At 42.5% G+C, this 259957-nt stretch overlaps 6 protein-coding genes across 9 annotated transcripts; 1 reads left to right on the top strand and 5 right to left on the bottom strand.

Moving 5' to 3' along the window:
- Positions 1-15859: 15859 nt before the first annotated feature.
- Positions 15860-24981, bottom strand: CRHBP (corticotropin releasing hormone binding protein). The gene is made up of 7 exons (XM_063320143.1): positions 24820-24981; positions 24284-24377; positions 23478-23635; positions 21218-21428; positions 19745-19893; positions 18231-18348; positions 15860-16717 (listed from the first exon to the last, which is right to left on the bottom strand). The coding sequence occupies exons 1-7, from the start codon at positions 24898-24900 to the stop codon at positions 16560-16562; spliced, it is 969 nt and encodes a 322-aa protein (XP_063176213.1). The 5' UTR covers positions 24901-24981; the 3' UTR covers positions 15860-16559.
- A 16484-nt stretch (positions 24982-41465) lies between these two features.
- On the bottom strand, positions 41466-44430 carry S100Z (S100 calcium binding protein Z). The gene is made up of 3 exons (XM_063320490.1): positions 44317-44430; positions 42818-42975; positions 41466-41624 (listed from the first exon to the last, which is right to left on the bottom strand). The coding sequence occupies exons 2-3, from the start codon at positions 42956-42958 to the stop codon at positions 41466-41468; spliced, it is 300 nt and encodes a 99-aa protein (XP_063176560.1). The 5' UTR covers positions 42959-42975; positions 44317-44430.
- Positions 44431-64274: 19844 nt separating this feature from the next.
- Positions 64275-71200, bottom strand: F2RL1 (F2R like trypsin receptor 1). Its single transcript, XM_063321055.1, has 2 exons — positions 70971-71200; positions 64275-66884 (listed from the first exon to the last, which is right to left on the bottom strand). Exons 1-2 carry the CDS (start codon positions 71044-71046, stop codon positions 65779-65781), a joined length of 1182 nt encoding a protein of 393 aa, XP_063177125.1. The 5' UTR covers positions 71047-71200; the 3' UTR covers positions 64275-65778.
- A 31161-nt stretch (positions 71201-102361) lies between these two features.
- F2R (coagulation factor II thrombin receptor) lies at positions 102362-110902 on the bottom strand. The gene is made up of 2 exons (XM_063320108.1): positions 110607-110902; positions 102362-103813 (listed from the first exon to the last, which is right to left on the bottom strand). The coding sequence occupies exons 1-2, from the start codon at positions 110692-110694 to the stop codon at positions 102621-102623; spliced, it is 1281 nt and encodes a 426-aa protein (XP_063176178.1). The 5' UTR covers positions 110695-110902; the 3' UTR covers positions 102362-102620.
- Positions 110903-115650: 4748 nt separating this feature from the next.
- Positions 115651-243764, bottom strand: IQGAP2 (IQ motif containing GTPase activating protein 2). 4 transcript variants are annotated; one of them, XM_063319879.1, is made up of 38 exons: positions 243677-243764; positions 221485-221584; positions 177861-178017; positions 176520-176597; positions 174713-174789; positions 169522-169589; positions 169040-169153; positions 164911-165089; positions 164161-164248; positions 163463-163626; positions 162846-162933; positions 160231-160394; positions 159517-159677; positions 157274-157398; positions 154963-155126; positions 146467-146557; positions 141811-141972; positions 140457-140599; positions 139281-139451; positions 137575-137658; positions 136816-136887; positions 136590-136659; positions 136059-136267; positions 135178-135327; positions 134237-134400; positions 133379-133603; positions 132619-132759; positions 132204-132288; positions 130364-130596; positions 128083-128215; positions 126105-126207; positions 125152-125293; positions 121723-121810; positions 120659-120871; positions 119084-119244; positions 118092-118235; positions 117066-117174; positions 115651-116578 (listed from the first exon to the last, which is right to left on the bottom strand). In XM_063319879.1, the coding sequence occupies exons 1-38, from the start codon at positions 243720-243722 to the stop codon at positions 116465-116467; spliced, it is 4980 nt and encodes a 1659-aa protein (XP_063175949.1). In that variant the 5' UTR covers positions 243723-243764; the 3' UTR covers positions 115651-116464. The 4 variants fall into 4 exon arrangements, with proteins under 4 accessions (XP_063175949.1, XP_063175950.1, XP_063175951.1 ...); XM_063319880.1 differs by lacking the exons at positions 162846-162933; positions 163463-163626; XM_063319881.1 differs by lacking the exons at positions 157274-157398; positions 159517-159677; positions 160231-160394.
- F2RL2 (coagulation factor II thrombin receptor like 2) lies at positions 148063-152611 on the top strand. The gene is made up of 2 exons (XM_063319883.1): positions 148063-148754; positions 150400-152611. Exons 1-2 carry the CDS (start codon positions 148697-148699, stop codon positions 151485-151487), a joined length of 1146 nt encoding a protein of 381 aa, XP_063175953.1. The 5' UTR covers positions 148063-148696; the 3' UTR covers positions 151488-152611.
- Positions 243765-259957: the final 16193 nt, after the last annotated feature.

Raw genomic sequence — 259957 nt, 5'->3', positions numbered from 1 at the left:
GTGTGGTAGAGTTGCCCTTGAGCAAACAAAGACTGCCTTTACCACCATTCCCTTAAGTCAGGAAACACAGAAACAATGTCCAGGAAAAAAAAAAAACAGTTATTGAAACAATTCATCTACAGGAATTGCACTCAATAACAGTGTGTCTGAGGGATAAGGTTTTCCTCCGATGGGAGTTAGGAAGAGGTAAAAAACCTTTGTTGGTGAGAAAAAAAGTCTTTTTTGGTGAGAAATCAAAAATTATATATTTTTACAGATACCTGGGAGACTTACTAGTCGTAACAGAAATCCGTTTAAAAAATACAGCTTCTGGTAGCATTTAAACAACTATTCAAAGTGAAAACAATCTGCGTTATTCTGTACAGTGGGTAAAAAAGAAGTATAACTCACACAGGATTCAAGCTGAAATCTCATTCTGGTGACTAATGTAATTGTTTCCAGAAGAAGCCCGTCCATAAGACGTATGATAACAGAAACATAAGTAATCATTTTTAAAACCTGTAAATTGTAGAGACTCCTTTCTCCCCCCTTATCTGCTTCACCAATGCCATCACAAAGTTATCACCCAGCCAGCAGAGGAGGTAGCACTGCAGCAAATATGTGCAAGGAATTGGGAAGCAGATACTATGATAGAATGTAATTATGCTATATAAAAAATATACTTCTTTGGAGGCATTCGTATTTAAGTGACAGCTACATCCCAAGAAATACAGTACATTTTTCTAAATGCTTTTCTAATGTGGAAATTGAAAGTTACTGTGCAAGATCCTACCTAAACCTGAAGAAAACAGGCTTGATTTCCAGACTAGCTGACAAGTGTATGTAGCAGTTTTCCAACTTGTTATGTGGAATTGTAAGATTCTGGCGTAAAAGAGCAAAAATGAGAGATGTATTCAGTAGCTCTTGGTAGAAGCTGGCGTGAGGGCCAAAAAAGGGAAATAAGGGAAAATCTCTGCATTCCTGACGTGAGCTCTCGGCCTTTTTCTTTGAAGTCTGACTGATCAAATTTCATACTTTCTACCTGATCCTTTGTCTTAAGGTACAAGTTGCTAAACCCAAAGGCTTCACAAGGCAATATATGAATAAATTATGCCTTTCATTGTAGAACTTACGTGATATATTCAGTTATGAGAAGTTATAGCCTTAGCTAATTAGTCGACAAAAATGCAGTTTTTTTAAGGCTTTTCCTCAGGACTTTGTCATGGAACTGAGGATGCTTGTTTCTTTTTTCTTTAGTAGCCTAATAATAAAAGGCTTCAGAAAATGAGAATAATGACTATTTGGAATTTGCATTTTCCTTTTGAATGATCTTTTCAAGGGAGACTCACAAACATCTTGCCAAAACACTTCCCATGATTTCTCTTGGGAAAAGGTTCGCTGCTGCGTGTGCTGCCTGTACACATTTGTTTGTGTTTGGCTCTTTAGGGAACTAAAACTAAATAGACCAATTTCAAGGATACCTTGATGACTGATAGTGCCTGAGTATCAATAAATACTGGTCTGATTTATTTTTTTTGTCTTAACACCAAACACTGTGAACTCATGAACGGTTAGTCTGTCATGAACATATGGGTGCATTCAAGAAAGGACATCAGAGAAGTGGGCTCATATTATGTGTGCAGGATGTTATTTCATTCCAGTCCTCATCAGTTCTTGATGCTTCAGAGAATGCAAAGACATCAGCTGGTATATGAAGGCTTTGTCATACCTACAGCTAAGTGATTAATTTGGATTTTGGAAGAACTTTCTGGTTCAGTCATAGCTTCCGATCACACCTCTGCTGCAATGCCAGCAGAAAGCATTTCCAGATTCCACATGCAGCCACACATGACAATCCCATTGTGCACCCCCTTGTTTGAGTCTGTCCAATTTTTTCTTGCAATAGCTAGGGGGAAAAAGGTTGCTTTTATCCTGCCCCATTTTTCTGTTCTGCTGCACAGTGCCACCCCATGAAAACCTGTGTCAGTGCAGCTGGGTGGTGGGAAGTAACTGGATGAGATCTCCAGTACTGCCATAGATTTATGTAAGGGGCCATGAACTCAGTCAAGCACCTCCCTCAGCAGAAGAAGAGGGATTTTGGAATGGTTTGCCCCAACTGCTGCTGCCCTAACAGCTGATGCAGCCGGGCAGGAGGTCAGATATGTGGCTGGAACAATTATCAGAGCCAATGGTTATAGAAAGACCCAGAATATGCTTATGTTCCCCAGCAGAGGATTTGGATTTACATCCCTAGCCATGCGGAGGAAGGCAGGGGCAGGGGCAGTGGCTGTCAGCTCGGGGGGCCATGCCAGTAATGGGGGAATCGGAGCAAGAGCCGGGAGCCTGCCTTGCTTGCTGAGGGCAGGGAGGAACCTCCCAGGGACCCAGTGAGGCTGGGAAGAAGCTGGGAAGTGCAGTGATTCTTAGCTTTCAGGAGCTGCCTCTAAATATAATCTAATTTCTTAAGCCTTGCCTGTCTGTTCAATAAACTCATTTTTTTCAACCTTAAATTGTATCTAATATCAAGATCTGTTTCAGGTGCAGAAGGTAGCAGGTCCCTGAAGTTGCCTTACTTGGGAAGGCACGATTCTGAAACAGAGAAGCTTCTCCTCTCCATCACCAAGGGCTTCTTGCTAAGTGCAAAGGTGTGTTTGCGATCCGGGAAGATGAAGTGTTGGTCGGAGAGAGGATAAAATGTCCAATTTCCCATCTAATGGCATGGCTAACATTTCCCATTCCAGGGGTATGGCTTACCTGTTTCTTTTCTAGAACTATTATAATGGTGATTTCTGGTACTCTATTAGTGACTCAGTGGCTTTAAAATGGGGCTTTTAACTACAGTGATGCTACACTATAATCTGGTTTAACGTGTTTTAATTCCAATCTGAATTGTGTTGGCTTTTTAACTCCACTTCAGACTAAAATAATTAATACAATAAATAGGCACTGAAATATCATGCACAGCCAATTTAGAAGTATTTTAAATTGAAAAAAAAATTAGAGCTAATTGAACATGAAATATCTTTCAGCCATTTGAAGTAACAGTTCAGATGCACTGAATACCAACCCTCTTCCTTCTCCAAAGCACAACAAGTATTTATTTCTTTTAAAGATCAAAATGTCATGAATATGCCTTTCAACGACATTTTTTAAGAAACTCACTGAGGGGTGGTTAGAAAAAGACACAAGTTCTAAATGTTCTTCTTTGTTTACACTGCTCATTGTATGGGCTTGGAGCTCATTCACCCAAGTAAAAGAAACAACAGTTATTTCCATGACTCACAAGCAGTCAAACAAATGTGAAGTCTTTAGGTGCTAACTTGAGGTTTTCTTGCTCCTTAAAACAAAAACATATTCACAGCTGGTTAAAAAACCACTTTGGTTGTATCTTTAACCGTAATGGGGTAGTAGTAATTGCATTCAGGAGCTCAAAATGTTGGCACAGCAGTCAGCTGTCTCTGCTCTTGTGTCCCAGGCTTTGCCTTCGCCGGGTGCTGGACAAGACACAGTCAAGTCTTACAATAAGATAAATTAGCCCGACATATCACCCCTTCGAAAGTTAAGTAAGATTTAGGGGTTAGAGAAGAGACCTCTACCAGCTTTGTAGTTTAAAAACAACTGCTATTAATGAACAGCTTTCTTATGAAAGACAAAAACCACTTTTCATTCCCACTGCCTATTTTGCCAATAAAGGCTTCAGTAAAAGGCTTCTAAAATGTCAAGGACTGGTTTAATTTAATCAGCATTTGTGCTTATTAATCAGTTGCGAGATTTAGTAAAGAGCAGTCTGTTGTTGGTCACTCCTTGGAGAGACAGTATGGGTGATAGTGGGTGTTTTTGGAGGAAAGATTAGGGAGGCAGCTGATGCATCCTTTTGACTGTGAAGCTTGAGACAAGACAAACATGCAGAGACTGTGAGAGGAAAGAATAGCAAAGACAGAAACCCCAGCTCTGTTTCTGGTGACGAGTCCCTCACTCTCAGCTTCATTGCAAGCAAAATGCAGCTGTAAAACACTTAACCCTATTAGACTTCCTGTGGTCTCACAAGCTCATATGGAGCTTTTAAGGTCACTCATCTTATGGGCTTCCGGGTCACAGGCTTTCAACTGCGGGACTGGCAAAAGATACAGACGAAGGCATGCTCAGAACAACAAAAAAAAATAGGAACACAATAAAGAAAAAAGATCTGTGAGGAGGAGGGCGACTCACATGTCCCACCCTCTTGAGGACACAACTGTCTCCACAAGAGATGGCAGCATCTTGCTGAACACAGTGCCCAGTTTTGGGTGGCATCATTTGGTCACTGAGGCCACCCCGCTCTGAGAGCCCCCAGGACTGGAGCAAGCCAACTGGGTCTTCAGACCTTGGCACCCAGTGACTTCTCCAGGATGTACCAGGTACCTCACCACCATGTTTTACATGCATGCCTCAGCATGTGACATCAGCCGCTGCAGCATCCTCAGCAAGTCTGGTATAAAGGGAACAGCAAAGATGGGACAGCATGGAGGTAGCACCTCTCGCTGACCTCAGCTGTGTGAGGTCTTTCAGCCACGTTTGTTTTCTGTTTTACTACTAGGCATGTTAGTTTGGCATGCATTCCTAACATGGTTTTACTCCCAGAGGTGGTGTCTGAGAGATGTCTGAGGGTACAAATCCTGCTGGAGACTGATTTTTGTCAGAGTAAGCTGGTCCCATGCAGGCTGGCCCATGGGGGGACGGGTTCCCGGAAGAAACTGTCCTCCGAAACATGCCCAGGTTTTGCACTGAAGAGAGCTGGTCCAGAACAGAGGCTGGCAACAGGTCAGCAATTGCCCAGTGTGGGTGGCAGGTCGTTCATCAGCCCCGTTTTGTCTCTGGCACCCCCTTACTAAATGATATAAATATTTCCAGTGATTCACAAGAGATTTGTTATCCAGGATAACATTCACATATCCTCCTGCTTTATGCAGGGTGGGAGATTTTGGACCCTTTCCAGGGTCCCCATTACAGACCAATTTATTTTTCATTATTTAACAGACAATGTTGAAAATACAAATACCAGTGGGATAAAAAAAGATTTATGTAAGTAGCAGTGGGAAAACTCTGTGGTAAACCAGAGGTGGGACTAATCCCTTAACAGAGAGGAGTGAGTAATAGCAGCTGAGTCAGGCAGAGTGAGGTCTCACTGGGTGCTGAGTACGTCTGTGAGGAGCTGGGCATTTCTGCTCCCATGACAGTGGTCACCACAGGCAGGCAGGACCTACATGAGCAGTGAATTCTTCATGCACTGGAACCTATGAGGATGATAAGGACTAATAAAGGCCATTTGGAGAAGACAAGACAAGTGAAAGGACTGCTTGAATTTCTAATGAAAACTGACCAAGTGGCTTTTTATCTATATGTGTAATTAGAACCATCACTGTGCAATGTATTACTGGGGTTAGAAATACTCCATGGCAGTCCTGCAAAAAAGAAAAAATCATTACTATGCATTTATTTAAAAAGGCCAGATAACCTGTTCAAGAATGCTATTAATCCAGAAACAACATTAGCTAGAACAAGAGACCTATTTTCAATGCTCAATTAAGATCGTGCCACTTGATAGCTTTTTGTTAACATTGTGCAATATCAGGACAGAATTAATATGCTATTTCTCAGTGGAGCCGTTCGCTTTATGGTATCTGCAGCTTGCAGCTTCAAGTTGCTCCTTGTTTCTCCAGCTTTCCTGAGAAGACCATGTAAATAGAAGATGAGAGGCACGCTGATTCTGAGTCTTTTTTCCTAGATATTAGTACCCAAAAAACCAAACCAGATGGATGGCTAAAGCGCAGACTGTACTCTGGGGCTAACAAAGGGAAATCAGCTCCTTTAACCTATTCCATTTACAACCTTCTGTCTCATGGGTTGTCCCTGGAAAGCAAAGGTTACCCACTGCGTGATCCCAAAGCACTATCAGATTGTTAATTAGCTGTTGTTCCCTGTTCTTCCCAGCAAACTGGGAAGGGCTCAGGCTGTTCCATCGACTTGCCTCTGCCAGAAAGGGGAGATTGTGTTTCGAGTCTCTCCCAGCCCCAGCTGCCTGTGCCTGCTCCCTGACTTGCAGGGGATCTCAGGGCCCTTTGCTGAGCTGAATCATCTCCCTGGGTCAGCAGAGGATTGATGTGACAGGTTAGCCAGGTGAGTGGCACAGACGAGGGTCAGACACACACAGGAGGAGGCAGAAGGAGGAAGGGGCAGAGGAGGAGAGCGGTGGTGTGACTCCAGTCTGTCACTAGCACCCTCTGACAGCTCAGCAGAGCAGTCAAAATCTACTTGTTTCCTGGCTTCTTTTATTTTTAGAGGAGAAGCAAACAGCTTCAGAGCCTCCCTCCCCCCTGTCTCTACCATCATGAGAGGATAATGATGAGATGAACAAAACTCACCCACTGGCCTCAGTTGTTGATGTGTTTGTGTAGGCTTCTAGCACCTCACCTTGGGTGGTTTGGGGTCTCTGTTCTCCCCAGCAGAGTCCTGGCGCTCGCCTGCCGTCATACTGCTCCTGAGGCTTACCCGATCTCAGGGGGAAAAGGCAAAATGGTGAAAATAAACCGTGCTATAGATTCCGGTCAGCTGTTCCCTTTTAAACACAGACTTGTCAAATAATGCTTTATCAGTATCAATGCACATCAGTGACCACATTGTTCAGTCTTGCATTTGGGAGTGCTTTCCAATTAAAAGCAAATCGCTGAAAGAGACTTTCAAATTGGTTTCATTGAAGAAGAAGAAATGAAGGGAAGCTACTTGAGATCTGACAATAGCTGAAGTGATTTGTAAGCATGAAGCATGCAAGCTAACATTTAATTAACAGCAGCAAAAATAGAACATCGCTTTGAATTTACGTAAGTTCTCTTGTTCTATGTATGCGCAATGCCCTTTCTTTAAGTTTCTCTTCTCAGAAAACTGTATTAACCCTCCATTCCTATAGTTGATATACCAGTCACTGGTTGGGCAGCATTTTCCGTCCCATGTAGGGTTGGACCCAGGCAGTATTTTCCGAAAATCACAATCTGGAATCATTTTCCTTAAAGCAGTGAAAATGACTGTTTGTGTAGGAGAAATGATAAATAAATCCTTATGTTTATTATGGCTATGCCTGAATTTGAAACATCTCTGTGGCTTACTTACAATATTACTTAATCAAGTAATATCTCCAGAGCACATGAAGAACCAGGACTCTTGCAACATAGGTGATGATCCTGGGTCCCCTGGTCCGCAGACCAGGTTTTTGGTTTTTGGTGCCACTCATGTGGATCCATTTTGGGTGCCTGCTTCAGGAAGACCTGAACAGCAGTTCCTGGACACCGCTTCTCCCTGCCGATCACCCAGAGGGCCCTGACACTGCAGATGGCTCCAATTGTGCAGATCATTCAGTGAGACTGATCTTGAGAAGTTCTTGGCTCAGAGCACATCTCCCGGCCCCAGCATCACTCCAGTGGTCACTGCAGATGGGAAACCCCTTCCCACTGCTTCTGCTCAGCACATGGTGTGACAGTATCGCTGTCTGCATCCAGTTCCCGTCCTGCATCAGGATGCCAATGTCGAGATGCCACTGAAATGGTCATTGTGTTTGCACCAGAACCCTCTCCAATCCCTCAGGCAGACTGCCTCTCCCTTCGTGTTGAAGCTGGGCAAGTTGCTGCTCCCCAGGAACACCATTGCTGCCCATCTGCTTTGAGACTGTGATGCTAGGCTGATGCTAGGATGGCCGCTGTTTGGTGGGATCCATGGTGTTGGCCAGTGTACCCACCTCATTCACTGGTCCCCCAGTGCTTTTAGACCTAGGAAACAACTGGATGGACCAGATAACACTGAGCAGCCGCATTGTGGCCCCAGTCCATGGCGTACTCCAGCCTCCACTGACCAAGGCCCTGAGCAACTTGGTGCAACTATGAAGCAAGCGCCCAGATGATCTGCCGAGTTCCTCTTCAACTAGAAGAATTATGTGAGGCTGGGGCTGCAGTGAGCACACAACTGTTGTCCATGGGGCCAGGCCCCCCTGCCAGGCTCCCAGCAAGGGGCTGGCATGTGCACCTGACCCCATCTCACTGAAGGTGAAGTCTCCTCTTTCTCTTAAATGAAGAACCAGGATTTCTCTGTGGCTGTGATTCTTCTTCCCCTGCGCTACCAGGAACCTTCCCACTAGTCCCCCCTGCTGATGTTCTACTGGAGTCTGAAAACCACTGTGCAATCTGCACACTGCCTGCGCAAGGCCCGCTAGATCAGCCTGCTGCTCTTCTGCTTGTAAGGCAAACGCGTGCTAGTTTAGCTGTGGTGTCTGCTTTGGGGTTTTTGGCAAAGTTACCCTGCTTTTAGTTTTACTCCAGTTTTGAATTTTGCAAGCTTACTGCATACTATACTACACCTCTGTGAATTAGAAAACACCAAAGAAACTATATTCCAATATGAAAAATAGCAGTAATTAATAGTAATATTAAATTGTATAGGAATTAGTAGCTAATCCACTTGTAATCAATAGCTAATTATCTATAGTAATTAATCAATTATAGAAGAAACATGAGCTTATGTATTATCTATTTGTGTGATCTTATTATCCAGACTTATACAGTGCTCCAGTTTTTGTGACAGTTGTTTTAAAGTCAGTGGCAGAACTGATGTTTTTTTAATGATAGGGTCTCCTGCATCTGTGTAGTAATATAATCGTACCCCTGGGTTATTATGAACCAGCCTGGCCTTATCCAATTGATTTTCCTTTTGCATTTGATAAAATGCAGGCTCCAAAGTCTACTTGACTTTGATGTGCCCTCTGTGAAGCATGCAAACACACACTTGCCAGAAGTTTCCCCTCATGCTCCACTTTTCCCTGCTCAGACAATAAGAACAACTGTCCAAAAAAAGCCAAGAGATGGGAACAAACTCTGATGGATCACGTTGCTCAATTAAGCCGGTTTAGAGTAAGAACAAGGCAAAACCATTGGGGCAAATCCCGCAGAGTTCAGTCTAGCCCATTCTTCATTTTAGATGGGATCATCTAAGCAGCATTTCCACTGTGTCCTCAGCTACCTAGAAAATTGTACCATCCACTGACTGTAGAGATTGACAGCTCAGATGGGCTGAGAATGAGCAGATTTCTTATTTTTGTAATCCCCATTATCTGTGTTCAAACCAACCAAATTATGATAGTAAACACACAGCAATTTCCATGTTTTGTGAAGTATCTCTTTCTAACATAAAAATTGGACAGGTAGGGATGATACTGCTGTAGTGACAAATGGATCAGCCAAAAACAATCTCCTTCCAAAGATAGTTACATGTTTTGATGTAACGAGATGATAAATGTGTGCCTCAGCTGCATTAAGAATGGACTCTATTATGCGGGGATGGCTCTGTAAGGCTTCCCAGATTTACTTCTTCTCTGCCTCTTGAGGATCCAACTCCTCCTGCCTCCAAGTGGGTCTTCTCTAGTTCTCATCATCTTCCTGGGTTAAAGGAACCCAGTGTACTTTAACAGGAGTCTTTTTTTTTTTTCACCAGTAATGCCAGTAATGTTGCTTCTTCTCAAAACTTTAGCTCAGCCCAGAAACTTGCAGCAGCATGAGGACACGGGATCTTTGGTACTATAAGAAACTGCCTACACATTCTGAAAGGTGAGGCTGGAGCTTGACTGATTGAACAGTCAGAGACCCTGTTTGCTTACCTCTTCACGTGGGACACTTCATTTTGGCTTCCAATTAATTGTGTTATCTGGTGGGACTGGAGGAGAAGTTACTGTACTGCTAATTAAATTATGGCAGAGTTAGAAGCATGTGTTATCATTCTCTTTTGCCTTGCAAAAGAGTCAGATTTCCAAGAAACCAGAAACTTGGGGCTGTGTTGAAACCTTCTCCAAGAGGTGCCCACTTAAAGCTCAGTTTATTACAGCACCTGAATTTGAGTGGGATTGGAATCAAGAGATACTTAGAGATGTTGCTCATTTTGTCACGTCCTGTAGTATCCTCACAGAAGCTACAACAATTTGCTTGTTGTGTTGTCTGCTGGATGTAGTCCTTGGACTGACAAAACTCATTGGAAAAGTATCTTTTCCTTGTAAATCTAGACTTCCTAATTCACAAGCTTGTGAAACCTTCCCAGAGAGATTAGGTTTTAATTTTTGCCACATTAAATGTTTTGCCACACACCCAGCTCCCTACTGAAGGGCTTTTTGGGATAGGCACAATCCACATCCAGCTCCTTCTGATGTCAGGAGGTGCCTGGTTTTTCTTGCAGTTTGTGGCAGCTGCAGGTTGTGGAACTGCACATCTCCAGCTCCTGTTGGGCCAGGCACCTTGTGTGATTTACCACCACAAGAAGTGGTTTGGAACTGGGGGCAGCAAGGTAGGATCAGCTGAGACTCTCAGCAAGTTCCCCCATCAGCCTAATTGAAGCTCTGACATCTGAACAAGATGTCAACAAGGTGACATCTGAACAAGATATCAGAAGGAGTCATCATCACCCAGCTTTTGTGTCTGAGTTCAGCCAGCTCTACTGTGCTGGAGGTATTTTCCAATATCTGTCAGTTAATTAAAGCTGAGTTTTCCAAAGACAGAATAATTGTTCTTCAGGCAAGTTATTATGATCTTTTATCACCTGGCATTGTGATGATTCTGTAATTTTTATTTTTGTTGTGTGATACTCAGTCATACTCTTTACTATTGCCTCAGATTGTTTTAATAACTGAGATTTACATAATATTTTATTTAAATATATGGCAGTTGCCTGCTGTAGCTGTGCATGTCTGAGGCATGTGCAGTCACCAGCACCACCCTGATGGCCAGATGGGATGGTAGGGCAGCTTCTGCTGCTCTCATGCACAAAGAAGAGCTCTCCCCAAGCACCTCCTCACCACGAGCTGTGGGAAGTGTCCCAGGGGGAGGCTCAGCCTGGACATCTCCCATGGGAGAGGAGCGGAGATTGCCCTCGCTTGACAACACTTTGCTCAGACTCACCAGGAGCCCTGGGGAGCAGGAGGCTGTAGCGCTGTAGTCTCCTGCCATGGAAATGCTGGAGCCTGGGCAAGGCAGAGCCGGGGACATGACAGCCATGAAGGAGGAGAGCTGAGGGGCTGTGCTGGTGCCTGTGAGCTTGAAGGCCAGAGGATGTTTCTCCTCCAGCTCTGGGGACCTCAGCTCCTGGCAGGAGGTGGTGCTGCTGACCTCCATGCTGCTTTGGGAAACATCCAACAGGCAGCCGCAGGGTGGGACTGTGTGTGGTGGGACATAGAATCATAGAATGTGTTGGGTTGGAAGGGACCTTTAAAGGTCATCTAGTCCAACCCCCCTGCAGTGAGCAGGGACATCTTTAACTAGATCAGATTGCTCAGAGCCTCACCAAGCCTGGCCTTGAATGTCTCCAGGGATGACATCTATGAGAAACCTGTCCTGTATGAAATGGGCATTTTGTGCTTGACTGGAAGGACGTGCTAGGTCCTTCAAAAGGCTCTGTGAGTCCTAATGAGGGGCACTGAGTACCAGTGTTTAGATGAAAGGCAGATTTTGGTATAAAACTGCTTGCTTTCCTGTTGAGGGGTAAAGTTATAAAAAAACTATTAGTCAACACTGTAATTGATGGTTTGATGGTAATTTTCAGCAGCACGGTACCATGAATATCAATTTTATTCAAAAGAACAGATAATGAAAACTTTTCATTTTGTAGTGACTCACGTGTAATACACTGCATTTCCTTTAATAGGAAATGATGTGCGTACAAAATCCATAGTTGCTATGATTAGTTGTTGCTGATCTTTAAAGATAAGAAGCAAAGTGAGGGAAAAAAGTGAAAACTGTGTCAATTTATCAACAAGAAAGTTACTCAGATACCAGAAGTAATGAGGCTCTGAATAAAAATGACTATAATGAATCACTTCCTTGAAGTATAATTTAGCTTGTGTTTAGAACTGACTAAGTACAGCTTTGAGGTCCTAAGAAGCATGCATTTCATGAAGGCAAGTGAGATTTCCTTAAGCTGTTAAAAATTGGTTTGGTCCCTATTACATAATTGGTGCTGCATATATTCCAGTGCAGGATAAAGGAGTTCGGAGACTTTTACACCCTACGTGCACAAAATAATGTGGTCCATATAGGCAGCATAGAATCCACTTGGCATGTGAAGACAGTGCGGTGTGATGGCCCTGGAGATGTATTTTAAATTTGCAGGAGTGAGAATTCAGTGGGAAGCAGGTTATATGATCAAGCACCTAATGTGTTCTGCAAATCTACTTTCCTTACTATTCAGCTTCTAGGAGACTCCTTCCTAACTACTGAATAAAACTCCACCACAGAGAAAGCAGAGAATGATTTCATAGAATCAGTGTTAGCAGAGGAGGTATTTAGAAGAAATTTTAAAAGTTGTTTAGACTGCCATTCAGAAAAAACACAATTATGTTTGTCTGAGTGCTTATTTTCATTGTCAGTCATGAAAGATAAACATTAACATTAGTTTAGCAGAAACCCACTAACTTAAAAAATTATTACGTATTATTATGGGGAGTTTCACATTATTGCCAAGAAGTCCATGATTTTTTGTCACTGTTTTAAGAACAAAGAATCTAATTTTGGGAGCAGACAGTCACCTCACAAAGCAAGAAATCATTGTAACATCTCACTATTGTTAGCCTTTCTAAGTTACATTTGTTCTGCTGAGTTCTTACCTCCAAAGGCAGAAATTCTAACTTTAATGAAACATTTCTACTCCACCTTTACTTATTGAAAATAATCCTTAATCCCTGGACAGTTTTTTTTCGCTTAAAAAACCCAAAGAGCTTGATCAAGTCTGTGTCTATTCCTGGATCAAGACTTATTTTACATGGCTCTTGGCACATGCTCTATATTGGTACGTCCCATAACAATGTTCCCCTTTCTATTGCCAGAAAACTCTTGAGAAATGTTATTTCAGCTGACTGATTCTTTCAAATGGCTTGGGGCACTTATATAGGCACAGCTGCTCTGGTTGTTTTTTTCCCCACTACGTCCAGAGTATTTCCATCTTCTCTTCTGGGTAATTTCAACAACAGAGACTTACCACTCTCCAATGAATCTCTGCAATTGTTATTAATTTATTTCATTTATACCTGGTGGGAGATGGAAATAACATTTAAGCTGAAGATTTATTGCATGGTCTTTAAGTACAAGAGTTTTAATCGTTAAATCTTAATTAAGGTGGGAAATTCAGCCTCCCTCTGGACAACTCACTGCATTATTTTTTCTGAACAGTCACCCTAGATTTCATGTTAGTACAGAAATGCAGGATACAGGGTCCTGTATCCCTTTGTCTTCCAAGGCTGAGATTCCAGTAAGAATTACTGATTTTTCCCTTTCCCTGCAAATGACAATTTTTAACCCCAGGTTCCTTTGTGGTTTTTTTGGTGCTGAAGAGTTTTTCAGTCGTTGCTTGAGTGTTGGCTGACCCATCAGTTCAAGTTCAGTAGTTTTCTTTCTAAATCTAGTGCAGAGCTCCTATACTGTCTAGTGCTGTTGTGGTATCGTGCTACCTTTTACATCACTTCTTTAGAGGAATGTCAGTCAAAAAGATGAAGAAAAGTGCTTCATTCTCGGACATCAGAATCTGCACTAAGCCTGTCACTCATATCTTCTTTTGAAAATTTTGTGGGTTTTAATGTTAATTGTGAGTTTTCGTGACTTTGCCTACAATGCCAGAAGTCAGGGTGTCTAAACCCTGGACATACAATTTCCTCTCAAAGCCAAAATTTGCATACAGTGCCTCTTCAAAGATTTTTGTTACATTTTGATTGTTAGGAGCTTGATTCTTTTTTTTTTTTTAATTCTTAGGAGGCTTTCCAGCTCTTGTAAGCCTCCAGGTTACAAGCTTGTTAATTGATAAGTTCTTTTCCTGCTTCTTTCAACAGATATTCATGATATTCACATATTTCTTATTGTGCTTTCTTTTTTTTTTTCTTTTACAAACTTCCAGTTGCTACTTTTTTTTTTTTTTTTTTGCCTTGCAGTGCTTTTAGTGCCTTGCTTTCCTTTCTTCTCATTCATGAGGATACTTATTTCCTTACTTCTCTAGAACTAAACCCTGGGGCAGTTGTGACATTTGACATCTATGAGCTGGCTTCTTGTGACTGAATTTCTGCAGCTCCTGAAATGATGAGGGCCTCAATAAATACAGGTACACAGATTGAAGTGACTTTTGATTTTCTGCATGAGGTAGAGTTTAAAGCACAGACCAAAGAATGGCTAACTGGCTGGGGTCTGGATTTTTCCAAGACAGCCAACAGAGTGGAGTGATGTGATTGATGGTGCTGTCTGAATTTATGTTGATTAAAACGAGTAGGTGAAGTGACAACCGGTTCTGGGAAAACCAACATGAACTTGGGTATTACACATGCAGCAATAGCAATAGGTGGTGCTGTCCTACGCAGAGTGTTGTTTTTCATTCTCCTCCACCTATAACAGTAAGTTTGCTCAGTAATAGAGTCCACTTCTGTATACTATGGAAAGAGAAATCGCAAATCTCTGAACATTAAGTATCTTTTCTACAAGGCCTTGGTGTTTTGGAAGTATTTAAGTCATGTTAGGATTGAAAAAAAGTACCACATAAAGCTGAAAGGTGGGAAATCCCACTATGAAACTGCACTAAGCAAGAGATTTTGAGTTTAGCTTCACTGGTGATCTAGTCCTGAGCTGCTGGACCTGAAATGTGTTGATGTTTCAACTCCTCCCGTGTTTCTTAGTGACCAAGGAACAACATTTTAAAGCCTTCTCCATCTCTCCAGTTTGAAGGTAGTCCTGTAGGTAGGTATGGTCTGATACGGGAGGCTCCAAGCTTGTTCCCAAACTGCCCAGCCCAGCCGCATGCCCCGGTTCACCGAAGGGTACCCGGGAAAGGCTGGTGGGGCTGCACATGGTTAGGGCTGCCCTGACAGTGTCAGGCACCCAGAAAGGATGGATGAGCTGAGGGGGGATGTTGGGGGACAGACAGCCTCTGTCACTGCAAGTTTCCTCAGGAAAGAAGCTGTTTCATTGAGCCCTGATTTCTTTACCCTGATTTGATGTCTCTGGTGCTGGGTGGCCATGCCAACACTGACAGCACCGCACCAGTGGCTCATGAAAGCCACGGTGGGTTGCATGGGGCCAGAGCAGGGATGTGGTGACCAAGGACACCCACTCAGAGCCCTGAGCCAGGGCTGTGCTGTGCCTCGGGGCAGCCAGCAGTGGTTTTGTCTGATGTTTTTTGGAATAAAGCAAAACATTCCCACAATCCCCACCTTTTCCACAAACACAGCCCTGTAGGGTGGAAACACTCGCCTGAGTCTAATGAGGCTGGCAAATACATCCTTCTGTTCACGAGTCAGTCGCCAAAACTGGGCTCCCAAACCCCTGCAGAGGGAGAATCTGAGGCATTCTGTAGTTTCCACCCACTTCAGTGGGGGGGAATTAACTTCAGAGCTGATGAATATTCAAGACACTTGATTTTTGGTGACTGACTATGAGATTAAGAGCCAGAAATCAGTGCTGAAGGTCTCAGGCGTGCAGCTGGATTAATCAGTCTTGACCATTAATTGAACATTGGAGGAGGAACAATTTGCTCTCATTATGGCCAGGTAGCACTCCCAGAAAACAAACCAGTCCCTGTGCCTCCCTCCGAGCTAGGACACAAGTCTGGTCCTTTGCTGCACTGTGCTTCCTAGAGCCTTCCAGGCTCACGCTCTTCTTCTGGGTCACCGAAGGTTTGGAAAAAATTAATCTACACTTGTCTATCCCTGCCTCCATGGGCCAGCAGGACATCTGGCCAAAAAACCTTAAACTGGGAAGGTACCAGCTAGAACGTGCTCCATGTGAAGGTGTATGCAACATTGGCAAAACAAATTTCTGCCCATAACGTTACTTTAATAGTCCACAGTTTTACAGCAACATATGTTCGAAATTATAATTTTCAGAAAACTGCACAAGACTTAGGAAGTTTAACCAGAATGTTAAAAGAGCTCTTGAGAAAAATACACCATAATAAGGTTTTGCCAACTCTTTGAATGTATTTATTCATGTTTGGATTTGTGTAAGGAAGTTTCCATGCTATAAATTTTTATTAAAAACATGTCATTAGAAATAAATAGTACATTTATAGTCATAAACAAACCAGTAGTTTTCACACACATTAATGTTGTGTTTCCTCTTACAAAACTGGAAGTATATTCCACCATCTAATTTTTTTGTTTATACCTGATTTAAAAGGATAAAATTGCTTTTTTGTTTATACTTACTGTAGGTTTTGTATGTCCTCGGACTAGATACACAGAGTGTTTGTGTCTGTTTTCCTAATAATATTTATATGGGAAACATAGCCTTCTGTTCTTGCTATTGATTTTGGATGTGATAAGTGAGCTTAAATACTGTGGAAAAAAAATATAATGATAATAACAAAGATTAATACATTGGTTGCTTTCTCCTCCTTGCTCATGGGAATGACTGATTTGTATGAGAAAAAGAAATATGCTTGTACCATTGAAAGGCTCGATAATACCAGCTGATTAAAGGAAAAATAATATTTTTCTTAATTCACCAGAACGTTATTTTCATTAGCTATGTGAAAATTTGTGGCCTGGTCTCTCAGATACTAGGGAAGCAGAATTCCTCAATGCTGTTCTCCTTTCTGTTTTCCGTTTCCTGCAGATCAAGTTGGTGATACTCAAATGTTACACGGTTGATGTGTTTGCCACTGGAGACCATTCGCAGCACGGTATTGTCACAGCCAATCTTCATTTGGGCTAGTTAGGGAAAAGAGATATAAAGATACGCTTGTATGAGAGTGAGGGAAAAGAGAGATATGGTGTTGGAAATCACAAAGCACCAATACATACAGTCTTGGAAACAAAGCCAGTTTGTGTGTAGCAGTGACCAGCCGGTGGTGGTATTGCTGACTAAATAGCTTCTTTTGTATTTGTTAGTTTTAGTTTACGATGGCTTGGGTATTTAATCAAGTGTTGTAACCTTTACTCATGCAAATGCCACTCGCTTCCCATCCACCCACAGTCTTACATATGTATAGATAGACACGACGCAGAGGCCTGTACATGTTTGCGTTTGGGAAGGTACGCTACTGTTAGAGACCATGAGCGATAAGGGTAATGGCAGTCTCTCCTGGTGATATCCAAATTTAACAATACTGAAACGTTTCCTGTTACAGGGATTAGTGGTTTTGCGTGTAAGGAGGTTTTTCACAGTAACAAAAGCATCTTGGTGGCAGTCCCACCAAGACAAACTCAAATGGCAGTGCCCAGCATATGGACTCATTCTGGGGAAAATCAAGCCTATCACTAACCGCTGCTTTAGAGGAGCCATTTGAGCAGGGATTTGGCAAAGCCTATTTCATCTGGGGAACTCGGAGCACCTTCCTCACTGGAGGAGAAATCTGGTGGGTCATTGGGAGAGCGGGGGCTGCTGAGGTGGGATTTCCCTTCCTTCACACCACCAGGAAAGCACATTTTAATCTCATTACAGCGCTCAGTATTCACTCAGAACCAGTGCTTGCTGGTTAAAGCTTTAAACAGTTCCTGGACCATTAAGTTGTGGTGTGATTGAAGGCAAGGGAGACCACGGGTGCGAAGTGCCAGGCACGTTCCTGCCCTCCAAACCTGTGGAAATGCTGCTTCTCTGGTGCACCCATTCACATTCCTGGGGTACTAAAAATGTGCCACAGGGACCGGTCTGTCGCGTCGCTGCAACACTTCGTACTCCGCTGTATTCAATATTAGCGAAATTGAGTATTCTTATTTTTATGGGGAGAAAGAGGTCACTGACCTGGCATGATAGTGAAACAGGTTCAGAGCTCCTCCAGGCTTCAAAACAGAGAATGGGAGCTCTGAGGCTTTTGGGGTATGTGTTACTCCTGCAGCAGAAAAGGAGGCTTTGGAAACACTGAGTAGGTGAGAAAAACCTCCTTAACTGAAAATGTAACTGCTCTTCCTTCATGTGTTATGAATTTCTAGACTCATTTATCTGTTGACGCTCCACTAATCGTATGTGTCATAGGGCAAGCATTTAAAAAAATATGTATAATTTAATCTTGCTATAATGATTACTGCAGGGGCAAGCAAAGATGGTTGTGGGGGTGCTGTATCACACAGCCCGGCTGCAGGCTCAAACAGCTTTACCTCTCATGTTCTGCCACATGTGAAGATCACCAGTCTAGCAGGAAATGGAGGTCTGGGGGTGCTCTGCACAACTGCCTCTGGTTAATTATTTTATCATGTGGAGGTAAGTGGAAAAAGGAGTTCTTACCAGACCCGTGAAAGGAGTGACAGAGATCAGCCAATGGAAACATCTTGGATGGGTCTAAGCCAGTTCCTCCTAGCAGCTCTACAAAATCTCCCACTCCTGCACAGCCTGCTGATGGCTTCTAAAAAGGCAGAGATTAAAAGTTTTTTATCATTTATCTTATTTATATTATTTATTAAGGTAGCAGTTCTCTAGACATGATTGCAGCCAGCAGTCCTCTGTGCTCAAACCTGTGTGAAGTCAGGCTGTTCTCATCCTGAGCAACACTACTTCGTTTTGACATTAGTTAATTTTCTTGAAGGTTCCAAAGAATACCTAAGTAGGCTCTGAAAATTACTGACAAGTAGTTAAGGTGTTGAATCAACTGCATTTAGAGCAGATAAGTAATCTGATTCTGCATGCTTAGACATGTAAACAAATCGATACAGGCATGGGCTGCATGTGTGCCCGCACTAAACTGGGCGGCAGGAACTTAAGTTCCACTATACCATACTTATTCCCAAGCAATAAGTGTTGCTAAAATGTGCTATTCTGTCAAAGTTTAATTAAAGTAGGAATTAAGCAAAACAGTAGTTTTGTATGACGACAATGGCTTAGCGTGTATTAGACTCACAAGTGTTCTTGTCCTGAAAATTAACGCTGTTTGCCAAAAAAACTTCTTGCGCGGATACCTTGTGCACCTTCTGCTTGTTACCCATACGCTACTATTTGAGTACCTGGTTTCTTTATCGTCCTATTGCTGTTGTCTCTTTTCTACCTACTGCTGAATAAGTCAACTCACTTGTCCATCTCTCAAAGCCTGGTTTGCTCAGACACTGGCAGTCCCCACGAAGGACATAGGCTGCCAGTCTCACTGGCAGCAGGAAACAAACTTTCTTGCTCCTATCCTTGTGGGTATTTTGGAATTTGCACTTTCTTAGACCTCCCAGGCACAGGGGGCCACCAACAGCTTTTGTCCTCTCCTGTCTGGTTGTCACCAAGCACCACATGCTGTGGCCAAACCCCATCCCCATGCTGAGCATCAGAGCAGATGGAGCAGAGGATGCTTAGCATGCTGAGCAAGGAATCAGTTGTGAGCACATTTGTATTTTCTCCTTGCTAATACCTCACTATCTAAGCCGCGTCTCCTTTCTCTGTTCAGAGTGGTTGCTGCTTCCATTAGTTTAAATACAGACAGAGAGTTTAAATAGAGAGTGCTCTCCCCGGGAAAGCACTCCTTTCTTCCTAATGAAATTCTTACCCTTTGTTATGGCAAGCAATATTTACATGCATTAATGGTACTTTGCATAATTTGATTGCCTCTGTAACATTACAGAGACAATAGCAACAGAGACAGGCTCTGCTCTCATCTCTGGGGGGAAACCAGAGCTCTCAGCATCTGCCTGCGTGGTCTGGAGCGTACATGCCTTTGCAGCCTGCGTTGCTCACAGGCTGCCCCTGTGAGCTTCACCCCTTCCCTCTCCCATGCCCAGGAAAATCACAGAGGGTAGTAATTTCTTCAGAAACAAGCAACTCACCTTTAAAAAGAGGCCATTTAAATGTCCCAGAATAAGATCAGATATTTTTATCACCACGGGGTAGATTATGGAGAAGCTGCAGTTTCTGTGCTGATGAGAAATGACCATGGTAAACCTTCCCGAGGGAGTCTGAGAGATGACATTGCAAGCTGCGGGATGGGAGAAGGTACAAGAGTTACTTGTGCAGTCGTCACTGCATGTAGCAAAATGATGTACTTTCAGTACTAACAAAGAACAGATGATTTAGTTACTGAGAGTTACAACCACATGCTGAAAAATATGCATATGGCGTTTTCTGTGATTCTTGCATAACATTTGTTCCCTAAAACTTCCCTGCCCATTGCTTACTGTGTAGCATGAGGTCTGGCAGCACTTGAGAGTGAGGTGTTCAATGGGAGAGCTCACCCCCCAGATGCATACACCAGGGGCTCATGTTGTCAGGGGCTTGTACTCTTTGCCAGTTTGAAGGAAGCTAAATATGGATGCAGGGCTTTTGTTTAGCTTTGACGGGTTATCACCTGATTTGGCTGGTTATCGCTGCCAGCAAACCCCTAAGTCCCATTCTGCTCCTCTTCATTGGAGTTCTTTACCCTATAAAACATCCCATTGAAACTAGATGGTTTTATCTTAAAGTTCGACCTTAAGACTTCAGGTGAGGGAGTAGCTTATCATCTGTGTGTGCAACCCAAGGTGTCCTCCATGCAGACCTGGAGGCCTGCAGCTGCTTCAGCCCACCAGTGAAGGACACAAGCCACCTCCAGCAGCTGCACATGATAATCATATCCACAGGCATGCAGCCACACCAGCGTGGAGACCCAGCTTGCAGGCTTGTGTCTGAACAACTCGGACCAAGGACCAGGCAGACTTGCCACTGTCTTCATCCTTTGCATGGTGAGGCGGATGAATCAGACTGGCCTGAACGGTAATTGTTAAATGTCTTGCCGCCTCTTGAAAAAACAGTGCAAAGGACCATTATTTGTGCCTTGACAGGTCACAGGCTTAGGGAAATAACTTGCAAATAGGTCCTTGGGATCATATATCACTCACAACTATGACATAACTATTCAATACTCTGTCTTTGCTGTTGAACTTTTTAAAATATTTTTTCCTCATTGTTCACCCAGATCTAGAAATTGCTGAGATTAAACTCTCTCAATTATCACTGTTTGTTGTAGCCAAATATGATGGAACATGGCAATATTAGGTTGGAAGAGATCTTTGAAAGGAAGAACATTCTGGTCCCGTATACTGATGTCACACCTGAGTTCTCTGACAATTCACTTACTTTTTCTGGAGACACACACTGAGCTTGAGTCAAACCCTCAGGTGTGCAGGTGTGCCCGGCTCCGCTCCGTTACTGGAGCCATGTCCGAGCAGATAACGCCAGCAAGAGAATTCAGTGCAAACCAACGCGTTCGTTTTGCTTCCTTCCCCAAACACAAGCCCCTCTGATGGTATAAAATGCAGACTTACGGAAGAGGTTGGTGTTTTTCTTGACTGTGACAGTAAATCCATTGCCTGGCCGGTGAATGCGGAAGAAGATCATTGCCACGTTCTGCGATGACCTGATGCTCCTCTGAATGTTGCCGCTCTCACAAAAGTCTACGTATCTTTGGGAAGTGGGGAGGGGATGGTCCAAGGAACTGGGAAATTTCTCTCCTTTGAGTATCCAGCCATCAAATACCTACAGGGGTTCAATAATTGAAAACAAGGCTTTTGCTTATTGCTCTGTTAGTGGGGAACAGAAACATGAAGTATTACAGACACGGTTTTACTTTGACACCAGATGGCCTGTTCAAAGCCACCAATTAAAAACAAAAATTCTTTGTACTTACCAGTTTCCTAGCGTTTAACTAATTATTCAAGCATCAATACATATTTAGGAAAGGCACATGTGCAAATATTAATGTGGTCTTTATTTCCTTCAGATGACAATTTTTGTGACCTTTTTTTGAGGAAAGCAGCTTTGCTCCAGCATCATCACATTTGCATAATTTTTTTTTTTAAATTTCTTACTATTGCAATCTCATTGTTACCAAGAGAAGTTTCTGACCTGCTTCATTTGGAAGCCACACGAAACATAAGCCACCCTCTCAAACTCTGGGAATTAAGTTCATTGATCTGGCCTGCAATTTTCAATCAATTATGTTTTGCAGCTTGTCGTTAATGGACCCAGAGGCCTTCCAGAAGTATTGGAATACAATAAAACTTCAGGGAGGAATTATTGGCAGAGGTATTTCTCTCTCCTGCCTCCGTTCTTTCGGCTCGTCCTAACCACTAGAAAGCAGAACAAATGCTGCCTACTTGGCTGGACCTTAAGCAGCAACCTCCACAAATCTTTCCTTCACAAGAAAAATAGCAACATTTTGCCCTCACTATCTTCAGGGGAACCTGTCAGAAGTGTGTCAGAACCAGAAATCTGTATTAACTCAAGAATAGCTGCGCAGTTGCCTGCCTTGCTGTTTCAATTGCCTCCTAGCCGCTCTCACCCAGTAATTCCTTCTACACTCCAGTCAATACTTTGAAAATCCGTGGACCATATCCTGCTAGCACTTCAGTCAGTTATCCTAATGTGAGAATGTGGAAAAGCTGCAGGATCAGCCTCTGGATTTGCCAGAACTGTAAATTTTCTGAAGCAATGAGACGTGGGTGCTCAGATTACCACAGGGAAAGAAAAGCTGTCTGTATAAATACAGTAGTATAATGCAGAAACCGCGGACCCCATGATCAAAGGAAGGAAACCTCTGTAAAGCCTGAGAGATCTCTTGGCATTTTTCTAGCCTCCATAAGTGGCTGTAAGTCTAGGTACAAAATCCTTGGACCCACAGAGGCCGAAATCAGCCTCCCTGTAGCAACCTGGGGAGGGACCTCAGCCAGGGGTACGGGATGGAGGGACAGGATTCCCCAGGGTAAAACGAGCAGGGGGGCAGCATCTCTCCAAGTGAGGGAGACAAGGAAAGGGCTGAAGGGCAGCTTTCCTCCCCGGAGCTCAGCTCACCCCTGGTGAGGACAGGGTCTGTGCTCTGTACAATGGGCAGAGCACAGGGGGCCATTGAGCCTCCCATTCTCTCCTGAACTAAGTTTGGATCCTGGTCAATATTTCTGCCTGCCAGCAAAATGCGCTGGTATCATTTTTTGATACTGGAATGTAAACATCTCTGAGTCACAAGCCTCTTTCTGTTCAGAGCCAGTGTCCTGAAAACTTCTAGCCGGGCCACTTGAAAGAAAGCCTGCAACAAACCACTCATTAATAAGCTGCTAAGTGACCTGCGAGCAGAGGTCCTGGAGCAGTTAACAGCCATTCAGAGAGCTGTGTCATTATCTGCAGGGCTTGTGTGATTCATGGTGCAATGAGAAAACCCTCCTAATGGGGCCGAGGGGCTCGGCTAATACTGACCAAACTTTTCAGTCGGTCCCCCAGCTATGGACACAATGGAGGGGCGCCTGGAAAAGTTCGGAAGGGCCAGTGCTGCAGTTTGGAGAGGGATCCTCAGCCTGCATCCAGCTTTGCTTTAGGGAGGTGGTGATGTGGGGGGACATACCCAAAGTACCTCGGGGAGGAAGAACAGCCATCCCAGAGATGGCTACTTTGTGAAAGCCTCTTCTGCACACACGAACACATACATGCTCATGCACACACGCGTTCACGTGCCCCTTCCACGTGTAGCAAGTGTCTCACACTTCGGATGAGAGCAGGGAAGGGGAAGCGCAGCAGGGCGTGCTAGCCTCTTACCTTCAGGAAATCGCCCCCTTGGCAGTCGATGTTTACGAAGTCGTAGTCTATCGTGATGAGCTCCTCAGGCTCCCCGATGAAGAAGGTCGCGCAGTGCAGCTGCGGTTGTTCTGCGGTGAAGGTGAACTGCCCCTCTATACTCAGCATGTCGATGCACCCTGGAGAAACAGAGAGAGGGGGCTGCTGCCTCAGCCTGCTGGGGAGGGAGACCCAGCACCAGCTCCTGCGGTGCAGGGAAGGGGGGAGCGAGGAGAGACCCCCATGCTGAGACCCAGCTGGCGGTGAGGAGAGGGAGACCCAGCTGAAGCAATTAGGAGCCTGCTGAGCGTCGGAGGATGAATAGTAACTCGCAGGTGTGAGCACAAGCATGCGATGGGGGGGCACAGGGGGGATGCATGTTAAATCAGCTCTGAGCAGAAAACTCTGTCTCTGTGTGTATGTGCACAAGTGCACGGACACCCCGTTCCTTCAGATTTCTGTCTAATCACAGCTTTTCCATCTGCCGCATCCCCTGGAGATGTGACCCTGTCCAGGGACATGGGTGGATGATCCCCGTCCTCCTCCCATTATTTGTGACCCTCAACTCTGAGTCCCAACCTTATTTCAGAGCCCTGTTTCCAATCTCTCTTCCTCAAGCACAGTTTTTCTGAGATTTTAACGTTTTGTCCCTCTTTTCCCCTTTCTTGCAAAAAGTGCCTGCAGCTCTGTCACTCCCAGATAGCCCCCTCCCGCCTCCTGAGCCCTGAGATCCCCCCAGGACTCTCCCACCCACCCATGATCCTGACCAGAGCACCAAAGAAACTCACGGAGCGACCGCCGGTAGATCTGCCCTGCAGACAGCTCTCTCTTCAGATCTTCACTGAGGAGCAGGAAAGGCTCATCTTCACCAGCATCCCGCACCTGGTGAAGGAAAGAGGGCAAGAAGAGGCTGGGGCAAAGTGAAATAGCAGCCCCCTCCCTGCACGTCTCCAGAACAGACACCTGCAGTTTAAATCCCTCCTCCAGAAACAGTGCAGCTGGGGAAGAGATCAGTCAGAAAGCTGCCCACTTGCAGCAGAGAGGAACAAACCTGGGACCTAAGAGGTGATCCCGGCAGCTCAGTGCACAGTGAGTCTCTTAAACCCTCAGCAAAAATGCAAGTTTCAGTAAAAGAAGGATAAATACACTGGGGAGGGGACGAGACCATTGGATTAATGTTACCCAGGTGTACATTTAATGCAGGAGGAGCGGGAATAGGAGAGGAAAGAGGAAAAAGCATGATGCTCAAAAGCTGGGAGTACAAGTTAGAAGACAACAGCTAAAAGCACAGTGGGGTGCTTGAGTCATCAGCCCCATTGCTCACCTCTAGGTATCTGGTTTCCCCCTTGGAGGCAGCCAGGAAGATGAGAACAAAGTGGCATTGAAACTGGAAAGCGGATGGCATGCTGACACCTCCTCTGGCAGCCCTCCCTCTCTCCCCGCGGCCAAGTTTCTCCCGGTCTGCGCTGGTAGGCAGGAGCCACTGGGGTATCTTGGAGAGACTCTTTTTATAGAGCAGTTGGGAGGGGAGGCACTTGGTCCCCGTACTGATAGGGTAACCCATGGTAACTGAATTCCTCTTGCAGTGACACAGTACGTGGGCATGACGAGGGTCCAAATCACAGCCACGAATTTTCAAGACGGTTGAACTCCCCTCGCTGGCAGATGTCTTTTCTACTTATCTGTCTGGTGGAGCAGAAAAGATCTGGGGAGGAAAGCCTGTTCCTGTGCAGCCGGGGCACTCGCCTGGTGTATTTATTTCCAGTAACTCCAAAGAAAGTAACTGGAGTTACTCCCTCCTCCTCTTCTCCTGCTTTCCAGTCCCAGGGCATTTCGGACCTACAGGGCTCCCTGCCTCCCTCCTGCTGCTCGGTGACGTGCAGCTCTCTGCAGCCCCCATGCCAGATGCTTCTCACCGGCCAGGCCTGGGTGAGCACCCCTGCATCCCAGCCAGGCTTGCAGCCTGGGGCCAGCATCACCCCGGGGCTGGGGGACCCGCTGGCTTCCACGTCCTGTGGCTGCAGCTGGAGCACAAGGGCTCTGCAGCAAATACACTGGCAAAACCGGAGAGGTCTCCCTACCAGACCCGGGTTTGGTACATAAATTGGGAAAACTCAGGGCTCCCAAGGTTGTATTCCCCACAGAACAGCTGATACTGCCCTAGCCCTGATCCTCAAGGGAAACCTGGGAAAGGCCTTCAAAAGATGAACCTGGGAACGAAAATTGATAACTCTGCAGAGTACTAAAAACCAGGAACTCAGCAGAGATATTAGTTTTAGGGTGTATTATTGTTTTCCCTTGACCTGGGATGAACCACCAATACTCTGCAGACAACAGCTACCCTTTCCCCGTCTCGGGCTTCTTGCTAATGTCTCCTTCTGCTCTATGCTTCCCTGTCAAATTGTCACTTTGGTTCAGCAAAACTTAGAAATAATATGATCTGGACTTGCAAAGCTTTAAGTTTGCAGCTTCCAATTTCATTGTTAGGGCTTGTGGACAGAAACATTTTCTTCCTGTTTCACCCAACTTGTTGGTCAAACAACAATAAAGAAATCCTCTTCTGTTTATACACCTGTAGCTCTGACCTTAGTATGCTGTAATTCTTATTCTTATAGTTTACTTTAATGCAAACTATAATATTGTTCCATATCTGCACAGCACTTTTGTGAATTTGCCATATCTGTGTGGATTTCAAGAGCATAAAAAATACTAAGGAAATGGAAAACATTATTTTTGAAGTTTGACATCAAGTTGCACTCAAAGTTGTTAAAACTGTTTTGGAGAACTGAGTAGTTAATTACTACATGAAAAAAGACTGAATTAATTCATCCTCATGTGCTTGCCTTGAACTGTTTAGATACTGTGATTTTAGGAAAAACTTATCAGAGGATTATCCAAGGGAGTTCAGGATCTGAAATCCACTGAAGTTCTTTGCAAATTAGAAGTTTCGTTGAACAACTACAAGGTTTAATCCCAACCCTTGCATTAGAGGATGGCTGGGAGCTTAATCAGGGTGGTGAGAAGTGTCCTGGAGACCACCAGGACCCTGTGGGACCAGGAGGGGCTGCAGAGGAAGCCCAGTTGCATTCACTTTTCTTATCACACCTTTACTTTCTGAAGAGTTGAAGAAAGTTAGAATTACAGCATGGCCCCTCCACTCCCTATCTTTGAGGCACTTTGCAGAACCCAGTCCCAGTTGTGTCTGGGGTGTCCCAGTTTGTGCTGCCAGTCCACAGATTCTGAGTCCTTGAATATCTTCAGTGAAGGATAGAGTGTTTAATTGTGTGAGAATTTGACCACTTACTGAGTATTTGGTTAAATTCAGCTCCAAAAATGGGCGAAGGACAAATGACATTGCAGCTAAATCAATATAACTGTCTATTAAACCCGCTGTGAGGTGATCTACTCAGAATAAAACACACCAAAGGTGATGTTAACATATTTTAAACCCTTGCCCATGAATAGCTGAGGTCTGGGCTAGCATAACATTCACTGGTGGAGGTGCTCAGACAAGCAGGTAGCCCCAGGGGCTGGAGCACATCCTGGCAGATGAGGTGTAGGGACTGTCCTTCTCCAACCAACAAGATGGTGGGAAGGAGGACAGGAGCCACCTCCACTTCTGTTGCAATTTTTTACTCACACAGAACCTACAGCAACTTTGCATGTCCTACGTAACGCCTGCAGGAGTTTGCTTGGAGCATTACAAGTATTCTGTATAACACCAGTGCAAAAAGCTAAACTCAGATTCCCCTTGCTGTGGATGTGGGGCTTGGTATTAACAGAGGCATTAAGGCAACCTGTCGTCTACTCTGCATCATCTTCTGCTTTGCATTTCGGCTCTGGGCTCAGCAGGAGCCGATGAAGCACGAGGATGTCCTGTCCAGCCTCATCGCAAAGCCTCCCAGTGCCTGGGGTAATTACCGGTGTCCTCAAACACAGGGCTGCCCTCAGCCCCCAGACTCCTATATGCTTCCCTTTGAGCTGCTCTAATGCCTGTGGAAGACAGGAATTTGGGGCGGTGACAGGGAACCACCTGCAGAGAGGTGCGGCTGCTGCTGCTGGCAGGGGCTGTGCCCTGCAGCACCTCCCCACCTGACGCAGGTGGAGCCTGGGTAGACAGACCCTCAAAGGAGACCAGTCCTGGGAGAAGGAGGGGGCTCACCTCCCAGCCCTACGTCCCGGCCCTCAGAGGGCGAGAGATGATGGGGGACCACCTCCCCACTCAACGCCACTGCCCCCTCATGGGGTTAATACCTGGACCTCCCTCTGCCCGCTCCAGCACTGCTTTTGTTTAAGGCCACTGGCAGAGACTGAGCTGTTCAGGAGATGAGATTGCGACTAACAAAGCAAAGAAAAATCAGCAGTTTAAACAGGGTTTGAAACATGCCCGCAGCATTTCAGAAGGGAAAAGCACTTTCAGTGCGATACAAACCCTTGGGCCAATGAGGAGGGTGTCATTTTCCTTTCATGAGGTTGAGTCACGTTAACAATTTGTAGCACAATTTTTTTTTCATTAATATCAAATTATATAACACAGTAAAATGCATTCCCCGTCTGACCCTGGTAGGGACTAGATAATCCTGCTGCTCTCACACTATGACACCTGGACTCTGCTAGCAACCGTAATTCACCCTGGCAGCAGCCCCTTTCCCTGGCAGAAGTGATGGGATGCCGTCATGTTGGTGAGAGGCCAGGCTGTGTGTAGGGTATCGCACAGCCCGCTCTGCTGCGGCTCAGGGTGGGTATTGCCGGGGTGCCCCAGCATTTGCAGAGCCTCAGGTTGTCAAAGCAGTGCTTGTGGGTGGGTTTTTTACACTGTTCAGCTACGTGCCTGGGAGGACCCACCTGCCCTGCGGTGGAAATCCTCTGCCTCGCACTCAGAGCTTGTGGGTGTCTTGTCAGCTATTATAGCACAGAAGAGATCCCAGCTGTGGTGAGAGGTGGAGAAAAGGCAGTTGAATAAAGAGAGTAGTGAAACAAACCCCATTTATCCTCCCCCGTGGTGATCAAGCAATGCTCTGTGCTGTAATACAGGTGGTAAATGCAGTTTCTTCTCCTCAAAAGTAAGGTAGTTGGTACAGCAAGAATGTGGATGATGCTCTTGGTAGTGAGATTTCTTAGTGAGCAATACTTGAGCTACAGACACTCCTTAGGGATCCCTCCCTGATGCAAAGAGGGGCCAGGTGTTATCAACACTTTCTGCTCTCCAAAAGGGTCCCTGAGTCCCCAGCTCACTAACACAGCCCCCGGCCATGCTTTAATTCCCGCAAAAGGTCATTTTATTTCAGCAATTGCTTCACCACTAATGCACTGCAGGCTATGGCCCCCATTCCCTCCACTCAGAGAGGAAATTTCACCTGCAGCACATCTCACCCTGCATCCAGGTAAAGGAATGAACCTTAAGGCTCTTGGACTTCTGTCACATCCCACTCTCAGGAAAGAGTGGGGGTAAGTGACTTCAGATTCATAAATTCCCAATGGCGCGGACTAAGGTGAGATAAATCTCAAGGTCCATATAGAAACATTTATTAGCTTCCTGAAAATGGTTAGTATAGGTCTTCACAAGTCCACGATAACTGTTTAGGTGTGTAACAAATTATGGCAAATGGTGAGGTATGCATTGTGTTACTTAACAACGGGTAGATGACAACTTATGGCGAGTGGTACTTAAGGTCATAGTTAAGGTTGTTACTTAACAAGTCTAAGAGAAAAGAGAAACTGAGGGACAGAGAAAGGAAAAGACAGAGATAAAGAGATCACCGGTCCTGGTTCCAGTGTCGTTTTCGGGGAATCTTCCCAGGCATAATCTTCTTCTTTCTCGGGAAAATCTTCCCAGGCACGGTCTTCTTTCTTGGGAAGAATCTTCCCAGGCACAGTTGTCTTCTTTTGTATCTTCTTTGTTCCCCTCCCCAGGGGCCCTTGTTTTCCCCTTTTATGTTTGCTGAATTAGCATGGTCCACCCCCCTTGCTGAGGACAGTCTTGTCTCAGGTTTCTCCCTTCTCCCAGGTGACGTGTAGTATGATTCGTGTGGAGAGATGAGTGCCACAGTCATATATGTTTAGCATGATCTCTATACACTACATTAGCATATGCAGGGCTGTGCGCTACGGTTCATCTCTTACACCACCCCGTGGCTCAAACGCTCCAAGATTTTCTTTGACCATTGTGATCTGAACATAGTGTAGAGGTGCAGAGGAAAGAGATGACAGAAAGAGAGATCATACATATAACTACTGTAAGGCCTAGGACTGAATCACTCAATATCATAAGGGTGATATTTACAAGGTGTTTTCTCCACTCCATCACTCCTAAGGATTCCAAGATGTAACATGACCACAAGAGTGGATGGTAGGAGTGAAGAAAACAAACAGGTAGTCATACCTCATATCATAGCAATCCCTACCATGAAGAATATAAATCTGATCAACAAAACAATTCAAGAGTTCAGTTGTTCTGTGGAGTGTCTCTAAGAGGTCCACAAAAAAAGAGAAGCAAACAGATTCATACAACAAGAGACAGCAGGAGACAAAGTTGTGAGGTTTTTGTTTTTTTTTTCTGATTCCTCCCCCACACCACCTTTTTTTTTTCTGGACTGCTGTTAGATTACTGCCGTCTCATTAGATTTCCTGAGGGGCAATTTTTTTTGGTTTTTCCATGCTTGAATAAGCTTCTCAATTCCTTCAGCCAACAAGAGATTCCTAAACCATACGTTCTTCAGGTGGGGTTCAAATGGAGGAGCAAGTTTTATGCATGAGGGAGGAGGTTCTGTGTCTGAGTGGTTAGAGGGCGAATCTTGTATTTGGAGCACTTTGGGGGTTCCCGTCTCTTTCTGCCATGTGTGGCATGAGTGATCTAATTGCGTATACCACCTCCTTGCTGTTTCTCACTGTGCAACCCTCACAGGGGAGTGGGCTCCAGCCAGCACAGGTTTCAAGACCTTAAAGGGTCCTCGTAGAATGATTGGTTGTTGGCATAATTATAGGGTGAGTGTGTGGGGATAATTACCGCTTGCTCTCGTAGTTCAGCTATCACCCCGTCATCGGGGACCCACAAGGACCCTAAGAACAGAGAACTAGCAAGCTCACCACATGAGAGGCAGTACTATCGTGTCTTCACAAGACAGTTCTCCCACACGTCAGATGCCAGAAGTGCTGGCCTTATCAGATCTTTGAAGGCCAGGCCTGCATTTTTTATTTCCTTGCGAGCGTTTGAGGCATTCCATCGAAGGCTTGGACGACTTCTGCCCCTCGTCAGGGAATTTACAGTCCATCTCTTACAACTTCCTACCAGCTACTTGTTCAAAACTGCAATCTTCTGCTTCAGGCTGAATTTTAAACACCCTGTTTCTTCCCCTCCGCAGCACCTCCCTCCTCAGCTGCAGCCTGACTGCTGGCACAAGCAGACAGAGCAGCCGACACCTCCCTCTAGCACCGGCACCTTAAAGCAGAGTTAATTTTCCTGCATAGACAAAACCCCACGCAGGCTCCGGCTCCACGCCGCAGGGAGCAGCCCGGCTGCTGCATGTCCCACAGGGGCCCCACTGCTTGTCCGTGCCCGGTGCTCTCGTGAACTGATAGGAGCAGCAGCGAGTCCGCAGTGCTACGCCAGCCACTGCTCAAGCGAAGAGGATTTCTCCTGCCTTGGGCGCTCCATCCTTGGCTGCTGATGCTCACAGCTGCTCAGCACTGGCTGAGGAGATGCGGCGTGGGGTGAGGCTCAGAGTGAGACGTCTGGCTGGACTTTAAACTTCCTATTGTGTCAGCTGCTAAACAATGGGCTGAGCTACATATATTTCCCTTACGCTCATACCTCCTGTAACTCAGAATTAATTTGGAGACTAGCTTTTCCTTTCCCTCACAGCGTCTGGGAGACATAGTACTAGCCAGTCCCGGCTTTTTATCATGTGGCTGCAGGTCTCACACCAATGTCTGTGTCTTTGCAGGGTACGGGACTGCACGTGTATTTTTTTACACAAGTATGTCTTTCAACCGGTTGCAAGTGTATTATTTCTGAAAACAGTCGGATCAGTTAGCCCAGATTAAGGCAAGCAAGAAATCTAGTGGCTCTGGAGTGTCACAGATGGTGAGGGCTAAATTTTTGGACCCGTCTTTACTAATTTGCATGCTAGCCATCAGTTATTGCTCTGGAATAACACCACACAAAAGGAAGAAAAGGGGAGGCTGTATGGCAAATCGCAGCCGTGGCAGGCGTTATGAAACCATATCCTTGATAGAGACTCACACAAGTCTTCACTTCAAAAACTGTCTGAGAGATCGAGAAGATAAAGCCAAACATGTATGGACCTCCTGCTTCTGGTCCGGTTCCCTCATCCCATAAGTCACGACAGAAAACATTGGGGTAACTAAATCCATACTGAGTACTCACAAACCATTACTGAATACTTCACGGCAGTTCTGAGGGACTTTGCAGCCACATGCCATCAGGAACCCTCAGGAACAGATTCACAGATTCACAGAATGGTAGGGGCTGGAAGGGACCTCTGGAGATCATCTAGTCCAACCCCCCTGCCAGAGCAGGGTCACCTAGAGCAGGTTGCACAGGAACGCGTCCAGGCGGGTTCTGAATGTCTCCAGAGACGGAGACTCCACCACCTCTCTGGGCAGCCTGTGCCAGTGCTCTGCCACCCTCAAAGGAAAGAAGTTCCTCCTCATGTTTAGATGTAACTTCCTATGCTCAAGTTTGTGCCCATTACCTCTTGTCCTGTTGCTCGGCACCACTGAAAAGAGCCTGGCCCCAACCTCCTGACACCCACCCTTGAAGTATTTATAAGCGTTGATAAGATCCACCCTCAGCCGTCTTTTTTCCAGACTGAAGAGACCCAAATCCCTCAGCCTTTCTTCATAAGAGAGGTGTTCCAGTCCCCTAATCATCTTGGTAGTCCTTTGCTGCACCCTCCCCAGCAGTTTCCTGTCCTTGAACCGGGGAGCCCACAGCTGGACACAGTACTCCAGGTGCGGCCTCACCAAGGCAGAGTAGAGGGGGAGGATGACCTCCCTTGACCTGCTGGCCACACTCTTCTTGATGCCATTGGCCTTCTTGGCCACAAGGGCACATTGCTGGCTCATGGTCATCCTGTTGTCCACCAGGACTCCCAGTTCTCTTTCCACTGAGCTGCTCTCCAGGAGGTCAGTCCCCAACCTGTGCTGGCACATGGGGTTATTCCTCCCCAGGTGCAGCACCCTACACTTGCCCTTGTTGAATTTCATAAGGTTCCTCTTTGCCCAGCTCTCCAACCTGTCCAGGTCTCTCTGTATGGCGGCACAGTGTCCACCCCACTGTCCATTCATCTAACCCAGACTTCCTAAGCTTCCCTATGAGGATGCTGTGGGAGACCGTGTTGAATGCCTTGCTGAAGTCAAGATAGACATCCACCGCCCTCCCCTCATCTATCCATCCAGTCATGCCATCATAGAAAGCTATCAGATTAGTCAGACGTGATTTCCCCTTGGTGAATCCATGTTGAGTACTTCTGATAGCTTTCTTTTCCACCACATGCCTTGAGATGATGCCCAGAGCGAGCTGTTCCATCATCTTTCCAGGGATGGAGGTGAGGCTGACCGGCCTGTAGTTCCCTGGGTCCTCCTTCTTGCCCTTTTTGAAGACTGGAGTGACATTGGCTTTCCTCCAGTCCTCAGGCACCTTGCCTGTTCTCCAGGACCTTTCAAAGATGATGGAGAGCAGCCCAGCAATGACTTCCGCCAGCTCCGTCAGCACTCTCGGGTGCATCCCATCGGGGCCCAGGGACTTATGGATATCTAATTGACCTAATTGATCTCTCATTTGATCCTCCTCAACCAACGGGAAGCCATCCTCTTTCCCTGTTACTTTCTCTGACGTCTGGGACTCCTGAGGCCTGGGCCGAACAGTAAAGACCAAAGCAAAGAAGGCATTCAGTAACTCCTCTGCCTTCTCCGCATCCTCTGTCACCACGGCTCCTGTCTCATTCACCAGCAGGCCCACAACTCCTCTACTTTTCCATTTGCCTCCAGTATACTTGAAGAAGCCCTTCCTGTTGAGCTTCACATCCCTTGCCAGGTTTAATTCCAAGGAGGCCTTGGCTTTCCTCGTTTCATCCCTGCACACTCTGGCAGCAACCTCTCTGCTAAGAAGTTACACCATGCTTTGTGTTATCATTGCTTAAAAGGGCAAATTAATTGTCAAGACACCTGCTGCCAAACCAACCTGTGTATCCAGCACACACATTCACCACCACAGCCCAGTGCAAAGGACCACTGCCCTGCCCAGGACCCAGCCAGGAGGCAACCCGTAGAGCAGATGCAGAAAAATCAATGTGGAGCTTATTAACACCTCCAAAGCCCCCGTTGTCTGGAGGACCCAAACTGCAACTGCCAGATCGCTTGGGACTGTAAGTGTGGCTGTGATCATGGGGACCGTTTGTGGCATATGAGAAATGAGAAATGCGTTTGATTGTTGCCATGGCAGTTACGGATGGGTAACTGCCCATTTTACAAAACATATCAGCTAACTCCTGGAAACACAGCTCAAGCAGCTAGGCTCTGGACATACAATAGGAAAGGTCGAGTTCAACACAACCGAAGTAACTAAATTGTCCCTGTCAATGGTTTGGTATGTTCCTTTTACAGGAACGCAGTCAGACTTGCAATGACAGCTGAAGGAGAGTGTTCCCAGCAGCAGAAACACCAAGTTGGAGATCACATTTTGTGCTTCATTCCTTTACTCTTGTGTTGGTTTCAGCATCAGGCAGGTTTCCCAACAGTCCATGATCCAACCTGACCCGAGGGCTCCTCCCTCTGGGGTCAGTGGGCATCTCTCTCACTGACTCCTGTTGCTACCTGTCTGCCCCAGCTCTGTGCTGGGTATGGCCTCTTCCGAGCCGTGCTATACATCTCTCTGTAAAGACACTTCTATTACTTCTTTGTGTGTGTCTAAATTGGCTTTAAATAGACCTGAACTTTCTGTAAGGTGAAGTAAGTGTAGCTTGTTAACTCTGGGCAGTTTGACACAAGAGATGTGTGATTTGTCATGTTGAGTGGTTCAGAGAAATGAAAAATGCATGTGATTTATGAACTGAAACCCTATCAGCATCATGCAGGCTTGATGATAAGTGTTGCGTTAACACTATTTATGGCATTGAATAAGAGCAAGGACTGTGAAACTCACAGTTTAGCAGGTTACAAATAATCAAGCAAACATTATATTCAGACACCGAGATTACCCTGAGGGCGGTTGTCACTACCAGCTCTGCCTGTGACTCAACCCGGCATCTACACAGAGCAGTCAGGGCCAAGAAGTGGGAGCAGAGAAAAGTTTTCTCCCAGGAAGGAGAGAAGAGATGTGGGAAAGGGTGACTGGCAAAGGCGTTTGCCATTGCTCTGGCGGACATTTGCCGAGCTGTTTAATTTTCCCCTGGGCCTGCCTCCTCTGTGGATCCCCCACGTGGTACCTGCCCTCTTCAGGGCTGGAGGAGGAAGACCTCAACACCAGAGCCACACAGAGGTGTCAGCATGGCTCCCAGGCAAGGGATCTTGGTAGATGCCTCCTTTGGTCCATGTCTCCTTTCCAAAACATGGCACAGTTATTGCAGTTGGTCTTCGCTTGGAGGCATACCCCTCTTGGCCCATGTCGGGTCCTCTGCTGGATCTGCGGAGGACATGGTGCTGCAGTCTCTTCCACCACTGCAGCCTTCTCCCGCTGACCCTGCCCCAAGCAATGGCACCTGCTCCTCCTTTCCCAATTTTCCTGTTCAACTCTGGGTTACTAGAACATTTGTCACTTTATTTTCAATGCTGGGGTCATTTTATTATACAGAATATAATTTTCAGATGTATTGAGAAATCTTAGTATTTACATGTGTCACGTTTCAAAATTCATTAAATCTGGGTCAGTATAAAGAATAAACTTTATCTTTGACAAAGCACCACTTTGGCAAGTGATATTTTAAGATATTTTTCCTATACAAGGACAAGTATTTCTCAGCTGAAGTGACTGTCTCCTTGATTGAGTCTTTCTCATCCAGGAAAAAACTGTGATTCAACACGATCGTCGCTGGCAGTGTTAGGCATTACAGTAATGGGCCCATTTCAGAAACGCCGTGGAGTGTTACACAATTCAACTAGTCAATATGAGTCAGATAAGAGAATGCAGCATGCCCAGCATAGTGGTATATTTATCCTTTCAACTGCTCCTACCACTTAGTCCTTTATTTTTCACATGCATTTGATTCCTTACCAGTTATCTTTGGTATCGTACAGGCTGCAGTGCCAAACACTTTGATCAGTTAGATTCTGAACACTTTTCGGTGAAAGTACTGAAATATTTTGTGTCAGTGTAAAAATCATAAACACTGAAGGACTTTGAGATCACCTGGTCAGCATTTTTCAACCTACTGAAGTCTAACGACAGTGCAAGGGCAAAAAGAGCTTTGGTTTCACCTAACCAAGCTATTAATGGTTTAACGGGATGGGGCTCTCCAACACCGTGTCTCGTCCAGCCCCCCTTTGCTCAGACATAGGGACCTATTCGCTGCTGCCACTAGGTGTCTCCAGGTGTCTCCCAAAACACAACAGTAACTCATGGTCTGGTTGGTTCAGTTACTTTTCTGCTCTTTGCAACATGTTCTACTCACAGTTTTTTTCCTGGTGTAGCTTTATTCTATGTTTCTGCATAGGGCTTTTCTGGGTTTATGCAGCTGCTGGGAATGTAGAGTCAGAGCAATACACGGAGTTTTAAGGCAGACTCCACAGAGAAGTATTTGAGAGCTATGCTATGACAATTTTTTCTGCAGCCCATGAAGTCAACCAGGACCTGAGAGAACAGCTTAGAATTTAAAGCAGATGTATCATAGGAGCATTTTCCACTAATTCTCCCCCAAATATCTGTGCTCTGAGCAACCACTCTCCTGTCTTCCTCTGAGCTGCCTTGTTGCAACATATGCAATTTTACAGGCATGTCCTTATTTAGCCAACCAGCTAACAGAAACACAACTTTCCATTGAAGGCTAATTTAAAGTCTCAAGCACGTGTCCTCAGCTGTCGCAAAATTATGCCACTAAGTGCAATAGGCTCTGTCGTTTTACATCAGCTGAGAATCTACTTGCGAGGGCAAAATAAGTGGATGCAGCTGCAGTTCTCTTCCTTGGGACTTGCCCTTCGTACAGAACTGATTGCAGGTGGCTGAGAGTTGGTATTTAAAAAGTAAAAGTTTGGGGTTTTTTTGTTGCAGTTTTCGTATTTTTTTTTTTTAACGTATCATGTTCATTCATGTTCTCTCTCTGATGGCTACCCAGGGCCCGTAACTCACCATACCCCAGCTCAGAGCAAAGTACTTGGAGTTAGTTTAGAAAACAGATTATCAGATTATAAATGAAACATTCTCTCTCATGCCATATCACGTGGCAGAAGAAAGACAAAACTGAAAATGTGACCCCTTTTTTCTTCGAATAATTCAGTGTCATTCAACAGACTTAATTATCCCTAAAGACACATCTAATAATTGTTGGCCTGTCAATCAAAACCCTTATTAGACATGCACATGATGTCACATCACAGTCTAACAAATCTTCCTGCCAGTCAAAAACCTTTATATAGATTAATCTTATTTCAGAGGCAAGTTTTGTGTTTGACCCTTTACCCAAGGGTAAGGGGCTGAAATCAGAAAGGACCTGAATGTTTTCTGTGTGCTACCGAGCTGCTGATGGGCTCTGGGCTGTCCTTAAGAGTTTCGCTCCGTGCCATGCCCTGCTTTATGCTGCAGCATGGAGCCTGGAAAGGGGCTCTGCCTTGGACGGCTGAGTGACCTGGGGTGGATCTGCATTGCCATAGGAGAACTCTTCTTCCCCTTCTGCCCTGTCTGTACCACAGCGTTAATTCCCCAGCTGCTTGGGGTATCATGAAGCTGTGCTTCACAAAAGCACCTGCACTGGGTTTTGAGATGATACAGTTCATCCCATACACACTGTGTGCACCCACCGTGTTGCTGTGGCCATGCAGCTGTGGCAGTGATTGCTGTGCTGGGGGGAGACCCTGCAGCCTTTGGCACGGGAGGAAATATCTGCTTTGCTAAGGGAAAAGTGCATGCCTGAACAGAGCCGGCACCGCGTGGACAGCCAGCCCAGGGAGTTTGCCAGTGTGTGTCAGGGTGCCAAGGGTGAGAAGTAAATGCACTAATAACCACCAGATTTCCCAGGCCAAACAGGTGGCATGTCAAACTGGTGCACTGTTGTGCCGCCCTGAGCAGCTCTCGGCTGTGTCACGTGTTCTGCATGTGCTGCTCTGTACATGCCCAGCAGTTGTGACAGACTTCGGGGATGCTGGATTTCCTTTGCTAGCAAGTGCAGGTTAACACAGATACTCCATGAATTCAAGGCATCCCTGCAAGTGCCGCACCAGATTCATATCTGTAAATATGAAATCGTCACTGGCAATAAGTTTCAATTCTTTCTTGAATGGCATTTGGTGGAAGGCAATTAATGACATTTCTGGAAACATCTCCTGTTCTGGGGGGGGTCTCCTAGGGTCACTTCTCCCTCCCTTCCCACAACCCCAGGCAATTTTGTTTCTCAACTTTATGAGGAGGAACTGATGTTGTAGGATGATGATTCTCTCATTGCACTTGACACCCTCTGCACTGCTGTAGAGTGAAAGATGGTGCCTTCCTAGTGGGCCTGGGTACTAAGTCAGAGCTTAGAGGAACTGCTCCGTTGCAAAGCGCTCATCATCACAGTGGTGCCATATGCAGCTCTTCGAGATCTGTATTTAGATACTGAATCTGAAGAGGTTATAAATTTATTTCCTGGTAGTGCATCAAGCTTTGTGTACCCAGTTGTACTGGCACTTCAAGTTTCTTTTGAACTGAAATAAAAGCAGACGGCAGAGGCTGAGGCTTTCAAGATAATATCATTTATCTTCTGAAAATCTGCTTTTTAGATGTCAGGCAAAACAATTTCACAATAGCTAGAAAAGATCTTGTCTGGCATTGCTGTATCTTTATTGGTCTTTAATATGACTTGAAAATATTAGGCCATATTGTGGTGTTCAATTTTCTATCGATTTTTCAGGCAGTCTGATAACACAAATGAAAAAAACACCTGTAATTAGACATCATTCCTAAAGCTGAGGGATTTTGGAGAAAGCCACACAGCAAGCTTCCTCTGCATGTAAAACTTCAAAGTGCTTCCTAGATTCATGAACTACAGGCAAACTCAAAGTCAGCAGGAAAAGTGTTGGTAAACAATGAGAAAAAAAATACTGCCTTTGTGTTTGAAAGAGACATTTTTCCCTTCTGAGGGAAGATTAAAAAAGAAAGGCTCACATCTGCAGGACAAAGTGGCCGTAGGGAGGTTGGCTGGGGAAGATGGTGCTTGTGTAAGTGTAAGTGGCTTCAGTGCAGTTGTCCTTCCTGAGGATTGCTTACAGAAAAGAGGATTGCTCACAGCTTTTTCTCATTTAGAGGCAATTCAAAACTTGCAGGTGATGTTCAGGCATCTTCCTTGGAAGAGGTGTCTACTAATGCAGCACTAATTGGCTCCTGTGGGAGAGGAACGGCAGAGGAATGACCCACTGGTGCAGTGGGTCAGCCCATGAGTAGAATGGCAAGTCCCTTACGCCAGGACTCCAAATTGTGACAATGCTTTGTGTTTTCAAGCATCTGAATATGCTTTGTAGCATTTTCTTCCTTTTCTGCTTGGTCTCCAGTCTTTGTGCAAAAAGGTTTCTTCTTTAAAGCTGATAGAGTTTAACAGTTGTCCTTGCAGTTAAAAAGGCAACAAGAAAAGCCAAAAAGGGTGATATATGACGTTTTATAAAACTTTTGTTGGAATAAAGATCATTTGAGTCATTCTCCTCTGATTCACCCATAGCTTGTGTGCAAGAAAGCCCGTTCCGCAGGGGGATTAGGCTGCACTCAATCCCCAGTAAATTCAGCTGATGAGATGGCTCCGCTGACCCTCTCCATCGTGGCAGCAGCTCTTGCTGCCTGACCCCGGGGCATGTTGCTGCCACCAGCTGTGGCTTAGCATAATTCTGCTTGGCATATGGGCTGCTGTGTGTCCAGGGGCTCATCAGGGATGAGCAGAGGGTTTACAAACTTTTCGTAGCTTGTTTCCAAAAAGCCTCTTGCTCAAAAGTCATAATTAAGAAACCGGTTCTTAACTGGGACAATCTTATTCCTTTTAGCTTGGGGTTGAAGCTTGAAGCTGCTCTTGTATCCCTTCCCCTTGGAGGAAGGGGAAAGGCTTGGAGACTAGCAACAAACTGCAGGACCTATGGGGAACCATAAAGGCAGTCTTACTTTTTCTGGTTGGTACTCCTGCCATCCTGATCCAATAACTGCAATGATATTGGGGTGCATGACATTGCAGGGGGCAAAAAGTTGTGCAATTGTCAGTTTTACTTTAATACTTTTTGTCGTGTTCCCTAGAAGATCTTCTGTGAATCCTATATAACTTCTGCCACTGAAGAGTTAAAGAGGCAGCACATTGCAGCTCTGCACCCCCCACCCCCCCCCCGCAAAGTCTCTTTTTTTCTGGGATAACATCAACTGGTGGTGGCCCCTTTCTTAGTCTGATGTCTGTTCCTTGTTATATTTATTAGACCCTATAAAATCCCCTTCTTCTAATAAATTACATCTTCTTAATGATATATGATTTTATACAAATATTATAGTCTTTACAGAATGATTTCCAGGGGTCTGGGGAGGAGACACAAGTGAAATGCATTCTTCAAATATTGCCTATCAGGGCACATATTCACTGGGGGATGTTTTTTATTAACCTCTTAAACAAACAGAAAATCTTCATTTATTTCAGGTGTCTTTTATTATAGTTTGAAGTTACCAACAAAATTACAAGGAACAAAGAGAGCTCTCCACGCAAGACACCCTGCCACTGGGGGTTTGCAGGCTTTGGAAGTATGTTTAATTCAAACAGGAGTGCAGAAGTACTCTTAATTCAACCCAAGAGAAGGTTAACACTGAAAAGGATTGTCCTACTCTCTCCACACCTGGCCATGAGGTCCCACTGCCCCTTTTGCACGGCGTCCACACAGTGGGTTGGATCAGTGTGAGATGAAATCATTGTTCCATAAGATGACTCACATTACAAAGCTGTACCCTGGGATGGCATCATTAAACCCCCCACAAGTGGTCCTCTAAAAGCCCTCCTCTTAAGGGTGCCAGAATACTGAAAGCAAAAGGCATTTACATTTTCCCTGAAGACCCAGTCCTTCCATCAGCCCTCACAGCAGTTTGCTGACTAAATCTTCTATGTATTTGAATAATTTACCATATGAATAAATTCATTTATGCCGAATGAAGAGGTGGACTACTGGGATGCAGTAATGCCAACACAACAAAATTGAAGCAGGGGAGGTGGGGGAAATGAACCCGTAACAATGGCAAGCAGTGCCGTCTGCTCAGGCGGCAGGAGACAGCTGTGGCCACATCTGAAATACGAGAGCGTGGGAAGGTACGAAGCAGCATCTAAAAAGGGCTTTAGAATAAGCAGAGCTGAGCAAAAAACCAATCTGCTCTTTTTGAGCTGCAAAAATATGGTTGTTATAGAATAACTGAGAACTAAATTGCAAGTTTTACATCTCATTCCGTATTTTCCAATTCAGAAAGTATATAAGTAACATTCCTGCGCCTTTTAATTGCCACTGATGTTTAAGATGTAGAAGTCTTGACTCCTGTCAAATGATCTGACAGCCCAAAGCCATTGACCTGGGCAACTGATGAATACATGTTACAGATGCATGCAGTGCAAAGACTGAAAATATTAAAAGCCAGATCTCAAGTAGTTTAAACAGGCTTTGGCCCAGCTTACACCAGCTGCTGATCTGGTCCATAAGAGTCTTACAGCAGTAACAGTTGGAAGGATGATGGTTTGCATTCACTAAATGCTGATAAGGGTTACCTAGTGAGACGTGCTTTGCTCGCATTTGTGGCCAGGAGATGGACTGCATTGAGCATTTTTAAAATCCTTCTTTCTTTAGCTGTTCTTCGAAGTAATCATTACATGCTACAGTCAAAGCAGCAACCAGAATGACAAATTCATTAAAATCCACCTCATTGTCTTTATTGGAGTCCAGATCTTTCATAATCTTATCAATCAGAAAGGGGTCCTTTTGGCCCTGAAGAGAAAGAAAAGCGATTTAGCAGTGCAGATCTCGAATGCGTAATACTGACATACCCAGCGTTGCAACCCACTGCTATGTCACAAGCCCCGGTGCTAGTAAATAAAAGGCCACATGAAATATGAACCTGAATAGTAATATACCACCACCCACAACACTAAAAACATGGGTCTGGAGACCCAAAAGTGCACAGCAACAGAAACTGAAGACAGTGCAACTCTTAGAAGGAATACAGGTACTAAATAGGCACCGATATGAATCAGATTTTAGGAGCTGCTGAGCACTGGTTTCTTTTGACAAGATGGATCTATAATGTGCGTTTCTCTGTATCACCCCCCCTTAACAAACAGTATGAAGATTTTCAATGGGCTATTCGTAAGTGGTCATATTACACATCCATTCATCGCATTGAGAAGATCTGTACTCAGCATACAACACAAGCTATTCAGTGGGAGTAAGAACAGCGAATATCATAATAATAAATCAATAGCCCAGAATAAAAGAAAATCCAAGGAAATGGATAGAATATAAAAAAAAAATCCTGCTGGTGGTGATAGGGTCCACAACAATTTTTACAATTAAGAGGATACAGAAAAACAACTATGGATCTGGTCATTATTCCATAAAAAGCACCCATGCTGTGTAATGCAGAACATATCAAACATGCAAAGAGATATTCACATCAGCAGCTTATTGCAGAAAGGATTTTCTTAGCATCTCTCTACAGAGCACATGAACAGCTGTACTGTGTCTGTGGCCATTGTGCACAAACTACTGTGTTCTCGTGAGAACTGGTTGCTGGATTTAATTCTTCGAAGGACTTACCTATGCCCTATTATTAAAAATGAACAAACAAGCAAAAAACTGATTAAAGCCTGATTTACCATCGATTTTGGTACTGCTTCTAGGCTGCCCTTGCTGCTCAAAAGCGCAGGGGAGTAAGCAGAGCACAGGTACCTGGCTCTGCCCACGGTGGCACATGGCAGGGCGCCCAGGCTGGACCACCCTCTGAAAACACACTTCTCAAAGGGGACATTTGATCTCATCTCCTTCTGTCTGGCTCCACAAAGACAACTGTCATCTGAGAGGCAGGATGTGCCTTGCAGAAGGAGAAGCTATTCCTGAACACTGGGGTAGCTGCTTGTCCCACCCATGGAACAGTAACAAGAGGTTCAGGAGCTGCATCTTACTGAAAGGAAGTCAGTGAGCTCGCTGGTGAGGAGCTCCTTGAGTTCTCCTTTACTGAGCTTGTATCTGTCTCCTTCTTTGCCTGAGTAGTGATGGAAAATCCTGATCAAGGTGTCCATCGCATCCTCCAGCGGTGTGGACATATCAGCGAGCGGGAGAGCTGTGGGGCAAAGATCCAGTCAGTGACATTGAACAGGAGCCAAACCAAAGACCGGTCTCAGGGAAGGGTCGGAGAGCTAGCTGTAGAGAGAAATTGTTACTAGTACTGAAAAAATGGATTTTCAGTTGATCCATCCTGTCAGCTGTGTGTGAGCAAGTCTGGACTGCTGTAAAATATTGTCCTAAACTTAATAGCAATTACTTCGAAAAGGCAAATGGAAAGGAAGCCCTTTATTTAAGAAAGTGATCTACTGAGCATCCATTTTGCAAAGCTACTGCAAAAGGAAATCCCTCGTACCCATAGCTGAAAACACAGGAAAAATGAAGGCACACCCTCCTGCCTGTTCATTCAAAAATTTCCTGACGAAAGTGAGATCAACAAACAACAGTGGCCAAAGTGTATCTGCATTTATACAGAAGGCTCCACACTAGTTTCTTAGGTGGTTAGAGGAAAGTCACCAGTAATAAGAATGAAAGCATCAGCTTTCAATTTATTCGGTCGTGTTTGCTTGGGCTGACCTCTTTTCCTGTAAATTACCTGGAATAAACAAATGTGAGCTAGGCACCCCTGAGGGTGTGCTTCATTGGGCATGCAGTAAGAAGGTACACAGGGAAGCACCACCAAGAAAAAGGTTGGAAATGCAATTAGTTGCTCAGTAGCTGACTCAAAAAATAACTAAAAATAGGTATGGGGTGAAAGGGAAACATCGTGTTGATGAAGCGCCAGGAGAGAGATTAAAAAGCCAGAATGAAATTCAAGGTAAGACTGGAGTCCTGAGCAATATCACTGTACAAAGGCTAAGACTTACCTGCTTCACAGGCTAGCTGAGGTGTATGCAAGAAAATACTCAGATCACAGAAGGTGATGGTCACCCTCCTTTCAAAATGCATGCACGGGCTCTTGTTTATCAGGCTGAGAGGGTGGATTACACAAATAGAGACAGACGTATAATCGTCACAAGGATGATGGGGCTTCTGTTTCCCTCTGCATTTGCCTACTCTGTTCAATAAAAGCTGCTTGCTGTAAATGGGTCACTAAAATATTCACTAGGCAGAGCAGAGGGCTGCGTGTGGAACATACGAGATACTTTTTATCATTTGACTTTTCACTAACATGTCCATCTGGGGGGCTGAAGGTGAAAATTAGAAAATGCTAACAATCACTAAGTCAGTATAAAGCAATTTCCCCCCATTTTCAAAAGAACTCTTTCTAATCTGTCTCTCTGCACTTTTACAGCTGAGAGTCTAAATGCCTCAGCACTGGCAACCAGTGTTCAAAGATACTTCGGTACTTAGGGTGGGTTTGTAAGTGAGTTTGCCACAAATCCCTTGAGATACCTACTTTTATTGCCAGATGTCTCCGTAAGCCTGAAACGTCTGCTCTTGCTGAATGAAATTCTTGCTGTAGTCTGTGGGTCTTCAGGAGCAAACAAGGAAACCAGTTTCAGGGAAGGTGTGCCTGAAATTACAGTGTACACTGGCCAACAGGCTTGGCTTCATTTTTATCAGTCCTGTACAAGACTGATGCAGTTCAGCATCTCTCTTTTAATAGGTGATCTTCCCCCTGGAGGGCTTCCCCTGCCCCAATCCCAGGGACTTGCCACCCCCAGGGGCAATGGCTGGGGGACGCAAGAAACAGCAGCTTCACCATGGTAGGGCCTGCTTACCACCCAAACTAGCAAATAACCACAGTTTTCATGACAGCCACATGGAATGGAAAACTGCTTGCTTTGGGCTTGCTTTCTATCAATAAACCTTCTACCTGCTGCACACGCAAGTCCAGCGAGCGCAACTGGGCAGATAAACAGCAAGAGGGCACACAGCTGCAGCTCTTTCTCTTGTTTATTCCAGCCAGGGGGAAAGAGAATGAGATGGGCATTGTTTTTAGCTCTGAAAGCCTCCAGGCACTTGTAATTTTGAGTGCCACAGTAGATATCAGCCCACACCTCTACCGGCCTCCTTTGCCTCCAGACATGATGCTTCTTCCATCTGTGACATTGTCACGAGGCTTCACAACCTGAGGGGTTGTGGCTGTGCCTCTGGGAGAAGGGGGAGGGAAGTGGGGGGCACATAAAAATGCTGGATCCCAGCAGTATGGGAGGTGACTGTGTGTAAAGCGCAGTTTCCGAAACAGTAGGCAGGGTCTTCTGGTTAGCGGTCCCTGTGGACACGCACAATACTGCATGTAGGGTGTATGCCCTCACCTTCCACCACTGCAATCATGAGTGCTCGGGTATATTTTAGAAAAGGCCCAGGTGGAAACCAGCCTGGAAATGTTGATATGCAACAAGAGTAACCTAATCCCTCCTGGAGTCAGAGGAGAGTTGGGGAGGAGAGCTGCTTTCCATACCTCTTCTGTATTTGGGCATAGCTAATGGGTGCCCGGTTTTGTACAAAGGGAGTCCCTGTGCCCCAGCAAGCACAGGGATCTAGCTGGACCGTATGCAGGACGTGAGAGAAAAACATGGGCGATATCAGGCACAGCAGAGTTCTCCCAATCACATCCTGGCCGTTCTCTGTGTCTTTTCTGATTCTAAGAAAAAGCATGTGGTCTCTTACGTAGCTACAGCCATGCAGGGCTATGCCTTGCCTGTGGTGCTTGTAACTATTGTTTAGAAATATCAACCAGACAAACACCAAAACACTGGCTGTTTTGGGTTTTTTTTGACATTTATTCAACAACAATTTCACCCACAACAAAAAAAGAGCACGTCTGAGTCAATGCATAAGTATAAAATCCTTCTGTTGTCTCTATATTACACTGATCTTCTGGTTGATGAATATTGCAAATTCATTATCTAAGGTAACAGGAGGTACAACTTCCAGGAAGCAGGTATAAACTCTCAGAGCTGCCATCCTCAGGACAGAAGAAAGAAGGGTTTCCTCTGTCATCTCCAGGACATCAGCTCAATAATTTATACAGTGATATAATCTGTGCAGTCTCTTTCAATAGCTGTTTTCACTCCAGATAATTGTGTAAGAAACTCTCTATTCCATGTGAGTGTATTACATGTACACAGGGAACGGTTGCACTGAGCTTTTTTGTTAAGAGGTCCATTCAATTTGCTGTGTCCATCCCTTTCCTGCCTGGCTAGTGAGGTCCTGCCAGTGGCTCCAGTGGCAGCAGAGATCTAACTCCTGTGAGGGGAGGTCCCAGAGGCTACTCAAAATTCATGATTATCAATCAACTGTTTTTAATCCTTCATGCAAGACTCCAGCACCATCTGGTTTTACATGTTATCTAATAGGCATTGAAGACAACTAAAGTCAACACAGGCTGTGAGCATTTTTGTACCAGGCAAGACTCAACTCCGTGTCAACAGCCACCATTCCCCTGTCAATCCTCCCCTGCACGCTGGTTTCCACCAGGCTAAACACAGGAACAGCACCAGACATGTGTTTGACAGCAGGAACAGGACTGCAGCATGACTGTAGACACGGTGAAGACCGGTGCCTTCCTCATTCATGACCAAACTTATCTGTCACAACCTGCCAAATCATGGCAGTGTTGGTGGGAAGGCACCTCTTCCTCAAAGTGGGATGATCGCCAGTGCCAGACCAGGTCAGCCATAGCTTTTTCTAGTTAAACCTTAAAAACCTCCAAGGATGGAGATTTCACAAGTTCTTGGGTAATCTGCTGTAGTGCTGCTGCACTACCTCCCTAGGGAAGATGTTTACCCTCATATCCAGTCTGAGCATCCCAAGCTGCCTTTGTGGCCATTAGCCCTTTTTGTACCACCTAGCACTATCACAAGGAGTTTGACTTTGTTGACTTTATAAATTCCCTTCAAATAGTCTTGGGTCCTCACTCAAACTCAAAAATACACTTGAAAGCAGGCTGTCCCCTGACTTGCACAATCTAGTTCCGTATTTTAGTGTCCTCTTCAGGTTACATGATTGCCCCTTGCAGACTGCTCCAGCTGTGCCCTTCTCCTAATGAGTATTTCAATATTAAAGTGTGCACTGCAAAATCAATGGATGTCAGAAGCAGAAGGGCAGATTTTTCACCTGGCATGGCACAAATACTCCATAGGGCTGAATTCTGCTATCTTTGCTGAAGAGGTAATAGATGCTAGGCTTACAGAATGAGTCACCCATCTGATTTCACCACAGGCTGCTGAAAGAGGCAGCGGTTCATAGAATCATAGAATCATAGGGTTGGAAGGGACCTCTGGAGATCATCTAGTCCAACCCCCCTGCCAGAGCAGGGTCACCTTGAGCAGGTTCCACAGGAACGCGTCCAGGCGGGTTCTGAATGTCTCCAGAGACGGAGACTCCACCACCTCTCTGGGCAGCCTGTGCCAGTGCTCTGCCACCCTCAAAGGAAAGAAGTTCCTCGTCATGTTTAGGTGGAACTTCCTATGCTCAAGTTTGTGCCCGTTATCCCTTGTCCTATTGCTGGGCACCACTGAAAAGAGCCTGGCCCCATCCTCCTGACACCCACCCTTGAAGTATTTATAAGTGTTGATAAGGTGCCCCTTCAGCCAACTTTTTTCCAGACTGAAGAGACCCAAATCCTTCAGCCTTTCTTCATAAGAGAGGTGTTCCAGTCCCCTAATCATCTTGGTAGTCCTTTGCTGCACCCTCTCCAGCAGTTCCCTGTCCTTCTTGAACCGGGGAGCCCAGAACTGGACACAGTTCCCCTGCAAACCTGAGAAAGGATCCAACCAGCTATGACTGATTCCTTCAATTTTACTTGGGGTAATGTAGAGGTACTCCCAGCTGGGAGGTTCTATGGGACTGCACCTCCCCTCCTACAAGGAGATGGGGCAGTCAGACCACTGGAAGAAAATTTTATTGCTGGTCTCTGCTCCTCAAAAAACTCAGCAGAGTTCTGCCCTGTGTGAAAGCAGTCAGCCCTTGACATAGGTCAGCAACCTCCTTCCTCCACAGCTGGGAAGGAGAATCTTTGGCTTCTTCACCAAGATTTTTCCTTGGTCTCTTCTTCAGACAACATAACGCAGGATGCCTTTAAGCCAGAGCAGCCTATAAAGTGACAGTCTAAGCCACAGTAAAATACTGCTCAGCTTAAGTGGGAGGATCTCATACTTAGGGCATCTGGTTTTCAACATTTGCCAGAATGCACGTGGGGAATATTTTCTCACAAATAATTATTGCGCTGGGAAAGGCAAGTCAGCCTCCCACCCACATCCTGTCATTATTTATTTTTCCCAAACTCACACTGTTCTTGGGATGCACGTGTTTTCAATCAATGTTGTACCCCTGAAGTGGCAAAAGGTGTGATGGGAAGCAACAGGGAGCACCGCAAGCCTCAGATGGACAGATATACAATGCACTAAAAAGCTTACAATAGGTTAGAGCCTAGATTAGACTAAAGAGTTTATTAATATAGACTAAAAAGTTTATAAGAGACTTACATTTGAAACAGTATTTCTTGTTAAGTTATAATGAACACTTTTACATTGTTAGGATTGTTAGCCTTTTCATTTGTGTTTTATTTCCATATCTTGGCAGTTGATTGATTTATCCCTTTATATCAGGCATGTTTCCCTTCCGCGCAGGTTCTGGTTCACATCTTCAAGACTGTTTTAACTGCTGTGATCCCACAGGCAGCAGAATAGCAAAGAGCTATTAAAGCTCTTGCTAATAGCTTTTACCACCTAAATTTCGTAGTTTACTCTGTTGGTATCTTTTTTAATGGGTTACACTTCAAGGGCTGCCCAAATGAAGTGTATCCTGATCTCATTCTCTGATGAATCCTGTTTGGGACAAGATTGTACACTTCTTTTCCAAATATGTAAATGACTTCTAATTGAAATGTCCAGATTGTTGAACTCTGCTTGTTTCCATAGTGGTCATTTCTCTTGTGATACTTGTTTAGGACAGAAATCCGAGCATTGTCTGTACTTGAGGCACTGATTTGGGTTACCATCTACTGCTCCCTTCTCCTTCTCCCAGAAGATCAGCCACCATTTCCTCTCCCTGTGAGCAACCACCCATTACTAGCCTGTGAAAGCAACTTCAGGTTGTATAGGAATGTATTATTATCTGGAAAATAGCCTAAAAAGCTGTCATTAAACCTAATCCAGAGTTTTCAAGTGATATTCTAGCTATACAATCCTATCTTCCTCATAAGCCTCTGAAGCAGATGTATCCATCCAGCCGTGTATCATCCAAGCCATTTATTACTATAATGCAGTCTATCCAAACCAAGGAAAGGTACCAAAACAGTGTAAAATACGCTGGTGTAGACAGAGAGTTGGAGCCAGCTCTGCCTCAGGTAGGGGCAGGGGGTCCCGTTACAGAGGAGCTCCCCCCCAACCCCCACCCCACCCCCAGCAGTAACCAGAGAACAAGCACCCAGCGCCAGCTGGCTTTGGTAGCTCATGTTACAGCTAGTATTTGGCAATACATCACTTTCTGAACAAAGCCAAGACAGTAATTCTCTTTGTGTTAAATCCACCAATCGATAAGGTAAATCCACCCTTTTGAGACACGCTGGTTCTGACTGACTCACGTTTCTTCCTGATTTGAACTCTTATCAACATGCAGCAGCCTTTTTTTCTAATTCACTTCAACTTCCAGTTCCTTCCACGAGGTTTTTGCAGCTAGGTTCAGGTTATGCTTCATAACTATTGAAACCCCTCCTTGCAGGGAGTGATTCTGCATCACAGGTCGGTGGCCATGCCACCTAACAGGTTGTAGTGTTAGGAAAACTGTCCGTGTCTTTTGCCTGGTCCTGGATGAGCTGTTGAGTGACTCCTGCCTCAGATCCTCCTTCGTGGTCTGTGACTATCCACACAGCAGCTATTACTTTGGGAATGGGTTTCCTAGGACTGGTGTGACTAGCTCTCTGATGGTAAGTAGCGTCTCCAAGCAGCAAAGGCCCCTGGCTCGTACAACTATATGCTTGTACATATGCTTGGCCATGCCATGATGTGCAGGTGGCCACCAAGGCCGCAAATGCAGAGCTCACTGCGTCTTTTCCACCCTGTCTGCTCTGTCTGTGAACCATGTGCTCAAGTGGGCTCATCTTGAGATAACCGGCAAATAAACTCACCTTCCTTATCACCAGTGCTGAAATAAATAACTACCAAAAGATGCAATGACAAAAACCCACTCCAGACCGACTTGATTCAATATTCCTGGGCACTGATGATGTTAAATCAATATAGAAAAAATGAGGCAAATAAATAAAGTTTTCTCTTAGTTTGTATGTATATAAAAAAATGAGGAAAGCTTATTTTGGTCTGGGGCTGCCCCTTAGTGTCCTGCTGAAGAACTGCTGCTTCCAGAGCTCATGCTAGCGATTACTACCAAAGCTGCAGGGCCCAAGGAAGACAGACTCCCACCTGACTGCTCCAGGACACCTGTAGATGTTTCACCACTGGATTACTTACAGCAAGCTCCACATAAAGTTCTGCATTAGCAGCAACAAGCCAAATGAGAAGTAATATAATTAAAAATTACAGAAAGAAGAAATACCCATTGCCCCCAGCTTGTTAGCTACAGCTATAAACTCTGCAGAGAATTTAAGTGTTTAACACAGGTTAGTGTTAGAACAATGAGATTTACGTACACACTTTGCTGAATTCAGTCCATATATTGCACTAATTGTCCTTAATAATGCACCCCAAACTTACCAACTGCTGTAGTAAAAAGCAAGTTCAGAAGCACTTAAAGCCAATGCCACTGCTTGGGGGCTAAACGGAAGAAAAGACCAGAGTAATGCAACCTCATCCAAAGCTGTTACAGGAGCAATCTGCAAATAGCCACAAATTCTTGTCCAAATGCAATGGGATCAAGAAGCCTGAAGAGGGCACTAAGGGCCAGTAGATGGTTGGGGTACAGGCGTGCTTAAAGAAGATAGGGCTGTAACAGAAAACATAAATCAATATTTTGCATGTGTTTTCACTATGGTGGAGCTTGGAGAGGTTCCCACAAGACAGAGAAAGGGTCATGCTGAAGGATTTGTCTCAGACTGAACTGTAGGTAGAAGATGTTATCGGGCAGAGCCTCAAAACAAGCTGCAACAAGCCAAGACTGGATGGTATCCAGCCCAGAGCTCTAGAGGAACTTGAGGTGGATGAACAATGGGAGCCATCGGCTGAAATCTGCATCAGGACTACAGCACAGAAACCTGGCAGGCACAATGCCATGTTGGAGAGGTGCCAGGCAGTATCCAGAGAGCTGCTGAACATTAAGTCTGCTGTCCATATTGGCTGAAGTTGTAGAGACCAGCCTGAAAAACAGAAGGGTGGGAACATGACTGAACACAGTACACTGGGGAAAAGTAAAGAGGAGTCATAAAACAAATCTACTGGCGTTCACTGAAGGAGTCCACGATGGTTGACCTCGCTGATTAATATCCACCTCGTTCCGAGAAAGCATTCCTCACTCTTAAAGAAACTAGGTTGCCATGGGATATAAGGAAAAGACTCACACTGTAAATGGCTAACTGAAAGATAGGAAATAAAAAATAAATTATTGGGTTTTATGAGTGAACTGAAACCATCAATTGGGTCCCACAAGAATCTGTCCTGGGGACAGTGCTATTCAACATATTCACCGGTGATCTGGGAAAGAGAACGAATAATGAAGGGATAAAGATGATTTGTTGATATAAAGCTATACAGAGAGAGGAAGTTAAAGACCAGCCGTGAAGAATGCAGAAGGACCTCATGGAACTGAGTGATGTAATGTCAGATAAATTCAGCATAGATAAACACAAAGTCATGTGGGGAAAATCAGTTTTTTGTGCACAGCTCTGAGCTTTGAGTTGACTTTAAGATTCATGAATGAGATCTTGGAGTTACTGCATGCAAAAATGTTGGTCCAACAAGAATCTGAAAACAAACAGAATTAGGAAAGAGAGAACAGAAGTGTTTTTATGCTACTAAATAAGTCCAAGCGACGCCCACTTCTTCAGTATCATGGTGGTCCTCCTGCCTTCATCTTACAAACAGTATGGCAGGATTAGAAGAGATAAGAAGAGCAGCAAAGAAACAGTTCATGTGTTAGAAACAGCTAAATAGCAAGGCATCTCAGTCTGCAGAAGAGCATAACTGGGGATATGAAAGAAGTCCATATGCTTGAGAGTGGCATGAAGAAGATGAGTAAGAAATAATTGTTCATGGTCTTTTTCAATATAAAAATAAGGACCACCACCCCTCCACCCACCCCCAGGCCCCAACACCAAAACCTAGTTCAAAACAAGCAGAAGAACATTTTTAAGCTGATAAACTGCTTGCTGTGACAAATTCCTGGGAGATACTTACTGAGAGCTACTGAATACAAAATCTTGTGTCATCAGGATATCTCCAAAACACAAATCATGGAAGACTGGGTTAGTATTATGGGTAAATACCAGCCTTGCCCTACTCTAGCTCTCTTTCCTACATACCTGCATCAGCCACTGTTCCTAGTAGGTTATTAGGTAAGAACTACCTTTTGCCTGACATGAAAAGCCAGTTGTGTTCTTATGTTATCTGAAAAAAAACCTCCCAACAATAATGTGGGACCAGCACTAGTTCTGACAAACAGTCTCTGCTTTCCTAGAAGACTGTGTGGTTTAAATGGCTGTCCAAGTAAAATTGGAATAGGGAGAAAATTCATTAAAAAGTCCAAGGCAGATAAAACAGTAATTTCCAGGACAAGGTTATAGGAGAGAAAAACTCTGAAAGCAGAAAGTGCTTGTAATACTGTCTGGATGTTCTCACAGCTATTACAGCTGCAGTTGCTCTGAGGGATCTGCTCTAGAACAGTGAATTTTTGATGGTATTAGAAATAGAGTTGGACCAACACTATAGGGGCACAGTGTGGCTTAGCAGGAGCCAGCCTGAGTGTTAAAAGCTGATGAAAATTAAGAGCTAGAGGCAGACGTTGTTAAGGTGCAATTGGTTTAATTGTCTTTAAAAGACAAGAAAATTAGGTGCAAGCCAAGAACATCTGAGATGGGGGGAAGAACAGAGAAGGTCAACTGGCATAATTTCCTCTTTCCAACTTACAGTTTAGTTAGAATTTGGGGCTGCATGTTTGGAGGAGAAACTGAGGATACACTGCACTATGCAGATACACTCAAGTGTATCAGCAAGACACAGCACCCTGCTGTGGCGCCTCCATCCTGTGCTACCTTAGCAGGGCAGTAGCAGGAGCTCCTGTCTTCACCATCCCTGTCAGGTTCCTTGTCCAAGCCACTGGCCAGTGGTGGTGTTCCTTTGTGTCAAACATGATGGCTCCACGGGCTTCATGTTGGTCACGTGGCTCACACCCCAGTCACACACTCTCCTGTCTTATACCACACTCCTATGTCACCTGGCATGTCAGATGCTGAGAGGGTAGATGTAAGCCTAGCATGGTGTCAGAGAATATACTTGCACTTGTGTGTCCCGCAACAATGGCAATACCCATTCTCCAGCCTTTGCCAGTGCTTGCCGTGGAGTGTTGTTCTGATTCCTCCGGTTCACTTCTCCTTGCTGCTTTTATCCTTATTTCCGCACCTCCCAAGCATAACACTTGTGCAGCCCTTCAGTCCCAGCATTTGCAGGAAGGGACTCCCTCAGCTCCAGCAGGTGTCACTCTGCAGCATGAGGTTCTCTTACAAAGTTGTGCATCATTTCCCACGGTCACGCTATAGGAAGCCTGTTTTTTGTGGCTGATCAGTTATCTCACTTTCAAGTCCGCTATGTTAGATGCACAGAAATAGTCTGAATGGAACTGGTTTCAGCAAACACCTCTAATGCGTAAAAACAAAGAGATTAGATAGATGTTGGAAGAGAAGTAGACACAAGTGACTGTAGAACTATTACTCAACCAATGCACATCACCGTTAAACTATGTCATCAAAACTTGGAAATAAACTGGAATAAAATCACCAAAGTGAGTTAAAATGGGTGAGTAAAAGTTTTGACAGATAGGAAGCCCACAAAGCAATTATCTACTTTGTCTGTGTGCCACTAAAAATAGTCATCATGTCTGCTGTGGAAAACAGAGCGATCATGCACAATTCCCCTTAGAAATTTACTGCTCTGTTGCCTTCTAAAAGGATGAGTAATGTTTTATTGCTCTTACCCCGTTTTCCAAGTACCCCTATAACAAAGCCTTGAAAGAGCTGGTGTTACATTCACAGAGCTGCCTTCTCATCTCCTCCCTGCCATGCCAAACAGTATTCCATCTTTGATCAGCACATCTTCTCTTTACTTCAAAGAGCCACATAACAGTGTTTAAACCCTTTCATAGCCACAGAACATTGCACAGGTTGCATCCAAACTCTCTGATTTCAGTGAGCTTTCTATATTTGTTATCCCTAAGAGTTTAACAACATTTATATTGTACCTTCTAAGAGGCACATATCTGTGTGAAAAGAAATTCCTTCATAATCAGAACTATGTGAATTTCTGTTATTTGTTTTTCAGATACTTGACCAAAGACCCTGAGTTATGAAAAGGAGAATGCCAGTGACTGATACAATGTGCAATTTTTTTTAATTTAAGCTTATATTTCCTCTGCAAGTATTTTTCTACCTTTTTTGCAGTGATTTTAGAGTGAAATCAGATTTTACCTTTACAGAAACTCTTTTCCAAACTAACTCTTCTGCCATTGTTTAAAGGTTGTTTAAAAGCTCATTGTCCCTTTGGTATTTCCAGAGAAAGCAGGACAATGCACTGACATAAATGCTGAGACTGGTATTACATGTGATTTCAGATGTACTTTTGATAATACAAAGCACTGCCACCCAAACACGATGATATCACCATCTTTCCCTGCTCTCTTTTTCTAGAGAATTTCTGTTTCTTGGTGTAACTGGCAGATACAAAAGGCTGTCAGGTTCTCAGGAGCAAGACCATGCTACCAACTCGTTTCCATTGTGCTGAGCTGGGTATTTGAGCATGTTCATTTCGGTACAAAAGTGTTAAGTATCCTTGTTTTCAGATAGAAAGAAGAAATCTCAAACACCTGAGGCTGTTAAGACTTCCTGGAGTCATACTGTGGCAGAAGAGTCACAGAAACCAATATCACATCAGTAGTGATTGCTGCCTTAGCTGTACAGCCCTCTAATTACGGTACCTTTGTTAATTGCATGCACATGTTGTGTCTTCTAGTGGTCATTGAAACATGTATAACAGGCATTGATGTCTTTTATTCCAAGGGTTACCTAAGTAAAATTATGCCACTCAGAGCAAACAAACAATTACTTTGCAAGAACCAAAATTACAGATGTGGCTGACCCATGGAAAGCTCCTAAGTGATGATACGACAAAGTATCTAGATTTTTTTTTGTCAGGGGACTGAGTCTGGGTGTTCCCCATTCTTCAGTTCATTGTCAAGAGAAGTTTGTGGTAAAATGAAAGGCAAATGCTCTCACCATCTCCTCTAACAAGGCATCCCTACTGATGGGACAGGTCCTGCCCTCTCAGCTTTCCTGACTCACCTGGCATGACGGGTTGCAGCTCAAGAGCTGCATCCCAGCCTCAGTCCTGCCTTTGATACCAAACAGAAGTGCACTTGCAGCGTCTTGCAAGAGTATTACAATTCTTCACTGAGGAAGATGAAAGGCTGGTGAAAATCAGGATAAGTGGGACTCTGCCTTTGTTCAAAGGGTGCAGAAGATTCGTTCCTTACTTAAGAAATAAATTTATTTCTTACTTGAGTCCACTCTTGTGAAGCGGCCTGAGTCACCACCCTCACCAGCACAAAGTTATTTGTAGCTACAATGGCCATAGTAAACTTACATTAAGTCGCAGCCAGACTTTTGCAGGTGAAGCACCATTTCCATGATGGCAAACTTCACATGGGCTGTGAAAATAATGAAAGAAATCATCTATGGCTGACAATAAACTTCTGCATGTCATGCTATTTCAGAAACCTGGGGATTACAGGAGATTAATGACAACACCTCTTCTTGTTCAGATAAGATTATGCTTGGAAGACTTTGTTTTAACAGTGGTTTAGATCCTAGAAAAATGAGGACGGCTGGAAGAAATTGGGAGAATATCCTGTTTCAAAAGATACTCTCCAGGAGCCCTGTTATCTCTCTTTAGCAATCTGCTTCCCTGATCCTAAGCTTAGCGAGGATATTTAATATCATCTGTTAAGTCCTTCTCCTTCTCTAACATCAGATATATACATTTGTTTTGAAATGGGGAATTACAAAACTACACAGCACAGGGATTAAGTCTTTCACATTTGTGTGTTAAAGAAAATGTGCAATAGCGGCTATAGACAGAAGAGGGAGCCTTTAATCACAGTATCAGCTCTTTTTTTGCAGAAATTGAAACAAAATATGATTCTATGCGTAGAATTCTTTCCCCAGCTGATGAATAGAGTTCTCAGCCAGCTCCTGAATACCACTGATCTCCCTGAGTTTGGGCAGACAGCATGGTTGGTATGTGACAGGTACCTCTGCCCCTTCGCTGAGAAGCCACGCTCCCGTGTCACGCTCTGTGACCTTTGCCTGCTGACATGGTACCATTTCCCCGTACTGCAAGTCTCCTAAAGCTAGACAGTTAATATGCAAAAAGTGAGGATTGTGCATTCAAAGTGAATGCCCTAGTCCACGGAAACACCAAGAACCAAGGAGACGCTTGCATCTCTGACTATAATGCAACAGCTTTGGCTCCTTATGAAAGTGGTAGAGAAGTGGATGCTCTGGGAGGAAGGAGGCTGCTAGGTTACATATGCTGAACTACCCTCCGCAGATGTCTGTCTATCCATATAAGATGCTTAGATGCCAAAGCAGAGATGTGTGTCTTGACTCCGCTCCCAAGTGCGAACTAACTGTGAGGAGCTGTCTGTCCTTTGAAAAGGGAATGAACTACCCAGCACAAAGGCACCATGAGCACCACTGCACATTAGCTGGCATAGGATACGTGCCACGTGCACACTACAGTGACTGCCCTGAATGGTCCCTGGTCCACAGTGCCCTGTGGAGGTCTTGTTCTTCCTGATCACATCTGACAGGTCTCGTTCAGTGTCTTTGGGTACCTATGACAAGCAGTGACTCTAAGGTTGGTATTCGTACCAAACATTGGTTTAAACTTAAACCACAGATGGAAGACAAAATGATCTTTAAACAACAGGGCTGCTGACACCTCTCTTATCTAAAGCCCTACCTTGATTTGAGGTGTAGGCAGTGGAAGCTGTGACCTTAGCAGCGGAATCAGGCATTGCCATTTCCCCAGAGGTATCTCTACTCCGTGCTGTCCCATGTCCTAGAGCCAGGACCTTCCCTACCTGCTTGCCTATGCCCTGCCATAACACAGTTATCAATGTGAAGGCAGCTGTGGGAGGACTCTCTCTCTCCCTCTCTCCAGCCCCTTCTCATCTCCTGCTGCAGAATTTAATTCTGCAGAGCTCACCCTGGGCTGAGTTTTGTCGATGTTGGAGCCAGCTCTACATCCTTCAGTAGCAAACTCAGAGCCATCTGCACTCTTTGGGGCCATCAGACCAAAGAACCCCCTGACAAACACTTTACCAGCCATCACCTTTAGAGAGCTCCTTTGTCCTCTCCATCACTGGCTCTGCTAATCAAAAGCTCATGCCACTGGATGCTGGGAGTTGAGCGAGGCTTCTCAGTCTCGGCTACCTGCCCAGGGTCTGGCAGCAACTCAGACATTTACTGAGGATTGTCTTAGTGGCTGCTATTGTAGTATTCATGCCTCTACCAATTTAACCACATGTAGTGACACAGGGAGCTTCCAGGCAAGCAGCCTAACACACATAACACACTCTCCATAAATTATGACAGCAGTTCTATAATTTCCTTTTAGCATTGCATTTTACCATCAAATCACTCTTCACAGCAACAGCACCCTCCACCCCAACTCACAAATAGCAACACCACAACACAGCCACCTCCAGCACTTCCAATTGTAGTCCTGAAGTTAATGGAAAGACATTAGTGGTTTCGACCAAAAGCTGGCAACTTCATTTGAACCTGATACAGCACCACTTGCCTCCAACACATCCTGGCTTAGTGCTAAGGGCTCGTCCTTGGTATTTTTACACTATGAACGACATCGCTCAGTTCACCCACTCACAGAAAGCCATATGGGTTTGCCTGACTGGGATTTGAAGGTGAAATGTCAAGGGGTCACGATGTGTCAAACCGGAAGTATGCACTAGTCCTGAGTCACTGACCACTAAATCCAGCGAGCAGCAGAGCATGCTGTTCTCTCCCCAGCCGACACTGCTGTTTTGACTCATCGATTGCTTCTAGTGTTTTGTTCATATACTCCCGGCTTTTGTAAATGCATGACACAGGAGACTCCTGAGGACTTTCAGGAAACTTCCTCTACCCATTGCATCTTATTTTTTTAATTTATGTTCTACAAGTTAATTATTTCCTCCATTTCCTCTTATCCAGTATGTCAGCCGCTCCAAAGAAGCTGTGTGTCCTTTGTTTTCCCATGTTAATTTACTCAGTTTTACCAAGTGCTCACAAATACAGACAGAGGCCCCATGCAAATGGGCTCTACCTTCCTGTATCCCACGGTCCACAGGATTATATGACAGCGCAGTCCCCATTGCAGACATTCATCCCGGGGAAGATGATAAATGACAGCACCAGGAGTACGTACCGTCCAGACTCAGTGCGGAACAAGCATGAATGCTGATGGCATTCCCCACCACGTCATGTCCATGCATCACTTCCTTCCAGCATCTGAGAGCTGTCAAGTGCTATAAAGGTGGCGGTGGTGGAAATCCAATAAACTGCACTAAAGGTTTAATCTCAAACATGCTGAACACTGAATGCCCAGCAGTTTGCTTCTTAAAGGGGAGGGACAAAGCCAAAGTGCAGTTGCTGAACTAAAAGTAGCTGCTAACTGCAACAGACATACACTCATGTGCCAGCTCATGCCCGTTCTCAGCCAGAGCACTTGTCACTTGATGCATGCAAGGTTTGGCAATTAAAATCCTGTCAACCTTAAGAATTACTATATGTCAATTTTTTGAACTGTCATAAAATACAGACAAGATGCCTGTTGTCCACTGTTTCCACGGAGCTGTCTGCGTTAACTGACAACTTCACAGGGGCTGCAGTACCTGGAGGTGACCAACTGATAGAGCTGAGAGTTGTTATTGGGGCATTTCTCTTAACTCCCAAATGTAGATTGGTCAAACGTAGGCTTTTATTCTCCTCCCGCACTTTGTTGTCTTACTTCATTACACAACTTATCATTAATGCTCATTACTGCATATTATTAACACCTTCAAAACACACAAAGGAATAAGGCTGAGTCCATGTGATGAGTGTGCTACCAGCAGACTGCATTGGTAAAGCATTCCAAATGCAGACATAACTTTAACAGCAAGAGTGCGCTTTACAACTGGCATAATAATCCCATGGAGACCAGATGGAGCAAGTTTTACCAGCAAAGGTGCAGTCTCTGGGTTACAGCTACATTAGTGCTCTTGCTGACATGGCTCTGGTGATCAGAGATTGCACCAGTTTTCTCCTGTGGGTACTCTACACCATGGCAAAATGCAATACCCAGGTGAGCTTTAAGGCGGCACAGGTAGCACACAGCATTCAACCGCTGGCAGCCTATGTGACAGGGAAGCAGGGTACCCAGAGAGAAGTGAGTGGACACATTTTAATTACCTTTGTATTTGGGAATGCAGCCTCTACATTGAAGTGTAGACACTGGAGCTTGGCTCTGATAGAATTTCATCAGACGGAACCCCAGGTAGACCTTGGTACCCCTGAGCTGGCTCTGTTCTGGTGTTTGCACGACATGAGTAATCCCAGGTGGGTTACGAACTCCAGTGCAGCTATGAACCTACCTGCCTCCATGCACACACAGACAGATATACCTTTACCCCTTTTCCTGGCCACCAAAGAGGTATCCAGACCACTAGGGAAGCTGGTTGGAGACACACTTCAATGACTGTGAAGACCAAGTCACGCAAGCTAGCACTGAATCAGTGTGTCCTGATGGATCAAAGGGAGTTGCCAAAGTGTCTGTGCATAGCACTTAATGTATCCTTCACAATCACTAGTCTTTTTTCCATTATCTGAAGCATCTCCACCTCCTTTGGCCTAAATGACAGAGGGCTGACTATGTAGTCATCCTGTTGTACTGGTCCTGCCAGCAAACAGTGCCTGGAGAATGTCTATCTCCAAGTCTACATAAGGTTATCACTCCTGAGAAAAAATGTAGGTAACACATACTGTCCTGGCTGGCTTTGAGCACTGTGTTCATGCTGAATTTAACACTGACACTGTATATTAACCATTTCCAAAGTGCCCATGACAGATCAAACACATCCATAATGAAATTTCATTCCCACAGGGCTGTTATGGTAGGTAGGCAGCGTGCTGCTCGATTCCCAGGACAGCTACATATCTAGACATGAGCTACACGTCTTCAGTTGTCACACCACAGTTAGTTAGACAAAACGAATGCTAAACTTGGTGGGCCCAGATGGTATTCATTGAAGAGTTCTGAGAAAACCCAGGGACAAAATAGCTGAATTAGTAACAGAAGTGTGTTACCTCTTGACAAAATTATACTTGAATACTGGGAGCCAATGCTGCAATCAGTCATTAAAAGAATGTTCTCAGATGTCCAGGGAAATAATGGCCCTGCAAGGCCAATATCTGTACCAAGCAATTAGAAGGGATAACACTAAGGAACTTTTGGACCTTTCTGGGAAAAGCCACCACAACTTTATAAAGAGTAGTCTGGGCTTAACAACCTTGTGGGGTTCTTGGAAGAGGCCAGATGCATGTGGAGATAAGCGTGACCAGCTGACCCAGTCTACCTGGATTTCCAAAAGGCTTTTGGCAAAATTCCCTGTCAAAGGCTTTTAAAAAAAACTAGGCAGCCATGGAATAAGAGGGAATAAGAGGTATTTTCTCATGGAAAAATAACTGACTACAAGGAAAGAAATACAGGGTAGCAGAAAGAATGTCAGTTTTCACAATGCCAGTTACTCACCAGTGTGGTGCCAGACCTGTACTGTTCTGCGTACTCATAAAAGGTCTGAAGAGGGCTGAGCAGTGAGGAACTGAAGTTTGCTGATAACATAAAGTTGGTCAAGACAGCAAGGACTTAGACAAGATTCAAAGCACTGCAGAAGAACCTTGTAAGATTGAGTGAGTAATGAATTGGTGGATGAATTGAGTATAAATAACTGCAAAGTAAGGTGAATGAGAGAAAAACATCCTAGCTTGACATGCACAGCTATGGCTTGCAAAATGACTGTAACCACTCTGGAGACAGATGTAGTCACAAGCAGCTGCATGAAAACATCAACTCAATGCTCAGGAGCAGGAAAAAAAATAAATTAAAAGTTAGGGGCTATTGGGAAAATAACAGGGAGCAAACAGAAGTCATCACTGTACCATGCATGGCTTGAATACTGTGTGTAGCTTGGTGACCGTGTACAGGAATGGGAAGGTCTCAAGAGAACGGAAACAGGATTATCCCACGTTGAATAGTGGCTGTACTGGAAGGTCTAAATTGGCTAGGACTCCAACCTGGAAAGTAGCTGAGAGAGAGGGAATATGATACTTGCCTATAATATTGTAAATGGCTGAAAAAAACAGATAGTGACCAAGGGCCACCAAATGAGGATAGTGGATCCTGGTTCGAAGCAAATAAAACGAGGCTGATTTTTACAACAAGACACCCAACAGGCATTACGAATTAGACTAGACAAATCAGACTTAAGGAAACTCTCATGCTGAAAATAGCTGGATATTGGGAGAGTACTGTGAGGGATACAATATGTGCCTGCACTGTTTTTACCTCTCCCTGGTTACCTGCCTGTAACTTCTTTTTGTTGCTGTTACGCATGCTCATTGAGTTACAGATTAATCCTTCTCAGCAGCACCTTTCCTCACAGATGCCCATAAGCTTAGCTCCCCCAGCCTTCATTTTTCTCTTTTTCTGAACTTCAAAGCACATTTCAACGGTCCCACAGCGCCACATTCACAAGGTGCAAAGCAACAAACTTCCCTGGCCACAATTATGTACATCTGGCATGATGGCCAGGTACCTTGTGCTGCAGTCCTACTCTTTTTTTAACACATCCCTTGACACTTTGCTGTATCGTTGACCTCCAAAGGCATGGGTGAGCAGAAGACCCTAGCTAAACTGGATGGACCCTTGATCTGAGCCAGCAGTGCCATTCCTATGGTCACAGGTGGAAGCTTGCTCACTGCTGCTTAGGAGGTTAGGCAGAGGATTCACAGCTCCTGTGCTTCAACTTGCCTTGTAGTTGCACAGTGCAAGCTGGTGTTGTGGTGAAAGACTGTCTGACCCTCTCCCTTGTGCTGAGCCATGAGCTCATCCAGCAAACCAGCAAAATGCTGTTCCAAGTCAAAAGTGAACTTTCCCCCCTCCCCCTGGTTTAACTTTAACTCAGGCCTGATCCAATCCACCCCAAGGTCACACATGCTTGTGACAATACAGGCGAACAGTGTGATCGAGCAGTCAGGTTAGGGGAAAGACTAGTCTACCTCTCTTAGCTGCAGCACATGCTTGAGCTGTTTGTGAAACCATGACACTGTGCACATAAATTACTCCTGGGCTACATGTTCTTGCCTCATCCCTACCTGGCTGCACAGGCACACAATTGCCAGTTCAAGGAATTGACTCACATCTATTGAAAAACCAGCCTGGTCTACCTGCTCTATTAATTGGAGAAAAATAATTCATACTAAATTCAGGATGAGGGTTTGCAATGTGGCTACAGATGGGAAAAATTTCCTACAATTTGTCCTTGTTTCAAGGACAAATAAAAAAACAAAGCAAAACAATTCGTATAAAAGTTCCTCCTCTTTACCTGCACAGTAGTTTAGTCTTCATTGCACTTGGGCTGCAGCAGACACACTTGCAGCATTAAGATATGGATCACAAAAGCAAGTGGATGCTTGATTAAATTCTCAGCACCAGTTCTCTTCTTCCCCTCCTAATCACTCAACAGTTAGATGCAGAGGAAGATGACCCTCCTTACCCTCTGCTAAAGACACGAACCCAGATGGTGTCACTAAAACAGCAAAGGAAAAGCAAAAAGGACATTAGTAGTCGCTGTTATAAAAAGAAACTGGACTTAAAAGATCTTTTCAGCTCCCCGTGAGCATAGTTTGATGAAATAAGCTTCACGTAGACGACTGTGGGCTCCTTGAAAAGTATTCTCCAAAGTTTGTCACACATAGTACAACCTCCTTTTAAAATAAATCATTCTATTAATTAAAACTTTTTCTCAAAAAGCTTACAACACCCCAGTAATACCTAACTCTTACATGTATCATCAGCAGACTGCTGCTGCAGGCAAGAGATGATTCTTCCTTGCAGCCTGCTTTGTCAATCCAGATGAAGGCGGCTAGAAGAGAGAAGTGGTCAAGGGGATCAGCACTCCCCTTCGCTTGAGCTGCAGTGGAGTGGTCTGATTGATTGTTTCATAGTACCCAACCGTGACCCCATCAATGACGGGAAAGGAAGAGCAAAGAGCAAGAGTATGGATGCAGGCATTATTTGTTGTACTTCTGATTAAACAAGAAATAAATCTCATCCCCCAAAAGACTGGCTATATTAAGCATATTCTTTTTCAGCAATTTAACAGTGATCCATGAATCACGAGTGGTACCTTTGTGGTATCATAGAGACACAAACAATTCATCGTCTTTACAGCATACAACCCTTGGACTCCTGGCAGAACACAGGCAGTGCTGTAATCACATGAACTGGATGCCCTTCCTTCATGTTATTCAGAGCAGGATGCACACTAGATTGTTCAGCAAGATAAAGGACATTCTCATATTCTGTTTGTCACACACAGGCTAAGGGAAGAGTTCAGATGGCAGTTTTGTGAAGATGGTGCAAGCCTCTTCTTCCCAAATTCTTTCAGTGAACTATGGCCACATACGTAGTTATTTTCCAGTAAGGATGTGGCATTACATCTTCAGTTCAGTAATAAATAAGCAATTATTTACCCACATTTTTGTCAGGAAACAGGAAGAGCAAACTGCTTATGCCCGAGAAGCATTTGTGTTCCACATCATCTGTTGTGGCTGTAAACAGAGAGCTGTAAACTCTCTGCTCCTCAATGAGATATTTGTTAATAAAGTTGTTATTTTAGCTTGGATCTCTGAGATACCACCCCAAAACATCCTACTTCTGTGTTAAGCACCTGCTAAGAGTTAGTAGACAAGACTGCAGTAGATAAAAGGAAAGCTAGAGCTTAATTAATCCATGAGATGACAGATAAAACACGTTAGAACAAACCTCTTAGTCTTTATTACAAATGGGGAAAAAAACCTTGTTACTAAAGTAGGGGGAATACGTAGAAACCAAAGAACGAGACAAGGGAAGGAACAGACTAGCTCACAGAAAAAGTAATTTATTATATAAATACTTATGGCCTTTAAGCTGTACAAGATTGCTCAAATTCTTGCTACAGTTCAGTCTACCCCCTTCCTTACTCTCCATATTTGAAACAGGAAATATTTCCTTTATAAACACCATCTGTCTCAGAGTACTTTTTGCACTGAGGGCTTTTCAATTTGCTTATGTTTGCTGGGACCTGGCTATGCCTAAGTCTCAGACAGATCACTTGGATGCGAGTTCAATGTACCACTTGGTCAAACTTACCAGGACTGCAAGATTTGAAAAAATGCATTTGACCAAACATATATACCCATCAGCTTTTCAGACAAAAAGTACATGTGATTCCATGCTCCTGAGTTGTCACAAACATTCTGTATGAGGGAAAAGGATTTAAGATATTTTAGAAATCCACTGGGGCTGAAGTTTGCTATCTTGTTAATGTGTTTGTTTATATTTCAGTATTCCCCACGCAGTTCTAAACTGTCTGGTTTTATTTGTCTGCTAATAAGATAAGGGAACAGTTTTGCTATAATGAAATGCATCATTAGGTAAATTTTACTTAACACATATAGACATTACAGCTACAGTTGTCAGACTTCTAATTCACTATTAGGAATAATATCTTTGTTACCTGAAACCAGGTAAGTTGAAATACTCAGCATTTTGAAGACCATTTAAAAGCATAAAAGAAAGCACCAACTCAAATTTGTTATTAAAAAAAAATCTTATTTAGGTATCTTAAAAAATACAAGGCATATTACATAAAAATCAAATAGCTATTCATTAAAACTTTGTTAAATAGCCCCATTTAAAATCATGTACACGCAAGCATTAAGTAACAATGTATAATGTTAACTAACATTTTATCTCAGTGCTGGCTGATAACAAGTTCAGCTTGTCAACTCAATAGGATAACCTTACAGGCTTCTGCCATGTGAGCATTTACAACATGAAAACTTGGAAAACAATATAAAACTACATTATACTAAAGATAATAAGCAGTCACATTGCTGGACCCACACCAAGATGGTGAAATGGATTGTCCTTTCCTTCTCTCTATGGTTTCAAATAATGTTCAGCATAAGCAGGTACACAGAGCAAGGTCCTACATACACAATCTGTTCAACTCTTTAATACATTACAGTTAAAGCCAAACAAAACAGATTTCTCTGTTAATTAAATATACTAGCAATACTACATAACATTACAGTGACAGTTTGCTTTTTAACAACTTTAATATTGAACAAAAATGTCTTCAACCATGACTCACTTCCAAGTCAGCAGCATTTTTGCAGAGCATCAGAAATGTCATAATTTTTTTCCAGTCTAGTGGGAAGATTTATCTGCTTACAATTTCTACATAGGGTAAGCAGCTGCCAGTTCTGAAATCCAGACTTCAATGTAATTTAAAAGCATAGCTGTTTCTTCCGACTCCCTTGTATAAAGTAACTAACTTATATCCCCTTCAGCAGTAGTTATAAAAGTTCACTTTTCTAGGATTCAACTCAGTAGGTTGATTTAGTGGTCCCATTTGAGTTTGAAGAATATGAATTTGATTTCTTGGGATACCTGCCCGATGAGAGAGACACTTGCATCCTCCGTGTAGTTCGCACACTTCGGCAAAGAAGAGCATTTTTAAGGTTGTCTCTGAAGTCTTTTGAAATATAGTAATAGATGAATGGATCGATACAACTGTTCAAAGTAGAAAGACACAGTGCAACTATGTACGACACATACAGATAGCTCTGGCTGTAGGTTTTGAGGAGCAAATAATGCACAACAAGCAGCACGTTGCTAGGTGTAAAACAGATGAGATACATAGACAGGACAACGATAATGAGTTTGATTGCTCTTTTTCGTTTCTTCCCAGTGCTTACATCTGAGATGGAAGCATTCAGAGTCTTAATCATTAGTATGTAAGCAACAGCAGTGAGGAGAGCTGGAATTAAGAAGAGTCCAATTGCAAGTGAGAGGAAATAATTGAACATGTCACGAGCCAAAACATTTTCAGGCAATACATCATAGCAGGTAGTAATGTTAAGATTTGAGATGTATGTTGTCTGATTAACAAGATACAATGGAATGGTGCCCAACACAATCAGTATCCAGATAGCAAGGGAGATGCCCAAGGCAATTTCAGATTTCTTTCTTGAATTCACTATGGGGTTCACTACAACCCAATATCGTTGCACACTGAGACATGTCATAAAGAGAATGGAACAGTACATATTTCCATAGAAAAATCCAACAAGTACTTTGCAGAGACCTTCACCGAATAGCCAATTATTGCCATTTACATGGTAAGCAATCTTCAGTGGGAACCAGACAACAAAAAGAAGGTCTGCCAATGCCAAGTTAACCATATAAATCACAGCTGGATGTTTCTTCTTTGTTCGGAAAAAAAAGACCCAGAGGGCCAAGGCATTGCTTGGCAAACCAATGATAAAGACAATGGTATAGACAATGGGAAGAAAAACTGTAGTCAGCTTTCCTGTGAGGGCTTTTGCCGCAAATTCATCCACTTTGTATAATTCTTCAGTGGCATTATTTGTATTTGGAACTTTCTGGCCAGCAAAACTTCTTCCTTTTGAACTGCTGCTTCCACTACTCTCTAAAAACAAACAAACAAACAAACAAACAAAAAACCCACAAAAAAACACATTGCTGTTACTGAAGCACTGACTTCTTGTTCTTTTTAATAATAAACTACACATCATAATTCACATAATCTGAAGAATTAAATAGGGCCTCATCAACAGAAAATTTAAGACTGGTTTTCAAACATGACAATTTTTCCTCCCTTTGTTTTATTATTCAAGGCAACTTATATCCCTATTCAAGGATTGTATCAGCAAGTAAAATGCTTTTCCACATCACCAGTGATATTAAAAATGTCTTGTTAAAATGGCTGTCATGTGCTTCTACCACCTCAACAGTTATAATAGAAACTGCTTCAAGTTTCCCAGGGCACCATTATCCTTTCACATGGCAGTGCCAGACTACCCAAGTGCTGGGAAGACTCATAAAACTTTGCAGCTGGCTAACATAGCTGCAGTAGAAGTTTACTAAGTTTTAGGTGGCCTGAAAATGAGGTATTCAGTAAAAGAGCATGCTGTCCTCAGATGAGCTAGAACTGAAACTGTCAGAAAGTAATACCAAAAGCTATGCACAATTGATCTCTGGGGAAAGAAAGACGTGTTACGCTGTATCTGAATTGAAACTTGACCAGAATAACTTTGTGCATGAAGATGCAACAGCGCTAGTCATCTGGAATCTTCCAATTCATGGCCAAGATGGTCAGGCAATCTCTGCAGTTTCTACTCAAAGTGTTAGGTCTTTGCCTAGCTAAAGCTGGCAGCTATGGTCGCTTTGTACACCAGATGGCTATCACTTCACGTTTTGCTCTGCCTCTTCGAATGCCAAGCCGTATCAACAAGCCAGCCATTCCTGACTGCTGTCTTGTATGACGGCCTTCAGATGGCTCAGTCCAGAACCCCCAAGACTCCCTCCAAACCCAAGACAGTCCTCTCACTTTAACAAGTTAAACTGCACAAGCAGATACTGTCCATGAACTCCCCCTGTTCCAAAAAGTCTGACATCTACCAGGCTAAACTGTACAGACATGGAATGTGACTGTCTGTGGGACTAGTATTTTTAACCTTATCTCAATTTCTATAAATATTTATGTATTATTTTAGCCACAGAAAATCCCAATTGGAGTATAAATGGCAGTCTTCTTGAGCACGCAGGTCTGTGTAAGCCCTGAACAGTGTTGAAGGATGGGCCCTTTGTTATTCTATAAATAATAGTTTTGATACAGTTCCAGAATGAAAAATGCTTACACCTTACATTTTAAAGCATAAGAAAAGAATTCTCACAAAAAATATGTAAATACAAAAGTATGCATGCTTTCCAGTATAGGATTCTCAAAAGTAGAACATTAGACAGCTGTTCCTTTCAAGTTATTACTGCAAGAGTCATATGTACAGCATTTGCATCCTGACTAGACTATGTGACCTCCTAAAGAAGTGTACAGAAATATAGCATATATTGGTGTTCTTTAGAGTTCTGAATTAAGTTACCCTACCACCACTTAACGAGGATTTGACAAGCTCCAGGCACAGGCATGCTTCCCTGGAAAACTGAGGTATAAGAAAACTTTTTGCCAGTACAATGACATGGACAAATCTTTGCTGTAGACTGCAAGAAGACTGACGTCTAATGATACCAACAAAACACCAGTCCTAAAGACAATTAATTCAAATGTGAAACAGTCATTTTGGCCTACATGTGGTATAATTACAACAGGGTAGATTTATACAAATTCTGCTCCAGATCTTCAAGCCACATGATTATGTCAGCAATACTGTTAAAGTTTGCAAAGTTTACTTGTATAATACAGAAATCCCAGGTCCCTAACCCAAGCTGTGAATATTAGAAGCCATAAAACCAGTTGGAAGAACATAGCTTACACAGACACCAGACAATGTAAATGATAATTAGCTAAGCACGCTTATAGCTTAGCTGAGAGAGATGCTTGGAAGCAGACCCTTTATTGTAAACTGACAGCAGTTCTCAGAATACTGTAATAAAGCATAATGTACAGTGCTATGTTAAGCAGCTGTCCATTAAGTAGTTGTTATTATCAAATTGCAGTCGTGCTATTTGTATTCCATTGCAAAGACTTAAATTACTGTAGAAAAGTGGTAGAGCAACTACCACTTTGTTCTTATGATTGTTTTGTGATCAGATAGAAAGCAATGCTTTGCAACTGGTGTTCATAGGTTGGGTTGAAATAAAAAAAAAAACCAAAACCAAACAAAAAATGCTCACCCAAAACCCCTAAAGTGTTAGTGCGACATAAGACAGTAAGAGCTATAACAAAGTGGATCAACTGGCACGTGACCCACAGACAGGACTTAGTATTACAAGAGTGACTAAAGGTTTGGTTTGTTCTATTTTTGAAGACATACTCAAGCTAAATGGGTGATCTCAGAGACCAAGTCTTGCTTTTATGATGACTTTAAGTAGTTTCAGCCTCAAAAGTTCGAACTGCAGATACTGGGCAGCTTTTGTTAGCCCAACTGGCACCCATATAGGGAGACAGTTCAGTGTCTGTTTCTTTTTGCAGTTAACACTCCCTCACCAAGAAACCAATCCTTTGTTAGGTATGTGCATTTTCTACACCCTTTTCTTACTCTTTCTGTGCTTGCAGTTTTCCATAACAATTGAGTTCTTTTCCAAGCCGAGTTTCACCCAGCCTGACTCACATACTGAGAATGCAGTTGATTTGCTAATCTGCCCACGGGAAAAGCTTCCTTGGCATCATAGGGAAAACGTACTCTCGTTCCACAACAAAAGACTGTTTCAACACCTTTGCCATTTATCCAGAAGATATAACCCACAGCATACTAAAAGATGATTATGCCTACCCTGCAGACACAAAACTGAGAGCAGCACAGAGTATCCAAATTAACTAGTTTAGGTCATGATAGTAATACCCACACAGGACTAAGGCTAAGATTACCCTGGTTTTTGGATCTGCACCTCAGATTCACCACAACCTCATAATGGCATTAGCCTGGTTGAAACCAGCTACAATCACGGTCCCTGGCTTATAGTGGGTTGGGAGAGTGTCACACTTCCAGCTCATTTCACCTGCCTATTCCAGAAGATCGAGCACCCAGCTAGAACTTCTAATCAGACTACTTCCCCCGCCCCCAAACTGATTCCAAATCCCCCCTGCCCTCTCCCAGGTCAGATAACTAGGATATGAAGAGGCAGTCTAACATCAGAAACTCTGAACAACAAACTTTGCACCCATCTAGTATCTATTTGTTGAGAAAATAGGACCTACCATATGCTTGGCTTCAATATTTACACAATCTTTACGCATATAGTTTTATTATTTAAGTCCAGTATGAACAAACACTGAAGGACACAGTGCAAAGGCATGCATAGACGTGACAATGGGGTTTACTATAAAAGGTAGTGAAACATGAACCGTAGGCTAGTGAAATATTAATATGAATAAGTGGGTTTTCTTTTCCTCAAAAAGCATTTACATTCAATAACCAATAACATAAACTAACAAAGATAAGAATTCGGATAGGAAAAAAATAAATCCTAACTTTTCAGAGTTGGGGGAAAAAAGCAAGAACACGGTCCTAAAGTGCTTTATTTTTTTAAGTTTGCAAACAGCTTTTCGGCAGGTGCTGCCCGAGAACCCACCCGGTGCCGCAGGGAGGCGGGTGAGGCCGGCCCAGACGTGCCGGGCAGCCCCCGCCGCCCAACCCGCGCCCCGCCAGCCCAAAGCGGGCTGGAAGCCCAGCCCGGCGGCTTGCCCGTCGAGCTGCTTTCTCCCCCACCACCACCTGGCGGGGAGGCCGGCGGGCAGCGCCCTCCCCCGCGGGTCCCTGCAGCTCCGCAGCCGCGGGCCCGACTTTTCCGAACCCGTTCAGCACCGCGGCGACCTCCCCCAGTCCGCTCCGGGCTCCCCCGCCCCAGAAACCCGCTCTTCGGCGCGGTTCAGCCCCGCCGAGAGCCCGCCCGTGCCCCCCGCACCGCTCCCCGCCTGAAGCGCCGCAGCCCGGGGGCACCGAGCAACCCAGCGCAGAGCCCTGGGAGGCCGCGGCTGGCCCCGGCCGAGCCGTCGGCTCTAGCAGCCGTCGGCGGCAGCTGGCACTTCTCCTCTCACCTGCGGGAGCGGCGGCTCTCAGCAGCGCACAGAGCAGCAGCAGCAGCAGCAGGCACAGCCCGCGGCGCCCAGCCATCCTCCCGCCGCGCTCCGGACACCACCGCCTGTCCCGCACGCCCGACCAGTTTCACCTGATACCTGAGCTAGGAGGGGGTGGAGGGTGCGGTCGGCCCAGTACCAGCCCGGCGGCGGGCGGAGCTGAGCCAGGCCACATCCCCCCCCCCCTCCACCGCCGCCGCGCTGTGGGGCAGCCCGTGAAATGGCCTCGCCGGCGGGTCCGCTGTGCCTGCCTCAAGATGGCGGGGGCGCTCCCTCGCCCCTCGAGGGGGTAGTTGGTCTCGCGTCTCAGCTCAGGTCCCGTCTCGGCCTCTGCTGGGGCCGAGCAGGTGCGGCGGGCCCCGGCTCTCCTCACTCCCCCTCAGGCCGGCCCTCCGGCGGTCTCCTGGCTCTAAGCCCATCGGTGGGAGCCCGGCCGCAGGGCGGGGGCAGCTTTTGCCCGCGACAGGTGCCCTGTTGCCAGGCCGGAGCTGGGTAAGGCCCAGCTGCGTATTAGGAGGGGGCTGCCCTCCACACCGAGCTGCTGCTGGAGCACAGCAGGACAGTGCTGGGGCTGGGGGCAAGCTGGCAAGGAAGCAGGCTGGAGGGGCATTTTGTGGGACAGCCTTACTCCTGAGTCATAACGTGTTGCTTTGCATGTGCCAGGTGTCTTGCTTTTCTTCGTTGTGCGGTCGTATGACAGGGAGGCAGCAAAATGTGTAATGGCTGCTTAACCCAAATGCATTTGTGGTGCTGTGCTGGCATGACCCAGGATAAGAAAGGGGTGTTTTCACTTGTCAGCCTCGCTTAAACTCAGAGTACACCAACTTCCTTTTGCTTTTTTTTGAAATAGGAATTTCAAGAACAAAATTAAGCACAATGCAGTGCCAATAGTGTTTTCCGTTTGCATGAGTTGAGGAGGTCTGCATTGTTCCCATTTTACAGACCAAACATGGAGTGCAGGGATGAAAGCAAATGCGCTTGGAAGTTTTGGGTGTCCGAGTTGACATCAAGGGCCTCTCTTTTTGAGTCTTTGTTATAGATTATTCCATATTCAAAGCCAGGAACATTCCAAAATTCAAAACCAGGTGGTTCCTGTTCGTCATCCACCCAGCTAAGACTGTTTACAGATTTCTCATCTTAGTCTCAGCCTCCTTGCTAAGCACCGGGAAAGTCATAGCCCATGCCTCCAGACTCTCTCCCTGCCTCTTTCGCTCTCACTTGCAGCGCTGTTTTGTTTACTTTACCATTACAAACCGCTTCGTGGGCACTTGAATCTCCTGCTCCTAATCTCCTTGTCCAGTGAGTTGTAGTCTTCTCATCTGGCTTTTTATCTAATCTCCCTTTCAAACAGGCATGTACATAGGTGCCGGCTACCAGTCTGTACAGTGTTTTCCCTCTCAGATCTCTAGTACTAAGGAGTGGTCAGCCCTTCTGTCATCTGGTTCTACTGGCAGCACCTAGTCCCAGTTTTCAGTTTGTTTTCTCTGGATTCATTCCATCCAGTCTGTCCTTTTGTCCCCTTTCAGAGCAGACAGCTCCTTTCCTCTTTTGCTTGGACCCAGCAGCAGTAGAAGAGATTAAGAATGCAAGGAAAAAGGATTCATTGCTGTCACTAAACAAAATCTGTTCTAGCTGACCCATGACTGGTCAGAGCTGCAACTGGAGAAATTCTGTGTCTGTGTGTAGAAGCAAGTGTCACTGCAGGTGCATCTTCTGGAGGTGCAGCTCTGGACTTAGCCTCTGTTGGGCATAAAGAAACCATGTTAACAAAGGCTTATAATTTGACTAGGTTTTCACAGGGATGTGAGAAACATGTGGTTGATGTGAAGACCATCTCCCTTCAAAATCTTACAAACAATTGATTACATTCGCAAGCAATCAAAATGGAGGTTAGAAGAGGAAGTGTCAGGCAACTTTAATACCAGAGAACTCTATATCAACCTGCCTTAGAGACTTTACTGCTGCCTTTCAGTACTTAAATGGGGCTTATGAGAAAGATGGGGAGAGAGTTTACGAGGGCCTGTAGTAACAGGACAAGGGGTAACATTTTAAAATTAAAATAGTGTATGTTTAGATAAGATATAAGGAAGAAATTCTTTACTGTGAGGGCAGTGAGACACTGGAACAGGCTGCTGAGAAGTTGTGGATGCCCCATACCTGGAAGTGTTCAAGGTCAGGTTGGATGGGGCTTTGAGCAACCTGACCTAGTGAAAGGTGCCCCTGCCCATGGAGTGGGGTTGAACTAGGTGATCTTTAAAGATCCCTTCTGACACAAACCACTCTATGATTCTATAACAAACTAATCGTCTTTTGACACTTGTAAGCAGTAGTTCCTGGTGCTCCGGCTGTGCCTAGCTAACAAGGCTTTTGTTGTGGTTTTGTTCTATTTACTTTTATCGAGAAGTTGGTGCTCCTAAATAAGATCTTCATCAGGGCTAATATTTGTTAGGAAGATTCCCCGTTTATAGTCTACATATGAGTTCTGCCTCATGACTTAAAAAGTATCTAATAGAAAATAGAAATGGTCTTGCCCCTGTTCAGGGACCTCTGCACAGAGGTCAAGCTTCATGATCTTTGCTTGCCTTTATTGAAGACAACTAATATGTCAAACCTTTACAATTTACAGAATTTACAAGAAATTTACAGTTCTAGTGTGCCATTTATCAAACAATTTGGAAAGAAATTTTGACGGTTTGTAGATATACACAAAACAATTAGGTTCTTGTTCACACTTGTTTGTCTTTGGAAAATAATTGCAATAAATACAGCTGCCACAGGAAGAATGAATACGTGACTATAGTTGCTTATTATCCTCAATACCCCAGTACAAATTGGTAGTTTCTTGAGTTTTCTGCTATACGTTTTTTTTTCTGCTACAAATACATATATATGTGTGTGTGTATATATATATTGCTATATTATACTATAATGAGTTGGAAAGAATCATTTGCACCTTTATATAGTGGCTTGAAGGGAGCTTTGAACTTGCACATCATTGGTTATTGATTAACAAGGCATATCCAAAACTGGGAAAAAGATAAATGAGCATCAGCTCATAATTCCCTGCCCTAGGAGTGTTTGTCTGGGGCACGTTATCAGGAAAGTCTTGTGCACCTTTGGGCAAAGGGCATCATTGGAACATGCTCTCCCTTGCACTTTGAGTTGCTGCTGGGTGTGGCGGTATTAACACAGTTTAGCGCAGGGGCTCCAAAGGGCACCTTCCCGGGTATACCCCTTAGGTCTTAATTCATTTTTTAACAGCATAATAATGTGGTGTAACATGAAGATGTGTGACTGTCAACGATAGTTGGTGCCCCTTCATTAAATGAGAAGTAGATGTGTTTTCATTGCAAGGCATTTGTCAGTACTTGTGCAGTTTTTGCTAGAATAAATGGGTGGGAGCATTTTCTATATAGAAAGTGTATTTTGTGTGCTTTATGTCTCCCTGTGAATTTCTGAATTCAGATGGCAAATGTGTTTTCAGTGTGTGGCTTACTGTAATCATACCACATGTCTGTTTGGGGAGAATGTAAGGGATGGCTATTTGTGCCACATGTCTTACACCAATATATGGGGGTTTTTATTGGTTTTTTAAGGTGCAACAAGAGCTTGGTTTGGGAAGGGAGAGGAGATAAAAATCTCCTAACTTAAAAATCACCATGTCTTGTAGGGATGGCACAAGCACTTAAAATATCCTTCAAACAATGCAGTTATTGCAAGGGTTCAAGGAGGAGGGTGAAGTTTGGTTCAAATGAAACAATGTGAATAATTTCATTCTAAAAACTAATTTAGTTTTTGATTCAGAAGAAGCTGATGCATCATTTCTTGGTGCTTTCGCCTGTCCTCAGGGTAGCCACCTGGCATCTTAGAAAACAGGAGAGTACCTTGGTACTAAGTTACTACGAGGCTCTGCTTTCACAGTGCAGGACCAGGTCTCAAGTTTTTTTTATAACTCATTTCAACACATTGAAGCCCTTTATCCTTCCTCCTTGTGTTTCTCACTCACAAAAGCCCCTGTGCAATCTTAAGCAATCTCTCTCGCTTGTTTTCCTGATCCTTTGAACACTTATCTGTATTTCCTGCTCAGTTCTCATTGGCCTTGCTGGCAGACTTGTTAGGTACTATATAGTGGTTGTCATAAATGTCCTTGATGCTCTGTGTGTGTCCAGCAAGGATCCTAGGATACAAGAGGTGTTATGGGCAGCAGCTGTATATTGTTCTGTTTCTCTGGTAGCAGATATCCATTTTATTTCACTCTGTATTTAGAAAGTCACGTCCATTCCCTCTCTTACACCATCTACCACAAGATTCTTGCAGGTTTTGGAAATTCTGGCGATGGCAAATATGTACTTTATGAGCATGTCATGCGGATGTGCTATTGTGTTGTTACTACTTGGGGTGTCAGTGTGGGTAGCATATTAATTCGTGGCATTTTGAGGTCACTGTGTTGAGGGAAGGTAGTCCCTTAATGGTTATAGGGTGTCATTCTGATTTTTCTGACCTTCGGTTAGCGGAGTCCTGTGTTTTTTCCTGATGTTTGGCCTTTGACTCTTCCTGTATTTTCACTTTTCTCAAAAGCAAGGAGATCCAGGGCTTGGGCTGGAGGCACGACAAAGAGAAGTGGCAAAAGGTCTAGAACAAAATGTTAGGTATGCCCAGTGCCTGGGGGGTAGAAACATAGATGGCTCAAACCTGATTTCACACTGACATGGAAGTACAGCTGTGACTGCAGTTCACTGTGACCTTGCAGTAATAGAGGACATGCAAATTTAACAAAATGTCTTGGTCTAAGCAGAATATAAAGCGGTACTTCTGCACTTGTGTTGACAGTTGCTTAACCTGTGGTTATGTCTGTCTTCAAGTGTGCCTATAGCTACATTAAAAAACAAAACAAAAAACCAAACAAAAAAAAAACCCAAAACATGTTAAGGTGCCAAAATAAACCTATTGAAAATTAGGAAATAGTATAATTTGGGCTTCTTGTGCAATCTTAATTCAGCATGCTTGTGCATACACATTTTGAAAGGGACTTAATTATGATGTCATATCCAATCTTTCCATGGTGCAGTGCATTGAGTGTGCTCACGAATAAACAGTTAATCTTGTACTCACACCTCTGCTTACATGTATAGATACATCGAAGATACAACCATTTAGCTAGTACTGACTTCTTATCCTGCTACTGTTGTAAACTGAGAAAGTGCTCTTTCTGCATAGATAGGAATGCAGAGAAAGGGTTGTGCAGATTGCTTGTGACTCATCAGTGCAACCACTAGTTTTGCCTGAGTTTCTATCCGTCTGATGTATGTAGCGGTATTCTGTTACCTGTGCTGAGGAAATGAAACAATGGATCATTGTTAAGCTAGTCTAAAAACATTTAATAGCTCAACAAAATGAAACATTGTTATGTGTTGGCATGTTTGTTAGAGAGGGTGTTGCTGTGTCCTTTGCAATAGCCAACTGGTCTCCAGACCAAACCGCCTGCAAGCAGACAATGATAAATGGGAGCTTGCATCAACACATGAAGTTTAAAATAAGGTCAGCATAACAGCAGTGGAAACAAGATTATTAAAAAGCTGTGTGCTTAGCTGTGCAGCCTATTTGCAGTAGAAACACAGTGGAGAAGATTGTGGTGGAAAATTAATCACAGTATTAGTTGTGATGAACTGGATGAGCATTTTCCATATCTTTCTCATTCAGAATCCTGTTGGTCCATCTCACATAGGAAGTTTATTGGTGGCCTATCATGGAGATAACTCTGTTTGTATTGACACTGTGGGACTATCCAAATGCCAAATTACTTTTAGGAACAGATCTTTATTAGGTAAACATTAAAAGTGAAAACTGAAAATGTTGAAAGCATTCTGAAACATCTTAAAAGTCCATAACATTTCTCAGATAATTTCTACTCTCTGTATTTCTTTTAGTAATATATAATTAAACCACACCAGTTCCAAGGGATTATTTAACTTAGATTTTACAACAAAACCTTTCTGACTCCAGGCAAATGTTGCAAAATCTGATGAGTATAGTGAAATGTTAATCCTAGTTAGTGAGAAGAGGTAACCAAGTTTTCCTTCTGGAGATTAATTACATGAATATTGGGATACATTGACCAAACTGAGGAGGTCTGTTTCCTTATTTTCCTTCCATTTCAGTTGAGCTACTATTTGTGTGTACTGGTTTGTAAAGCTGTTTTGAATGGAGTTGAAAGTTATTCCCATGTGTATCTATTTCAATTCTTGTCTAGTGTTTGTACATCTGCACTGGAAGGAATATAGGGTGGAGTGTATAAAATAACAGTTCCTTTTAAGGTAATCTGAATCATTACAGTGAATCACAAACGCAGTGGGAGTCAACAGTACTTTCTTCCATCAAAGAAGGTTGTTGTCTGTAATGTATGTGAAGAAGTTCTTCCTTCACTCAGCATCAGTAAGTTATGTGTTGGAGGATGTTTTTAACTCAGTCATGTCTTCCTTAAAGAAAACTGGACAAAGTCCAGAGAAGACGTGATCAATTGGAACAATCTGGAGAATGTTTGGAGCAATTAAATTTGTTTGGTCTAAAGAAGGTTGTGGAGAGACATGATGACATACTTAAAGGATGTCCAAAGCTGCAGCATGTTTTCCACGTTCATTGAGTAGGATGAAATGCTAGCAAAGTTAGATATTAGGGAAAAGTTCTGACAATTTGCACTAGTTTTGTTGAGCTTTCACTTTCTAGGAAATCTGTAGGACCTCCATCACTGGCAGTTTTAAAGTGGTTTAGATGTAGGTGTATATCTCCTGGCAGAAGTAAGTGATGCGTTGAGTAACTCTTCCAGCCCAGCTAGTAGTGACTCTACAACAATGTTTGTAGCAGAATAAAAAGCCAGTCCTTTATTACACTGACCTCAGTGGTCTTACTGTTATTTGGGATCTGAATACAATAAGATTTGACATAGTGTTCTATGTTGCGAGTCAGCCTTAGTGGTTTTACACTCATGTACCTCTGTTTAAAAACAAATGCTACTGAAATGCTATCTAGACCCTGTCTTATCTGATTCTAGCTAGGAAGAGTTTAGATCCTTAGGTCATGCTCATCATTACTGAGCAATAATGACTCAGGCAACAGCAAGGTCTCCTGCTCAGATCCATCATGTTTTTGCCTCTGAGGAGAGGAGCTTGTTCAAGCCCCTCTGCATTTTTGCTTCCCCACTACACAGATGACAGCAGTTTTCCGAACAAATCAAGGACCAAGAGCCCAGAGGGAGAAGCATTCAGGTGGGCCACTGAGGGAGAACACCAGCTAGGTTTCAGGGTGTCAGTAGACCTCTGGGAAACCCCATGGGATTTATACCCATTTTGAAGAGCTAGAGAAGAGGTGTGGAAAAATGTCAGTCACTAAGCACAAAGTTTGGTGGACACCAGGGAGAACTGTACTTTGTGAATCTGAGATAAAAGAGCATGAAGAGAGTGACATTGAACAACACACCTGGTCACCTTCAAAGAGCAGCATTAAGACACAGTCTCAGAGACTTGGGAGCTGACTAAATCATAGCCAGATTTGGAAAGTGGGGAGATACAACCCAAAATCTGGCTAAGGGGCCATGGGTGGTGTAGTGCTGCCAGACATTTCAGTAGTCCTCTAACAAGAAAAAGCTTTATAAGAAGTTAATCCTGTGTACAAAACAGATATGATCATAGTCATGTGTGACTTGTGTTTTTCTCCAGAGGGATTTCTTGATGTAGATGATGCCTAGGACAGCTGTAGGGATGGATTAACCTTGGCTGAGAATTGTTGATGGCTTCTGAGGAACTTAGGATTTGCCCAAGAAGTAACGCCATTCTCAGTTGTGAATGGATTCAGCCTCCAAGAAGTTATTTAATGGCAACAATGAGTTCCTGTCTGCACCATGAAGCACTTGCTGGTGCTGGGGTCTGTTTAATCAGAGTGTCTTTTTAGATTCCAGTTAGTATTTGCAAAAAACAAATTGAAAATGAATTCTGAGAGCTTCACAGAAGGTTTCTGTGCCAAGCTTTTAGTTCAGTTGAACAGATAGGTATGTGACATTCATTCACAACAGTGCCTACTGATGTAAAAATTGTATGAACAATTCCAGCATTGTACAGTGAAGTAGGACTTGAGAACAAAATTTCTAGACCGGAAAACCCTATTACTCTAAATAGTATTTGTCTTGGTGATTTTGTGATTGCTTAATTGAATTTATAATTTTTTTCTTTCTTGAAAATTGATACTTGTAAGGAAAAATAAAAGTCATAACTGTTTTATTAGATAAGAAAATACAATTTTTTTAATCACAGTATCATTTTCCTAAATGGAAAGTGAACTTAGTCTAACATTTGTGCAGTATCAATCCATCACCCCTTTTTAATTCTGCACTCAGTGGAAGTTTATGCTAGTCTAAATTGCTCTGTAAGTTGCGAGTACAAAATACGGCATTTTGACCACATTTCCTGACTAATTGTGGAAATTTTAACAGAATCATACATTTATTAACTTCTAATCATGAATTCCATTTCAAGCATTTGACCTGATCATTTAACTGATCTGCTGATACCTGTGATGTTTTCTGGAGCTCATCCATGCAATATCCTTATGTTCTTAATTTATCAGTGATCTAAATGAGATATGAAAAATTATAACTTTTCTAGTCATCGTGACAGTGAAACATTGCAAGAGCCATCTGGCAGGAGTACAGGGGGGAAAGATAAAGACTTCTAAGGCCAGAGCTTTTTATTTTTCCCTTGCCATGTGCATGGACATGCACTATCCCACTGCACCCCTGTGTGCTGGACCATAGGTTGGTACAACCACACCAGGATCATTGGATACTCATCCAAAAAGAGGCAGGATTTTAACAGGGTCAGTTCTGCAGTCTAGTTGATGGCATGCCCGTGTTGATGTAAAAGGTAGTGTTTGAGACATGCATAAAAGTCCAAGGGCTCTGAGCAGGTCAGGCGGTTCGTGTAGCAGCAGTTATGGCTGATGACATTTAAATTGTACATGGCATTACAGTTTAAAATGTCAGCATGGCAAGTAGAAAGAATTATTGTTTTGGCAGGGTTTGCCTGGTTTGGCAGGAGTGATATCTTGCCTATTGCAGTTTTATACCAATAAATTAAAATGAAGAAAGTTAAGCAACAGATACACAAATGTTTCTGAAAATTTAGAATGGCATTTAAGTTAACTTCTACAGCAGGGAAATAATAGACAATGTGGTGATCCAGTCACATTAACAATTCTGGCTCTGATAGAGTCCAACAATATTTATAACACATACATAGGAAGTATTGAATAACTTATGTGTAAGACCTGTCTAAGCAACAAAGAACAACTCAGTCTGTCTGTTCACATCCTCTACTACAAAAGCAGGGGCTGGGGCCATCCACTCAAACACCAGGAGCCAGGTTCAAATGTAAAAAACGTTGCATAAATGACACCCAGCAAGTAGGAGACCTTTGAAGCTCCTCAAAAAAGGATGCTGGGGATGCAAGAGGTTTCCGTAAATTTTTGGGAAGGCTGGGCAACACTTGCAAGAGAGAATCATTGAGGATTACTAGCTGACTTGAGAATTCCCCTGAGGAGAATGTAGCGTAAGAGTAATTGGGGAAATAGCATTTATGTTTGTCCTCCTCTTTTTCATTTCTGTGCATCTGCTTATGGTCACTGTTGTGGCTGGTATCCAGGCCAGTGAGCCTTCCTTTGAATAGTGTGGTCATTTGCCCTAGTTCTTAGGCTCTTCTGAGATGCAGGTTAAACTTGAGTGGCATTATGGATGTCATTTAGGTTCCACTCTGATGTCCTCCAGTGCTTTCCTGTGTTTTCTCCTGTGTGCCTGGCAGAGATGCAGTTTGCTGAGGGAGAGGACAGCTCTGTGCTTTTCAGGGAGAACAGCTGTGTCGTGTGATGGCAGGACCTGTGGGCTCGGCTGGGTGAGAACAGCCGAATCCTGCAGCAATGGACAGTTTGAAGCTCACCCAGCTCACAATTTGAAGAAGGTGCTGGCAGTTCTTAACCTGCCTTTGCAGAGCACACCGCATCATAACTTATCCGAGGAAGGATAGGGCAGGTCTGTCCAGGCTACCTTGTGATATACCTTGTCATATACTGGTTTGAGAACAGATACTGTTAGTTGTGGCTTGGGGACAGGGGAATTGGAAAAGCTGAAGGAGAAAAGATGTCTGTGCTAGAAACTGGTCATCTCCCAGCTCTAGCATGGAAGGGATATGTCTGTCTGGCTTTGAGCATATATGGTCTTTCGTAGTTTCAATGTAACCCCTCTTTCTAGCTCTAGTAAATGCTGTTTTACCATAGTTCAAGTGGTTTGCAAATTGCTTTCATGGGAATTCCTGCCATCATTGTCATTGAGGTGAAAGGGTATGGCTTTTGTCCTACTTAGGGATTATTTGTTAAAAAGAACACTGATTGGAACCATTTCTGTAATTATTTTATCAGCAGGATTGTGGTCTATCTAGAAGCAGAGCCCAGTGTCCATGAAGAAATTGAGTTAAATGGAAAAAGTATGCTGGTTGGCCAGGACTCCAGAACATTATTTGGAAACCCCTCATGCTAAGGAAGGACGTGAGGAGGAGATCCATGCAGCTGTGTTGAGTCACAAGCCTTTCACATAGCCATCCTGTCTGTTCTTGCAGTGTTCATGCAGTATGGCAAGATCCAGTCTTGTCCCCTCCCAGTGTCTCAGCCCACCTCCCACTGTCTGCACAATCAGGGGAAAACCATAAACACTTTATCAGATACAATGCTGTTATTTGGCTCAAAGTCAAGGACTACTACATTATCAAAAAAAGCTAGCGTTACGACCAAGAATAATTTTATTATTCTATTGCTACTTTTTGAGGAGGGAGTTAACTATTTGTGATTGAATTATTTAATATGTGATGAGACTGTTTAATTTCTATTTAAGTGTAATGAACAACATAGCCACAATTATTATTCACAGTTAGAAAAATGTTTTTTCTTCTACTTACCTGAAATTTGTCAAACCTTTAAACTCCAGACACGTAACAGTCTTATATGATCTAGATGCTGAATATGAATATGCTCAGTCAATGTGCATTTAGAAGTAAAGTGAACAGAATTGTTAGGATTTGCAAGTTATTTGCAAGTTATTTGCTGCGTGCGCACATTCACCATGATAGAGGTGAAAGTGAAAGACTGTGAGGATGGGAAGGACAGAAAAAGGTGTTTCCCTTTGCCTTGCTGCAGGGCCATGTAGGAATTTCACTGCAACTTCTGAATGCCTCATTGTCCCTGCTCTTGCCTGGGCTTCCTTAGGGGGTTGCAAGGGAAAGTGTTTTCACACAATACTGTACCCCAATAGCCCTGCCCTGATCTCCTGAGCAGCACACGGCAGTACAGGAGCCTGCCGCAAATGTGGGGCGATTGCTGCAAGGCACAGAATCAGGAAACCCTCCTTCTGCCTAAGACCTTTCAGTGTCTTTGGGGGATGCACAACGTGTAAACAGGATTTGGATTGTTGATCCGCCCTTAACATGAGGAACAAGCAGTTAATTCCTTCAGGAGGGTTGAAATATTTTCTTCTGACAGTTGTGCTTATTCCAGTTATGCTGGATTGCACCAGTCCCAAGCAATTTTCAACCCTTCAGTGGCCAAGTCACTGCTCCTTGTGGTGCGATGCTTCATCCCAAGCCACCAGCATAACAACGCTCAGTAAGAGTCGGTCCTTCACCTGCATCTTGTGAGGGATAATCCTCTTTTTGTGCTGGCCAGCAGTACCCAGTTCCCTGGTGATGATGTACTTGGCAGCAGCCAGGGTCTTTTATGGGAGCTTCAAGTCCCTGCTCCTGATGAGGTCCTGCCTCGGTGTCTACTGTGAGCCCTGGCTTGGCTTTTGCAGGCACAGGTGCTCCTGGGACACTTTTTCTGCTGCGCTTAGGGCAACTAACCAAGCTAACGATTCTGGCTCTTGCTGGGTGAGGAGCTGTTTTCGCCTTTCCCTCCCTCCCTCCCAACCAAGCATTGCTCTGGCAGGGTGAGGTAGGAGGTCTCCCACCAGATTCCCCTGGAGGGAGCTCCCACAGGTTTGGTCATCAACTCACACCCACCAGCTTCCTTTGCTAAATCCAAGTAAATCCTTTTGCACTACGGTTAATATTTTTACAATTAAGGAATGTATTCTTACCTCTGTACAGTCTTTTAGCAGTCACAGAATGTCTCTTTGCAAAACAATATGAAAGGGCTGAAGTGCAAGAGCAGCAGTATTTGCATTTTAATTGTATTGAAATTCTGCGTGGTTGTTACAGGTACTCAGTGTATTAGCTATCATCTCTGGGTTTGATGGCAAATTAATTAGGAGTGTGGGTGTGAGAATTAAGAAAGTCTAAATGTTCCACAAATGTTTGCTCAGTGAAAGCTGTATTCCTCGGGTTGCAAAGGTTAATTCCCATGTTTAATTCAACATATCACTTGATGATGACAGCTTCAACACTTGCCTTATTGCTGTGCATTTTCTACAAAATGAAGTGCGATGCTTTTCTACCTGTTTTTCTCTACTGCAGTACCAGGGATCTGAGACAAAGGAAATGTTGGATTTTATTCTCTCCACTGTGTTTAGTTTTGTTTATGCTTTGGCAGAAAAGCTGGTTGATCTGGTTTTTCTAGGATGGAGTCATTACTGTATTACTGTATTACTGTTCCTTTTCTCTTTTTTTTTTATAGCATGTGTATCATGGCATACCTCCCCCAAATAATTGAAATATTATTAAATTACCTCTATTTATGGAGATAAATTACATTTAAAATATGTAGTTAAATACTCAGTACAGGTCATAGGAGACTACAATGAAGTATTGTATGAAGATTTGAAGGATTTATGAAAAGTAATTAGGTGGTTCAGGATGAAGATATGTTCCAAAGAGGTAAAACCCATGGTATCTGGCTTCCTGCAAAGAGTGCAGCCTTGCTCTTGCCAGCCTCCCAGGCTGCGCAAAGCAGCAGGAGGCAGCCCCAGTGAGCTTGGACGTGAGTGCTGGTAACCTCTGGGTGAACTGCAGGCGCAGGCTGTCCCTGCTGGAGAAAAATAGCTTCCTTTGGCCTTATTGGGAGTTATCTATATCCTCTTGAGGAAGAGAGGTCAAGATGATTCATGTGAGTGGAGCTGGGGGACAACATGTCCTGCTGTTTTTGCTCTGTAAGAGCTTGACACCAGAGTGAACACCCTGACTGCCAAAAAAGCTAGCAGGAAAAACACCTGTGCTTGGGAGTTTGATTCCTGCAGGGACCAAGCTAGGGCCCTCGGTGCCTAAGGGCTCAGGTGGAAACTGCTGAGGGGAAGGGTGCAGCCTGCCCCATGCCTAAGAGCCGTCACGTGTCTAATCCAGAAAATCCTGTTTCTGCTTGCCACTGGATGTAGCAAAACAAAGTTCTTCCTTGCTCTCAACGTTCTTCTCCCTGAAAGAAAATCTGCAGAGAAAGAGAAGGAAGAGGAGCAGTGCTGGTTTTTTACCCATTACTAGGGTCAAAGTGTAAAGGGGGTCTCAGCTCACATATCTCCTTATCCTAAGACAGAGCTCCTACCTCCTGTTAAAAGATACTGTAGTGCTTAGATGCTTTCATTTGCTTCTAGTGAAATTACTCTGCTTTGCTTAAACTACTTTGGTGCCCCTTGGCATACTGGCATCTCACATCCTATTTGTTAACAGTGACCTGGCAAGATGTGACCTAATACCACAAAATTTTAAAAAATGTGAAATAAAACCATGAAGGGACAATTTCTGCATTGTTTTCCACATTCTCAGTGCCTACAACAATGAAGTGAATGATTAAGACGCACTAAAACTTCATAAAATTTTCAGGTTCGTCCCCAAGAGCAATGAATTTCCCTATTTCATCACTGACTTCATAACATAATGGCAAACATGACATCCCCACACAGGATCAGCCTTTCTTAGAGTGCTTGGTTGTGGAGCTATAAAATAATGCTTGCCTTTCATTTGAGCTTGATAATTTATGGCTTTTTAATTACTATATATTTTCCCTTTTTAAAGCCCCTCTTCTTTAGTTCACAAAACACTACCACATACCAGGCAATTGGAAAAAAAAATCACATCTGTTGAAAACTTGACAGTGGTAACAGTGTGTCTGTAGTCAAGAGTTGCAAAGAAGGTGTTGACAGTCTGCTCCCAGGTTCATATTACTTTGCAAGTAATAAACATCAGCTTTTCATTTATCGTCTGTAGCTTGAGCCATTAGAAGATACACAAGTTGCATTTTCAAAGGATTTTTATTTCTTCTGCGAAAGCCAGGACTTTTTTTATTTTAAGCTAAAGCTGGATTCTCATGTAACTAAGTTCAGCATTAAAACTTTAAGAAAAAAGCAGCAATTATCATAATCCTCATAATAAAGCCTCCTGGATGATAATTGTCAGCTCTTCAGGGCAAGGATTGCATAGTGGCTTACTCAGTAGGTGTGCTGTTTTTGCTTGGGTTTTCTAGGTACTATCAAAATATACATTCAGCTCACTTATAAGGAAAAACCCAGCCTGAAGTGAAGAAACGATGAGGTAGCCTGGAGTGATGCCAATGTGTGCTGATGCCAACACTGAGCTGTTGTCACAAGTGCACAGAAGGCACCTGGGATACACGTTGCTGCAGATCTCTCTCTCTCTTCTGTTTTCTATTCCCCACCCATGTGTAACTATTCTTGTTACTGTAATACAGTCAGATACTAAATCGTATCTTCCCTTCCACAAAACAGGATCCCTTCCCCACTGGTCAGTGTTAAAAGAAAGGACTTGAGATCTCTCAATTCACCCAGTAAGCCTGTGCCTGAGTACACTCTATGGGTTTTCTGATGATTTTCGGCAGCCAAATATGACTAAATATATGCCAAAAGACAAGCTGATGGGGAAGAAGACCGGCCTGGCTGAACAGAGAGCTTTGCCTGGAACTCATGAAAACAAAAGAGTTTATGACTTTTAGAAGAAGGGGCAGGCAACTCAAGAGGCCTACAAAGATGCCATGAGGTTATGCAGGGAGAAAATCAAAAGGGCCAAAGCCCAACTAGAACTTAATCTGTCTACTGCCTTAGAAGACAATAAAAAATGTTTCTATAAATACATTCACACCAAAAGGAGGGCTAAGGAAAGTCTCCATCCTTCATTGTATGCGGGAGGACACATAGTGATGAAGGATGAGGAAAAGGCTGAGGCCTTCTTTGCCTTGGTGTTTAATAGTTAAGACCACTTGTCCTCCAAGTCTCGAGCCTCTGGGAAGACAGAGATGAGGAGCAGAATGAAGCCCCCATAATCCAAGGGGAAATGGTTAGTGACCTGCTACACCAATTAGACACACACAAGTCTATGGGGCTGGATGGGATCCACCTAAGGGTACTGAGGGATCTGGCAGAAATGCTCACCAAGCCACTTTCTGTCACTTATCAGCAGTCCTGTCTAACTGGGGAAGTCCCAGTTGACTGGAGGTTAGCAAATGTGATGCCCGTCCACAAGAAGGGCTGGAAGGAGGATCCAGGGAACTACAGGCCTGTCAGTCTGACTTCAATGCCAGGGAAGGTCATGGAACAGATCATCCTGAGTGCCGGTACGTGGCACATAAAGGACTCCCCGGTGATTTGGCCCAGTCAGCGTGGGTGTATGAAAGGCAGGTCCTGCTTGACTAACCTGATCTCCTGATCCACAAGGTTACCTGCTTAGTGGATGAGGGAAAGGCTGTGGATGTTGTTTACCTGGATTTCAGTAAAACCTTTGACACCGTTTCTCACAGCATTTTCCTGGAGAAACCAGCTGCCCGTGGCTTGGATAGGCATACGCTTCGCTGGGTAAAAAACTGGCTGGATGACTGGGCCCAGAGAGTTGTGGTGAATGGAGTTAAATCCAGTTGGTGGCTTGTCACAAGTGGTGTTCCCCAGGGCTCAGCATTGGGGCCAGTTCTGTTTAATATCTTTATTGATGATCTGGCCAAGGGGATCAATTGCTTGAGCCAGCAATGTGCCCTTGTGGCCAAGAAGGCCAGTGGCATCCTGGGGTGTATCAAGAAGAGTGTGGCCAGCAGGTCGAGTGAGGTCATCCTCCCCCTCTACTCTGCCTTGGTGAGGCTGCACCTGGAGTGCTGTGTCCAGCTGTGGGCTCCCTGGTTCAAGAAGGACAGGGAACTGCTGGGGAGGGTGCAGCAAAGGGCTACCAAGATGATTAGGGGAGTGGAACACCTCTCTTATGAAGAAAGGCTGAGAGATTTGGGTCTCTTCAGTCTGGAAAAAAGACAGCTGAGGGGGGACCTTATCAACACTTACAAATACTTAAAGGGTGGGTGTCAGGAGGATGGGGCCAGGCTCTTTTCAGTGGTGCTCAGCAACAGGACAAGAGGTAATGGGCACAAACTTGAGCATAGGAAGTTCCACCTAAACATGAGGAGGAACTTCTTTCCTTTGAGGGTGGCAGAGCACTGGCACAGGCTGCCCAGAGAGGTGGTGAAGTCTCCAACTCCAGAGACATTCAAAACCTGCCTGGACGCGTTCCTGTGCAACCTGCTCGAGGTGACGTTGCTCTGGCAGGGGGGCTGAACTAGGCAATCTCCAGAGGTCCCTTCCAACCCTATGATTCTATGATTGAGTTCACCCTTAGTAAGTTTGCAGATGGCACCCAGTTGGGTGGGAGTGCTGATCTGCTTGAGGGTAGGAAAGTTCTACAGAGGGATCTGGACAGGCTGGATTGATGGGCTGAGGCCGATTGTATGAGATTCAGCAAGGCCAAGTGTTGAGTCCTGCACTTGGGTCACAACAACCCCGTGCAGTGCTACAGGCTTGGGGAAGAGTGGCTGGAAAGCTGATCAGTGGAAAAGGACCTGGGGGTGCTGGTCGACAGCCAGCTGAATATGAGCCAGCAGTGTTGCCCAGGTGGCCAAGAAGGTCAACAGCATCTTGGCTTGTATCAGAAATAGCGATACAATCAGAAATAGTGATACCAGCAGGACTAGGGAAGTGATTGTCCCACTTACTTGGCACTGGTGAGGCTGCACCTTGATTACTGTGTTCAATTTGGGCCTCTCACTACAAGAAAGACATTGAGGTGCTGAAGCGTGTCCAAAGAAGACCAACAAAGCTGGTGAAGGGTCTAAAGCACAAGTCTTATGAGGAGCAGCTGAGGCAAGTGGGGTTGTTTAGTCTGGAGAAAAGGAGGCTGAGGGCAGACCTTACTGCTCTCTACAACTACCTGAAAGGAGGTTGTAGTGAGGTGGGGGTCAGTCTCTTCTCCCAAGTAACAAGTGATAGGATGAGAAGAAATGGCCTCCAGTTGCACATGGGGAGGTTTAGATTGGGTATAAGGAAAAATGTCTTCATCAAAAGCATTGTCAAGCGTTGAACAGGCTGCCCAGGGAAGCGGTTGAGTCGCTATCCTTGGAGAATTTAAAAGACGTGTGTACATGGTACTTAGGGACATGGATTAGTGGTGGACTCAGCAGTATTATGTTAACGGTTGGATTCAATGTTCTTAAGGGTCTTTTACAACATAAATGATTATATGATAGGCAGTTCTTTTATTTATATTTGTAAATTTTTAGATTTAAAAGAACAATCTTTTGTAGTTAGTGTTATTCCTCAGAATGTTTTATTATCTCACTGGTTTTGTCATAAAAAATGTAAGGTTCCAGCATATGTTAATGGATAGTTTCCATCATCTGCATTTCCTGTAGTCCATATATTCTGAATTCATCATAACTATTTTCTAAAGAGGGATTGAGAACCTGTCTAATGGGACTTTTTCCTCTAACTTTCAAGGGATGAAAATGTCACACTTGATACTTTATTGGGGTTGGCCTCTAAGGAACCAAGGCTTATGGATTAAGTAGCTTTCAAAGGGGTTGAAAAGGATATTTTATTGTGCTTAATTGGAAGACAGTTATCTCAAAGTGCTTCACAAAACAAAAATGCTAACTTTCAGATAATTCAGAAAAAACCTTGCATTGCTAAATTCTGATATACAACAGGATAAAAATTCTGATGAAATATTTTGGGGGATTAAGTGGATCTCATTTCATCAGGTGCTTTACTAGAGTGACGAGTTATGACTAGAACAGGTGGGGTTTTTTTTAAAAAAAGGAGAGATTTGAATTTGGCTGGGAAACATAAGCCTGAGTATGATACATACAGAACAACAAAAAGCAAAGCATGAACAGTAGCTCCAGTTTATGCATCCAGACCCTGAACACCCGTGAAGGCTGTTACAAACTACTGTCTATTGGCTTTCTTTTTTAGGCAGATGAATTAAGAAAATCCATGGAATTTGTGGTTAATTTGGGTCTGGATTCTACTACAGCTGGATTTCCCACACTGATGCTTGTATGTAAAAAACTTGGTTAGGCTACAGAGATGCTTATCAAAAGGTCTTTCTATGTTGAACCAGTTCTTCCCCCATTGAGGTTCCAAGTCCCATTTAGCATCATTTCCAGAGTGGAATGCAGAGGAACAAAAGCTGATTATCCGTCAGCCATGTCATGCTGTTGCAAAAAATAATAAAAAAAATAAAGACAGGCAAACACCATACTAGGTGTAGCAAGAAGAGCACAACTGGAAAATGAACACATCAATGTATTCAGTATCAACAAAGCCTCAGCTGGAATATGGTGCCAGCACCGTGTTTCTACAGAACAGAGAGACCAGGGAAAGAGAATGCCAAGTCTAAAGAACAATCTCTTAAAGACAGTGTGAAAGGATGGGAATTGTTTAATCTAGAAATGAGAAGACCAGTGGAAATCTTTGAATACACAAAAGATAAAAGTAAAAAGAAAAAGAAAAAAAAAAGAAAAGGAAATAAACAGGTCAGCATCAGATCCTGAGGGAGGCTGTGGAGTCTCCATCCCTGAAGATTTTTGAAAACATGTTAGACAAGCATCAATGATGAGTGATGTAGGGATAGCTGATCCTGCCTTGTGGCAAGCTGTTAGACAAATGCTCTCCTGAAGATACTTCCTTCTATCCTGTTTTTAGTGATTCTAGCATCTAGAGATGGGTGTATTGCCATGAGATGCCAGGATAGTCTTTGCAAGCTCTGTCTGTCTTCTGACTTTGTTCCTCTGTGCTTCTTGTTGCCATACAGACTACAGAAATGGAATAGCTGAATCTATGCCTTGGCTATAGGAGCACTGAGTAACTCCTGTCCTGGCTCAAAGAACATATCTAGCTATGGATCCATTTATTGTCTTGTAGGCAATTAGACATTTATAAAACAGTTGTGGTCCAGAACGAGGAATCAACGCAACTAAAACTGGGATGACTAAGCATTTATGAGAGGAAAAGGTTTTCATGGCTATAAACTTTGTTGTGTTACCATACATGTGAGTGATAGCTTTTCTGACTCATTAGGACAACTGCTGTTACACAATAGGCTGAGTAAGCCACTTATTTTGTAAGTGTTCTGGGTAACAACACCATTAGAACAGATGAGCTCATCGGTATTTGGCTAGATGATAAAATAAAGACAGAATTCTGAAGGTGGGCTTGCTCCTACAGCATTTAAAGGCAGGAGGGCTTCTTAAGAAATTGCGCTTCTGTGTACCTCCTGAGCGCATGGTGAAAGAGAAGAGAGAGAACAGGAGTCCCCATAACCAGTGTGTGGTCACAGTCGAAGAGAGGCTCCTCTTTTGGACAGGAGCCCTAAGAGTTGTCCTTTTCAGTTTAGGCATTTTGGTTGCTTCCAGAAACTTCAGGGGGAATGGGCTAAATAATTAAACCTCTCCCGTCAACAGAGTGACAGTTGGTTTTTTTTGCTTTTACCTGGACTGTGGAGGGACTTTGAGATGTGTGCAGAGCACTAACGTGGGCTTTGACCTGGCAGAGGCCGCCCAGGGCCTGTGTGTTTAAGTAGGAGGACAGTCTATTTGCGGTAACAATTGAGAAACCTGCAAGGGCTGCACTTTAGCACGAGGTTAAAAGCAGAGCAGACCTTTAGCAGGTAAAAGGCTCTGCAGTCCTGCCCAAGACTGGGAAAAAAGAGGGAAAATCCCTTGAAATCAGTAGTGAAACCTAGTGAAAGGATCGCAGTCTCATCAATGATTACCATATCATCTATTTAGATCAAAAGATAAATGTATTTTATGAACTGGTAGACAGTGTTTCTCTACTATCAACTTTTCCCAGGCCTGCTTATTTGTGGAGTCATAATACAGTGACAAGAAGTACAGCAAGAATAGCACATTGAAGGAAGTAGTCTGCAAAACAGCTTAGTGTTTAGAGAGTTATGAAGTCATGCTTTCTACCTGGCAGTGAATTTTACAGTAGCTATTACAGAGTGAGCGTTTATGACACACTTGGCAATGCTGGTCTGTGTTGTGCTGAATCTCACTAAAATTGCAGGGTGTGACAACTTGCCTTCAATTAAAGAAACAGTTATACTTGATAGAACTGGCTGCTACACCCTACACACAAGCCCATGATACCAAAACCAAGATATGTGCAAATGTGTTGGTGGTGACTCCAACAGAAACCTCAGCAACAAAGCCTAGAAAGCTTTTCTGGGTTGAACACAGACTACCCAACAGCAGGAGCTGTGAGCATAGATCGAGAACACTGCTATTCGCTAGCTAATAACTTCAATCTTTGTGCAATTAAAATTTTTAATGTAGTAAAACAGACTGCCACAGAAAACATCCAGCTTCATCATTTGTACCTTTCCAGATGAACTGCTCGCAACACTCAGTATGGTCTTAGAATAAGCAGCGAATGTGCTATATGCTGAAAGTTGCTTATAAAACCAGGGCTGTGATAACAACTTGCCCCAGTCATAGCACAAATCAAGCTGTCCTTACTATGCTCCGGTCAAAACGTGTTACAGTTACAGTAGGTTCTTGTCCAATACAACAAGCAAGAGTGAAAAACTCTCTAAGCAAACTCTTACACAAAGGACAGAAATGCTGTTTGTCCCTACTTTTGTCACAAAGCATTTGTTTGATGGGTTTAAGGAGCAGGTCCACCAGCAAGGACCTTCACACATGATATTTCAACGTTGCTTATAAAAGTGAGCTGCAGATGTTTTTCCATTTGGTATTTGTTCCCAGTGAACTATATTGCAAGATCAGCCTTAAAAACTTCTTCCTTTTGTTGCGTGCAGTCTCATTGCTGCAGAATGTAGCTCGTGGTTTGCTAGAGAAGCCCTGGTTTTAATCTGTGGGGCTGTATATCTTCATCAGTGTCATTATGAAAAGCGATCACATTTGGTTATGGCTCGTAAAACATCTGGTTTCTGTACTTAAGAAAGCAATACAGGAAATGCCTGCTTGTTAGTGCTGCTGTCACAGTTACAGCAATGAATTAAAATAAAACTCTGATAAGTGACTAATACATACACCACATACACATACAAATGTACATGCTGGGCTTGGGGCTGTCAGGGTGGGTTCCCATCTTGCATATGATCCAGATGCATGTGCAAGATGCACATGCTCCATGTGCATATTCTCTTGCACATCAGCAGCCTTTGGTAAGGTTGCTCTGTTACCCTGTGTGCCCTCAGGTCCCAGGCCAGCAGGGAGGCTGTTCCAGTTCACTAACCCAAGGGTGATGCCACCCCTAGCTCTGTGGTCCCACCCTCCTCATGTAGTTCCTTCCTCCTCCTCCCCCATGGTAAGGTCTGATGCAGGTTATTCCTGTTAGGAGTAAACCTGGCTGTTTGTACATTGCTCACAGAGGAAGATGAGATGCTGAAGGAAAGCTGTAGGCAGCTAGGCTTTTGTCTTTGGCATCGTGACTGAGAGAGGTTATTCCTCAGCAAAGGAAAGTGCTAAATTCACCTATCCAAGGTCACTCACATGGGCAAACCCACGTGATTTTAGGCAGGAGAAGCTCATTTGCTGTCTTGTGAAGCTAAGTCCTGTTTTCTTTCACCAGAGTGGCTAAATCTTAATGAAGTCTTGTAAAACTCAAGAGCTGTGCCTGGTTTGTGGCACAGGCGAGGCTGGCACCTTCCTATTAATGGGGGCAGCAAAAATCCTTGCCCTGCATTTGCTAGAGAAAGCCCAGGCTCTGCCTGGCCCAAGCACCCTCAGGCATGGCTGTCTCTGTGCTTGGGGCCAGAAGCTGGGCAAGCTCCTGAGCCCCAGAAAAACGTGAGGCAGAGGCTTGCCTGCTGTGCGTGTATGCTTGTACGCTGCTGCATGCGAGAGCCCAGGCTGTAGCAGAGAGTTTCAGCCGTGGGAATGGAGGAAGGTGGAGGCTGCCTTCATCCTGCCTCCCCGTCCTCCTCAGTTTAGACATGTGACTGTGCTCATGAGTCTTGCACAGGTGGGCGACTGAAGGGCCGTGAGGATCAGGACAGCTGAGCCACAGCTGCAGAGGCACATGCTGCCACCCCAACAGTCCCCAGGGGCCTGGGGGCTGCTTGTCCCCAGACTGAGCTTGGGGAGGTAGTGCTGGGCTGGGTACATGAAGCTCTCAATGCAGCTGCAAATTGTCTGCCTGCGCTGCTGAGAAGTCTCTCACTAGTTTTGCAAGAAGAGATTGGCCTTTCTTTAATGGTTTTGAAAATCATGACAATTAAAGAAAATTTAAAATCCTGTTTCGATTCCAGTATCCAGCCACTACAGGTACCTCTCTCCCTCAAACACCTGGCTAGCACATAAAAGTTTAAAAGAAGACACTGCTAATATCTTTGGAGAGTTTCCCATATATTCATAAGAGAGCTAAAACTCTTATCTATGGGCAATACTTCTATACCTTCCTCAGTTTACCCACAGTGTCAAAAAATAGCCCTGATTGGAGAAGTGGCTTCTCCTTGATGCTGCTCTTTGCTCAGTTTGGTTTTTATGTGCTAGTCCGGAAGGAGGGGGTGAGGAAAGAAAAAAAAACAACATCTTTTTTCATTAGAGTACAGACAGGAGATAGTGTAATCAAGCAAAGATAAAATATTTTGCTCAAAATAGCAATAGCTCTTGATGACTGATTTTCAAGTCTCACCTCTGTCCCTGGGAAGGTAATGGAGCAATTCGTTCTGGATGTCATATCCAAGCACGTTCAAGAGCAGGAAGTTATTGGAAGTGTTCAGCATGGATTTACCAAGGGTAAATTATGCTTGACCAATCTCATAGCCTTCTATGATGTTATAGCTGGTTGGCTGGATGCGGGCAGAGCAGCAGATGTCACCTACCTTGACTTCAGCAAGGCTTTTGACACTGTCTCTCATAACATTCTCCTTAGGAAACTGAGGAAATGTGGACTAGACGAGGGGACAGTGAGGTGGATTGAGAGCTGGCTGTGTGACAGGACTCAGAGGGTTGTGATTAATGGAGCAGGGTCGAGTTGGAGGCCTGTAACCAGTGGTGTCCCCCAGGGGTCAATACTTGGACCAGTGTTGTTTAACATTCATCAACGACCTGGACAAGGGGACAGAGTGTATCCTCAGCAAGTTCGCTGATGATACCAAACTGGGTGGGGTGGTTGACACCCCAGAGGGCCGTGCTGCCATCCAATGTGACCTGGACAGGCTGGAGAGCGGAGCAGAGAAGAACCTAATGAGGTTCAACAAGGACAAGTGTAGGGTCCTGCGCCTGGGGAGGAAGAATGTCAGGCACCAGTATAGGTTAGGGGTGGACCTGCTGGAAAGCAGCTCTGAAGAAAAGGATCTGGGGGTCTTGGTAGACAGCAAATTATCCATGAGCAAGCAATGTGCCCTTGTCGCCAAGAGGGCCAATGGAATTCTGGACTGCATAGGGAAGAGTGTGTCCATCAGGTCAAGGGAGGTCATTCTCCCCCTCTACTCTGCACTGGTGAGGCCACAACTGAAATACCGTGTCCAGTTCTGGGCTCCCCAGTTCAAGAGAGACAGGGAACTACTAGAGACAGTCCAGCGTAGGGCAACAAAGATGACTGAGGGATTGGAGCATCTTCCATAATTGTGAGGAAAGGCTGAGAGAGCTGGACTCTTCAGCCTGGAGAAGAGAAGGCTGAGGGGAGACCTTATTAACGTTTACAAGTATCTAAAGGGTGGGTTTAAGGAGGATGGAGCCAGACTCTTTTCAGTGATTCCCAGTAACAGGACGAGGGGTAACGGGCACAAGCTGGAACACAGGAAGTTCCGATCAAATATGAGAAAAAAACTTCTTTACGGTGAGGGTGACAGAGCAGTGGAACAGGCTGCCCAGGGAGGTTGTGGAGTCCCCTTCTCTGGAGACTTTCAAGACCTGCCTGGATGCAGTCCTGAGTAATGTGCTCTAGGCAATCCTGCTTCAGCAGGGGAGTTGGACTAGATGACCTCTAGAGGTCCCTTCCAACTCTGAAAAAAAATTCTGTAAAATTCCATAAAATTCTGTAAGTTAGGAAATAGTTTTACTGCTTTAACAGAACATGTCAGGAGTTGTACTACTACACTACTGATCTTAGTTTAGAAACTAAGATAAGAAAATACAAACCTGGAAAGCTATCCAGAATGGTTTAAATTACACAAAACATGGTCTTTTTTTTTTTTTCCCCACCGCAGTGTATCAGTTGGGCTAACAAGAGATCATATACTTTTAGATAAGCCTGTCTCTTAAAGAGTCTTAACATTTTAAATGTAATTTTGAATGAATTTTCAGTAATAAAACTCAGTATCTCTGATGCAGAGATATAAAAGTCTTAGAAAGATTTTAGCCGTTTAATGAAAAATCTCCATATAGGTCACGGCAAATTTACAAATAGGTTTCATCTAGCAAGTGAAGTGCAATAACTCCCTCCTTTCAAAATTTTTTACTAAAGATAATATGCAAATAAAAATAGGAAAAAAAATGTTAAAGCAACGTAAGAGATCTGAGCTGAATTTCATAGCTGCTGTAAATACAATATTCAGTGGTAGGAGCACTATTTTCTTGCTCACTCCTAGCTTGTGTTTGAGTGATAAAAAGCAGAAATCTTCAGCGTATTTTTCATTTCCTTGGACATTAAAGCTGTGGCAACTAACTAGGTGTATTATATTCTTTGCTGGGTAGAATTGCACCTCTTAGAGTCAGCAAAGGTGGAGACAAAAAGTTGTGAAAATAAATTGAAAGAAATTCTACAAATAGCACTGATACACAGGTTTGTTCCTTATGTGACCTATAGGAAAAGCACGCAAGAAAAATATTCTTGGAATTATTCTGAATGAGGGACATTTATTAGCATTTGAACAGGCTTTCTCCCTCCCTCTCTGTTCTTCCCCATCCAGGAACGAGTTCTCAGTACCACGTGCTTTAGGCAGCTGTAGAGCTTTATCCGCGTACAGGCTATGCAATTATTCTGTTTATGCTAGCTGACTCGATTTTTGAACTTAACAAATTTCTCACATTTTATGGTTCCTGGAAAACATGTCAGATGTGAGTGGTATCACTTTACAAATCCATGAGTTTGCTGCAGGGAAAACCACATCATCTTCTGTTTGTCTGCAACAATATTGATGAACAATGAAAGATCTTAATAAGCAGTAAAAATTGTTTGTAGTAAAAAAGAAAAGAGAAGAGGAAAATCAGAGGAGTAATCATATCAGAAGAGAACCATTTAAATCAGTGTGTTAAATTGTAATGAGTAAAAACTAAGTAGTTGACAGTAAAACCCGTGTAATTTAGAAGTAGATCCCCAAGGCAGCTTGCCTTGTAACTTGTAAGTGTAATCGGTGAGAAGGACTGTGTGGGATATTGTCTTGGACAAGAAACCCTGAGTGTTTAGGGAGTTTTCAGTAAACAGGACATTATAGTAGGAGGTGTCAGTGACAAAACGCAGCCTCTGGAGCTGGATGCCTGTTTCCAGTTAAGTGTTGTTCTGTGGGAAAGGAAGCAGGCTCCCACAGCATGTGTTGGCAGCATCTTTTCCTGTCAGTGGTACCACTGGCTTCTGTACCACTGTATCCCCGTCTAGCAGGTACACAGGGTCCAAGGGAAGGTCCACACTCACTGGAGTATAAACGGACTAAATGGACTTTTGTGTCTGGCTGAAACAGAGACTTCAAAGGTTTGGTTTTAGGATCTTAATCTGCTTCCTGTATTGCTGACGGTGCTTGCTCATTCCTCTTTATAAGCCAAAAATTTCAATTTTTTATATATATATATATATGTGAAAAAAAGAACACTATTAGGACCCAATAGTGATAAAATATTTATAGATAATCTGACTCTAAAAGTCTATTCAATTATTTTCCTTTTCTGTGTTCAGGCTTTTGAGGGAAGCAGCAGTGTCCTGCCTGCCATCTCTAGCTGAGTCGAAGGGACGAACATGGCAAGCTGTTGTGAGCAGGCTGCAAGCCCTGCGGGAGGATGGGCTGGGAGAGGCCTGTGCCCAGGCCCTGTAGCACCATCTCTGCTGCTGCCTGGGTACACGCTGCTCCATCCACAAGCATGAAAAAACATTATCTGAGAACTTCCCAAGGATTGCTGCCTCTATTATGTAATAATGCATCACAAAAAACCCCGAAGACCCCAAATTCCTAACACAAACCCCCAAACTGATCTAACAAAGGCAAGCCCAGTGACTTTTCCAGGCCTATTATGGAATGAAGGTGAATTTTACTCAGTGACATTCATTTTGATTTTGATGAGGAACACCAAGCCAGATTTTCATTGTAGGTCGATTTTATCAGCTCTGACCTTGAGTTGTGTGCAGGGCATTTGAGCTTAGTGCCATGCTTTAAATGTCACACCTTGCATTTGAGGAGAGGGGCTTGTTTGTGGTGCTACGGGCACTGCTACAATAAGGCTGGTAGCACAAAGATAAGAAAAATTATTCCCCAAAACTTTGCTGAACCTTTTTACGGGTTCTGTTTAAAATAATCCCACCGACTTTTCCAACACAATTCCAATACTTTTTCACCTTTCCAAGTCCACGTTTGTTTAGAGGGCTAATCAGTATTTCACAGTTCAGCATGATGTTCAGATCTGGTTCCTAATGGTCTCTTCCCCCAAAAGCCAAATTAAAACAGCCGCACCTAGTTGTTTTAATGCTCTCTAGTGTTAACTTGGATTATAGCATGTTATTTGTTCAGTTTCTCCAGCTCTAGTAGCTATCACTAAACCATTTCTATACCACTTGCAAAACGCCAAATGCAATGAAAAAGCACTCAGGTGGGTCATTAATTTTAAATGTGTGAGAGGTTCGTTTTTTGATTTGCTCAGCATCTTGCAAGATCAAGCGGTGATCAGATAAAAAAAGATCAAGATGATCAATAGAAAAAGGCCTTACCCAGGAATTTACTTAAATATTGCACCCAGCACACCAGGTCCTTCTCTTTCCTCCCCTGGCTCATGGAGAGCTCTGGTGTGAAGCCATAGCTGGTGATCTACTAGCTGGCTTGTACTCTTTTTCCATTGCTGGATCCTGTCTCAAGTAGGCAGAGATCCAGTGCCCTGATCTGGTTTGCCTGATGCAAAACATCGTGAACACACGTTGCAGCCATGCTCACATTTCTGGGTAGGAGTCAACTAAATAGGGAAACAGGGCTAACAGCCAGCGGACCATACTTTGTCTGCAGTCAAGCAGCAGTGAGCAGGTTGTAAGGCAGATGCATGCTTGGCGTTAACTGGTAAAATGCCTCTAGTGTGAATGTGCCAATCCCTGCAAAATCCTTGTCATGCTAAATGAAGCAAACCTTCCCCTGTGAAATAAATTAGACTAATGACAGCCACTATTTGAGGTGTTTTGCCGATAGGGATGACACTGATTACAAATCTTGCCCCTGCCAATATTGCCACAACATGAAGCTGGCATATCTGGAACATTAGCAAGCTTTCAAATGCATGTTTAGTGCCTGACACCTTCTCATCTCCAAATGTTATTTGGTACATGTTTGTTAGCTTGCTTCATACAGAAAATTATGCTGCTTAGCCCCAACATTACGAAAGAAAAGAAAGAATGAGGTGGAGGAGAATGTATGTGTGAAACAGCATGTAACATCGATGGGTTTCATTTCTTTTGGTCAGATTTTGACTCCTTGCCCTTCCCCTTGAAACAAGCCATTCATTTTCTTACCCATCTAGCAGTGCAAGGGTGCATCAAGCATGAAGAGATGGTTAGCTTTTCCTGTTAGCTAAAGCATGTCGGTCTAAATTGTGGTACGTTTCTTGTTCAGTTTCCTCAAAACATTTCCACATTGTGCTTTGCTGCATGGCCATGCTCAGCAGTTATAACCTGTTTTGCAAGTGCTGTTTGTGCCTGAGATTGGCTCCGTAGACTGCTGCTGCTTGAGCATCAAATACAGCATCAAATTTGCCATCAAATACAGCAGCAAAAGCAGACAGTGAGAACTGTAGCCTGTTCCAACTAACTGGTTGCAAAGATATGCCAAATTCAGTAAGAGCTGAGGTGCCATTGCCTTGGTATGAGACTCCCCCAGTCACATATCAGTTTGTGTGTTTTTGCAATCCGATCAGGCTGAAGCCTCAACAAAATACTAACAGAAAGCAAAGGTGTGACACTAGCTGTGGGAGCTTAAAAGAAGGAATAACTGTTAATGCTCCCCTTGCTATGAAAAGGTGATATTTGCTGTATGTTTTAGCAACTATTATGCTGTGTGGCAATTGACTTGTCATTCACATCTGCATATGTAGCAGAAACATGCATTTGCAGGCTAGCAAAAAGCTTCCTAGAGTACTTGCAATGCATCAATGTAAGTAGGATGCCTATGCATGTATCATTGAATGGTTTGGGTTGGAAGGACCTTTAAAGATTGTCTAGTCCAACCTCCTGCAATGAGCAGGGACATCTTCAACTAGATCAGGTTGCTCGGAGCCCCGTCCAACCTGACCTTGAATGTTTCCAGGGATGGGGCATCTACCACCTCTCTGGGCAACCTTTCCAGTGTCTCGTCACCCTCATTGTAAAAAATCTCTTCCTTATATCTAGTCTGAATCTACCCTCTTTCAGTTTAAAGCCATTGACACTTGTCCTACTGCTACAGACCCTAGCAAAAAGTTTGTCCCCATCTTTCTTATAAGCCCCTTTTAAGTACTGAAAGGCTGCAATAAGGTCTCCCTGCAGCCTTCTCCTCTCCAGGCTGAACAACCCCAACTCTCTCAGCCTGTCCTCGTAGGAGAGGTGCTCCAGCCCTCTGATCATTTTTGTGGCCCTCCTCTGGACTCACTGCGATAGGTCCATGTCTCTCCTGTGCTGAGGGCCCCAAAGCTGGATGCAGTACCCCAGGTGGGGTCTCACCAGAGCAGAGTAGAGGGGCAGAATCACCTCCCTCAACCTGCTGGCAACACTTCTCCTGATGCAGCCCAGGATACGGTTGGCTTTCTGGGCTGTGAATGCATGTTGTCAGCTCATATCCAGCTTTTCATCCACCAGTGCCCCTAAGTCCTTCTGTTCAGGGCTGCTCTCAATCCCTTCATCCCCCAGCCTGTACTGATACTGGGGGTTGCCCTGACCCCGGTGCAGGACCCTGCACTTGGCCTTGGTGAACCTCATGAGGTTCACACAGGGCCACTTCTCAAGCCTGTCAAGCGTTGCATTTTCAAACATACTTAGGCAACATACTTTCCAAATGCAGCTTCAGCACTTCAGCTAGTTACCAAGAAGTCTGATTAGCTTTGTGAGTCCTTTTTATTTGAGTTCTGTTGTAACTGACTTTCCTTTTTTTCTTTTTTGTGTTTTCTTTTTTTTTTTTCATTTGCATGCAAGTCAGAACCATCAGCAAACAACTTCAGCAGTGTGCGTGGCAGAGCTGTGACACTGGTTTACAAACGTGCATAAAGTCTTTTTTTAGGCATTCTTATTCAGGATCTTTGTTGATGTTCTTAGCCACAAGGATAAACAGCTGTGTTCAGCCCGCTCATTTTTTCATCCTACAAGGTAGGAAGAAGTTGCTCATTTGCAAATGTTCTTGAGCACACAGAGGTTACAAGAGAAACAACCCAACCACAGAGAAAAAAGAAGTAAATAATCGCTGTGATTGCCAAGCTGTTTCTCACGTACATTTTCTTCCCTCCTAGCAGGTAATACTGCCCCTTGCAAAGCAGACTAGTGGTCTCTTTTGGCTACCTAAAAATAAACCACTATCACGGAAACAAAATATCACGACATTGAAACACATCTCAACTATGTAATAGATCTAAAAACAGTCTCCCAGCCTGTAACTACAGGAAGCACAGAGGTAATTTTTTCTGCCAGCAAGAAGCAGGTAATCATAATTTTAAGATGCATTTGGATTTTGTTGAAAACCAAAAGCACCCCTAATATGGTACTAGACAAAATGAGAATGTAACAATATGTCTTATTAACATTGGTGGGGTTTTAGCCTTGCAAACTACATATACATATATTTTTAGTGCTTGTGTACTTAGAAAGTGGCAAATACTTGAGAACAAAAATCTAGAGAGACCCTGGTAATACAATACTTAATTGTCCTTAAGTCCACTAAGGAACAGAAAAAAAACAACAAGAGATCATGGTTAGAAAGAAGTTTTTCACTGTCACACTGTATGTGGAAAGATTAGGTTTCTTATCACTACTGCTGGACTGAAGACAGCTTTTATCAGTTGCTGTATGTCTTGGCAGATTCCTATGGCAAATCCTACATTAACCAAATTCCTACTTAATTTGATTTCCATTTTCGTGTACAGTTCTATTACCTACATGCTAGTTCCTAAAACCGAATTCCTGTTATTTGGCTTTAGCATCCCTTGTAAAAGAATGCTATACAGAATGAAGTCAGCTATTGGGCTCTACACCACAGCAATTTTAGTAGATGTGGACACAATGTAAAATATAAGAAACATCCACACTTGTCAGGGATAAAGAATATTTTCAAGTCCTAAACATGTGCATGATGATTAATCATATGCAGAAAGGCACACGTTTGCAAACTACATAGCAAGATGATGAACATTTTTTCTTTTTCAGTATAGTTTCTGGAGAGCCATTCAACATTGATTAATTATGAAATAAAATTTCACAATTTCTTTGTGAAATTAATTGTCAAAAATACCACATTCCTAAGCAAGATGCTTAGCATACACTAATAGTATGAACAATAAAAGGCAATTCTAGCTGCCGAGAATTATATCCCCTGACACATTCCACTGATCAGCACCTGATTTTCAGTTGCTCACATTCCTAAAACCATACAGACTGTTTTGAAGTGGAATATATAAAAATGTAAAATAAACCATTGTAGTGTCCAAGATGCAAAATAATGCTAAGAAAACAAAGTTTACAGATAGTTCCAGAAATAATGACAAATGGGAAAAAAAAAAACCAAAAACACCTAGAAAGATATTTTCATTTTCTTCAGGAAGTGCTGGATAGATGGAGTGGTTCCATAAGTAAGAATTTAATCAACCTGATACAGCTCAAAATCCTAAAATGGAATTTCATAAAACTCCTGCAATAAACTGAACTAACAATGCAAAGGATTTGTCTGAAAAAAAGGAGTTTATTTGAAAAACACACAACAACTATTATTGAGAAATTACTTTTCCCCTCTACATTAATTTATTTACATATACTATATATATATATTTATACATATACAGAGTTATAATTTGAATTGTGCATTACTATAATGAATCCATAAAACTATGTACTGTACAACAACTTGGTTTAAGGTTTTGCATTTCTTGGATATAATACAGTCTTTTTTTTGTCTGAAATTGTCTAAAAATTAAGCACACGTAAGACACGCTATCTCAATGCATTGCTAGCAATTTCCTGTAGACACTGTTATTCACATTAGTAGAGCATGTAGCCCTTCTACTAGTGGTAGACACTGACTGGCCACTGCTGTTACTACTGTTAGGATCGAAAGTCTTTTTACAGTTGAAGAGACTGAAAAGTTGTCTCTGATACTGAGAAGAAGCATAGTAGTAAATAAAGGGGTCAATGCAACAGCTCACACTGCTGATACAAACACAGAGTAGATAGGCAAAGTAGAGATACTCTAAGCTGTTGTCATAAGAAAAATGGATATAATGAATTAATAGAAGGACATTTGTTGGTCCAAAACAAATAACAAAAACAGAAAAAACAGCCACACACAAGAGCAAGGCGCGGGTCTTCTTATTTTGTTTTGCAACAAGGGTAGAAGAACTAAGACATCGAATGATACACACGTAACAGACAGTAGAAATTATAAACGGCACTACAAAAAACACAGAAGAGAAGATGGAGAAGAAGTGGAGGTAATAGCCGTGAAGTTCAGATTCTCTTAGCACATCGTGGCAAGTAGTTATATTTAACTTGGGTATTTCCATCGTTTGCTCTCTGATGAGAAAAGGTATAACCCCAGTTACTGCTACAAGCCATATGATGAAACAAGTCAGCGAGGCACGCGTTAACGTACGCCACCCAAGAGACTGCATGGGATACACCACTGCTAAGAAGCGATCGAAGCTTATGCTCGTCATAAGCATTATTGAACAGTACATGTTACAGTAGAAGGCAGCAGTGATGAAACGGCACATTTGAGGTCCAAAAACCCAGTCATTTCCAGAAAAGTGATAAGCAATCTTAAAGGGAAGCACGCTTACAAACAGGACATCTGCAAGGGCCAAATTCAGCATGTATACTACAGCTGGCTTTTCAATTTTCATTTTTTTCAGGAACACGAGTATCGCTGTAATGTTCAGAGGGAGACTCAGCACAAGCACTAAGGTGTAAACTGAAGGAACGAAACGCGTCAGCCACGGACTGGTGAGGTATCTTGCTGTTTGCACTGACACCGTTAGCTGTTCACGTAGGAACGATCCAGTCTGATTGGTGGCTCCTGATCCAACTTCCAAGTCACCTTCAATATCACCTTCAGTAGGTATACGGTCATCCTCGTGTACAAAAGACATCACAAAACTTCTGATGCGTGGCCAGCTGCCGTTATATGGGGAGGCTGAAAAATAAGAAAGTATTGAGATTAATAAGCAAATATTTACATGCTATGGGGAAGAGAAAACATCTGTCAAAAAGGAAAGCTAAGATCGTATTAGCAACACAAAATAATAAGGTTAATTCCTGATTCAAAGCGCAGACTGTCCACGGATGTTAGTCCAGCCCTTTTTATTTTAGTTCATTTTACAAGTTTGGGTAAAATGTCCTCCTTGATCTCCCATGTCTTAGCTTGGAAGCTTTTTATGGTAGGGAGTCTATTTGTGCTTAAGGACCTAATCTCATCTATGGTCTCTGGGCTACTTCAACACAAGTACAACCATAAATTGCCACTCTTGAACTGTCTTTGACAGACCCTTCATAGAGTTTGTAAGAAATGAGGTGCTGGGATAAATACTAGTATTCATACACAAAATTCCCATTAGAAGTACTCGTCACCAAAATACCAGAAAGTGAAGGTGCAATTAAAACATCAAGTTATTGGAGTATTTCTGTGTGCGTTGGAGATATCTTAGTCAACCTAACGGCCCCCGTCAAGACAGATGGCAGAAGTGTGCATGCGGTCTTCAAGGCAGACGCGGATCAACCTTTTGCTTGTATCAGACTGGTAGCCACAGCTTGCACTGAAACACTTCCCCAGTTCTACTTCTCCTACCCCACAGCACGTATCATGGAGGACAGCATGTGTCCAGTGTGCCCTCGGGGCACTGCTGAAACCTGCCACTAGCGTTCCCTCTGCAGCTGTGTCTTCTGCAGTGGGTTTCAGTGGCTGTGACTGAGAAGAAAAGCGTCAGGACAGGGTATCTCTGCTTTCTGAATGTAGCAAGATATTTTAGACATTATTTCAGAAAAGTTGTTTGTATGGGGACTTATTTCGGAAGACTGTCTTTTTCAGCTTCGGCTTAATCTACTTAAGTGTAGGGTAATTCGAACGTGTTATGGGCAGGCGGAAGTGAGAGAGTTACTACTCCTTAAGTAATCATGCTTGAATCCTAGACAACTAAAATAAAAACTGAAGGTGTGTTAGCTTAAATCAGTGAGCTGAAAGTACACAGGCATGATTCACTGATCTAAGATGCTACTCGTTAGAAGCAATTATTCGTTCTACAGTAATTCAAAGCATTTTTTTTATGCAGATAAGAACAAAAGCATCTGAAGGAGGCAGATGGCAGAGAGGAGTGGCTACAGCTTTAATCAGGCAGTTACCTCCCTTTGTGCGCAGGCTGTGCGAGAAGGGCACTGCACCTGGCTTTAATTTTGGTGAAATTCAGACTTGAATGTGTGGGGAGATCAGAGGAGTGGTATGGTAGGGAATTTCGGGAATTTTTTTAAAGCTGCTGCGTTGTATGTATCATGCTGTGTCACAGCAACATTCTGGGGGCAGAGCGGACAAAAGAGGGGAAGTGTTTTCGTATGCAAAGTGACTAGATTGCAACCTCTGCAGGCCAGAAAAAACGATGCTGGATGAGAATTTCAACCTGGGAGCTTGTTGCATAGACTGCAGTAGGAACAATTTAGTACTTTTACTGAAACACAAATTTACACAAGTATGTGAGATTCAGTGTTTGCACAGAAGGGAATGAAAACAATTTATATGAGGGTCTATTCTGCTGTCTAAAACAAAACACTAACAAAAGGCAAAACTATAGATCCTTAATCTTTAACCCTACTTTAAAAGTTTAGTCCAAGCAGTTGGATGACTCAAGGAGTCAGCCCCTAGTTCAGCAGTTCAGGTGCAGCACAAGTTAAATTTTTCAGCCTGTGGCTGACATCAAATAGGTGATTTCCAGTACTTAACAATCATTGCAATAGAAATCTGTCACAACTGACACCATCGGTATTCATTCCTTTTGGGATGACTGCAATTTCACTCGAATGAAAAAACCCTAATTTCTCACGCCCAGAGGCCTGTCTCCATGGTTGACATCAGTAAGAGTGATGAAAAATCTTGAACAGTACCTCTGGTATCTCCCATACATAAAAGTTTTATGACTTCAAGACTTTGAATGCAGTGAATATGTTTTTTCCACTGTCATTTCTAAAATATTAAATTTCTGAAACAGAAGACAATGATGATCCTAGTCCCTGAAGGTCTACATGTCCTTCTTGATTTCTCTAACACTGAAGAACAGTGTGGAGAACCAAATTAAGAGACGACATTTTTTCTTGGTTTTGGGGAACAAAGGTATAAATGAACTTGATGAGAGGGAGTGTAAACCTGTGTCTGAAGTCAGGAACTGAACTACCAAGATGACCTCTGCACGATGTGGTAACTGAGGTGCTTCCAGCAAGTACCTCTCTCATCCCAGTATCTCTGAACTTTGAAGGGCTTTGCCTGCGCTGCCTCACCTGAGCTACCACTGCTGCAGTCCCTCACTTTCTGCAGACTAGCGAGCAAACCAGTCAGACCCACTGACCCTTAATGATTGCGGTTAAGTCACTTAATGTGGAAGCCCTTGGTGGTAACCTGACCCATTTCTTGTCAGTGATTCCTAACTTACAACGATATGAAAATATGCTAAAGGAAAAAAATGATGATTGGGACAGTTACCTTTTATCAACTACCGACCTTTGTCGTAGCTATTACTTATAGTTACTTGAACATTACTAATAATTTTAATTATATCTGAATTCTTGGAGCTAACTTATTTACAGCTTTCTTAGATTAAAGGATTTATTAGAGTCTGCATTAGTCCATTATCAAACTTTTCTAAAAGTAGAATCCTATTACGATAATTCATAACAAAAACATTCCATAAATAATTTTAGCTTAGTTAAAATTCTCTGGGATAATACTTTAACTTAGTGAAAACTATGTGTTCTTTGTATAAGTTTGATGCTGTTAGCAACACCTCCACGCTGTGTCCTGTGCTCCGTCCATGTCCCCACCTTGAACTCGGATGACATGAGGTACTACTTGAAAGCCAGATCTATGGAAAAATGCAATGAGACCTCAAACTTGCTATTTCGTTGCACTTGATAATATAGAGAGTGGGTATTTAAACTATCTGGATGAAATTCAGTTTTATTTTAATTTAAAAGATTGATAGCCACATATCAGTTTATTTCCTTTGCAAAGCTGCTTGTATGTTTGTATGACACAGTGTCTGTGTATTACTAGAACAAACAATAGCGCACTTCATGCTTTCTGAAACAGAAAGGAAGATAGTTACTGCCCTGAGGTTCTGGATTCCTTTTGTGTCAGTGTTTATTTGAAAATGCCAGTGATAGAAGATTTAGACACAGAAGAGGATGAAATGATGTCATATTAATTGAAAAGATCTTAATGAACCTTGACAATAAACACCGGGGTCGGTAATGGGAAACAGGCATTACCTACAAGCTGGGATAGTACAAGACATCCAATACAGTAGTTCTACAGAAAAGGTTTTAAAACTACTCTTACATAGCTACAGCTATACCAGAATCTGTCAGATGTTCCTTTCCAGCTGTTTTAAAGCTGTAGACATCACTTGTCTAAAACGTTTCACTACAGCTTAAGTGATTTTTAATAACGCAAATAATCTGTTAGGAAAAGAGAGGTAAAGCTTGTATAATGATCATAAATGTTCAAACAGTCATCCTATTATCCTATTTTAGCTAGGTTGTCATCCGATCCTTTTGGAAGAGGTCAAACCTGGTGGATTGCTATTTTTATGACTAACAGTATTCTCATTGCTGATACAAAAGAGTTAGCAGCTGTATCAAAGTACTTGTAAAATTTAAATAGCTATGAAAGAACAGGACTAAGAAACCAAGAACAAAGAAAGAGCAGGATAAAGCATTGAGGTTTTATCCTTGTGGTGTGCAGTCAGGACACTGAACAATATACATATAGTCTTTTCATTGCTTCCAATAAGGAATCTGAAAGGCAAAAATTAGGTAGAATCAGTGCAATACTCAAATTGCCTGAAGTTTTCTTTTACTGCCTGTGGTCTTTGTGCTGATTCTCCAACAAGGACATAGAGAAATGATGTTGAAAGCTCAGTAAGTTTGGGATGTTTAACTATTCATACTGTGCTGTTTTCCATCAAGTACTACATATTGTTGGTCTCATGATCACCATATGTATTTTCTTCTTCCCCTGAAAGCCAGTGGTTTTGGTTTTGGTTTTTTGGTTTTTTGGTTTTTGTTTTTTTTAACACAGAGCTATGTTATAATTTTCTTTTACATCTCTTTTCATATGCAAAGGGCTACTATGCATACTGTTCTGTGAAAGGAGAAGTAGAGACCAAAAAATACAACAGCTTCAACCAATCTTAAAAAGCACTCTTGTGCTCCACAAGAAAATTTCAAACTATTTGTGTGGACCCATAAATCTGGACAGCATGTTACAAGCTGGCAATGCCCATGTCCCAAGGGATATCTTTGTGAGGTGGAAAACTAAAGAATAGGCTCCTACACAAGCCAATTAAATATGTTCCCAATTTACTGCTAGACAACAATCAATACCAATTTCTGGGCATTACTGATGATAGCTGAACCCATACCGCTGGCTTATAACGAAAAGTCGGTTTCTCTTATCTCCTCATTGTATAATCCTCAGTGATAAGCATCTAGAATCTAAATTACTCAGTGGCCCATAAGTACAGTGGCCAAGGTACTCACAAGCAGAATGTGAGATGCATGACAGACAAGGTAAGACACAATCTTCTATGACAGATAACAATTATTTGCATTTGTAAAAATAAACACCGTATTGTCTTTAAAACATCTTCTTTAGCCCACATCTCTGTTTATACAGAATTCATTATTTTATTACACAAGCAATGTAGTAGCGATTTGAATGCATTTTCCTGAAGTGTTGTTTTCTTGCAACCAGATGTCTGCTCCTTTTTGCTTGCCTTTCTCAGTCTCCTTCACCACATGTGCTCCCTTCAAGCAAAGGTAACATTTCTCTATCTGGCTATCAGTGTCCCAACGCAGGGAAGTCCAGGCAGGTTGAGACCTCAGCCAGCCACCTTGGCAGCACCTAGCGACAACCCACTGCCAAGCTATTGCTTTTTCACCTGCCCGCAGGAGCGGCACAGGCCAGTAACATGGTAACTGCGGATGCTGAAGGACCAAGTGAAAAGCAGGGGAGAAGCCGCAGGTGCAAGGGCGGAGCAGAGCTGGGGATACAGCAGTGCATGGGTGATGGGAATTGTGGTGGAAACAGGGAAGGTACTCTGGGACAGGGGGGAAATTATATTATTACAGTGGGAGCCAGCACAAGGAGAGCAGAAGACGTGTTCAGACAGCCAGGCTTTATTAGTTCTACTGCGCATGAAGTAACTTGCTTTGAATTTTTTGTTCAATGATGTAATACAGTAACTATTTCAATCATTATTTCCTAAGGAAGCAGCAAATAAATAGTGTAATTCAGGGTGCTTTTTAATGAAGACTATAATTGCAAAAGGCAGGAAAACAAGTTTGAATGTTTCCATAAACTGGAAGAATAGCACCCAACAGTACAATCTTTTTTCTAGAATTAACTTGTATAGTTTGTCTTTTACACTGCCACCACTTCCCATGCTTTTTTTTAAATAAGGACATTTTCCTTAGACTTCCCATATGGACATGACTGTGATCTCTTCAAGGACACTTATCTTTGTGCCAAAAAGTTGTTCAGCCAAAATTATTTGCCCCTTCTGATACGTCTCCCCCCAGCATCATTACAAACAATAGCTCTGTCCCCTTTCAGCCTTCATTTTAGCCATCAAATAATGCCATGCTCTGAAATTGTTCCTCAAATCAGCCCTTTTCTGTACATAGAGCTTGAACTGAGTCTTTCCAGCAGGCATCTCATGGGGATGAGTTATTTGAACCGCAGCACTGTGATCACTATGTGATTCAAAAAAATGTTAAACTGAATTTTACAGAAAAAAACAGTGTAATCTCTAAATGCATAATCTTGCCCTTTGTACTGTTGTACCCCTACCAGAAACTGGAAGGTTACATGCATGCATGTCTTCTCTTACCTCCCTTCTCTCAGCATCTGCATTGTCTGACAAGCTCTGAGCTAGACGGATCCATGGTCTCACCAGTTATAGCGCTGCTATTAGTACTATTTCTAATTGAATAACCATGAAGATTATCTACGTGGGGTGGCTATTCTGAACTATTCTGTGTTGGCAGGTCTTCCAAACTTTGCACAACCTACAAATTCAGCTGGCACTCTATCTTCTGAAGTTGTTAACCAAAGTCAATGCTAGTTTTTTAAGGAAGTCCACCAGCATGTCTCACCAGCCTGGTCACTTCTTTCCATCGTAACTTGCGATTGCGTGGCTGTCTCCTTAGAGATGGGATAACTGTAAACCTTTCTTCACCATCAATAACCATACCCGTGGCATTGCGTCTTTCTCAGATCTATGACATTGCCTTTATCAAAAAAAAAAATAGTTCTCAAAAAGTATCTGTCAGACTTTGCCTTGCCCAGGCTACCTTTGTGTTGTGGCCTGTTCTCTTGCCGCTGCTATGAGAACGAGCCTGGAGCAGCGTTTCACAGAGCGCCGACGGAAACTCCATCCTAAGCGCCAGTTAAAACTTCAAAGCAGGAGCCTCTTGACCTGGCTACGTGCAGCCCCACGGCGCTGTGGGCTAACGCGTGTTTTCTTCATTTATTCCCCTCTGCCAAGGCGCACGGCGGTGCCGCAGCTCGCCGGGGGTCCGGGCTCCTCGCTCGGCGCACCCCGGGCCGCCCGGACACCGCTTCCCGGGGGACCCCACCCGCAACGGGAGCGCTCAGCCCGCCCTCTCCTCCCCTCCCCTCCCCTCCCGACCGACCCCCGTCAGCCTCCCCGTCGGCGGCGACTCACCGGGGCGGGCGGTGGCGGCGGCGGCGGGCGGCGGGCAGCCCAGCAGCGTCAGGGCGCAGAGCAGCGCGGCCAGCGCCCCCGGCCCCATGGCCGCCGAGCCGAGCCGGGGCGGGGAAGGGGGTGGGGGGGCGCGGAGAGCTCCCTCCGCTACTCCGTCCGTCCGTCCGTCCGTCCGTCCGTCCGGCGCAGGGGGACGCGAGCGCAGCCGAGGCGCGGCGGCTGGCCACCGCCGGGAGGATGAGGAAGGGCCGCCCCAGGGCCGCCGAGGCTTCCTCCGGCGGCGGGGGAGAGAACGGGGGGGGGGCGACCGCCTTCCTGCCGCGCCGCCCCGGCGGAGAGGGGGGGCTCCGAGCTGCCCCGCCGCGGGGGCGGGGAGGACAGCCGGGCCTCGGAGGGCAGGGCAGAGCGTCCCGCCCCCGCAGCACAGCAGCCCGGCCAACAGGCGACCCCCGCCCCGCCGAAAACGGCAGCGGAAAGCGGCGGCGCCCAGCTGGGGAATGGGGATGGGGTCGTGGGCTCGGGCAGGGCGGGGAGGCAGGAGGTGCGGAAGAAAGGGCCTTTCTCAAGGAATCAGTCCGAGCGGAGTTTGCCGAATTGTCTTTGTGCAGTCCAGATTGGTAGTGCCCCACGGGAGCACGGTTACACGGCCAGTAGAAATCGTTGTGTTACTCATAAATGAAAGATCACGCTCCTTCAGAAAAGCTCCTTAATTCATAGATTTCCTTTGTATAAAGTAGACAGCATCAAGCTTGTATTGCATGGGTTCAGTAGGCTGACTGCTTTACAAATACAGGACAACCCAAAAGCGATTCATTACCCACCTTTGCCATCCTCGTGTCTGTTGTTGCAAGACCCCAGAGGAACTGGTGCCACTCCTGAGCTCCAGTGGCACGTGCCTTGCCTGGGAGCAAAGCTCGTTCTGTGCTTCAGAGCTGCTCGTGAATCAAGACCTGGTTGAACTGAAACCTATGTGAAATCTATAGAGGAGGATATTTTGCTAACTTCAGAGCTATTATTTAGGCTCCTTTTTTTGAAAATACTTACTCCACTGGTGGTTTGAGTGGTCTGTATTTCTTAGGCCTATAACACAGTCAAAAGCTTTACAAGTAGGCACTCTGGTTTGCTAGGGTATGCTGTTCCATTCTCAACTGTATATCCTTCTGTTTACAGTAATACAGACAAAAAAAGTGTCTGTGTGTAAGCTCCATTTAGAATTTGTTCGTATGTATGAAGTGCCTTTATTATTGCAGAAGCACCAAGGGGAAATCATGTCTGACTAATCTGATAGCCTTCTACGATGGCATGACTGGATGGATAAATGAGGGGAGGGCGGTGGATGTCTACCTTGACTTCAGCAAGGCATTCAACACGGTCTCCCACAGCATCCTCACAGGGAAGCTTAGGAAGTGTGGGTTAGATGAATGGACAGTGGGGTGGACAGAAAACTGGTTGAAAGACAGAGCTCAGAGGGTCGTGATTAGGGGCACAGTCTAGTTGGAGGTCAGTGACAAGTGGTGTTCCCCAGGGGTCAGTACTGGGTCCAGTCCTCTTCAATATATTCGTCAATGACCTGGATGAAGGGATGGAGTGCACCCTCAGCAAGTTTGCTGGTGACACAAAGCTGGGAGGGGTGGCTGACACAGCAGAAGGCTGTGCCGCCACACAGAGAGACCTGGACAGATTGGAGATTGGGCAGAGAGGAACCTTATGAAATTCAATAAGGGCAAGTGTAGGGTGCTGCACCTAGGGAGGAGTAACCCCATGGACCAGTACAGGTTGGGGGCTGACCTGCTGGAGAGCAGCTCAGCTGAAAGAGACCTGGGAGTCCTGGTGGACAACAGGATGACCATGAGCCAGCAATGTGCCCTTGTGGCCAAGAAGGCAAATGGCATCAAGAAGAGTGTGGCCAGCAGGTGGAGGGAGGTCATCCTCCCCCTCTACTCTGCCTTGGTGAGGCCGCACCTGGAGTACTGTGTCCAGTTCTGGGCTCCCCAGTTCAAGAAGGGCAGGGAACTGCTGGGGAGGGTGCAGCAAAGGGCTACCAAGATGAGTAGGGGACTGGAGCACCTCTCTTATGAAGAAAGGCTGAGGGATTTGGGTCTCTTCAGTCTGGAAAAAAGACGGCTGAGGGGGGACCTTATCAACACTTATCAATACTTCAAGGGTGGGTGTCAGGAGGATGGGGCCAGGCTCTTTTCAGTGGTGCTCAGTGACAGGACAAGAGGCAGTGGGCACAAACTTGAGCACAGGAAGTTCCACCTAAACATGAGGAGGAACTTCTTTACCCTGAGGGTGTCAGAGCACTGGAACAGGCTGCCCAGAGAGGTGGCGGAGTCTTCTCCAACTCTGGAGACATTCAAAACCCACCTGGACTCCTTCCTGTGCAACCTGCTGTAGGTGACCCTGCTCTGGCAAGGAGTTGGACTAGATGATCTCCAGAGGTCCCTTCCAACCCCTACCATTCTGTGATTCTGTGAAACTCAGATTGAACTGCAGGGAGTATCTATGTCCTTTAATCTTCGTAAATTAGATTACTGTAAATATAGGAAGTGAATAAAAGAGACCAAGCCCCTGTTCGTTAAATTTTGTCTGCATATGGGAACCAAATTTAAGTTATTTTTTGCCTCCTGTAGCTATGCAAGTCATCTTGCTGCTTCATCTGTAGATAAACTAATTGTAACAGAGGTGAAGAGTTCATGACTTCTAAGGCTTTTTACCTGTTAGCACTTTTTAATTCTACTTCTTAGACTTTTTTCAGAGCTTTGTTTTTCAGTAGAAGCATGTTGCAGGACAAAAATTCATTCCTGTTAAACACACTAGGTCTACCAAAAAAAGTCTACAACTATTGTAGTAAGATTGCTACATCATTAGTGTCTGGGGAAGGAGCCATCTTCCTGCTGTTTAATACACTGATTATCCTGGCATGTCCCGGGTGGCTAGTGACTGCTCAAACAGGATGAGGTTAGAAGCATATCTCAGAAGCAAAACCAGGCTTCCAGGAAGAGGGTTGTATATCTAGTTATGAACTTTTTTAAAATGAGATGTGACTGTCACTCTTTGGATTTGCTGTTAGAGGGCAGTTTGTTGCATTGCTCCTGTATTCTTTTAAAAAAAAAAAGAGCTAAAGAAGAAGGTTTGCAGATCAGCGCAAAGTGAAACAGCACAAAGCTGTTGCTTGTGATGGTGTTTCTGTCTGCTTGGCCAAAGAAAGATGCTGTTCTCCAGTTTTCTGGACAGTTTTGGATCTTCAGAGCCCCATCATTTTATTTTGGAACTTACCCATTCTAAGTTAGCTGCCAAGTACTCTTAGTCAACTCTAAGGACATGCGGTAGAAAAATGCAAACTGCAGGGCTAACAGGCTAAGCCTACTGCCTACTATAATTTCCTTTCACTACCACTGGTTAAGGAAGACAAAGTTGAGAGATAGGCATGCCACCTGTGGTGACAACGATGCATGGTCTCTATTCAGCTGTACTGGCATTTTCCTCAGGTTTTGCACCAGCAATGCAAGTCTTTCCACATGACTGTTTCATGAATGAAAAGTGGTTTCATCAAGTCCAATCAAACCTTGAAGACCCTAAATTGCAGCTTACAGCAGCCTCCAAAAAGCCCCTTTCTTTTTTTGTCGTATTTAGTAGCTGTCGGCAGCATAGGACAGCAGTGGGTGGGCAGAGGATTACTTTGCTCGTTTGCATGGTACTTGGTATTACCGTCAATCTTACATTTAGGTAAGAATCATTGTCGTCAGTCCTGTTTAGCAGTGTTCATTATTTGTTCAGTGACAAGGCCCTAAACTGAAATAGTTAATTAAGAAAAAAAAGCTTCTAAAGGAGTTTAAAGAAATGAAATGGAAATTACTCTTTGATGTGCACTAGAAGAGCAGGAAGCCCAAGAAATGGTTGGAAAAGGTGAGCGCTAGCACACAGACTGTACCTTTCATAGACGTTGTTACCTGGGGACCAAATAAGCTTTCATAAGCTTGTGTACATCAGGAAATAACTGAGGAACATGGTGTTTGCATTAGAACTAAGCAGTCACTAGGTGTGTCAAGCGTGTAACGCAAGACAGCATATCCAGAAGTGACTGACTTCTGCAAAGGCTGGGGGGCTCTAGTATGTCTCACCAGCAGAACTCCAGGCTTTTGACACATTACCTCAAAGGTCTGGTCGTAGGATCAACATCCCACCTGTGCAGACTTACCTGCTTAGCTACAATTTTTTCAAAAATACGTAGGGATTAGTCAAGCCTGTTACAGGAGAAAAAAAAAGGGGGGGGGGGGCGGACAAAAGATTCTGAGTTTAATTAATATTCAAGTACAACTCATTTATCTCCTATGGAAGTAAAAGTAAAGTGCTTGCTTTCATCTTCCCATGCAGCTATTTTAAGTCATCACAGGTATTAATACTGCAGCATTTATGTCACGTTAAAGTGGTTTATACATAACTAGCTAGAAGAAAAATGGAAGCATGTAGGAGCTGTTTATCTTTTAATTAGGGATATTAGCTGTTTTAAAGTGGTCAAGTGTTTGAATTTAATGCCATGCATAGATGAATGCGTCTAGTAAGTGTAATCATTTTTTTCAGCTTGTATAATACAGGTCAGTATACCAACTAAACTCATAGTCTGTGTATCTGCCACTGACTGTTCAGTGTTTTATTCCACCTTCAGAATGAACACTTGTTTAATATTTGCTTTTAAAAAGCGTTCCAGAATGCCTCACTATCCGTATTTTAAAATGTTCATCACAAGGGAAGTGAAAGTAGGAAATATCTGGTTTATATATTTATCACATTATCTACTGTACACACTTTTGCTCTGTAAATATAATTGATAGTTCATCAGCAAAATCATCATCATGTTCAACGGCATAAAGGCCATGAAGTCTTCACTGCTGAACAACCTTCACAAAGTGTACTGTGAGGACAATCAAGCTTAGTCAGATTCAATTTTATAAAAGCACTGAAAGAGACTCTTTCGCTACCATCTGGATTTGCTGCTTTAATGACTCTTTTAAATGAAATTTAGGAACCAAGACAGTTTAATTAGGTAATGTTTATTTCACATAGAAGAATCTCCAAGGAATATTTAAAAAACCAACCTAAATACTGATTTTATTGCATTTATTTTCTTACAAAAAAGACAGACAGGCACAATTTACGTATTCAAATACTTCAAACTGAACAGCAACTGTTCACTGTTCAGATTCCCCAATACCACTCCAAAGGCTGTGAAAGTAGAAAATGTCATTTTACATGAGGCAGTAGTGCATTTAGTAGGAATGAATCACAAAATATATTTTTGTACAGTAAGATGTTCCTGTCGCTTTATAATTACCTATAAAAATTTTTGAATTGCACAATAAGTTTGCTTTACAATTGACAACTGCCAGAAAATAGGCTTAGTATGTAACTAAATATTTGCCCAAACTATCCCTTGAAAACAAATTAGGATTTCTTTTGGTAAATGCTTAGAGTCTAACAAGAACTATATTATATATCTGAGGTCATTTTAAAATGTTTTAATAGGAAGACATTTGTATATTCAACTAAAATCAATTTCTGCCTACCGTAAAAATCCATACAACCACAATAGTTGAGTGTTCTAAGCAGTATTTTGATTTGAAAGTACCAACACCAATGAAATCTTGAACTGCTTAATTTGATCTATTTTGTATCTTTCTGCTTCATTATCAATGTTGAAAAGGCACTGTGTACATTCCTCTGAACATTTGGTGCTTTAGGGATCTTTTTAAAGTTAATATGCCTCTAATGACAAACTTCAAACAAACGTGTAAAAGAAAAAAAAATACTGAACAGACTTCCCACTGATGGATGCAGTCCATGGTATCTGAAGACACTCATTTTCCATAGAACTTCTTATTCAACAAGAATATGAGCAAGTTCACATTCACTTTAGCTTTGTCGAACATTTTCATTACAGCCACACCTTCATACTGCATCTGAAGCAAATCCTATAGTCAGAAATAAAATAATTAGTCTCTGTTTGAATTCATACTTTACAGCAACAAGATGGAGTTGTTTTCATCATGTGATAACCATCTCAAACTCCAGGTCCTTCACAATTTAAACAATTGCAGACAACTATTGGATAGGTGTAGAAAACATTACACGTCCTCTACATCCCAAATTGTAGACTGTCACTAACAGTAAACCAGAATAAATACTGTTTTCTGTGTATTTACCTTTTCTCTTGATATTTGCTGCTTGCCACTGAACTAATGTGGCATTTGGTTTCATGCAGTTGCCCTAATATAAACGTTAACCCAACATGGTGCACAGCATCCTATGGAATTTGTATAGTTATTCCCCACAGGATCTGCTGCTCTGTGCTAACTGAATAGTTCATGAATACATATAAAAAAATGCATCTGAAATAGTTTATATTTAGAAAAAATGCAACTGTGACTATGTAGCAAAGTAATAAAATTCAAACTCTACCTGGAAATGGAGCTGCACTTTTTCCATTTCAACCCCCAAAAATTTTGCTTTGATTTCAAAGTCGCCCACTTCTTCTCCAGGTGTGATATCAAACATCACGTTCTTAAACCTCGAAACAAAAAGAAGGGTAATTGATTATGTACGCTGTGCAGTTTTATGTAGTCCAGAGACAGTTTGGGGGAAAAACCCTGCAGAATACAAGAGAACTTTGACTGTAAGCAGTGTAAATGGTGTGTCAAGTGATCCACTCCATCCCTACTGCAGTGTTTTCTTGGAGACTTTCTGGTGTACATACAGTGTGGAATATAGAGCTCTCAAGTCTTTCATATTGGGGTAAAAAAAAAAAAAAGGTCTGTGGGAATTTCTGGGAACAAAGATGATGAAGCATCCACAGCATGGGAACAGGGCAGACAGATTTTTGTTCTGCCATGCCTGAGTGTCTCCATGCAGGTGTGTATACACTCTTCCCTGGTTTCAGTTTGCCTCATTGTGGCTTCCTCTGCCTGATGAACCCACTTGGAAAAAAAATGCAACCTGAAAAACTTTTTTCCATGCAGAAGACAGATGGAAGGATGCAGAGGGTGAAAGATTCTTTTTTCACTAGAGTGGCCTCAAAGGGGTGTTAAAGCACCCCATCCATTCACCTTGTCATAGTGAGGAAGTGCAGGAAAACAGGTGTTTACTCAGTTATACGAAAGTGATTGGTCAGTAAATTAAAAAAAATCCAAACCTGCTTGAAAAAACATCAGTCATTAGCAGTGAGTGTGCTGCCAAACTTGCATTGGTTTCATCTAAGCTAATGCCAGAATAGGCTTATTCAAATATTTTCCCAAGGTAATCATATAGCAAGGTACAAGGGAAAAAATGAATTATGACAATTAAGTTTTATCATTCTTCTGAATGTAAAAGTCTGAGGTAATTTTAGGTGTGGTACAGGAAATTGCAAAAATTCTTTTAAGAAAAGCCAGGCCCCTTAAGCAGCTGTTGATTAGAAAAACGCTCTGAATTGTTTTATACCACACTTACTGGTTGGTCTGAAGATCTTCAATTTCTAGGATGACACCTTTTTCATGCAGTCTTGCAGCTGTATACTTTAATGAGGCTTGCTTCAGTTTTTTGCTTCCCTTCACTTCCTCTTTTCCATCTAGTTTAATTGACCTCCGTGAATTTCTGGGAAGAGAACAAGAAAAATGGCTTTTGATTTGTCTACTGGGTCTTTTATACTTCAGCTAGTCTTCTAGCCTTATTTAGCTTTCCTTCACTCTTTGCCTCCTTGAACTCTTATTAATAAACAGAATTAACATTCAAAACAAATCTAAGAATCAGAGGGATTTTTATGACACAGTGAATCACCTAAACATTTTGGCAACGATTTTGAATCAATGTTTTTTTAGCACTTGTTTATACTCCATTGAGAAATGCAACCCTGATCCAAAAGAGTACACCATCACCACTTCAAAACAGAAATTTGTAAGCATACACTAACATAGGTGTTAAATAAGATTGGCCATTAGAGTTCATTTTTGGGCCAATGAAGTATGCACTGGAAAAGCTCCTGGTCATATCAGTGAAACGTTTTCATTTTGACACTTCAGTGGCATTCACGGTGGAGCTTGGTCTTGAGTAACTGCGTGATACCTGAAAAGTAAAATTCTTTAGGCATTTATTTCCCCTTTTCAATTCTAAAAACAAAATCCAGTCCTTTCAATGAAGGAAGAAAATCAATAATTACTTCCCAAAGCTGCATGACTTCAAAGCATGCAAATGGATCTGCAAAGTATCACCAATTACATATGTTGAAAACATGTATACATCTCAGGCTTCTTTCTGTAAGGGAGCCTTAAGCAATTGCTAGACTTTCCAGGTTTTGACTCAGGTTGCAGCGGCCACTCCCATAAACTTTTTAATCCATGGGTTGTCAATCTGCTAGAATCAAAACTTTCAGCTACAGAATGACACCTTCAATCCCTCCTGATAAAACACACTGAAATATTGAGAGACAAGAAGACACAACTCACTTTCTTGTTAAGTTGTCTAAACAAGTTTTTATATAGGTGTTGTAGTAATTAATTTGTTCTTCGTAAAACGCTGTCTTGGAGTTAAGTGCATTCAAAGTCTGCTGGAGTTTTACCAGTTCAGCTTTTCGATGATGTCTGTATCTTCTTTGATTCCGGATATCCTAAATAAATCAGTGTGATTGGTTTATTAATTTGATATTTTGAAAAGTCTCAGCTTATTACCATTATAATCTACAATTATACAACCTGACTTAATTTCTGGGAGAAAGCATGAACTGTCGTGTTAGTTCTCACAAGCACAGTACCAGTAGTGAGTACAATTTACGTGACTGGATGGAAGACAACAATTACATTGCTATTCATGTATACAAGTGGTGGTATCTTGAACTCTGCTGTGGTGTCCAGGCCAGGTCAGACACAGACGTCATGAGGAAGACGTCACCTTCATGCTATAAATGGAAGCTTTCTCACAGCTAGTTTTAGGTGAGAGGCCTAAGAAATGAGAGCCTGGGCTTCTAGTGGGTGAGAACTAGTTACTGCTAAACTAGAGCTCGGGTTGAAGGTAATGGTTGAGTTGAGGTAGGCAACTTCCAGTCCTAAGGCTCATCCCAATCTTCAGATTGCCTTCACGGCTCAAACTGAAGCACCTTGGCTTATAGATAAGGAATAAAAGAGAACGGGACACTGAATACATATGTAGAATGGTTTTGTCACAGGTAGAAGCAGATGCAGACACATGAACAAAACAGGGCTTTAAAATGGCACTTCAGAGTAGGTGCAACATGACATATTCAATAATATTAGAGACTTAGCTCACATGAGTAATTTACTAATTTATACATTCAAATATATTTGCAACTTAAAAACCCCCACATATTTATAATATGTAAATCACTCGTGAACTATGAGTAATTTACTCATGAGTAACTAAAGATAGTCCAATATTACTCATGAGTAATTAAAGCTAATCCAATACACTAAGATTCTTACAGGCAGTGTTGGGTGTGGATTTGGAACAGGATTTCCCAATTTGCACACAACAGGCCCAGTGCTTTATCAAACCCAGGATGGGCACCGCATTGGCCCACTCATCTCCTTGTGTCCTGCCCAACCACTGCAGATCAAATGTTCTGGGTTTGTTTTTTGTTGTTGGTTGTTGGTTGTTTGTTTTTTGTTTTTTTTTTTTTTTTTTAAGTCTTTTTAAACTCTACTGTGACCATATTAATAATTAATTGTAACACTGATGGATAATTCTGATTCTTTTTAAAAGATAAAAAGCTATATTGAAGCACATTGTACTGGCGAAGTTAAAACAGCATCAGTATCAAATCTGGATAAGAAAGTCTATAGGTGTATGTTATTCAGTTCAGGTAGTTATGCATAAGAGTCCTGTTTTTCAATTATTTTGTCAGGATCTTATCTGGATGCTTCAGCGATTTAGTGTAGTGTTCTCTGAAAAATATATATTGTACATTTTTCTGTACATGTACACCATACATGTACATCTCTAGCTGAAATGGATTTAGGCTACATGCCTAAAACCCATCAATATACAAGGTAGCATGCTCCATTTACCTTAGCAATCTCATTTATAATTTCTTGGTATTTAGTTGCTGAAGACACTAGTCCTGCTTGTTCCAATGTCCGGAGGTTTCTCTGAATTTTCCTTTTCTTTTGTTCTACAGGTAGCTGCCCATCTTCAAAAATAGACTGACTGTGCTTCATTTTCTCTGGAGTTTTGGAATCTAAGATGGCACGTTTTTCTACAAGTTTCAAGTGAGCAGATTCCTGGGTAAAAGAAAAAAAAAAAAAGAAATATCCAGAACAGTTATTGTCAGACTCATGATAACAGTTAAGTATTCAAGTACATGGAATTCTCAAGGGAGATTATAAAGAATCAAGGTGCAGGCCTTATTTATATCCTTTTAGTACATGGTCTGAAAGTAGTTGATTTACTATGCCTTTTGACATGCCTTAAGTAATCACAAAACAAGTCTAAAAATCAACCAGACAACTATATGACTTCCCGTAGTTTTGGCAAGACTGTCCAGATCTCACAGGTGTCTGCTACGTACACACACACACTGAGGAAAGCTAATATGTGCACATTATTGGGACATAGCTTTGTCAGTATCTACAGGGAAGTCTTCAACTGGGAGCTGTTCCCACTCAATTCCCATACCAAGGGTAGCAGTGGTTCCCCAGGCAGATGTTTGCTTGTAGTGCTTAAGCAAATAAACTAGGCCTCAGGGAACTTGAGTTAAGATGCTCAAGTTCGTGAGAAAACAACAACAACAAAATCTAGCAGAAGGATTCGTCTCAGGCTATTCGATTGTATTATAACACAGGAGAGAAAAGACCCTGTTTTCAAAAAATGTAAAGAAAAACAATATTATTCTAGTTGTGCTAGCTGACAGCAAGACTAAACTTTTCTTTTCCTCTGAAGCTGTCACCAATTACACAGTAAATTTGCAAGTCTCACATTTTGAAATCTCTAGATGTGAATATTCTAAAACCAGCAAAAATTATTTCATTGTTATAAAACAGTGGAGAAAGCCATCAGAGGTCTGCTAAGGCTTTCAAATATCTATAATAAAATACGTACTTTCTTCCCTGTTCAGGCACAGTACAGCACTTACCTGTTGTGCAGTGGCTGGTGTTTCTAATATTTCTAAGAGCGTATCCCCTGGCTGTGTTCGTATCACATCCACAATAAGTCTTTTGGTCCTTTTAAAAAGTATATATATATACACATTACAAAACAGTTGTCACTGGATCACTTCTGCATTTCATTTCTTCAACATTAAAACTAGCAAGCTCCCCCTTTATTACGGATACTTGGTAATGTTTGTATTTCCTATCTTTTTATATTTCAGAGTTTCCATTAATAATGTTGAACATCTGGCTTCTAGACAGGTCTGAATAGAGAAATGCATGCATACTCCCCCTCCCCTTTTATTTTAGAAAGCAGTTAATCAACCAGAACAGTAAAAAAAGTTACTGTTAGCATAAGAAAAATCCAAGAAACAACTCACATGTGGTTTTAAATTATGATCATGACAAAACAGCAGATAGGAATGTAATCTTTGCAAAGCCTGAGATATGCATGGTCCCATTAAGGGTCATATTTACTGAATAAAGTGAAAACGCACTCAAAACTGCTGAACTTCGGAAGGAATTTTACATCCGGCTCAGTACATTTATGCACACCACTTAAGGGCAAATACTTCTCTAGTGGCAATCGACAAGGAACATTTCCTAACTAAAAAAGGGAAGCTGCTACACCCTGATATGTAAACCCATTCTTTTTTTGGTAAGAATTTATCTCATTCCTGCTGCCTCTTCATACATAATGCTTCTGAGAACATCCTGCAACAAAATTCTGTTAATTTAGAGGACACTGTTGCAAATGAGATATAGCTCATTTTTCTTAAAAATTAACAGAAACTTGAAGATGCAGCTTGAGTTTCCCAGGAAAATGTCTAAATATGATCAAGGCTTCTGTGATTAAATGCTGTTTAAAATTATAGTTTACCTATGTTCAGTTGGGGCGTTTGTTGGTGTTTTCAGGACTAGAAGGTCTCATAAAAATGCAATGAAATGGGACAAAAGATTTGCTCATATACCGGCAACATTATCCAGACCCACTAAGTATTTGGATATGATCCAAGCTTCCATGGCAGGGGCAGCAAGGCAGGAATGACTGACAGCACAGGCAGACCTGAAGCCCTGCTCCTTCCGTGTTAGGAGGCAACCTGCTCAACCTCCTGGAAACTAGTTTGCTCATCCAGAGCTGCTGTTAACTGCACTGAGCGGTCCTAGAACATTCAACAGCTTTTGAAGGATTGCTGTTAAGTGTATTTTTCCTTCACAAGCTTTCCTGGAATCCCCTCCAGTTTGCCAGGAAAACAAACAAACAAACAAACAAACAAACAGAGAGGATTCCTAAAGTTGGTTCACTTGGGCTACATCGACGCATTGCTGGCTTCCTCTGACGCAACCTGTGTCAGTCTTTGGTGGTCACCACCACAGCCTACATTAACGTACGTGGGATGGCGTTTTCATTTTATGCACAGCTGGGCGTAAACAGGCGCTGACATGGCTGATAAGACACAAGGCTTATTTCTACTTCCTCTCCCCGCGTACCAGACCTGCTCAGCTCTATTATTCTCCAGAAACACCCAGTTTGGGGCTGGATGCCTCCCCCTTCACTGCCGCTTGTCACCTGCGCACGAAAACCACGCAGACCAGGCACCTTGTGTAGAGTCCTCTACACAGGGGTACCGGCAAATCTTAGGGTTCTTCACAGAAGCCTTAAGAAAACCGTGTAAAAAGCAAATATATCAATATTTCTATAGAAGGGGCATGTCACTTGCAGCGAAAAACAGGAACATTCAGTGAATCACCTGTGACTTGAATTTTAGCCAGGTGCCTAACATTTCACAGTTGCAGTAAGAGACTTCACTGCAGCTAAAGTAGGAAAGCTAGGCATCTGTATTTACACATCTCTTGTGTAAAAGGTAAGTATTTGATATTGTTGCCATTTAACACAGGCTGCTAATTATTCTTCTGCCAAATTATTTACTGAATTTCCTCAAAACATGAGAAATATTACTTGAAAGCACTTAAATTCTTTTGCTATTTCTCATGCTATTGTTTCAACATATTTCTGCACAGTGTAGAGGATTAAAGACATTTCTTTTGGCCTTATTTTGCATATTTTTAGAGATTTCATTACGAGGTGGTATTTTACTCCTACACAGAGGGAAAAAGGGACAGGAAGCACAATTATTTTTTTTATTTTTTTTTTTTTAAAGGAACAGTGTCAGGCATATCCTTATTACAAAACCAGCCTGGGAACAGCTCTAGAGCCTTGGTCTCTGGAATAGCAAGTGACTGACACAGTTTTGATTTCACATCGTCGTTGCAGTCCCTTTACTTTAGATCTCAAATAATATTTGATAACAAGTTACAGGAAAACCTCAGTATACTCTTGTTTAAGATTCAGATCAAATTCCACAGTGGAAAAAACTCCTCTTCCTTTTGGGATAAATAGTAAGAGTTTTCTTCTGCTCAAAATCATAATTTTTTTCCAGGCTTTAAACAGCCATTGATGGCTTTTATAGAAATTGCACTACTTACTACAGACATTATAGCTAAGAACTTTCTTCAGAAGTAAAACCTAGTAAATTCAAGTTTACTGATTTTTGACTTGGAAAAAAAAAAAGTACTAGCAGATTAGAGTTGAATCATAGCCTGTATCTGCACTCCTATTACTTGCAAAAGTATGAAACCCTTACGCTGTATTTCCTTTTAAAGTGGACTTCTAACCTTCACACTTGTGGGGTAAAAATAGCATAGTAATAGAGGAGGAGCAGTGTTCTATTTCCCCCCTTGTTCAGGAAGCACCAGGATTTAAATAAGCCAATCTGTATCCTGGACGAGTTGAAATAACTTCAAAAGAGGGGTGCCAATACTTCAATACTAAATGCTTGTTAAAAAATATTTTTGACTATAATGTAGCCTATGCTCCAGCATATCCCAGTAGCCATTTCTTAATTTGTTCACCAAACAGACTAAACATCATTTTCTTCCCCTGGACAAAAGCATGCACTATTCCCGCTGAAGTGACAGTCACATCCTGTTCAAGGTCCTGATGGCAGGGAAGTGTTTTCCTTTGAGGGGGAGGAAGGGACAGTGTGACGCTGTCTGTCCCTTACAAGGCTAGACTGCTTTTCTTCTCTGCTTTCCCAAGGCCATGGTGTTTTAAAGCAGAATGGAAAAGCACTGACTAGGTTAGATAATGATCCAGTCACGGTCCAAAACACAAGTGGCACTACGTTTATCTTTCTGTAAGCTTTCTGGAAGAATCGATAGTTTCTCTGATTTTTGCAAAAATTTGGGTAGGACTGAACACAAACCAGGTTTTGAAAACTGAGTGCACTCAGTTACTCAAAAATGCACTTAAGCAGGGCAGCAGGGTAGAAGCATCATCTTTTTTTTTTTCTTTTTTTAAAAACAAACAAACAAAAAGCATTACCAGAATATAGGTTTTGACCAAAACTTACTTTATCATCAGGCTTTTGAGATCCTGATCTTCACCTTCTCTTAACTCATATTTGCTTGTTAGAGACAGTGAAATCTCTGTTTTTGCAAGCTGATTCAGCGTGCTTTCCCTGTTGGGGTCGTTGGGGTCAACAGCTCCTTCCCCTGTAAGGAAACATCTTTTACTTCACGTTTGCCAACTTTCCCATGATTCAATGCATGAAGCAAATGATACCCTAGATAAATCACTGTAAATCATCAGAAATATTAAATTTATTAAATAGCACACCCATTCCTACCATTTAGAAGCCGTGGGTTTTTTTGACATTGAACGATCAAAACCAACAAGCTACTGATGTGCAAAAGACTCACATGTCTTCTCAAAGAAGAATACAAACAATTTAACGTCCTTTGTTTTAACATTGATAGTGAAAAACGAAAGAGTAGCAGCTATGTTAGCAGGCTATTCACTTGGAAGCTGTTATTATCCATGACATCATAGCTACTTTGTTAACAGTTCACATCTGAATAAAATTAAGGCAAATTAAATATCCATCACGTCTATTTCTTATAACTTTCTAATAAATGTGTGTTATTTTTAAAACTTCATTTTAATTTGGATAATTGAATGTTAAAATAAAAAAATGGGTCTTTTAAGAATTCTCACTTTTTGTAAGTTTCTAGCTAATACTAGCAAATCTTAAAATCAGATTATTAAAAAATCACTTGTTTTCTATCTGCAGTTTAAGCACAACTGGATCATTCTGCTCAAAACACATCATTAGTTTTCAGAGTGAATACTGCAGTTAGAAGAAGGTTCAACCGTAAGGAGTGATGTTACAAAAAGTGTCCAGAAACGAATTTCATAGTAAATGAAGAAGTTGACACTATGAGAGACACGAAAGTATTTAAATCAAGCCCCCATTTAATCCTGCCCCTAGAGTGAGGTTAGCCATAAAGATGAACAGCAGCATACCCAGGAAAGACTCCACATCAGGAACAGGTCCCAGCCCTTCCAGCAGTTCGTTCAGCAGGTCATTCGGCTCAGTGGCAATGGCATCCTGGTGTTCTAATAGTAGCTATAAATAAATGTTAATGAAGTCACTGTCCAAAAAAAAATATTCCCAGTGCCTTTATACATTAAAATAAATCTGGAGACTAAATGCTGAAAAACACAGATGTAGTGTGATCAGGATTCCAGAAGACCCAAGGTGGGAACACTCTCAGTTCTGTACTATGAGTTTAGAGTCACTCTTTCTGTAAGACAGCTTGCCACACTCCTCCAGCAATCATCTCCGGAGTGCTGAACATCACAGCTGAGCAGAAGTTCAAGATTTTCCTTGAGGACTAACGAAGTATTACCGACTAAAGGGCAATAATCATAAGCAGAGCATTTCAGTGCTGTGTCTTGAACTAAGCACACAAAGGAATGAAGGCAGGGTTGGTGGTCCATAGAAAGATACCCATTTTCTGTATACCCTTCCAGTAGCTTACAATAGTACCAGTGATACCTTTCGGAAATAGCTGTATTTTGTAAGTGGGAAACTAGCTATGCAGCACCTGCTGCAAAACTTCTAATAGACTTGAAAGTTGCAGATTTGGGAACATATTCGTGATAACTTCCATTGCACCTGGGCACATTCTCAAAACTTTAAGCCACAAAAATACTGGTAAGCCAAGTTAACAAAGAGCATGGACAGGGCAGTAACGTTTTCTTGAAAACAGACTCTCGCTATCTGTGAGAAAAGTAACTGCATGCTGAGTTAGATAAAGCCAGCAGCATTAGTGACCACTACATTCAGCAGTCCATTCCCCATAGAAGCAATATTCCTTGGAGGACTGATGGAAAGACAGCGTCACCAAGCTTCACTGAAATTTAGCTACAGCAAAGCATGGACAGTAGCCGAAAATTCCAGGATTTTATTTTAAACACTGCAAGTTATAGTCAGTCAAAAGTTGCTTGTTACCAGAAACTTACTGACAACTAAAAAAACCTATGTCCAGTGAAGAAAGGCATTTCAGACATACTTAGAAGACAGAAGTTAGCATTAAATCCCACAACCATTAATTTGTTTAAAACAAGTTTCTCTCTCACATGCAGCAGCTACCCCACATGATAAGTAATGCTGACTATGACACTGTGAGAACTGCTGAGAAGCTCTATGTGTACTGATTAAAACTCCACCATGCTTGGTGCTATACAAGCACAGAATGAAAAAGACATTCACAGGACAAGTTCTTTGGAGTGAAGGCAACAGGTACATGGGAAAGTACCAAAAACCAAAGTTGATGAATCCAACAGATCCCTCATTCCAGTTACATCCTACAGAGATGTGCAATGAAAGTTAATGAAAGTTAGGGGACAGTTTGCAAGCCAGGAAACAGATAGTAATATCCCAGCTTTAGAAGGACCATTTGGTAGACATTTAACTTACACCCTAATGAGTCATACTGCAGACTACAGTTAGTCTGTTCTTTACCCGCGATAAAGAACTGGCAGGATGCCACGGCTTCAGTCCTTCTAAATCAGACCTTTGCATCTGCTTCCAACAAAACATATGACAGAATACCAGAGTCATGAAATACACTGAATCTTCCTCTATTTTCAGAGTCAAAGGAGCTTCTTCAAATTGGTGTCACTTTCTTAGCTAAGATAGGAAAGTATTTGTAAGTATAAATAAGAAATGTCACACTAGATGAGAACAAAAATGTTCATCCCTCCCATCAGAAAATGTTATATTCTAATTGTTACTCAAGGTGATGTTTTTACGTGGAAGCAGTCTTCTGGGAAAAATGAAATCTAGTACTCAAGTCCAGACCATTTCAGAGACGAACTGAAGAAATTATTTCAAAAGGAAGAATGAACAAGGAGCCTTCCCCAGAGACAGTTTGTTGGGAGTATTTCATAATCTATACACTTTAGTCTGTTGACTAGTATATTTTCATTTACTTACCGAATGGGTATTGATAATTTCTTCAATGGAGATATATATGATGGGTTTGCTAAGGGTCACCATGTCAGAGTATTCATCGATATTGAATTTCTCCTCTGGTTCAGGAACATCGCATGCTGCTTGAAAAAAATTCCTAAGAGAAAATGAGAAAGGCTTCATTAATGCCTCTTATAAACTCACTTTAGTTAGCCTTATTAAAAAAATACACAATCAAATCTTTGATATACATTATATTTCTCTTATAATCTGCAATCTACACTTAGTGTTTGAAAGGAACCTTTTGGAAACAACGCGTTTACACATCAGTACAAATGACAAAGTGTTCCATCTTTCCTGGACATCTCATGGAAGATTGTTTTAGAGGTAAACTTTTTTCTTTTTATTCAACAAGAAGCGATTACTTCATAAGTTTTAAACACTTAGAGAAGCCTGTGTTTAATGCTCTGAAAGTTATGAAAGGATTTCCACAGATTCTCCAATTTTATGAAGGGACTTTAGTATAAAGTGTGCTAAGAAATTATTTGAAATAGCTGCACAAACCTACCACTTGGTGTACACATGTTTTAATCACTGTTACTTGAAAACTGAGCTGCTCAGGATGACATAAAATGTGGTATTGTTTATAAATGCAAGAATCTTGAGGGGAAAAAGTGTGAAGTATGGCTGAAGCATTACTTTGACAGGACTAGCACGTACACGAAGAGCTGAGACCTGCTTCCCGAGGCAACAACTGGTGTCTCTCCAAGCTAGTGACAGCTTCAAGGATGTGCACAGACAACCAAGAGCGAGCAAGGTCCTCCTGTCCAAAGAGGACCACTTTGTTTTCCAAAGTTAGAGGACCTGAATTGGAGCAGCTGGGAGAAACAGGGTTTTAGATGAGGCCTACAGGGATGCTGCAGGAGCCATCCTGCCTTTACTGTGCCAGCCCTATGCTATTAAGGAAGATGCACGTTTCAGGGTCAGAGGACCTTTGAAGTTGGTATTAGGGGGAGAGAAAAAAAAAAAGAAAAAAAAAAGAGGCCTGCGACTCCTCTGTTTGGAGAGGAAAAGCTCAGGGATATAGTCACGTTGTACAAAATCACAGCGGTGTTGCATAAGATGGGTGCAGAATTCATTCATCAAATCCCACAACAATGCGACAAAGGGGTATGCAGTGAAACTAGCAGAAAAATACTAATTTAAAATAAATGAAAGGAAGCACTATTTTAACTGACAGCAAAGTTCTAAATATTGCTACAGCAGGAGGCTGTGGAGGCAGACGATCTCACAGGTTTAAGAAGGGCTTGGACAAATTCCTGCACAAGTTTATAAATGCACAGTAAGAGATCTGGGTAGGGCTAATATCTTTTAACAAAGCTAATAGTGCAATTGCAGTTGCTGGATGAGTACAAGGGGAACATGTGGCTGAGAGCAGCCACCGGTGGTGTCTAAGGAGGTTTTAGTTAAAGTACAGAGCACAGTCACCAAGACACCCGATTTTGTATAAAAGTAGCTTAATTAGAAGAGGGATTGTTCCTTTTGTAGTGATCAAAGGGTCAACAAGGATACACTCGCTCTTTCAGTAGCGCTTGTTATGCTTGCTGTAACACTTTCTACCCTATTGTTTCTTTATGTTTATGTCATGCCCATAAATACTTCAATAAACAGAATGACTTTGTGTTCATGACTGATCTCTCATTATATGAGCAGTGCATTTACTTTCATGGAGGGCAGATACTAAAGATAGAAATTCTGAAAGTGAGTTTGTCACAAGACTGAACAACACTTCAAGATAACAATAGCAATGACCCAAAAAGATGGGCAATAATCCCAAAGAATTTGTGTACCGGAATGTAGCAAAACACACAATTTCCTATGACTGTGCAAGATGAAAGAATAAAATATGTGTGGAATCTCTTGGCAAAGACAAAAGAATAAAAATGAAATATACAGCTTTTTCCTGACCAATAAGTTTTTTTCTCAGAGAAAACATTCAGCTGTCCTCCTGTCCCAAAGAACATATTATTTTTACTGGATAATGAATCACCCCACACTATTCTCGCAATCCGTGATTGCAGTAAGGAAGCCTTACTGCAACCAAGCCAGCAGACGTGATCAGTTCTCAAAGTAATGCTCAAGCAGAAATATAACCTGTTACTCCTGCTTCAACTTCCTCAGCGGTGAGAATTTCTCAACGTTTTTGACTCTGAGCAGGGAATTCTGATAAACAAGGAGTCCACCTGCCTTACTCATCCTAGAGGAGACCTCTTACTGTGTAGGTGTTTGGGAGGGCTTTGCATACCTGAACTTCTGGTATGTCTGTGAGAGGTAAGTGTTCATAGATGACAGATGTTCACTCTCTCCTTCAAAGAGTTTGTTAGAAGCAGCATGCTGAAGGACTTTTGCCACACAACCTAGGTTCCTCCTCTGGTCAGGGTGTATCTGGCCCCCGGCTGTCATATCAATTATATCAAAACCATCAGGAGCGACAATGGCAGGGTTCATGTAGCGATAGTACAGGAGGTTGCCGACAATCTAAAAGAAAAAAATTAAGTGAGCATCCGTTTGTTTACAGTAATTACATTTTACAAACATGAACAATTATTTCTGAATTAGACTATAGGAACTGGTGCTAGAAGCCCCCTAAAGATATGTGTTACCTATGTTGCTCACTGGAAGAGTCTGTAGTCTTATAAGATGTGCCTCTTACAACACCTTTGTAAACACCAGTTATGGGGCTTATACAATCACATTTCAGTTTGGGGCTGGCTTTAGGTCAGCTAATGCAAGGCAGAGATTTGAACACAAAGACAAATACAACTCTTCTAGATTTTTGCAAAGTTCAGCTCTAGAGGTTCATTTTCTGAAGTGCTACAGATATCTGCCAGCATTTAATGCATTCATTGACAAGGGACCCACTGTTTCTCATGAAGACTGCATGCAGCCCTAGAAGACTAGAGAACAGATTTTCCAAACTGCAATTTCTATAATGATGTTATAATAACTTGTATTGTGCAGATAGTGGCTTCAGTCATTCTCGATCTCAGTAACAGGCAGGACTCTTTTTGCAGTTTGCCTCAGCTTATGTATAGTCACCTGCAGAACTTCCAGCTTACACATTTAAAGGCTTTCAGTGGCATGCCTTATGCTCCATTTGCCTTTTTTTTTTTTTAAATAACCTGAGCAATGCCTTAATCTGCATTGCTGGAGTGATGTAGAGAAGTGGCCCATGAATGCTGCTTGCGAGGATTTCCCATGCATTGTTAAAACATACAAAAGCAGAAATAATTTTTAGATGAGGATTTTGAAGTCCTCTAGGCACTAGGATATATATATTTTTATATATATATATTTATTTTTTTTTATGCTGAACAGTATCTTTTGGAACAATCATAGTCCTATTGTAATTTTAGAACCATTTCATTAAACTCTAATGAAAGTGTCATTGTTGAAGTGCAAATAGTTCTAATTTGAGAAAGCTGTCAGTCTCTCATCTGGCTGAAAGACTCATGGAGCAATTGCCCTTAGCCCTCTGAAGTGGCACCATGGCTGTGGTAGGTCAGCAACGGCCAGTGTGCTGGAACCGTGCTTATCACTCACACTTTACTTTTTGGTCTGTACCAATATCATTCCTACAACTTTTACAAGTATCTTAAATAAGTGTAATGTGATGTTCTACCTGCAATTTGTTTTTTTTTTTTTTTTTTTTTTTTTTAATTGCCCTTCCTCATTTTATTTAAATTACAATATTAAAAAATAATGTATTTAAAAATTGCATTAACAACTTCAGGTGAGGGGGGAAAAAAAAAATCACAGCGTTCTCCATTAAATGATTGCTGGTGGTAAGGACCACAGTACAAAACCAAAACCCAGGATGATTCAGACAAACTCCAACCCTCTAAGAATAGTTACTACCTAAAACAGGTTGAGCACTGTCTTCCAGAAGAGTTGCTGAGCACCGGATTAAGATAGGTTGTGGCAACACAGTTCCCTTCTCCTCCCCTTCCACCACCCCTCTGCAACCCAAGAAGTGCCAAACTCCTACAGTAAGTTCTCAGTTCATTAGAATGCTTAGTGTCAATAAAAATCCCCTTTGGCATTAAAAGAACAAAGCTGCTGGCAGTTTTCCCTTGGAAGTCTACCTTTAACAGTTCATCTTCTGTTGCATCTGGGAATTTCTCATGGAGTGAGCTCTTCAGAACTTTGGCTATATATCTCATTCCATAACTGCATGTAGAACAGATGAAAAGGGAAAATATTAGATAGGCTTAGATGAAACACAAAACAATCATTCTAGTCAGACACATTATTGACTTTTTCCCCAGCCACAAAGTGAGATGATGGAAAATACAAGAAGTTTCAAGTACAGGGAGACATTCACAAAGCTGCTAAAGCAGAGTAGGACAAGTGGAGAAACCACTCCCTCTACTGGGGAAGTCATTCGAGAAGCACTTATCACAAGCCAGGTAATTTGAAAGGATCTCCATTGCTGAGTTTCGAGTGAAGCTTCACTGTGCACATGAACTGCAGCTTGGAGAGTCCTAACTCAGCACTTACGGCATCATATTGAGAGAAGAGAATATGGACGTGAGAACTTTGTCAGTTACTGCTCGCAAACTCTGAATCGATGATTCCAGTTTATTGACCACTTCTGTGTGTGTTAATGCTTGTTCTGTGGTTACATCATATGGCAATTTGCTGCAAAGCAAACAAAAATTAAACGAGGCTAAACATATTTGAGAGTAAAATATATTTTTTTTTCTTCATAAGGGCCATCAGCGAACAGAAAAAAACATCAGACAAATGCAGCTGAAGCTGGCTAAGTAACGAGTCTCAGATGCATTAGCGTCTTTTTTTTTTTATTTTGGAGGGAAGCAGTTTGTTTGGGTGGGGGTGCACATGCCATCATGTACCTTCCCTTAATTAGAAAAGGGGAATCCTAATTTAAGGCATGCATTTCCACCTCCCAGTCTCAGCACAGCTTCTCAAAAGGCTGGGACACTACTAACATGCTGTTATAAAAACTGGGAAAAAGGCTATAAGTTCTTCCATGGCATAGTCTACTACACTTGTAAAGATTAAATAATTGACTTTTGAAGTTCATTACCAGAAAGGTGATCCATTTGTTGTTCAGAACAGATTAAAGTACCTGTTTCTCAAGCACCTCTCCCCAAAAAGCACCTCCCTGTTGTGCTGCAGGAAGATGAGGAAGGGATGTGTGGGCACAAGTACAATTTGTCAGGGAAGGAAAGGGACAGAAGAACTGAAGGATCCCTCAAGTATTGAATGCTACAATAAGTCCAGCTTCCTCACTCACCTGGCCTCACCGGTCTGCATTTCTACCTGGTTTACCCAGAACTTGTACACATCCACAGGACTAGTGTTTATTATGAGGGACTTGTCCTCCATGATCTCCTTCACCACTGGGGCCAGGAGCTGGCGCAGAGTGTTCTGTCCACGAGCACCTCGATTGAAGCTGACGACCATCTTAATGACGGTGGGGTTTCCAGTAACAATATCCTGTATCTGGTCTACCTTAGAGCTATATCAAGAAGAGAAGAGTTCTCAGATCTGACTTATGTGTGCAGCTATCTACGTCTTCAAAACACACACTTTTTAAATTCTCCTATTTCTATGTTAAAACATGTTTATACTGTCTATTTCTTAGGCTTTCATATAAAACTAGATTATAGAAACTACCACCTGAATTTTACACATGCTATAATAATGTTCCTGGAAAAAGGCATAGTTACTGGCAGCTATATATACATGATTCAGGCCCAAATACCTGTTCAACAAATACCTATTAAGGCCATAAAATTAGATTTTATTGTTTCAGGATAAGCCACCATTCTGCACTTACAGAACATAAATTTACATATAGAAAGAAAAGACTTTCTCTACCCTTAAATACTAAAGCACAAAAGTAGCAAGAAACCCTAGCATCTATTTTTTTTGCAATTTAATTTTTCATACAAAAAGATTTTTTTTCTGATTTGGAAGTAGCTTGAGTTAATGAATAAGTTACCCTGAAAACTAATTTCTCTAGTAACAAAAACACATATAAAATTTTACAGCAGTTTAAAGATTAACCATCAAATTCTTTTAGGTATGAAGTATTCATTGAACTGTCTGCCACACAGACTAACTGAAGTCTTCTTGTGAGTGCACATACTTTATCTCCTCTTCTAGAGCAGTTTTGAAGAGTTTGAGAAGCAGATATTCTTCTCGTTGATTGGAGGCGTAGTTATATAGAGTGAAGATGACCGTATCCATAAACTTGGTTGATTTGTTTTGTGGCATCTGGAAAATGAGCTTCGCCAGATACGTGGGATTAGTCTACAAAACAAACAAATGACTTAAATACTATTGTCCGGGACAGACTACCCTGACCTGGGGGGTAGCGTTACATGTCTGTTACTACCAAAAGCATTTATGTTGATTCCCATATATGTCACTTTTCCACACTGGCTTTGCTTTTTTCCAAGTCCTAATGCATAACAAACACTGGATACTGCACAATTAGTTTTCTGTGAGTAGCACCAGTTCGGATTTTTTTGTAGTCTCTGAACAGTTCCTCTGTGCATCAGGTCTATGCATCTTATGACAAAGACAATTTACCAAATGACAATGGCTATATACCAACAAGATATTGCATACTACGTGTCCACTTAAGTATTAGAGAGCGTCTATACTGTGAAGATCTAAAATTCTTCTAGAAAAACTTCAGTGAGGTGAGACAAAAGGGGCACAGAACAGAGGCACTGTATGCGTAACAGGCGTCTTCCTTTCAACCACACACAATGCACAGTAATACTGACAGTAATTTACATGAGATAAAAGACATGTGGAGGAAAACATTTGTCTTTGGCTTCAGTACAGACTGAAGTTGTTCTCAAGAAAAAACCAGTTATATTCCTTGCACAGCTTAAAGACAGTAAGGATATTCTCAATGACAAGAAATATTAGAAGTTGATCATAGTATTCGCTGCAGTCTGGATACCACTTCAAAAGTCTTCATAATAGCTACTACAATCACTAAAACAAAGCAAGCAACATATTTCTAGTTTTTCTTTAGCGATTTGCTGCCATGATAATTTTTACATTAAGATTTACCTGCAGAAGGTAGAATAAATGTTGATAAGCCTCCAGTTTTTTTCTTCTCTCTTTACTCAAACCTTTTATACCTTGTTTGTCAACCATAACCATCTCTTCCAGCTGAGTTTTGCTCTTTTTGTTAAGTTTCTTACTATGCAGTACCACGTCCTGCGGACAGATGATCAAAAGTCCAGATTATATACTCACAAAAAGGCAAATTTAAGAAAATTAACGTTTTCCCAACCATGTTAAATGCAATAGTCCCCCAAGGGCCTTTATTAGCAACTTTTTATATTTTGCTGCTCTATTGACTGACGAGTCTTTTGAACATCTTTATCTTGTCACCAGTATGGCTTGCTAACGATGACTGTCTGGGAAACAATCTCGTGTACAGACTCATTCATCATTTAGTTAACGATGAACAATCTCTCAAATATGATCAGAAGCCTACTCCATTCTACCACAGAAAAGATGCTTAAAATCTGCCAAGCAATTACTATTGTCCACAAGTAACAAAACAAAGGTGGCAACTGACATACCTCTCAGGACAACAGAAAAACCTCTACCACAAGGTATTTTGACTAGATTACTTTAGACACACAAAGAAAGCACTCAATTTACCAAGAGTATTTTAACTAATTGAGGGGGACCAAGTGCTGTCACAGGTTGCTCAGAGAGGTTGTGGAGTCTCCACCCTTAGAGATATTCAAAAGCCATCTGGACATGGTCCTGGGCAACCTGCTCTAAGTGGCCCTGCTTAAGCAGAAGACTTGGCCCAGATGACCCCCAGAGGACCCTTCCAGCCCCAACCGTGCTGTGATTGTGTAATCCCAAATTCCTTCAACACGCAGAACTGCTCAATGCGCACTACCACGGGAGCCTGAACAGAGCCCGCTGACCTGAAGAGTGATTCTGTTTTTCACCAGCAGTCCAATCTTTATATCCATTAAGTTCAAGTCCTTCTCCAGCTGTTGATTGGATCGAATTTTTGTAACCACTTCTTCCCTTAATCTTGTAACTTCTAGTTCCTCTTGAAAATCTAGGTCACTTTGGTCCAAGAGGTAGGCAAATTTGCGCAGGACAGTCAAGGGTGGATTTTCAGCACCAACTACAGTTGAAATGAACAGGCTTGTTAGTTCACATAATACTGAACACCCCTAAACCCGTCAGGAAACTGGTCACTGTGAGGAAAACTTTGGAACTGCAGAGAAGTTTATTCCAGTTAGAGCAATACTTGTGTCGTACTGTGTAAGTACAGCTACCCAAAATCATTCCAGCTGTAAAACAATAGGTTTACAAACACTTTCACCAGCTTTTGAAGAGGAATAGGAGGCTAAGAAATCCCAAGCAAAAGTTTTTTTTTTAAAAAGTGACTGAACACAGTAACATACTTCTCCCCAAATATACAACATTCAGCTGTTACCACTTACTTAGTGTTCTGTAGTCCTCCCTGGCTTTGTTTGCTCTGAGAAATGCTTGTATCTTCACAATTTCGTCATTCTAGAAGGGATGAAAATTAGGCAAAAGAAGACACATTTCTGCTCAGAAACACAATGCAGAACCTGCACCCTCTTTCCTGAGATTCCCAAAAATGCCTATGCAGTCACAGTACCCTATTTTAATGCTTTGTGTTCAAAATGGAGAAAAAACGCTTACGTGATCCTTGAAGTACTGTAGCCGTTTCCTGTAAGCTCTCTTTGCTAGCCACATTTTGACCCATGACTGAATCTGAAAATTAAATAAATTGAAAAAACACTTAACAGACACTGCAGAAATTGTTTTGTGTGCATTTGTTTTAAACTCTCTTCTGACAGTCGTCTTCTGCAGGCATGCTGTCCTCACATGCTCGGGACCATAGATGACTGTGACCCTGGGCTCCTACAGTCCAGTGACCAGATTAATGGGCTTCGACTGAAATAGCAAGATAAGTTCAAGGCTCTACCACCCATGTGTAGCGTTATCTTTGGAAGTCTTTTCTACCTTCAAGTCTCAGCTCGCAGTTGTAAACCAGTCTCCTTCAGAGACAGGAGATCAATACCATGTCTACGATCTACTCATGACATAGTATCCCACTAGCATCTCAGAAAAGTGAACAGTTTCCAGACAGATTTGACAGCTTTTAATTAAATTATAATAGAATGTCAGCTCAAATATTTTCTAATTCATTTATGGAAAGGGAAGTATAAGGAAATCTCTATTATGAGCCACTCAAGTTCAGCAAAGCCTGAAGGAAGTCAAACAGAGCTTTCAAGAAGCAATTTACTTAAGCTGTCAATTAAACAACTTTCAACACCGTGCAAATTTCTGTAGCACAAGTCCCTCCAGTTTGTGTTCGTAATCTCTGATTTCCACGTGGTGGAGGACCAAGCCAAGGGATAAAGCACACTCAGACCCCAAAACACAATGAGATCTTACCTTAACAACAGCAGCAACATTGCCTTGAAGCACCTTTAATCTGTCAACATAGCTTTTCCTTTGTTTGAATCCTTTCCAGTAGGCCTATTTTATGAAAGACAGGAGACCATTATTACTAATAAGAAACTAGTATTTATTAAAATCTACATATATACACTAAAATAAATTACAGTGTTTATTTTGCAGAGGAAAAATTACCATTGTGGTAAAAAGATAAGCAAGGTGTAAGTTAGCTTGCCTCTATATTTTTGAGGTGCCCTGATACATTCCATGTTAGTTTTGGCCAATCTCAGCACAAACACTTTGCTGCCCAATGCCGTCTCCATCCCTTCCTTGAAGCCATCCTTACTCTTATCAGCAGTATACCCACATCCTTTAGCATCCCAGTCACTGTCTGACTTCATCCCACACAGGGAAGAGTCTGCCAGCTCTTGCCCATTACATCCAAAAGCTGTCCCCTACCTAGCTGAACATTCATTGTTCTTGGCCTGGAGCTTTCTAAAGTCTCTGGTCCTCCAGAGTCACTCAGGATCATCTTGTACCACAGATAACAACCTCCCAATTCCCTCACTTTGGTAGCTCAGAAGCAAACTCTTGGCAAGGAACCCAACGACAGGGATAACACAGGTACTCTCACTGCCATTACCATATTTTGCCTTTCATCTCTATCCAGCCAATGACACCAGCCTTGGGTCACCAAGGACACCAAGGGGACACACTTGGGACACCAACCTCTACTTGTCTTTTCTCAAGTCATTTCTATTTTAATGCCCATAGAAAACAATCAGAGAAAAACTTTATTTGCCTACATTTCTCCATATTTTTGAACCTGTTTCCAGACCCTGAGTTCCTCAAAGAACAGTACAGTCCTTCAGTGGGCTCAGACACCATGCCAGAAAATGAAAAGCTGATCCCGATGACAGCTGCTAGAGGTAAAGGTATTTATCATCATGAATTGTTAAATTAAGTTACGATAGATTAAACAAATTAGTTGTACATTTTTCTTTTCTTTTTTTTTTTGGTGGGGGAAGGGGAGGCAAGTTGATTGATCATTTTTCAAGACCGGCATAAATTGCTTCTGACAGGAGATGGCTATTTCACCATTTAAAACCAGTGTGCATGCATTTGTCAGTGTTCACGCTCTCAGCAGAAAGTTTCCTTTATTCTCCTTTTGGAGTTCAACACACTGAAGACATCCAAAAAACACTGCCTGAGCCCGAGAACACCAGGGCAGCTGCCACTCCCTACCCAGCTATGACTTCATGGAGCAGAAGCAAACCACTTCCAAGTGGGGAGAGTCTAGAAAGGAATGTATTTATTAAGTTATGTTTTGCCAAGGAATTTTTCCTTCAAACTCAAGAAATATCTTCTGATCTTGTGCTGTGCATAGTTAGGTGCACCATGCAAAACCTGAGCGCCTCAGAATAAAGACAGGGCCCTGCATTTCTGAGCTCCCCCCCAAAGTAACTTGGGCTAGAGGTGGATATGATCCATTCTTTTAAAACTTAAAAATTTGCTATTTAAAAGCACAATTACTCCAATGAGCACAAGAACGTATTTGCAGATGTAGGATTTGGAACTGCTGCTAATGAAAACAGTGAGACAGACCTATTTGAGAGCTTTGTCAGTGGTAGTAATCAGCCACATCACCTGCCACATGCAGAAAGTTGCCCAAACCATGTTACCTTCTTCTTCTAGAACAATACCTGTATTTTGACGGCAGATGGTTCCTGGTTTTGAAGGTATGCTTTTCTCTCCTTATAATTTTTTCTGACTAAGAATCCCCTTGCTTGGGCTTGCAGCTGAACAATCAGTTTTTCATTAGCAAGCCACAGCTGCTCTCGATTGTAATCTGCTGTAACTTGCCCAACAATGTTCTGTTAAGAGATCATGGAAAAAGGTCATTTAAAGGCAAAAAGCCTCAAACCGAAAACATCCTGGAATTCTGTCTGTGTTCTCTCCATCATCTGTACAGCTTATGTTCATCCTATCCAAGCCCCTCTGATTTATCCCTAGATTTTAATCAGTATGAAGGAAGAGCTACTTTGCTACCACTGAATTTTATATGAAAGGTAAACAAACTCCTTTCAAGCCTCAGTTATTCAGATGGATATACTATTTTGAGAGTTTCTTTTACACTTTAGGAAAGTTCTGCTTTCCTAATACTTACAAGTTTTTTGTAAAAGTCAGACTTCTAGAAATACTAACTGAATCAGGGAGCTCTCTCTAGAGAAGCACACTTAACTATTGCTTCAGGCAGAATTTCAGAAGGACCTGCACCGTGACTTGAGCTGTTTGTGCAGAGTATACCTGTAATCTAGGTGGGCTGCATCAGAATAAAAAAAAAAACAAATTGTGCATTAGCTTGTGTGATCTACTTTGTTCTGGGTTATATTTCATATAAATATTTCCATATATTTCCATATTTCACAGTAAGGGAGTTTAAGTATCACACTCATCCTATTGAACTTGGAGATACAAGAATGCTGTCGGATGGTTAGATGTAAACATAAAACGGTGCTTCCACCAAACACATAATGAAATTCCTTGTCATAGGCCAATGTGAAGTCCTAAAAATATGAAAGGATATGAAAGCAATCAGACTTTCCTCCATCGGTATCTGCTGGTGGCCATTAAAAGGAATGCTGTAACTTCCAGTTAGGAAGTCCCTAAATCATTGTCAGACATCAGACCGGAGGCTGTGCTATCACTGTCTGCTTAGACATAAACTGCTGCTGTTGTCTGAAGCACATACTGAACTAAAGTGTTATTCAGTCTCACCCAGCACAGACTCTTCCTCTGACGTTCCCATGTCTTGCTGTCTCTTTCTCTCAAATATTTATGCTGCATTTGCAATGAAAGCAAACATTTCAGCCACATACCTGGATTTCTTCACCAGTTAACCATGAAGTTTTTGGTGCAACTCCTTCAGGGGCAACACAGGTACCTTCCTCAGTGTCCACATTGTAATAGTAATCATACATGTTTTTCATTACAAGTTTAATCCATGGACTTTCATTAGAATCTAAAAGCAATACATACCATTAGTACGCATTTGTGCCCTGTTACACTGGTAAATTGCAGCTCTCCCTACCCATTTCCCATCTCTACATTTTCCACAAATCAATTTCACACGCAAAGTCACTATACATCTTGGTCCAGTTTGTAGTAAGGATTTTTTTAAAATATCCTGTTAGATGGATCAGGATGGATCATTGTTCTAGAACAAAGCAGCAATGAGGTTAGTACAGATCCACTGCCAGCTTCTCCAGACCCCAACGTGCCAAGTTAGTGCTTGCTCCTGAAGCAGTGTGTGCTACGTCTTCCACCATCACTCACATAATTGGAACTGAGACTGTGTTTGTAAAAAAATGTTCTTGTCTTCTGGCCAAATGTTGACCTTATTGACACTTAGCTCACATGGGATATTTCCTATATCCACATCATTGTCTTGTTTAGTGCTTTGGTAAACAAGGCTGTATCCTGACAGGCAGGAAAGGCCTCATTTCCTCATGGACGAAAGGCCCCAAGGTGAAGCTGATAAGGTCAGTTGTGCAAAATGTCCTGTTAAAATTCATGTTGCAGGATGAAACATGCACATGTACTGTAAAAGAGTGTACTACATTGACGGTAACTGCTTTTGCGTAATTGTTAGCTAATCTTGGCTGCATTAGCTATGACCAGCTTGCAGGTCTAACATGACAAAACATCCCATCCTCTTGCTATGGGCAGATTCCACCCCCAGCTTTTCCTGATACCTGCTGCTCTGGCAGTGTACAGGGACCTTAAACGGGCCATGGACACCCTGGCAGCGCCTGGCTTGATCATTGACAGTAACCCATACGGCTGAAGTGTGCAGCCTAACCCTTCTCTGCATCTGCTAACAGAAAACAAATACAAATCAGGGTAACACGGTTTTCTGAGAGGGTGTACTAGTCTCTATTGATAGTCACAGAGAAGCTGCTGTAAATTCACTCAGAGGCTAGTTTGAGACTCTAGAAAGTCTTAGCTAGACTCTGGAAATAGCTAGAGTCTTTTCTCAGCAAGTATAGTCTGGATGATGTGTGCAACAGTTCAGCATCATGTAGAAAGCACTTGGGCAAGTATAACATTTCTCAAAAGATTTAAAACCAGCGACTGTCTTCCTCAGTTTACAGTGATTTTAGGTAAGCCTTCTGTGTTAGTTTTCCAGTTGCCTCGTGATACGAACACTGTCCTATTCAGGAAGGCTTTTACCTTCTCTAGTTTTCAGGTTCTTGGCTTCAGAAAGGTTCCTGAAGTAGGTTTCAGCACACTCAGGAATGACTCGTAATCCAAACTTGGACTGCAGTATCATCAGAATTGGCTGTGAGTCACCCTTCTCCAAGATCTTGTTAATCATTGATATTCCAGCAGCCACTAGGATGAAATAATGACATAGAAAATTAAGCGGTTTATACTCTATGTACCCAGAACTCTAGCCTCCAGCAACTCTGATAATGGACTTCTAAGGCTGGCACACACAGACAGCATGACATACACAGCAATTCAGTGCTTCACGCATTTGCGGCCTCCTTCGTGCTTGTAAGAACAAGTATTTCAGCAAACAGCAAGCTTGTTAGATAGAAAGCGTGCACTCCGCCCAGGCGGGGATGCAGCCGCAGCACAACTGAGAGCGGTCCGAGGGCACAGCTGCTCCTCGGTCAAGTGACACACCAGGTGACACCAGGGCAGAGGCTGAGGATGGCAGGTACTCGCCCCTCCTCAGCATTCCCTAACAGACATGCCATCATCTTCTGATCACGCGGGAGCCTTCTAGAGGTGCATGAAGTCGTCAGATTACAAGCTGTAAACCTTAACATTCACTTTTACTGTACAAAATGGGAATAAAAGCTGATTGCCTAGAGCAAAGTCTTGCAACACTAACAGCATCCTAGTCAGGATCCTGAAGCGACCCTTTCTTGTCCACACTCCCTGGGGACTTGTTTAAAGCTGATGCTTTAACAAATTCATGCTCTTGAGTTTGCCAGAGATGAAGCTTTTGCTTCCAGGGCACATAAAAGTGCCCCGGGAGGTGATGCTATGAAGCACGTTCAAACTTTGAGGTTATACAACATTGCCCATACTCTGATTCAGGACTTCCTAAGCGTCCTTTGCTTTGTGCAGTTCCCATCATCACCGGAGGAGCTGACACCACCACACCTGATGGCATGTAGCAGCACACACCACTTAAGTGCATCACACACTAGAGGTATGTGCTGCTTTAGAGACTGCTGCTCTGGTCTTTAATGGTGTTCCTTCACATCTAAATTCAAAACGCACAGAGGAACAAGTGAATAGACATATGGCTAGAACATATGTGCTATGTACTGGCTTAAGCGAGCCTTTGCATCCCACAGCTGCGCCTCACACTGCAACAGCAAACACTTTCCCTTATCTTAGGTATATCCAGATCAACACAGAAAAGGCCCCTCCCCACACTCAGTGCTCTGCCTACACAAAGCTGGCCCAAAAGGTACTCGGTATCAGTAGCCTACCTGCAGGAGACGCTGCGTGAGACTGAGCTAGCAGGAGAGCATTTCAGCAAGAGAAACTTTTCCTCTGTGGTTAGTTTGACTAAAGTGGAATGGGTAGCTTTGGCTGGACAACAACAGATTAATCTCCAAATACATTGGCAGCTAGCTGAGAAGCAAAGTGAACGCATACCACCACACCACCACCACCACCTGGGTTTCTACCAGAGACCATCCTGCTACTTTTCTCTGCTTTGAAACAGACGTCTGCCAAGCATGCACGTGCTCACCATGATACTGGAGATGACTTTGTACCACAGCTGTGGTACCGCGATGCCCAGATAATCCAGCCTCAGCAGCGAGGAAGCAGGAAAAAACTGTGACACCACATATTACCAGCTTGCTACTGCTGGCTCTGAGGGCTCAGCCCTACTCATACACAGTCTCATGTGCCTTGTCAACTCTGGTGACCAGTATTTGAATGCTCTTCTTCCTCCTTTTCATCCTATAGTTACAGGTGCTGGAAGCCTTTGTTATAAAGACAAAAGACCATACAACCTAGCTAAGCGATATTTCTGTAGCCAACCCCTGCTGCTTAGCTTTTTCCTCATTTTTCAATTAATTATGCATTTACTTACTTTTGAAGGAAAATGTAAAAAAAAAAAATGTTCAGTAGGGAAAAAAACCCAACAATTCAACAGAAATTATTCCTTTCCATTGGAGTGCTAGCAATTAACGCTGTGACTGTTGCTCTAAAGAAAGGCCATGTGGACCCTGTAAAATTACAAGCTAAATGAAGCTTAGCCATTCCCAGCTGCAGGAGAGCTGTGGGCTCCAGTTTGCTCCTGCAGCAGTTGGGATGCCAGGACCAGAAAAACACTGTGGAGGGCTCTTTTCCGCACCCATCCTCCCTTCAAACAGCTATCATATACAAAGATGCAGCTGTCCGGTGTGATAAGCCTGAACTCTCAACAGGGCCAAAGATCAGCTTTTTCCTACACCATGGACTCTCTCATGATAAAGACAGACTCTTCCTGTGCAAGACGAAGTTCGGTATTGGTGTCTATTCCCAAAGGCTGTACAGCTGATATTCGGCCAATCTCATTTTGTCTTCCACTTAGATAAGGAGTACGATGGTTGAGCTGATTCAAGAAGTGAAGCAAGGTGATGCAAACAACACAGCAAACACCACAAAGAATTAGAAAGCTCACCAGCATTTACTGAACATGTCTTCCTAAATGAAGATACGAGATACCGAGTCCTTTACTGACAAGGAAGAATATTTGTAAAAGTCTTCTAAAATTTTAATACTGTAGTATTTAGTATGTATATAAGGCATAAAAATTAGTTTAGAAGGGATTAGCTGTTTCAGTACAGTTGTCAGTACTTTCTCTTATTTTACTGATTATTTTATTACCATTGCTGTAGCTATCTCAAAAATACATTTTGTTCTGACAGAAAAATAAATATTTCACTGTCTTGCAGAAGTTTTGGAGTGGGACATGGGGATTTGTTTGCTTTGCAAAAATCGCATCTCTGAGATAGATCAAAATGAAAGTTAATTTCCAAGTTGTGATCAAGCTGAACTTTAAGTTTAGACTACGTGAACACAACATGCTAACTTCCTGAGGCAGGAAGTGTTTGTTTTAGGAAATATCAGGTTCTGTGCCGTGGGGAAATTTTAAATGTCAGTTTTTAGCTGCAAAACCTTAGAGCTATTCTGAAGAATGTGTTGTGCTGACACTGCTTCCTTTCAACCCAGAGGGCAAAGTACAGGAGATTAGTAGTTATTTCCGCAAGTGACTTGTTCAAACAGTTCTACTGATCATATTTGATTGTGAAAAGCTCAGCATTTACTACAAACACAGTTTATATGAAAAGATTTTGCTACAACAACTAGCTAGTAGATGGAGCAGTGGCCTATCATTAGCAACATTGTATGGTACTGGTATATGGATAATGCTGTGCTGTTTTCTGCAGACCATTGATGAGATATAAGCATTCTTAATGCTTTTACACCAGTGAACACAAATGAGGATTTTTTTCAAGTCACTTTTTAGCTTTAACTTACATCTGTTTATAAGCTATGCATTTACTTCCCTTCTCTGTGCTCAGATGTTTCCTCATGCCTCTGGGTGTCATCAATGGGAAGCTGCTTTTGTCCACAAAAGAAGGTATCAGCACCCCTAAGTACAAGAGCTCAGCTGGGACAATGTGGATGTGTCTGACCCCCATCTCAGAAAACATAAGCCAGGTGCTTTTCACTATAGATGCACAACTTACACACTTCAAGTGTCTTCAGTGTGTCTGACTGGTGACATTAAGACTATATTCATTGATTAAATAAGTTCTAAAGTAACAGTGACGCTAAATGCAGTATTTCTGTAGCAGGATAAGGCGATTTTGTAAAAGCTAGCTGTGTTTGTTTTCCTCCACCCACAACTTCCCAAGCACTAGCTACTGACACAGGCTGCCTATAAGCAAACAGGCTGCTGCACCGCACTAACCAACACTGAATGCAGCGCTGCAGGAATCCACCGACTTCAGCAGTTGTATTCACAAGTTCTTAGGGTGCAAAAGGAGGCGACACTGACTCACCCAAAGCCAAGTCAAGCAGAAGGTGAACTACTACCCAGTGCCAAGCTAACACCCTTGGCTGGTCTGTGCTGGCCCCAGGCAGGACCAGGTAGGGACGCCACCATGCTTCTCCAGTGCGCCCCATACACCCAGCCACACTTGCTTCTACATTCCTTGCCAAAGTTCATTGTGTGTTACAGATATTTCTCTAAAATTATTGTATTCAATCCGAGTTTTGACAGAAGGTGTTGAGTGCATTTGGTACACAATGCTCTGACAGGGTAAGCCTCAGCATTTTTCCTACAGTTTTCCTCGTCTTCCACGCACTTCTCCAAAAAGCCGGAGTGTTCTTTTTTACACTACTTTTAAAGTTAATATGTTCCTAATTTTTCTTTGTTAGCACTCAACAGAAGGCATTATAATGAAATAGGAATAGACAAAACTGTAAACGTATAAGAATTTTCTCTTACAACATGCATCAAGATTTTAGTCTTCTATAAGCAAAATAAGCTCCTAAAGAGTATATCCCTTCTCATTCACATATCTTTCTGTTTCACCAGCTATGTCAAGATACACTGACACCAGAAATCTTGGTCGTGATGCTAACCTTATATAACCAAATCCACTAAATCATTAGTCAAGCCTTAAGGACTACCACTTTAGATAAAACCAACACCACACCTGGAGATCTAAGCCACCCTAATTTCAGTAGGGCAAAGAACATGCATTTATTTCTTTCCTGAAGTGGAAAAAACAAATCACCAATTTCAGTTTTTCAAGACTGAGAAAAACAAGAGCAATGCAGATGCAGGTTAATGCTTACAGATCGCCGCTTCTTTTATGTTGTTATTGGCATCACTGATTCCTTGTTGTATTTCATCCAGCCACAGAAGCGCTGATTCATCTTGGGATTCCTGGAAAAAGGATAGAGAAAAGCCTTGAAAAAATTGAGTTATAACAAAAGTTGTCTGAACATACCGTCAGAACTACAACATACAATCTCCTGTCACGAAGCCCTTGGACACTGAAAAGAATTTGGCTGATTAAAATCAGCAATAAAACATGTCCATATTCTATTTAATGACTTGACTAAACACCTGTTCAAATACAAAGTTCTGAAAGTTTTCATGTATAGAAGACACCATCCTGCTAAAGATCAATAAAACTTTTGAGCTAACCTAGAAACATTTTCATTTCCATGAGGTAATCTGAGTGTCAAATAAAATCACACGTTATCAGGCAGCTGTGTGGTAATGCATAAAGACCACAAAGAGGAAGACTTCAGGAAGTTGGCTTTCTTTCAGAATCCCTTATTTGGAAGGGATCCACATGTACACCTGGGTACACATTACTCAGAAAATAGCAACGAATACTGACATAGAAATACAGCTCAGGTTTAGTAATCGTGACTTTGCTCAGGTGGCAAACGTTTCAGGAATTAAGTAGCAGAGCAGGTCTCACTCTTCCTACAGGTTAACAGTGCATGGCATTAAACCCAAGTTAAAATAGAAGGGGAAGGGAAGTGGGCTCAGCATCCCCATTAACGAACCCTTCTCTGGCTGCCCAAATTCACAGGTGAACCAACTCTTCTATTCAGAGAAAACAGAGTTTCAAAATCTAATCCAGTAGGTGGGGGAACAAAATTCATTCTGAAGAGGAAATAGGAGTGCCAGGTCTAAAACAGACTAATGATGAGAGAAACTGGAATGTAGTGATGTGATAAAGATCTAGGAGTATATACACACAAATATTACAGCGCAAAAAAAAACTCAACACAGAAACTCGCTCAAGCTAAAACAGTACAGACAAAGAGCCAGTTTCGCAATGAATAGCCCTGGTTTTGCACCCAAATCTGGGCCAAAAATCCAATAAATCTGTTATCCACAGAAATTGCAGAGAGAAAACAGGGTAAAAAACCCCTCAAGACAGACTCTTCAGTTTGCATCATATACGTAAACAAGGTAGCAGAATATCTAAATAAAATCAAGTAGTGCCAGGCAATCACAGGACAGTGAACACACACCACAAGCTTTTCTAACACGGAAGTTAGAGTTAACACTTGAAAGAGTGTACACTAAATTCTCAAACTACAGCTGACAATCTTGAGAAGAGGATTGAGAAACTGAAAAGAATTCCTTATCTGGTGTCCAGCTTTTAGACACTAACTACAAGAACAGATGCAAATACCGCTCTGGAGCCAAGTACAGCTTATGCTGAGCCTTGCTGCTAGCTTGGAAGGCAGACCAATACTTGGGGCTAGTTTTGTCTGCTGAAGCAAGCCATTGTTATTTGGCATTCAAGGGAGGAAAAAAAAGAAAAAAAAAAAAAAAGGCAGGCAGAGAAAAAGGAAGGGATCAACAAAACAGCAGATGAAAATAGGGGAAAGGTTTTAGAGGCTGCAGGCTGTGGAGGGGTGGGAACTGTCTGAGCAGAGCCAGCAGCCGGATCGAAGGAGCACAGACGGCTAACAGCGCATAGGGAAGTAGAAGGCAAAGCAGAGCATGGTTTTCTTAAGGCATGTTTGTATCCGTGGCTTGCTTTCACCTTTGCATTTGCTAAACCCAGATCACCACACTCATCTCCAAGCCTGGCTTCACCCTTGAGAAGGGGACAGAGTTCACCAACTTGGCATTTTGGGCTGTGGATGAGACCCTTGAGGATTTACTAAACACAGTCTTTGATTTTTCCAGAAAACACCTTTTTACCCCAAATATCTGTAGGTACAAATTCCAGTAGAACCCCCTACATCAGCTTCAGGCTCATGGTAAATTAGGAGTTAAACTGCTGCTGTAAAGCAATTTTATCTCTGTGTTGGGCAGAGGCTGAAACTGAGTCATGTGTGCATATTTGGATACGTCACACCCTCTTGCTGTAGTAGACAAAGAACAAACTAGCTCCTTGCCATAAACCTCATGCCTACAGGATGCTTCTGGAGGACAGATCAATCATTCTTTAGTCCCTTACAGAGGGGAAAAAAACCACCCACAAAACACCTCTTGAGATGAACTAGAACAGCGTCATTTTTTTTGGCTAGCTGGATTTCACGTACTACAATGAAGATACTGGTTTTCACTGGACTCCTCTCTCTTACCTCCAGTCTTTTCACAACAGGTGAGTCCTCCTTTATGTATTTACTCCATATTTTAGTAAATAACATAGTCTTTTTGATAATGTTGGAGCTTTGCCAGCCTTAATTGAGTTGTACATGCATCATTACAGAAAACTATACTCCAGGAAGTCTCACTTAAGGCAGATTTTTATTCTTCCATTTCAGTGACACCTTACGCGTCCCCAGTCACTTTCTATGAAGAATTTTATTTACGGGATCTTTCTGTGTTTACTGAAGATGAATCTTCTCTCTAGTATTTCTGTAACAATATGATAATCTTAAACCTGTAGAGTCTTGTTTTTTCTGCTTTAAAACGTTCAACAGAATTACTTCACAGATGGTGCTATTAGAAGGAAATGCTCAGATAACTATTGTGACAAAAATAACCAAAGGAAATGATCAAATAAGGCCATGTTTTCCCCCTCACTAGAATTAAAGTTGTTTTCAAACCAAACTCATTTCCAGAAGCTATTTTACGTATACACAATACATATATGCACATGCATGCACATATATGTCTTTAAAAGAGTGACTAAAATTCATTATCTGGATTAACCACCCAGAAAATTACTAAAAGGGATTTCAAAACATTCCACCATAAATCTGGCAGTGAGCACTGACAAAACTGTTTTCCGTATTTAATTCCAGTTTGGAAGGGTAAAAGAAAACCCCACAGGTTTTCATCTGAATTTCAGTTTGCCTCTGGATTCCAGCTTCAGGATTCATGCTCTAAGCTTTAGTCTAAGTCTTTTTGCATTAAAGAAAGCTTAGAAAATTTTTAAATGACAAAGTTAGTTACACAGATTTTAGAAAGTATTTTGAACACATTTGTGCTTCATCTGGAAATCTCTACATTCTCTACTAAAGACTGAGGAAAAGGCATTAATAAAAGTAGCATCATTGGCTTTGCCTGAATGCTAACAGTATTTACTCACTGTAAAGTTTCCTTCTGCATCAAAAGTTTTATTCACCTAGCAATAAATTTGATCTAATATCAGCCCAAGCATTTGTTTTCAATTCTCAATAACTGCGCTTCTTCATGTATGAGAAGCTGAAAAGATCTGTTTTGCTTTAGTCAGAAGCTGAAGAATAACACTAATTTGATATAGGACACCAAAAAGTTGAGAGTTATTTCAATTTTGTAATTTGAAAGTTTCAGCCTGTGTTAGGCAAGACAGCACCTTTTGCATCTTTTACAGTCATGCATTTCATCCATGAAGTGACAAGGATAGAACTTCTGTTTGCTTTGGAAATTTTGATCAAGCCTAGACCAAGGCTGCTGCTTATAAAGTGAATTGCCATTGCCAACATTGCTGCTACAGGGAAAAGCCCTCTACAGGTGATAAACGTTACACCAGTGTCTGATATTTTTTGCAAATGATTACTGAAAACATTCAAAATGCAGAAAGATCAGCTTAACACTAAGTTCATGCTATATTGTCAAGGTTGTGTGTGAGATGACAAATAAAGTGGGAGTACCTTCGATATGAACACCCAAAGCAAAGGAGAATGCCACCAAATCTTTTAAGCATATATTTCTTTTCACATGGAGATGTTTACCTTTCTCCATACTTGAAGGCGAGTTATATTGCTAATCCAGTAGTTTGCCCTTTTTAACAATTAATTTTTTTTAATTTTTTTTTTAAGCTTCAGAATTTTCACTGAATGGGTCTGCAATTAAAACCGTGTCTCTTATCAAGACTTTCCGTGGAATTTCAGCAAGAGATTATGATTACATCCCCCCTTATGCTATCGAAGGGGAGACAACGACCATCCACATCAGAGAACACAAATGCTCTTCAAAAAAGTCGAATGACTCCACTTTAACGGAAGTGAACAACACCACGCTGAAGTACCTGACCAGTTCTCTGAGCTCCAAGCTAATACCCGCCGTCTACCTCAGTGCTGTTTTATTGGGTGTACCGTCTAATGCCATCATTTTGTGGATGCTGCTCTTCAGGATCCGGTCTGTGTGCACTGCTATCCTCTACACAAACTTGGCAGTTTCAGATCTGCTCTTCTGCATCATGCTGCCCTTCAAAATAGCATACCACATGAACGGGAACAACTGGATTTTTGGGGAAATGATGTGCCGAACTACCACTGCAGTCTTTTACGGCAACATGTACTGCTCCATTCTGCTGCTCATGTGCATCAGTGTAAGCCGGTACGTGGCCATCGTTCACCCCTTCACCTACAAGAGCCTGCCAAAACGTGCCTATGCCATTGCGGTCTGCGCTACGGTGTGGACCATCGTCTTCTTGTACATGCTCCCGCTTTGCATAATGCAGCAAAGCTATTACGTAAAACAGCTGGACATTTATACCTGCCATGATGTGCATAACGCCTGCGAAACGATATCTTCCTTCCAGTTCTACTACTATGTCTCTTTAGCTGTCTTTGGGTTTTTAATACCTCTTGCAACTATTGTTTTCTGCTATGTCTCAATTATACGAACACTCAAGACTCATGAATGGTTCTGGTACGTTAAAGTCAGTCTTTTGATTCTTACCATCTTTGCTATTTGCTTTGTGCCAAGCAATATTATCCTTATTATCCATCACATCAACTACTACTATTACAACACTGATGGGTTGTATTCTTTTTATCTAATTGCTTTATGCCTTAGTAGCTTAAACAGTTGTCTTGACCCTTTTCTTTATTTTCTGATGTCGAAAATTAGAAGCCAATCCAATATTTATCTAACAATGGTTAAAATATCCAGGGAAAAATGAATTTAGTTCTGTATTTATATTATTTGAATTATGATTTTGTATAGTATTAACCCAGGCAGCAACAAAACTCAGGTGCCACAATTAAACTTAAAAAATTAAAAAGTGTTAAAAAACACAATCTCAGTAAAATTTACTTTCTTCTACACACCACACAAGGAACGTCTTCAGAAATACACTTCTCCAGCTCTATAATTTTATCATGCATATTGCAACATCTGGTGTACCCCATTCAGGGAAGTGGCTCTGCACCTCCATTTCCTTCTGAGAAGATCACTTTCATGGCCATGGAGAAGAAACCGAAATATCAGTCACTACAGCCTCTGAACACCAGAAGAGGAATCAATATCAGAACAGCACTTTTAGGCCCATTCATGATTTCCAAATACTTCAAATTAGCTCGCAGCCCACAATCACTGCAGGAACAGTGATGTGAAAACAAGTTTTTGGTCGAGTGGAAATGGGGATCAACTAAAAGCACTTTCTACATGCTCAGGAGCTGTCGAGCTTTGCAGAAGTTCCCTGTCATATAGGCAAGAGCAAATACTGCCCTGGATGTTGGGAATAAAGAGCCTGAATCCCCATAGATTCAAGGGGCAGTAAATCTACAGCCGGAGACACGGAGCCTGACACTTCCAAGGCAGCATCTCCTGTGAGGCTGCTTAACCAGATTTGCACTAGGGACTTGTTCTTCCACTTTGTCAGCGCCTGCACTCCTCTAGCCCATGAGGATTGCTGGGAGGTAACCCTTATCAGTGTGAATCCAGGCATGTATTATTCTTGCTTGGTAAGCAAAACAGGGAAGCTATTTTGTAGTATTCTCTATTTCCACATCCTTACAGGAAATACCTACACAGTGTTACAAATACTGAAGCTAGTTATGATGGATTGTCCATGTTAATAAAGCAAAGGGTCAGCTTTTATGTTTACAGAAACTCAAAAGCTACGTATGTACTGAGTATAAGTTGCTACAAAATTAGCTCAGTGGTTGGCGCTTGTATTTGTAACTGCAGCATGTAAGACAGCAATGAGAAAAAAATGTATTACATCAGTTGGATAATAGTATTGTAAAAAAACTTTACTTAAATAAAATCATTTGCACTGGAAAACGTCTTCAAGGAATTTAAGTTAGTTTTGATCATGCCATTCCCTCAGCATGCACAAGAACAGATTTCAAAGATAACTTTAAAGTAATCCAGATGTTATACAGCTATTGTAAATATAAAAATCGTGAAACTAACTCTAAAGCCCGTGTGCCTATCACTCAAAAAATAAAATAACACAGGAACAATTTCAGAGTTTGGCACATCTGTTTAACCTTTCAGGTATGAACAAGCACTCCCTGAACACAGGGTTTCTCTTCACTGGAACCTGAACACACTTGCTTTGAAATGGCCTTGAGAATTGTTAGAAGCTGTGGTTTAAGATTACCAGAATAAATAAATTCCAGGTTTGCATTTTCAATTTCAAGCAAGCAACAAGTAGGTGTGATCTGAGATTAAGACCTGTAACGGGTACTGGGAGATTCGGGTGCAGACTACTTCCCCAAAGCCGCCGTGGCTACAGGGACGTGACAGCAGGCTGGTTAGAACAAGCGAGCAGGTTTGACCCATATGTTTTTCCAGACGCTGGGGAGCACAGGAAGTTCACAGGCAGACCTATCTGATCCTTGTAAATCAAATACTTCCTTTTACTACGCCTCACTCTTAAAACATGCTAAGTACAATTAAAGGCAGATCTGCTTTATAAACAGGGCTGAAAAAGAGTAGGGAATAGACAGACTTTAGACATTGCACTACCTTTTCAATTCAGTTTGGTTTTTTTTTTTTTTTAAAGGAAATTTCAATCTAAATCATATCCTTACTAAAGAATGGTGATGTCTGGGCTATTGACCAGCATAGAGATTAAGTCAGATTAATGCATCTGCGAATTTCTTTTAGGAGCACATACAGTACAGTGTCTTGCTCTCCTCCTAAACAGGAACAATGCTTCTGTTTACAGAGGAGATGTTATAAGTTGTTGTCAAAGGACTGCATAAACAAAATAGCTCAGGAGAGAAAAGCCAGCGGAAGTCGCTAGGAACATCACAAGTTCTTGAACAAGAAGATTTCAAAGAGATTGCATGATCTTTGTTCCAAAACTTGGAGACACCCATTTGTTTCCTATTAGTGCATTCACACGGGGACAGGAGTAGGCACTAGGTTTGTGTCTGGGGATCACGGTGGCAGCCAGCAGGAGTGGGCCAGGACAGGGCTGCGGTCTGCAGGCAGGTGGGCACCTGTAGGATGTCGGTCTCTGCCTTGGGGACATCCCGGCTCGCTACACATGCGCAAAGTATCTGGCATGTTCTGGGCCAGCACTGTGTGGCCACCACCTGCACAGACACCCTTTGCATGCAGATAACAAGCCCGGCCCTTCCAGGACAGGTAAAGTAGTCACAGCATGCACTACACCCCCCCCCAGGCACACACGGCAAGGAAGGATGCTTTTCAGTATCCAGGGCTCAGTGAAACAAGCCCTTTTACCAAGCAAGAAATCCAGATGTACAAACGCCTTTCGAAGCCTCTGACAGTGGATTGTGGAAACACACTGTTTCACAGCAGGTACCACAGGTGAGGTGGAAAGGTAGCTAGCTGGAAGATGTTTCTACAAGCCAAAGTTCAGGGACTTTCTCCAGCTGACCATATTGTTTTAGGAACACGTTATGTGAATTTTAAGCATCTTTTCCAAACACTGGACGTTTTAAGTGCTATGCTGGTAGCTTTAGCTAATCTTGTGTTCAGTCACACCCTGCAAGCTGTTAGGCTCATCTTTGTTTATGCTTCCCTGAGCTGTGATGGTAACCACAGCACTGCTTTTGGGGAAGCAGATAGCAATGTCCTGCTGAGACAGATTTAAACTGAAGGCACATACAAGACGGCCAGTATGTTGTTGCATGGTAAAGTCATAACAGAAATACGTACACAACTCCACTATTACACCACACCAGACTTCAGCGACTGAGACTCCTCAAAGTACTTCCCAAAGGTTTGCTAAGGAGCACCATGACTCCTTTAGCATGACTATGACTTCCTTCTGGCAAAAACCTCAGTTCCTGCCTATATTGTAACTGCCTGCCTGACACAGACTAGTAACTAGATCCTTGCAGAAATTCATCACTTTGTCAGGACTGCTGCTGCCCATGTTTTGTAATAGCTGCAGTAACCTAATAGAATTAAAAATAAGCAAGGTTACATCAAGTCGTTAGTGACACGCATGCAGAATATGGCTTATTATTAATACACTGAGCATTAATCCCTTCTGCCAGTCAGAATAAGTTGTAGTGGAAAAATTATTAGTGCCAGTTTGTTGCCATTGGCTTATTTACCATCCTGTTGGCACAGCTAATCCAAACATTGGGGGAACAGGATAGGGACTTGGGTAAGTAAAAAGAATCGGCATTTAGGTTCTGACAAACAGCAACAGTCAAAGGTCTAACCTTGCATTTCTGTGCTTTGGCGTGGTGCAGAACATCCTGATAATGCCTTGCATTCACTGGTCTCACATCTTGCAGGTTGGCTGTAGGCAACAGTAGGGTTTCTAGAGTTTTCTCAGGATTTCCTTGGTCAATTGCTTCGTTAATGTGGCCAATTGCAATGACTCCTATGAAACGGAAAAGTTAAAGATGTAGTTATCAAAGAAATATGCAACCTATCCAATATGAGGTACAAACAAAGCAGTAACATGAAGAACAGAAAAATCAAGTAACAAGAAGCAGAGGCAGCAACAGGAGCTGATTTAAAATTATTTTTGCTCAAATATTCATGTGAAGCTATTAAGTTATACAGTTTTCCTTTCTGCCACAGTTATTGATATATTGGAATCTACCTGTTCATAAAAAAATCAAATTTGTCATTGCTGCAAAAGGGAAAACAGACTTCCCTACTTTCAGGGCAGGTGTATCTACATGAAGCTTATGGGAAGTTTGGGTGTCACATCTAAATATGTTCACCTTCATCTTGGCTCACAGTTCTGAAAGACATACTTTCAGGTGATTTCAGACCATAGTACTTCAAACCTTGATTTGGACAACTAGTTATATACTGACCTCCCACAAACAGCATTACATAGTAACTTAACTTCATTTCTTTAAATTTCACCTTAAATAAACCAATCTGATAATGTTGACCTTAAGAAAAATCACTTGATTTTTCAGACCAATGGCACTCAGGACTTCAGTCAGCAAGTAACATGGCCTAGTGTATCTAATAAAACTAACCCATTTTCTTCAGATTGGTCCCAACATTTTAAAAATCAATTTCTTTCCAGCCTCAAACAGTGGTGAAATGCACCACTTGGAGTACTTTCTACCTAAAGCCAGCCTAGAAGGGCTTCCTTATCACCTGTGAGGGATGGCATCCCTGCTGGTAGCGAATCCTCTCTCACCAAGTCTCTCCCAGACCCACCACAGCCTAGCTGGCAGGGTCACAGATCCATGCCCTCATAAGGCTTTGTGAATGAGCATTTTTTCCTGGGGTGCTACCAAAGAGGAACCACGCAGACATACGGGCTTACTTATGGAAACAGGGGCCACCCTTCATCCTCTCCTCTCTGTTCCAAATAGCCATCCCTGGGCAGAGGTCTGTGCCACTGAAACCAAGTGCAGCTATTTCAGTACTAAAGACTGACACTCCTAGTGTTAGACAACCTTTCTTAAGGCCCGTTTCAAGTCCCAGTGACTGCAGAGATTCAGACAAAAAGGTGATCATGTCAGTCAAATGAGCTGCTCAGCATCCCACCCTGCCTGAGGGCATGCTTTGCCAGCAAGCCACGAGGGTCCATGGCAGCCACTTGGCTAGATTTAGGAAGCAATAATCCAGTCAGTTTTAGTATTTCTGTAACATAAACTTTCTCTAACCAGTATAAAACAGCAGCATGCACGATGACACTGATGGCAGTGTGGGAAGGGCACACGCACCATGCATCAGTGCCACCCTGGAAACAGCCTGCGCCCTACACAAAGGCTCTCAAACTACACTCCAGACTGCTTCCCAAATGGCCAGCAGTCTGAAAGCTGCCCTCTCTTTCCCTGGCTCCAGCAAATCAGGCATAACATAACTTGGTAGCCTCAAATTTTAGTAAAAAAATAAGTAATAAAAATAATAAAAGTCATACTTTTATATCCAGTGGAAAACCTCCATTCTTTAGCATTTTTGAAGCCCAAATGACCAGCTACCACATTTAATATAACAACACCCTTTTAGGGCAATCCATTTACATTAGAAAAATTGGGCATAAGAAGCTACTCTCAGATAGGAAATCAAGTTACCTAAAAGGAGAGCTGGACAGACAACTGCAGTGCATAACTACTTACCAACTCCCTTGTGAAAAACAGGGTCTCAGAAATCATTTAACATTAAAAAAAAAAAACGAAACAAACAAACCACAAAACACTTTTCCACAGGACACTACCTGTAATTTTTTCCCCTATCCCACAACACGCTCTGCTTACAATTTCCGCAAAATCCCCAAAGCAAGACCATCCGGTGCAAATACGGAAAGCCACTGCCAAGTGGGCAGACCCATGACATTTGTAACACTGCAGAAGGCAGGCACCCTATGATAGCTTTCATCCAGTGAAAACATAACCAGGAATACTTCAAGGATATTTAAAGATCAACAGGTGTTTGAAATTATTTAATGCTCTTCTCTCTTGAAGAGTGGCTGTACAAGGCCATTCAGCACAGAAATTTACGTACTAAGGACTAGACTACCATCTCTGTGGGCGATGTAGAGGAAGAATTACTTACTTTCATTTTCTTCTTGAATTTGCATATTAACCATGTCAATGCAGTTCTGGATATCATTCCAGCTTAAATAATCTTGGCCTTGAGATGAAGCCTCTGACTTAATAGACAATAGTGTATCAGCATAACTACAAGAAGATATAAAATACATAAGTGTATTTCATATACAAGATAAACTGACACAAAGAATTAGTCAGATGTATCATCCATCATTTAGTGCCTAGTATTTTTTTCAGTTAATGAACTTCAGACAAACTTATGTCTTGCCAAAAATTAGAGCGACATGCAAGCTGCCTTGCTGGTTCTATGCATGCATTCCAGGATCTGAAAAGAATGACCCTGTACACTAATTCAGAGCACTTCTCTTGGCAATTCAGGCTTATGGCAGTACATATACTGGACATACACTTTTCTGTATGGCACTACAGATAAGTTTGGGAGAAACTATGGTCAGCTTCTTGCTACACTAATTCAAGGACCAGAAATTCTGCCCTAGCACCAGGTAGCAGCACCTCCTGCTACCTCCATGCAGAGGATGTTGGCCCATGGGCAGATGATGCTCCTCTCCCCACAACTCAAAGTCCTCTAAGCACAGGCTTTGTAGCCTGTGTCAACCCTTCTTAGAAGGATGGCAGATCAAGTTAAGTTGGAAACCTTCACAGCAGTGAAAACTCACGTATATATAAGTTAAATAATTCTCATATTCCTGAATCAAGGATACAACTGCTGCAATATGTCAGATAAAACACCTGTCTTCTATTTCCAGCAGAAGCCTGAGAAATTAATGGTTGCCAGAAAAAAAAATGTTGCAGAGAATCATAATTTCCTGCTCTGATTTGCCCTTCCAGGAACCAGCAGCCTGTATTTAAGGGCTTCCTGACCTCGAGGCTGCGTATCACTAATAGTTGCAAACAATGCTGGGCTCTATCCACAAATCCACTCTAATTTGAAATCTTATATTCTTGAGGAATGAATCCCACCTATTTAACTGTTTTGTGAGATGGCAGCTCCTCACATAAATTTTAAACTTGATATTTTGTAGTGTCTAATCTTTTCTTGCTCCAATTCTCATAAGAAAATAAAAACTAAAGTTATAAGAAAAGCTAGCAAATTCCTTCCCCACAACATACACACTTTTGCAGACCTATGTCATATTTCCCCTAAATTTTATCTTCTAAGAAACACATTCTTAACAAGTTCATCTCTTCTGATAGAAAGCCATTGAACACCATCTCCCTCAGTGAACTTTTTCTAGCTCTACGTATTGCTTCGGGTATTGTGCAATCAAAGCTTCCTGCAGTATTCAACATATGGGTAGCAGCACCAATGTACATAATGGCATTCTGTTCCCTCTAACCAAAACACTGGCCTCTTATTCCTACCTGACCACCCTCCTTCCAGCTTTGAGACACTTATAGCAAGGGTCGCTCTCAAATTCGTGTGCCCTGGCAGCCTGGTGAAGATCTTCAGCCACTGCTGTCCCTTTTGCCTAGTAACGCCTTCCAGCAGCACATGAAGGTTTCCACCAACCACGATTCACAGGCAAGAACCAGCCCATGCCCCCACGCTCTCCGCCACCATGCTGGGGGTCAGGTCTCTCACAAATCGTAGTGTTGCCCGATATTTTTTGCAGGTACACAGAAAAGCGCAGAGGTCACAGCCATGTGCTGCTACAAGTCAGGCACGTGGCTGTGCAAGCAGCTGGCAGCTGAACGAAGGCTATAATTTAGTGTTGCACATGCGCCACAGCGTTGTACTCCGCTTTTTAGCAAGAAGGGCTGTGCTATATCCTTCAGACCTTTGCAATTCTCAAGCTAAAAAGGGGTCAGTCGTGGTTTAAGGGGCCTCCTGGACCTTAAGGCATTAAACACTACCTCGTTCCAAAGTTCTTCTTTCAGTGTTGCAGAGAGGTTACTGATTAACAGCTTCCAGCTACAGTTGGTTCATGCTTTAGTGTCTGCAAAAATTCTTGCAGATCTTAATGTTTGCTTTCCGAGGTTATTTTCCCTGCACCTCACACGTCCTCTGCCCTGAAACGTCTGATGCTGTGTGATTGCTTATACTTAGATACACAACTAGTTCAGCAATTGTCACATTATCCCTTATTAACTTGTAACACAGATGTTTATCTTCCAATGCTTTCAACTTCTTAGCCACAACACAGGACAGCCCACCTAATAAAATGCCTACTTATCCTTTAGCAGAAGTTGCCAAGTCTCATCCAGACAAGACAAAGGAACCTTTACCGTTGAAAGCTTTCTTCTTCCAGATTATTGAAGCCAATGCATGGGTTACTGAGATGATTCTTTATCATTAGGATGTCCTTATTTTCCAAGGCCTGGTTTAGCAACACAACAGCTGACAACATTTCTACTGCAATAGACAGTTCATCATGTGCCAGGTAGTTCTGTAGGACAATAACGTACCGCAGTCAGGAAACTAAATAAGCAGTGTAACGATTTTGAGTTACACAGTCTAGATACTATCAAGGAGATGGACTTGATTTAAAATGCCTGGCAAATTTCCTAGTCACAGGCATATCAGATTAACACAACACCGGTGGTAGCGATTACTGGGTTTGCTACCAGTTTGCTACCAGATATCCCTTCAGCTTTTCCTTCTTTCGCCCCACAGTCCCATCTATTCTTTTTTTACCCTCAAAGCAGGGGATTCCTTTTCTACACAATACATAGAACAGAGTTAGTCCTCATTGAGAGCATGCAACAATTAAAAAACGTCAGTTGGTTTGTTGTAACACAAGAGCTCAGCCAGAGCAAAGTGTGTCAAGGAACAAGTTCTGTGATTCAATATTGCCTATTCAACCAAAACCGTTCATGCAATAGGTAACGCTATGGCAAGGGAATTAAGTCTGATTTAACACAACAACATGCTATGTTTGTGCTCTTCCGTGGTTCGACTGCGAAACATCAGTGAGGAAGTTGTAAGCTTTTCACTCTTACCACAGCATTCTGTTGTTGGAGGTTGAACAGCTCAGTCTGATAGACAGCAGCAGCAAATGAGTGAACAACAGGCAGCTGCGCCTCCGGTTTCATCAGTGCAACCAGTGTTTTACTAGGGTCACAGTTACGAATTGCAGTATTGATATTGTCAACTGCTATAAGTTCTGGAGAACAGCAGGGAAAGAAAATCCTATTAATTTTCGTATGCCATTTGCTCTTTATGCCACGTAGATGACAATTAGGTTATTCCAAAGAATATAATTTGCTGTCATTAAAGAAAAAAACATTTGGGTGAGATTTTTCAAGACACAACTGATGAATGTTGCAAAACCAGTGTCTGTTCAAAGGTATGCAGAAAATAATTTTCCGGACTTTTAGATATTAGAGACTGCTTATTGTACCTATAACCCAAATCATGGAGCTGACCTCATCCTAGCACAGAGAAGAACCTAACATCCCTCTGGGGTTTGCTTGCAGCACATACTGCTGGGTATTGTCAGATCCAGTGCCTCAGTCTTGCTTCACCCCAAACACTCCTTTCCTTCTGCACCATGTTTCCTTCCTCTCCTCCTCCTTTTGGCAGGACTTAACTCAGCTAACTAGAAACAAGCCTGTCCTGAAACACTAATGATGTTTTTATTGTCTGTTTCAGGAGGCCTGGTAGAAATTCGCGAAATATGTTGGGGGGTTGGGATTTTCAGTAGCTGAGCTGGTGGAAAACCACATGCTACATCTTCTACGGCCTCCTCTGCATGCTACCTGTTGGTTTGTCTAACAGTGTGGGTGAACAGTCCTCACAAGCACTGCCATTTAGAAATGTCAGCTTCTCTACAGCTCAAATTTCACATTAAATTCAAATAAAATAACACTCCTCCACCACTGAGGAGTATGCATGTAAACCCTTTGTAAACAACTTGCTTGTTTTGCTTTTTGCTGAACAGACTTCAGCAGAGGTTTGAACCCAGCAGAAAAGTGCTGAAAAACACTTCCCACTTGGGCAGCTGCAGAAACCTTACAACACCCCTTAGCTTAGTCACAGCCACTGTAATTGCACACCTGGAAGAGCCAACTCTGAAGAAACCCAGGCCAGGACGCACCCAGGAACACGTTGTACAAGGGACCGCTCTGGTCTTGCGCAAAGGGAAACAACCTTGAAGGTTAGAGAGCATGTGGCAGAGTAAAGAATGACAATTACATAAATGTAACTTCCATCAGCAAAATAACCCCTGTCTCCTCCACCTTATCTTATAGCTTTTCTGTATACAATTATCCAGGGAATATTTTCAGTCACCACTAACTGCTCAAATCTGTACAAAACTGCTTGTACAGCAGATACCATCCACAGTTCACGTATGCAGAAACACTCAGATCTTACTGTACAACACATAGACTTTGAAAACCTTTCTAAGTAACCAGGCCCACCTAAATAACCCCATCACCTCTCATTTCAATTGCTCTGAAGCGTGGTCATATGGGGCCACGTTGTTCTTGAGGGTTCTCTCTATTAGCTATTCCTGAGGTTAGAAAAAGGAAAGGCTCTCAAAGCTGTGGCATGCATACTTTTTCAAAGAAAAGAGCGAAGAGAAAAAGGGCCCACAAATGGACTAGACTAGCTCTGTAGTCAATAACCAAGCTACTGGTTTCTAATTTAGGAACTGAGCATGCAACTTGCAAAACACACTCTACTTTGTTCACATTCCAATAACAAAACCCACTATTTTTAACTTTTCAAACCAAACACAAGAAATAAGTTGCTCTCCAGATTGTTGTTACTGCTTTTCATACATCACATCTTTCCTCCTCATTTCCTTTACCAAGGAGAAACTCTTTCAGAGAAAGTACTGCTCACCATGCCTAACCAATCTAAAATAGGCTAATATTTGAGGCAAGTCAAACTTATCTTCGGACTTCAGCGCACCTCACAGTACAGCCTTTAAGTCACATTCCAAAAGCAGACAGCCTGGGTTCAAAGCACTGGAAATAATACCAGAGACAAGACAGCCACTAAGCCATGCCCAGATGTAGCATGAAATGGCAGCAGTTTAACAAAAGCTGAACTTCCTCGCAAAGAAGATTCCAGTCAAAAGCAGCAATACATGCACTGCAAATTTAGATCCCCCTTAACTATATTTTCTATAATGTGTCTTGTGACCTTCTTGGCAGACTAAGAACAGGTTAGATTTAGATACATGTGTCTAAAAGTAAGAGTAATTTTCCTCTGTGGTGGGACTGCAAAATATTCTTCCATGTGATCATTAAATTTTAATTCTACAAGGATGGTCATCGCTCCCAAGTGAGGATTAATACTGCGTTGATAAATATTTGTTCAAGCCACCAAGCCATGCATTGTCTTCAGTTTTAGCCAGCGTGTTTACCTGTGCCTCAAGCTATTAAACGAAAAAAAATATACCTCAGATAAGAGTATATCCAATGCAGCACAGATTGATGACTTGGCAATTGTGACGATGAGAAGAACAGTTACCAAAATAAAATGCAATGCATATGGTTTCCATTTGAGAAACCTTGTTTACATGCAAGTAATGGTGTATTCAATTAATCAGCTTAACATAATTAAACGGTGGTGGTAAAAAATGAGTATTAAAACAGTTACTCACTAAGCTTGTGAGCCTCAGCTTCCGCATTGGCAACACTAACTTCTTTCTGTATTTCACTTTTGTCGAGCATATTTGGAACCCCTGCTATCTAACAGATCAGAAAAAAAGATTTAATTATGCTTTTAAGTTTGATGGGAGATAAGGGATAAAACCCCTTGATGGGATGCTAGGATTTGATTGTGCTATCCCCTGTGCATCAAATACAATGTCACAGTAAACACAGCATTAATCTTTCCCTGTGATCTTCATTTTACTCGAAATGATGGATTTTATCCTTAAATCCCAATTGATTCTTTCATTTGCTGTTAATGATTCAGTATTACATTTTGTTATACTCAAGTTATAGTTAATTTGCAAAGCAAACATAGTATTAGGAGCTGCATGCTATAACTCAAATTTTCTTCTTGGATCTTAGTAACCACTTACAAGAGCATCATTCCTTTTAGAGCAAATGCAGCTACTTTGGTGTCAATTAATACATCAATTATTCTAAAACTTTTATAAAACTGTTCTGTAAGTGATGCTGAAAGCAGAGTAAAGGCAATTTCTCTCTGGATTAAATTCAGCTAAAAAAAAAAAATGCAAACTGATGCATAGTACCTGTTCCATTCAATTACCTGCATTTTCTGTTCTTTAGAATCACACAATTGCAATAGGTACCATGAGGAATTTTGCGGCAGAACTTCAAGTAGGCTCAGAGCAGGACGGTTCAAACCTGCCATCAGTGCCACTTCATCTTGCCGGTCAATAGCCTCATTCACTTGGACTAAAGCTATGTGAACTGAAATGAAAACAATGCTTATGAACAGCAAATACGCTTTTGTGAAAAAAAGTCCATTGCTGTCAGCACCTCACTTTTTGTAAAAGCCAGCTAGGGTGGCAATCGTTATCCAGAAGAGGATTACCTATTTCAAGACCAAAACCTACAAAGGGAGTCTCTGGCTCCAAGCCAGCGCGAGTGGGAGCAGTTCAACCACAGCTAACTGGAAGATTATGAATGAATTTTGGGTCTATATAGAAGAGGGGGTCAAAATTTACAGTATTCTGCACACAAAAGAAACTCAAACATAAGGAAACAGAGCAGGCAATAAATGATTTGATTCTGAACTGAGGAACGCTTACAGCAAAAACCACGAACACAGACATTAGCCCCACAAAAGATTAGTAGAGAAGGAGTAGCAAGAAAAAAAAAACGTTGTAGACAAACATTAGCTATTTTTGTATAAGTTTTCACGGAAATATTTGTTTCGTTCAGCTGGAATTTGGGACATCACATCTTATGTAGACACTGCAATAAGGATCCAGAATGGCTTACTGTTTATCTTATTGATATTGCCTTGAATCTCAGTTTGTGTCAGCAGCTCCTCGTAGACATCTCTCTCTTCTTCAGAGATTGTGCCATTCTAGGAAAACAAAGTTATTGCTAGTACACACAAAAACTTTACAGAGAGAAAAACTGTTAGTGGGAGTCATTAAAACTTCATCAGCTGAAATACTTGCTGGATGTATTTGTAAAGGAATTTGTTGACCACATGAACTAAAGATATTAGTACTTTGTGGCAACTGCCTGAGTGATATTTAAAGCATTTTCTGCTTCCTGTAGAATAGTCATGTAAATATACCATAGCATTTTTCAACTACGAAAAGCATTATCTGTCATGTAAAAAACAAAGCAAATAAGTTCACATTAAAGATCTGTGGCTGCTTATACTTAATACTCAAAAAAGGTATCACTCTTTTTGCAACTTTTTAAACAGAAAATTTGTTTTTTCTAAAGCAGTTGATAGAGGAAACCCAATATTTATTCTTTTTTATTCTTTTCCGTTATTTTATCCTTTGGTCAAAGTTAAGCTACATCATACTCATAGTAATCACATTCTTATAAAATTGGCTGTCAGCTTGTTGCATTACCATTATTTATCTTATGTATCTTAAAAGTGTTTTTCTTCCTAATTGCACTAATTTTCAAAATGAATTTAAGTTAATTTTTAAAACAGTAATACTGCAGCATGAAAAACAACATGAAGGAACACGTACATTAGGAGTGCTAGTAAAATACCACTACCTTAAGTCTTGCATTTGATTCTTTTCTCCGTTTAGCTTCAAAGAGTTCATTCTGATAGTCCTGTGCAAGTTCTTCATCCACGTTTAGCAACATTGCGTTTGGGTTCCTCAGAGTTGCAATGGTTTGCTCAGCTATTCCCTTCTCAATAGCTTCGTTAATTGCTATTACTGCCGCATGCACTAAAATTAAAAGCACAATCCTAAATTTCAGGAAGCAAAACATATTCAAAACTGTCACTGTTTCTTCTGATTTAATTGAAATGAGTGTTTGATATATGTAGAACAATTAAAATGCTCCCTTTCAAATATCCCCCTCCTAACGTTTCCCCTAGACTGCAGCAACAAAAGCCCTCAATGTTTGCTTGAAAGTGGCACATTGCTGTCTCTTCCATGTTCGCCTTTCTCCCACCTGGGGCTTACTATTTTACTGACGGAAAATAAAGCATGAGTTGCATTTTGTTGTTCAAGTCCTGTGTCATTTAGAAGGCAATTATATGCAGGAACTGAAAGAATTTTTGGTAGTTTTTCTCTTAAAGCTGCTTTTGTGTCCATAAAGATAGGAGACACATGAAAGTATTGTCTAAACTAACTGTATCTGGAAGATGCAACACAAGAATACGGAAATTCAAACTCCATGAAACCTGTCCCCCAGAAACCATAGTTAAGACTCCCCAAGCAGGGTGCAGCCCTGCACACCACATCTAAGCCTGCCTGGGATGAAATGGCTCCTTTCCTAACTGAGGATCTCCATGAGCAGCTGGGGAACCACAGAGCCAGTGATGTAATGGTCCTTACTTCTGTCATCTGCAAAGCCACAGGACAGCAAACTTCAAAGCGGGGGAGAAGAACACCGGAAGAGCCTTGCAGCATTCCCAAAATGTTATTGCACAGGAAAAGGGGGAAAAGTACCATAGGACTACAGTAATTGACCAGCTGAAGCGTTAAACCTTTCCTTTGAGAAAATAAGAAAACTTCAACTACTAAACAAATGCTTGACTTTAAGAGTCAGAAATGCTCTTCTTTTTCCACTCAGCAAATTTACATGAATAGACAAAATCAAAACCACTTGCAGCTGAATTAGGTATAAAGTAATGGCTAACACCCATCCCAGGTATTCCCTGCACACATTTGGCCCCAAGATCAGTCTAGATGAAGGACTTTCACTAGAGCTACAGTTTATCTGGACCTTCATGCCACAGAGACCCCAATGATTGTCTGGTGGCATATTCATCTCAAAGGTTTTACAGATATTACTATGTAAAATGTGATTCCGCATAAAAGTTTATCTAGATCTTACGCCAAAGGAGGAACACAGCACCTCCCCATTTATCACCATAGCAGCTTGTCTAGGATCTGCTTTCATGCCACCAATGAAATGTGTGAGGCAAGACACAAATGCCATCTTTCCTTATTCTGTCAGTATTTACTTGCTGCATGGCGTTGCTAAACTGGAGAAAAGCATTCAGTAAAAAGCCCTTTTTTGGATTAACTGAGGGTCTATGTGTCTCAGTTTAGAGCCTTCGGTTTCTTTCAGTATACGAAGGAAATGAAAAATGGTTGTCAACAGTTAGGAAATTTGAGTTTTTAGAAAAACACAAAGGGATATACAAAATAGGAAAGTGGAATAGAAGAGCAGGCAAAACATGGGCAAATAGAGCATGAAGTGTCACTATACATTCTCAGAGAGGGAAGTTACTGAAACAACTTGTTTAGCCACTGTTGAATAATCCATTGCTTAACATTAAATTCATGTAGAAAGTTGTTCTGAAATGGTTTCACTCTAGCTTCAGCACAGCATCAGATGGGAAACACAGGCAGCTGGCATGGTGGAGGAGAAGCAAGCAGAGAGGAACACTGGTTCTTTTGACATTGAACTTTATGAACTGGGGAAGTTCAGATTGGACATTAGGAAAAAGTTCTTCACAGACAGGATGTTCAGTCACTGGAACAAGCTCCCCAGGGAAGTGGTCACAGCATCAAGCCTGTCAGTTCAAGGAGCGTCTGGACGACACTCTTAGTCCTATGGTTTAGTTTTAGGTCACCCTGTGAGGAGCAGGGGAGTAGGACTCAGTGATCCTTATGGGTCCCTTCTAACTTGAGATTCTACAATCCTATGAAGATCCAGATCAATGTGAGTGGCCTAAGAAAAGACTGCCATTCTTAGACACACATACCACCCCCACATCCTTATATAACAAAATACATAGGAAGGATGTAATCTCTTCCACAGTTGTGGAAGAGGCCTCACTGACATAAGCAGAGCTAGCAAAAAAAGTAGTTAAAACATAGGTTCAAGGTTAGAAGGGATGTGAACAGGTATTGGGTGAATGTTGTGAACTCATCTACCATGAGAATCAGCGAGAAGCCTGACTGGACTTGAAAGAGTAGTCTAGAGGCATGGAAAAACAGCAAGGGTTACTTGCCAAATAAGCTCTCTTTGAAAGCACTTAAGCTTGCTCTTTGCACGCCGATTCCTACTATTGCTGACAGCACAGCAGCAGTCATCAGCAGTTGTTTTACTTCATATCTCCTTTTGCTTACTCCGTTTCGCAAGCAGGGTGGTAGACCCTTTCCTCTGGCAGGATCTCCATGTCCAGCCTCACTGGTGTGTGAGGGTTCCCATAGCAGATGTTTCCTGTTCTGGGGCAGGGCATGTTATCTACAGCACACTCCTTGCCCAAAGGGACAGAACTAGCATCAGGAAACCCTGCTTTTCTATGGAAGACTGAAAAAACTTCAGAAGTTAAAGGAAAACCTACACACACTATAAACAGCTTTCAGAGAAGGAAGCTGCAGCCCTTTCATCCTCAGGGAAGGAAGGAAGCTCCCTGGAAAAGTGCTTGGTAGTCACTAAATCTCTGAAAACTTGCTAAAAAAAGGAGACTAACTCCACTTCCAAAGGCAGTATTTTAAGAGCTAGCTAAGCTATAGCAGGCTCAAAAAAAAAAAAGATACAACACAGAAATGGCAAAACAACATGAGGAAGTGTTTAAGTCAAGGTCTGGAAATTTCAGCATGCTAAGCAACATCGTGAATCAGCTTGTTTCAATTACGCTACTTTGCAAGGTTTAACAAAGTTGCAATGGAATTTCATTATAATGCAGCCTTTATTCCTCCCACCTCCCGGTGTACCGTCTGCAGTAGTGTTGCTGGTTTGTGTCAATGACCTACTGTGCCATTGAACATGCTCAAACCAGCCCTTCTGATTTTCGGTTTGCCCTTCTGAAAAAGGCTAGGATTTTGAACAAAATAGCTAGAGCTCAAGCGTGGATTTAAGTGGACAAACTTCATTTAATCTCATTTAAGTTAAAGCTTTTTTTTTATTTTTTAAAATTATTTTTATTATTGTTTATTTTTAAAGTATATCTCTTCATTCCACAACAAACAAACAAACTGAATCAGAGAAAAAAAACCCCCAGATTTACAGATGGATAGGCTCAGGCAGCAAAAAGCATTTAATTTTGGTTTTGAGTGGAAGCTGCTCAAGACAGCCTCAAAAGAACCATAACTGTGCATCAATCCCCCTAGAAGGAAAGCTTATTTCAGGTGCACCAGCAGGATGTGCCCTTCAAGCAGGGTTCTACCATGCTGTGGGTCACACCAGCGGTCAGACAGATCGAAAGCTGCCCACGGAGGTGGTTGCACCACCATACATGAGAAAGTTGTCAATCTGGAACAGTGCCTTGTCCTCACAGGAACCTGAGTGGGTGTTTGAGGAAAACTGCAGGAGCCCAAAAGAGGAAGGAGGCTCAGCGAAGACACCTTGTTCCCATGGCCATCTCCATTGTAACCCCTATGTGTGCAGAGGCACATGCAGAGCTCCATTTGCCATTCTAGAGGAGCACTAGCTACCAAAACATTAAACCCATTAAAAAGATTGTAAGAAATCTTTGTTTCTAGTAGCACTTCCCATGGGAAGTGCTATCCCCAATGGGGATGCTCAAAAATGCAGACTGAAAAATTACAAGAGGCCTTGTACCAATGACGCAGTGTGATAGCTAGTGAAAACTTGCTCGCTTTTCCCCTTATTTATTAAGAGGTGGCAAACTAGGTGAATTAAAACACAGAAGGTATTTTATTAGCATTCTATCAAATTATCTAGTAGAAAACAGAACAAGAGCCACACTTACATGCAGCTTCATCCACTGATAATTCACTGGCCAGAATCCCACCAATTTTACTAAAAGATGGCATTTGTATACCATACTTCTCTAGTTCCTTTCGCATGTTGCTGATTTCTTCCTCTGTTCATATAAAAAAAAAAGAAATATTATCAGAACAAAAGCATAAGATTTTTATTATGAATCACCATACCTACAAATAGGAGTGCAGTGTTTTTGAAACCACCCTGTAAAGCCAGGGCTTCTTAGCAGTTTTTCCTCCTCATTTTGAAGGAATCTAAGATACGAAAAGTATTCATGCAAATTCACTCCCTCCTGTCCTTCAGGGACTGACATTCATTAAAAATAGCAGCCTCCCACCTATTTAATTAGGATGTGCTCAGAGCAACCTTGCAGGAGGAGAAAGACCATAATAGAAAATATGTACAATGCTAGCAGATTTACTGGGTGAAGAAACCATCTAACATATGATTAGATAAGCAGTTTATTACCTGTGAAGTCTACTTTTCCCAGTAGGTCCTGGATCTGTGGTGCTAATCCTAGTTTGAAGAGATATAAACTGTAAAGAAGAAAATTAGAATTTAAGGTCTTGCATGTAGTTGAGGTGTTCGCTTTCTGTAGAAGAGAAAAGAAATTAAGCTTTGTCCTTTAACCCTTGACTTTCATGAGCTGATGCAGAATAAATTAACCCTACAGGGTTTTTTTTATGCTGTATTTTTAAGTCTTGCGGAAAGAGAAGTCTTTTTTGACTTGATGTTTCAAAGAAGCATCTCTAAGAGGGAGGCACTGTCGGTGTATCTCAGACCACAGGGGATGTGCAAACAAGTAGCAAGCCTTAATATAAGACACGTAAAGAAATTCAAAAGCTAGTATTGTGAATGCACTTTAGTACAGCTTGTATCTTTGGATCTATTTACTGCTTTGCCTTGCGTTATGACCTCCCTGTAATTAATAGCTGAAGGTGCACAAATCACTGACACCCTTCTTCCTAGGTGTAAAGGAGCAAGGACCTGTAAGTCCATCCAAGCCTGTCTCAAATATATTTGTGTCATTAACTATTTAGCTTTTGGAAAATGAAGAAAGCTCAATTTAAAATGGTACCCAGGAACTGATATTTTTGTTTCAATATGGCATGAAAAATATCTATACTCATTGTTCCTAGACACTGGAGTACATCCATGTTTTCTCAACATCTTCCAAACACAATGCCTGTATTTATCTACAAAATACTGGTGTTTCTATAATTTATTGCTGAAATTCAATAAACTAGTGAGTTTTGCAAGCAGGGATCAAAAAGATTTTTAAAACAAGACTCAAAAAAAGCATTTGCCCAAAAGTATTATTTTGCACCTCTTTTTTAAATTAATTCACCCCAACTTCATGCAGTGCAAATGTGTATTGTGGTTTGTTTTTCTTTTTGTTTCTAGAGGGGCACATTTCCCTTTTGTGTAGGTTTAGGGTTTTTTTTGTTTGTTTTGTGGATTTTTTTCTTTGTTTGGGTTTTGTTTTTCTTTTTTAATCATTAGTGAATTATAGGATGAGATTTCAAAGCAAGTATATGTAGCTGTCACATTTATTTCAGAGAAATCACTGATTCACAGAATCAGTGTTTCGCCTTCCATGCTACCACAGCCACTCTCCTCTGCCCTGTCACAAGCTGAAAGGAGACACCAGCACATCTCATGTAAGTTGACCCTGTTTTGACTGCTGCAGCCCCTCAAAGTCATTGCTGCTGCCATTCTTGCCTTTTAAAGCAGTCTTAAACACATGTTCCTGTAGCAAGAAAAAATCCACATGACTATTACCCTGATTTGCCTAACAGTCTTTCCTTGTGGGCTTTTAAAGAGATTTTGCTCTAAATTTGAGACAGGAACACAGTCCTGGCTGAAGTGCTGGGTGTCAAACAAATAGTTATGGAGATCAGCAGCATCATGGGCCTATGCTGGCTTTTCAGGGCGTCACCACAATAAAAAGACAGAGGAAGAAAAAGTGGTATGAACATTAGAGGCTCATATTTTTGCTGTTCAGCATTTCCAGGAGGATGTTGAGCCATGTGCCTTACTTTCAATGCTCCTTTGTTTGGATAAACTTATTAACCACCAGGTGGTGCTGAAAATGTGCTTCGAGTCTTGCAGAGACACTTCTACTTTGTATTTAGGTATAATTTCACTTGAAACAGCTTGCTTAGTGCTTTTATAGCGTAACTTGAACCTCAGAGAACCCGCATAAAATCGAAAGCAGGTAGCCTTGGGGTTAAGAAGGCTGTGTATGAGGCATCAGGAGCAGGGCAGAAACAAAGCGGAAAAGGCAGTTCCCAGGTGAAGTTCCCTTTCCATCACCTGCACAGAGCTGCAGCTCATGTCAGGCTGAGGTTCCTGGGCCTTGTTGTATGCTTAGCTCATGTATAACATGCTGTGAGAAACCGATCTGAAAATAGTGTGGTGGTTTGTTTTTTGTTTTTTTTTTTTTTTTTTTTTTTAAAGATGTGATTGTTATTCTACTCTTTCCCAGGAAAACAATGTTTTGAAGCTGTCCAGCTTCAGAGGGACGGTTTGTCCAGGATGTAGCAGTGATCTGCTTGCAAAGATCATGTGAAAACTAAATTTTTCAGGGAAAATAAAAGTCTCATAAGCACTACTATTTATGAACAAGAATAATTGTTAACATCTTAATTTAAATGAAGCAGTTCTTTACCTCACTTAGTCCAGGAAAATATCCAAGTCTGCTTTCACAAGAAAAATGGTGCAAGAAATGAGACCTATGTCTTTGTATTTTTCAAGTCAGGCTTTAAGTATTGCTGTTTCAACAGGAGAAAAGCATACTATAATGATTACATTCAACAGGAGTCTAGAAATTGTTTGCTAAGTCACTCCTTTGTGGCCAGAGCAGTGCTGAATTTGACAGGGCAAGTTGTTCCACCTACTGTAAGTGCAATGGTCTTCATTTCAGACTTGAGACAGGACGTACACTAAAAATATATTTAAACCATTTTGCTTAGAGTCATTGTCTATCTTCAGGCCCTCTAGCAACTCAAAGAGCAGTAAAACCCCAAATAACCAAGGACTTGCCCTATGAAATGTTAACATTTCAGATTTCAAATGATCCTTTGGATAGAGAGAGTGTATTGCTCTTATTAGCTACAGTTAAGGATATTTTATGCTCCTTAAAGGGGCAATTAAAAATAATCTTAAAACTTTTAAGCACTTAAATTATGCACACTGACTGTGCATAAATGAATTCATATAGGAAAAAATCTCAACTAAAGGTGGCTTCAGGATTTCCAAGAATGAGAATAAGAAAAAATTTTTGTTGAAAGTAGTTTTGTTGGAAAGCTCAGTAATCATGTTGCTTTGACGCAATGACTTCGTAACAACTAAAAAAGAATGGGACGCAGGCCAACCCCTAACCTCTATGAGAAAGTGCTCAATTTTCCCAAGTTATAAGCCTTTGAAATTTGAGAATATGCTCCAAGATGCATTAGAGTTTAGCATTTAAACCCAATGGTGATTCTTCATATAGCGGTCAGGTGCATAAGCTACAGCTGCAAAGGTGAAAAGCCTGCTTGTAATTGCTGTTTCTAGATGCTGTGCTGCTGGACCCTGAGAACAGGGACATGGACTTCTCCAGGGTCAGTGAACCCTGTACTGATTCCCTGGAGAGGATGCTCTGACAAACCCAGAGAGTGGAGCGGGTGCGATGCACAGCGTGGAGCCGCAGGGACAGATGCCAGCGGGTCAGGAGCTACAACAGCAGCAGAAGGGGAACAGAACTGGACTCCTGCAGCTCAGTGTTCCTTTGACGTCAACCCAACTGGGAATACTGCTGGCCAAGCAAGTACCCTGTCCTTAATTCTTTTGTTCCCCAGACTGCTTTCAACGTAGGCTGTGTGCCATTCAATACTGACACTGGAGTTTGATTTGAAAGACTCCAATGAAGGACTTATGGCACGCATTTTAGGAAAAGGAATGGAAATAAATGAAGCTCAACAATTGTTCTTCGATTCTTACATCCGTCATGGGATGCAGGTGCAGGGCCCTACACTTTCACAGGAAAGCATCATTAGTGAAAGCATTGCAGACCTATTCCCCTTCAGTATGATATGACACATTTGATATGAAGTCCATTTTTAAAATAATAGCTTGTAAGTACAAAGTTATAGCTTTGTGCTGATACGCAGCAAGAAAAAGTAATTTAAACAAGACAAAGTTGGAAGTGAAAGCTGAGACAACACAGACTAATTCTGATACAGGCATAAATGCTGGGGCATGTCAAGATGGACAAAGGAAAACTTCTACCAAAGGTCAAACCATGGCAAAATTCAGTTTAAGATGAAAAGACTTACTGCCATTGCAAAGATTACACAGATCTTAAGAAGATATCTAACTGATGGGCTTATTGTTCATGTAGCATTCAAATCCGCAGTTGATAAAGTCCTCCTCCGTACACAAGCAAGCAAATACAGAAAAACCTCATTGTGTTCTTCCACCTACTGCAAAACATCTGAGCTGGCCCATAATGTATCCAGAGGGGCACACAGCCCACCATGTCAGCCTGAGCTGGTTAACATCACAGCCCCATGCTTGCACTTCAGGAAATCACCTCAACCTTAAGCAAGACACTCGCTGACAGAACAGATTACATTACCAAGCTTTAGGTGACAGCTACCCTCAAACAGTCCTGGTAGTACTGTCCAGTTATTACACCAGGCATAATAATTTCCAGTGGCAAAACTTGCGAAAGGTGACAAAAATATACCCAGGCTGTCAACTCTGAACATCTAGCATTTTAAAGAAATATGATGAATTTTGGTGGTTTGCCCTATTTCCTGTCAGTGAATGCACGTAGACTGCAAAGGTGGGCACAACATTTCAAGGATTAGATCTTAAAAAAATTTCAATTACAGCATGTATTGAACAGTTCCTAGACCTATAGAGCTGGAGCAGTGGATGTGCCTTTGAAAACCATTAGGAACACAGAAGAGAGTTTTAGGGCATAAGTTAATTATGTTCTCTGCCAGCCTAGAAAGGAATGAAAGGAATAGGTCTCCACGTGCAGGCAGTGAGCTAGGAGACCCACAAGAAGGAGGAGCTGTCTGACACCACCACTGTCCCTCACACCAGGGACAGCATGAGCAGATGTTAGTTACTTTTAGCGCTAAACATCAAGAAAATCCTTAAGGTAGGAAATAAAAAGCCTTCCTGAATTTACATTCAAAAATAAATTTGCTCAGAACTTTAAAATCTTAGCAAATGTTAATTTTTATATGAATGGCCTCAGAATACAGCAATTATTTGCTTCTCATTTGGGACAGAAAGATGTCAGTTCATCATTTTCATTCTGATCAGCACATTTGCCCCATGGTTATACTGATATTTTGCCAAGTTTTTCTTCATTTATTTGGTCCCTGTTGCAGTATGTCTTTTGAAATGGTATGTGCACTTTGTGAGGGGGTATACTTATTGAGAAGGGGACGTCCGCACTGAATTCAATAGTCCTTCATTTCTATTTTGAAAATAATTTGTCCAATAGTCCTGACAAAGTTGGACTTTTTTCTTTAACTTTAAATTAATGAACTTGTAAATTCTGACAGATTTTGATATACTGTTTACCCTAAAGCCATTTCAAGACTTACATTCCTAGATTTGGCAGTTACTTTAATGTTTTACTCCCGTCACCAGTTACCTTAGAGCATGAATGCAATATATCATCCTAGGGATGTTTTTCCTATCGTAGACATCTGTAGTCTCTGGATAAAAGATCTAAAAAACAAAGAGCACACAGTTAAAGGAGAAGACATATTACTGAGCAGAAAAATAGCTAAAATGATCTCTCTGCAGAACCATACCTTAAACTTACAGAATTTCAGCTGTTACTTCTATACAGTTATGAATCAAGTCTCTTTGGATGTTATTTTAGCTTTATCAGTAGTTTTCTTAACAAATAATTTAATAAAGCTTAAAAGTTACTTAATAAAGAGGAAAAAAAAAAAAGGAAGATAAGCAGACAGCATTTCAGCAAGATTTTAAGAAAAGTTCCTTCGGCATAAGCTCAGTTAGTAGGCGTTGTCCTCCTACAGACGCCCAAAGCCTGGGATGCAGTTACAATTTGCAAAACCTCATTGCCAACCAAACCTATCAAGTGTGGTTTAAAAATGCAAAATTTTAATTGCCAGCACCCCCAACTTCATGAATACATCATTTACAGAGAAAGATATTCAGAGAGAGACGTATTAAGCAATTTTGCCAAAGAGTCACATCATAAGTTCCAATTCTGGTTCTGCCACTAATTTGTTCCTGGCCTTCATCCCAGTCACAAAACACTGTTTCTCCACAAAAATAAAATAAAAGACTTAGCTAACTGTGAGAGTTGGCAGTGCGCATCTAGCCCAGGCTGGGCCTTTGGGGCTGCACCGTTCCACTGTTAATAGGACAAGACTAAATCAGGAGCACAGTGCCCTCTTCATCGTTCACAGCAGCTTTGGGAAGGAGACTCAGAAAGGATTTTGGCTACAATCATCCTCCACAACAGAAGTGAAATTTTTCAGAGTAGGGATGGTAGGATGGAAATTAGCCAGCTGAACAGAGGACTCAAGTCAGACAAAAAAGCCAGCCTGACCTGAGAAAGGCAGAACCCTCCCCATCTCTATGGCATTTCTCATGGCAGTCATGGGTACCCTTTTCTGCTTATGGGCACCTGTAGCAAGTTTGCCCACAGTGACTGGCCAGTAGTCCCTGCAGCCCTTCAGCCAGCCATCTGAGCATCCCTGCTGTGTCTGACCACATCGCATGGGGCAGTGCCAGCCCCCCTGCACACACATGCTGTCCCAGGCTGTGCGCGGGTGCTGAAATGTCCAAACAAGCAGAGTAGGTGTTTCCACACAGCCCTTTCTTAGAGGATTTTCATCTGAAAAAGACTCACTGGTACCCAGAAACAGCAGCAGAGGGGGGAGATGACAAGCGAAGACCCACAAGGAGGAAGATAAAGAGGAGCAGCAGCACAGCCACGCAGGTGCACTGGAGTGTGCAAGGACAAACTGGAAACACGGCAGAGGAACTAGGACATACATTAAGAGGAAGAGGAGCAAGATACACGATGAGAGGTAGTAACCTAAAGGAAGCAAATGTTTAAGTTTTCTGTTTTAAACCATATTCCTTTCAGGCCCCCGCAGAGACGGTACTACCAATAAGATATAGCTAAAACACTGCTGGCATCCTTATTTGTCTTCCCACAGGAGAATCACTCAGAGCATTTCCACCCACAGCACTCGTCCACAGCAGCCTCAGCCCAATCACACTGGCGGCAGCAGCAGCAGCACATAACTGACACTCCCACTGCTTTCAGCATTGCCTTCTCTTCAGATTTGTTTCCTGAATTACCCCTTCCCTGTAAATCTACCCTACGAAACCATTTATGCTCAAGCAGATGAAAGGGAATCTCAGTGACTTACTGCCTTGAGCCAGTTTCTTTGCTAAAATTTAAAGAGTCTTACCTTAGGCAGACCAATGGACTCCATTGCTCTTAACCACTGCACAGTGTTGTCAGTGTGCCGAAAATGAAGGCCAGATCTCTATTGGAAACAGAGGAAAAAGATTATAAAAATCACATGAAGCAAAGTCTCTAATTATTGATCCTCCTGTTGCTTCCAAGTTTTGTATCCTGAAGTTGAGTTTAGGAAATTTCCATTGTTTGAACCTGGAAACCTAAGCATGACAGCCGCAATCCTGCTAGTGAAGCATCCTAACACGTTAGCAGTCCCATGCTGTCCAGCTCATTCTTTTAAGTAACGTAAGCCACATTTGTACCCATCTGGGTTGACTGTGACTGAAATGGTCATTTCTACAGCCCTTCAGTAGTCTTTGGGAGTAAAGGCTGGCTGTCAGATACCAGGAACCACTATCTCCAAAATACATAAGCGGTAACACCGTTCAGCACTACTGTGAAGGAGAACAAGAGCTCTTCAGATCTACCAGAATACCCAATCTTCCCTACAGCCTATACAAGCAGCAGTTAAAACAGCAAAGTGGGAAAGTATTTGATTTTGTATTTATTTTTTTTTTTATTTTTTAAAGAGTCAGGGTAAAGGGCGAAAAGAAGCCTGAACTCAAGTTTTGGAGGTTTTCAAAAGAAGCATTTAAATGTAACCATTCTTAACCATGGTTCCATTAACCATATGGGACCTAGAACAGCTTAGTTCCTCAAATCTCAAAAAACGGACAGTGCTTACAACTTAAAAATGCCCATTTAAAATTTTTTCTACCCCCTCTACGTGTTGAGATTATACATTCCATAGTGAATGCATGTACATATTTCTGTATTATTGAGTATCTTGGAGTTAATGAACAGCTCGCACAGGTAGCAAGTAAAGTTAGCGCGTAAAGTTTAATTACCTGTAGCTTTTTTTTTTTTTTTTTGCTTCTTAGTATGAAGTTTGGTTAAATAAATACACAGATCTAATGAAGTGAATGTCCTCCCATACAAGATGAGGAAAGTTTGTAATAGTTATCAAGTTTAGTTACTAAATTGCTTTTGGCTCCTGTTCCTAATGAGAAATAATTGTATAAATGGTAAAGCCCATGTTCTCCCTGGAGCCAGAAATGTAATTTGTTTAGCTTTAAAAACATTAGGTGACACTAACATAGTTTTTCTAAGGGTAAGACATTTCTAACTAATCATGTTGGCTTTAGTGCTGCGTGATCTTTCGTCTAGTCCCAACAATCTTATGAAAGAGATGCAGAAAGTTAACTAACCATGCTGGGGTACCTTTAAGAGTTGAAAGACAGACATTACATTTTTTTTGTCTAGTTGATGAGAGAACAGAAAAAGTTATTACCTTATAGCGTTCCTGCTTCACATCGTAGATCTTTTTGTCTGACACCACATTAGGGGCAAAGAATTTTGCGAGCTTGGCAAGGTAAACACCATTTCTTAAACCTTCCTCCAGCTCCGTAGTTGGGGGCAGCTCTTCGTCCAAGCAGACCTCCATCCATCTACAGAGACATCATTTGCAAAACATTGTTATTTGTGATTTTAAGAGAAGTGCCACCTTTCACCCACAACCATCGTACTTTTAATGTCACTACCACAACATAATCGTAAGAGAAAAGGGTGCTGGCTAAGAAGAAAGTTCTTATATTCATTCACATGGCAGACCATGTCTGTGCTGTGTGGTTGTGACCCATCAATAACCAGACAACATGCTTTGAAGTATACAACGCCTAAGGGGTCTAACTCAGATCTTTTGAACAGCACTCGGCTTTTACATAGACAGTAATTTAGGTTGAAACCAGAAGGAAACACGAAGTGCTGTGTATTATTGGTGTTTGCATTCAAAAAATTATGTGATAAATATGCCAGGGCTGAACCTCAAGAGCATCAGGGCCAGCAATGTGCTGGGCGAGGGTGGTTCCTGCAGCTGATGTGCTCTGCAAACCAAGATCACAGCAGCGTTCATCTCGGTATGAACACTGAGCTCATCCTCCTCCCACAACATGTGGCAGCTCTCCACATTCACCCATGAAACACATGGTGCTGGCGGAAGGAATGATGCTTTTTGTTGAAACTGCCCAAGGTACTTTATTCATTTGAGGTCTGCCTGGCAGTGAGCTGGCTGAAACATTCCCTCTGTCCATCAGGTGAGGCAGCTTCTTGTCCAACAGTGACTAAATCCTTCAAAGTGGTAAACTAGTTATGTTTTTGAGACTTAGATGTGATAGATATGGTACTAGATAACAAACAATAATTGTTAAATATATAACCAGTTCAGAAGGCCAGTAAAGGACATAAAATCATATTATCCAGTATGTTTATGTCGAGTAGCCAAGAGAAACTGCTACCAAAGCTCTCCTGAAAAAGGTTACTATCCTAATCACTGGACCAGAAGTTCCTTGCATTGGTGGTCTAAGCGTTTTGGTCCTGTGATATTACTCTTATTTCTAGCAGCTAAATCACATTACAAGAGCTATAAATCTGGTTAGTTCTTTCCCAATTATTTTTTTCCCCTACTTAGGCAGTCTCTGCTGTTCTTAGAAGGACATTAATACTATTACAAATGGACTAGAACAAAGCTGAAGACATTAGTTCGCTTTACTTACTGTCACTAAGGCAGTGTTGCTGTATGCTGCGTGAGACAGCATTACAAATCTAACATCACCTCCACAGGGGTGGCTTCAGAAACCAGAAAGCTGGGATCCAAGTTGAAATTAAGCCAGTTTTTCCCCCACCACGGAGAAGAAAAAAAGTTCACTACATCATTTTGTTTCATGTTAAAACTCAAGACAAATGACCTACTCCATTACACTTTTGGATTTGTTACAGGGCATATGAAAGTTGTTTCACTGAAGCACAGACTACCCAAACAGCCCTTCAGGAAACCATCAGCCATAAATCTGGGACAATATCGCACACAACTGCACTCAGTGAGTGTCATTAGGAGAACTGTAGTTTGCAGTATAAAAGCTGGTTCAGTGAGGAGAATTGTATCCCTGACAAGTTTCCCTGCTCCACGCTGCTTTGCATGTTCATGTGTTACGGGTCCATGCCAAGGGTCACAAAGTCATCCTTATTGATGACATTTTATAGACTCAACAGATATACACACTAAGGCAGAATGTCACAACATTTGTCTTCTCCAGAACAGTGAAGAAGGAAGAATACACAAAGAATGTGTTCTCCCAGCAAATGTGGATTTCACCTGAGCCAGCTAGCTCTTTCTATAGAATTTATTTCCTAAAATGTGTCTTCTAAAGAAAGAGTTGTATGGATAGCAGAAGGAGCTTGCTGAGCCACAGGAGGTATTCACCATGAGCTGAAGATGACCCTGTTGTTCAATGGACCCCCCACAGTGAGATGAACTGTATGCCCCCAAGAGCAGTGTTGGGTACTTTGCACTGGATCCTTTATACTTCTGATTCTCAGTTTTCTTATGAAAACCTTTTTCTGAGATCTTCAGTCCAGAGCACCAAAAAAGATTACATTGGAACTAACTTTGAAGATACGCACATGTCCCCCAAAATTGCTTTTTTTCCCTCCTGATACAGAATTTTGCTACTTTCCTCTGACCCAGGATCAGCTGATGCAGGAGCTCCCCCTGAAAGCCAGCCATGCCCTGCTATTTGCCCTTCCATCACAAGCAGCTCTTCCTCAGGCTTTCCTTCACCATACAACTGAGGTTCACCAGCAGAACAAGCTCCGCGTGTCAGCACTGGTACAGGTATTACATTTAACAGCCTTATAGGTCCATTAGCAAGGCATTGCTGAGTGCTAAGAAGGAAGGGCTAGTAGCAACCTGGGCACGACAGCAGGACAGAATGGCAGCCTTCAGAGCAGGTCTAGGTTATAATTTATAACCCTCCAAATTCCTGTTCTGGGGACATAAGGGGCTTACCTGCTGCTGGTTTGGGGAGGCAGAGGAAAGGATGCATTTGGGTAGGTTGGGTGTGGTTCCATAAAAGGGTCCATACAAAACCCAGTCATTCCCCAAGCTCTAAATGAGATGCTAATCCAAGATGAAAGCTACTCATCAGCTTTTCAAACCTCCTGTTATTCAACAGCAGCAAAACTGTTTTGGATTTGTTTCCAGCATGGAGCCTTTAAGATTAATCTGGAACCATCCTGTTATGGATAGGGAGGCTAAACTGCCTAGTGGGTAACTGCAACACACTGAGGAACAAACAGGAAACAGTATGAGGAAGCTAAGAAACCAGAAAAAAGAAGGGGGGGGGGGTAATGAAAAATACAATTGTCAATCCAACAAGTCCAGACAAACATATAAGCAAACAAGTATCTTTTTAGAAGGAGAATATTAGCAACTCAGCTGGGAAAAAAGAAAAAAAAGTTAAAAAAAAAGTAGATAGATGTATATGGAGCAGACCTGGAAGATACAAAGAGTTTCTTTCCATTTACAGCTAAAAATCTAAGTGATATCCATTCTAGAAAAACTCACAAGTCTGAATTAGGGCAACTGTAACTTTCAGCTTTTGGGAATCAGTCTCCAAGACTGAGAACATAACTACAGCTGTATTACATATACGATAGGTTTTACCGATGTCCGGAAGTTGCAGAACTTAGCTACAACAAGCTACTGTGAAAGGATTTACTCCATTTTGCACATGTTTAATCAGAGGAAGGAAAAGCCTCAGGATTTGCATAAAATCCTGCAAATATACAGACACTGTTGTCAGTTTTAGTTATGCAAACAGCTACCCAACTCTGTTACTCTCTCTCTTAGTATTTATTAAGATATCTGTAGCACTTTTCTCCCCAATGATTGAAGTTACAGTAGTTTTGTTCCCTTTAGAGTAATTCAGTTAAAAGAGAATTGTGGTTTGAAACAGAAAGAAGCATTACTTTAACGTTGTGAGGTTCTGCTTTTTTTAGACACAGTTTGGTGATTTTATGAGAGTTATTATACGACATGGTGCCAACAGCAGGAGCAGACTGGGCTGAAAAAAACAGAAATCCTTTCTACTTCTGTTTCTTTAAGTGAAACAGAGACTATCCACCTGACAATAAGGATTTATAGGTACCTTTAGAGCAATTTATCTTTCTTCAGGGCTAAAAAAGCAGCATTGCCTTTGGCTCACCCACTGTTTTCCTGAGCACACAGTACTGCAGCATCAGCATCAGATTTAAGTCTGTTGCAGAAACTTTTCCCCACAAAAACTAGTTAATACCATGGCTATGCAAGAGGAAGGGCCTATAACTCAATGTTAGATGGTATGTTTTTCTTCAGTATGAAGCTTATGGAATAAGACTATTATAGCTATCAAATGTACACATGCATTTCCACCAGTTCTTGTTCTACAGTGCAATCCCACAACTAATATTGTGTTTTAACAATCCTCTGTTACTGACAGATGTATGCCATGGAAAACTGCCACCGTGGTGGAGACTTGGTCACTCATAACAGCTAAAATCAAACCCCACTCCATGGCAGAGGGACAAAAGGCAATTTCAGGAAGCAGACCAAAAAATGCAACGTCCATGAAGTCCTGGGTAGCACTATCAAAAATTAGCTATCATTAGAACAGCCCCAGAGCTACCCATGCCAGTTCTAGTCTTGTCTTTTGGGTTCAAACATGCGTAAACAGATGTTTTCCTAACGGGACATACTTGGAATCATACAGCAGTATGCATAAATACAACCTGCTTTTACTTTCATAATGCTGCAGTACTTACCAGCACAGAAACAAAGGATTTGCCTCAGACAAAACCCCCAAACCCACACCTGATCAATGGAAATGTATGTCCAAAACTTTAATTCCAATACATAGTACTGGAAAACCTGCCAGGAGCAAGTATTGAGGCACAATTTGCTTTTGCTTTGCCTGGTTCTGGTTTGACTCTTGGCAATCCGAGGCTGGGCAGTTCAGCAGTGAATTTCTGGCAAGATAACAATGACAACTTCTGTGCCAGATGGACAAGCAGTAAACAGCACGCTGCCCACCAAGAGATTCCAGTTTCCACATTTGACGACATGAAACAGCAGCAGTATGATGAGCTCAGGCTTGCACTTTAAAAGTGCAGACCCCTGAATCTCATTCAAGGCAGGGGTCAAGGGAACTGGAAGCACCAGCGCTGCACTATGAACTTTACCAGTTACAAAGTTGTCGTGGACAGTCTGTGTGGTCAGCAAAGCACACACACGGCTGGCTAAGGGACTGAAAATGCTGGAGCCAGTGTTCAGCAGAGAAGAGAGAATATATTGTATAACCCACCCAAAGCCCATCACATTTGGCACACACTGGATATTGCAGCAAAATTTGTACTTTCTCTGCCCTGCCCTTTCAGATTTATGCTGTGACATGTAGACCCAAGGGCACCAGGTTTTTACCTCCTGGGAAGCAGACCTTTGGAGACGCAAAGAAGGGACTCCAGAGCCAAAGCTCAGAACAGTGGATGCTGCTATGAAAAGGTAGAGTGAAGATGAGCTAAAGTTAAGTTACTACCCTTTTACTGCCTCCCCTGGCTCACAATCACAACCTCTCAGCCTGGTTCAGCACACAAGTACTGTGGGGAAGTGAAACAGGCTGTTGACCTAGAGATTACAATACAGCCATCTCTTTCCAAACAAAGGGTGAAAAAAAAAAAATCTTGTTGCTAGAAAACAAGAGTAACAACAATCAGTCCCAAAGCAAAATGTTATATTCTAACTTTAAACGTCTGTGAAGTGGTGGTATTATTTTTAAGTCAAAACTTTTATATGAAGATATAGAGAAACATACAATAGTCTGAAGCATGAGAACTCACCATTTAGAGTTCCACATTATTATGTTTATGTTTTTTGAATCTAAAGATCCGTTAAGAAATCTCAGCTCTTACCTCTTCATTTGCTTTTGTTTTTTAATGCCAAAAAAGATATTTTTTTCCCCCACCAGCAGTCCCATAAATATTGCTTTAAAAAGGAGGGCAAGAGCATCAGAAGCAAGCTAGGTGTGTTTCTTGGCTGAGCAGGAGTGGTAGTGGCAGCACTGATTTGTTTGTAAAGAAAGACTGTATTAACTTTGGAATTTGTTCTCTTTAGACTGCAAGTTTAGCATGATGTATCTCCTAAACCAGAAACCTTAGGAAAAGGTTGTTTCACAAACAGTCACAGGCTATTTCCAGAACAAATGCAGGCAAAGCTTCCAGCCGTTCCATGAAAATAGATACAGACAATTTGAATACCATCACAGCAAAAAGTAAGAGTTGTATAAAAAAAAAAATGCTCAAGCTTGGAGACTTCACTAAAAGGCTCTGGAGCACAGTGACAGAGCAGGCAGCTGAGAAAACGACTTTCTTCAGACCTTTTTTTCCCCCTCACATGCTGGTGCATTCAGCCCCAAATCAATTGGGAGCCTTGGCTCAAGTCAGTGCTATAGCCGCTGCTGCCAACTTACTCCTGGAGCCAGACACCCTGGAAATATCACCTTCTAAATTTGAGGGTCTAGATTCATAATCCAGTGGCAGGCTCTACTGAATCTTAAGTTTTACCCATCCTAAAAACATACTTCTTCTGGAAGAACTCAATTTTTTTGTGATTGTGGGTCACCAGAGAAGTGCGGGGAAGGTAGGCGTGACGCAGGTCATTTCAGTCACCACTTCTCTTATGTTGCATACAAGAAGTAAGATGAAGATAGCATCGTCGATGACATTGTGAGTCACTTGGTTACACAAGGTCTCAGAACTTCAGCTTGTAAAATGATCATCAAATCCTTTAGCAAGAGACATTTATAGACAAAATTTAGATTAACTTGTAATGCTGTAATTTTTTACCCTTCCATAAGTCAGTTCAAATTTTAGGTTGCATATCTCTGGGTCTCCAGCTAGCCTTAGTTGTAGCAGCATCTCAACTTATTTTTATGATCACAATTTCACCAGGGAGAATACTGACTTTCAGTAAGAACTACACTGAAAACCATGAAACATTCATGTAGGGATTCTTTGTGCATAAGTACTAAAATAATATGTATCTCACTGCATATTAGTGCAAAGACATTACTGTGAGACCCCACCTGGAGTACTGTGTCCAGCTTTGGAGTCCTCAGCACAGGAAGGGCATAGACCTATTGGAAGGGGTCCAGAGGAGGGCCATGAAGATGCTCAGAGGGCTGGAGCACCTCTGCTATGAAGACAGGCTGAGAGAGTTGGGGTTGTTCAGCCTGGAGAAGAGAAGGCTCCAGGGAGACCTTATAGCAGCCTTCCAGTACCTGAAGGAGAGATGGGGAGGGACTCTTTATGAGGGAATGTAGTGATAGGATGAGGGGTAATGGTTTTAAACTGAAAGAGTGGAGATTTAGATCAGATATTAGGAAGAATTTCTTCACTGTGAGAGTGGTGAGATACTGGAACAGGTTGCCCAGAGAAGTTGTAGATGCCCCATCCCTGGAAGTGTTGAAGGCCAGGCTGGATGGGGCTTCAAGCAACCTGGTCTAGTCATGGCAGGCATGTTAGAACTAGATGATCTTTAAGGTCCCTTCCAGCCCAAACCATTCTATGATTTTATGATTTAGTTGAGTTGTGCACACTTGTGTGAAGTTTGTTGCAGCATGCATTTCCCTGATCAAAGCCCTTCTGACGCACTTCATATTCAACTTAAATGAATAGAAGTGAGCAGCAGTGATGACTTACTCGCCCTGTACAGGGCACTAAACCAGCAATAAATCATTTCAGCAACATTGTTCCACACCAGATTTCTGCTGCCATGGCAACACTGCCATATTTACAAAATAACCTTAAAGGTGTTATAAAACTCTGGTTCACAAGATGGCAGCACAGATACTATTTGTTGTTTTAATCTGTTTTATTCCAGCCTTCCCTTATGTGGGTTAATCAGTGATTAGAGTCCACAAGGCAAGGTGCTGCTCAGGAAACCCTCTCTGGAGCCCTGTCACGGCCCCACAGCCATCACAGGCTGCTGGGCACCCACCAGCAGCCAAGTCCTGTTTCCTCAACACTTCTACAATTGGGAAAAAAGTTAGAGACTCTCCAGCAACACCCCAACAGGCAACAGCAGCACACATGCCTGCGTTTCATGACAGCCCCCAAGCTTTGCAATCAGAAAAGCTTTCTTTTGCCGTCTTCTCTGTTTGCAGATACATCAAGATTTAGCACCAGCTATCAACCACAAACGCAACAACTGCTCCGCGAGATAACGTGCTGAGTGGAGGCCAATGCTAACACAACCCAGGCTGACGGTCACAGGGATGCCTCGTCTTATCCCCCTGCTCTTGGCCTGGCTCCAAGCTGCCAAGGCGTGGGGACAAATGCTGAAGAGACAGGAGAGAAAGCGTTTTAGGGAAGGGATCTCGCCACCCTCGTGGAGGCTGAATGGCCACAGCAAGTGTTCCTCCCTGAGAAACTTCACTTAATTCTTCTCAGCAAAAATAACAGTACCCAACAGGTTGCCTGAGCAAATGAGGTGGAAATATTAAGTCAGTGTTCAAATGTGTCAGGGGGCAAAAAGTGTCTGGGGAAGGCGGGGTCTGAAGTATCCTTTTTTACAGGAGGAATTGGTTTTTCATTTGGATGATTGAACAGAGCAGTCTCCTGAAAACACTGTTAACTCTGTGCGACTAAGTTAACACAATTCAAATTGACGTGCATCACCCAGCTGCAGAATATAGACCTATTTTAACAGCCCCCTCTCCAACAGGCAGCAGAGACTATGACGACAGAAATACAAATCTTTCCTGTGTTAGTTTGGCAGTGGTGGCTCAGTGGCTCCTGGAAAGCTTAATTTTAGACAGATGACAGACTCAAACCACCAATGAAGTTTCAGGTAGTGCAGACACAAGCTCCATAGCAAGTCCCACATGCAAGCACAAAGCATATCCCTCCAACCCTACAGATGAAATAATGCTTTTACCTGAAAAGGAGGGAAGCTCAATTTGGCATGTGAATTTATCTGAACTTAGTATTTCAGCAGTCTGTATAGAAAACAATTTGATAAACAGAAGAAGATACAGCAATAAAAGGATTTTTATACAGTATAACATTTGTTGTTGTGGAAATATTGCAAAAAAAGTTATTCCCCCGAACACAGAATGTTTGCTTCAGAAAAGCACTGTGATTGCAGACTCCAAGACCATAGTTTAAGTTGCACATTTTACTGCCTTGCTACATGCTACTGCAGTTTGCTTTGCTTTGTTATGGCATCTACAGCTGCAGTATGGTAATGCAGTTTAGGGTACCCTTTCAAAAACCCAGAATATTTCAGACTTACCAGTTCAAGGGGTTCTGGCCTGGCATTATCTAGTAGTCCTCCAAGCAACCCACTTGAGGGGAAGAGTAACAGAAGATATGTGCCCTTGGCAAGCAACAAAAATGTTGCAGTCAAATAGCCAATAATGGGTCCTTCAGATAACCTTCACACTTTTGTCACACAATAGCCCTACTTATCTTAAGTCACAGTTGCAGTAAGTCTTTACCCAAAGTATTCTCCCTGCCATGGCCATAGTTACTATCCAAATCTATGGAAAACAGAGCCGTAGTCTCTACAAAGTGATCTAGCCAACTGTGACTTTGATTAAGCTACTGCTAAAACTATATCAAACCTGTCTATTGGGGAAACTTGCATCCTTTGGTCACCCTCTCCCAAACTCCAGTGCATCACCAAATATACTGTTTCTAGCAGCTGTCAAGCTAACCATACATGGAAGGACAGCTAAAGAAACATCAAAAACAACACAGTCGTTTTTTTCATCAAGGTCTGTTATTCTATGTGTTTGCCCGTTACCACTGCACAGTGCCTTCCATGCAAGTATTACTCCTCAGCTGCCCAGAGGCATATGCTGTTACCGATCTTTGCAGGTAAGATGATAGGCATAGACCATGTCTATAATCAACACACTTTTCTAGGGCAGAAAAGTAACCCCCGGAAGTACCTCCAGTGTAGATTCACCATAAAAGCTTGTACATTGTACAGGTGTTAAAGTCAAGTCCATGATTCAAGACCAGCAACAGAAAGACACATCTCTACCTGCAGCCTGTGTATTTACTTGGCAATGATGCAGCTGGGTCAGCAGAAACCCTAAAAGGAATGTGAAGACTAGAGAGTGTGTTGAGGCCCCACAGGATACCTGTGGCGGAGCAAGAAATCAAAATCAAGCATGGCAGGATGCAAGGTGTTGTTCTGACTCCTTGACCAGTTCAAGTCCACTAGATCAGATTTGAGTATTTATATTTCACTGTGTAACATCTGTGAAAGGTTACTTTTGTGAAAGCAACTAGCAGCAAGTATGCAGGTACAGAAACCACAAAAATGACCCAAGAAGTACATCTACTAGACAGGCAGCTGGGACTCTTAAGGAAAGGTGCAGGACAGCAGCCAAGAAAGAATTAAAAGACATGGATGAGAGAACGAGATGTTAGAGAAGTGAAAAGACTGAAAAAGCCAGCTTGTGAAAGGCTGAACTGTTGTTAAAAGCATTTAGAGTTATGTAAACACTGCAAAACAGCAGCAAGAGGGAGTTTGCAAAGTTTAAACTTTGTCCCATGTCAAAAAGAAACAAAAGACAGAGGAACAAAAGGTAAAACCAAGGCATTTAAGTGAGAAACTCCATGCACAGCACCTAGTTACTTTTTTGTGTTTTCTTCTTCCCGTGGTTATGCAAGTAATGTTCTCCCCTATTTTTACTTTCGGTGCCTGGGAAGACAGTACTCCCCTACCTACTCAATAACAATCTATAAAATCTTGAGAAGTGTATGCGTACAAATCAGGTCTACAGTAGCTGAGAAAAATGCAGGCAGCAGTATAACAGCATTTAATAATCCACCAAAAAAATTTAAGCCCAAGAAATTCATGGTATTGCTTTATACTGGTGGAGATAAGCAGCTTTTCTATAAGGGAACACAAAAAAAATTCACAGGTGCTCTGCAGCTTCACCTTTAGCATTTGAAAATAAACCAAGTATTGTTGAATAAAGCTTTGAATCCTCCAGTACCATATTATTATCCCAGTTTCAAAACTACATAGTGTTTTCTACAGAGAGTTGACGCAGCCAGTTAACACCAATTTGCACTAAGGGCAATATGTCAAATTTCTGTATGATATGCAGATAGGAGCTCTTGGTAAAGACCTGTCTACAATTTTGACAGTGCAAATTGGAATTTTTATTGAGGACATATGACTAAAAGCTGCCTAAAATAGTCACGGGCATCTCAAACACATCTTTATAGACGGTATTTAGGAGTCAGCAATAAAACCTTTCCTTAATATAAAACGGAACTGAGAAAATAAGCATTAGAACAAGCTGATTTAGCTGCAGAACTCTGAAATATTCCCTTGGAACAGCTTATATTAATGCGCTAAGGTAGCAATAGGACAGAGTGAAAGCGAAGATGTAGTTTGAAGACTAGGCTAGAATAAAAAAAGAAATGATTACGATCAGTGTGGTAAAAATTTAACAGTGTAATTAAGAGTATCTCATGCAACAAATACCCAGTGTTTGGTGACAGCACTTCAGTTTAAGGGGTTTTGAGATCACCATTCCCAACATTTGCACACACAAGACAATCTTGTCTCCAAGAACAAACCATGAATCTGTGTAATCACCAAGTGATAAATATCTACCATCCATGCGTGAGTATTCAATTACTCAAGACAGTAAGAGAGTTCAAGAAATAGTTAATCAGGTAAGACCCTGCCAGTCACCAGACAAGACATTAGGCATTGGCAAAAGTGAGCTACCAGGGACAACACTTGATTCAGAAGCAACAAACAGGTCAACGGTATATCAAGTCTGTCTTATGGCACATAGCACCAACGAAGAAGCCCACCACCACATGACTTAAACTGCCAGTGCATCAAAATATTTTCTTCAATCCTGCCCCCAAAAAAAAAAAAAAAGCTTTTCAATAATTTGAATGGGCAAACCAGCTATCAGAATCGACAATATTGGCTGACTAACCCCAACCAACCCACGTGCTCTGGTTAACACCCTGTAAAACAACCACTGCTTGTCCACAGCTGACCCAGGCCCTGCTGCACTCTAACACCATTCCCACTGCAGCTGCCGCTCCCAGGGCAAGCTGTGAATGCCTCTGGATATTCAGTGCCATCACATCAACCACCAGTAGAAGAGCAAAAAGGCAGGCGACTTCTTGCCAGTGGTACCCCAAGCCAACAGTGTTGCATGCAGCAGCTGCAGAAGCCCAGCTAGAATGTTATAGGCATTACTGGTCACCCCATTTAAACACGAGATGCCATATGGATGAAAAGTCTCATTGAACCCACTCTTGGATGTTTAGGTCTACTTATGGGAAACCTTGGTGGTTTATGCAAAGTGGCAAATGTAAAACAAAGTGCTCCTTTGTTTCCTTCTTCTTGCATGAAGAGGAAATAAATATGGAAGCAATTTAAAATCAAAAGGAAAAGCTTGACTAGTTTTAGAGACTATTTCGAACTAGTTATGGAGCTTATGTACTACAACATCGGTGTTTCCAGGGAGATTCCAGCTTGCTCTAACCCTCTAGCAAGTCTTTTGGTGCATGAACCCTGGAGAATGGTTTGCTCATTGATTTCTTGAGCAGCTGTTTCTGTGAAAAACAAGAACTGCAGAAAAGCTCAATGGAAACAAAGTTGGTGCAAACTACTTCAACCAACACAGTGCTCTATTTGGAAGTACTCCTATACCACCTCCCCCAAGATCTCCAAGTGCTTTCAGCACAGGAATTAGTGTAAAGACATCTGTATTAGAAAATGGAAGTAGGGCCAGTCATTTTTATTTTGAAATCACCAAAGTGAAACATAGAACAGACACCCAGGCATCCTAATCAGCCCCCTTTCATTATGAAACTAATTTTTAGCCTGGTAAAACTCACTTTACTATTGCCACAAAAAGATTGCTCCATATTAAATAGGCATAAGAGACTACCATGCAATTTCACGTTAAAAAGATGACACATCACTATTATACTGAGACTCCTCCAAAGGTACTTAGTACAAGTGGAATTTTCCACTGAAGTGGAAATTAATAGGACAAGAGAGAACAAACATTAAAATGCTTTACAGGAGCACTTTCTTGATTTTCTTAATAAACAGCTGTTAACTCAGGGTTTCTGATACACAGTCAGCCAACAATTTAACACAGAAAAAGAAAATCCCTTACCCTCATGAACTTGAACCAAAAAATATTTTAAGTCAATTTACCTTACTGACAAGCCTATTAATGACCTAGATACTTCAATCAAGTTAATCAGGAAACCATCACAGCTTGTTAACACTCAGCCCTACACCGAGGCCTAAGTGACTTAGGTTGCTATTTTGACCTGCAAATTTGCTCCTCCTTTTTTCTCTTCTCATTTCTCCGCACTTTATCCCAAGCAAGTACAGCACCTGCACAGTGCTGGTCACAGAGGCTGGGCAGATGCTGATGGATTTACAATCAGAAGCCACACAACTCTAAAACTGGATCCCCACTTCCCCCTACCATTTTTAGGGCAAGTTTTTGTATGGTTTTAGAAGGGCTTGCATATTTTAAGCTACTGCTAGTTGCAGCCTGCAGAGCATGACCACCGCAGGCACTACAAATGTTCCTATAAAAGAACACCACAGAGATGCTACTAGCTTTCACAGCAATCTCTCCTGCAACATGCTGAAAGCTTAGCCGAGAACATTAAAAAAAACCCAACAATACAAAAACCAAATCAACCACACCGCACAGTGGCAGGCAAGGTGGCAATGGAGAGCTTGGAAACGCTAGTCATCCACCAGTGCTGGGAAAGCAACTGCCATGGGGGAGAGGAAGAGGAGTGCAACCGCCACCATGCCACACGGTTCCTGTCAACAAGAGAAAATGGGCAGGAAGAGACAACCACAACAGCAGCCAGATAAGAGGGACCAGCAGGATGGATGTCAGGATGGCAAGATTTACAGTGGGGAACAGAAAGACTGGTAGACAATGCTGACAGAGGTCTGAAAGGGGGTATGGAGGGGTGGTGTGCCTTAGCCCAGGTCAAGAATAAGGGAGTTGCCTGTGGTCACAGTCAATTTTGCTGAAATATTGAATCTAAAATTGCTCAAGAAATTCTTACGAAAAAAGAGGGAAGAGCCTGAAAAAGAAAGTAGGAGTATGTGCACAATTACACTAACAGATACAACTTGCAACTAAGGAACACACAGTTCTAACTGACACAGAGTGCCTTCATCCTTAGACATTTGCCTTCATCTAAGATTTAAAAAGTATGTCTTGCAGAACTTCTGCACACTTCCTTTGATACCCAGCCAAATCCTTAAACAGCATGTTTTACTTCAGCTTTCCATATGAAGATGCAACATAATCAAAATGTCTCTATGCTTTTTTCTTCCTCCTCAAGAAAACTAAATATGTATACTCAAAGGAACTTAACAGCCCCGTTGCTCCTAATTTTGAACATGAGGGTTACACTCTAAGACTGCATTTCAGGAAGGCAAATGTTCTTGCAATGAAATGAAAAGCCCAGCTGAAGTTTCATGTCCACAGATGCAGATTTTTTCCTGTGCAGAGATGCAAGTCATTTTTTCCTCACTAGGCTGCAAAAGCACCTAAAGACTCACAACAACTTTCTTCTACTTCAAATGGAAAAAAGAGAATGAGCATAGTCCTCTTGCCATTCTTGCTCCCTCATAACAGAGTCAGCCACTAAAACGTCAACTGCTTCTAGTACCAGTTTACAAGCAGAAGAAATTTCTGGAGACAGCCTTTTCCAAGTTGCGTGAATCAGTGGTGCGTTTTCACCACCACACTACAGTAAGGTAAGTTTCGCCAAAGTGGAAAAGCAGATCTCCATCTGATTGCCAAGTCCTATCTCCACCAAAGGCAAAGTGACCCCGTATCCCATGGCACCAAGTTCTCAAACAAACCAAAGCTTTGCAACAGAATCCAAACTTATAATTAAGCATTCAGCTACTTTAAACATATTTGCTATCAGAGGACTGTAGGTTTATCCTAGTGTCAAAAGTCCAGTCCCTTGAAATTCAAAAACCGTGTTCTGAAGATAGCTGCATGTGTCCTTCCTTGTACCCTCCTGCCCCAACATCACACATAGATTAACCTCTACTGAGACTATGAAGTAGCATGCTAAAAGCTTCATTTAAATAAAAAATAAAAAATAAAAATCAAACCCACATTTCAGCTGTTATCGATCTGTCAGAAGTAGGCTTCTCATGAAGGAAACTAATAAGCATTCATACAGAAGAAATCAAAATCAGCAATAATGAATTTTTAAAGGTAATTTGAAAATCCAGTATCTAGGTGGGAATGTTGTTTATAGACATACACATATAGACATTTGAGGAATTCTGAAGCCAGCATACAAGACAAGTATCTCAGGCATGGCAGTCAAGCAAAGAAGTGGCTGGGCAAAGGACAATCAAGAACCAAGGAAGCCCCAAGTATTGCCCACCCAGCGACTCAGTATCTGCCACTTGTACCATACCTCTGCTGGGCACTGCTGCGAGGAGCAGGCAGTCTGCAAGCACATCAAGGTGACAGTTTAAGGTGGGGGGCAGGGGAAGCATATGAAAGTAAAGCAAAACATACATTCAACCTAAGAAGCCAAACAGGGATGGGAAGTAGGTAGGTATGATGAGATATGCACAGCTCCTACTGAAGCAGCAAGTTTGATGAGCTCACTTGATAGCTACTGGGAACCAAAGTAATAGCCACTGTATTTCCACTAATACTCTTATAGCTTATGTTGTTATTCAACAAGCCTGTTATGTTTATGCACAGTAACAGAGAGTGAACCTGGCACTGAGAGAAATCCCAGACTAATTCTTTTGTCCATCGATTGCTGCAAGTACGTAGTCTTTACTTCTCTTAGCTCTACTGAAAAATAGCAGAATGTGCCCAGCATACACACAGCATACTGTCCTAACTCAAAGATATCGCCCTTTCTCAGACAAAGAGATGGAAATTATTCTTTTCTAGATATCTGCACAAAAGTGCTTTGTATTCAGTGTGTCTGGCCAGGGAAAGAGCATAAGCATTTATCCTTCAGAAATAAGGGTTTTTTTTTTTTCTTTTGCCAATTGATTCCTTTACAAACATGTTAAATGAAAGATAAGCTCTTCTTTTCAATACCACTCTGGTGACAGATGTAGTCTTTAAATACAAACAGCTTGTTAGCAAAATCCCAAGTAACTTAATTCTACATTTATAAATATATATGTTATTCTTGAGTTATAGCAAACTCCTCTCACACAGCTTATTTTACATAAACACTGCCTCTCTGCTCCACTCTGGCTTGCTTTGAAAAAACACGCTCCTGCCACCGCAGCACTGTACAACAAGCATACCACATCTCAGGCTAAAGTATTTACAAAAACTGGATAGAGAAACACCAACTGCGTGCAGCAAGATGGAGGCAAGGGAACTCTACATTTAGAAGGAAACTAAACTTAGATTTTTTCAGAAAGTTTAAGTGTCTTTTCATGCATCACTTTTTTAAACTAAATGCAGTAGATGTGTATCCTACGACTAGCAATGCTTACCGGCAAATATCTACTCCCAGTCTCTCTTATATTGGGTGTTATGGTTAATTAGACCTTCCTATATGCAAATTTTTGCAGCATTTCTATGGGACTCCTAGTCAAAAAAACTTTACATGCACATTTTTTTTTATTTAAAATGAAGCTTATGCATTTAAGGGGCAAGATTAAGCACTTAAGGGGCAGCACCATACATTAGAGTAATTGCTATATAGCAGTAACCACACATCTGCCTTTACTTTGAGGAGTTTTATTAGAAAATGACAGTAAGCAAAACTGAGACACTGTATTTATATATAGCTAATTACCACCATTCAACAGTGGCCAGAACTTAAATGCTGCCATTGTACATAAGAACAAAAACTAACCTGTGAAGAATTGTAGTTCTTTGGTTTAAAAAAAAAAAATGTATCTTTTTCAGTGTCTCCTTAGTCTTCTGTCAAAGTGACTTAATTTTCTATAACAAAATACTTGCACAACAAACCTTAACCCTACTTGTTTTCTTAGTTTTTAGCAATTGCCACTGCCTTCATCTTGCTTCTTCTCAAAAAGCTAGAAAAGTTGAGGGAGCTGGTTTGGGTTTTTGTTGGGTTTTTTTGTTTTGGTTTTGTTTTGTTTTTTTACAGAATTTTTGACTCAGTCTATTGCTATTTTACCAAGACTAAAAATAAATTTATATTATTGTAGGAACTTCCATTAGTAGTACATATGCTTACAAGCACATGCATAAGGCTGCCCGAAAGCCCTGCAGTTACCCAGTTTCAGATCCACAAATCTTGTCACAGTGAACCTCCAGTTTAAGTGTTGGAATCATTTCAGCTCTGTTCAACACATGTGAGTTTGTATTGCCAGAGTTTTCAGAGAGGAGACTATACATGTCAGGGGAAAGCAGAGTGTTTACTGACACTCAAAAGCATATAGAAATATTGAAGTAATGTGGATGCAACTCAGGGTCAGGGCTTGAAATAAACGACTGAGAAAGGAATGCATTGCAACCCATTTTAGTTTTGCTGAAATTTAGTTCAGTGCTTTGCTCTCCTAATGCCTTACACATTTGATTTGTTTGTTTGTTCGAGTTTCTTTACACCTATTTAAAACCGTGCACTGTGGACATCTCTTGGGCAACGCATTTCTGACCTCTGAAGAACAATGATCTGCATCGGATGAACAGCATGCGATGTTCAATGCTCTTTAGTTACAGAGTGGTGGAAGAGTAGCCTTTTCTGATACTACCTGTCACATCAGTGTGTAAATGGGAAATCCCACTCCACAAGGGGAAGGCAGTCAAATAATGACCCTTCTAACTCCTTTTAAGTTACAGGTCCAAGACATGATCTGGGTTAGGGACAGTCAAAGGGCGAAGACCTCTTTCAGAAAGAGTTTTAAATTATGATGAATTTGAGTTCAACGCTATATTTAACGGTCTTACCAGGAACATCTGTTTGTATTCTGGTTGCAATAATCAGGAGCAGCAGGAGCAGCAAAGCACATGGCTCTAAGAGTCAGAGCCAGCACTATATCACACAGGGAAATGAAGTGCACAGGCTGAACATGTAGACCTACCTTTCTTAGTGCTGTGCTTAATACAGGTGGGTCAGTTTACATGCCAGTTTTTATTCACTGTTTAGTTTTTAATACAGAACACAGAGACAGCGATGAAGTAATAAGAAACATGCTGCTCAGTCCATTTATCTTGGGGATACACTGTATACTATATTTCCAGGCCAGGGTCAGACATCTGAAAGCGTGATGGTTAGTAGCATATGAAATTCCACGCACATTCCCAAAGCAGCAGAATTCAAGTTGATATATCTGCCAGCAACATGAGAGGAACAAAAGCAGCAGGAAAAAATAGAGCTTATAAGACTGCTTATTTTCCCACCAAATCTTACCTGTTGGCCTCTTTTGCCTTTGCCATTTTATAAGGGAAAAGACTTTGGCCCCAGTCTTATTTGATTCAGGTTCACAGCATCTCACCCACCTGTGCCGGGCACTGGCCAGGACCCCCATCCGCTCTATGTCAGAGTTAGACCACCCTGAGCCACTGCAGCAAAGGACCCCTGGGGGTGGCAGGTTACTGCCATCAGCACGAGAGCCATCAGGAAACATAGGTGGCAGGGTGGGGAAGGGGACACAAGGAAACATCTCATGTCAATACATTAGACAGTTGCATCTGAAATTGCGTCAAGCTACTCTAGTGAGGCTAAAGCCATCATTTAAGGGTTGCTTTAAGGGACAGACAGATAGCCACTGGACAAGTTAAGATGCTTCCCCCCTTCCTCTTCCAACCTCCGCTGCTCGTTCTCACCTGCATTTTCCCTCCATTTTCTGTCCACACCAGTGCCCCAGTGGCTGTGGGGAAAGTGGGACCAGGGAAGTGGTCCTGCAGAGAACTAATAAAAGACCACAATATATATATGTTAGTGCTTGACCAGATCAATTCCCTGATGTGACACAGCCTGGCTGTATGAACTACTGCTGGCACAAGGCAGACAGCAGGAGAACAGGATCACCCACCCCACGGTAATCTGAAAACACGGTTCAAGGAACACTGCAGCTTTTCTTTATGCCTTTTGCACTACCTCTGTATTTAATAAGCACACACACAATTATACTGATTTAAAAATTGAGATATGCATCTGATACGCAGCTATTTCCTTTTTGTTCTTGTCAGCCCAATTTCTAAATAGTCTTTGGTTTGTACGTGGGATATTACTTTATCCAAATTACATCATTTTCTGGCAACTATGGCAGGCCTAGCCTGTGAGTCACTTTCCAAAACGAGGGGAGAGCCACACTAGGGAAGAATGCACGATTCAAAGGTTTCTATTGTTCTAGTGGACCATGGGGTCCACGCAAGTTCAGCCGCTGTTCAGTACAGAAGAGCAGCTAAAAATCTCACTATCGATTTAAATGAAAAGGTGCATCTTAGAGAAGCGAACAGGCAGATACAACTGTGCAGTCCCAAAAACTGGAGCTACAGGATCATGTGCTTGCATGTTTTGGTTTATCAATGGTCAATGCACAGCAGGTATGTGAGCACACATTGAGCTGCATTTGCCAGCTGAGCATTTCCACAGCTGTAGGCAGCAGTTTCACCAACTCCTTGCACAAGGCAGGGCCACAGGATTACAAGAATCCTTCTCTACTCAACCCTGTCCAACCCTTCAACTAATCAATCTGAGAAATAGACCCAATAGACTATGGAAACAATTTCTCATTACAGACTGTCTTGAGGAATAATGCTAATTATCACAGAAGTGTTTCCAGTTCTTCACCATATCCAGACACTTATCCACCCTGAGAAGAATGTTTCCTCTTTAGTCACTAATTGGATCTTGTTTGTAAAGCCAATCTTTGTTTCAAAGTCTGACACAGTTTGGGAACCAGGGTACTATGGGGGCAGAAGATTAAAATGCCTCTCCACAGCTGAGAAAGACACTAGAAACATTGTCCATACATAAAAGGATGGGGCACATTAACATATGATATTTTCCTTTTTGCTTTTATTTTGTAGCTTGGGTAAGATCTGACACTAACTGTCTTTGAGGTATACTGGAAGCGTTTATCTTGCACAACTGCAGAGTCTCACTTAAAGTATTTACTAACTGGAAAGAGTAACTGCACCCTCAATCAGTCACTTCAAATGCTAAGTTATGCAAATGATGGATTTATTAATTGCTTTAAGTTTGGGAAGTTTAGGAGACAGCTACTCCATGAAAGAACAAGCACTGCTCATTGAAGGCCATGGTGCATAAAGGAGCAAGATACAGATTTGCTGTACTGATGTCTCCCTGCTTCGGACTCAGATGGGGACACCCAAAAACACCAGAAATGCTGTGACTGAGTTTGCTGCAGGTGTACATCTCCTTCATGTGATATCAAAAACTCAGACTTTTTCCAGAAGTTGCTACCTCCAATCACTAAAGTAATAACAACTGCTTAAGATTAACCGCATTTTTGACAATTTTATATCCAACTTATGTGCTCTGCATGTGGTTCTACTCTTCATGATGTTAACAAACCAACACAATTACCTTTAAAAAAAAAAAAAAAGACACCCCCATGCTGCAGTATCATATGGTGCACTCTAAGTCGTCTGCTACTTCACCTTTCTGACCTTTGGACTCAAGACGAGGCCAAAGCTAGGCTATATTCTTTTGACTCTAGCAGAGAGCACACCATCCTGACGTATTTTGGGCTCCAGTCATGGAGCACACTGATTTCTCCCAGACAGGCATCTCTGGATCAGTATTCAGACACATGTATCAGATCTCATCCATGGTCCAAGAAGTCCTCAGCAGAAGGATACAGAGCAAAGCTGGTGCTAAGCCAGCTCTTCCTCATCCCATCTCCACCCTAACCATGCATCAGTCCACACCAGTCACTGAGACATCACCCAGATGGTCTCAACCTCTCCCCTCCGCTGCAGCTGCGCTTCTGGCAGCAGAGCGCAGAGGAGCTTCATTATTAGACCCATATAGAAGAGAAAACTCAAATGTGCTAAGCTGTAACATCAACCACAGCATCACTCTGCAGAAGTGCAAAGCTGCCATGTCACAACCAGACCAGCAGCCCAGTGTCCCCCAGTGGTTACCAGTTACCACTTCACATTTAGTTACTGAACGCACAGAGGCCTTTGTCATGTTTTGGTGTTTGTATCATGTTCAGTAACCAAAAAACCCCCTCAGTTCCACCTCTTCATTTTTGCTACCCTCATGGAATGCTGCATTAACAGTACATTTTTTTAAAGAAATATTTATAAGGAAGGCTCCCTGGGCTAAGCTGTTCTACATTTAGATGCTTTTAAAGCTCTGTTTTTGAATGTTTGTTTGTGGGTGTTTTTTTTTTTCCACCAAACTATGGTCGTGTGTTTTCATGCAGAGGCAGAACAGGCTTACCAGTGTCCAGTTTGCCTTTTAACAAAAATATAAATGAGGATTTCTGGACATTAATCATTTTAAAGCCAGGAAACCCTACTGGTGCCTGTATTTTATATCAAATTATTCAAAGCAAAATGCTTCAAGACAGACAAATTCAGCATTTGTTTTCTATCTGCTTTTCTAAAATGGAAGACCACTGCTTGTGGTTACACCCTAACGCACTAAAATTGCATGGTGAGCTAAAAAGCAGTAAGATAGGCCTTACCTTCTCAAGAGGGTGGAAAATCAGTCTTCTCCACACCTGTGATGGTGGTAGAAGATGAGAGGGGAGCGTGGCTTTCAAAAAGATCATAGGGAAGGGTTGGTCTGATTCCTGTGCTCACTGAATTTGGGTGCAGCAATCCCTCATGCTCTTACTCTGCAGATCAGGTCTTTAATCAAAGAGCAATTTCCCCACAAGTCGCTTGCTGACAGAGAAGGAGCAGTAACCAATGCCCACCTGCGTAGGTGGAATCTAATCAGTCAAATCCATCCTACCTGCGTGCAAGTTAAAACCACGTGAGGAAATCACTGTATTTCTGATTAAAAACTGGAGATCTAGAAATGCTGGTCAGCAGTACAATTTTGGGTTTTGTCAACCAGAACAAAATGTTGCATAGTTTTGTATGTGCTGTTTATCCTTATGCTCAAAGGCATACTCAAATCAAACCGCTAGACTAGCCAGATCTGTTGCCTACTTTGTTAAATCCTCTCCACTTATAAAAGCACTTTTTGTCTGAGTACATCTGAAATTGTTACTTTTAGGACCAGGTTCTCATCTACTTCTGTGAGCAAGTATCTTAATTTCCTATTCCTCTTTAGCCACTCTCAGAGAAGGGTTTGTCACCATGACTAAGTGCATTGTGCCCTCGGTATCCAAGATGAAGTTTAACTGCACATTTTACACAGCGAGTCCAATGCAATGCAGTTTCCTCCTGTGATCAGGACAAGGCAGGTACACCACCAGAAGACTCAAAGGAAATAGTTTAAGACAATTCCAGTCCTGTATCTGAGAGGTTCATTTCTGAATGGGATATGTTTGTTTTAATTTCAAACTTCATTATGAAGAACAACCTGAATCTCAGAAGTATGCCAGAGAATATAAATTGGAGTGACAGTTACACAGGCTAGACAACAGATCCCCAGCATGTTCAACACAGAGATGTACGAATATTTTTACTAATTAATCTCAAAACCCTTTGAGTCTCAATTTCTCAGAACTTAACTGGCTTTTTTTTTTTTTTTTTTTTCTTTTAAAAACGTCATTGCTCTGAAGTACCTACTTCAGAGGATCAACTCATAAAACCTATTCACAACTTGTGGATGCGGGCATAACCAGAGCTTAAAGAAATGCAGCAGGTTTGTAACTAGCTTCAGTTCTGAGTACCATTAGCCCTAAATTTAAGGTACAACAACTCAGGCTTCTTTGCACAAAAAGACTATTGGACACTATTCAAATAGCTGTTAGAGAGTGCAGTCATTTATTCCAGCAGTTGCACTCTGAGAACACACAGGTGTGTGCAGATGGTGCTCAAGAAAAGCAGCATTCCCAAGGACTGAAGCCTCAGAGTTACTCGGTTGCTTCCAAAGGCATTGAAACACAGCACTTAGAGCCACGTCAGGCAGAAATTCAATATTTTTTTTTTTAATAAATGTGTCTAGACATTTTTTCTATGCATTTACATGGAATGTACAAATGACTAAGAGGGACTAGTCTAATTATCCTTACGAGATTTGGACTGCTGCTCAATTTCTTTAGCCAGTTCAAAAGATTAGAACTCCTCAGCTCTGTGGAAAATGAAGTCTGTCAGCAAATTATAGGTCATCACCCCAATATCTTAAAGAAGATTTATGTGCCTACTCTTTGTTGAAGAGGTCAGTGTGCTTCATTAGGAGATATATCCACAAGTCAGCTGGTTTACCTGATTTGAGTATTTGTTCTGTGTACACGTGCTATCAACATCTCCTTTTCAAACCTAGGAACTGCCATGAGTCTGAGGACAGTGGTACTGATAATCTTCTGACGATCCTTTACTTTGAAGGCACAAACCGCCAGAGACAGCTAAGCTGTTGTGCAGCTTAAAGTAAGTTTACATTCTTGCCTAAATTCTTACCCTGGGATTTATGGGCCGTATCTGGATTATTAACAAAAAAGTGGAACCACATACAGCATCTGAAGCTGACCATCTGGACACAGCAAGTTAGATGCTACAGCTGTGTAACCCATCCACCTTTAACAGTGAGAACAAGTACAGAAAGGCTGTGTGTCCCCGTCATTACTCCTTCAAGCGATGAGCACGCTGACCCGCAAAGGCTGATTTCCAATAAACTGGCTCAGTACTATCACTGAACACACCAGATATATTGCTTTTTTTATGCTTACCCTGTATTTAAACATTTTTTTGGTAAATAAGTGGTATTTAATTGCATCCTGGATGGGAATAATTTTAAAACAACAAGAATTATTTTCTTAAGAACCCAAAGCTGATGGGTTGCAATCATTTAAGACTAAAAAGGAGAATATGGGTGGGCTTTTTTGCTTCCTTTCAAAGCCCTGACACAACCCCTTCATGATAAATTTTCATCTGCTCGATAGTGCTTGCACAGAGGTCTTCTCTAATATATCCATTTCATCAGAGGAAATGAATCTTGGACAGAAAGGAACTTGGCAACTGTCTCTAACCAAGTGTGGTTACTGAACCAAACTAAAGCAACTAAGCCTAACCCGTTCTGATCCAGAACTGGCTACTACAACTGCTAAGATTCCTTCATATCTTCACAAGTACCCTGACGGAAGGAGCAATAACCTCAAACAAGTCATTAGTACCTAGGGAGCAACTTTGGTGTCCAGCAGAAAGTTTCATTATTGCTTTCCCACATATTATAACTAACCTTTGACTCACTACTGTCATTTCTAGTACTGATCTCCACTGTAACAGAGAGTTCCCCCAGAAAAAGGGAAGCCAAACATCTCCTTTTACTATTTGAGATAAAACTTATGAGTAGGAATAGTTAGGCCATAAATACTGGGATGTATTCACACACTTCCTACTTAATTGTTACAATGTTTTACCAGTAAGTCAGTGATGGGTATGTGGACTTAAGCATATGTGCGCTCATAGGGAGAATCAGATGGGACAACAACCTAGAAATACTGAAGGCTAATTTGATTTCTAGATGCAATGATAGCCACAGCCAGCACTATTTTTCTTCACCGCCCAGCACACTGACTGTATCACACTGCTCACCCTTCCTACATCAAATGCTAAACTGAAATACCAAGTGAATTGCAATAGTTTCCAAATTCAAGGATAAAGGCAATCATTGTTTTAATGCCTGGAACTTGTGGGATGAAGATTAACAATGACTAACATCTGTCTACCATCAAATCACCCTTTGAGGATCAGAGGAGAGCATTAGCTGAACCAAAAGTATCTAGTGTTTATACCTTCAAGCACAGCAATTGGAAAAATCAGTCATCAATAAAACTTCCTTTCTGCTTTCCATGGTAGAGCCAAAAGGTGTCGCAGGGATGAATAATTCACAGGACAGATATAAATGAGCATTGGAGCAACAAAAAGCAAAAAGCAGATGTAATTTGGCTCTGGATTTCCATTGCAGGAGGACTTCCCAGCTAAAAAGGAATTCCAGGTAACCGGCAACAGACCTCTCATCCCTCCTTGACAAGGCTGCCTGCAGCAGGAATGAGGGAAACAGGAATTGTGCAAACAGAAGTGAACCTAGCATGCATCTCCGTCTATTGTAAGGTTGACTACATATGGCTTACACCTCCACTTTAGCAAGGGTTTCCCTTACCAGAATGTATTGCTACCACCTCAGCAGTAGTATCTGCCCTGCATAAAATAAAGAATCACTGTACTAAATCCAAATTGATTCTCTTTTCCAGGGACAGAAAGTGTCAGCCAGCAGGAGCCGCAGCCATGCCATGACAGCCACTTCCTTCCCCAGGACCCAGTGGCTGGAACCAGGAGGAGAAAACCTCTCCCATGTTGCATCATAACTGCTTCTCTCCCCGGCTGCATCACAGCTGCTGGGGTTCGACTCTGAAAGAGGAGGAAAGCTATTCAGGCCAGGGTGGCTTAGGCAGTAGCAAGCATGATTTGCATGAAAAAGAAGCCTCATGTAAACAGACTACACAAAGGTGTAGACACATGCTTATTAATAAGTAAACCAAATGTCTAGATGACTTATTTTGACAAATTTTGCACCTTATTAAGCCACAGACTGAACATCAAGTGAGAGGCAACAGATGCAGATCTGTTTTCCATGCCATTAAACTTGTTCTCATGTGAAAAGTGGCATACTTGAGTTGATAGCATGCAGTTATGGGGTAGGATGGTTTAAAAGGACAAATATTGCACAATGATTCCTTTCAAGCACAGCGTGTTGGCAAACCTCCATCCCTTGCAAACAAGAAGTTTGACCTGGGGGAATGAACTTCCCTAGAATTTAAGATCTTGTTAAAATATATCGTTACTGTTTCTCATTACAGCAAAAAGTTTAAAATGTGAAGGCAACGTAACTTAAAAGTATCACCAAGTTTCTGAAAATGCAGACTGCTACAGTGCTTTAGTCATTATTTACTGCCTTTGCAAAATTAGGGAGATGGTATTGATTCTGTACACTGTTGCTCCTGATGTTCAGGATGAAGATAGACCCATACCTGTTTGAGGCAAAGCAGGGAACACCAGTAAAAGGTGGGAGACCTTTAATAATTTATAATTGTCAGTTATAAACAGGTAACAAGTCTCTTAACCCTCCCAAAAGCAAAGGCTGATGAAGTTGCAATAGTGGGAAGAACTGGGTTTCACTGTAAGGGAAATAGTGGGAAGGGAGCCAGGAGAAAAACTCCTCTTTCTTAAACCAAAATGAGGAGGCAGAAGAGGTGTTCAAAAACTTCAAGAGGTTTGGGTGTTTTGGATTGGGTTTTGGGTTTTTCTTTCCCCCTCCAAAAAAATATAAAGACATGAGGTAAACTTCATCTAGGTTGGGAACAAGACCTGTTGAAAAATACAAGATGTCACCCCCACAGGCACCTTCCTTCCCCATGGTGAGGCATTCTTCTTAAAATATGCAACCCCGAGCACACTAATTTTCATGCTTGGCAGTGGCTAGCAAGCAGCTTTTTAAATATTGCTCAGGTATTGCTACCCAAATACTCAAGGATTTTCAGCTTGCTTTAGATCAGGCATACCAATTTGAGGCAGATGGGAAAGACAGCATCAAGGGAAAGCCTTTGAAGCAGGGATACATGAGGCAATGTTGTACTTACAGAGGAGTAAAACTGCTTAAGTAAGTGAATGGCAATTGAGAAAAAGCTCTTGCATTTTAGTATTTCTTTAAAAATAAAAGCATAGAAAAATAGAAACAGCATAAAGAAATGCTCAATATTCTTCCACAGGTTCGATTTCCTCTTCTCAGTGTTAAGAATAACCAGCATAATTAGAATAACTTGTATAATCCTATGTTTTACTCAGGAAACATTGCTTGAGTTTGCACAAGATATTTCTACAGGAAGCCAAATGCTTGAAGTTTTCCTCCCATGCAAATTCAAAATAAGAGAAGACAAAAACCACAGCACAAGAATTGGAACATAAGTTTCACATTCACTTCTCAGAGATGATGAATAGCAAATCAGGAGCTGATTCAAAGTTAAGGAGGAGGCTATGAGTGATCCTGAGCAGCTGACCCATGGAACACATCACATGAGGCTTTGTTTGGCTGAGTTTTCTTTTTTTAGACAATTCACAGGTCACAGATTTTACCAGGACAGTACAAAATACTGGCCGCGAAGACTCCATTCAACCCAAAAATGATCCTCATTCCAAGTTTTGATGACTCCTTAGGTTTTGTCATCTCTCCCGTTCCCAGACTACTTAATTGGTTTGATGGCTTTTTAACTGTGCTTCTATAAATGGCGCAAGTCTCCATCTCCCAAGTGCTATTTTGGTAAATGTCTTGTTTTGTTCACTTTAAGTGTCTTGGTTATTCAACCCCTGGACTTTAAGTATCGTACACATCTTCCAACCAAACAACACTGCCAGAAAACACATTTACATTAAGTATATTAGCACTGCATTTTTAGCTGTCAAAATTACTGTAGCAAATTACCATTTGGTTGTCAGGTATCTTGGTTATGGAAACTGTTTAATCTGACATGCACAGAAGAACAGAAGCTGCTAATCTAGGGATCAGTGACTATTGGGTCTTATGTACTTGAAGAAAGGCAAACTACGGACCCACTGCCAAGGATAGGCAGACCTTGTTCCCCTCTCAGTAGCTAAATCCCTTAACAAGTACATAACTATTATCCCTTAACAATCACATAGCTAGCATAAATGTGTTGACAGTTAAAACACATCTAAGCTACTTTAAAAGAGCAAGGAACACATTGTGCTTTAGCAATTCATTATTAGATGAAAGTCATTGTTTACAGCATGAGTAGACAAAGTTTACAGCTCAACACTTGGATGGAGCAGAACAAGGACCTTTTCCCTACAGAAGCGAACACTGATTAGTACTGGTTCTGAGGGAGGAACAATATTTGAACCATACCAATTCAGAGTTTCCAGAATCACAAAGAATGAAAAAAAATAAAAGTAATCAAGACTAATATCGCTGTTCATAGTATTACATAAAATATTCCACCCCATCTGCTAAACTGAGAGAGGGTTCCAGTAAAATTATGTTTTGGCAGCCACCAGAAGGCTACTGTGTGGCAAGTGTGCTTCACTGGGCAGTCCTGCAGGCTGCCATCTCCCTGCACACCATGTTACCCCCAGAGTCTTTATCCATCCCTTTCATGGCAGCTCCAGCCAGACCAGGTGGAGAAAGATGTCAAATCTCGTCACACTAAACATCAACCCCATTCTTCCCACTCCTCAACAGCACAGCCTTCCACTCCTCCTCCTGCCTTTTTACAGCAGGGAGGAACAACATATTTTCATCTTCTGAGGAAGCTTCTTTCCTCATCCAAAGAGCCATCCTCCGGTCCCCATCCTCTCTTTCATTGCTTTTCCAGCTTCTTGGACTGCTTGTCCGTGATCCTGTTGAGACAGGCTTGCAGAGTTTGCTGGATCTGTTCCTCTGTTCCCTGCATGGGCCACCCCTTCCCCCACAGGCCATCAGCCCACATGTTTGCCTCTGCTCTTCATCTCTTTCCTCACCTCCAAGCTCACACTTCAGTTTGTCTGACATTATCCTGGTCTAATTTCTGCCATAAAGACCATTCACAACTTTGCCAGCTGATTTTCCCAGGACGTACTCCGAGGCTAAAGCAGATGAACAGTGAGACAAGCTTTCCCCAAAAGCAGGAACAGGCTTTATCAGCAGTGGCTAGGGAACTGCAACCCCTGACTCTGTCCCCAACCCTCAGACCCAGCTAATGGGGCAGAAGCACTCAATCAAGCCTCACAGCCGGCACAGATCTTTCTCTTCCCTCCTTCACTGTTGACAAAACCATTTAGTTGCAATATCATCAGAGGGAACATCTAAACATCTTTCACCTGTTTCTTTTACCAATGCACATCCAGTCTAAGTATTGCTATTTCCTTCTCCAAATCTCTTGCTTTGACACACATAATGACAGCAGTAAACCATCTGCACTGCACCGTGTTCAAAAGTTTTCATTCTCCCCCTGCCTAGCAGAAAGCCATGTGTGTTACAGTAGTGCCATACTTACTGTGCAATGTCTTTTGTAGATGCTGAGACAGGATATTCACTGTATCCATCCCTAATCTATTCAAATAGGTCACTCAAAGTTCAAAGTTGCACACACTACTGCCAGACAGGGTATCTGCAATACAGTATTTTCTCGAGTGCTCAGAAAACGCACGACAAAGGTAGATCTCAATCAATGTGACTATAAAAAAAAGTAGACTTAATCAATGCAATAACTATGTCAAAGCCTGAACCTTTTGCCCTCCTGATCTGTAGATCTATATCTTCAGTCGTAACACCATGTTAGTGAAGCACTTTTCTAATGAGACCTAACCGGAGTGGAAGAAAAGAAGTGGCAGACAAAGAGATGGTGAAATATTTCAGCAGCTAGCATCAGGTCTGAATAAAAAAAATATTTTAGTCCCTCTAACACATGTGATCAGGGGTAAAGACTTGCCAGACATAATTCCTACATGCCAGAAGAACAGAGCTGCTGCTGACTTTAACAGGGCAGACACAGAGATGAACATGTAAACAGTTAAGCCTAAGAAATTGCGTTTTTTAAGTTTTAGAAAAAAGCTATTAGCAGGCTCCTTAGTGACTTGGGTGTGTGTTTCTTTACCATTCACATCATGGAAAACTGTCAAGCCTGCTGAATACATGAACAAGTCAAACAGAACAAAGCTATCGGTCTCCTCTCACGTATCCTGATGCTTTCCCAGGGTGGGAGGAAGAACAGGTCGGGTGCACTACAAAGCACCCACTGCGTGTTTCTCACACAGTTTCACTCAGAAAAGTGGCAGGAGTCCATTTTCAACTCCTGTGCAGGTATGCCAAGTTTATAATTTAAAACACTTCTTCCAGTCTCCAACCTTGAAATTCCACTATGGGACTCCAGCTATTTCACCTACTATTTGCAGCTGTTAAAAAAAAGCACTTCTGCAGATCAAGTAATAAGTCTTTAATCTGTTTTGCCAGGTTTGCATCAATTAATAAATTCTAGTTGAAGTCTTACCTCTAGGAAAATCCAGTAGAGCTCGCTTGCAGCACCGCAAGCCAGCATAGCTAACAGAAGTGAATTACAACAAAGGCTCATTTTTATCACTAGCTCAAGCACTTTTGACCTTTAAATCATGACTTCTATTCAAGTTAGGATTGCACTTTAAACTCATTAAGCCACTTTCTAGGACATACTATGTCAGGGTACTTCATCACAATTTCTGAATGTGTGCCTTGAGTGAAACTTTCCAATAGATGATGCAGCAGGAGAAAAAAATGCCTGAGGTTATTCAGTTTTTTTGGCTCCTTGATCAGTCTCCTCAGAGTAATATGGTCATCATGGAAACATTCTGCAACACTGACTCAATAGTATTTCAACGTTTAAATGTCAGAAGTGGATGAAAGCGGTATTGTGCAAAAGCTCTAACAACTGTTATTTTAGAAAGTGCTTTATCAGACATTACCAAAGCTGTACTTCTAAACAAAGCAGTTTTCTTGTTTTACTTGCATGCTCTAATGCTCCCCAGACAGCATTTTTACCAGTAGGCAGTGAATCCTTTCACATGTCTGCTTCAAGGTGATAGCCATTTCACACTAGACACATGCTAATTTTGATAGAAGCACTCAAAAAGCTGAACGCCTCATATCAAATAATTGGACGTGTAGTTCGGCTAAAAAATTTGCACATCCTTTTCCCAAATCCTTGCTTGGCCAGTCTTGAGAAGAGCAGATGTTCCTCTTCTGTGGCAGGAGGAGGAAAACCCCAGCTGCAGCTTCTTCTGCTATATCTGCTTCCACTGTTCTGCTACAGATGCTCAAGAAAACCCATGCTACATCTGCAAGGTGCCTGCTCTGTCGTACTGCTGCACGTCCCAGCACAATTCTCCATCCTGAAACATATGGCTAGAAAAAAAAAGAAACTGACCAGCAGAGAAAGGTCAGGAGCTTTGTTCATCTGCCTCTTAAAATGAAACTGAGAAGTGGGAGACCTAAAGCCTTACACGAGTAAGTAATTCCCTCAGTACCTTCTTAGCACACACAGCAGTCAAGAGCTCAAAGTTTTTTTTCTTTGAAGAACTGGACTGGTTTTCATGCCTGCCAGAAGCACAAGCAGCTGTCATAGCACTTAGTTTACAAAAATCATTTGTTTCATCTTATCCTCTCACTCTCTTAATTAAAAAAATAAAAGCGGGCTATTTTGGTGTACTGTTTTTAAAGCCCTGTGGAAGGCCAGAAAGCCATTTTCATACCAGTTCATCAATTGCAGGGCAACAGGGGTGGGGAGGAAGTGCCAAAAGGAATTTGCTCTTCCTTGAAAACTGCCAAGTGGTTCTCACACTTTCTCTCAGCCTTCCTCCCTGACGTTCCTGTAAGCAAGAGAAAGTTAAAGACCCAGATAAAAACAAAACATTCTACAAATGTCTTGTTCTGCTTTTTTTGTTGCTGATGAACCATAAGCCTTTGGTATGCTGCAGGCAGAGACAATTTTTAATAACAGTCACCTGCTTGTTTGCATCCTGGGTTACATGAAAGGCCACACAGCACACTCAGCATTAATTATTAATCTAATCATGTTATCAAAGTACCAGCTAAACAGGATCTTCACAGAAGATACAATTTCTCTAGTGACACCCAGTTCACAGACAGCACAGAAACAGAATAGCCAGAGCCCTGCAAACTCTGCCCTGAGAAAGCGGTTTCTTTTGCAACGCATGGATCTTGACATTGTAAGTCAGAAGCACTGCATGCATGCATCTTTGAACTTGCTGGAAACCAAGGGACTGATAAAAATTCTGCACTGAATTGTAGGTATCAATGTTTTTAGGAAGCAACAGCAGAGTTCAACCCTACATTTTTAAATCTAATGACAAGACACAAGAAAGGAAAAGTCCTTAAAGATGGACAGATCCAATTCTTTCTGCATTAAAGCAGAATCCAAAAGAAAAACTGCAACAAATACAACCTTTTACCAACATACAGGTTTTGGCCTCGCATTCAGAAAGCAGAGCAAATACAAGTAACAGCTCTACTGACTCCAGAGGATGCTAAGTGTATCAGGAGCCCTTTACAGACTTCAGAGGAGCAGCTGCAGTCTAGTGCCTCTTCCTTGGCATCTCAGGTTATTAAAGGTCAATCTTGTTAAATCCTCCAGTTACCCCTGCGTTCCTAGCTTTTTTTTTTTTTTTTTTCACTGCCATGGACAAGTTCAATCTTTTGTTAGACATCTTTACAAATGTCTGAAAATGCTGTTTAACATGTTTTCCTAAGAAGCACAATAATTACTGTTGACATTGAAAATACCATTGCAATCTCTGCCAGTAACCACCACAGCAAATGGGTTAGTCCCTGCCAGTTTCAGGCACTGAAAACTCAAGTAGACACCATCTTTCTTACTTACAGTCTTCTCTGACAACAAACAGCTTTTAAAAGGAACACAAGATGCTAGAAAAATTTTGAGAAGTCTCCATGTACTCCTAGTTTCTCTGTAACATAATAAGAGTGCATAAACCCACGAGTAAATAATCCCTTCTGGAATAAATTCCTGTTTAAAAGTATGTTCTCTCCTATTACTTCTCACTAAGGAAAAAAATATTTGCTACTAACTATCATGTGATACCGCTTTGACCTTGAGGAAGTGGAGAAAATGTTGAAATTGGAATCACAACAGAATTATATTTATTTAGCAGCAACAGATCAAGGTCTCTCTCTGTGGGGACTGAAAACAGCAGAAATATTAAAAAACATCTGCCAGCTTTATAAACCAAACACAGAAATATCCTAATAGCATTCCATACTTTACTCTTGCATTTACCAAAACTTCAACTAAAATATAAGCTCTCCCAAAAAAAGATAGCAGTCATCCCACTAGTAAGTATTAAGCGAATCATAAGGTTAGATCAGTGCTCTTGGGGTGGAAAACAAGGGGAAGGGGACACGAAGAGGACATGTGAAAATACTGTAAAAGCATGCTATTAAAAATAAAAAAGTGCAAACATACAGCTCGTTTAGTGCCATCAATACTTTATAAAAGAAAGACCACCACTTTCCCCCCCACCCCCAACAGCTCACTTGCAACAAAGAAGTGAAGAGTTTTGATTTCTGTTTTTGAAAGCAGCCAAAGAGAGTGCATCTCAAAAGTTACTGGCTGTATCAAGTTGACTCTTCCCTATTCTGTAGATGTTAATCAGAAAAACGGGAAGCCCTGAAACCCGTCTTCAGTCACGAATCCCATTGAACTCTGTTCCAGCAAAGAGAGAGCAGCTGAGACCAAGGCCTGGCACTCCTCCAAACATGCTGCAAAGCAAACCCCACATGACCAAGCCTGTACATCACGTAAACGCAGACATGCTCTAGTAAAGCGCACTGTGCTTTCCACGGGCCATGGCAAGGGAGGTGATGCAATCCACAGCTTGGAAGTTGTCAGGAAAGGAAGATGTTCCAGCTTTTAACATCCACCGATGGCGCGTTATTTCATCGCTTTGTTTATTTAACAGTGGAAAAAGAGGTTTGGCACAATGTGTAGATAGATGTTTGATGTAAATCATGCTATTTAATTGTCTTAAAGTAGCCTGGTTGACAGTAAGCCTTTAAAGAAACTCCTGCCACAGAGTGACTTATGATGCATTTGATGCTCTGATGCTTTCTGTAAGACCAGTGACAGGGTGCCCCATGGGTAAGTGTGGCTGGCATGCAGTGGCATCCTCCATGCACCCAACCAGCCTCACAGCCCAGGGGCAGCCGCCAGGGTCCGTACCCTGCATCCAGTGGCCCTCTACAAATTCCTCCCACATTTAAGCCTCCAGGTGGGGGGTACTTTTTGCACAACTGCAGTGAACTATTTCCCGTTCTCTCCTTTCTCCCATTGCTTCTCCCTATTCCACCCACTGGGAAACAAACACATCAGTTCCTGAAGCTCAACTAGGCCATGGCAGGGCAATTCCAGTGCAGTGATGGATGCTTGGCTGCGGCAACCACTGCAGCTTTTATTGCCTTCATGTGCAAATTCTGCCTTTGGCCCTACAACAGGCAGACTGTTAGGGAGCAGTCTAACAGTAATGAAAAACATTGGTTTTAAGGCAATTTCATTTTTTACAAGAGTTCCTTTTACACTCTCACTTACTGCACCAAATTTTATAATGCTCCCGTCTCCACTTTGATGGCAACCAACTTTTAGAAATAGTTAGCACCCTATAGATGGCAGAAGAGCTTGAGTTGTCAGACTAGCTTTATCACTTCCCTTGCAGGGTGAATGTACCACTGATAACCCAAGAGCTGTAACAACCCATGTGGGAGTAAGAAGACCCAGGATTACAATACAGGCTCTCATCTTCGCTGCCTCACAGAGTAGGATACTTCTGCACCACAGACATTTATGGCACACCTTTACAATTGCAAGCCTGTGAGCTCCCATCCCAGGGCAGGCTAGCTGTTTGTCCTCTGGGTAGCTGGAAAATTATTCATGCAGTTAACCGTCATCCTACCAGAATAAATCTATACCCAATGCCATAACAACTCACTTGTCAACATTTCTCAATTCAACTTGAATAAAAGCAAAAACCTGCAAGATTCTCTCCCCTTCAAGCTGGTAGAGCTGTTACACTTGCAACTAGTGGAGATCTCTGCTTCCAAGCCAGAACCTGCATACCATTTATAGTCGCTGTAAGCCATGTGAAATCCTTCCTAGCACTTCAAGCTCAAGAGCAGCTCCATTCATTCAATTGAGAGGATTCATTCACAGCCCTTCCCCCAGACTCAAATTTGTCAGGCTCAAAACCCATTCACAGCTCTCAGTCTCTACTTCTGAAACCAATTTCAAGGCCTTAGTTGTCAAGAATGGTGCTAGTGTGCAGTAGAAATAGTGGAATACATTAAGTGTTCAGAGGCCATGTACTGCTGCCACTGCAGAAACAGACAAACACTATCTCACCTCTTTATTTTGCAGCTAACACGAAACTAATTCTGAATGCATACACTGTGGGCAATTACAGCAAGGATATTTTGGGCTACCATTTCTCTTTTTACAAACAGGTAAACTCCATGGATTGTTTTTTCATCTGCACATGCACTGGTATTAAGAGGTTGTCTGACTACCTAATATGATTTGGAACTCCAAAATCAAAACCTTGGCAAGGAATACTTTTTGTTTGGGTTTTAGAGAAAACATTCCTTCACACATGCGACTGAATTAGTTTAGGTTGTACTAATTCAAGAATGCAAGCCAGTTCCTGAACTCAGCTGAAAAACAGATACATCATTTAAATTTTCAAAAAAATAGCTTGAAGAACCTTTTTCCCTGTCAGTGTTAAACCTGGGATTGAAGAGATTACCCTGAAATCTCTCTTCCTGTCCACTACAGAAAGTACATAAGCAATTGGAAGAAACATGGGCTGGAAAACAAGCAAACAGTAAAGCACTGAGAGTCATTTTCACAGCCCTCCCTACCTTGGGTGAGGTGGAGAGAATTTGAGGGTTTTACTTGCCCCTCCTACAGATGCCTGCACATGCCTATTTCTACATCTATCCACAAAAGTAGCAAAAGCAGTTATGGGAGGCTGTCACACTGTCAGCTTCAAATGGTAGTGGCTCCAGAACACTAAGAAGAGGTGATCTCACAAATATCTGAGCTCCTGCATGGTGCATACGTGCAACTCTGGGACGCTGCTGTACTCTACCTCTTAAAAAATCCTTGCATTTAAATGCATGTGAGTAGAAAGCCATTATTTCATAAAGCACGTGAAACACTGCGACTGACAACAATCAAAAGCACCATACAGTACACACACTGAAACACACACCACCACTACTTAACCAGCTTGGTTATGAGTCTGACCACGTGTTGCTTTAAAAAGCATCTACCAAATTTCTGTCAGCAACTGAGTCCCTCACAGAGGGCTGCCCGTCATCTCATGGTGGGGAACACTGTGGTTTTGCAATAGCTGTATCTTCTAACACAGGATTCATGTGGTCTGTAGTGAGCAACATCAACGGCCAAAGCACTTTCTAAAATTACTCCATACCCAAAGATACGAGGTACAAACTGTGGCAGTGTTCCTTCTCCAGTCAATGAATGTTGAGATATTTGCACCAAAAGTGATTTTTAAGGGAGCACAGTCTTATATCCCTCAGCAACTGCCTTATCTCATAAAGTGCTTGCCTGCAGTAGCTGGCAGGCAAAAGCCAGGTGCAAGGTCACATCTACACGTTCAGTGAGCACTGACCCTTCCACTCCCTGGGTTGTTTTTCCAATCCAGAACTGGAGGTGTAGTGGCACATTGATTATTTTGCAAATCTCAACAGTTACTGGACTAATTCTGGGATCTCCAGACAAAAAGCAGCAGCTAAACAAGTCGTAGGGACCTGGATTTCTATCATCCACAAAGCTATAGCAGAAGTCTCCTGCTCTACAAGCATATTTCTTGTGAACAGTCAATTTCTCGTTTCCCATGCAGTGAGATCCCACCAGGACATACCTATGGGGTCCTCACCAACAGCAGTGGTCTACACAAAGTAGTGTTATAAGGGTCACCAAGCAAAGTTGCTGCCTCAGCTCTTCTGATCTGTGAAGAGCCATTCACATGTCCCCACAGCAGTTTCTGCAAGAGCCTGAATAAACACTTCTCCCAAAGATCAACAGCTCTCCAGGACGTGGCAGCTGGGAAAGGAGGATCTCAGCATGTGAAAAGTACACTCCTGCAGCAAGGGAGCCGTTAAAAAGCAGATTCCATTGGCCCAGGTAATTTCCTCCTCCAGTCCACAGCACACAGACACATGACAACATAACAAAACTTTCCGAGTGCTGCACTATAGTTATAGCACAATGGGATATGTGCCAGGCAGAACACACCACTTGCTGGTCAACTACACCAGCAGTGTGACATGCAACCGCCACAGCTCACGGTCCAGTATGGTGGCATGGGCACACAGCGCATATTCCCTGGCACACATTCCGTGATTTATTCCATCATTAACACACAGGGAAGCAAAGGCCTTGGCTGCTCTCAGATGAATAGGAACTACACTCTGACCTACCGAGCAGAGTCCAAAGAGTGCAAAAGGACCTACCCAAATGTTAAGAGAAACACTTAAGCCCTTTAACATTAAGCAAAGGATAAAACAGTGCCCTTCCATCCCACAGTTACTGTCAGAGGTTCTTCCCAACAGTAACTTTATATAAATCCCTTTGGAAGGTGCACACCTCAAGTCCCTCTGGTACCTCTAATACCCACAGCTGTGCTCCTCCCTGCACAACTCAGCCTCAAGCTTTCCTTTGCCATCTTTCCAGATGTTTAAGTTTTGGTCAGTGATGTGCAAGAATCCCTGCCAGACTCCCCTGGTAGCCTGCTCCCCTACTCCTTGCTTTGCTCCATACAGTACCATAACGACTCAGTTACTGATAGGTTGATGAGGCCACCTCAGGTTACAGTTAATATTCACTGGGAGCTACTCAGGGTGGAGAATGAAGCCATCAGTTTGACCTGACAAGCTCTTTTGAGTGGAGTATAAAGTCAAACAGACTTTCAAGATAATCCAAGTTGCAACGGGGAGAGTGAAGGAGAAAGGAAAGTGCTGTGTGCCCTCTTGGTGAAGCTGAACCTACAAACTACACAAATATGAGGGCATCAGAGCATGAACTAACTTCAAATTTGTTGCTCTTCTATTAAAAAAAAAAATAATCACAATTCATTTTACAAGAGACTGGTGCCAAAAATAAAAGTGGAAAACTTTGGGAAAGGGAACTGGCCCAGAAATGGCTGTACTGTTAGCTTCAGTGCATGCTATGGGATAAGTGCCATATGGTTTAGTCTCCAAAAAACAAAGTCACATCCATCATTACTCAGCAGCATTATTCCGCAACTATACACAGTGAGCAATGACCCATACCATGTGCACAAATTACCTCAACATCCCAGTGAGCAGGTCAATGCATCCTGTACAGAAACTAGCACAAAGGTTTCTCTCTCCTTCAGATCTTACTATTAAGACTTTTCATATGCAAATATGACTCTCCAAGCAATTATTGGATTGATTGATGTCACTGACACTTGCATATGAGAACTCCGGCATATCTGTACAATCATACAACCGTCTGGAACAAAAAACCACCCTGTTCAACTCAATAGCTGGCAGTCTGTCTGCTAGGTGAGTATCCTTGAGGATCAAGACATGAAACAGCAAGTATACTGGCTGATCAATGCCTCTGTACACATTGAGCTACTTCAGGGAGTGGTATATCCTGGCTAAGTATGATTCTTCCAAGAATTTCATCTCAAGAAATAGCCTAATTTTAAACATTTGGCCTTTACAGAGCTGCTGCCAGCCGTGTTGACTGGTGCTTTATCAGGCTTAAGGCAGACAGAGAGGGACATAAGCCAAAGTTCATAATCTACAATGTGTCAGCAGAATATGACTCCCAGAAGAATGCCTTTTTTTTTTATGAACCCATACAAAATAGGTTACCAAGAAGTATCTTGACGTTTTCTGCCAGCTAGTTTTACAACTATATTACAATTTTATGCATTTACCTCTTAAAAGCAAAGCTTTAAAGATTTCCAGTAGTCTGAAAGAAATGGACTTAAAATAGAGCATGTGAGTAGCATTAATTCATTCATGAGCTGCCATAGCTGCACAGTTGCCACAACTTCACTCATGGAGAAACTGCAGCATTAAACCTGTCAGAATTCACTTGTAGCACCCAAGCCCTCGTAGGACTCCGGTACCTGCCCAGGAATGGGGTGGGCTCCAAAGCAACCCTCCATGGTCCCACGGTCCTGACAACTGGAGCAACTTGAGCTTTCTATGGTGCTATGGTACTGCAAAACTGTTAACCTTAACTGAAGCCAATTAAGCACTTCAGGGCTTGACCTTTTAAGCATGTTAAACCGTATGTGCATTTTTACACAGCAGCTTCCAACTGTGATCTCATCCGTGACCAATACCGCAACTAGCCATTGCAAAACAATTTAATAAAAACCAATACAATGAAGCATGCAGGTTTTGGAATGTAAAATGGATTATTTGATTTTCTATTTTAAAGATACTGGAAAACAATGAGGGTTTACATTTTCAAAATAAAAAATGACTTCTCAAAAAAAAATTTTCCTGGATAGTTTTTCTTCACTGTGTTTTCATTGTCCTAACATTGAAGCTGAAGCTTCAGTGTTTCACAAGGTTCCTGTCCTGTTGAATGGCTGAGTAAGAAAAGTAAAAAGAAGTAAGACAAATGCTGCCAGTTCTGGTTATGAAATTGCAGCATATACTTTGTGAAACAAAGTGTATTCCATTTCACGCAGAGAGAGACAAGGTTAGTAAAATGATGGTTCAAACTCAAGCTTAACATAAGAAGGTATAATTTCCAAGAAGCCAAGAGAAATAGTGTCCGCTTAATTATGGATGATTATAACCCCAGCCAGCCACAACAGATTTACTGTGAACTTGACTTGAATTATATGCCAAAGCTTCAATCACGATTCAAAACCCCTCAAATCTCTATTATCATTTACAGCACGGTAATTGCACATCTGCAAAGAAACAGGAACAGTAAAAGCCAAACTCAAGACAGGACCTGACTCTGTGGATATTACAAAGAATCTTTGGAAAGGAGGATGTTGTGGTAAATTTTACTATTAAAATTAACCTAATCCAATATGGCATTAGGGCTAGTGACACTGCTGTTCATACCCACCTTAAGCCTTTGTTATTTAGCAGAAGAATTTCCCAAGTGATAGTGGAAGTGTATTGGTATAATGTCTGGAGAGCTTCTGTTAGAGGCACCCATGGCTACATTACTTGAAGTGAAAAAATCCCTACTCCTAATTGCCTATTCTTGATTTTATTCTTCTCAGGAGTTCAAGGATACTGGATACCATCCATTTTTCTCTACTTTTTTTTTTAATATGCAATAACTTTTCCTTAAAGACAAAAGTAATAAATCAAACTACTTATATGAGCAACCAACAATTTGATTTATCGGTTGTGTGATTCTGGGGAGACAGGGGCTAGCAATCTAATAGAACAAAATGTGTTTTTTCTCCAATATCAAATATAACACCCTATTCAAACATTATTGACCTCTGCAGATATTACAAGCTTCCTCATTGTGTTTAAAAAACAATTTCCTATGCCGTATACATACAACAGATCCTGTGCCTAGTACAGAAGGTATTTGCAGAAGCATCAGCTATAAGCAACAAGATTCTCCTTTCATGTTAAACTTGGAAAGTTTTTATTAAAGCTGGGCTACAGGAAGCAAGTGTGCAAACAGCAGTCTGAAAAGCAGCTGAAAGTACACATTCTTCACCCATTTAATTAAGTCTGGCATTTCAAAATGCAGAGAAAAAACATAACTCCTACCATAGTACTGTCTCAGCCACGGTCTGCTCCAATCTTTTGCTACTTATTGCTTATTTCAGTATTTATTGCTCTTCAATATGGGCCAAAACACATTGTGTTTGCACACTGCTGATTAGTTGCAACAGTATTTGCTGTCATTTCAGCAGCTGACAACTGAATGGAAAAACTCACCTTGCTTTACCCATTTCAGTCTATTTATTGTCACTGCTATCCACAGCCTGCTGAATACCAAAAAGTCCTCTTTGTGCATTCAGGTTTCATAGAAGCAAAAAGAAAAAAAAAGCTTGCAACTGTAAACAGAAATCAAATATGTCAGAGGAGGTTCTCGCTCCCAGGTTTCACCCAGGAAGGCACTGCTGGGAACAAGCAGGCAGCAGACACAGCTCAGGGCAGTTTCACAAATAGCTGCCACACCTGGGGCCAAGGACACCGTCCTGCTTCCACCCACCCAGCCCCACAGCCAGGGAGAGGGTTCCGGGCATCCCACAGGGGGCAGCCCTGGTGCCGGGGAGCAGGGACTAGCACCCAGCTGGGACCCTTCCATTCAACAGCAGCAAAAGACGATCCATAAGCTGGTGCCTCCTGCGAAGCTGCACCCCAGCACGGCTGAAGGGCAGGACCTGGTGTGTGCTGCTGAGGCAGCCCATGCCCAGCGCCCAAGAATCCCAAGCTGTGCTGGTCTCGTTTTGCCACAGTTGGAATTACGACCACCTTGCTCCCTCCGAGGCTGTGATCTCACTTTCCAGAGCCCCTAGTTTTGTTCAGGCTCTGTTGTGACAAAGAAAATGCTAAAACCATACAAGTACAGAATAGAGACCGCACGCTAACGTGTTTAACCCCTAATCAAGTACACAGAGAGGGTAATAACTGTGCAGTGAGAAGAGATATGACATTTCGCATGCTGCTGTTTCACCAGGTCAGAGAAGGGGAGAACACCACTGTGCACCTTTGCCACCCCAGCCTGTCCCTGCCACCAGCATGGCCCCTCAGATGGCATTACTTGCCTCCTGAGGAAGCAGAGCTAGGAGCTACACAGGCATTTCTGCTTGTTTCTGCAAGGTTTTTTTGGTTTTTTTGTTTGGTTTTTTTTTTGTTTGTTTTTTTTTTTTTTTTTGTACATGTTCATTGCTGGGTTGTTTTCGCATTAGTAAGAGTCTGTCTCAGGGCAAAGTCTCATGAGGCAACTAAATTATCCCAACAGCTCACCGTGAAGGAAGAGGTTTCCCTTGCTCTGCCTGTTCCCCCACGGCAGCTCTTGCCACCCAAGAGCACCCCCAGAATCACCACCTTCTCCTCCCTGACAAGCGCTGGGGCCCATGCACAGGAGGAGGATGTTCAGCAGTATCAGGCTGCTGCATCAGCTCCACCCGAGACAACCCAACCAACATCTTGATGGGGGAAGCACAAGGCTCCCTGCACTGCAGCACTCATCCCCGCCACATGCATTAGCAGGCATCAGCCATGAACATTACAAGTAAATTCCTATTTCCCAAATTGAGTTCCAGAAATGCTTCCAGGTACCTAACAGCCTTGGGAGTGACTGTTCTGGCTGCAAAGTCCCATCACCTGCTGGCAGAGATAAAGGAGTGTTTCTTTGAGAAAACTGCTAAAGGCATGAACCCATATGAAAATAAATACAGGGAAGAGAAGGGGCTTAATCATAGCAGATTCTAATTTAAGTAATTAATGGTAAAAATAACTTCACATTTCCTTGTGAAATATAGAGGGAAATGCTTCAAATGAACTAGAGGACTTGATTTCAAAGTGATAAGTAGCCCTGGGAAGCAGGGAGGGTGAAAAAAGCCAGGAAGATAAATTAGTAATAGTAGTAATAGAAGAGAAAAGGCTGGATTTGGAGACTAAGTGTTATTCCTATCTTGCCAGAAGCCAGCATGTAATGAGTTGCAACAAACCAAGGAGGAACCTTGAGTAAAATCAAAGCCTGACTCACTGAGGTTTTCTGAGATGGTGGAGCTGAACTAACCCCTTAGCAAGAGAGGCTGGAGATTTGCTCTCTCCCCTCTCTCAAGTGTGCAGCTGCACCCCATCCCTTTCCCCTTGCCAGCACCAATTCTCCTCTGACCCCTTGATCAGACTAGTCAGCTCACTAAACCACTAGAAAACTAACTCAGCAAAAGAGCTACAAATTTCCTGCCAGCATAGTGAGCTGACTCAGCTGACCAAGGGCAATCTCTTGCAACTGCACAATGAAGGCAACAGGAACATGTGGAGCGGGACAGCACTCTCTGGCAGCAATAAGACACTTGCCCTCTCAAATATGTGAATGGGGAATCGCTCTGCAGTGGAAAGGGGAAGAAAGAGCAAAGGAGGCAAAGTTTGTTACAGAAAATGGGGCAGCATAGTGAATATGAAGTAAGAATGGCTGGTTTTTATAACAACGCCCCTAGGACAAGATCATCGGCAGCTAGCTGCCCCGCAACTGCTAAGTAGGTAGCCATCAGTGCCATGCAGTGTTGGCGAGGGGAATGGTGCAGAAACAAAGCCCAGGGTACTATTTTATGGTTGATTCCTGAGTGAAGTACATTGGGTTGCTCTGTTCCAAAGATCCTATGGTTTGTCATAGCACTGAGGTTTCTCAGCTTGCACTACGAATCAGTTTCCTTTTCTCTACAGAAATTCCTAGGGAAGTCACCCAGCTAAAGTTTAGGACTAAAAACACCATCATCAACAATACAGAGCAGAAGCAAGACACTTACCAGTGGAGGCCAGAGGAATAAATTGAGTACAATAGGCATCTTTGAAAAATTCTGAACAGACTGAATGTAAAATATGCTTTTTACATACAATAATAGCAGCACTTCAAGCTACTCCAAAAGCACAAGGATATTGCATCTTGTTTCCTTGCTCAGTAATTATAAAAATGTTGTTGAATATTTGTTTTGAGAACGAAGTGTATATAACTTAGTACATTTGCACAAAGGTGATAAAAGCCCTGTGCACTTGCAGATCCGTGATGCATCACAGGCTGTTGCTTCAAGAGATTACTACTCCTGACCAATGGGTTAGAGGAACTGAAGAAAGAGCAGAGTCCAGGTTATCATATTGCCCTGCCTGCACTTACCATTGAAACACTGAGATGATATGGATCATTAACCCAGTAAGAGACCAGGTGGTTTTCTGCCATTTTAGCAATCTGGGTCATTCCACAAGCACTAGCGCCAAGGAGGGAGCACGACCACACAGCCAGGAACAAAAGACTTTCCCCAGTTAGTCACATAGGCCTGACTCAGCTTCTTACTAAACCACAAGCTCTGGTTTTAGTACCCAGACCCTACTTTCGTTGAAGATGGTCACCGCAGCAACCCTGAGGAGATTGTCTTGATTATCTCTAAACCCTTCTTTGAATTAAACTTCCACATTGGACATTAGTTTCTCATACTGAATGCTATAAAATTCCAACATTAAGTTAATCCAAGTAATTCAAGAAATCAAATTAGAAGTTACATTAGAATATTAGAAGAATGTTCAAGACCACAACAGGCCTGGACTTCCGTATTTAAAGGCCAGATAGAGGTGTGCTTTCATTTACTTACCTTTTTGCTTCTTCTAAGTGGCACAGATACTCATAAGCAATGTTCTGACGCCTCCTCTCATCCATTTCCTCTGCTGAAAGCCTTTCATCATCCACAATAGCTGCAAACACAAACCCATACCAAGTTACACATGAGTCAGGGGTGATTCTTAGAGCAATTTTACAGAGAACCTAGGCAAATTACTGCAGAAGAGAAGTTAAAATAGTCATCCCTTCTCCCCAGAAAGGGCCTTTGATAGCATGGTGCACAAATATCTAGATCACCAATATGCTGCTGTTCTCTGTATGGTGAATTCCTCGAGTTTCATTTGTTCCAAACTGAGTGTGTATTGCTCTTTGTCCATCACCTGGTTTGGGGGCAGGATAGAGCACTCAAACACATGGGACTGAGGCAGGGACCCAGCAGAGTTCCAGCTTACATATCCTCAGAGGAGTTTGAGGACTCCCATGTGGAAGCTCAAAGCAAACAGCGGATGGAGCAACCCCGTGCTAAGCAGAGCCTCAGCAGCAGAGATGAAGACAACAACGCACTGTAAACATGTCTCAAGGGCAACTTGGGAACCAGATGCATCTTTAGCAACCAGTGCAACTGCAACAGACTGAGCTGCTTCCCACTGGTGGGGCCGATGAGGGCTGTAATCAAATGAATAAGCTGTGGTATTCACACCCTACTTACTGTTGCAACCGCATCACCTCCCATAAAAGCACTCTCCCAGCCTGTCAAGGATGACTCTGTGCACATCTCCAACTGCAAACAACCTTGATTATTAACAACTACTACCCTATGACTGGTTTTCTTCTCTTTGTAGGGTACAGAGGGGCTCTGTGAGCAAATCTACAATTCTTCCAAATGTTTCTTGCAATGAATCTGAAGGACCATCTAGGATTGCTGACTTCTGGCTGAGTTTCAATCACGGCATGTGAGGCTTTTGGAAACAGTCTTCAGCATAAAACAGTAACCAAGTTGACACCGTATTTGTGCTAGCGGCTGTCAAAAGAACCGTCCCTGCCCTCCCTCCTATTTCCCAGCCGCATACTCCCATCACCTCTTGTGTCAGCGCCAGCAATCCTGTGGCTGCATCAGTGAATCAGACTAAGGGGCAGCCCTCGCCAAAGAGTGATGGCTATGAAGAAACCTACTTCTAGGAAGATCAAGTCCCTGATCTGAGCCACTGTGCACCTGTGGGCACGCTGGTGCAGGCACAAGGGAGGGGACGGAAACACAGGGCTGGGCCAGACACTTTCTGTGGCAGCCCACGAGCTGGTTAGCTGAGAACATCAAGATGCACCCTCAGTAGAAAAGAAAAAGGGCCCCTCTCCACCTCAAATGCACTGTGAGGTCCTTTTTGAGTTGAACTGCCACACAGATTACACATGCCACAAGCAAGTTTTCAGCATTTCCCTGACACAGCTGCCTCATGTAATGGGTCAACACCTTCCCGTAGCTGACGGGCAACTCAAATAAAAGGCACTATAATAAACAAGACGCTGGACTTTACAAGTACATGCATACTTTGAAGGCTATACCTTAAAAAAACCACCAAACCCCACCCCAACACAGAAATGCATTTACTAAGGACACAAAAGAAGTGACACTACTCACCCACCTTTTGGACTGATGCTACCACACATTTGTTAACGTATCATATAGCTGCTTTAAGCTTTGTAGTTTCAGTTTTAATCACCACAAGCATTGATATCTCTCATCTTCCTTTGCTTTTAAGATGGCTCTTCCTAATTACTCAGAAGTTTCATGCACTGATAAAACAAATACCTGTCTTGCTCCGAGTCCTTTTAAGTCTGGTAGCTCCAATAGGTGTGACTCACTCTGAAATGAGCTCTCAGATACTGTAATCAGGCCATCACTTGCTGTGAACCAAAACATCGGTTCGGAGACAAACATGAGATACAGATGGTAAAATACTCAGGCTGGCAAACTGGCCATGGAGGCTGCTCTACTGCTGCTCTTGCCCATGCCACCATCAGCACATCCAGGACAGGCTGCTCCCACTCCCTGACACTGCTCCTCTCCTCCTCCCGGGAGGGGGCCTGGCTCCTTAGTGTGAGGGTGAAGTATTGATGAGCCACCATGCTGAAATTTAATATATCACTATTACTTGTGACACTGAGCTCTGGGGCCACTTTTCAAACATCACATCACTCCCTCAGCTATGAGGGCACCACATATGAAGACAAGTGCCATCAGAGGAGTCCCCGTGACCATTCTAGTGGGCTACGGTCCTGTGAGCCAGAATGGGATAGCCAATACCAGACTAAGCCTTCATCCTCCATGACACAGCTCCCATGCCCTGCTCCTCTTAACTCATTTACTCCTGTCCTCCAAACAGAACTCACCACAGTCATAAGCAAAGCAGCAAAAAAGGCAGCTTGTCTGAAAGTCAGAGTAAGAAAACCACACAACCCTTTTGATAAGTATCAGTCTAGGAATTTACCTGAATAAGACTAATGCTTTACAATCTAGTCTTCGATCTGGAAATCCACAGGCTCCTCCCATCCTCAACAAGGACATCCCAGATCGAGCAGCCCTGGCTAGCCTCAACTCCATCATTAAAATTATTTGCAAAGATTGATTCAGAGGGCGGATGAAGGCACTGACAGATGTCATGGGATTGTAATAGTTGTTCTGCTTAGGAAACCCTCCAATAAGGAGGGAAAAGGGCAAGAAATAACTTTTAGACACTGAAAAGTAGAAAACCCAGATCCTTTCTAGAAGAGATACTGTATCAGCAGACCGGAGGTAGGAAATTAGGTTTCTTTTCTGCCATGGCCAAAACAGCTGTTTCTGGGCTGAATATCCAAGCACAGAAGAGGTAGAGCACAGGGAGGGCCAACACTTACAGTGCTTATGCTGGGAGGATTCTCTTGCAACACCAGCTTCTGGTAAGGCTGATTACATGCTCTCCCCCTCCAGCACATACTGGCTTCAAAGCTACAGTGCTGTCACATCAAATAAGCATTTACAGACACTTTTAGAAACAACAATGACAACCTGCAGGATAGAGGTAGCCTCAGGACTGAGCTGCAGAGGAAACTACTTTGAGGACTTGGGTCCCTAAAAATCTAGCCTTCTGTAATATATTTTGGCAAAGGCTTCAGTCTTTGTCTAGAGCCCTGCATATAGCTTTCCACAACTTCAGATAAACACCCTATCCGTGCATCCACCAATCCAGCCACACCAAATTCAATGCAAAACCAAGCTTTGTTTGAAGACAGAAAGCTCAGTCTTTCAGCCTAACAGGGGAAGTGTTAGTCAGAAGACTGGGAGACTGATGAAAGAACATACACATCTCTGCTCTATCAATAACTTCTTGATAGTGCTCAACTCACAATGGAAGAGTGCTGCAATCAAGGATGTTACGAGGCAGAGTAAGCAGAACTGGGCTTCACCTGAAGACATCCAGCCAAGGCAAAGCAGGATCCAGGCAGACAAAATGTTGCAACTGAAAAGATCCACAGAACAAGGTACTTGCAAACTACACAGAAGCTATACAGGAGAAAAAAAAAAAATCTTATGATTCAGTTGTTCAGTTCTGTGACTTTTGATTTGGAATTAAGAGGAAAAATATCACGTATTCCCTCAAAGAAGGAATGTTAAAAGTATATCTGGTCTATTGACGAAAACTAATAAAAATGCCAGTGTAGCTAGCCTAAAAGCTCTCCATTTCAATTCATTTTAGATTTTGGTACCCTGTTAGCCAGCCGTCAACACTTACAAAGCATGTGTGCTAAGACACCAAGTTCCCTCATTATAGTTACTCCTTCATGGAAAAACACTAAAGGAAGTGTCTGTAGGAAACACTCCTTAAATTGCCACACCTAATTTTGAACAAACATGAGAAAAGGCTTACTCTGGCACTCAGTATGATGTAACAATTGTCTAAGTATATTCTTCACACAATTGATTCAACAGAAATAAAGTCACATTCTGCTAGCAACTTTTTACATATTCTCATTCCACATACTTCTCACAAAAATAAGCCTGTTTACTGGGGAGTGTTCATAAATTGAGAGAGTTGAGTATCTTCCATCAGCTGACATATCACACTTACATCCACCCTCATCTTTGTCTGAAATATTTGTCCTGTGTACCACCATCACAGAAGAAGCAGAACCACCGGCAAAGAGGCAGCTAGAACTAGTGGATGTTTGGGGTTTGGTTATGGATTGCAAAAAATTTCTGATGTTCCATGGTCCAAGACAGCCACTCCAGTTGTTGGCAAATACTTGGCGCTCTGTCTGCTGCCAACCACAGGGCTGCCAACAGAACCCAAGGTGCTCCATGTGCCTACAGTCAACATGGCACAGGCAGCATTTACTGAGTCTGACTCAACACTAGTAGACAAGAAAAACATTTCAATCTTCTGCATATGAGTAAGTTTTCAGAAATAGGGCCACAACTTCTGAAGCTGCAATATAATTACTGAAACTAGTAATCAGCCCAAGTGTGCAAGACCCACTGGAGCCATGACCTCACTAACCTTCCAATGTCTGGAAAGAGATTCAAAACTTCAGGTTCACATAAGATATACTCAGTTTGCACAAGAATTTTGAGAAAAAGTGCTGGCTGTGTAAATGTTGCCCAAGTTCAGAGTTAACCCTCTTATCACAACCATGGCAAGGATTTTGGAGGTCCCAGGGTCACGGAGATAATCCACATCAACGCTGAGCTACCACATCTCTCCCATTAGTATGTTTATATTTGAGATGACATTAAATAAGACGTGTTTTACAGGTCTAATTTGCAGTAGTTTTCAAATGAGCCCATGGATCCATGGATTGTATTTTTAAATGAAGCTAAACTTGAAACTTCTATACCAATACGTAACCAAAGAGCATGCAAGAAAAAGTAACATTTGTTTTAATTCCTGAATGCAAATTTATGGAACACTTTACAAGGCATAATTCTAAGTTATTCAAGGATAACAATTCCCCAAACAGAAAGTTTTTGTTATCTTAAAAAAACAAGGCTGGGAAAAAAATTTGCAAAACCTATAGTGGCATTTAAGGCGTCATTGTCATTCATTTGCACTCAGAAATATGACTATCCACAACAGCTCAAGAACAGCACGTGGCTGTTTCTAGCAGGCAGACCCATTAATAAGGCGTTTGCCACAGACATACCAAAAGACTTCCTATACTGAAGAAGGCAAAGAAAGGAATAGAGGCTTTTATTTTCCAGCGACAATCCCCCTCAATTTCCTGCCACCAGAGACTTTTTCCCATGGAAAGTGAGACGTGAGCGAGGAGGAGGGTGGCTCTTTTGGCACCACAACAGGGAAGCTCAATACACAGGACACAACAGAGCACAGAGAGAACAAAATCCTCTCACAGTGACAAAAAAGAATTTGTAAAGTCAGGATTGAGGGAGAAGAAAAGAGATACATGAGTGAATACTGTAAAATGTTGGAGTAAGAGTTTTTCACTGGAGTATTTGAATTAAACATTAGCTAAACCACATTTGGCAGCCCAAGTTGTTTGCTATCCTGGCCATGCAGTAGACAAGGCAAGGCAGTGCTCCAGTCTACTGGTGAGAAATTCTGTAAATTCTGTGTATTACCCCCCCTCTACACATTCCTGCCTCCTCCACCCAAGCTCATCCCCACATCCCCAGTATTAGCACACTGAAAAACATTTAGAAGAGCCATACTGTAACAGCTGAAAACACAAAAGCTGAGCCCCTCTTGCACAAAAACTCCCAACTGACACTTTTCTGGCCATAGCCAGGCCCAGTGAGAGCTGAGCCTGGTACAACAGGCTTTAGGCAGCATCCCATTTATGTCTGCCTGTACCACGAGGACAAGCTGCCAACATGAAGCATTTGCCATCACACTTCAGTGCCGTAATTTCAAGAAAAAGCTAGTTGCATATTAGAAGGCCAAGGTCACTTAAAACCTTAGGTTATATGAGAGTATACAACTATTTCATCCTAACGTGAAAGAGGCCAATAAATTCAGTGCCACATTTTATTCCTAGTAAAATTTCTACTTTCAGATACTCAGCACACCAGCAGTGCCTGCCCAGAGCACTTCACCTCTGTGGTCACTCCTAGGTTGGCAATTCAGGTGCTGCTACTGCACCAATGCCACACCAGCCAACCTCCATAACCGGAGCAGGTCTGAACAGGTGATGCTCCAGGCCCAGCTCGCTGTTACCTGAGCTGCCCTGACTGCAGTGGGGCAGAAGTTCAAAGCACTGGCAGACAGCAAAAATACATGGACAGGATTACATGTACAGATATGAGGAAAACACCTCTCAAAGGAAGGAGTTCCCTCCCAAACCTGCATCCCCAATATTGACTCACAGGCACCTAATGCAACAGTTTATTTAATATGCAGAAGAAAATAAGCCAACTCTAACTACGTGAGCAGAGATTATTCAATAGGCTACTAACTAAAAATGTCTACAGCACCAAATACCTGCTAAAGATATTCTGCTATTAAGGTATTTAGTACCTATAGGTCTATTGTTATGCTGGGAGACATTTATCTTTAGATGAAAAATTTAGGGATTCAATCAAAAGAGCTTTCTATAGACTTCCTCTGTCAAAGAGCACAGTCACGAGCAGCTAGCACATGCCCCACAGCAATAAAGCCAGATGGCCTGAGCCTTTTTCTATGGCTCCAGTTAAGGGAATTTAGTCCATTCCCTGAACATTAGCTCCAAGAAAAGGCTCTGGACAAAGGCAAACACTGCAGGCACTCAAAAACCTACCACAGCTGTTGATTTGGAGGGCAGATTCACTTAGACTAATACACTTTACTAAATTATGAGGCTCTTCAATATGGCATTTTTCAAATCTTTCCAACATTGAACTACTCTCCCCCTACCTTAAAAATGACTATGTCTCTGCTAATCTAGTTATTACATTGTCCAAAGCATGCAGGCTCAGATTTTCATACAGAAATACACACACATCTTCTGGCCAGCAGACAGACATTATCTGCTCTCAAAAAGATCACACAGGATGAACAGGACCACAGTTCTGGGTCAGATCTTCCTAACAGACACTGCACAAACAGGGGAAAAAAAAAAAAACCAAACACCATTAGCACGGGAATGTTGACAACAGAAGTACAGTAAAAAGGCATCCTGATGTAAAATTAAAAGTGTTTGCTAAACCAGTCTTTCCCTTGAGCTTTCTGATAAAGCCTCATTTCTGTGCATTCACTCTCCCAAGTCCTCCTCCCTCGATTTCCTTGAAAAAGTTTTTATTTCAGTCTTATCTGCCACCACAAGTTCAACAACATCCATTTACAGACAGTAAGCACTATTACAATACATGAACCTTAGGACTATCATGCCAAGGGATGGTGAAGCAACAGCAACCACAGACTGTGCTCCTGGAGCCAGATGTCAAAACTGTTTGATTTCAGTCTGTCAAGTGATGACACTGGTAGAAGTCTGTAGGACTCCTCAGATGTGTTTTAAGATACTTGAATTCCCACAGAGTTTAGAAAAAGTCTCATTCAACCACACAGACACAAGATAGCCTTGGCATTCAGCAAGTAACCACATGTCCTAACAGGATGTTTAACATTAATTTTTCTACTTATAGGTATACACATCCTCTACTTTTAAACCTCAGGCTTTCTACAATGTCTTCAAGTGATATTTTAGTAGAGGCAATATGCTAAAAGACATTAAGTAGTTCTGACAATATCTTATTGTATAATGACACCAGCGCATGGCCATCTCTTTAGTAGTAAAGTCCTTTAACCTTGTGCAGAAAAATAACATGGTTCATGTATATTTGGAAGAACAAGGAGAAAAAGTAATGGAGCTGAAGGAAGTATATGAAAAATCCAACTTCAAACAATTTCAGTTAGTTTCAAGCATTGCTATCTACAATTACAAACATGAAATGCAATTTATCAGCCTATGGCCCAACCACTTTCACTTACATATAACTGGCAGTCTCACTATTTCCAGCAATACTCACGTAACTCCCTAATAAAATTGCAACTGCTTATCTTTGCATGCTTTGCTAGCTGGTCTTCTCAAGGAACAACAGATTTCCCCCAAGATTCAGGTTCTCAAAGAACACCTTTAAAATTCTAGCTCCTTTCCATGAACTACACAGTTGACCATGAAATAGTTGCAAGCCTAAGGAAGCACTGATGGATCCTGCAGAGGCAATGAACACCAATCAAAAGTTATTTCTTTCCCTTACAGGCCATCCTATCTCCACTTGCTTAGTCCAAAAGCCATGAGCACCGACAAGCTTGAAGGCAGCTTGGAAAAGGCTACACTGGTAAGAAGCCAGCCTGGTTGCAAAGTTTGCTTAGTTTCCACATGCTTACAGCAAGAATGACATTTTTCATGTAGGCTTTAAAAAAAGCAATTTTTTGAAAGGGCTGGTTGGTCAGATCAGCACATCACTGGAGGCTCAAGGCATTCAAAATAATATTGCACATTCCAGGAGGAATTTCCAACAAACTTTCCTTCTCCAGAGGTTAATTCATGAGGAAACAAGTAGTAAAGCGTGAAAGGTTCCTCTGTCAACTTTATACGTTCACCGCTTTCTTAAATAAAGAGCTTTTGATTTGAATTCCATGTATTTTGGCACATTTACCATTTGCTCCATTCATTTCACTGGAATTACTTTAACCTGTTGGCTTTTTATTAGCAATATACATTAACAATCTTCAATAAGAGCCAAAATTTTTACCATATGGATTCCATTTCCTTACGTTTTACCTACTGTGACCTCAGTTCAACTTAACACAAGCAGAATGTAAATGAAATAATGAAAAGGACAGTTTAATATTGCCAGGCTAGTAAAATACACCACTCAACTATGAAAGACACAGAAAAATGTTAAGTGTCTACAGCATGTCTCAGTATCAACCTTGTAACTGGGTTTCGTCAGAAGAAAAATGTGAAGTCTCATGCCTACAAATGCCATCAAATTGATTTCTAGCATTAGAAAGTTTATATTTCATTTTTCTCTGAAAAGAATTGCAGGTATATCAATAAGTCAAAGTCCTACATAAAAGGAGGAGTGACTTGTGGATAGTAAAATACTTTGAAGATACCCAGAAAGGGTGAAAAGCTCATCCGAAAGGCATTCATCCCTATGCAAGGAGCTGGAAACAGAGGTACAACAAGGTTAACAGCAAAAGGAGTAGTGCCTGCAGCCTTCTGTTGAACGCCAAAGGCAAATTTCATTATGTGTAGCCACACCACCACTGCCACCTGTGGCCACAACCCCACCCATAAACACTTGTGAATCAAGTACAGGGCAGAAAGCCACTGCAGAAGCAGAGTGGAAGAACAGGAAAGAGGGGCTCGAGACGATCAGGAGAAAGGGCAGGGCACAGACTGAACTCACCACGGTGGTGGCAGGAAACCCAAATTCAGGTTTGTCCACCCCTCATGTGGTTGCACACGTTGATGTTGACCCACGTCTCTATCACACTCCTGCTGCTGTCAGTTTAGATACTCTGCTGTGCAAACAGCAGCTAAGGCGACCCTCATTAATTTTTTGAGACATCTTAGCCAACATGCAGGACCAGAATAAAGTACAAGGCTTACTGTGGCAAAAGGGGACCCTAGGGACTGAAGAAGCTAAGCATGTCTGACAAGAACCACTGATGCTTCACCAAAAGGCAAACTAGTGGAAGTCCACAAAGAAGAGCATAACAGAAAGGTTTTTGGTCACTCTTGTTATTCTTTGGTAGAAATTCAAAAGACTGATGGACATTGTAACAGTAACCAATTAAGATAATGCCCTGGAAATGCTGCCCAGGACTTCTGTCTAAATCAGGACCTTGTCCCATTTATTTTTTAATTTTGAGTGTCAAAAAGCTCATCTGCATTACAGTCTGAGACTAGAACACTGAGTTATAGATACACTTGTAGTGAATTCCTACTACCTGGAGGCTACTCTTGGCTGTGAGAAAGGAGAAAGACAAGAATAGAGACAGGGGGAGTGAGAGAGAGGTTAAGAGAAGAGCCCTTCACACCAACTGAAAAAAGTGCAGTACAATATTCTGTTTGGGAGGGAATGTCTGCCAAACGGATTCAATATTCAGATTGCTGGAAGGCTAACATCAAAAAGCTTCCTACCAGCAAACTCACAGTACAGCGACCAGCTGAAAGAAATGTGGTAAGGTGTAGCTTAAAGAACAGAAGAGTAGGATGACAAGTAGGAACACTGCAGTGAAAGACAAAGAGAACCTGAGGAGAAAGCTGTGTCTGGGTGTCACTGAGCTCAGAAAAGAGCTACATGAGCCTCAGGGTCTGAACCATAATACTCAGAAGGATTGAAACACCTATATAGGAAAAGCCATAAGCAGACATCACTTAAGCGCTGAGTAAATTTGAAATCATCACAAGAAAGACTGCAGCGCAGAAACCCTCAGCCCTGACATCTGGTCTTAATTCTTCCTTTGATAATTCATCATCCCCTACTCCTTCCCCAGCCAGTCTGTTGCAGAGTCCTTCTTCTCCCAAGGTCTGAACAAATCATCCGCTTCACTCACTCCATACTCTGAAAAAAGCTCCAGAACACACCTGAAATGTTGCAGTACATTTTTTCTTCAAGATATAAACACAAGCATGTGAATAAAAAAGTATGCATGCCCATAAGGTTTGCAGCCTTAAACTTGGAGAACACATTTCCTTCTAACTGCCTTGCTTTTCGTTCCCGAATAATTATTACAGTCACAATATCTTTGAAGTTTGCAATTCAAATTCTTTGATTTACAGGCTCAATGGCTTTTTTCTTAATCTTAGTGGGGAGAAAAAACTTAAGTATTAGGGATAATACATCTGAAAACTTAGTTTGCACTTAACAGACCCATAGAATGAAACTGAACAATTTTAATACAAAAAAATGGCTTAAAATTCACAAAAATTTAAAGAAATGCTATATGATGCAGAACATCAATGTATAGGTATGGTAAGTTTAGGTGATGAGCAGGACTCTGGGCACAGAGAGACAGAGATTGAACAGAGCCATCGTGATTCCTGCCCTCCATCTGACATTCACAGCTCCCCTGGGAAGGCAGCTGAGCTGCTTGTGAAACAATTCCCAAAACCGCTATGCACTCAACAGCTGTTTCTGCAGCTGAGATGGCCCAGCACAAGGAGGGACCGCAAAAAAAAAAAAAAAAAAGAAAAAAGGATGGAGATGCAGCATCAGGCTCACAAGCTAGGATCTCACCCTGCAGCCCACTGTGCTGGTCCACACAGGCGCAGAAAGGCAAAGGGGGTGAAGATGTACATTCTTTGTTCCCGCTTCATGGGTGAGATGCTACATTCTTGCAGGAAGAAGGCAAACTCAGTGTATCCATGCAGGTAATCAGTTTAGAGGCAGTCCCATGTCAGCAATGACCTCAGTTATCACCTGAAGCCTGCTTGGCTGCCTCCACTCCACAGTAGGCAAGCAAGTGCTTGCAGAGTTGTTGGAGCTGGCATCACTGGCTCCAGAGCAACCTCCTCCCACTACTCCCTGGCTAGGTCACCTCAGGAGCACACCACACAAGGTAGGCAGACATCACTTGCAGGGCAATTGCCCACACTGCTTTTTGACAACTCCAGCCCTTATTTCTCATTTATATACATACCCAGTAATAAGAATTAATTTTTCCTTCATTATCGGGAGTTAGAAGCATAGGAGAGAACAAAAGGACAAAAGATTTAAGTCTCCAACCACAGACCTTTGAACAAGGTTTGAAAAGAGCAGACAAAACCCCACCCTTTCTCTCAGTACGTCCAGCACCTAAATATTGAGATTCAAAACTACTCTGAGTGACAATGACACACCTACCATTGTACATATCACTGCAAAATCATTAGATTCAGACCCAGATGTTCCTCCTAACTTATCAATAAACCAAGTACTTCCATTTCCAGAACAAGTCACTGACAGGCTGACAGTCAGTTTAGGGCTACAGAGATGATCAAGGGACTGGATCACCTCTTTTATGAGGAGAGGCTGAGAGACCTGGGTCTGTTTAGCCTGGAGAAGAGAAGAGAAGACAGATGGGATCTCAACAATGCTTATAAATATCTGAAGGCTGGGTGTCAAGAGGATGGGATCAAACTCTCCTCAGTGGTGCCCAGTGACAGGACACGGGTCAGCAGACACAAGCTAGGACACAGGAAATTCCATCTCAACGTGAGGAAAGACTTTACTTTGAGGGTGACAGGGCACTGGAACAGGCTGCCCAGAGAGGTTGTGGAGTCTTTCTCTGGAGACATTCAAGACCTGCCTGGACATGTTCCTGTCCAGCCTGCTCTAGGTGAACCTGCTTTGGCACGGGGGTTGGACTAGATGTTCCCTGAAGGTCCTTTTCAACCCATACCATACCGTGATTCTGTGACAGCTGCCCTTACAAGTTTTCATGCAAATCACACACTCACGAGTTTAAGTATAAATGTTTTAGTTCCACTAAGTTCATATTTCCTCTAAACTGACACAAAACCTTGTCCATCTCATCTTGAAGAACTTACTTTTTCAGGTTACTTGCTTGTGTCTACTCCATAACCCACTCCAAAAAGTAAAGTGTGGGTTAATGCAGCAAGCACTGACCACAGGACAGTCTCCTCACTGCCTTGAATACATTTCCACTAACAAAAGCACCACAGTGACAACACTAAATATCAGTTGTGAATAAAATATCAGGAGCATATAAAAAAAAAGCATTCTGCTTGAAATAGCAATACCAAAACCACTAAAATAAAGGAAACTTAACTAGCTTTCAATGACTGTTATGGCAACTATAGTACAAGAAACACACATAAACTTAAAATCAAATTAAGCTGTGTTTGCAAGTTTTGAAGTCTCTACCTAACAAGGAAATTCACATCCTCAGGGCTGAGCACTGACTTTTTTTATCTTTTGCATAGCTGCGGTCTGCTTCCTTTTTTTCAGCATTACTTCAAAAATCAAGACTTTTGCTAGGACTTGTAATGGTTCTTCACCCAAGCTTTGCCCTGTTCTCCAGCTCATGCTCTATGGTCAGCCTTCTTATAACACATTTACAGCTGCTACAAGGAGAAACGCGGTCTGAAAAAATAGCTACTCCATCAGCAATATCTTGCCCAGATGAGTCTCTGCCACTCCTGTTCTATACGGGAAATATTTCTGTAGAGACCCAGCATCACGGCAAGACTTGTTCACCAGCATTATTTCTGCTTCTCCTGGCCTGCACACTAAAGGCTGTCAAGAGTGAGCATAAGTAAAATACTTCTACCTAATTGGTATCAGTTTTCATGCAAATGACCAGCTTCCAAAAAAGTCTATACTTTATAACTTGAGGAAATTAAACTGAAATAACTTGATTAGATGTAAATTTGCATCTCAAGTGTGACCAAGAAGCTAGTGCAGACCAATTGTGCTACTGCTATAGGAGCCCAAAAGTCTTGGCTGCTCATTCCTTCATCGTTTTGGGGAGTCCAGATAGGCCTGCCAATGGGCAGCACTTGCAGCATGGACTGAAGCAGCCTACCAGTCAGCACCCTCTCACCATAGTTTTAGGAAAAAAGGATGCAGATGAACATTGCAGAAATCCACCTCTACTTTTTTCAGAAACCTCTGTAAACATTTATGGAGCTACTAAATTCTGTTCAAGTGTGGCAAAAAAAAAAAAAAGGGGGAAACTGTTGACTGTTATTGCCATGTTTCAGTGTTATAGGAAACACCAGCCTTTGTTTTGCCTGTTACTACCCACAATACAAGAAATTTGATTCATTTTGTTTTAAAGTAACTCATGTCAGTGAAATCTTCAGGAAAACCATGTGGTCTTACTTCTCGTGATCTGTATGAAGATAGAAATTGGAGCACAAGCAACGAGCTTATTTACATGTGATAAAATCTGTATATTTTCTGGACCATCCTAACCCATTTGTAAAACTTCATTACCATAGTCAGAGGTGATGTAAATTCAAAGTGGCAGGCGGTCACATCCAAACCTTGCAGGTAAGCTGTCTACCCACCTTCAGTAGTCAGCTGCCGTGCAACTTCAAAAGCCAGACCAAGGCTGGTTCATCTCCTACCCTCTGCTAAATCACTGTGAAGTCTGTGCTCTGCTGGGGTCTGAAAAGCAGTATCCGAAACAACTTCTGAGGTCAGATGTAGTGAAGTCACATTTACTGTGATCCTGGTTTTGTAAAAGCAGCTTGGTAATTTTTCCTTAGTAAAAGCTCTGTCCCAGATTCATCTAAACATAATCCTGCTCTCCCCAGGACTCCTCCGTGTCCCTTTTCAGTTATACCACCACATATCCATGCTGATATTTCAATGCATTATTTATTCTGCTATACTGTATTTAGAACATATGGAATTTAAGACTTGTTTACCACTGAAAAGAGGCCAGCCAGCTATTGATTGGGTAAATCAGTTGGGCTTGAAAAACTAAGAGTCCCAGAAATAAGCAGCACATACCACAAGTCACATCTCATCCCTACAGTTTTGAGGCCCTGCCAGTCAAGAGTAATTTTACCAGCAGAAAAGGGTTGGAAAAGTATCTTGAATCTTACTTTGTTTACAAAAAAGCATTTATGTTTCTTTCTTGTTCAAGTAGTCTAGTATTTAGACAGTTTCTTAAAATTTTCTTACCACTGTGGCATTGCCTGGCGAACACTGCAGAGCTTTTACTGACACTTAGAGCTCTATGAAACTACAGTGCTAGAGACAAAATTCCCTCAAAAACAACTCTGTAACTTAAAACTCCATGGGCTGCAGGAGAGCTGAGAGCAGCCCCAGCCCTGGCAGGCAGCAGAGCACCAGGGTGGCAGCAGCACTGCAGCAGAGGCACCTGGGGGACACCATGGAGACACACACTGCTCCTTCCTACGTGCCCCAGTCCACACCCATGTGCTGCCTGCATATTTTGCTGCCCCACCACACACACGCTTTCCAGATCTATGTGTGCAGCAGTAAAGCAACCTAAATCAACTCAACCTGCTGTTCCCCCAACCGCTTGTGCTCATCCCTGCTCCAGCTACTACATCATGCTGCCTGTGGCTTCCTGCTATGAGCCAGACCAAGGACCTAGTCCAGCCAAAAATAATCCCATGGGAGGAGTCGAGGTTGCTTCTTCCACCAGCAGAGCTGACTGAAAGCACGTGCAAAACCACAGCTTCAGGGTGCGGTTCCAAAGCAATTTAAACGCATTTAAATTCTGGCTGCCACAGTCCCACCTGGCCAGAAAGTCCCCTCCGCCTCAGGACAGCAGGCACAGCTGCGAGGTCTGCAGCCAGCCCCTGCAGAGGCCTGAAGTGACTGCAAATCCAGGAATGCAAATCAGCTCTGCAAATAGAGATTAGCTTCGTGGAAGATTAAGTCTCTGTGCCGTCGTATGTGTGTTGGTGAGAGGTGAAGACCACAGCAGCCTGACAGAGCAGCTGAGGCACCATAGCAAGTCCAGGCTGCTGAAACCTCACCAGTTGCAACAGCCTGCAGCAAGGTGGGAGGTAGGATCTTGATGTAATTAACACCAGTTAAAAATACCAGCTTCTCTCATGAAAGAAGATGACCCTAGATACAGGATCATGTTTTCAGCAAACCAAACCTGTGTGCTTGTTTAGTTTTCAAGCTTTTTACCTTGTTTTTAATCACTTCAACCAGACTTTTAGACAGAGATACCTCCTGTACTTATCTAAACTTTCTCAAAATGCCTTTAAAAACAAAGTAAAACAATTACTGGTCTATAGTTTGACGTTACAACCCTGTGAAAGAGCGGTTCCCTTAATGAAACACATTTCTGTACAGAGTTTGGGCATTTCCCATTCCAGCTGCCCCTGGATTAATCTGTGCTATGCTCCTAGAAGCTGCGAGGCTCTGATTCTGCAAATATAACCCGTGTACTGAGCAGCTTTACAAATCAAGCACAAATGCAGGAGGATACCCTTAATTTTCAGGAAGAACAGCCAGTAGAGGATGGACAGCATGAATGACTACATATTTCCCAGCAGACTTTGGAGCCTGGTAAGAATCAGTTTAAATACTTTCTAGATGCCACAAGAGCTTTTATTGCACTTTGAAAGAAGCAAGTCAGAGTCCACAGGGGAGGACTGGCAGAGACCACATCCTTCATCACCCACTTTAGCTGAAGCCACAGACTGCTTAGCCTGATACACCCAAGCCAAGAGAAGCACCTGGGATGAGGACAGTGGTTTCTGCCAGCTTTAGAGCTGGGCTTGGAGTCACGGCAGGCACCACACCTTGAGGCAACAGGTCCTTAGGGGCTTGCAGTGGTTTGCCAGCAATTGTGAGTCAGAGCTGCAAGGTGCTCCTTGAATCTGACTCCTGAAGAATTTATACCTGGCTGACCTCTTAACTTGGGCGATAAGTGATAACAAAGAACTGACATAATTCCTCCAGGTAAGTGTTCCTTGCTAGCGCATACTCATTTGAACAAAACAGTAATTTAAGACTGAAATCAGCCACCAGCACAGGTTCTTAATGGCTGTTTATTTGCTTAGGCATTTCAAAAGGTTTTTAGCAGCCGTGCAGAGTTTGTATGAACACAACACTACCTGATTCAGTATCTCGCTTGATGGGTAGCATGAAGTTGATCTCCAAATGAAAGCATCCCTTTTCTCAGCTCCAAAGACATCCATGCGAGGACCATGGCCCCATCCCCTCCCTCTCCTGCCACATGGCACACCCCAATGCCCTACCAAGGCCCTCGCCCACCAGATAGCAACCTTCAGGCACTACCTGTCCCACCAGCCCATCACCACCATGGACCAGGGTACACTTGGCTGGTGCCATAGCAGCTGGCAAAACACAACTGGACCAGTGCCATGGACAAGGTGCTGGCCACCAGCACAAACCTGCCCATGTGCCAGGCGCTCAGCAGGCCCCTTCTCCTCCTAGCAGTGAAGATAAGGCAGTACGTATCCTGCAGACAACCCTCTTCAAAGCCCAGCTGTCACCAGGCTGAAGAGGACATTGGTGTTTTTCTGAAGGTGAAGGCAAGCATTGAGGCGCAGGAAGTCCTCATGCATGAATGAACTGTGCAGGACGCAGCTTGCATCCCAGCGCATGTCCCAGCCCATCTCATCAAGGATTGGCAAACAAGGTGACCACAGCAGGAACTCCTCCTGGCTTGTCCCCCCTCCCCAGAGTCTGGGGACCCAGTCCCTGCCCTCCCTAATTGTATTCCCCAGGACAGGGCAGGCGTCGTTTCTCCCAGGTCCAGCACCTGTGCTTTCATTCCACAACATGCAGCAGTTCAAGGATACCAGTTCCAAAAAAACCACCGAAACAGCCTGAACAAATGAAGCAAACACCGCAGGTTAATCATTTCCTGCACGGAGCAGAGCACAGGAGAGCGCACTCGCTTATCATCCCACTGAAATATGACCCACCACTCCTGCCTATCACTGCCAAGCATTATTTTTTTTTTTTCCATCTTACATGTAAGATTGTTGCTAGTAAATCATAGTCAGCTTGAATCAGCAACAGTATGAAGCAAATCAACAATTACATTAAGGAAACACTACTTAACAGAAGAGGCGAACTGCAAATCTGCATACTTCCTATTCCCTGCCTCAACTATTGGACTAGATCTAGCGTGCTCATATGCGCTATAAATCCTATTTCCAGCACAATATTAACATTTCCTTGTTTCAGCAACATTCAAGTAGCTTTAAGCATGCTGTAACATAGCTCTGTTCTTTCTTAACCAAGAGACTTCAGGGGAGATGAGCCTGCTCTGTACAAAAAGCACACAGAACGGAGAACCACTCCTACCAAATGAATTATGTGCACTTGGTTAAACAAAGCAGTTAAACTTTTCAAGTTCTCATTCAGCAGTTTAATTATTAGCAACCTACAAAAGGGTGGAAGAGATAAACAGTGTATTTGGTTGCCAAATTACACCCATCAATAAAAAAAAGACCAGAAGAAAAGTGTTCTCATAAACCACAAGTACTGTAAAAAAGTATACACCCAAAAGAATATATATGCATAGGATACAGTTAAGCTTTTTTTTTTTTTTAGCTTTAAAAACCCCATCTGTTTTCACTTAGAAAAATCCTATGGAACCTTTACCAAAAGATTTTTTTTCCCTCCCTCAATTGAAAAATAGCCATTTTTTCCCCTGCACTTAACAGACACGCAGAAAAATTTATAGCTTCTGAAGTAAAGCACTTTTCGAAAAGCCACTGGTTTGCAAGCTTTCACATCCTGCTGAAGTAAGAAGCTAGGTACAATTTCAAAGAGAGGCATAGGCTGTGTTTCACTTTAGGTTTGCCCTGTCTGTCTCTGTGGGCAGGGCAGGTCTCCCTCACAAAGTTTCATGCTGCGTATTTGTCTCATCTCCTAACTCCTAGTGCCAAACAGAAGCAGTCCTGGGAGCCAGGACCAGAAGCACAAGCAATGCCCTCATCACCAGATTTTGGTAGTCAAGCTTCCCCCATATTTACCCACCTATTCCCAGTGAAGCTGGCTTTCCAGCTTCAACAGGAAAGACGAAGATTTCTTTAGCTGCTTGTGTCCACGCGATGTGTCTGATGATGCTGAAGCATCTCGTTTCTCTCTGACTCTGTATGCAGGGACTTGGGGCATATGTTAATTCAGCTACTCTGAGCATGGAAATGCCTGAAATCCTTTGCAAATCCAGACACTCATGGCCTCACTCACTGTAGCTTTATTACATTCCTGGAAGTGTAGTGAAATCATTCAGGCATTTCTTACAAAACTTAAGTATTCGTTTCTGCACATAGGTTACAGGGAGACCTGGCTATACAGGACCTGAGAGTGTTTGCGAAAAGGCATTCTCAAAGATACACCACTGCCTGTTTTGCCATCTTCCTACATTCAAAACTTCACATTTAATCCGAGGCACATCCTAGACTTGTAGTTTTTCTCCTCATAATCTTCAACAGCACCAAGTATTTGTGTTGTAAAAGTGGCTCATGCCTCAAGTTGCATTACAAGTCACAGTTCTCTGCAATTCTGTGAACTTCTGCATCTGATTGTGCTGTGATTGAGAAATAAACCAGTCAACAGCTGTAGCCAGACTGGAAGCCAGCTACATAAATTCAGTTGCAGTGTGCCTGTTAACATGGGTTCAGCTGTATAAGCTGCTTCCTTGTACTTGTATGATCTCACATGAGTTGGTGCTGGACATGAATATCTGAAAGACTCATAGAATCACCAACAGAAATCTCTTCTGCATCCTTTTTTAAGCTATTGACAGCATGTAGAGAGTTGGAGGCACGTTTCAACAAGCAGTCCAGGAAGCCACCAGCCTTTGGCCCTAACAGGCTAACAGAAGGCTCAAAGACTTTGTTCTGAGCTCCTGTTTCTCCCATGAACCACATTCATCCTGAACTAGCACCCACCCAGAAAGGCATTGCCTTGTTTGGTTTCAGTCAGCCTGATGTTAAAGATGAAAATGATCAGTTCTAAGAATTTTTTCTAGATACATATCTCTGTGTTACTACATTAGCAAAACTTGTAATGCAAAGCTATTTTTTTTTTTTTTTTTAAGTTAGAGATAAGTCTTCCTAGTTACTCACTTTGTACTACAAGGTCTTATGCCCACAGACACTCTTTCCCCCAGTGGTATCCATCAGGCTGCAAAAGATACCTGAGGTTTGCATATGTCTTCCTCTCTAGTTATCAAAACTAAATGCTACTAATAACCATGCACCAGTTCATATATTTCCTAGCAGACAATTACCATGGTAAAATGCTAATCTTCAGAGCAACACACAATCTCTGCCAGGAGCCTGAAGCCAAAGTCAAAAGTCCAAGTTAAATGTTTAAAACAGTACTAGGTTCCTAAAGCAAGGAGTCTTAGCAATTTGATAGCTTAACTTGGACAACTTATTAACTCTTCTAGGAAATCCAGCATAGATGTGGCGTTCAACAAAGGGAACTGTTTGCCAGTCATCCAAAGTGCAGTTTTAGTTATACAGAGAATCTACAACTTATAATGGGCTTCATAAGAGCTCAGATAATGCTAGTATAAGTTTAGTCGTTAGGGAGCCTTTTTTTTTTTTTTTTTTTAAGATGATGCTTCTCTCCTCTTCCCAAAACAGGAGGCAAATACAGTGTAGATAAATCATATTTGGTTTTCTATACCCAAGCTAAAAACCCAAATGTACATCCATACTTGTGACAGCACTACAGACAACACTATGGTTTGTTCTTTAGTGTATGGAGTTCTCTATGGAGTTTTTTAGTGGTTTTGTTTGTTTGTTTGTTTGTTTGTTTTAAATATAGGCATCAGCCTGGCATATTTGAGGAGACTTTTCCCAGTCCCTTGAAAGGAATGTTATCTCAAAGGTTCCTGCAGAAAAAGAACCCATTCTAAAAACATAAAAGTGCAGTACATCAGCCACAACCTTTCACCCAGGGGAAGACAGAATAGCCACCGGAGCCTGAGCAAGCAGGCAGTGTTGGTTAGAAAGGAGGTGGCATCAGAAAAGCCAGGAAGGATGCCCTCATCTGCTCCTGCCCCTGGGACAGGAGATCAAACACCAGGAGAGTGGCTACAACACAATACACCAAATTCTCCCTGTTCACTGCAGCAAAAAGCTCTGAACTACTATAGCAAAGCATAGATACTGAGGAGACAGACCGTATCTTCAAAACCATATTCAGCATTCTTAACGTGGTCATTCTTTCCCCACAGTAAATAAGGCCTGAGATTCTTAAAATACTCTGAGCAGCTCTGGCAATAAGATAAATCATCCTCAGCACCCAGGCAGGAACCAAGACACAAAGGTGCTTTATGTCAAAGCCTCATCTTTGGTCATACTGGACTTTATGGCAGACTAGGATGTGCTGCTTGTCCAGGCTCACATGTACCAGCCAGACCAGCTCTGCACAGGAAAGCCCCTGTTGCTGGGGGCCTGATGGGCACACCACATACATTTGAGGAGTTTCTGCATGTCAGGCAAGTGGATAAAACACCAAACTGGGGCTAAAGCGACATGTGGCACACCACCCAGATGTTGCCCTACCACATGCACAATGGCACAGCAAGCTGAGATGACTGGCTTCACCTTTGCTAACATGCCAGCATGGGCACCCAGCCTACATCCCTAGTGACCAAAAATGTTTTCAGTACTGACAACTGTGAACACACCTTCAGAAGTCTCTCACTCACCTACTAGGTAGTGCAAGTGAAAAACAAAACCTACAGAGAGGGTCCATCGACTGCCCCAAGTGGCAGGCATCAGTAGAGGAAAATCCTCAGGAGGTCCCACCATCCTCCAAGCTGAAGGTCTTGCAGCCAAGCAGCACCTTTTCTATCCGCCCTGGGCAAAAGTGAGGTGACCTCTAGCATTGTCAAGGGGTTTTGTGCTTCTTTCAAAAAGGAGGTTTCAGAACCGGTTTTAAACAAAGCTACTATGCCAAGACCTCGGAAGCTGCTCATCAGACCACAGGATGCTAGGCGTTGTTGTGAGCTTTGCACATAATTTGCATGCTCACATTTTGTGATGTCTGACATACCAGAGGCATTTCTTATAGGGATGGCAAAGCCGAGGACTTGCACTGCTCTGCCCACAGGAGCCGGGAGAAAGCAGACCCCGGCGCAGGGTCCCGGCACGGCACGGCAGAGCAATGCTGAGAGAGCCCCGCAGCAGGAGGAGGGAAGGTGCTCCAGGGCTTTTCTTAAACACAGGCTTGGGAAGCAAACACACCTCCTCTGAAAAGAGACGCCTGGTACCTGCACTGCTCCTCGCCTCACCCTAGTTATTATTTAAAGTTACAAAGTTCTAAGCCAAGGTTATAAAATTAGAAAGCAAATTTTTAATTTTATAATCCGAAATTCTGAAGTAATAATCCAAAGGTTACAAAGTTACAATGCAAAGTTATAGTCACAATCTCCAGTTATAAAGTTCCAACCCGAAGCGATCCCTGTAACACCAAGTTATAAAGCTAAACTCCAAAGCTCCAGCTCCAACCTAAAACTCCCAAGCTGCAATGCGGAATTACGGCTACAACCCATTCAGAAACTTTCAGAACAAAAACGCAGCCCCGAGAAAACCTGTTCAAAACCCAGGCGGAGCTCTCTGTGAGCTAACCTAAAACAAGCCGGAGCGCTGCAACAGAGTGCGCTGGGAGGGTTTTACCTTCTCTCGAGCCCCTGTTTTGCTATTAAACCGAGAAAGGCGGCGAGGGAGGGGGACAAAAAAAAAAAAAGAAAAAAAAAAGGGAAAAAAAAACAGAAGCCCCCCTCCCCGACCCCACTCACAGCCATAGCGGGGCCGCTGTAGGGGCGCCAGCTCCTCATGGTGCATCCTGCCGCCGCCGCCGCCGGGAGGGACGGGAGGCGCCGGCTGCCGCCCGGCCTTCTTATGCGCGGCCCGGGGCCCGCTGATTTGCTGCCGCCCGCCGCCGCCACCGCCCCGCGCGGGGACGCGGCCACCCGGGGCGGCTCCGCCACGGGCCGCGGGGCGCCGCCGGCCGGGGGAAGCGCTTCTGCCGCGGGCCGGGCAGGGCTGGCAGCAACAACGGGGGGGGGGGGGGGAATAAAACAACAGAGAGAAAAGAAAGAAAGAAAAGAAAGAAAAGAAAGAAAGGAAGGAAAAGAAGGAAAAGAAGGAAAAGAAGGAAAAGAAGGAAAAGAAGGAAAAGAAATGGGGGGGGTGGGAGGGGGGGAGAAGGGGCAAAAAAGCAAAAAATAAAAGAGGAAAAAAGAAAGGGGGCAAAAATGAGCAAAAAAAAAACTCAAAAGAAAAAAAAAAGTTATAGCAGCAAAGGAAAGCAAAAAAAGGAGAAAAAAAAAAATCCACAAAACAAAACCCCTAAACCCAAAAAGTAAAAAAGAAAAAATTATAATAGCAAAGAAATGCAAAAAAAAAAAAAAGAAAAAAAAAGAAAAAATCCAAAAAAGCCAAAACCCTAAACCCAAAAAAAGATAAAGGAAAAAAAAAAAAAGGCAACCTACCTACCCCACTGACCACCCCCCCAAAAAAGCAACAAAAAAAACCCCAGCCCCACAATGGAAAAGGACAAGACACCTACCCTTTGGCATTTTGGCAGTGCAAGGTTGTTAAGAGGAGTGAAAAAACAAGCCCAGAAGTCCCACTTGCGATTTTGCTCCTTTGAAAAACTCTCCCCCTCCACACACAGTGTTTTTGGCAAGCTGGGAAGCCACCGCTGCAATCTGCAGGGCACTTTTGGAGTGAGGTGTGCCTGCGCAGGCCCGTCCCGTGTTGGTGCCTCTTTCCGAGGGGTTTTGTGAGGGAGCAGGGCATGTGTCTGCATTCATGGCTTCCCTGCAAGGTGTCCCTGGTATCCTCAGAGAGGGCTTGATTTCGGACAGTAGAGCAACAAATTTGTGGGATGAAGGTTCTTGTTGTGTGGCCACAGGCTCCCAGGTGACAGCTGAAATGTACCTGGAAGTGGGCAGGGGTTTCTCAAATGAAGATGTGTTATAGGGCAGCACTGTGTCTTCCTGTCAGTCTCTAGGCCCCTGACATGAAGTTCACTGGAAGATGTTGAGTGAAACAGCATCTGTGCACAGCCGCAGCCTGCCCCGCAGAGCCCGTGAGACACGACACACCTGAGCATGCTTGGGATTTAATGCATAGCCAGGTGCCAGGTGACTCTTGATAGGTGTTTGCAGATTGTTTCTCTGTTTCAAAATAGTAATAAAAAAACCCAGCACTGCATCTATAGAGTCTTCTCTGTGGTTTTCCACAGGTTTAAGGATATCAGTAGGTTGTTTGCAAGGCCTTCATTTTGCTCATTCCCTGTCTTTGTTCACAGGTTGAAAACATGCTGGGGAGGGAAGACATTCCTGACAGTAATTAAAACATGGATTATTCAGGAGGAAGGGACTGAAAAGGGTACAGGAGAAAAAATGGCACCCAACAGGAAACACTGTTACTTTTCTTGAGGTCATTTTTATTTTCTCTGCTCCCTTTTCCTCCACCCCTGCAGCCTGGGGACGATGACTTGCTGTAACAGTGTGTGATACAGGCACTGGTAGAGCCAGCATCCGCACTTGGCTTTATAAATACTTTCTTGAATTTTAAACAATTACCCATTTACTTGCTTCTCCTCTTATAAAAGAAAGAAAATGGGTGACCAAACCCAACATGGAAATTAAGAAATTGGCTTTCACAGTTTGAAGTGCATTGAGCTGACCATAAACATTACATTTGCTTTAAATGATTATTTTTACTGCCTTTTACACTGTTATACTTCAGCCAAGTCAAGAAAATACTGAAGAACCTTTTCTTCCTCCATTTCTTTTATTCTTTAGTCAAAATCAGACACTGCAAAGTTTTCTTTAAAATATTTTTTCTGACTAAAATCAAGTGGCCTTGTCACCCTGAAAAGCTTGTTTTTGGCAGAGCTGCATCATGTTTTAAATGACAACACTTCTCTCTTGAGCACTCAACCTGGTCTGCAGGGCATGTAGGCATGGTGTGACACTGTGGCAGCAGGGTGTCTCCTGGAAGAAGCATCTGGCAAAGCCCTGGAGGGTCTCTGTGAGATGATGCCAGTCTCTGGAGTGTTTTCTTGCTCCCTCACTGGCTGTGGTTAGAGAGATGAGGGTGTGTGCAGCCATGGCACCACGTGCACACACGTTCACGCTGCTGCTGAGAAAATGTTCATCTTTGTCTCTCAGCCTCTGTACCTGCAACTTGTCCTCTTCATCCTCTGCCTCATGGCTCCCCTTGCCCTGGTCTGGCACTTGCGTTTTTGTCACCTCACAGGGACTCAGCTAATTGATCCAGATGAGAAACTAACTTTTTCCTTTTGGTAGGCTTATTTATTCGGCCAGCAGTTCCTCCGTCACTTTCACCCAGCCACCTCTTGAATGTGAGTGCCAGCACAGAGCAGGGGGCAGCCCGAGGGGAGAAATGAAAGGCCAGGGTAGGGAGAAGTGAGAGTGTTTTTTTGGCAGCAGTAACCTCTGTAGTGCTCACAGAACAACAGGCGCAACAGGAACCAAATGCTCTCAGTGGGAAATCAGACAGGTAAAAGAATATTGGAGTAACAAGCAGCAGCCATGTAGGTCTGCTCACGACCTTTTGCATTAGGTTTTTTAATCCCTGGTTTTCTGACTCGAACGGCAAGCTCCATCAGCTGCTGGTGGCATGAAGGTTTAGACACCTCTGGCAGGAGCCAGGCGAAGGGGTGGCAGCCTGCCCCCGCAAGCACATCGGTCCAGGGAGCAGCCCCTCTGCACCTCCCTCCTCCCCTTCCTCCTTCTTCCCCTCACGAAGCGCCACGGCAGCTTTGCCCAGCGCCCACTTGGCTGGGTGGAAAGTTTCGCTGCAAGAAAGGCAGCACACTGCATTCTCCCGCCGTCTTACAGGAACCTGAATTGCAGTAGATGATGTAAAATCAACCACAGAATTTTAGTCAGCCTACACCAGATCTAAGGCTATGGGCCACAGTCTCTTTTAAGTACTCAAGCCCTCTGCTTTTATAGTTACTAAGAAGCATGCGCTTAAGAAATCAGTGTAGCCAGTTATCTAGAGTAAATGTTTGAATGTGAACATTTCCTGTTCGCGCTCTGGGTCCTTTAATGGAGCTTGCAATCAATGTCCTCACCGTATTATCAAGGACATCGCGCTGTGGATAACATGTTTCCCACTGCGTTCTTGCTCACAGTCCGGATCCAGCCTCCACACCTGCCTGCGAGGGAAGAAACTTGCTCCCATGGGGAGTGAACATAGGAGCAAGCTCCGGGTGAACAGTATGTATTTAAACAAACTGACTGTATTTTCGGAGGCAGCTATGGACTGCTCCAGATCTAACAGGGAAAAAAACTGACAGAAATCTGAGAGGAAGGAGGGATGAAAATGTACCCTTCCTCCACCTTGCTGCCTGCACTTGGATCAAAAAATCTGCAGAGGCCTCTGCTACTTCATGTTTCCTGACAGTCCTGTTGTGTACAAAGGGATTTTATATGGCGAAGGATATTGATATTTGAAATTCTTGGGTGGCTTATGTAGCAGTGACGCAAGTACATGCAGGTAATTAGAGACACTAGGCTTTTTGTTGGAAACAGCAGCTTTACTGTCACTTTTTCTGTGACAATACCTTTATTTTTTTGGTAAATCATAGGCCTTGACTGGCTGCATTTGTCCCACAGAAAGGAAAACTGCATTTGCTAATTTAAAAGAAGGTGGTTTAGGTTTGTTTGTTTTGTTTTGTTTTGTTTTATTAGGTATTGCAAAGAAAGGCCATGTCCTTTTTATTTTCACAGGAGAGAAATGCTGGGCTGGAGAGGTCGCACCAGTACGCCGGAGCGGGGAGCTGCTCCTTGGGTGGGTCAGCCTGAATCTTTGCAGCGCAATACGGAAGGAGATTAGCTCCAGGCAGGCTCCCAGTTACCAGAAGAACGTTTTTGATTGTTTCCTTCGCACAGCTAATTAAAGGCTGACAAGCTCAAGCTGGACTTGCCACATTGGCACTTGTGCAGACCCAATAACAGCATGTTGTAACCAAAAACATCCTGCCGCTCTTTACATTCCCTGTACGGCCAGCAGGACTTTCCCTGAGTGGTGGGATGGACCGCGGGTGCCTCAGCATGGTGGGAGGGCTTCCTCAGCCCTGCTGGACATCAGAGGTGCCCAAAGGGATGGTGACTCATGGGGGCAGCGGTGGCAGAGCAGGTCCCCTGGGACGATGATGAAGATTTCAGGAGGAATGCCAGTTGAACCCAGATTAATAATTTTGCATACATTCCAGTGAAAAAGCTCATGACTGCTGTGTTTATGAATCCACCCCAAAGGTCAAGAGGTGCTCAAAACAATGTCAGGGACCACAAAATCGGGAAGTGCCCCTCCCCACTCCTGCCCCAGTGCGGCTGCCTTTATGGTCCGCTGTGGGTCTCGCAAGCAGCCGCCTCCGTGGGGAAGGGGATCAGCTGTGGGGATAAGCACTGGGAACAAGGCTGGGTTACAGGCTCCCCCTCAGCACGCTATTCCTGTTATGCATTATTTATTGTTGTGAGGTAAGTAAACAAATATGTCATCATGTAATTGGCCACAGGGGTCCCTGAAAAAGCATGGCTAGCTTCAGTGGGGAGGCTGTAACTCCCCTGCTCGGGAAAAGCAAGCGAGGGACATCACTTGCCTCTGCTCCCTGCCCTGTGCTCCCAGAGGGGGAAGGTGATGGTGCAACCCAGCACTCCCCTTCCCCAATTCCCCTCTCAGCTCTTCCCTTCCAATGAGGGAGGGCCTGTTGTCACAGCAGAAACCATAATTAAAAAAGTATATTAGGCTCAAGCTAGAGTGGAGGTATGTCAGTCAAAACACCCTAAAGAAATGTGAGATTTCACATTTTCAAAATACTGTGGGAAACTGAAGGGACGGGTAAAATGGAGACCCGGAACAGAACTGCTGAGGTGCTTTTATCTCTCAGCAGCAACGGTTCCTTCCCATTGAGGAAGTGATTTTAACTTCTGAACTGTCCTGGGGTACAGTCAAGGCAACACTGAATACCAAAACTCAACGTATAGAGGAACACGTTACTCAGATTTTATAACAGCTGCTAGAATACACCAATGTAATTGGAAATACGCCTAAATGAACTCTGCTGGGCATCAATTTAAATAAAAAGTAACAATTATTTTGTTATTTATCTTGAAACTGAAACCCCAGTTTTTAAAAGCAAAAGAAATAGTTCGTGGGATGGAGGGAAAACATACATGTGGGTAACTTCGAGCCAAACTTTTAGAGAAAGAAATCAGAAGACGTGTATTAAAATGTGCGCAGAAGAGTTTTTGTATTATAGCACTGACACCTGAAAAAGAACAGGATTAGAGAAATTACTTCAGTGTCAGAAACCTGTCATCTTTCCACCACTTGCAAATCTCATGGTTTTTGCCTTAAAGTTGCAGCTACCAACATAAGAAGGTGCTTAAGCACCTGCACTTAAGTTGTTCAGAGGAAAACAGCCTTTCTAGACCTTGTGTTTTGAGAGAAAAGCTGTTGTTCTCGTGGGGCTATCTATAGGGTCACACCAATATCTCAGTCATGGGACTGATCTGCCTTAATGTTCCTCTTCCCTGCCCAAAAGCTGTGATTTTTTTTTCAGAAGCCAGCTCAGCTCCCAAAGAGCTGCTTAAGTATAAAAGAGGGGGAATGATGTGTGCTGTGCAGAAAGTGAGAAGCAGTGGTGGGGTGTGAATACCAAGTTATACTATACCTTTCTGCACCTACCTCTAATTGCTTCATGTTATGCATCCTATCCTTACCTAAGTTGCATTTCTAAGGCATACTTTTATATGTCCTTTCCTATCGGGTGAGGGGTCCCTCTGCTTTTACCATCCTGGCAAGATTTAGTTAAATCCTGCCTGCCAAGGTACCTAAGAAACCAGTTTCTCTGCTTGAACAGGTTTTAAAAAAAAAAAAAAAAAAAAGAAGTATTTGTTCAAAATGTTTGGAAAAATGCCTTGGTTCCTGCAAAAGTGGCAAGAGTTTAGTGAGACAGAGGTGGAAGTCTTTCTGCAAGAGCTCTGCCAGAAAAGAGCTTTTTCCATTTGTCTGTTGGAATAAATATTTATTCATTTGAGAGAGTACTTCGGAGTGGAGAGACCCTCCTTGTCTAGACATAATGAATGACCATAAAAATGAATTCAGAACTGTTTGCAAGCAGGGAACAGCTGTGCCTGGATGCAGCTCACAGATTCAGCAAAAAAGCATTGGGTTGGATGTAGCAAAAGTAAAATCTAGATTGTTTCCTCACATGCTATCCACAAACTATAAGTGGTCTGCTTTGTGGCCGTGTTTCTTTCTTGGAAGGATTTTGGGGCATTTTGGGGTGGATTTTGTTTTGTTTTGTTTTGTAATATGGCATCTATGTGCTTCCTTGTGACTGCATGAGCTTAGCAATGTTTCCACTCCACTAAAAGTCTATGCATTATTCACTCATTAATGTATTATTTATTTATTACTCTCGAGGCAGAGCGCTAGGAGCTTTACATTTAGAGCATATTGAGTGACAGCTAAGGCAACCCTGCAACTATTTCTTGCCTGCCAAGGGTTGCCCCACAGATAAAGCACAGACTGAACTCCCATAGATTTCCACTAGACTAATTCTGGTCTTCTTATTTCCACTACTTTTCCTCTGGCACAGCTCCAGCCTTTTGAAAAGCTCCTCATTATTCACATTAGTGTAAAAAAATGAAGAACGTGTCTAAAAGACTGACAAATTCAGGCTCTGGGAGGCTTGGCAAGGAGAGCTAATTCCAGCACCCAGGATCCTTCATAGGGAACACAGTGTCAGCAGCCTCCTCTTGTTTAAATCAAAATGGCTTCAGTTTGATTACGTTTCTGGAAGTGACTCTGTGGTATTTCTAAGGGAAAAAGGGTATTCCTCAGATAACCAAATCCCAAATCTGTTGCGGCTGTAGCATTAAAATCAGCATGCGAAATTCCATGTAGAAATGAACCAGAAGCCTGTGTAGGTTGGGGAGTGCTGGGATCCTGACACCGGTTCATTGGCTTATAGCAGCGCCGCTTGCGGAGAGGCCCGGAGCCGCCCTCCATTCGAGACTTGTCCCCCCAAAACACACGGCAGAGGTGACCCAGTCCCCGGTTCAGGACACTGCTCACCCGTCTCACGAGGTGTGTGGTACCCAGGCAGTGGGTTTACCCGCACGCGAAGGCCCTCAGCCTGCTGCCGGGCAACGATAGCTGAAACTCTACGAGGGCTTTATATTAATGAGGTCTTTCCTGATTCTTTCCATTAGCTATTTTTCCGACTCCACCTGTAGGTCAGATTGGTAATCGCACTGTTTCGACGTAGACCTGTTTATTTTCTACAACCAGGTTACTGGCAATAAAAGACGCTCCCCTGACATGGCCAGCGTTAATGTTTCCACATAGGGAGGGTCATGTGTCATAGTGAACAGTTAATCTTTCCTTAGTTTCAACATTCTTGTAATGATAACAATGCAAAGTAACATTTAATTACATATGACTTCTTTAACAGATGTGTGCTCTTATCCACCTTTTTTTTCCCTTTCAGTTTATGATCTGTCAATAGTTCTGATATGCTTTTGCCAGGCAAAGTCCAGAGTTTTTCCCTGGGAACTGGGTTCCTTATGCCTATGTATTCTGGTCTTTCGCTATTACGTATTTTATGTGCATTTTAGCTCACAAACCCCAGTATGACAGCCTTACCAAAGACCAGTGTGAACTAGAGTTCACACTAGCAGTGTAATACTGATATTGCTGTAACTCAAAAGTACAGCAATGTCTCGCTGTTCCTTGGTCCTACTCCAACATTTTATTAAAAGCTAGTGATCTCTATTTTTCTGAACAGATTCACCATTTTATTCAAATTTTAAAAGCTCTGATTTTAGTTACAGACTGAAAGGATGAAGTCAAACTCTTTCTGCTTATTGAGAATTTGGCTGCTGAGTAATTGTTCTCAAGGAGCTTGACCTTATTTTCCGTATAATTTTACTGGACAGTAACAAAACAATCATTTCTGTAACTCCTTATGGACAGAATGAGAGCAAGTGGGGAACATATTCATAGACAGCAGTTTACCTAGGGCATAGATCTGCTGGATGGGAAATAAACCTGCGAAAAAAAAGATCCTAACTGCTATGTAATCCTATATATCAGGAAGATTGCCTTTCGTATAGTCTAGCTCTGCCACCAACGTTGCAATGCTGTTTGTAGGCATAATCTGGAGTTTGCAAGGTAGTCCTTAGGGGACTGTGTGCAAGGACTCAAAGCTCAAAGCTAAATGATGCAGCAAATACAAGAGTCCATTAATGGCTTCACCTCCAGGGTGCTGAAGAAAGTGGATTACTCCTAGTTTTATTGGATTTCTCATTCCTAGTCTCTGTAAAGTCCAGTTGACTGCAAAGTAAAGGATGTTTTTATTTTAAATCAGGAACCCCCTGAGAGTCTGGGGATTAAGCAGTTTGCAGTCCGTATAGGCACACAACACAATTAAATGTTATGATACAACCTATCGTAAAGTGCACAATTCAGAGCTATTGTAGTCATTGACAAAACCACTGTTGTTCTGCAGTAATCCAACTCGGTGCATCATTACGAAACTTTTTTAATTAAAGTGCCATTTGTCTGTAGAAGACTGGAGATTAGATCTGTAGCCTAGGCTGTGTCTGATCTGAATTCAGCCAAACTATCTGGATATCCAACCAACATCTTAAGTGGTCACAGCAGGCATTTCACACTTCATTCTTGTAACTAACAGTTCTTAAGTACCAATTTTTTTTTCACCATTGGACAGTGTGTTTGAGGAATACTGTGACAATTTCCCATTCTGCGGCTCTAAGTGACACAGTCTGGCTTTTCTGAAGGATAATAGAAGTTACTGAAGGATTGATAAGGCTGACACTGGTTGGTCTTCTCATTTTCAAAGCTGGAAACATTGCCTGGATTGATCAGTGTATGCATTTCCAGAACTAGTTTGTGCAGGTACTACCACTGATGGCAGCTTCTAGGCCTAAACATAGGGACAACATTTGGCTTTCTGAGCAGAAGTCATAGAATCATAGAATGGCTGGAGTTCGAAGGGACCTTAAAGATCAACCCTCCTGTCATGGGCAGGGACACCTTTCACTAGGTCAGATCACTCAAAGCCCCATCCAGTCTGGTCTTAAACACCTCCAGGGAAGGGGCATCCACGACTTCCCTGGGCAAACCTCTTCCTGTGTCTCACCACCCTCACAGTACAGAATTTCTTCCCAATATCTCATCTAAATCTATCCCCTTTCAGTTTAAAACCATTACCCCTTGTCCTCTTTCTACAGTGTTTGATAAAGAGTCCCTCCCCATCTTTCCTGTAGGCCCCCTTCAGGTACTGGAAGGCTGCTATAAGGTCTCCCCAGAGCCTTCTCTTCTCCAGGCTGAACAACCCCAACTCTCTCAGCCTGTCCTCATAGCAGAGGTGCTCCAGCTCTCTGATCATCTTTGTGGCTGTCCTCTGGACCCGCTCCAAGAGGTTCATGTCTTTCCTGTACTGAGGACTCCAGAACTGGACACAGGACTCCAGGTGGGATCTCACAAGAGCAGAGGCGGAGAATCACATCCCTCAACCTGCTGGCCACACTTCTTTTGTTGCACCCCAGGATGCATTTGGATTTCTGGTCTCCAAGTGCACATTGCCAGCTCATGTTGAGCTTCTCATTAACCAACACCCCCAAGTCCTCCTCCTCTCAATGGGCTGCTCTCAATCTATTCTCCACCCAACCTGTATTTGTGCTTGGGATTGCTGTGAGCCAGGTGCAGGATCTTGCACTTGGCCTGGTTGAACTTCATGAGGTTTTCATGGGTCCACCTCTCAAGCCTGTCCAGGTCCCTTTGGATGGTATCCCTTCCCTCCAGTGTGCCAAACACACCGCATAGCTTGGTGTCATCAGCAAACTTGCTGAGGGTTCATTTAGTCCCACTGCCCAGGTCGCTGATAAAGATGTTAAACAGCACTGGTCCCAGCACCGACCCCTGAGCAGCAATGCTCATCACTGGTTTCCACTTGGACATGGAGCTGTTGACCACAACACTTTGAGCGCGGCCATCCAGCCAATTCCTTATCCACTGAGTGGTCCGTCCATCAAATCCACATCTCTAATTTAGAGACCAGAATGTCATGCGGGACAGTGTCAAACACTGCACAATTCTAGGTAAATGATGTCTGTTGCTCTCCCCTTGTCTACCAATGTTGTAACCCTGTCATAGAAGGCCACCAAATTTGTCAGGCATAAAGCACTTTGAAGATGGCAGTGTACCCTAGTGCAGTCAATAGTGGTTCACAGATCACAGCTGACAGATTTTACATTTGCATAATACAGCAACTGATGTGGTCAGGCCCTTACTTCAAGATCTGATCTATTCTCCTCTTCTGGGAAGTCTCTCCATAATATGGCTTTTGATATCTTCTCAAGCTATTTTGCACATTCAATTTTAGCCTGCTATATAACACAAAACCATTATTGCAGTCTTAATCAGACCAGTTAGGTCCTCTCTGAGAGCCAGAAGTAACATGATGTCAAATGCTTCTGTATGGTCTCTGCAGAAAGAGTGAATTCACCTCTATTCTGTGAAAGGTTCCATATAGTGCCACCAGAAAACATATCGAATGGTACGATTTTCAGTTCAGCTTAATATTTTTAGGAAAGTCTATAAGGAACTTTAAGCCAATGTTTCTTTTCTCTGCTGTCAACATAAAGTGCTATAAAAAAAGTTCCAGAAATGACTGAACGGGACGGGGAGCCATTCAGGTTAGATACTGATCTCACATCAGCCTATTGTATCACACATGTAACTTTACAATTGCAATGGATTAAATAATAATCATAGCCTAATTGGCATACTGGTGGAAAGCAGAACATATGGAGGATGCCCAGGATCTATTTTAACATATGGTCTCAGGTATGCACTGTGCCAGACATCACAAAATGCCTCCTCCTCTTACATTTGCATCCACAGTCTCTATGTACTTGTCTTGTCTCACACAATACATACACACACACACACACACACACACACACACACAGGCTGCTCTGAATTACGCATCACCTTTTTGCTAGTAGAAGTGTGTCAGCCGGGAGCATATGCATGTATGCTCACACAATTCTTTGGCAAAATGCAGTCCCACAAGCTATAGTGTCCTTTTTGCAGGGTGGTGTGCTCCAACACAAGATTCCCTCCTGATGAACGTTTTCTAGAGATTAGGTGAAATTTCTGAAAGGTAGCTAAGAAGAATATGTGCAAATCTTCTCCCACACTCCCTTTTGGATTGTTACCTTATCTGAACAAAAGAGGTTGATTTCTTCCCAGAATGAGACTAGGAGACACAAGCATAAAAGCTTAATCTCCACCAGAGGATGAGAGCAGTGTAGTTTACTACCAATCCCCTTCAAATGCAGGTAGATGAGGGTGTACACATAGGAGACTTAAAATATGGATTAGTTCTTCTATTGATTGTACTTAATAAATGGACAAAGTTTTTTTCTGTACTGGACCACAAAAAAACTCCAGTTGCCAAAGGACAGTCACAAAATCATACAAGTCCTTGGTTGTTGGGTTTTTCAGACAGAGCTCTTGCGCGAGCTGAGATACTCTTCAACTCATATGTAGCTTAACTTTTCCCTGTTGGTGACACAGCTGAAGAGGCTCATGTGTTTTGTTTAGTTCATCATCTGTTTGGAATAACCTATATTTGGAAATGTATTTCCGATCCAACCACGGAGATGGCAGAATATAAATAACGCAGCAGTGTTCTGTTATTTTAAAGCTACCACATTTGATCTGTTGAAGCTTTTCAGAGGCCCTTAGTGCACAAATGCAATGAAGAATTAAAGTTGTTGCAGTGCTGCTTCAGCTTTTTAGGTTTGGTTGTTGCGTTGGGTTGGGTTTTTTTGGTGAATACCATGGAACCATAGTTTATTATATAAATTACCATCGGCCTTTCAGATGCATGGATCATCATACGTTGCAGCAGTATGCTTTTCACACAGAGTTAGATTAGGCCCTTTGGGTGATAACATACCCCTGCAGTGCAGTTATGTAGTGAAAGGCCAGATGTCTATTTTGTGCTATTATGTACCACAAAAATATGAATCCCAAATGGTTAACTAAAGAACTTTGTCTCTTGCAACTATAGGAACTACCACTGTCTTTTTTTGTGGTCATTTGCATTTGTTTAACTTTACTAACTTGTTCCATGTTTTCTTTTAATACGTGCTCAACCTCTATTACAGGCGCTAAAGATGAGATACATAGAGAGCCTTTGTAAAAGAACAAATTAAGGTAAAACAATGGTTTTCAGTATTTTGTGGGTAGTGAAGAATGATGTTCTGGCTATCATCACACTTGATACATATTCATTGCAGAGAACAAATCTTTATTTGAATATAGTGAAGCAAAATATCCCCCTTCGTTAATTTGATGTACACTAAATAACTTTGCATTTGTTACATGGAATGATAAATATTTGGCAGATAAATTTATAAACACTTCCACATTTTATAGATTTATACTGTACACAGTCATCCTACACAGAGCATGCCCTTTCACAAGTATACAGACAGCTTTCCTCAGGGTACTTAATCAAAACACTTGGTCAAACATTTTGGAAGTTGGCAATCTGACACAGAGGAGCATACTGTAAAGATGAGTTCACAATTGTACCAGCTGGACTTGAAATGAAAAATTCAGAACTCCAAAAGAGAGAATTCATCAAGGCACACACATGCAAACATATATACAATAGTGATGACTGTAACCTGCTTTACAGAAGATCAACACAGCAGTAAAGAAACAAAGAAAGAAACAGAGAGGTCAGGACCATTGCCAAGATCTTGTTGCAGATTAGCAGATCTGGAAGTAAACATGTATAAATGGGAATTTGACTTCAAAGTAGCTCATTACTGTATATACAATATGTACATGTTTCCTCACATTAAGAAATGGAGACTGTCAGAAATGGTTATGATTTTCTTGACAACATACGCATGCTAGCACACCTGTGCTTTTGTACACTAAAGACAGTTTGAAAAATTGTACTCCTAGTTGGCTTAGAGAAATTGGCAATTTGAGTGGAAGCTTAGTAGGAGAAACCAGGAGCAGAAAATAGCTCACAAAAAACTATCAAAGAATACATGTTTTCCATTTGTTGCTCAGCATTAGGAAATGCTAACAAGTTTTTAAGAAAATCAGTAACCTGACAATGCCAATAAATTACAGTGAAGGCAAAGAGCTCTACTTTCAGTACCTCATCCTTGCTGCCTGACTTCTGCAGATATGTCGTTACACTGCAAAGGAAACTGCCCACTTAAAAAAACCCCACCTAATTATGTATCGTTCATTGTCACGCATATTTGAGGCCAAGTATGAGATACAATTTAGTTGGCACAATGTTATGCAGCTGAGGGTAATACAGAATTTTTTTTTAAAGTTTTAATCGGAACTTTTAATACAATTTTAATACATTTAGCAAATGGCTAAAATAAGCTGTCAGTTGATTCATTAGGCTTGCAGCATGAGATGCTATTAAAAATCCTTTTACTGCTTGGGAAACATTACATTCATAGCAAAAAGCCAAGCTAAAATCGTTAATGTTAAAAATAAGGGTTAAATGAACACATTTCTCTCACAATAGCAATTCCAGCATGACAGTATATACAACCATGTATTTAATATTTTTGAAAGAGAAAGCTAAGATTCTGATCCTGTGAATTGGTTCATTGATTTAAATAGGCATCAGTTTACACACACAATACTAGTTTCGTGTAGCACTTTGTACGATCCTAAACCACTGGGAAGACAATAAATGAAGTCACTAGCGTCTTGGGGCATTTTTTTAACTCTTTATAAATGAGCTAGCTTTCCCTCAGCGCTAATTTCATGCCTGCTCTCATTTTTGTTGCAAACGTCAGTAAAAACTTTCATTTCACTATTGAAGCACTAATGAAGTCACCGTATCAGAAGGGATCTGTTGCAAGAAGAAACAGGAAAGAACTGTAAGGTTTGTCCAGCAAGATGATGGGAGGTTGTGTTTTGTAAGATCACTCTCCAAATTTTAATATTCTCTTTTCCTTCTAAACTATTGATTTTAATCTCTGTTTAAAAACTTCCAAATAGAAGATAGAATTATCTACTGCTACTTTGAAGCTGAACTGAAATTTTCTCCTTTAAGTCGTCTATTCATGATCAGAATTAGAAACTATATGCTACAGTCTCACTCAGTGAGTATGTTTCCCTTTTGGAAAGACCCACTGCTTTCCAAAAGTACTATTGCATGGGCATTGCTACCCTTTTATAGTGTCCTCCCAGAGGTTTCGTACAGACTGGTATTCAGTTTATCAACTCGTAGAACACATGGGGAAAAAAAGGAATTGCAGGCTGCTTGGGTTTGTTTGCTTGTTTGTTCGTTTGTTTGTTTCTTTTAATGCCAGTATAGAGTTGGCTTTCCTATAGCAAATGTACATTGTTAAGTTCCGTGGAAGGAATGCGCCCCTTTCTTCTGCTGACTTCTTAGTTCTGTAGCATGCGTGTATGTCCCCTACCAGAGGAGGCACACTGGAAAGAGTGGACGTCCTGCAAAGAGGGAAGGTAAAATGTAGCAGATGCCAGAGCTTCTTTTGAAAGAGCTGTCTCCACCCTCACCGCTCAGTATGCATGTGCTGCTATTTTCACCCTGGATTTGCTCAAATTATAGCCGCAATTTCTTTATACAGCACTAATTACAGTAGAAGATCTTTGTGGATGTTAATCATTAATTTAAAGACACCCTGGCAATGGTTCTGTTTCAGGCTGGTCAAAGATTGCTGATAACAACAGTAGCAAACAATTGTTTAGCCACATTACAAGGACAACAGCAGCTATGTATGCAGAAACAATGGAAAACATACAACACAGGAAGACACAGACGTTTTCTCACACGTTACACAGAAGATAACATGTTGAAATCCACCTGGAACATTTTGAAGGACTGCTAGTTGAATACAACAAAATTCATAGCTTTTAGGATTTTATGTATCTGAGAGTGCTGTGTCTCCTACTCACTGTAACATGACCAGTGCCTTTGCAGGATGTGCTGTTTTGCTGTTTGGCACAGTGTGGTGTGGGGAAAGGCTACAGCTAAGTCAGAGCTCATTTTTCAGACCATCTCAGGAGTTCCCTTCCAATGATCAAAAGCTAATGGCCAGCTAAGATGAATCTTGGCACCCCAACAATTTTGCACGTGAACAAGTAAAGGTCTCTGCACAAAGAACGGAGCGGAATGTTATATGTGTTCAAAGCATAATGCACAATGCAGAAAGTAGCATCATTGAGAATGAGATGAGAATATGGTTTGTAAGTCTTATGTCTGCCTGTGTTATAGGGAGGTTTGTGTGTATATATGTGTGTATACTCACCCACACATGTGTCTGTATATACATTCACCTCTAACTGTGTTATACTTCTTTACAATATACAGTATTATATAGCTGCAGGCTAGGATTTAAGGAAAACAGCTGACAAAAATAAAAGTAATTGAAACCTAGGCCTTGAGATCTTACTCTTCCTGTTTTGCATTTAATTTTATTCCATTTAATTATTTTTTCCTGATGCTCTTCTTTTGAAGGATCAACTTTTAACTGGGTAAGATAGGCCTACGTGAGACTCACAAATGACTTTGATCACATAGCCAGTGGGGGACAGGCATACATTTACAAGGCAGACATTAAGAGGATAGAAGACATGTATTATAGGTTAGAACACATGCATTATTATCAGAGAGAAATGCTATGTGACAACTCTAGTCAACAGATGAAACTGGAACACATAAGACATTGGACACTCGCGGAAGACTGTGCTTGCGATGAGTTATGAGTGCTGTCCATTAGCAGCAAGTAGCTTCAACTTTCTTGGTCAGAACTACTGGTGAAAACTGAGTGGCAGGTGGTAGATGTCCAAAATTAGAAAGCAGGAGGCTGAGCAAAAAAGCAGATCCTTAGGATCCAGGCAAAATGAGCTTAGGTAGCTAGCTGTGGAGAGAGTGATGAAAGCCAGCCTGCCAGCAATTTCTCTCTCTC

Source organism: Chroicocephalus ridibundus, chromosome Z, assembly GCF_963924245.1.
Source record: "Chroicocephalus ridibundus chromosome Z, bChrRid1.1, whole genome shotgun sequence".
Lineage (NCBI taxonomy): Eukaryota > Metazoa > Chordata > Aves > Charadriiformes > Laridae > Chroicocephalus > Chroicocephalus ridibundus.
The sequence above is the reverse complement of the archived record's forward strand: the minus strand, read 5'-3'. Positions and strand labels throughout refer to the sequence as shown.

Coding starts and splice junctions, on each gene's coding strand:
- CRHBP (XM_063320143.1), bottom strand. CDS start 24,900: ATGCCATCCGCTTTCCAGTTTCAATGCCACTTTGTTCTCATCTTCCTG. Junction 18,349..19,744: donor TAAATGGCCTCTTTTTAAAG/GTGAGTTGCTTG, acceptor CTGCCTTTTTAG/AAGCCATCAGCAGGCTGTGC. Junction 16,718..18,230: donor TCACTCCTTTCACGGGTCTG/GTAAGAACTCCT, acceptor TTCCCTAACTAG/CCCAAATGAAGATTGGCTGT.
- S100Z (XM_063320490.1), bottom strand. CDS start 42,958: ATGTCCACACCGCTGGAGGATGCGATGGACACCTTGATCAGGATTTTC. Junction 41,625..42,817: donor AGCTCACTGACTTCCTTTCA/GTAAGATGCAGC, acceptor CTTTCTCTTCAG/GGCCAAAAGGACCCCTTTCT.
- F2RL1 (XM_063321055.1), bottom strand. CDS start 71,046: ATGGCTGGGCGCCGCGGGCTGTGCCTGCTGCTGCTGCTGCTGCTCTGT. Junction 66,885..70,970: donor GAGAGCCGCCGCTCCCGCAG/GTGAGAGGAGAA, acceptor GTTTGTTTTTAG/AGAGTAGTGGAAGCAGCAGT.
- F2R (XM_063320108.1), bottom strand. CDS start 110,694: ATGGGGCCGGGGGCGCTGGCCGCGCTGCTCTGCGCCCTGACGCTGCTG. Junction 103,814..110,606: donor CGCCGCCACCGCCCGCCCCG/GTGAGTCGCCGC, acceptor CTTATTTTTCAG/CCTCCCCATATAACGGCAGC.
- F2RL2 (XM_063319883.1), top strand. CDS start 148,697: ATGAAGATACTGGTTTTCACTGGACTCCTCTCTCTTACCTCCAGTCTT. Junction 148,755..150,399: donor CTCCAGTCTTTTCACAACAG/GTGAGTCCTCCT, acceptor TTTTTTTTTAAG/CTTCAGAATTTTCACTGAAT.
- IQGAP2 (XM_063319879.1), bottom strand. CDS start 243,722: ATGCACCATGAGGAGCTGGCGCCCCTACAGCGGCCCCGCTATGGCT. Junction 165,090..169,039: donor ATCAGTGGATGAAGCTGCAT/GTAAGTGTGGCT, acceptor TTTTAATTTTAG/TGCATGCGGCAGTAATAGCA. Junction 121,811..125,151: donor CTCAAAAGCCTGATGATAAA/GTAAGTTTTGGT, acceptor ACTTTTTAAAAG/GACCAAAAGACTTATTGTGG.